Source organism: Passer domesticus, chromosome 1 (assembly GCF_036417665.1).
Source record: "Passer domesticus isolate bPasDom1 chromosome 1, bPasDom1.hap1, whole genome shotgun sequence".
NCBI lineage: Eukaryota > Metazoa > Chordata > Aves > Passeriformes > Passeridae > Passer > Passer domesticus.
Window position 1 is genome coordinate 102263640 of NC_087474.1, and position 288358 is coordinate 102551997.

The following is a 288358-nucleotide window of genomic DNA, read 5'->3' on the forward strand; positions in this document are numbered from 1 at the left end:
TGGAAATGTCTGAGTTTCACCATCTTTTTGCTCATTATTATTGCCTCCTCAGCTGACACATGAATCAAGTCTGTCAAATCACTGCCTTGAAAATTTCAGGAAAAAACCAGCTGGGCTGTCCTAACTCCTAGCTGTAATTGGACAATTAACCCAAATATCTAAATGAACTAAAACTTATAAAAGTGTGAAAACTCATGACCCATCGTCCATCTTGGTGTAGCCTTGGCCAGGCTCTTGTACTGCCCTAGGTGTATCCTTTGAATGCCTTTTTAATAAATACCTACTTCATTCTTGTAACTGTCTAGCCTCTGTTCTAGGTAGCCTCTCAAGGCATCATTGATGTTCATGGCATTGACATGATGAGAATGAGGGGCATACCCAAATTGTTTCATTAAATCAGCTGTGTGGCCAATAATCTTTGCTGAAGGCTCATTAAAATACCTGTGGACAGAGGAAGAGGAGTGAGTGCTACAGTGATTTCTGCAACAGTTGCTCTTTTCACACCTGGGAAACTCCTAGGCAAAGGCTGCACACTGCTTGTTTAGAAAATGCAGGTGAGACTGAGCACCCCTCTTCTTTTCTGTGATTCCTTTCTCTTCATTATGCTTTCTGTTGGGGTTGTGTAATATAAGGGAACTTTAAGGATCCAGAGGCCATCCAGAAAAAAAAAAAAAAATTAATCTGGTCATAATTACTTTTTGGCAAAATATTCTCCAAAGCATTACCCTGCTTGTTTACACATCTTTAACTTCCAGTGTTAAATTCTTCTATAATAAATTCTTCTATAATAAATTCTTCTACCTTAAATTCTTCTATTATAGCTTTAACTTCAGATGCATTGTACCAATTAACGTTCCAATTTTTTTAAGTTCAGAATAATTATTTTCATACAATATTTTTAATGACTATGGCAATGTAGCATCCTTCATAGATAGTACTAAAATGTTAATTATAAACATAGCATCTATTTTGCTGTACAAATTCTCTTGTAGAATCAAATTAATGACCTTTTTCTCATGTAATCCTATTTACAGAGCCGCCTTACAAGATTTGACAGGGGAAATTAGAAACTGTCTGAGAGCCAGCTCAATTGTGTTCTTGGTTTTTATCACCTTAAATTCTTACCTGGAGGAAACAAAATCAAATGAAATCAAAATTAGCTGAAACAGAAATCAAAAGTGACTGGTTTTATAGGCCCATTTTCCCACATTACTTCAGATGTTGTCTGTTATGTTCATACCACAAATAATCAGGAGGAAAACACTTGGAGGGTCACATAGGTCAATAAACATCTGGCTTATGAAGTGTTGCCCCACTGCCTGTATTATGTTGATAAAATTACTTTAGTCAGGAGTAAGAAATATAAAGTACAAAATATAAGTGGTAAATTTTCCCATCTTGACATATGGAAGATTTGCATGTGTAATTTACATCGGCATAAATCTCAGTTTATCAAAATGAAATTCTATCCAAAATTCCAAGAGGAAAAGAAACATGGGGTGTGTGTTTTGGGGGTCTCTCTCCATCTGAGTGTGGGTAAAGGGTCCTCTGTCCATCAGGATGAGACCATTCCAGAGTGCTTTTTACTTCTCCAAGCAAGTTGTTTGAAGACACTGTTTCTTTCTGCTATGGAAAAAATTTTATTTTGCTCTAAATGCAGATCAGCAGCGAAACCCCCCAGCTATACAGATTCTTAAAGTCACACTCTTCCCCAAATTCTTCTGTTTATCTCTCAAGCTTGTGCAAATATTTGAAATTCCTGGAGAAATCCATCCTCACCTGCACCCACTAGCAGATTCACTAAAAGAATATTTAATGAGAAGGCACTGTGTTGTCTCTGTTATCGGGAACAGCAAGCTTAGCTTGCTTTAATTCATGTGGCAGATAACTGCCTTTGTGATAAATCAGTTTTCTTATTTTTATTGCTGTTCTTTGCATGGCTTTTATGTTCTCTTGTGATGTTAGTAAATGTTTTGCTTGAATAAATATTGGACTGCTTGCTGGATTTTTGAAAACTTTCTGTGTTCTAAAACAAAATTGCTTTGGGCAAATTTTGTTTTCTTTTTTTCCAAGGAAAATTCCTGTTGACTTCAAATAAGGGCTTCTGGGGTCAGCTGTCCAAGAAAAATGAATGTATGATCACAGGAAGAGATTTGTGACACTTTCCTTGGCTAGGGGCATTCATCATATGTTTGGATGGAGTGCTGCCTAGAATGGATCCAGGAAAATAGGTATTAGTTTATGAACTCCAGTTATTGTGCAACCAAAGTGCAATAACATTACCTGATGTGTTTAAGTGACAATAATATTTTGTCCAGAGGAGAGAAAGCAAAAATTGCTAGATGTGATATAAAGAAAAATAATAGCCCTGCATTAACTGAAGTAATTTTTTTGCAGTGACAAAATTAAGAACAAGGCATCTGCCATAGACACCTAATTCTAATGCTTATTCCAAGAATCTTTTTTGTTTTTTTTTTTTTTACTTGTGGGAGATTGGATCATTTTTCAAACAACTTTGCCTGTCAACCTGAAATGAAAATTACCAGAGACTTGGTACTCACACCATAGGTAATGGAATATCCCCAGCAAGGCATCGTATCTGTGATCATCGTATGCATCCTCCCAAACAGGAATAACAAAACCCCAGCACTGATATTTTAGTCTCTGTTTTGGGAAATTAGATGGTAGATGATTACCAGGAGATGCAATAATATCCTCAAGAAGTCATCATCTGGTGTTTGTTAGGTAGGTCAGCTTCCAGTGTAGCCAGTTGCTGTCTGATCTAGCCCCTTCTCATCCTACATTCCAAGTAAGTCACCTCATCTGTTGTGATCTGGCCACTTTCTCAGTTTTCACACAGTCAGACATGCTCATAAAACTGTCCTAAACACCTTTTCCACATCCTTCAACTATTCCAGCCAGGTGTGGTGATATATCAGAATTTCGTCGCTGTTGGCTGCAGTGGATTTGCTCTGTACTTCCTACATTTTTTTAACCTTTCCCTGGAACACTGCAGGTGTGTGCTATGTGCCAGCAGCCAGCAGGGACTCTTATCTGTGGAGAAGAAAGGCCAAAAGAACCTTGTGCTCTCCAGTGCTCTGAACTGTCAGACCTGCAGGAAGTTGGATGGGTGCAGCCTCTGCTCCATGGAAGGAGTTTGTGAGATTCGTGTTTTTAAGCTGCCCTTCACGACACAATCAGGGCTGTGTGTTCTGGTTGAAGCAGTAGAATTGCTCTCTCCAAATTGTTCTCAGTGCCATTATTTGCACTCTACAAGTGACTGGTCTTGGTGATGGCTTCCATGTGGGTCATTCAGTAGACATCTCTTGCCTTCTTGAGCATCCCTGCTCTTTTGTTAACGTTTGCCACAACAAAACCTCAGCTTTGTGGGTTTTTTCTTTCACTTGTGTTAAAAGCTGTGGCAGCCTCAAAAAGAAGGAAGCCTTGTGTTCCAGTAGAGAAACTCACAATGTTTGAAGGCCTCCTTACTCTCCTTTGTGGTCATTGCAGTCATGTTTGCAGGTCATGGCAGGTTTGGCAAAGCCCGCGAGTCCTGAGGGTGATTCTGCTCACTGTCCACAGCACGAATGTCAACGACCCCAGCATCACTGGCCTGCTGATAAACCAGCTCTTCTGGAACCAGTCTCGTTTCTGACTGTAAGCCTCATTTCTGACCTCTGTGTTCCTGCCTTAATGCTTCCAAATAAGTATTTTGGGAAGAATGGATGGCATGAACAGAATTACTGTAGGACATCTGTAGACACAGTCATCCTGACTCCTGTTATGACATCTGATCTGCTTTAGAGTAATTGTTTATGATTGCTATGGAGATCGGCGTGCCTGGTGTTTATTTCTAAGCTCGCACGACATGCCCATTTTTTGCTACATAAATTTAAAATTAAAATATTGGAATATATATCACTATTCCAAGTTACACTCTTAAGTCTGCCTTCAGGCACTTAAATAAATGGCCAGGTTTTTTAATAATTAAGTACTTGCAGCTGCCATCAAAGTCAATAGAAGAGTTGCAGCAAGGAATGGGCAGCAAACTTCAAGACAGAAAATACAAAGAAAAGACAATTTTAACCAGCATTGTACCAACCTGAGGCATGTGCAGAAAGAAGATAGAGAAAATGTACCCTTAACATGGACTCTGCTAAATAAGGGGCTCGCTGTTGGTCTGTCCACTAGTTGGCAGGCATAGCAACGCAGTCAGCTGTCCTGTGAATGCATCCCTGGCTGCTCCCGACTCTCTGCCGAGGCGTCCTAGCAACTGTGTGCCAGCACTGCACTGTGCAAATGCACAGGCATTAGCGGGACCAATCGAACCTGCAGGGGAGTTTTCCAGTGGCTGGTGCATAAAGCATTTCACTGGAGCAGAGGGAAACACCTGGCGAACAGGGATACCAAGGTTAAGCGTGTTTCCAGGATCACGTTCATCTTTTTGTTTCTTAAAAAAATCCTAACAACTAGAAATCACAGTTCTGAATGCATAGCTTGGAGATTTTTCCCTTCCCTTCAAGATCCTGTTCCTGAGGATTATGCAACTGTGCAAGTGCCTGCAGCAGATGCTCAGAATACTCTCACTCTGATGGATTACATGGGTCACTTCAAATTTAGGGACAACAGGACCTTACAGATCAGATTTACAGTATGTTTAACATTCCTGTTTCAATAGTGGCCAGCGCAAAATGTCAGCAAGGATTGAACTATCTGTTATGTAGTAGTGTACACTATTTTTTCCCCATCAATACTATGTTTCAGAAAAATGCCATTATGTATCAGCAATTTTAGTTCGCTTACAAGAGGAGGTGATTTTTTACAGGTTTTCATTTTGCTTTCTGCCTTTGCATCCCACATATAACAACCCTGTAACATTTATTTTGGAGCAAACTTGTTGTTCATTCAGGAAACCAAGGAATGAGTCACCCAGCTCCCATTTCACATGAACATTTCACTCCATGTATATACAGATTCACAATTTCATTTTCTGCCTTCTGTGCATTATCTGATGTATTAACATGCTTTCCTAGGCTCCTTCTACTCTTTCACTTTTCTGTAGCTGCTGGAGAGACTTTTGTCGAAGCTTTTTTTTTTGTACTGAGGCAAAATCCTGTCAACAGAGTGCAAAAGCATGTTTAATGGCCCCTAGCTGGCTGCAGATGCCCACATTTCTGAATAGTACTCAACATCAGAAAACTGAACGTACTATTAATTAAAGCTTTCTTTTCAAATGATGCCAAAATAGAATATTTTCTAAAAAGACCTCACTTTTCCTCCAACATGAAGTAAGATGAAAGACATTTACTCTGTGATTTCATTTGCATTCTCTGAAGTGACTCTCTGAAATGTGCTTTGGCAATAAAGAAAGCACTTGTTGCTGAAAAGCAAAAACAAAGTATTACTTGTCACTCTTTATACAGTGTATCTGCAAATGTGAGTTTTGCATGTGAAAAATTACTGATGGTGTAAAATCAGATGTGTAAGGCCACACACTTACTGCTTAGAAGATCCTAAAAGGATTTTTTTTTCCCAGCCACGTTACATTTTCCACCATATACCTATTCTAAGGTTATTATACAATAATATGCTAAAAATTGTATTTGGCATGTGAAACATGTATAGATAGTACTGAGGAGAGATAAAGCAACTGATTTTTTGCAATTATAAAACCCCCTTGTTTTCCAATGTAGCAATAAGTTTTACAGTATTTCAATTTTTATCCCTGCATCCCTGTAATGCTGCAAAAATACCCTCTCTCAATTTTTATTTCCTTTTATGTGTATAAAAATATGTATCTCAATGTAAAAAGGAAAAGAGAATTTAAATAAAATGTTAATGACTGGTGAAATGCATAGGCATTGCTCATTGTCAGAGCAAGAAAGTATATGCTCAGGGTTACAGGAATGACATCCAAACTGTGTGGAAGTTGTGCTTGTCCCAGTTCACCAAATTGGAAAACAAGCTGGTAATTGCCTTCCCCCACAACTTCCAGGCCACATACTGTGCTTTCATTTCCACAAAGACAAAGCTGAAAGGACAAAAATGCAACAGATTGCCCAGAGAGGTTGTAGAATCTCCTTCACTGGAGATATTCAAGAACTGCTTGGACACAATCCTGTGCCATGTGCTCTGGGATGACCCTGCCTCAGCAGGGAGGTTGGGTCAGATGAGCCACTGTGGTCTCTCCCATCCTGACCCATTCTGTGACTCGGTGATTTTGTGAATAGGAATTGTGATCTCAACCTACACAGAGTTAGGATGCGACTGCAGCATAAGTTTGGCCCCACTAGCTGGGAGAGAACACAATATACACGCAGCACTTTGGACTTCAGAAGGCATTCAGGGCAAGAAGAAACATCTTGCTGTGTTCCACTTGGAAAACCCCTTCCAGCTCCGTGCAGTTCAGGGAAAGGACAAACAACTCTCCAAAAACCCAGCAGTGTGCTGGCATTCTGGCAAAGCTTTCTCCAGCCTAAATCTCTATCTGCCTGCTCTTGCCTGCCTGCATGAGGAGAATACATAATGTGTCAGCAGGATCTGCCTCTCCTCTTTTACTGTGTGCTGAAGAGTATGTGGATACCCGGTACCCTCTGTCCTCATTAAGTTACTATGCATTAGCAGCATATTAGGGGTATACTTCCTGCCCAGCATTCTCTATGTCTTATTTTAAATTATTAAGTCCTGTTGTTCTCACTCAAGGACTTTTATAATGTAGGCAATTACTTCTGCTAAATTTTAGAACTCCTTAAAAAAACAAGTTTTATTGTGCGAAGTCAAATTTATGAAGCTGGATTTATGAGGACTTGTGCAACTGCATCTTCAGGGACCAAACAGACTCAAAGCTTTTTTCCACACTAAGGTTATTCATAACAGGGCTTTTCCATTTCTACTGCAGACTGTTTAATCTTTAAAAAGTTCATAACCATCCTTTGCCTTACCAGAGAAATGTTTCCACAGAGACAATAGTGCAAGACTGGAACAGGTTGTCCAGAGAAGCTGTGAAGTATCAGTTCACAGAGATGTTTGTGCTTTGCACTGGAAAAGTTTCTGAGCAAGCCAAGAGCCCATTTTGAGAAGGGCTTTGTCCAGGTGTTGTCCAGGGGTCATTTCGAACCTATATTACTCCATGTTTCTACATGAGCAATGGAGTCTAGTTTATATGTCCCCCTCTATTTTTGTGGCACTACTGTACTGCACCTATATGCCACTGAATCAGGTTGAATTTAGCAAAAGGGACTCAAAGGTTATAAGATGACAACATACCTCATGACCACACAGTTCTTATTGCCTTGCAAAGGTAGGCTGCGCATGAAAAAAAGTAATTTTGTCTGAATAGCAGGTTCAAAAATTACTGATGTACAAAATTGTACTTACATATACGTTTTTAAAAATGTATTACTTAATATTGGGCTTTGAATGGAATTAATTTTCTATATAGATTTTTAATTACTATATTAATGAATTTAACATCTATATTAATGTTAACCTGTATTTTTTCTTAGAGTGACAGAATATCAAATTCTCAGGCAAATTCTGACCTCTGCAACACTGAATTACATTGCTGAATTAATAGCAAACTAAACAAGAGTTTATTCCAGTGATTCAGATGAGTTATTCTGGCTATTTCAGTACAGACTTATAAAGAAATTCTATCTAAAGAAATACAGCTATATGCAGTGAAGGCTACTTGTGCCTAAGAAGACAGGAAATGAACCACAGCATGTTTTTTTAATGTAGTAAAATAATTTTTTGTGTTATTTTACAAAAACTACAACTACATTTTGTTACTTCTTATTTTTTTATAATTTGTTTCATGAGATACAGGATGTACAATATTAGAGAAGGCTCTGGGGAACACAAAGGCCAATTCATTTGAGGAACGTCGCTGATGTCATGACACACAGGAGTGAAGGCCGAGGAAACTTGGGACACAGAATGTGTTGTGCCTGCACAGAACAAAAAGATTGCAGGAACATTTCAAGTGTTACTTGTTTAAAACCTCCACAAAATTGCATGACAGTTTAAGTTTTCTAAATCAGTGATAATTGTGATAGTCCAGAAAATGAGAACACATATCTTTAACGTAACTTGGGAAATTAATTTAGTTGCAAAACAATGTTTCTTTTGGAAAGATCTCAATTCTTTCTACAATAGAAACAAATCAGTCTCTGCTAGCATGGTAAATGCTGCATTGGTGTCATCTGGTGGATATCTGACACAGTATCCATGCTAAATAAAGCCAGAACCAGTCAAAAATCCTATTTTGGGACGCATTACACCATTTTCTTTACTATTTTCTCCATCCTTGGAAAGGAAACACTAGAAATAAAGTGTTTCTAAATCAAGCCCTTAAGATCCCTTTCCATGCTATTCTAAAGATCCTAGATTTGTCGAGACTTGCTGAAATGTCTCTATCTCCAGAAGGATAAAGCAAAAGCAATTATTGCTTTATAACTTCATGCATAATTTAGAGAAAAGTGAAGATTTTTGAAAAAGGTGTTTTCACCAGTTTTCTTCAACTGGTCTAAGTTGGTCTGCATCCCTTAATTTCTGAATTCATACCTGGTAAAATTGCAGATGGGTCTAGTGCTATCAAATAATCCCACAGGACACTGCAAGATGACTGTCTAATTTAGCACTACAGTGCAATCTGAAGGTTCCTTGCCTAAGTATCCAATGTAATATTATAATCCAGAGTTATGACTAAAAAAACTGGCTTCTGGGCCTGAAGCACGGCTCTAGCTTGCCTGTGCTTACTGCTTACCCTCTGAATAGAAGTGGATTTCCTTCCCTTGCAGAAACCCACCTTTGGGGAGAGCTGGCGCACTTGGTGCTGTTGATTGCCCCACCTTGAGCTGTTAACAGCACCCAATAAGATTCTTGTCCCCCTGCCAGCAATTGCAAGGTGGATGGTAAGGATGCAGAGAAAACATCATTTGGTGGGTTATGCGCCCTTAGTGTCGCTTTTGCTCCACTTGTGGCACGGAGCTTCTGCACTGATGGCCAGGATCCAAGTCCTTCTCGGACTTCTAGCATGTACAAAGTGCACTGCAAACAGAAATATTTGTACTCTACACCAGTGTCTTCAAGTGTTGCGCAAGGTAACCGAGGTTACCGTAAAAAGGAGACCAGTGGTGCTCATTTTTTTGCAGTTTCTATGCCTGTACTAGATGACAGCTCTCCCTGTATTTTGGCAGTCCATGTGATTTTCATGCTCAGATGCCAGGCTTATATACATAATATATAATAGTCAGTTTGCATTAAAACAAGCAATATTTGTCCAGCATTTATAGTGGTAGGTAGGTATTGGGCTTTAAATCTGCCTCTGCTCTGTGTTTGGGAAAATCAGGTCACTGCAATGCAGGAGGATGTATTTCTAAATAAGAAAAATGCATCTAAATTGTTGGAGTGCCTTCTGATTACCAAAAACTATGGAGAAAGAATGGGAAAGAAATTATTCTGTCACAGTTGACTAAGTTGATTGGGGAAAATGGTAAATTTTTAAAAGAAGAGATTCATTGGCATGAGGCTGAATGATGTCCCCTTTAAAAGGGATCCAAAATTCCTAGGAAATTTGCACCTTGGTCACTATGCAACATATCCCTGTAGTGTCCTTCAGCTCCAGTTGCAGCTAGTTAAAGGAACACTGATTTTGAAAAATGAAATCCCAGAGTGGATGTATGAAAGGAAGGGGAGAGTGAGCAAGTCTCATACCCAAAGCATAAATATTCTTTTTTCCAAAGGCAAAATGGTAGTGTTGCAGAGAAATTCCCTTGGATAATTGTAGAGGTTCCACCCATAAGGATGAGGAATTCAACTCTGTCTTCTGTCTCTAGCCAGGGAGGGAGTTTTGTAGCTCTGTGAAAATCCCTGTTGTTGTAGCTAAGCTGACTGCCTGCAGCTGCCTTGGGTGGTTAGCAAAGGAAAAAGTAGGTTAACTCTACTTTGTACTGTACAGAGTAGGCTATACTGAATCTTACCTTTTGTAAAGAATAAATAATAAAATGCCCATTTCTTATCGGCATGTTTAAAATCTATAGAAAAAAATAAAAGTTCCTGCTTTGGTGTTTGTATAATGCCTTGTTGGTGACTAAGGCACTCTATGATGACACAATTAATTGTTCTTTCTTCTTTACTTAGGGAATCACTCATAGATATTAGGACTCATCAAAATCTATGATGGGTAATAAAGAAAATGTGTTGTATGCCAGATTTAGAGTAAATTCAGTAGCTATAAATAAACATGCTCTTAGAAAACATGTAACTGTATAAGGAAATTCTTCTCCGGTTATTTCCCTCTGTACTGGAAAACCTTATCCTTGATCTACTGCTCAACCCTGGATCAAAAATACCCTACAAAGCAAACCTAAAAACAGTGTCACAGAAGAAAAAAACCCCAACTATTAGTTAAAGAAATTGAGAATGTAAGTCCAAAGTAGGTCAGCTTTAACCAACTGACACAACTTCTAAGGTCAGGAAAAGCTTCAGTCATAGTTTGTGTTCCTTTGCTAGGGAAATTATTACACAGTAATGTCTTGGGGCTGTGTGCTTGCTGGTGCTGCCAAGACAAGTAATTTCTGTGTGTGCTGTGAGGAGCATTCCTTCTCTATCATATGACTACGAGATGGACATAATGCTTCACAGTAACAGCACTGACTCACCCTGTGGTTTACGCCAACACTTAATGTCATTCATGCTTAATAAAACTGCAGGGTTCTGCTTTTCCACCCACTTTTTGTTATTTTTCTTGAAACCTACCACAGCACAAGAAAAGTTATGGCAGCTTGATATAAAATGCTTATTTTATATTCTCCATTCAAATATATTTGACAGTATTCCTGAGAAAATGTTCTCTTAACAGCCACACAGATGGCCAGCATGCAGCTGAATGACTGCAGCATTCTTTTTAGAGAAATAGGTATATCTGCTAATCTGATTGTCCAGTCTTTCTGTTTGATTTACAAAGTTCATTTGGAAATCACAAATTCATGCGAGCCAAAATCCCCCCAAAACCCCTTCAGCTCAGATCAGCAAACTGACCCACTTCTGGTCTCCTCAGCTCAAACCCACCTTTACACCAGCTGCCATGCTCCCTTTGAATGACTGATGTGAAGAGAGTCTGTTAAATATTGCAGGTAAAAACCTTATTAAAAAAATATTGAATCAAACATGTTTCCCTGCAACGCTGTAAGCCCAAACACAACAGCAGCAGTGTGGTAGCTAATAAGAAATTCCATGCTGATGCACCTCAGTCCCCAGCTCCAAGATGTACTGGAGGAAGGCAAATGCCAGCTCTTAATGCCACCTCTTAAAGCCACATTATGCCTTGCCCTACACTCATGTCCAGAAGGATTTCACTCCATTTGAGCAGTGAGCAGCTGTAATTCCAGCTCTCTCCACTCTAAGAAGAAGCAATGAGGAAATCAAATGGGCCTGAGGATTGCTTGGCTCACACAGCACCAAGGATGGGTGTGCTGTGGTGGCTTTCTTCATGCTGTGCTGCCAACACACCTGAACAGCCACAGGAAATCCAGTGGCAAAATCCTGAAAATTGTAGTACAGCATGCAATTTTCATGGACTGTGAGACTATAATATCTAGTGAAATTAGAGGTGTTCTGCATTTGGTTTTTATTGTACTAAAAGAGAGTGGAGTAAAAAAAAAAAATCATATTTTGCTCCTGTGTTCAGTTCCTGAAGTCTTTTGCCCCAGTAGGGATATTGGAAATACACAAGATTTGGTGCATTCTGCTTTCTCCCAAATGGAACAAAATTATCATTCAGAAATATCTGTAGCAGTTCCAGGAATAAATTGTCTCCCTTATTGATTTAGCAATACCAAGGTAGTAGAAAATTCTCAGCTCTATATAGAGGCAATTGTCCCAGTTTTCATTGTAGCAACAGAACTGAAATACCCAGTTCCAGTAAAATGTTATTTTATTAAAACCACTGTAATTGCACTTTAACTCTTTGTGCATTTTAGTTCTTCTCCTCTTTCCAGCCTGAAAAAAGTCACATCTTTCAGTAATATTGTTTTTCCAGTAAAATTAGTAAACTGGCTTCTGTGTGTAGTATCAGCTTAATTAACAGCTACCACACTCAAATGCATGACCTCCTTGTTCAGGGAGCCTTTTAGGGAGAGTGTAGAGTGTGAATATAGATGTGATAATGAGTGGGTGAGTCACACATTTGTGCCTGTTTTTACCTCAACAATAGTATTTTTCCCTCCCTTTTTTTCCCAATTAAAAAAAAAACCAAACAAAAAACCTGAAAAACACTAAACAACTAAGGATTTTTCATCGCTGGCTTTTAAGATATGCAAAGGATTCTGCCAGTATACATGATCATTACAGAATATTCCCACAAGAAACAGGACTATGTTGCTTTAAAGTCTTCTATATTTAATATATTTGTTTTGGGCTCTCTTGTGAAAACTGTCAGAAGAAAAAGAAGAGACAGCATGTGTGTAATATATAGTTTGATCATTCAAACATGGTAAAAATGATATCTGTTCTCTGTAGATAGAAGCACATTTTCAGCTAAAACAAACCTGTCTTCTGCTTTTTGTTTGATGCAGAGAGGAGTGCTGTTCTGATTAGGGCAGAGTACCTGATATCAGGGAAGTTACTCTTCATGGCTCTGACAGGCACTTCTCTGCCTGAATAGGTCACTAAACATTTATGTGCTTAATTTTATTATTTGTAAAACAATTCTTATTTATTTCAGAAGGATATACTGAGACTAAATAAACTAGGATTTGAAAAAGCATATTTAGATCTCCAGTAAAAATACTGGAAATACTGGACACATTCTCTGTTTGGAAAAATAAGTTGAAAAATAAAATGAAAGTAGGAAAAGTTTTTAAAGGGAGGTTTTAAATTTTTGTAGGATTCTTTTACTTATTCCTGGCTCATTTTTATCAGTGAAGCCTGGTAATAAAAACCAAAGCTAAGTGTTGCAGTAGGAAGGAATGACACAGGCTGTTTCCTCCTCTCTAGCACCCTTACAGTATTTGGTGTTGCTGACATGTACCTCAGGGTTTCGGAACAGGAATTTTTCAGAACTCCAAATATTGCACCAGGGCCATACTTGGCACTTGCTGTTCAGCTGTTCCCATGCAAAAGGACCCTCTTCCAATCTCATTTGAAGCCTCACAGCCAGCAGCAAGGTGTGCAGCCCAAGATTGGTTTAGGTGCCATCATTGCTCCTGGCTAACAAGGACAGAGGGGGAGCAGAAGGAGAAGGCCAGAGCTGTTCCACAAGGACTTGGATGTCTCGGGCAGAGGGTGCTGCTGCCTCTCTGAGACACTGACTGTCTTGAAGAGATCTCAGGCCCAGGGTTTGAGCTCAGATGGCCTACAGTGTAGTTGTTTGTCTTTCCCTGGTGAGATGGTGTCTGAGCTAAATCATTTAGTGCTTTGCCTTAGGCCTCATGTCCTGTTGCCACAAGTGTACTTAAAGCATCCCCTTCTCCTTTCCAGCTATCACATAAGGCAGCAGTCATACACGTCTGCTGTATATACACACCCTGATTTTCAGGTTTCTCATTTCAAGGCTTTTTTTTTCTCAGAGTTCTTCAACTTGAACGGTGCTCCATGTGAGTCATCCATGTTGCATTCAGCTCGTTACCCTCAGGGCCAAATAAGAGATGGCACCTGGCATACAGAAGAAAGTAAACTATGTACAAAGAAGTCACCATGCTGGAAAGAAGCACTTGAAACCAAATGGTTGAATGTTCCTGTGGGCTGATGTTCTAGATAGATTCACAGAAGAGAAAAAATAAAACCTTGTCCTACCTCAGCCTTATTGAGACAGGACTCGGATTACTCAGGTGCATAACTGTTTGTTCAAAAGCACCACATGCCATTAAAATACTACTAAATTTTAGAAGCCTTGTTTTTTGCTCATAGAAACAAGTATTCTCTCCCTAGTATCTTAAAGTAGAAAAACTGCATCACCACAAGCAGTTTTATATTAACTTTAGGTATTGTTATTTCTATTTAATATTAGAAGTCTATATAAGTATTTTGAGGACAAGCTACATCAAGGTTGCTGACTGGCAATCTGAACAGTTCCCACTATGGCTGGTGGGAAATTTCCAAGTGTTCCAACCCAGCTTTTGTAACTATAGTTGACATCACCTATGGGATTGACTGCTAGATGAACTCACCAAGAGTTGAAGCTCTCCTCACCTAGCCAGTGATGGCAACTGCTGCCTGAAGAGCCCCTTTCATTCTTTGCTTGAATGTTAATCCCAGTTTATGTTCTTATCTTGCCATCCATCCACAGCAGGGCCTCACACAGACGCCCTATCAAAGAAAGAGGAGAAAAAATAGGCAGAACTGGAAACCAGGCAAAGCTTTCTTCTGTCATGTCAGAACAATCGATGTTATCACAGATTTGTAGAATCATGGAATCATAAAATTCCAAGGCAAATAGAATGCCTTGGATTGGAAGGGACCTTAAAGATCATCTAGTTCCAACCCTCCTGCCATGGGCAGGAGCACCTTTGACTAGACCAGATTCCTCAGGGCCTCATCCAACCTGGCCTTGACCACTTCCAGGGAACATCTACAACCTATCTGGGCAACCTGTTGCTGTGTCTTACTGCCCTCAAAGTATAGAATTTCTCCCTAATATCTAGTCTGAATCTACTCTCTTTCAGTTTAATGTCATTACTCCTTGTCTCATCACTCCATGGCCTTGTAAAAAATTCCTTGACCTTCTTGAAGACCCCCTTTAGGTACTGGAAAGTCCTGTATGGTCTCCCCCAGAGCCTTCTCTTCTCCAGGCTGAACAACCACAGCTGAGTCTGTCTTCATATGAGATGTGCTCCAACCCTTTGATTATCTCCATGACCTTCTCTGGACTCACTAAAACAGGACAATGTGCTCAGTTTTGGGGCCCCTGGAGCTGGATGCAGCATTCCAGGTAGGATCTCACCAAAGCAGAGCCCAGGGGCAGAATCCCCTCCCTTTCTCTGCTAGCCACTCTGCTTTTGATGCAGCTTGCAATAGGTTTGGCTTTCTGGGCTGTGAGTGCACACTGCCAGGTTGTGCTGAGCTTCTTATCAGCCAACACCCCAAAGTTCTACTCCTCAGGGCTGCTTTCAACCCATTTTCCATTCTCTCTTTCCATTTTAGTATACATCTAGCCTGTTCTTATTAGCCACTGTAGGATTAGCAGAATATAAAGTTGCAGCATGAGCAACCAATAACTTGCAAATAATCCAAGCCACTTGTTGCTACTGAATATTTCTTACATATTTATATGCTGTCTAAAATATTAGATATCATTGCTTACATTCTTTAATATGTCTGCATACCTAAAATTATTTAGATTGTATAGTGTTGTTCCACTTCAAAGTGGGAAGGAGCAGTCCATAATTCCTTCTGGGATCCACTCATCAATTATTAGGTTATGGTAACATATGCTGCATAACAGAGGCCAAAGTATCTCATCCAGCAATTTACTCTGTCTGAGTTGGCATGGATGTTCAAGGAAGACCAAGTTCAGACTTTATCCCTCCCTATACAAGTGATTTTATCAATTAATTAACCACAGCAGTCATAATTTGTGCTGTGATTCTAGTGAGCATTTGCCTAATGTGTGTTTACATGCTCTGGAACACACGCCCTTTGCTTTGCTGTTTACTTGGGCTTTTTTCCTAAATAATAAACTACCTTCAGTCAAAAATCCTTTACAGCAGAGGAGCTCTAAAACAGATTGCAACTCACCTCACAACCTTCTTAATGGTATTTGTAGTAAAAGCATGAGGAATCGCAGTTTGGTTTCTCAGAGCAACCTAAGGGAAAGCAGACACAGCTGGGGTGTGCAGGGCTGCCCTTAGCTGGAACAACGGGGATGTACTGCCAGAAAAAACCCTAGAGATGCCACTCACCACACTCCCAGGGCTCCCTCTGGCCCAGAAACATGAATTTTGCACCAAAAACAAAGACAGAAGAGTCTGAGGCCTGCATACGTCTCATCCAAGTATGGGCTCCATACCTTGTCAAGAGGTGTACTTGGGTGCAGAAACTCAGAAATATTACAGCTGCTTAGGCATCCTCTTGGTTACTCAATCACATTTTTTTGGAGAAGAGATATTGCTCTACTTTGTGCTGATTTGACTCAACTAGTGCTCAGGAGCGCCCAAGCAGCCATACCACATCTTCCAAAAGTTGCACAGCAGGAGAGTTATTTTTTCCCTTGGGCCAAATATGAACAAAAGTGTGGAAACTGCATCCTTTCATACATTCTTAATAGTGTAAATACATTCTCACCTGCTATGTATGTGTTCCGTTTTCATGTAAATAGAATAGCTGTGATGGCGTGGTACAGCCCAAAGTTTATTTGAGAGCAAGTTTATGAAAGAAATGCCTCTTTTTCCTCTGGGTAAGGAGGAGATCTCTAGCAGCCAAGAATTTCCAGAGATAAAGCATCTTATCTCATTTACCTAGAACCTAATGCATCTCTATTTTTAAAGCCCAGAACACAAAGCACACTGTATTCTGTGGAAATTTCATAGCTCAGCTAAGGTATGTGTTCCCTACATTTTGTGCAGTTCAAATGTATTTTTGAAAGGAAAAATGCCTTATAAAAAACTCCCCTTTCTATAATTTTAGGTGATTTGTGTGGAATTCTTTAACCTGATTCCCCTTTAGGTAATTTTAACAATGGAAAAGTGTATGCCTGTACTATTTACAGAAGTTTGATCTGTGATGAGAGAATAAAAAGTGCACTATAATTAGAAAGACATTGAGACATACTCTTTATTAGATGAAGAGTCCTGACAGCAAGATAGAGTTATCCCTAGATCTTTTTTATTCACTGGGACATAATATGTAAGTGTGAAAGTCAGATAAACATATCAGAAAACTATTAGCCAAATCTTGGTAACAGTTGTACCATTGCAATTTCATGGCTCAAAGACTACTTTTGAATCAAGTGAAACATTCCTCAGCTCACAAGACCTTTTTGTTCATTATAAGATAATTTAATAATGAAGAAAAATTATATTTTTCTGAGGTTTTGTTTGTTTATTACTTTTCTTGTCCTGAAAAGGCCCATTAAATAAATAAAAAAAGAACTGTGGGAACTTAAAAATATTATACAAAAATAATTTAGTACTTTTTTGCATGTTCAGAGTTGCATGTGACTACTGATGAGTCATCCATGTTATTGTGGTAAATTTAATTTAATCGTTCTAAAGCTATCCCAGATAAAAAACCATCTGCTTCTCTTCACTGCTCTGACATTTTGTCTTGAATATATCCATTCATGGTAGACATTTACAGTTTAATATTCCTGTAATAGTCATTGGGAATTCAAAGGAATGCCCTTGGATGCCCAAAAGGCAGGATTTAGTGAAAACTATTTGATGGATCAGAATTAGCCATTCACTTTTAGACCTTTGACTTCAGTGGGCTGAATTTGAAGCAAAGACTGATCTTTCCTAACTCCTTTCTATTTATGGCTATATCAAAGGCAGATTTTTTTTTAAAGCCACATAGAAACAAAAGCAGAGGACTTTGCATAAGCTTTGAACAAAGATGCATATGTAGAGGGGAAAAGTGAGCTTAAGTATGGTGAAAGAGCAGCAACCATTAGAAAGGTGAACGTCAACAAAGGTATCTTTTCCCTGACCAGAGAGGTGACATCTCTCAGGGGTGAAAGTATGTGTCTAGGGGATAAGAAGACTTAAGGATAAGAGCTAGCTTAGCATTAGCAGCAAAAAAAGTTGTCAAAAAATCGTTGTCATTTACAGGAATCTGCATTTGCTCCAAAAAATTAAAATGTAAAGGTAAATCTTAAAAAAATTGACTGGTAGAAGAGGCTTTGTAGAATCAGAAGATAACCATCACAGCATTGCATGAACCATTCAGGACATTGAGTTACTGGCCTTTTTACTGAATTAAGACAAAAAAGGAACCTTCCTGTGGTCCTGATTTTGTTATCATCTAACTCATAGAATAACTTGAAGAATAATTCAGTAACTTGAATGATGCAATTTAGTATATAAAGAACTTATCTTTTCATAATTTTAAAAGTTAATATGTGGTAATTGATGGTTGTTCACCTTACACCTTGCTGTACATGATAATGAGAAGCCACAATTCCCTACTACAGATTTTTGGATGTCAAAACCATAGGATAAGAAGTCACAATCGGTAATAAAAATTAGATTGCACTGGGCTACCATCAGTACAGTTCTGAGGAGCAATCACATCTGCCACTGCCTTTTACTTTAATGACATCCTAATCTCCTCTTGAAACACACTAAAAGGATATTAGGAAAGGAGGTTTAAATAAAAAGTCTTACCTGACCAAAAATATCAGTAAAACATTTTTGAGGTTCAGGGCTCAAATTGAGGGGGAGACTATTGCCTTTGCTTCAAAAGAAAGTAGCTAGAGTCTAATCTTGCTTCCACTGAAGTAATAGACTTCATCATACAAACAGGGAGAGAGAAATTTACTTTATTTAATAGCTGTGGTTTCAGTTCTTTATGCTTCTGTTTCCTTAGAGACTTACATGCTTGTAGATAGGCATACATTTTCTGATAAACACATCTCATTGTACTTCCTTTGCTTTCACAGGTTGAGATTTAAAAATGTTCATGCATTCCTTCATTTTTTGTTTTCCTTCAAGTGCTAATGAATAAAGCAGGGCTGCTGCAATATCATATACAGGATAAAAACAATAAAACAATTATGTAATAATCATAGCCAATACATTTATTTAGGCAGGGTAACTGGTTCCTCACCACTTCCCCTGCCTAAATAAATGTATTTTCTATAATTTTAACAGATCAACACAATGATATTGGAAAATAAACTGTACATTCAACTGCTACCAAATATTGATGTTGTTGTCACAAGTATTATTATACCATGCTCTTTTTCTTAGTTTTTATATCTGTGGCAATTCTTATACAATGAGCATTGCCAAACAAACATGATGTCTCTAATGTTTTTAATGTGGTGTGGTAAGATAACAATGTTGATATCCTTGGTCTGGTGGATTGTGTCAAGAACCTGCAGGATTTATCTTTCCAGCATGTCTGTATAAACCAATTACTGAATCATCTCAAAATCTCAAATGAATTTAACCTCCCAGAGCCTCTGTGAAATAGAAAACTCTTATAATTATCACTTTATGTATTTGGAAGTAAGCATCACAAGCAAGATCAAAAGCAAGAGAAAGCAAAATACCAAGATTATGAAAGTTACTATAATGTAGCTGCACTCAGAAGCACATAAATTAGGTTTAGATGCTTAAGTCTTCCTCAAGTCACAGACCCAAATAACTACAGCATCCCTCTGACTCAAAGCAGAGGGTGGGCCACCAGCAAACCCAGGAGTGATTCATAGTTGTCAAACTATCCTTTTGCTGTGGATCTGATGAAGATGAATCTCATTTCTTTTTACCTTGTTGAAATTAGTTCTGTCTGGTAATTGCCAAAGAGCACCTACATGCAGGATAGTGGGAATTGGCACCTACTCAGAGGGTGGAATTGTTCTGAAGGAGGCCTTTTCTTTAGGTCTTTCTTTCCTTAATAACCCTGAGAAGGTCACACTGTGGAAGTTCATTCTGATATCCTGTTCATTGAGTAGCAAGCTCAGATTTAGGCAATTGTTTAAAAGGGTGCAGAATAGGGAAATAAATCAACATTGGTGTCAGTTTGTTTTATTTCAATAATGGTCACCATGGAAACAAAGTCACTGACCTATTTCTTTTCATACATACAAGTAAACACCAGGGTTTCCAATTTTCATACACACCATCTTTCATGCCAACAATTTACCTTACAGAATTCCCATAACGTACTATCTTATTGAAACTCACAGCTTTTCCCTAAAGGGCTCTTTTATTTTTTACCCATTTCCTTCACCAGGAAGACAATGAAAACTTAGTATTGTCAGGATAATTCCAGACCTCTTCTAGTTTCACTACAGCTACACTTGCACATAGGTGCAGTGACTGTAAACCAGCAATCTAATAGCTGTATGATTAGATGTGCCTCAGCAGTCACGTCTGACTCATCAGATTAATTTCAGATTACTTCATTCTGCATCTTTTGAAAATACTGGTCAGTGTTACTACACAAGAACATCCTTCTAATCAAAAGTTACCTGACATTGTATGAGCATCATCTGCTTCCAGTGGAGGAGGCTTTTCCTCTTACCTCCCCATTATAGCACTCTTTAAACAAATTATTACTGTTGACCTGGCTTGTGCCATACTGTTCAGAACCTGTGGATTCATTCTTAGCTTGTTGTATTTGCATAATTCACACTGATTTATTTGCACTTGGATAAGCTGTAGATGTCAAGAGCCCACAATATTAACCAGCTGACACCCAAAGTGAGTGTGTTCATGTAAGAGCAATGTGTGCCTACTTGCATAAGGAAGAAGATAATGGAGTTTGCAAGGAATGCTGCAAAACCATCAGGCTGAAGTGCCACTTCTTTTACTATTGAGCACACAATAACACCCTCTCCCTAAACTTCTTAAGCATTTACTACGTATGTTGTGTGCGTGCAATGCGCTGTGGCCTCAAGGATAATCACCCACATGTGTGGGAAGAGAGAGACAAATCATATGGAAATGCTGAAAACTAAAACAATATGATACTTGCTACATTATGGCCTCTGAAACTATGCCCCGTGCTTGTCTCATCTCAGTAACAGTTAAATAATCTAGCACATTAGCTGCACATTCTAGGCTAAATGCACTGCTAGAGTAACTCCAGAGATGTAATGAATATACTTTCTTCTCCTTTAAGCAATTTAAATCCATGTAACACCATTGAATTTGATGGCATTACTCCAAGACTAAATAGATATAACTATGAACAGAATTATCTGACTGAACCAAGCTGTTCAGAAAGAAATCAAAGACGTGCCAAAGAGCCAGTGCCTTTCATTTTATATTTCTGTGACAAGCCTGACTGCTGTATCTTTCACAGGCGTTTTAGGTTTAAGTTAAAGGCACATGAAAATAGTTGTTTTAAGTCAAGTTCATCTACATCACTGTTCATAGCAGGCAGTACGTGCATTTTAGCTGACATGGGAATTGAGTGTTGTCTAGGTCACTTTATAGGGATATTTGTTGAATTTTTTTTTGGCTGCTATTATTTATGCAATCTACTGGGCAAATGTGGTTACAATTTCCTCAGTCCCACTGTCCAAATTTACTTAAACTGCTTCATAAACAGAATTTAAACATGCCTTAGCTAGCGCTTGTGATAGATGAAACTTTTCCTCTACTACATTTCCAAAACTTCTGTTCCAGCTGAGGGCACCAACCTTGCAAATAGATAAAACATGTTTTGTTTCAGTGCTCTGTATCTGTCTCAATGGTCTGCAATCTTTCAAACTTTCCTTCCCCCCTCCTCCTCTTGGGTCCTGCCATTTCCCACTGATGAGAGGGACACAGAAGTTTCCTTATTGGGTAACTTTGGGTGAGTCTAAGCACTGCTGTCCACTGAAGGGGGCTTTCTGTAATGATGTTCAACAGTTTTTACAACAGCAGCCTGAGGAGCCTCAGCTCAGCAATCAACAGCCTGGGGGATTAAACAAGAAGGGGAAAAACAATAATAAAAAAACCCCAACAACAACTGCTTGAGCCTTAATACATTCAGATGATTTTTGTTATCTCAAATATAAATATAAAATCAGGGGATTTTCCCCTCATTTTCCTTTTAATATTGGCAGCAGCTCAGAACACTCATTGATTTTTTTTTCTCCAAATTGAAAATATTTTTTAAAGGTTATCTGATATTTTTGTCTTTCAGTTTGTCAAGGATGCAGTATGTTTTGGGGACGTAAGGGATGGTGTATCTTCAGTGCCAAGCAGAGCTTAGCTCTAGTGTGTTAGTCCCTACATAGACTGAAAATCCATTGAGAATACAAAAAACAGTGCCCTTTTACTTCATACCATCAGTTCTTTATGTACTTAGAGTTTTTTTGTTTATTGTTTATTCTATACTTTGTTTATTTCAATAACAAAAATTAATTTATACTACATCAGGATTCCATCATCCACCAATACTCCCAGATTAATGGAATCAGTGGTGCTGGGTGCATATTGAGTTTTCCAAAGGAAAAGCACCCTAAAAAGTTCATCATTTTCCAGGAAACTGCATGGGGAAGCCAGAGTATTCTACAGCCTGCCTCAGAGCAGAGTGAAATTTTAATTGTAGGAGTTAGTAAGTTTCAGAAATAGTTTTTATTTCTTTGTCAGATGGAGTTTGTAAATGGTTGTTAAAGAAAACTAAATTAAAACAGAATAAAATAGCCTTTCTCTAATCATTATACTAAATTTGACACAGTAACCACCCACATAAACAGAGAATCTTAAAGATTTAAAAATCCTAAATATGGGCATTGTTGAGAGAAGTAATTTCAGAGAAAGTGAAAGAAAAGTCTAGGTTAGAGAGAGAGTATGCATAGCAATAATATCTCTTTAGAAATATACTCTCCTTCTGGTTTTGGCCACACTCCAAAAGTCTACTTCTGAGACATCCCAAACAATGGAGACCTTATAATGAGAACCTGTGGAACAGTGTCCTGCATCGTGCTGATGATTTATGAAAGAATGGTTTGTCTCAGCTCTAATCATTCCAAGTACATAAAATTAATGGTCTCAAAAGACAAGCAAATTCTTCCTGCACACAGCAAGCACATTGCAGAAATCCACTTAGATGGTACTAACTTTCCACTAATTTTCTCTGCACTTTCCTAAGGAAGCAAGCAGTCAGCAGGGTACTCCCTGGTATAAGCCCAGACCTTGGAAGTGTTGATTCCTACAGGCAGATTCCTCATACCATACTTAAGCTGCTTAAAAGGAAATGGTCAGATTTTCAAAACTATGAGAAATGTGCAGTTACCGTGAGCATTGAGGAGATTTGCAGCTTCTAGGCAAGCCAGGTACCTCCTCCTTGGGTGTCTACGGCATAGCTCTGGCCTCTCAAACTCAAAAATCTTTGTGTCAATGTGGACCTAAAGGATTTTGTAGTGCTTGAATTTTTTGAATTGATTAGGGATTTTTATATTAAACTTATCAAGATGATGCATTTTATGCAAAGACTTCTCAGGTTCTTTCTCCCTAAAAATTTAAGCCATGCTGGTGTGAGTACCCACTTGTGTGCCAAAGGGATTTAACTCAGCCAAGGGTGAAGTGGCAGGAGCTTGTGTCGGTGGTTTGGGGGTGGCAGAGGGGATTGAGTCGTTGCAACATGACTACCAAGGACACAAATCACTGACAGATCACTGTCACTAGATGATTTAGTGATGTTCCACCTCCACTTCCCTGGGTGGAGACTTTCATAAGTCCTGTGACATAACTGTATTTTATTTGTTTGGAGATCTGGAATGAGTTTTATTAATGAATCAGCTGAACATAAATGAAAAAAAAAACATGGTCAGATAAAACCTGTGTGTAGGAGGACTGTGACCCACCCTAAGGAAAAGCCTGTTTCTTCTACTAGGGGCTCTCCAGCCCCTTGTCTGCAGTGAACCTCCCCGTGCCTTCTCCCACCTTTACACTCACCCCATGCACAGAGGGCACGGCCCAAAAGGCAGCTAGAGACAATCTGCAGATCTTGGGAAAGGGAAGATGAAAACAAACCATGAAGCAAAACTTTTATTAAACTAGGACTTTGGTGGCAAGAACTGGAGAATCCTGACTTCAAGGAGTTAAGAGATGCCCTCTGCTGTAGCTCAGGCACTAGTCAGTGTGGTTGCCTGACATTGTCATCCCTTGTTCCTGAGTCATTGTTTACTTACTTTTTGATGCCATTCTATAAAGTTTCTGCTATTATGATATTTTTTGAGGAAAAAAAAGTCCCCTTTCAGTCCTTGTTCAAAGATTCTCAGGTCTGTGGAAAAAATAGAAAGTAATTAAAAATAGGGTTATTAATTGATTAAAAAGTGATAAATTAAGATGATTAAATCCACTGCTTACCACATAAAAGCAAATTCCATGTACATAGATTATGTAATTCCTAATTATTTAAAGTAGATATTAATCTACCTTTATGAAATGAAAGCTATTTTTGTGATATTTTGCAGGTAAGTTTAATAGACATAACCCAGAAAAACATTTTATATATGAAACCATGAATACACACATTGTTTCAAGGACTGGTCCATATGATATAACTAACTTTTTTAAAGACCAGGGTTTATTCACCTGTATATTTATCAATTTGATATGCAAAATTGCATTTATTTGCATCCATGGATTTTATTCCCTGCTACATCTCCTTGACAGGGGAAAGCTGAATGGTATGTCAGTAGCAAATAAAAAACATAAGGGTGATGAGGAGACGAGTCTGTTGTTTGACATATGCAAGTTGCAGTTTAGGACTTAAGAGAAACATGTCTTCTCTTGTATGCTAAGGAATCGTATGGTGTTTTAAGAAGGGAATCTCTGGTTTTCTTCTGTCTCTTGCACGTGTCCTGTGGGACAAGAAAGACACATCAGAGCAGTGTCATGGGCTGCATTTCAGACTCATACCATTGATTTAAAACATCGCATCGGTGTATGCTGAGCTCCACCACTGCTTTGTAACTGATTAGGATCATGTATTGATGAATCTTATCTTGTCACACTACTTGGCATACATCCAAATCTTCCGGTGCGCAAAGTAAACAATAGAATTTTCAATGTAATTTGAGGTTTTCTGGAGTAAATTGTGGAAAGTTCAACAAATTCAGACGTGGAGCTAGTTCCTAGCTACACAGAACTTATTTGGTGGCTTTATAATGCCCTCTGAGAAGAGGCAAATACAATTTACAGGGAGTTTCCATACTAGGAGCCTGCAGTTTCTACTGTTCCCAGGAGATGGCATACATCTTTTGGAAAAAAATGTCTGCTCACTTCCTAAAGAAGCAATGAGGTGTAGGAGGAAATAGTTCAATGCACCATTCAGTCCTGCGATTTCCACTTGAAAAATTGAAAGTCAGTTGGCAAACCCTTTGGGATTTAGGAGAGATGGAGTGGGGATTGCCATCCACAGAGGAGAGTTTGTATGAATAGCTCAGCAGGAGGAGGGCGAAGAATCCCCACCCAGCAACAGCATTTTCTTTGTGGCATAATATATGTAAGACCATAATACAATGCCCTCCTACTTTCATCTTTCTATATTGCCACTCATCAGCATTACAAAGAATGTAGCTATTAAAAGAACTGCCTCTTGGCACCCAAAAGCCATAGCACTGTATTTTCTACAACAAAAAACTTGAGCCTCTATTATTTGTTTTGCTACATTTGCAGCAGTCTCCCCATTAAGCTTGCTTCTCACAGCTCCCTGATCTCATTCCCCGTTGGACCTAGATCAGACACACAAGAGGTCAGGCTGACTTTCAAACTTTCTTGCGGGCTGGCAAACACAGAAAAGTGTAACTGTAAGAAGGATTAAAAAGTTCTCAGATGGGCCTACCAATGTAAAAAATCCGTCCCTTCCCCAGATTTGCCACCCTCCTAAACCCTTGGGGTAAACATCAGAGGCAGATTTATCAACAGAGCATTTATTAACCCCTGGTTATTCGAGACAGCTTTTGCAAGTACTGGGGCCTGTCCTGAAGCTCCTACAAAAACATTCTTTGGCACTTTGGTGAGATTTTTAAAAGTCCTGCAACTCCTGGAATGGAAAAGAGTTTCCATCAATTTCTTGTGGTAATCCCAAATCTTGAAGTGCAGTCTGAGACAGTGAAGAAGAAGCCATCAGACCTTGCTCCTTCTGCTGACACACCCACGTGTAGGTCTTCATGGTAAATGGAAACCAGTACATTGTGATTGGTGACACACTGCCTGCATGTTCAAATTTACACACATAAAACTAAAAAATACCCTCGCTGAAAGGGAAGCAACGTGACCAGCATCAAGGGCTACAAGAACCAAAATCTAATCTATCAGCAGTCACCACCTGCTGACCGCCCAGGCTCAGGTAGCTGCAGCGGAGAAAGCTGTGCATGGGCTCAGTCACTGAAGGCAGCTGCAGCCAGAAGGAAATGTAGAAATAGTTGAGAGTTTGGTTGCCCAGGTACTGCAGCAACCAGCATCTTCACCACACATCACAGCTGAGGGATTAACTTGTCTGCAATCTGGGTCAGGTCTAAACTGATCACAGGGGAATGTGTGAGGTTTTGGAGGAAATTCCTGAGCACTGAACTGCTGATTCATCAGGTCCAGACCATTATATTGTAGACAACATACACACTAATTTCTGAGAGTGAAGGGAGGGGGTGCAAATTAAAGAGGGCTGTAATTCTGATCAGTCTCTACCAGGGGTTGCATATGCTCTTCCTTATGCCATTGGTCCCCATTTCTCCCAGGAGCAGAGGAGCTGCAGCCATTCCCACAGTCACTCTACAAGTGCCCCTAAAGATGGTGTTTGTTACTGCTGTCACTTATGGTGACCAACTTTTAGCTAAGGCTTTGCTGTTCAGAACAAGCTTGCCCACCTCCCACAGGACTTCCTGCAGCTGTGAGCAGTGTCTGTGGAGCCTGAACCTAAATGCAGTGAGTCTCCAGCAGGCACCCAACCTACCTTAACTCCCCTAGGCAGCGAGTCCCAAACCCAGAGTCCCCATGGCTGGGACAGGGCACTGTTGGGTCACTCATCCTGTGGCTGGGATACTGGCCCTTCCTGAGCCTTACCATCTGTCCTGGTTTAGGGACACCATCTCACACCAGCTGGGCACTCTGATAGTGGGTGGTGTGCTCAGGTGCCTGGCCACCAGTTGTCAGAGATAATGTGGTCCCTCAAAGGCACACTGGGAGATCTTAACTTGACAGTAGACTCCTCTTAGCCTGCCTTTTTCCACTGTATTTGACACAGCAGAGGTGGAGCTAGTTTCATACTTTTGGGGGTCACAGCAGATTGGGATAAGCCTATGCCAGCTGTACTTAAGTAAAAGAAAGTGAAACAGCTGGCAGCAGGTGAGTGGTGTATTTTTAAAGTTCCTGGGGGATGCTTGAAATGCACTTATCTCAATGCTTGTGGATAGTTTTAGAAGAGCTCCCTGGATTTGCTGCAGTCAGCTGTTTACTTATTCTAACAAATAAATATAAGAAACTGCTCCTGAAGAAATTAAAGGTTAAATTTGGATGTCTTCCACAGGAAATAGAAGTGTAAGGGTGAGTATGTGTTTTGAAATACGGATGTTACAATTCCCATCCTAGCTTGCAAAACAAACCCCAAACCCATACTATGTCACTTTAATGATTTATAAGCATGTCTTAAAAAAAAAAAAATCACTTATTCAGTCTCTTGTGACGCCTCTCTGGTACACACATGAGGCTCAGCAGCCTGCTTGTTTCTCATGCTGCAGAGATTATTGCTTTTACTGATGGCCAGACTGTGGCTGCCCAGGAGCAGGTGTGCAAGTGAGGGGGAGGTGAGGAAGCTCAAAGCCTTCATCTGCTTGGACAGGTATTCAACAAGCAGCAATCCCCATCTTGCCTCTTGCAGACATTTTAGGAAGAGCAGGCAAGCCACAGTAGTTGTGGTTCAAGTGGGGTAAACGCACTTCCCTCTGACAGTGCCCACTAGGGCTGGTTTGGAGACGGCTCTGCTGCATCTTGAAATGTGTTGGTGAACTGATCCAAGCACTGGGGTGGTGTTCAGCAAAGAAAATCAGCTGGCTCCTACCACTTTCTGACCCTCCCTCTTTAGTTATAGCAAGAGAAATTCTGTAATTCTGTATTTCTGTTAATCTCAAAGGGCAAGAGTATCTATATAGCCTGCTCCACTGCTGAGTCCCTCTGACACCTGGGTCTTGAGTTCAGTAGGGCTGGACACCCAGGACTGTACAGGCGCTTCCAAGGTGCTTCAGAAAACCAAGAAAGTGCAGCTATAGAAATTTTGCTAGTGAGGGCATGAGCACATTCAAACACAGACATGCACATGCAAGAGCAGAAGTGAAAGAAAAAGTTAAACCGAGATCAAGATCATGCAGATATGGAGTTATTAAAGCAACGACTAATCATTTAAAATTTACTCTGAACCACTCAGAAATGGAACAAATCAAAGGAAAGTGTTTCTCAGTTTTGTTTGACTAATGCAAAATCTAAACCATACTTAATATATCACTGGGTTTCAAAAACTTATCTGACGGCAGGGTGTCTGCTTCTTCTGTGAGATTTACTGCTCTTCAGAGCTGAAATATGCCAAGGGGGACCTTTAGCTGGTTATGATAAATGGCTTCTCTCCACTGACTGCACTGAAACTATGCTATATTAGTCTGATTTTTTCATATCTGACCTAAAGAGTTAAAAAACCTTTGAGGACACGGGCACTAAAACCTGTTTGTAAATGCAGATACTGCAACAGTTTTTCTAAGGACTAAGAAATATTAGAGGGTCAAAGTATGAAGTTTGCAAAATGTTGAGACTATTTCCAAAGACAGAAAGAACTTCCCACCTCCTCCTGCCTTGACTGAAATTCTTCTCGTTGAAATGCAGGTATATTTTTCATGATTATCCAGATTCCTTTTTTTCAAGGAAAAAGTTGCTCAGCTTATAAGACTAAGTGCTGGTCTTTCCCTTTAACATTCTGTGTGGAATCATGTTACGGAGAATTAGAAACTTTCAGCATCTTTGGAAAAGGCCTCAGCCCTCTTAGCATTGCAATGACAATGATTAACATCATTATTTCAGTGATTGCCACTTTACCCAACTGACAGATACCCTAAAGATTTTCTTCCATCATATAAGCACAGCTGAACACCAAAAATGCTTTCTGCTGTAGGAACAGCTATCTGAAGATCATTTTCATTTCTCCTTTTCACGTACAACTGTTTATTCCATTCTCAGAGTAGTGTTTTTTAAAAAAATATTGGTAAAAGCAGAAATGAAAGCAATAAAAAAAAAAAGGTATTGCAATTTGGTTAAAATTGAGACTTTTAAGGTTAACTCTAGTTATGGAAAGCAGCAAGAGATAGTCTCAGGGGCAGAAGAGTAAGGAAGAAGACACACTACACTTGTCGCCAGGAGCGTTATAGGCTTCTGCTCAGAGGAAACATCTGCCAAAACTTGAGCTGACCAGGGTAGAGTTGGCTTGATACAAAACCAATTCTATTCAATTGTTAAGGACCAAGCAGGAAAAAATTACAAACTGATCTGTAACAAAAAAGTTACAAGTGAAGTTGCTGCACCATAAACCTTCTTTGAGAATTGTTTTATATTTCTTCTGCAGTCTAAATGTTTTGATTACCAAGGCAGTGTTTTCCCATGAGGCATATCTCAAAGAGATGTGGTGCCAGGACCAAGTGGGATGAGATTATAAAATATAAGAAGCTGGAACATGAGAAGTTTGAAACTCAGCTGTGAAAATGTTTATTGGATAAATGTTTACTCTGCTGCATGCTCATATTTATTTTTCTTTCAAACCTTTGAGTTTCCTTACTGCTGCACTGAGACAATTAATTTTCTTTGGAAAACATGGCATGGTTAATTAAACAGGTGAGAGAAAGTAGTTTCTCAACTGTCTGGAGATTCAAAGATTCAATTGCAATTTACAAAGAATATATTACAGTTGTCAACATCATGTGAATCCTGGATTGTGTGAAAATGATAAACACATGAAGGCTGTAGGAAATACTCCTTAGAAACCTGAAACCCTTTAGAAACTCATCAATGCCACTCGCTGTTGTTCCAGGTGATCACAGCACAGTGTGCTTTTCATGAACAGCTTATAAATACCTAAGGATTTTGCTCCTTTTTTCTTCCTGTAGACTGGCTACTCTGAAACCTCACTATGCTGATGGCTGGGGAACGACTTAAAAATCCCCTGGCTGTTTCTTTTTATGCCTAAGCTGTTTTTAGCTTTTGTATCCTGTCTTCATCTCTGATTTTTATCCTCATGGCAAATTTACAAAGATATATTTGTGTTCTCTTAAGTCTTCCCCTGCTAGCCAGAGCAGTGCAAACTTGGGGGGCATATCTCTGTATGGAGGTGTGTGTGCTGACTTTGGTCCTGTGAGCCAGCCCTGCCTGGCCCACACGTCATGGCCAGGGCATCTTCTCTCTGGAGCTCAGCCCAGCTCTGGTCTCACAGTTCCTGCTCACCAGCAGGCAGCATCAGGGCCTTGAAGATGTGCTAAAGAAGGAAGCTAAAAAAGACTGGCCTAGCTGAACAGAGAGCTTTGGCTGAAATTCAGGGGAAAAAAACCCCAGAGTTCATGACTTTTGGAAGAAGGGGCAGGCAGCAGGGAGAAATTTAGAAAGGCCAAAGCTCAATGATAACCTAATCTGGCTACTACTCTAAAAAATAAGGAATATTTCTATAATTACATTGTCAAGAAATGGAGGGGTAAGGAGAATCTCTGCCTTTTATTGGATGCAGGGGTAAACATAGCGACAAAGGATGAGGTAAAGACTGATGAACTCAATGCCTTCTTTGCCTCAGTCTTCCACAGTAAGACCAGCTGTCATCAAAGTATCCAGCTTCCTGAGCTCTTTGGAAAAGAGAGCAGTGGAGGGGAGTGAAGCCCCCATAATCCAAAGGGAAATAGTCAGTGATCTGATACACCACTGAGACATGCACATCCCTATGGGGGCAGCTGCGATCCAGCCAAGGACACTGAAGGATTTGGCAGAAGTGCTCACTGAGACACTTTCCATCACTTACCAGCACTCCTGGCTAAATGGGGAGGTACCAGCTGACTAAGGGTTAGCAAATGCAGTGCCCACCTACAAGAAGAGGGAATTTGGGGAACTACAGGCCTGTCAGCCTGACCTTGGTGCCAGGGAAGGTCGTGGATCAGCTCATCTTAGGTCATATGACACATGCAGGACTACCAGGGATCAGGCCCAGCACAGCTTTATGAAAGATCCTGCTGGACCAATCTGATCTCCCTCTATGACAAATTGATCCACTCATTGAAGGAAGGAGAAGATGTGGGATTTTTCTACCTGAACTTTAATGAGGCCTTTGGCCCTGTCACCCACAGCATCCTCCTGGAGAAACCAGCTGCTTTTGTCTTGGACAGGTACACTCTTTGCTGGATAGGAAGCTTTCTGGATGGCTGGGCCAGAGAATGGTGGTGAATGGAATTACATCCAAATGGTAATCAGACAGATGTGGTGCTCCCCTGTGCTCAGTATTGGGACCAGTCCTGTTTAATCTCTGTCAATGATTTGGACAAGGGGATTGAATGTATTCTCAGGAAGTTTACAGAGGACACCAATGGATGGAGTGATGGTGTGCTGGAGGGCAGGAAGGCTCTGCAGAGAGATCTGGACAGGCTGGATCAGTGGGTTGGGGCCATTTTGTGAGGTTCAACAAGGCCATGTGTCAGGTCCTGCTCCTGGATCATGAAAAACCCCAGGCAGTGCTGGAGGCTGGGGGCAGAGTGGCTGGAGAGCTGCTGGTGGAAAAGGAGCTGGGAGTGCTGACTGACAGTGGCTGAACAAGAGCCAGTGAGTGCCCAGGTGGCCAAGGAGGCCAATGGCTTTTGTGGGGAATAGTGTGGCCAGCTCAGGGCCAGAGGAGGGATCATCCCCCTGTACTTGGCACTACTGAGGCTGCGTCTCAAATCCTGTGTTCACTTTTGGGTCCCTCAGGGCAACAAAGACATTGAGGTGTTGGAGCGAGTCCAGAGAAGGGCAACAGAGCTGGTGAAGGGTCTGGAGAATAAGTCCTATGAAAGATGGCTGAGGGAGATGGGGTTGCTTAGCCTGGGAAAAGCAGGCTTGGGGGAAACCTTATCCCTCCTTACAAATGCCTGAAAGGAAGTTGTGCCCAGGTGGGGGTCAGCCTCTCCTCCTAGGTAACAAGCAATAGGATGAGAGGAAATGGCCTCAAGTTGCACAAAGGAAGGCTCAGACTGGATATTAGGAAAAATTTCTTCACTGAAAGGGTTGTCAAACATTGGCACAAAGCTGCACAGGAATGATTCTAAGATTCTAAACCCAAGCGTCAACCGCTTGCAAAAATAACACTTTGACAATGAACTTGAGCCTGTATTTTCTAGAAGACAAATCTAGAAAATGGTAGAGAAATTGCCTGATGGGGCCATATCAATGAGTTTAAGCTCTCTGAGGTAGACTGTTACTTCCTCTGTTTTTGCCTTAAATGTAGAATCATGTGGCCTTCATCAGTGGATTTTGGTGCTACTGTGATCTAAGAGTCAAGTATTAATAGCTTTGAACAGCAGGGAGTTTTCAACCACACTGCACTATCTGTTGTAGGAAAGGCCAGTGCAGTAAGCTTTGTTTATGTCAGGAGGGGCTTTACATGATGGGAAAGGCACTGATCTGGGTGGGGAATGGGATGAGGATACTCTGGCAGTGAACTGTACTTAGTGGTAAGATGTACTCCTCTTTACCTCTCATTAGTGACTCCAGACTTTCTTTCATCGTTTTCCACACAGAAGGATTGAGCAGCTATGTAAATTCTTTAAATTTTACTACTGTTTAATGCCTGTTTTATTTTACTGTTTTTAATGTGTTATCAGTAAACAAGCACTACTTTTTGGCCAACTGTTATGTTTTGTCTAGGGTTACTTAAGTCTCAGTTATTTGTGGAATGTTCCTATATTCCTTTGGGCAGTCAGTGCATGACTCACAATTATCTAATATCTTTTTGGGAAAAAATATCTCAGATCACTTTTATGCATCTTTTACATAGCTGTTAAATATTATAGGACATACATACTCACTTCAACACCACCACATCTGCAATTGTGGTTGAAAGTAAGAGATTCTCTCTATAGCAACCAGTGCATGTTCAGTTTTTGGTTTTTTTTTAAATACCAGACCCAGATTTTGTTCTCAGATCCTCAGTAGTTTTGGAGTTTTTTCTGATTTTCTTTTTTCTTGAGAGTGAATAAAGTCCTGATACTTTTCCACTACACGTGTCTCAATCTTATTTTGGCAGCTTTCTGAAACAAATGGTTTGCTGACTTTTCTCTAAATCAAAAATGTATTAATGGATCTCCAGAAGGGGATGTGCTTTGAATGAATCTGGACAGAATTAGTGACGATGAAATGTTTACTGCAGTACATTCCTTCTGCAAAGCCTTTAGAACTAATTCCAAATGCATACATGACTGCTGACTTTTAATTGGATAATTCTTGCCTGTTGACATTCTTCCAGCTTCATCCTGTAAGGCGATGTGTGTCAAGATTCCAGAGTCACTTGCATATCTGTGGATCCCTATTTTTTATCCGTATGTGTAAACAACTATTTGCCCATGCAAAATGGGTCCTTAGATGTGCAAATACTTGATCTTCTTGCATAAATATTTTTTTGTAAGCAGATCTGTTTACAAGAATGACTACATAAACTACAGATATGTTTGAAATTAAATGAAATACAATTAAGTGCAGGTCTATTTACATGAATGACTACATACACAAAAAAAAAGAGGGCCTTTAACTCTGAGTTTGGGGACTTCTGTCTCGTACCACTGTCTTTCTTTTTGTCTGTGAAACTAACTCACTAATAGACTAGTTTTATCAGTGAGCCCAGCAAATACACTGATAAAACATCCATGCACATGTTTAACTTCACTGAAGCTTAAGCAAGGTTAAGCACATCAGTCAGTGCTTTTCTGAATTGGACCAGCATTTAGATCCAGAGCTCCATGTTTTTCCATGCTTCCTGGTTCCTACACAGAAGAGAACCAAATTTCAGTGGAAATAGTTTATAAAGGATGCAGAATTAGGTGTTGTCACAAGAATCCCCTTTGTTGATATATTTCATAGCCAGATTCCTTATGTAGTCAAAGTTCATCTGAGAAAGGGCTGAGAAATTCAAACACATGCCATGCACTGTATCTAGCATTTCCATAGTTATTGAGGAAATGGTGATCCTATTGATCTGCACATTAGCTTGCAGTTCTCCAAAAATGAAGTCTGTGACATTTACTTCTCCAGAAAAATTTGTTCATCGGCCTTTGCATGTTATTTGACAGCACAAATACTAATGTTTAATTTAACTGACCAGCTCATTAAGTGGGAATCCCATTATTCACAAATAATCAATGTTCAGCTGGTGGTCCAGGGTCTGAAGAACATTGCAATTGTCCTCATTTCAAACTGGAATAGATAGTTATTGTAGAGCAGTATTGCAGACGATTAGTTATGGAGCGTTCTTTTGGTCAAAGCCTCGCCCTGAGCAGGGGGCTGAGAAAGCATGTTTCCCTGGTGGTAAGGTGTCACAAGGGAACTTGCACTCCTTGAAAAGTGATCTTTCCCATAGGTTAGTAGTGCACAAGACAATTGCTCTCTTCTAGAAGTCTTTGGGAAATAGGGGAAGTGTGCAGCGTGAGGGAAGGAGGGTCCCTGAGTCCCTGTGACTGCTTCAGTATGGTATAAAAACAGGGCAAACCTCTGCCTTCTGTTACCCACACTGTGGTTCTCTTCCAAACTTTTTGTTTTCGTGCCTCTGCTTCCCATCCCCCACTCCTCTTAGTATTATCATTACAAGATGAATGTGGAAATTCAAGATCTTGGCCCTGGAACCTGCAGTTTGTTGGCTGTACTGGACCAGGAATGGCTGAAGATATTTCACAAAGAACCAAGAACACCTGACGGGTTTTATAATTTGTGATGATGATTTTAATGGCACTTAAAATTAGAAGTAAGTATCATGACACTATTCCATAAGAAAAACACAATACTTCTGGTTAGAAATATTCTGGTTTTCCACGTACATGACAAGTTTGTACCTATTTTTATACCAAATTTTCTCCTTTGCCTCACTCTCCGTGTTTTTGCTGATTCATGTGCGATTACCACTAACTTAATACTAAGTAGATTAATTTATCTGTACTTCAGATATATAATTTTAATCTCATTTATAAATATGTATAATATGCTCAGCCTTTTAAAAATATAACTTCTATAACTTTAATTAGATTTGGGCTCTTTTGCAAATATTTTGTTACTATTTTCTTTAGGTTTAGTTCTGACTTGGCAAAACATCTGTGCGTTTAGCCCAGTTTTTAAAAAACGTGCACATTTTTCTGTGCTAAATGGTTTAATTCCCTGTACGCTCCCAAAATTCCATTTAGTGAAAACCATCCACAAAGACAAAGTCTGTTATTTAGCAGCAGTGTTCAAGATAGCAAGGATCAGCTTCCATGTGGACAGAGCCTTCGGATCAAACAGGAGGAACGGGCTGAGAGATTGTATGACTGTGAACAGATGAAATCATGGGACGGGCTTTATTGCTGGTGAAATCTGTTTCCACTTGCTGCCACCCACTAATTTGACAATAGATTGCATCATGTGGTTGCAGCAACTGAGATGACTAGCAACCATTTTAAAATGCTTTCCTTAAAGGGGAAAACACCCTACTATAGCAGCAGAACAGAGGGGCAGTGTTGTGAGCACATTTCAAATATTAGATAAATACAGTTATGTTTGCTGCAGTGTATTAAATTTAACATTACCCAAGTATTTGGCGAGGAGCTACGTATTAGCCAAAATATGTTTGTTTAGAGATTTTTCTTAGTGGACAAAAACAGCTAGGAGGTTTGTTAACAGTAATTTAGCTGATGCTAGAATTGCAATTACCACCTAAGTGCTGTATGGGAAACACACAACATTTTTCAAAGCAGAAAAATAAATAATAATGAACCCTTAGCTTAAAAATGCAATTCTCTCTGTGTTCTTTTCTTGTAAAGAAAAATCTACATTTCAAAGGAATATTTTCTTACATATGGAAATGCTTATTTTCTAGCTACTGAAGATCTGCCAGGAAATATTAGAGAATATCATGTTCAGAGTTTTAGAAGGCAAATTGCTTCTGCATACGCTGTATCTAGCAGACAGCTTTATGGTGCCCTTTACCTGTCTGTCATAACATCATCAGTTTTTCCAAAGTACCTGAAGCCTTTGAAAGTGAAGGAGTGTAGCAGTATACCTTCACATGACACATGTATTTAGCAATGCTAATCTGATTAGCAAGTAAATACAAACTACAGTTGTACGTGCTTTAAACCCAATTATTAAATGTTCCTTGATGGAGGACAAAAACTACTTTGAAAGTAAAAACTGACTTCAGAGTAAGAAGATGAATTTTAAAGAGCACTAATCAAAGTACACTTATCATGGTTGTGCACCTTTAGAAATGAGTTTCAGATGGACTTTTTTGTCTTAATTTATATCTTAGGGAAGCAAGGAGAGCCACCTTAGCTGTGGAAGATTTGGCTTTTTAGATATAAACACTGACTTTAAAACATCTCAGCAGCGTTTTCAGATTGTCACAGTGAGCAGAAACATCCATGTTGTCAGCCAGATGGGAAATTTCATATGCGTTTCTTAAACCAGTTAATTTTCTTCGTCAGTGCAGAGAAGCCAAGAGCTAATGCTGAGGTCTGGGACATACTTTCAATTGCTTTTTGTGTCAAATTCCATGCACCCAGAAAGCCTTACTCTTTTATTTCTTTGTTTGTTTTTATTTTAAGGAGAAACCAGTGCATTTCTGGATGTTTATTGTCAATCTGCCTTAAACCATTCTAGTATTCTGACAGAAAAAAAAATTCTTTGAAACTGTCAGAAGAATTTGAAAAACTGATTCAGAAATAAAAACAAAGCGCTCTCTCTCCTTAGATTCCATATTGAGAAAAATTTTAACTGCTTGAGTAAGAGCTGCAGAAATGCCCTGTGGCACTTGTGGAAGTTTTCATCATCACTGCATTTACCACTTATTTGGTGTACCCCTTGTTTTAACAAATCTCAAAAGAAAAATGTTCTTGTACCTCTCTCTGCTTGGTGCTTGGATTCTTTCCTTACCAGTACATTTTTTTACTTGCTTTTTCTTCACTCCACATTACAGAGTCAAGATCGGTTTTATTTATTGGGTCAGCATAATGCAAATAAATCTCTGCTGTTGGTTACTGCTTAATGCCTGCAAGAGAGCAAGCCCAGCCCCCCTGCCCCTGCATCTGCTAACCAGGGAGGGGCAGCCACCCTGGGGAGATCTCCTGAAGGCAGCCATGGCCCAGGGCAGCTTTTCAGAGAAGGAGAAAAATTAATTCAAACCCAAAGCTTTTTGAGGAGATGGTTCTTGCAGGCAGGGGTGAGGAGTCAAGGGAAGCACCAAGTGGGATTTGAAAATGAAGCACGTCGAAACTGTGTTCCTTGGGAGTGCAACCATTGTAATGCACGTGGTGTTCACGCTTAAATTTTAAAAGCAGATTTTAGCAAAGTTCAGAACAACATTTCCTGATATTTGATAGTTGTGAAAGCACATTTTTGAAAAGCAACAATACAGAAAAACCATCGCAGGTTGAGAAATTATGAGAAAACCTTAAAACCATCTAGGTAACAACCAAAAATCCTGTCTGGAACACCAAACAAAAACAAAAGCCCCCTCCCTAACTGCTGTTTCTACATGATGTCATGAGTGGTTTTTGAGCAAACTAAATGCAATTGTAAGGGCAAAGAAAACAAGGGATTTCCTACTCCACATGAAATTTCTTGTGTTCAAAAAGAGGAATTGTGGCCATCTTACAGAAATGCCACAACAGCAGATGCATTTAAGAAATGATTGGCAGCTTGGTGATACCTTTACCTGCAGTGCACCACATTGTGTGCTTCCACAATGCTACCACTTTTGAGGGTAAATGATTAGTAGGTGTGTAATTCAAAGCAATACCAGCATTAACCTCGCCCAGCTAGGCATCCAGACAATGGAGGAAAATAAGGTGTAGGCTTGAGTCTGGTGAAAGACCCGTGGAAAACCAGAGAACAAAATTACATACTAACCCCCTTTTAATGAATATAGTGTTCAAATGACTGTTACAGAAATAAAAGTTTTTCATATTCTATTATGAGATCCCTATGCACCACAAGCTGTTGAACAGCACAGCTGACCAAGAGATGAGTATGGCTCAGTTTTACTATGGGTGGGCTAACCTCAAAAGATGCAACAGATATTTTCAGTTCACAGAGGGAGAAAATTACCTATATGCTTATGCAACCTCTATTCAAAGCTCCTGCAAGCCAACAGAACTTCCACTCATGCTTATAAAGCTAGGCATGTATAGAAGGACCTTTAGGATCAGAACCTAAAGTTTGCCCCAGTTCCTAAGCTGGAAATAATACTGATTCTATTTCAAGTAAGTTACAAGGGATGTAAGTGATTTTGAGTTTAAAAAAGTAAGCATGAAAGAAAGGCAGTTATGTCTTCAAATCTTCACAAGAATTCTTGCAAGAGAAATTTGGAGATTCTTTTGCAGTGTAAAAATATATTGCCTTTATTCACCATCACTTGTTTTTTCATGATGAATACAGTAATGTGAACCTCATGCCTATTTTTTTGCTAAGATTTTTATCCTTTACAGGCCCTTACACTCAACAGTCCTATGAGATCCAGCACTATTGCTACAGTAGTTCAAGGATGTGTCTAGAGCCTAAAAGTGTTGGCTTGGATCTCTACTGGAATTTGCATATAGCCTTGCTAATTGTGTCTCTTCTCAAAAGTTTATTCAGTTTTTAACTTTGTAGTTGGTTTGCTTGGCTTTTGCCTTGTTGGTGTGCATGTGATCCTTCTGACATGTCAGGCAGGTGCTGCAGCCTTCCCCTCCCACTGTCTCTGCTCCCATGGGGAGCTCTGGCAAATATTCCTTGTTACCATAAGGAAACCTTGTTCTTCTCAAGAAAAGCAGGGCCTTGGGGTGAGGACCACAAATCCTTTCATTCAGATTCCTACTTCAACCAGGTCTGAAACCCTACACACATAAACTGTACCCTTATTCAGGAAAGGATTGGTTGAACCTTTTCAGTTTTGGAGACAGAGGTTCTCTTGCTCATGTGGCACTGACAAAAAGAGGGTGGTCCAGGCAGGAGTTGGAAGCTCCAGTGCCCAGCTGCATGGGAGTGAGGGGCCCTTCTGAGGTGCTGAGAAGAGCCCCATGCAGTCTATGGTGCAAGTATAGTACCATCATCTAAGGGTGGGATTTTGAGCTGTGGAAAGCAGCATTCCCAGCACTGGGTGCTGGACCCAGCCCAGCTTCCCTGTCTAAAAGCAGCCCAACAAGGTTCAGGTGCCAGTGCAGAGGCAGTGAGGTGAGGGAGGGGGAAGGTTGCAACTCTTCTCAGTGGTTGTCAATCTGTTTGGTCTGAGGAAAAAGTACAGAAAAAGTTGACATCACTGAGATACACAAGACCTTCAAGACAGCTTTATTTCAGGGAACTGAAAGGACTGAAAGTCACTGACTGACTAAGTGAACTGTCCTGAGGTAAGAATTTAGGAGGTACTTTGATTTTTTTTTCTTTCTCATTTCACCTTTTGAGCAGCTAGACAAAAATGGCACTGATGAATCATTAGGGTATTTCTCTCATTAATCTGGGAAGCTGCATGACTTATTGAAAAGTCAAAAAAAGACATTTTATCTTTTTCAGTGCCTACAGATGTTTAGATGCTGTTGCAATGCTAACTGTTGCTCTTAAGGTCTCGGCCTCGGTATAAAAGACTCTCACTTCTGACTCATAAGGACCTGGTCTGTAATGAAAAATTATTCTCTCTGCTGATGAGAGGCAGTAGAAGCAAGTATGGTGGCCAGACAAAAAAAAAATAATGGAAATTACATGATTAGGTTAGATGTTAAGTGGGCTCTACAGGTTTAAGTTTATCACTTTGTTGTTTAACAAAATGGTTGTGAGTGTTTATAAAGGACACAAATTCCATTGGGTGGAAGGATTTAGGAAATAAAAGCACAAATGCACTTGCCCAAACCTCCCATCCTGTGTGGATGGTGGCAGTGAGAAGAACTGGACAGCAGGAGATGCTTTCCTCATGTGTACAATGTGACCAATAATAACTGTTAAGTACTCTTATTCATCTTACTGAGAAGCTGCATTTTCATAGAACTGTTCTTTATTTTCTTCTTGTTGTTCATTTTATCTCTTATTATTTCTCAGTTTTAAGGGGGAAAAAACCCACCTTGTCTACGTACCAAAATGAAACTTTGTTTTTCAACAAAAAAAAAAATTAAATGGCAAAATTCTGATTGTTCTGATCTGCAGCAGAGATCATTGCAATTTCTCCTGGTACTCCTTATCATGCACTGGTGATGTACAAAAAGGACAGTTTTACAGTTTATGCCATCATTCTTAGCAGAAAGCATAAGATGCTGAAGCCTGGACGATACTAGGAAGAAGAAAATGTCCACAAAGTGTAATGACTGTACATCATCCTTTGCAAACTTCTGTTCATAGTATTTTGAAGTTCATCTTGCTTCAGAGAAGCTGGATAACATCTTAGTTCATTTATTGATGGTATAATTCACTTTATTTCAATTTCTTCACTTAAAATCTCATGAATTTCAACCCCTGAGTACCATGTGGGCTTGAAAAGCATAATCAAATACATTTGCAGTGGTAGTTGGTCTTCTTCCTTCCACGTTTGCTTTGACATTTTTCAGTGTGTTCTTAAGGGTCTAGATAGTGGTTTGTGTGTTTTTTAAATTTTTCTTCTTTGAGTAAATACTCAAATTTCTGTGCATGGATGATTCCTCTGAGCTGACAAAGATGGAAACCACACTGGGGCTTTCATAGCCAAACTGATTGTGACTATCCCAAGTCTTCAAGCTGGAAAGTACAGCCAGTGAAATGCTGAAAAAGCAAGAGTGTAATTGTAGTGTTTTTAACAAAAAACTGCTTGTAGAGTGGCAGGTAATGTCTGCACAGGAGTGTCCACACAAGCATGCTAGCAGTGGCCTTGTATTGTTGGAAGAACTGGTCTAACCTGACTAACAGAAGTTCAGGATTTTATCTGGCTTCAAAATTAAGTGTGGATGCATAAGTAGGATGATCTATAAAATTCTGTAGTATAAACAAAAAAAAAAAAATCTCAATCCTGTGTCTGCAAGATCGTGCTCCTATAAAATAACCACGTTTACCTGTAATTGAGATTATCACACTGAAAGGTATGATTTGTTCAGAGAGCACTATAATGGGCCTGGATAGGTACCATCATAAACAGAGACTTACTTTTTAAAACTTTCTTTTTTTTTTTTTTTCTGACTGAGAAGTAATGGCTGCTCAGTTTACTGTTTCCAGCAGCTCCAAACAGCTGGCATTGCTTTAATTATAGTGAGCAGGACTTCCTTTCTGTTATGAAGAAAAAGAGCTGTCATATTTTTCTATAAAGAAAGAGAAGATGGGTAAGATATAATTATTGTTATTTGCAAGATTGTGAGAAAGGGCAAGAGACCAACCTTGAGACGGTACAGACCTCACTCTTACCATTTATAAGGTTGCCTGCACAGAGCCTTGCTCAAATCAATGGGCCTGAAAAAGGAGCAAAATCACTGCAAGTCTGGTTGCATTTTGGGCTCTGTTGATTAAGAGAGCTGTAATGTACATTTGATTAAATGGTACATTACAGCCTCAAAGCTCAGGAAAACCACTAAGTCATCATCCTATCTGTCATTCCTGGGCTGCTTTGAACCCAAGCGTGCCCTGCTTACATGAATTAGAGTTGATAGAAAGGACTGACCCGATTTATGAGGGACATGCAACCCACAATACAGAGACTACAGAGTGCTGCAACCACTCCCTCCTCTGTCTCAACATGCCCATTTTCCTACTGATTCTGGGCTGTGGGCTGTGGAAACAGGAGCTTCTGCACCAGTTGAAAAGCTGGTTGAAAATGTGAGCTTCTGTGAAAAAAGATGCTCATATGAACCATGTCATGGTTTTTCCTCTCTCTGGGAGAATCATTCCAGCTCGGATCTTCCTCTATAGAGAACTCCTGCACCCATTTCAGGCAGCACACATAAACCTTGCCTGGTCAAATTATTTTGCCTAGGAAATGTCAGGCTTAACTATAAATAATGACAATAGCATGCCATGATAGCTATTAACCTGCCAAAAGTAGGATTTCTTAATGTTAAATTAAAATTTTAAAAAATAACCAGGAATCAAGATGCAGTTTCATTATGTTTGCTTGAACTTTCCTTAATGTTTCAATTCATCAGTGAGTTCTTTCGATGAATGACAAATTAATCACTATGCTACAAAAATAATACCATGAGAATCCCACAGCAAGCAGAAATCTTTCCTCGCAGAATATTTTTCCTCTGATGCATTGCAGCATTTTTTCCCACCACATACCTGTTACACACCAGCAAAGTGTTTCACTCCTAAAGAAGGTTGTACCATTATTTACAAATTAGATGTGTATTAATTGAAAGCAGCATCTGGCACTGGAAATAACTAAAGCACTGACAATTTCTAAGAGGTTCTATCTCAACACCTATTTTTCTGTTACTAATGTAAAAGTCTTGTTGTTACCATAGAAACTGGCATATCTCTACCTACACTTCTCAAAGAAACACACCAATATACTAATGTTTGTGTGTGTGTATGTTTGTGTGTCCCACCAAGTGCTTGAAGGTCATCCTGAATGCTTTTAATAAGTGGGGAAAGAAATGAAACAACATTAAGTGACAGTTTATTGACATCAAGCCTGAAAATCAAACTGATATTCAAAGCTCATCAAACAAAGTTGTTCTGCAGTTTAGACAGAGATCCCTATCCTGCCAGCTACTTGTGTTTCCTAAATCCCCTGCACCCATAAAGTTGCTTTGGGTTGAGATAAATTTATCCTTGAAATTAACATTTCAAAAGATAGTAGTAAAGAAGGGAAGGTTTGGGGTTTTTTTCCAGAAATGCTCTTCTGAAAGAAATTTGCATTTGCTATTAACAGGTCAGATCAATAATTCACATCACTGTTTTTAATTTTATGCACAAACATCAGAGTAGTAAATTTTTCTTTATTTCCTTTTTGATACACTTTCATTAGAGAAAAGTTAATCCATCACAACCACTCTGTGCTCTGGAAGAAAATTATTTTAGCTGGCAAAAGTGAGACAGTTAAATCAGGTCCCTATCTAATTTTTATTAATTCTACAGTTCTGCTTGTCACTTGGATACCATCTTGACAGAAGGGAGAATGCTCAGGTTGTTGCTATGTAGAGTGCAAAGGAAAACATTTACAGCAGAACCATCAAGTAAATAAACACAGTTGCATCTTTAAATATATGTTTGTTTATTTTCTGCCTCTAATTTTTTAAAACACATATAGCCTCTGTCTTTACTGGCTCTCCATGTGCTATTTGTATGATCCCCAGATTCTGTTCTATAAAGCACTGGGTTGCTTATGCCAATTTCAACATTTTTTGATGAGAGAAAAGGAAGGGAATTTTTATTTTGAGGACTTACTTCTTCATATATTGAACCAATGAAGCACCATTATGGCTAGAGTTTGATAGTCTGGACTCAGTAAACTTTAAGGATTTTAACAAGCTCTAACATCCAAGGGTAACTAAAAATTGTATTACAGCATAAAACCTCAGCAACAAATCTGTCTGAGCACTACAAATGGATTTTTATTTATGAATGTACTTAACCATATGAAATTCATAAATTTCTCTTCCTCATTAGCTTACAGAGGGATTGCATGTTACGGTTTGCTAAGAAATGCAATATTGGCCACATATAAACTAGGCTGATGGAGAAGGAAAAATCAGTCGGAAAAGTTTTTCAGTTGGAGTTTTGTGGAGACTGCTGGGATAGAGATCTGAAAGCAACCCTTTTCATCTGTACTTGCAATGAAAGAGGGAAAATATTGTAGTAAAAAGGCTGCCTGCAGGACCTTGGTGTGTCTGTACATAAAGCCCTCAGGAATATGCAAGTAGTTAAATGTCATAGAATTTTGCGGCTACAAAAATGGATTTATATGAAGTTATCAAGGAAATTCAGTGGAGTTCTGTATCCCCAGAGCTCAACTGAATTTGAATTTGCTATTTTCTTTGTTTTTCTTGCAAAGACTTGTACTTCTTCAGAATCATGGAAAGGAGGGAAGGATGTAAATGGGTGAGAATAGGGGTGCTACTAATCTCCAAGAGAGAGATTTAAAAGATTTTTTTGCTTAGGTAAAAGCTGAGAACAACCTGACAGACCAACGAAACAAAGAAAAATTCTTGGATTTGCTGTGGTAAATGTTGGAGCACCTCACAGTGAGTACTTTCCTAAGATATTCCTAGGGTTCACAGCTGTTTATGAACTCCAGCTAGGGATTGGAAATGTTTTCTATATTCTGAACCTAACTGAAATCTCAAATGCTGTCTCCTTCTTGTATTTAGGATGCAGTCTGCAACCTGCAGCATCACTCTGCTGAATGAGTAGCAGTCAAAATTTAAAGGTCTCCAAGGTTTATGTACCTGAACTCCAGAAGGTGACCATGGCAGCTTTCAGTGTGCTGGAGGACTTAGGGAAAAGGAAACGGGTTTTAGATCAGAAAGTTCTTGAATTTGCAACACTCCCTGTAAAGGGAGTGCAACATTCCCTGTAAAGAATGTTCTGAACCATCAAGCTGTAGATAAAAACTGAACTAGTTTCCATGTCACTATAAAGCAAGGACTCTGACTTGGATGTTTTTAGATTTCTTTTAGAATGCTCAATCAAATAAAATTAGTATGAATCTAAGTGTTTTGATGTTGATGAGTTTGTAGCATTTTCAGAAAAACCATTAATTAGATTTTTTCCCCAAGTTCTCATGTGACTATAGGTTTTACAATGTAGCAATTTGGCTGAAATTTCGGACTCAAAAACTTTCCCAAACACAAACGTACATCCAGTGAAAACACTCAGGTTACACCTTATTTCATGCTTCAACCATGCAAAACCATTAAGTCTGCTATAGTGTTTCAGCACAAACCCATAAATCACCTTGAGAGGAGTTGAAAGGCCACAGAATTAGTGACCCTACTCTAAGTTTTGAATTCACAGCAAAATTGCAAACCAATTAGCTTTCATCTTATACTTTTTGTGCAGGTCTCTTAGACATTACCCACGTTCTTTAACTGTATCCCTGCATCTTCCAATATTTAAGAGAAATAGCTTTGAGAAAACAAATGCCGCAAATAGAAAATAGGCATACACTGTCTGAAAAGGGCTGTTTGTGACTGTCAGAAGGTGATTAACCTAAAATTAAATTAGTAATCCCAGGCTTGTACTATAACATATGACACCTCAGTATGAGAAACGAATGAATAATTAAAAAAAAAAAAGTATTTTCTCTTTCAGAGAATGTCTTGAATGATTGAATACAGGAGAAGTAGAAACACTCTGGAAACACCCCAGTCTGTTCCACCAGCAATGTCAGAAGGCAGCCAGGTCAGAGAATAGTTCACTTGGATATAGAAGAACTGACTTGTATTTTGAGCAGCTGAAGATCAATTTCAGTGAGTTTGTCTCTGGGGATTGCATTTTTAGCATGTTAGAATACGTTGCTCTGAGTGTACGTGCAATTCAAATATGAGTCACGTTTGTTTCAATACATGTATGCCATCTTCATGTAATGTGAGCAGCAGCAAACAGGAAAAAAATGCACTTTTGCATATGTATGTGTTTGAACATTGTTTAGACATCCTCAGAAATGGAGTATAAAAGTCTCCAAAATATTCTGTTCTACCCCACAAGGAACAGATTAGAGTTGTTAACTGAATCTGTTCACAGTGAAAACACACACTGTGGATGCCCAGTTGTAAAGACAGAAAGCCTGATTCATTCCTGTTAAACAGAGCTGTGGAAGAAATCCATGTTGCCGTCCATGTGTGGATAACAACCATTCCCTTATCCTAGCCATCTTGTACTTTGACTGATGGAGATAATGTATTTTAGGCATGTTGTAATGCCAGATTGTTGTGGCATAATCAAGTCCCTAAAATTATATGCAAATTTTTGAAGCTGAAGGCAAAAGACCCTGTTTTTACAAGGTTGAACCAGGTAGAGAAAGATTCTCCCAGTCAAGCAGTATTTGCCTTAACTAGAAAAAATTACTGTTTGCTTAATTTTTTTTTTGCATTTAACCAAAGGCAAATTGTTGTTAACAGATGCTGGTTGGCTGCAGGATGGCGGCTTGAGAGCCTGTTAGTAAATATTCTTGACAACAAACTTTTTAACATAGTCAAGAGAAACCTTTACTGCAGCCAAAATATCTGCAGAATTCACTCAACATGCTCAGATGTAAGTCATCTTCTGTTTCTTTACAAGCAAAGAAACCACACAGTAAAAAAAGCTAAGCAAAAAAACCTGCAAAAAAATCCTTCACACTGTGCATTTCACTAAATAATGTCGTTTTCTCCATGAGATTCAACAGTGGAAAACTGTTGCATAATATTTTTATATTTATAAAATACATAATAATTTATATGTATTTCATACATTGTATTTAGTTGCAAAAGATGAATCAAACATATCAGTAAATCTTGCTATAGGGTAGTTAACAAAAATAAATGAATCTGGTATTATTTGCATGGAATATACCTGCCTTTTTTGGTTGTTTTGATGCACCAATTGCTTACCTGGAGAGAGAAATTATTTGCCATCAGGAACAAAGTAACAGTGTCTGAATCATGCTCTACAGCTAGCATGAAACACTATGACCTTGATTTTGGGCAGGGGCTTTATCTTGGGAATAATCCCACAGAAACTGAGGAAAACCTGAGAAAAGATAGGCAAGTCTGTATAGTGTCAATGTAAATTAAATTAAGTATTGCAGACTTATGAGAAACTCTGGGTTTCATAGCTATTAACATAAGCATTATCAACACTATGTCTGTGTGTCCAGGTATGCATTTAAAAGACTTTCTGGTAGCAGAATATTATATGTCTCCAGTGTGTGTCCACTGATATCTTAGCTGGAGATTTAAAAAAAAATGTCCCAGAATCTCTTTGGGATTTGCATTCCTAAATTCTAAAGTACAGACTGATTTTAGACTACTGACTTGAAAATCATCATTATCTTTTAACTGAAGATAGAAATTAAAATTTCCAGCTTACCTTATTGCTCCTAAATGTGTGTCAGGAAAGGTATCTGCACCTTTTCCATATTTAGTTGAGTAATCTAAAGTTTGCAATCAAGGGCTTAAAAAATTTTCCATATTGCTAATGCTTTTAGGACACGAAAACAGTGTCTGCAGCATTGTACAGAAGGCTATCTGATCAGTGGAGTGTTGAAAATATGTGCATAACACTAAATTTCTCAGGAAGTCTATCCAAGGTAAAGGGAACAAATAACGCAGTGTGATGAGTCACTAACAAATGTTTTAGCAGAGGTGAAACTGCATTATGCCAGCATTTTGTTAGTAGGAGCGGTGCATCTTCATTTTGTGCTTATTCTGCACTGCTAGTGGAAAAATATTTCCACTACAGGGGCAGTGAGCATATGTAATGCAAACATTTTGACAGTGAATGTAAACAGCTTTCCTGCATTTTAAACCATTAAATCAAGGACACAAATTTCCGTGGTTTTGCAGATTGCAATCTTCGCTGACTATAGAGAAGATGGTGTTGCATCTGTTTTGTGTTTATAATTGCATGCTATGCTGGGCCACTGTGGCTGAATTTTAATAAACATGGGGGTTATTAATTGTTATTGATCCTGGGGTCTCACTTGTAACAATGGTGCAAGATCCAATAATACATTACAGAAAAAAAACATTTTAAAAGGAATAATCAGTGATGGGGATGACTCAAGTATTGCTCTTGCTTGCTCATCTGCTAGAAAAGTACGACAGCCTGCCCCCATTTGATGTCTGACTTCTTGCTTTCCAGTTTCAGTCAGTTGACTTAAACTCTATGTTTTTGGTTTGGTGCATGAACAGGAGCCTCAGGGGAGTACTCTCCATCAGGCTGCTCTATCTTGGTTTCTTTCACTACTTCTGTCATTGGAGAGCATGTAGAATCTGTCCAAAAATGCTTTCCCCAGTTTTCTTCTCCATCTCTCCACCCTGTCCCAAAATAGTTTTGCAGGGAAAATGAAAGTCTTACTGAGCCGACACAGAAAGCACGTGCCAGGATGGGCTCTGTATGCCAGGGAACAGTGCCCCAGGGCAAGAAGTAGCCACAGACTTGTGGGTCAGGAGGATTTTTGTGGAGGAGGAAAAGCTAAAAAATTGAGTTACTAACAACAGGGCAAATGATTTGTGAAAGAGGTAATTTGACTCTCTCAGCTTAAAGGAAAAGTTTTCTTTTCTAATAAATTATTTCTCCCCTTGGTTAGTAAATCATTTCCCCTTCCTAATACACTTAATTTGCTATTCCCTTTAATTATTGCTTGTCCAGGTGGATCTTAAAGGCTCCAACTTAAAAGGAGTCTAACCTAATCTTGGCAAAAAGCCACCCCCTGCCACATCATTAACTGAAAGACAATCATACTCTGTCTTGCCTTAAAATAATACAGACAGGGTTCAAAATGCTGCAGTAAGTGTTTTTCTCAAGGCAATATCTTGCATTAATAGGAAAGACTATGGTGGGGGTTGTGTCAGACCCATCAGACCCTTCTTAAATTAAATGACAGTATATTAATATCAGAGTTTGTGTCCCTTGGATAATGTAGTTTCACAGAGATGCAGGGGATGGTATTTCTTAGAGGAAAATTGCCTTTGCACTGTCATTACCTGGCTTTAACACTAACCTGTTACAATATGGTATTGTAACTGACTTCCCATGGGAAGAAAAAAAATTGGAAACATAGTTTTTATGGAAAGAAAGAAGGGTTTTTTTTTCCATCCTGAGCCTAAAAGTATTGAGCTGTGATTATCTTAAAGCCCTGTTTCTATCTCAGTATATGGCTAGCAAACTTGTACATTGGGTTTTATTTCTAAATCAGCTGTGCAGCACTGTAGAACATATACTGAACACTTTGACTCACAGCTGTCTTGTCCTGGAGTTTTACAGTTATTTCCAGTAGCATATGATATGTTCTTTGGATCTTTGTATCTTGTGGGAAGGAAATGAGAGAGAATGGGTGAAGAGAAAAAGAACAACCAGAGAGAAGCAACTCTTGCCTCTTTTTCAGATACGGTTTACAAATGGAGACATCCCTAAATCCCAGGTTGCCTGATCCCTCTCTGCATGCTTGCCACAAAAAGCCAACCAGCTCTGTCTGCTGTGAAATATCTAATGTGCTTTTATAACATGCTTCTCCTCAAAGCATTTAATCTTCATGGGAAGACAGCCATTGTATTTCCTTTGTCTCCAGAAAATGTGTTTGGGAGCTCAAGTTTGAAGGAGCTTGGCATGCTGATTTCCAGAGACACATCGAGGGAGCAGCAGTGGAGCAGTGGGAGCTCCCAGCCCGGGAGACTGCTTGGCACTCTAAGGCATAGACTGCAGAATGATTCTGCATTTTAAAAGACCAGTTATCAACTGTCTGAAGAAGAACATGAAGGATAAGGTGTCTTGCAAGACGCAGTTGGAGTCATTCCAGTTATGCCAGTGCCTTGGGAGCATGCTTAGGGCACTAAAGAAAAACTTTTCAGACAGAGAAAGCAGCTGGTCAGTGCTGTGGAACACCATTGACCGACCACTGAAGAAGGGAGCAAGCATCCCAGTGCTGGGGTCTCTGTGCCATGCCAGCCTTGTGGTGGCAGAGGAAGGGTACTGCTTGGTGACATTGGTAAGGGCCAAATTCCTATTTATGCCTTATCAGATTAGGATCAGTCTTACAAACTGCAGTCTGCACTCTAGCTGCTGTGCTATGTCCAGGGAATCCTTAAATTTTTTGATTCTTACAGCACTGGAAGAATATTACTAATTACTCACAGTGTGAAAGAATAGCTGTTTGAGCGCATGCTAGAGTTAGAAAAAAGAAATATGGGAAATCTTCCTTTTTAAATGTTTATTAGGATCCTCTACTTCTCTACAATTTTAGAAGACCAGCATTTTGGTCAATTGTTATGGCAAGGATATAATTTTGTCTCCCTGTCCTTACTAATTCAGACTTTTGAAATAGCCAGCTAACCAGCCTTATATAGAAGTTTCTTTATTCACCAAATTTAGTGACAATTAGCTTGCCTTCTACCCTTATTTTTTATTCCAACTTTCAAATCTTTCATGTGAATAAGATTTAAATTTGACTTAATGAAAAATTAGTCTCCTGTGTTAACCAAAAATGTCAAAGAAATTAATAAGAAGTGCAATTAGGCAAAGTTTTTATGACAAGACAAGTGAAAATCAATTCCTAAACATGGCAAGGTTCAGTGGCAGTAGCACCTCTATAGATATTTATATATTTATATATATAAATGTACACCTGTCACCATATCCACTTAATGGACTAAGCTGAGATCATAGTACTCTTTCCAGATGGCTTTTGTGTTACAGGTATTCATAACTACAGAAGTTGCATTGGAAGAACAACTGCAGCCAGTGTGAGCTGCATGTATTGATGACCATCCTGGTGCCACACCACACCCATAGCCCAGAGTACGGTACAGACCACTGAATCATGGAATGGTTTGGGTTGGAAGGGGACCTTGAAGATCATCTAGTTCAATCACTCACAGAATCATGGAATTTGGGCAAAACACTGTATTTCTGCAATTGCATTTCCAGGAAACATGAGGGAAGACAAAAAGATAACAGCGAATAATTTGTCATTCTTTAAATAACAAATGTCCTCTACAGGTTACTTATATAGGATTTAGCTGGGCTCATTGGTGTATGGCTGGCTCAATGCATGCTTTTGCCTGTCACTGTTCACTGACTCCAAAACTAATTAGATCTCCTCACTGGGACAGTGTTCACTGATCAGGGAGTCATTATAAGGTGCCATAAATGTGGCAGATTGCTACCTGTCCCTGGAATCTGCTTGACACTTCTGAAACATAGAAGACCCCTGTTATAAAATAGGAGTATTACACAAAATTTAACAGATTTATCCTTAAAATATCATAAAATACATTACATGAATCTGTGAAATTAAATCTTCCATTTTCATGTGGGAAGCTGGGTTGTATTACAATGGGATTGTTCCACTTGTGGGTCTTGCGGCAGGAGTTTGCCCAGTCCAGCAACACACTATGACCTCTTAAAGCATCACTGTACTCTTCTTTTTGCCTCCACTCTCTCTCTTCAGATCTGCCATTAATGCCACAGACTCCTCCTGTCAAATTCCTGTCAGGACCCTTCCAGCATCTCCACTGGCTCTGCAAGAAAATCGTCCATAAGACCACGGAACAAAAGGAGAAGGAGAAAGCGAATGGCGGGTCCGGGCCGGCTGTGTGGGCTGTTTGCCTTCTTCACTGCCCCCTCACCAGCTGACTGTGCTTGTATCTGCCAGGGCTGATGGAGCAGGACAGCCAGCACCTGCTGTCTCAGGCTTGTCTCTCTTGGAAGCAGAGCTTAGAGGACAAGGTCCTGCCCTCAGGGCATTTAGTCAGGGTCCCTCAGTCAGGTTGAGGAGCTCAGCATCAAATGACACAACATTAATCCCTGAGAGAACCAAACTGTCTGTGTTCTCTTCTTCACGTGGGCTGGGAAAAGAGATCAGAACCTTGCAGACCAATGGCTCTTTGGTGCTCCCCAAACTATGTGGAAGCCCCCAGAACATTATTGGGCTTGGTCTCCTGCTCCATCCTGCTGATCTGAAACTAAATACCAGGTGAGGACCACACTGCATGCACCTCAGCATAAAGCCAAAAACAGCCCCTACCATCATCACCCAAAGCAGAGTAAGAGCATTTGGCTTGAAGCAACCCCTCAGAGGCCACCAAAGAAATACTTGCCCCTCTTTTTCCTCCCTCTCTCAACTTTGGGGGCCTTGAAGGGGTGCTGGGGAGCTGTGAGTGACCCCCAGCAAGCCAGTGGCTGGGTTTTCAGGGAGAGAGGCCAGGGAATCAGGTGGCTGGGGTGGGAGCCTCCCGAGACACCTCTTGCAGCCTCCTGGGTGCCTGTCTGCTCACCCCTGTCCTCCTGCCTGGCTCAGGGAAATGAAAAACCCACAGCAGGACAGCCTGGGTAAAGTAACATGGGCAAGCTGACCACCAAAATGGTTTTGCTTAATCCAAAGCACAGCTGGGAGCTGCCTTGCTTGCAGGAGAGCTGCCACAGCTGCCATTCTAAGGCAAAAAATCCCAAATTTCATCGGTTTTGAGTGCTGCCAAAACACAGCTCTCTGCTGCTAGTTCTGTCCTTATTCCATACCTTTAAAATACATGTGCACAGGAAAAAGTGAAAAAGTGAAATAATAAGCCAGCCTCAGGCTTTTCTGCTCTTAGGCTCTTTAGGGTTTTCAAAGTTCACAGTTTCCTTGAGGAGAAAAATAGTTAATGTGTCAAAAATGCCAGGCCTTCTTGCTTGGAGCAGGACTTACCGAGTTCACTTGCTAGCTGCGTCAGGGTTTGTCTGCCAATTAAACCTCTCCTAATGAGAAATAAACCATTCACTAATGAGTAAACATCTGTTTACAATATGGTGTCCTCCTTCCTCCTAAAAAGGAGCATCACAGGAATAGCTGTTTTTAATGCTGATGGTTTTTAGCTGCAATAAAAAGTCCTCCCTTTTGCAGTATTTAGAAAGAATTGATGTTTGCATAACAAATTAAAGAAACTCAGACTGGGAATGCACACATCTGCAGGATGTCCTCGAGGCACTAACCTTACCCAAGAACACAAAGTCCTTGTTATGATATGCAAACTAATGAATCAGCTGAAGGAAGCATTTATATTTTGACAGTGTTTTAACTTTCTCTGCCTCAAATTAGCTGTGACTGTGGCTGCGACTCTGTGAGATTCTCTGAACTTTCCAGCTAAAATTAGTCTTTCTACTTCTAGTAGTTATCACAGTGGAAATAATTTGCTGGGAAAGCAATAATTGATCTGAAGCTACCCCTTGCGCATTTTGATATTTGGAGAAAACATGTTGCAGATCATAACTGTGTTTTTGCTCTTTTGCCTGGGATGTGGTAAACTTATACTGGTCTCAGCTTGTTTAAACATAAAATTAAACTATGGTCAAGTAGCAGCACTGACTGTGTGTGGATAGGCACTCATACAATGTGGATTTTTTATATTATTCCATGAACAGTTGAAGTAGCTTTCATATCTGAAACATTCCACAGGCTGTGGCTTATTACCTTTTATTAAAACAATGCCTTGTTGGTCGACATTGTTCTGTCAGAGAGAATTTTTAAGAGCCCAGAAAGTCAATTTATTGGCATTTTTGACTAACATTTATTAATGTCTGCATACGACATTTTGTGCAGTGCTTCCTTAGAGCATCTTTAATTTTCCAAACATCAAGGTCCTTCTTTCTTCTGCCTGGATCTGTGCTCCATAATTAGTTTGAAAAGCATTTGATTGGTAATACATAGCTCTTCTGATTTGTTGGATTTTTAGTTTGGTTTGGTTGGCTTTTTTATTTTTGCATAACTGGGGCTTTGATATTGATTTGCCAAACTCAAAGGTTTACTCCTGATCAGGTTAGAGAAAAAGGGTATTATGGGCACTTCTTCGGCTTGTATCACATGGGAGCTCAGATGTGAGCTTGTGCTGCAGTTGTCCTGGCTGTCTCCAACACGCAGAAATATTTGAGTTGTAGTATGCTTTGTGAAAACATGTCTGCAGCACACTCCCAGGTGCAATTTTATTCCAGCTGCCTGAGACAGAAGTTCTTTGCTGTACAGCCTGTTTTGGTATCTCTGCTCTCTGGCGCAATGACTCGGGAGCCAAAAGCTGTGCTGCAGTGCCACAGCCCTCTGGAGTCAGAGGGGGCTTGTTTGCATTGCAGTGTGAACAGGGGGGGCTGTACCCCCGCTGTGGGAAGGGGAACATGCCCTGGGCCATTTACGTGTGTAAATGTGTAATGTGCTCATGCAAAACTCTCATCTAGCCATGCTGGAGATATTATTTAAAAGAACAGTCTGTATTCTTATTCAAAGTACACAAACACTGCTGACAAGGTCAGTGTCTAGAAGGATTAGCTGGCATGTAAAGGCCAATCATGTAAATACAGCTCCTCAGGAGTCACATTAACTTGCCTTGTAGCAGATAGATTTGTTTAGTACCTTCTTCATCTCTTTATTTTGCAAGTAAGCCTTTTTATTTGCTTGTGTGTCTCTCACTTCTTATCTTTCTTTCCCCATCTCTCTCCTTCTGTAGAATGCTGGCAGGTGATATTTCTAAGTGACATTTCTTCCACCTTGTTTGTATGTGTTTCTCTTACTCGTTGCTTGAGCATATGGTGAAAAAAGGTGGTCCTTTTCAAGTTTGTATATCCAGTAACTGAAGTGTTGTACATTTATAAAACACTGCCCTGAGTTTAAGTGATGAGCACCTTTACACACCCACATGTACAGATATTGTTCTGCCTCTGAAAAGGTACCTTACCTATAAAATTACTTGCATCTTAGAAAGCCATGGAATTATTGCTGAGGATTCCAATGTTTCAGAACAGGATATGACTGTAATATGAAGCTACTTGCTGGTCAATTCTTTGCTTAAATAATTCAGGTCGTAAGCCCACAGCTCCAATCACTGCAGCGGAATCAAACACTTAAAAAATAAAAATAAATAATAAATAAAAGTCACTTCTCATCCATGATAAAGTTCTTTTTTCTCTGTTTCCCAATGTATTTTTTTCTAAACTTGAAGACTTCAGAAACATGACACCCAGACATCTCTGGTTTTTCCAGAGATAAGAGCCCTCTTATATATTTTTTTCTCCGTACACTTTACACTACTTTTATACCTTTGAAAGTCTCTGTTATTGTAAGTGCCAACACCATCTTCACTCATTCATTTTTCACTTCATCTAAGTTTCCTCTCCACTTAGGAGACTCTTCACCTGCTGCTGCTGGGACACATCCCCATTCCCAGATCTCCTGTGCCATTGCTGCAAGCACTGCTCTTGCTCCCTGGGGCTGGCCCCAGCCCTGGCTCTGATCCACTCCTCCAGTACTGCACTAACCACTGTTGCTTTGTTTTGTAGAGTCACAGTCTTTGCAAGCCTGGAGTGTCTTTCCTCCCCACTTGGTTGGTTCTGCTTTTCCCTTTATTTGTTCCTGGGTAGCAGCCACAGCATGCTGGGTTTGTGACACAGAAAAAGTTCCAGCCTCAGAGAACCTGCCACACCACATTATTCCTATTCCAATTGTTATTTTATCACACCAGATAATTTTTTATTCACCTCTCATTTTCCAACCTCTGTTTCACTGCAAAACACACTTTGTGGCTTCTGTGGCTGTATTTGAAATAGAATATATCTAAAATAAATCAAATAAGCATCAGATTAATAAAACATATATATAATAAAAAACTGTATAAAATTTCCATTCTTTCCCATCCTATTGTGTTATGCTACCCATAGCCAGTATTTGCAGTTTAGTTGTCTTACATTGGATCTTGAAATGTATATTTAAGCATCTAAATAAATGGCATACCAAAGAAAAAGCTCAATGCCTACAGTTTTGTGGATATCTAGAAGGTCCTCAGATCCAACCTTAGTAGTGGTCCTTTTTTGTTTTGTTTTTTAACAAGATTTGTTGCCAGACTAGGCATTTCCAACTCCATCTGTCCAAAATCCATGAATCAACAAAATGCAGAGATTGGCTTAAGAATTTTGAGATTAAAACCAACTTGAACAAGAGCTAGTTCTGTTTTCCATAATATGTTTTGTTTGCTGATGCTGAACTCTTTAAAGTTCCATTTTCAGGTCTTGTTTTTCTTCTCAACCAGGATGGATAGCAAATGCCTTTACTGCCAAATGGGAGCTGCACAGTGCCATGTGAATTCAAGAACTGTGGCTTTTATTATTTTATCGTGCTTGTTTGTAATACTTAAGGCTCCTCCCAGAGTTGGTAACAAAGGATTTAACTTTGAAAATTTAGCATCTGCATCTGATTACATCTTTTGTAGGATTTCTTATGGGCCTGAACTTTGAAATAGCTCCATATTACTTAGAACTATGAATCTGCAGAAATAAGGCTCTAGGTCTGATGCTGCTTACACAACGCAGGTCTTGTGTTTCACAAAAGCAGTGCCACAGAAATCCGAGCTTTGAGCAGACACTCTTAGCCCATAAATTAGGTTATTGGCTATAGGGTTTCATCTTTAGCTTACTAGGTGAGAGTTATTTGGTGTCACTTTCATTAGTGCAGAATTTGGATTTATTCTGTTTCCTGGTGGTATTATAATTTTTTTGCTTTATTCTCTGGTATGTGTGACCCTCTGTAGATGTGGTACACAGCTGCAGCTGTTAAATCTGTACAAATCAACATGGACCAAAAGTTTGTCTTCCTCAGCACTTGATACACTTCAGTGTGTAGTGTCATCTTCAGAGAAAGAAACTGCTGAAATTATAAGCTGCTTTACATTTACTTTGCTTTAAGACATTACCTCACTCCTTGTCATGTAAATTCAGATGCTTCCTGAATAGTAGGAGTAGTTTAGATGCTTGTATTTCAGAAAGGATATTCCCTTTAAAGATAAAACCCAGCGCAATCTCTTAGGAAATCTCAGGGTTCTGCTTCCCTCCCCTTCAGCTATTCTAGTTCCCTTACCTCACAACTCTTCCTTCTGCCACAGTTCCCAGGAATATATTGCAAAGGTTGCAAAATGCAGGAATTCAACCTGTACCATTAAAATCAATATGAATTGTCATCAGTGACTTTTATGAAGACTTATGTTTTACTAGTAATGCAAGCTTAGCCACTCCTGTTTCCCCTTCCCCATCATTTGCTGCATCTGAGAGGAAAAAAATCCAGTGGAAGCAGGTAAAATCTGTATAATTATTTCTATTTTACTTGCTATCATTTACTTGTACTTAATTTATCATTTTTTTCTTTGTTTATTTTGTTTTGTTTATTTATACATATAATATATATTTTCCTTATTTATACATTTGAAACCTGGATTAGCTGGTTGATCTCTGTGACCATGCAGCCTGGCAAACTGAAAGAGCAGCGAAGAGACAGTAATCAGAACCTGGGAGGAGGGCCTCTTTAGTACTGCTGCTGGAAGAATAATGATGCAGTTGTGACTTAGCCTGGTTCCATGGTTTACATTTTATTTCACTGGGAAGGAGACTAAAGATGTTGCCAGTCCCACTTTTCCCATAAGCTCCTGCTCTTGAATTGCTGTTTATCTCTTTCTGATATGTGCCAATAAAACTGTGAGCCTGTGCTATGTAATGGTCAAAGAAATGAGAGAACATGAGGGTTTTAGAGGCAAATTTTTAGCTAGGAGTTTACAGTGCAGCCTCCCAGAGAGTTGTATCAGCACAATTCAGGGTGACAGTGAACTGTGGCGTGGGGGATGCGCGAGTGCACAGGAGATGATCTTGGAAGGCAGTTTACAGCCAAAGAAAATGTGCCCACACCCACATCCTGTCCCCTGGCCCAGGTGAATTTGGACCAGTCACCATGTACCTTTAATGCATGAAATCCACTGGTATTAAAAAGCATCTGCTTCTGTAAAACAGGTAATTAAACTAGTCCTATTTAACTGGTTATGTAAAATAGCTCACCCATCATTTAAACTTCTGGTTGCACATTAAAGGCACTCCTTTGCAGGAGACGCATAAAATAGTGTGGCACTACTCAGTATTGCTATTTTTTCACAAGCGACAGGGAATTTGAGATGCAGAATTCCCATTTATTTTCAATGGAATGTTGACCCCCAAGTAATGTAGGCTCTTTCGAAAATTTTTAGTCTTTATTATTTTCTTTGGGAAAGTTAAAAAGCCCACATGCCACCAGCAGTTGTTTAAAAAGAATGCTTACTGTGTTGGGTGCTTAGTCATAAGGATTTAGCATTAGAAGCCTTCCTGTGTCTCTGTGTGTGTGTGTGGCTTTACCACACATAAATTATCCAGCTTTCCTTTTTCCTCCTACGTGTGGAAAAACATACGGATATTCAAAAGACGAGCAAATCATCCGAAACACAAACCCATGCCTTTTATTCCCACTTCAGATTTAATCTGGAAGATAGTTTCAGAAACAGCCCCAGTAAAAGAACTGCTTTATGCAAAGCAAAAGAAAAGTACAGTTAAAAACTACTGAGTTGTAAAAGCAGTGGAGCTACAACTCTTTAACATTCAAGCAACTATCTCTAGAAGGGAAGCAGATTATGCGGTATCATATTGCAAAAAGGCTGTTCGACCCTGTTGCACTTACTCAGAGCTACATATTTACTTTTGTCACTGTATAGCAGCGATTGCATTATATCCTTCCTGCCAGGACACTAGGAGAAACAGAAGGTTAAGTGTAAATGGGGGAGGGGAAAAGAAGGAGGGAGAAGCAGCAGGAAAAAGTCTAAAAAGGGAGAAAAGAGCAGCTGAAGAGAAAAGAAAAAAGTTCCTCATCAAGGCAGGAAAAGATCCTAAAGAAACAGAGAGAAACAGATCAAGCCCTGCACATATGGGATTACTAATGCAATTGTATTTCATCCCTGATAGGACTGAAACCGAGATAGTTTGGTCATAAGAAAATAGATCCATTTCATTAAGCGTACATAAAAGTGGGAGGCACAGAGTCTGGCACCAGCATAGCCTAAAGGAATTTCCATGATTTGTGCCATGAATGCTGAATGGGAGACTTGTAAAAAGCACCTTTCTCTTAAGGATAGCTTGCTGGAATTTGTAAATATAGCCAAAAAAACAACAGACCAACACTGAAGTAAAATAGTACAAAGTGATGAAAATACCAAGGGCCCTTTCATCAGATGTAAAAACCTGCAAACAAACACCTTTTCTTGAGAGGAGCTCAAGCAAGCCAGAGGTCAGTTGGACTTATGGGGTTAGGGGGGTGGTCTCAAGATGATGGTGAGCAGTAGAAATGGCAGAAGGTTATGAGGTCTGGTGTCATATTTCAAGGTTTCCAGAAATCAGGCTTTCTTGGGTGGGGGCTGTTGGGGGAACAGGTCTGACAGAAAGCATTCAAACTGGGTTCCTTACAATCACTGCCACTTTTGCCAAGGCAGGTCATGGCATCTTTCTAGTAATTTCAGCAGACATCAGATCAGGCACTGCCAACAGGTTTGACAACCAGACCTCTTGTGTTTCATTCATTTTATGGAGGACCCACCATCTTAATATGTCCAGGCCATCACTGTCCTCTTGAGGTGCTTTTACAGTGCTGTGCCTCAGCTTCTCCTGGTGTTCCAGAAAAAGGGTCGGAATGATCAGTCGGAGAAGGGGTAGCCTTGCAGCCAGCATGGTCCCATGTGTGGCAGGGCTCCAGCCAAAGGCACCTGGCCCTGTTTCCATCCTCCTGTGAGGCTCAGCTGCTGTCGAGCACTCAGCCATGGCCCAGCACAGAGCCCTGCAGGACAGGGGTCACTCCATCTCCTCACACAGTCCCATGGGACAGTCTTCTTGCCTCTCCTATTGTGTGAGCCCATGCCAGGGATCTGGACAATGTAAAAACTATTTTCCCTTTGCTGCAAAAAGAGCTAGAAGGAATATTCAACTCATTAACAGAATGTCTTGGCTTCAGTAGAAGTGGCATTTTTCTCAAAAATGTGTTAGCTAACTCATTTTAAATACTATATTATATATTCTGGTGCAGACTTAGCAAGTAATGTTTTAATATGCCTTATGAAGTGTACATGAGTCCTAGGAGTGAGCCAACTAAACCATATTAAAGTACAATTTATCCTGCCGATAATAGGAATCTAAAACCTGTTAGCTAACACACCTGAGAAAAGAGAAAGAAAACAAAACTTCTTTTATTCCATCCACCAGCAACTCTAGCACTGAAGTACGTTTGTGGATCTCAAGATGGTTTCAACATGAGAAACAGTGACAGGCAGCCAAATGGGTATAAGAAGTTACAACTGTCTCTAAAAATACTGGTTTATAACAGCACAGAAGCCTTTTGAGTCTGGCTCTTCCAAATTAGCTGTATGAAAGAATTGGGAATCTCCACTAAGTTGATGGGACATATTTAAAAAAAAACCCTGGGCTCTTGCTAGACTTTGATGGGAAGCATGAGTCCATAATAATCCAGAGGATACTGAACTGATGAAGAGGAGAGAGACAGAGTGGTACTGCTTTGGCAGTGAAAATAAATATAACTCCACTAACCCCGCCAATTTTATTCCAGGACAATGAAGAATAGCATTTTGGAGCTGTAGTGCTATAATCATTGGATAACCAGATGTTCCACTGTCTCTGCAAGATAAATATTAACTAGAGAAAGAAACTCAGAGAATCATCAAGGTTGGAAAAGGCCTCTAAGATCATTGAGTCTGACTATTAACCCAGCACTGACAAGTTCACCACTAAACCATGTCCATAAGTGCCCCTTCTGCACATCTTTTAAACACCTCCATGGATGGTAACTCAACCTCTTGGCAGGCTGGTTCCAATGCCTGACCACTCTTTTCACGGAAGAATATTTCCTAATATCAAACTTAAACCTCCCCTGGCACAACTTGAGGCTATTTTCTCTTGTCCTGTCTCTTGTTACGTGGCAGAAGAAGCCAACCCCCACCTGGCTGCATCCTCTTTTCATGTAGTTTTAAGGAGCAAGAGGGTGTCCTAAGCCTTCTCTTCTCCAGGCTAAAGAGCCCCAGACCCACCCTCTGCTTCTCGTGAGACTTGTGCTCCAGGTCTTGACCAGCTTAATTGTCCTTCTCTGGACACACTCCAGGGGCCAAAACTGGATTCAAGGTATAGCCTCACCAGTGCTAAGTACAGGGGACTCTCCCAACTCTCCCTGACTCTGCTGTGCTCTCATTTGCTGCAGGGCTAACACGCTTGTTGAGCGTTGCAGAGCTGTGGGTATCTCTATCAGAAGTGCTGTAATCCCTGGGCAGATAGGTTTACTGGCTCCAATCCTATGAAACTGTGTTCTTCCACATCAAAGTACTCTTTTTCATCACACTGGGACAACACCCACTCTTGACCCATGTAAGTCTTCTCTATATATATTTATATACCACACGAAGCACACAAGTAACTAAAAGATCTTACAGCATAACCTAGGCTTAGCATAGAAAAGGATCACAATAAACAATGGTAGGAAAGAGGAAGAATGAAGGGAAGAATGAAAAACCATGATGAACATTCTATACACATCAATCTTTACTTCCTTTTATTATAAGTGCTTTATTTATTTAATTTAATTTGCTTAATTTATCAATGGAAAGCACTTTTGGCTCATTCCATTGCCCACTATTTGATTCAGTTTCACCACCTGCATAGTCAATAACTGCACCCATGGATTTTCCCATGCAAAAGGATAACATTAGGTTTATGAATTTACCATTTCCATAGTGACTTGGCAAATGCAGAGTTCCATTAACTCTCCCTGCTCCCCCCTACACCCTGGAGAGCAGGAGCTACGAGGATGATTTATCCTGCAGAAGTAAAAACACGGGTTACTCTCACTGGTGTCCTGGTGATTGTACACAATGTCATCACAGCAGAAACTTCCTGGGTTGCCATGTAATGGCATCACCCCAGCAGTCAGCAATGTCCTCTTAGGCCAGCTGCAACTTCCCTGTGCCCCTCATACATTCACCTCCATGCAGCTCTCCTGCCACAAGGTCCTGACCTTGGTTATGCCAAAGGAACCCAGAGGAGGGCCAGGGCTGGGCTGATGTCCGATGTGGTGCATGCCTAGCAAGCACAGCGAGTGAGGACAGCTCCATGCCTGAGCTGGCTCTGGGAGGAGGGAAAGGCTTGGGGCTGCTGTGGTGGATGGTACTGCAGCCACAGACAGTGATTCTGTACAGGCTCTGTCAGCCTCATCTCCTGACGAGGTTGACAGAGCCTGTACAGAATCACTGTTCAGGCTCTGCACATTCCAGGCTGCTACATGCAGTAGGTCCTTCCAGGGGTAGGCAGACACCTGTGGATTGCCTTGATTTTGTTTGCTTTATCTAATTACCCCCAGCAGCTCATTCAATACAGGGAATAAATGTAGTCTTATACTAATGGAGTCTTTTCTGGGCAGTAGAAATTATCTTTCTTAGCCAGGATTTAATGAAATTCTGAAATTAATCCTTTTGTATAATTAATTTTTAAAAGTAACCCTTATTGTATTGTGTTAGCAAAACTAGGGCTGTTTGACAATATTTAATAAAGATATTAAAAGAATGAAAAAATATCTTTCTTCTGTTCAAAAATATTTTCAAATAATGTGACCAGACTGAATGTGTGGGAGGTGCCACCTGGCAATCTATGAAAGAAGGAAGTCAGACTTGGTTGTCTTCCATTGCAGAGACTTTTGCCAAGGTATACAGTTCTAAGTGTTTTATGAAACATTGTTTTGTCAGCTTGCTTTGGTAAGCAAAATCTCTTTGTTGATTTAGCATCTGGTACAGTAAAAAAGTGTTATCCAATAGCACATCAGGCAATGCTGACTTTGGTATCTGGTGTTCCTATCTAACACTGCAGAGAATATACATCCTTAAAATCAGCATCTGTCACAAGATAATTTGTTCTCATGGCACTTCTGTTATTATCAGACATGAAAGTGGCCAAGATAATTACTGATAGTCACAAACTTACCTGTCACCAAGGTATCCTTAATGGAGCTGAGGTGGACTGAATCAGCCATACCTTAAGCCACCTTCTCTTTTCTTTTGCATTCTTAGGTAATTTTTTAGTGCCTGCATAATTTAAAGCCTTCTCTTCCTTTGAATCAAGAGGAAACAGCTTGAAATTCTTCAGGCTCAAAATGTCTTCTGCCCTCTGGTTGAACAGCCTTTAGACACCATAGAATCCACTATGTCACACTACAACCTACCAAAGGAACCCGAGCAGTGTGTTTCACTACACTGTCTCATCAGAGATGCACTAGGACAAACAGTTATGTGGAAGTGTTTTGTAAATATCTCATGACTGTTTCAAACAGTCATCAGCCTGCTCCAGCTCGGCCTGAGTCAATCAAAATGCTGCAAAATCCCACTCTTGCCAAAGGAGAACCTATCCACTGACCTCATCTCTGCAAGGTGGGTGGGAGGTGACTTTCCTGCAGCCCGTGGCTGATGCCCTCATTCCTAGGACAGGGAGCAAATGGGAAGACCTGTGTGACCAGAACAGAATCCCAGCTGCCCATTTCTCTCTGAGAGCCAGAGTGTGGGTCTGGGTTGAAAGTGTGAGTGCAGTAACATATGTGGTTCACAAAAGGCTTCCTGACACTATCTCATTCAGTCTTATCCTCAGGATGTGGAAAATATATAGCTTAGGACTTAAGGCTGGTACTAAGGGGCAGGATCTTCTTTGGCCTCACTGAACATGAGTCCCCTGAATGAGACTCCAAATCTGCCTAGGAGGTAACAAGGGAATCAGCTGAAGTTCATGAAGTGTTCAGACTGAATCATTCTTGTATGACCTGGGGCCACCATCAGCAATCTCTCATCCTTAGTTCTGAACCAGCTGGATGAATATAGGTAGAATGTTGTCAATATGTGAAAAATGTTTTCAAATAAACTTGGTTTTGGAGGCTCTGGGCACTGGCAAAAGACTCCAAATCATTAACTTAGTCTGTCAGAGTCTGTACTAGGGCTTCCAAAGCTCAGTGCTGGTTAAAATTTCCTTCTTCAGCTCTGCAGCTTCCTTCCATTCAGTGGCTGCTGTTTTTGCTGTCATACTGCCTCTGTGAACACGGCACCTCAGAAGAATTAAAGACAATTAGAAAATTTGTCATCACATTTGCATATAAGTATAAATGTTATCTAGAAAGCTGCATTAGTGGTGAGGGGTCCGGAGAGCAGCTGTTATGAGGAGGGGCTGAGGGAGAAAATGAGGTTCAGGGAAGAGTTTATTGCTCTCTACAACCATCTGAAAGGAGAAAATGGCCTCAAGTTGCACCAGGAGAGGTTTAGATTGGATATTAGGAAAAACTTCACTGAAAGGGTTGTCAAGCACCAGAACACACTGCTCAGGGAAGTGGTGGAGCCTGGAGGTGTTTAAAAGATGTGTAGAAGTAGCGCTTGGAGACATGGCTTAGTGGTGGACTTGGCAGTGCTGGGTTAATGGTCAGACTTGATTATCTTAGAGGTCTTTTCCAACCTAAATAATTTTATTATTTGAGCTGAAACAAAAACAATCAGGCATAACAAAAGCTCTTTTATTTATTTTTTTTTAAATTCACAAAGATTGTTTGAAAGATTTATGGCTAGACCAGCAATTAGCACAGTTAACAGAAGTAAGTGAGCAAGGGAGAGTGATTTTTCTTCCATAATGCAGAATCATTCGACTTCTGTAGATGCCTCTTTTGCAAGTGGCATTGTCTGTTTCTTACAATATCCTCCTTTAAAGTGAAAGCATCATCCTCCAGGCAGCTTTTACAAAGATGCTTGGTTTGGATGTATATTATAATACGAAAATGGCATAATTACTTTGCTTCTAGCCAAGTCTATGGACAAAGTGACCCAAAGTCTTGTAATTTCAGGAGTAAAAATAGGTTTACATTATTTCTACTGTCCTTGGTTTGACAAAATGCCATATGCCTCCAGTCACTGTGAAACTTATTAGAATAAGGATAAAAATTGAACCTAGAACACGGTTTATTAAGTCAGTCTCTAACTAGGAAGTTTCTTTTCCAATAAATCCATTGAGATTTTTGTCTTTCTTTAATTCAGCAGCATAGTCGAGATCGCTAGAAGTGGTAAACCAAGTTGAATATCTTTAACAAAAATTTTGAAAATCCTGCATAACTCTGTATTTTTATCTTCTGTTCTATTTTCCAGACACAGCAGGAAGGCGCCAAGTAAAATCCTGGCCTTGAGTTGATTGCCATGTTGACCTATAACTTAGCCTGAGGTTGTAATACTGGTTTACAACCTGCTTGATCCAATTCATCCCCCTTTACTGTTAAAGACAAAGGATGGCTTACTGGCTAAGGGACAGAATGAGAGTATCTCAGTTTATTTCTCTGCTTTGCCATGGTCCAAAGTCACATGGTTGAAAAGTCTTTGAGGGATTTCACTCCTGTTTTGCAACTCCTAACCTCCATTCATTTCCAAAACACAGGTCAGACATCTCAGAGGATTTCAACATTGAGATTTTAGCTGCAGTTCATTCCCTCTGAGAGGGAGGATTACAACTCCTCCCTCTCTCACAATAAGGAATTCATGAATCTGTGGAACAACAGTGAATTGCAGTGATGGGCTCAGTGACCATCCTTCAGGCACAAAATTAGGCAGAAAAGAAGACTAGTAAATAAGGTTGTTTCTCTGTACAAAAAGCTGTGGAAACTTAGTTGGAATCTCAAAAACCTGTTTGCTACAGATGTGGAAATAATCCATAGAAGTACTCTAGTAGTGAGTATTGCTTTGGTGTCTATGTAAAAAATTTCCCTCATCTGCAACAGCATGTACATACCTTAAAGGTCCTTTCCAACCAAAGTGATTCCATGAGTTTGGCTTTTTCATGTGGCTGTCCTAGAGGTAACTACATTACTGTAATGCCAAGTGGGCAGCACGGGAGGAGCCCTCTGAGCCTGGCAGCCAACCATTGCACAAACACACAGCAACAGAGCACAGGGGGTAGATGTCTCTGTTTAAATCTGCAGATAATTGCCTCATCCACTTACCTGGAGTCGACCAGCTGTAAACATTTTGGATTCCTTGGAGTAAAAGGCAGAGCAGGAATTCCCGCCTTAGCCCAGCTCCTGTGGGCAGTGCTCTCAGAATAGCACAATGCAGCCCCCACCATGTGGCTGCTGCCAGCCAGCATCAGGCATCACACAGAGTTCATCAGTCAGTTTAGAGACACATCTTCTAACCTGAAGGGTAGTTTAAAAAAACTGCTCCCCAGTGTTCTTGGCTTCAGATGGAGATACTTTAGCAGTAAAGTATACTCCAGTAGTAAAGACTGTCCATTTTCAAAAGAGCTTTACAGAACATAGCAGGAAGGATCTGCAGGTATATATATAATTTAGCTTTTTAATGATGCATGCCTTTAAAATGGACAGGGACAGGGACTGCCTCCAATATGAAATTATTGCAATTACTATTTATACTTTTAACAATATTGGAAAGTAAGATCATAATACTGTGCTGTTTGATATCATGATAAACCAGAAAAAAATCATAATAATTCTCAAAATTCTCTAATAATAATTCTCATAATAAAAAAAATCTGAAAAATTCTCATAATATTTCCAGATGACTAATTTCATATTGCTGTCTGCTACACATTCTTCCATCTGTATATATATATATTTGATCTCACAGTAAAATATAATAACCACATATGTCTTTTCTGTACATCTCCAATACAGAAAGTAGTCCTGAGTCCTGTGGGTTGCATTGAACACCTATTTCAAAAATAAAAACAATTCATACTTTCTTTGTTGACACATTGCACAAGTCAGATGTCAAGACTGGAATTATTCCCTGCCAATATATTTTCACTTTATAAAATTAATGAAGATACAGAAGGAAAATAAATAGTGCAATAACTGCATGATATAATTTAGTATAAACAGTAAAATGAGCTTCTTATTTGCAGCTTCCCATGGGACATAAGTACTGACAGGGAATTTCCTCTAGTTTCTAAAGTAGAAAATGAAAAAGGAGGGATGGAGAGGCACCAGTTACTAATTTGCAGAGCAGCCAGTAAGATAAAAACAGACAGGGACCTGGCTCAGAAGATTGGTAATAGGATATGTTACCTTTTCCTTCTAAGTTACTGACTTTTATCAAAGTCAGGTTGTTAGCCACTGAAAATTGTGGTATTGCCATTCAAGGTATGTTCAGTGGTCTTTATCAAAAGGGCTGTTTGTTGCAGTCCAGTTTCTTGTGGTTCCAGGACCAGCTGAAGTGGCACCCCAGGGTTATTCAGGCTGACACACTAACCTTTGGGTACAGAGAAGGAAATTCCCACCCAAACTAAATCTCAATCTCCCAGCAAGATGATGAGACGGAGTACAGCTGCCACCACACTGCTGATTGCTGCACCTGTTTTCTGACAGACAGGAGTTGTTTTCAGCTACAGACTTTCAGTACCTTTTACTGACAGATCTTCTAATGTAGCATTCTCTGATGATGATGGTGGTGATGATGAAATGATGATGCATAATTTATTCCCTTCCTAATGTGAGTCCTGGGCACCGCACTGTCCCTTCTCTACCCTTCCCTCTGTTTTCTTGCCAGTCTTTCACTTTTTCTCTATATTGTTCTGGTCTACTGACACACTTTATCTAAAGCAATCAATAGAGAGTATGAATTAACATCTTTGCTTCTGCCATTAAAATTCTCTCAGTTTTTTCTTGTGCATGGTTCTTTTCTTTTGTCTCACTTCATCTGCCATCTTTTCCCCTATTGAGCCTAAAGCTTTTGGGCTTCATCAGGAGGACTGTGGGCAGAGGTGGTGGTTCAGAAGGTGCTCTGGTGCCTGCAGACCAGCTGGGAACAGGCAGGCACTCTACTGAGCCCCTCTGGGGGCCAGTCTGTGCCTTGGGGACACTGCTCTCTAAAGTGGCAAGCCTAAAAAATGCAGAGAAATGCTTCTATCTGCATGAAAAACACCACAGGAATGAAGAGCTCAATCTGATCATTGAAATAGTTTATTTTATATATTAGTTGCCTTGTATCTGTTAAAATTCTTTATGTGAGTGATGTCTTTTTTTAAAATTTTTGTTCCTTCTCCCACGGCCTCACACCAGGTTGGGGTCTCATGCCTGGTTAGTAGTGAGTACCCCAATCTCATCTCAAAGCCCAGCATGCTGAGTAAGTCAAAGAAGATGCCCAGAATACCTGAGAAATAAATTGCAATTGTTATCCAGTTCAGCAAAGATGATTTTTCATTGCCTAAGTGACTTGATCTTTTGAAGAGATACATCATAAAAGGAGAGCAAAGGTAAAACTTTTCAGTCTCTTCTTAGTGATTAATCTATACCAGCCAAGATGTAGACTAGCTGGAAAAGCAGCAAAAACTAGATTCTCCCCTCCATCTTTTCATTTTTAAAATAACTTTACATTTAAAATTGAAGAAAAAATAGTTTAATGTCCCATGGTCTCTCTTTTCCATCTCTCACTCCTCACCAATGTTTTTAAACATGCTATAAAGTTAATCCAAGAATTCAGTAGTGATTTAAATCCTTACAATAGCCACTAATAATTACCATTCTGCTACTATTCAGGAATTCCATCTATTTATCTCAATGACAGAATAGGCAGAAACACATAAAGTAAACAGAGTCAAGTCTGATTAGAGAAGCAGGCACTGAGTTTCATTTCCCTAGGACATTACATTTGTAAAATTAGTATCTGAGAAAGATTTGAAATGTCTTCAAACTGGAAAACTAATAAGAGATTTTTTTTCATATATTTTTTGTAGAGTTAATACTTCTGGAAATGAATTATTCAACATTTCTTTAATGCTTTAAAAGATAAAGAATATCCTTTCGGCTTTGCAGATATGGGACAGCAGAATATCTACTCCTATAGAAATAAAAAATGTACCTACTTTCTTACTGTTTCCACAATCTGTGTGACACCTGCATATCAGATAAAAATTCCTTCAGATATGTGTTTTGATATGCAAAGATTGCTAATTGTCCTTGTAAGATACATTGTATCATTATGCAGGATATAATAGAAAATACAAGACTTTCTACAGCATTTTAAAACTAACTGGGAAATGTAATAATGAACTTAAATGCAATTTTACAAAAGATTATGTTTTTTCCAGACATCAATTAAAACACTAGGGAGAGCACTTAATTTTTCATTGCTTCCTTTAGCTTTTTTAAAGTAATTTTCTGCAGAAGACCTGTTTCCTGAGAGCTTAATTTTTTAAAATTTTCATGTGTTTTATTATTGATGCTAAAGTTTGGCTAAAAATAGCTGATTAATTTCTAATTATCTTTGCTTCAGACAGCATGATGGTACAGATTTAGTACTCATACCCTCTGGATTAAGTATGAAGCCTTGAATCTCAAAGAATGTGTACAGCTGGTAACAGGGACTCAAGAAGACAATACACTGTAAAGGATAATGCAAGAAACAGAAAAAGAACTGCATAATGACTGCAGTTTTACTTAGCAAACAGTTGTGTTGGCTTTTACTTTGAATACCTGTTGTGGGTGTGTTGGAAGCTTTGGATGTTTGTATAAAATTCAAAGCAAAACTAAGTTTATATTTGGTGAAGTTGGGTTATGGCCTCAGTTTTGCTCTGAGAAACAAATTATCACACGTTATGCATTATGTCAATGTAAATATGTATTGGCTTAGATGAACTTGAGGGAACCTTTTTAGGTATCTAGTCTGAATTTCAAGGTTATAATGAAGCAGCAAACCATGGTACTCTGAAGCATCATGACATCTCTGACCAAGGGATCTGCTTATTATTGACTCTGAATATGCCCATATAATATATCCAAGTTATAAACCTTCCAGTACACATGCAGCAGAGATGGAGACAGAGATAAATGCAGTGCTTTCAACTTCTCAGAGGCATGGACTTTACTTGGATGTATATTGAGCTTTCCAGGTGAAAGTCACTGCAGACATAAGGAGCAAAAGTCATTGAACGGAAGGCAAGGCACACAAGCCTGGGGTGCTCCCAGCTCTGCCTCTGATTCACCTTCTGGCCCCAGATTAGTAGCTTTGCATCCTCTGATGTTTTTCTTAACTGTTTAGTGAGCATTTCTGATATTTGACTACATATTAGAGGTGCCTAAAGGTCACTGTACAGAAGTAGTAAGTTTTTTTGCTGCCAAGTCTTTATTGCCAAGTCTTCTCGTGAACACTTAACAGTGTTCAGTGAACTCCTGGTAGAACAGGGCTAGTGAGCAAGGCAGGAATAGGACACCTGGAATACTGAATAGATAAGATGAATTAATGGGAAATTTAGATGAAAACTGAGCTAAAAAAGGAAAACCATAAAAGAGGAACAGAAAGGAGCTGAGAAAAAAGGGGTCAGAGATGGGAACAGGAAATGAAAACCACACCTCACATCTTGCAAAGTGTAATCCTTTCAGGATGGCATTATCCATACACTGTTATCATGGATTCATTGTTGGAAATAAGGTACATCCTTGTGGTAGGCACCTACCCAAAGAAAACCACAAGTGCCTCATCATCCTGCTGATGATTTGCCATTACCTTCAGCAGATGAGATGTAGGTGACACACTTCAGGTCAGACACTGATGGTGCTGAAATCTCACTTACAACAGCAATGGGAAACCAATATGAAAGAATTCACATTGGCATGGTCCATTTCTGTGGATCACTAATGGTTTGAATTGTGACTTTTTAAAAAATGGAACAACAAATTTGGGTTTCACAGTAAATTTTTGTATAGTTTTTAACTTGTGTACTGGTTAATGTTAATTAGGTTTAGATCCTTGCCTACAGGATACTTTCCTTGCAGGTAAAAGCAACAGTAATTGATGAGAATACAAAAAAGAATTTCATATATCGACCACATAATTTTCTCCAGCATGAAACAATGATATCATGCTTTGCTACAGCCTAAATCAGATTATTTTTTTCTATTTCACCAAATTATATGGTTTATAGAGCTATCATCAAGATGGAGAAGTATATGTAAACTGGCTATCAGGCAGAGAATAAACCATATTTTGTCTTCCAGTAAACACTTAAGCCTCAAACCATCCGATCATCACCAACAGAGAAAAACGTGAAGTTCTTGACAAGTTAGTAAAAGCATCTGGCAAAGGATGGAGATTTTTAATTTTTAATTTAAAGACCAACTATCATTCTTACTAAAAATATCTTGAAACAATCAGGTGATCTTCAACACTCCAGATGGGTTAAAATTTTCCACAGAAAGCTTTTACCAGTCTGCAGTAATCTGTCATGACTCCGCTCAATATGAATAGTGTGGATGAAAAATGTGTGGTTTATTGGTTCACATACAAAATGTGTAAATAAGGAAGCAGAGAAGAATGTGTGGGCATGTGTTTTTAGCAAACTTTCCTTGTTCATACACAAAGATTATGGTCTTGAATATGGCATGCAGCCCTAGTGAGTAAAATGTCTAGGGTTCATTTCCTGGGAACTCAGCAACTTACTCATTTCCTACCTTTGCCTATGTAGGGTCCAGAGCTGCCTCTTAATCTGTTTGAGGACCACAGTAGGAGGAAATTAATTTTTGGTATTTCCAGCAATCTCAAATGAGGAAGAATGTCATTACTCCTTGCACACAAGTCAAGATCTGCTTTCATGTAAATAACAGTGGCTAAACCAGGGTCTCGGTCATTTTTTTGTCTCTAAGTCTCCCTTTCCTTTTCATAGGAATATCATAGAATATCTCCAGTTGGCAAGGATATATTCTAGACCCTTCTTCTTCTATCCTGAATTTAAAACTGTATGTCCATACACCTAAGAAACACTTTTTATTCAATCCTATCCATCTAAGATTCATTTCCATTGTTTCATACAATCTTGAAGACAATGCTTGTCTCTGCATTAATTTAATTGACAAATCATTAGAATGACATATGTTAATTTGAAAGCAAGGAATATGAACTAAGTGTATTTTTAACTTAGCTTACACGTCTAGAATGTGCCACACTAAGAAAAGCTTTTTTAGATCTCACAGAGAACTTTTAAGCCTTAGATGGCAAAACCTGTGTTTTGGCCCTGAAAGAAAAACCTTTTGTTACTTTAACTCAGGACAGGGAGGTCGATGTAGGCTAATTCTATTTGGACATCCAAAATCTGGTTTAGGAGGGGAGCATTCAGCATGCTGGGCACAGCTGTGTTAGCAAGGCCTGTAAGACAACTGAAGGAGCACTGTGGTGTCTCACAGCATTGGAAAAAAGCTGGTCCATCACACCCTGCAGCAGCCCATGGCACCAAGTAGATGCTGCAGGGCTGTATCAGTAGCAGAGGCTGAGCTTTAGTGTGTTGAGGATGAGGATAATGAGCCTTGTGCAAAATCAGATTTTTGCTGGGTAAAAGGGATGATTTCTGCCTTAATGAGAGCGCACCTTCATGGTTATCAAGGGAGTTTATAAAGCAAGCTAACAAATCCTGGTGTCTTTCCCTTGTAAATCGGGTTCTTAGGAGGGAGAATTCACTTTATCTGCCTAAATACTTCATTCAACACCATGTGTTCTTAGGGATACTTGTTCCCTGCCCACTCCTTGCTAGTCTCTTACTCTGCACACTGGATTTAAGGGCAGGGTGCTTATGCCTCTTAGGAGAGTAGGAGTTGAGCACTGAGACACCTGCCAGAGCCCATCCTTCTGTCTCCTGACTCGCACAGGCACTCTGTGGGCATCACAAATGTCCTTCCCTGCCACACGTGGGCATTGCCAGGGAAGACAGGTGGAATATTTTGAGTGACCTTTACCTTAAAAGCATTGCACTTCACATCATTTCAGCACTGGGCAGGCTTTTCCTCCACATGAGCTTTTGAAGGTCTAGACTCCTCTTAATGATAAAGGACAAGTGCAGTAATCAAAGCAAGGAGAAGGAAAAGAGTTAAGAGAGAGGTATCATTAAGACTTACTAGGATTTGAGATTTAAACTCTCTTTTTAATTTAAAACAACGAAGAGTGTGACAGAGAGTGAAAATAGGCTTGTACCTAAGCTGCTTGAAGGATGTACTCGAAAAACAACCAAAAAATAGTCTTCCATTTCCTAGCTATGCCTTTCTAAGTGGCCTTTACTAAGACCCATTGGCAGTCCCCAGGTCAAATCCCTGGCACTGACACATAGACTTTCATGGTGTACATCATGATGGACACCAGAAAAGGCGGTGGAGAGAGACAGGAAAATCTATGGCCACTGCCGTCATTGTAGAAGAAATCTCCATATAAATTATGGCTACAACCTTGGGAAAGTTTTGCTTTTGTTGTCCCAAAGGGTTAGTTATTTTGCTAAATAAATAGGAACTAAGCACATGTATTTTTTTAATATCCTAAGAATTCAGTACATATGTTGCAATGACATGAAAGTGAGACTATCAGCAATTTTTCTTTTATGCTAGAATTCCACCTGCACCCAGAACAACAGAAGTCCGTATCCTCTAACATCTGCTCAGGACAGGGTGATGATGTTATGATCAGTCCCTCTCTGCTAACTCACACTGGAATACATTTCATTCACAGTTTGAAGAGGTGTCTACATAATGGATTGTGTAATTTCTGCTATTTCTTGGGTTTGTGGGAGCTAGTATGCCTTTGGAAACCAGCTTTGTTACATAATATACCAATCATAGGAAGATTTGAAAATGAACACTTTTTTATCAGGACTGCATTAATATTAAATAGTTATATATTGTATAATGAATATAAATATCTTAATAATATTTTTCCTACCTGAGAAAGTAAATAGATGTATTTTCATTTACAATTTTCTGTGAGTTTTTAGGGAAATTATCCAGTGTGAGAGACTTGAATTTTGTATTTCTTACATAAAAAACCCCAACACAACAAACAAACAAGCTGCATTAGGTCAGTGAGGATTCTTCCTGTTGCTCCATCCATTCTCTCCATTGTCAGTGATATAACAGAAGGAGTTTGTAGGAATATGCTTTGTGAGACTTTTTTCTAGGAGTTATGGTCATGGAACAAGTTGAAAAGCATGAAATTATGCTGCATAAATTATCATTAACAATGTGGTTTATTTTTCTTTGGCAGTTGAAATTTTAATGTAATGTTCTGCTGAAATTCGGAGATTCAGTCAAGTTTTAACAAGCTACTGCTAGGAGATTGCATTATTTTTTATGCATTTGTTATTAAAATTCTTGATAAATGTTGCAAAGATTCTACCTGTGAGCTGTTTTTCACTTTCTAGCTGATATTAAATACTTGCCACAAGAGCTGCATTTTTTGATGGTGATTTGTCACATGGTATTATTTCTGCTCCTAGAGTGAATGAATGCAACCTTCATCAGGATCCTTGTCTGAAGCCTTACAAGAAATACATTTTAAAATGGAAGTCATCAGTATGTATGTGCATAAAATTTTCCATAAAGATATACTAGTACTATTTTCTTGCATTAATGTTTATGACAAGAGAATGCCACGGCTTTCAGCATGGGTGAAATGGATACATATTTTAATACTGAGCAAAATTTAATAGAAAAAGTTTGTGTCGTTCACCCAACTACATTTTGTTTTAGTCAGCATTTGTGCAGACAAAGCTACTCAGGAGCCTAAGAAAAGCCCAAGGAACAGACAAGGTTCCTGTGACTCCACTGGCCTTTGGGCCAGCCACCCAGGCTGGGAAGATGGGAATTCTGTAGGCTCTGGGATGCTCTCCTCAGAGCTTATAGCTTTAGGTCTGAAGGGGAAAAAATGGAATTTTTCTAACTTTTATCTGGAACTCTTTCTAACATCTTAAGCTAACAGGTTCCCAACTTGCTTCCAATCCTGGTTTATCGCTGTCCTTTAGGGGTTCGCAGGGCATTTCTTGCATGTATTGCTGCTTTCTTTAAAACAGCAGGAAGTCAGTCAGTATGTTTCACTGGGCAGCCTCCAGGGCTGCCAACCCGACCCCAGGCCCTCCAGCCAGCTGCTGTAATGGGAGGTGCTGGCACATCAGTGGCTTTGTGCACCCATCTGCCTCAAATGAGTGCAGAAAGGTGGGTCAGTAATTCTATGAGCATGGGCCTGATCCACCCTCTCTGCTGGTTCCTCTGGGCTTTACACTTCTTCCAGCCTGTCTGGTGATTCTGTACAGTCAGTCTTAGACCACTGAGCTCAAACCTCAGCGGGGTCTTGCAGGTGTGGATGAAGGGTTTGATAATAAAACTTGTAGAAAGAGACTACCATGAAAAGAAATCTCCCCAGTGGTTCTTCCCATATCACATGAACGGCCATGCAAACCTTAACCATCCTGGGTGCCCAGAAGGAATGTGATCCATGCTGTCTGTGACCCCAGTCACCCTTTCACACTACAGTTGCCATGAAAAATCAGCTTTTACCAAGATGGCTGTTCCCTGGATGGACTCCTGGGAGTGCAGACCACTGTCACAGAGGTAGCTGCCTGTGAGTCATTTCTCCTGCCTGTCATTCCAGGTGGACCCAAGGGGTTTCTGTGTTATCCTGGGAGGGTGGGTGGCTGGCCAGAGGAGCTTGACTTCCTGAGAGAGGAAGGTGGAAAAGCCTGCAGCATCCTTCCACATGAGGATCTGCTACTAATATCTGACTCATTCCTGTAAATTTTTTTAATATGTGAAAACAATTAATGCTTCATCTATAGGTTTTGTATATGTGGCAGCCAGAAAAAGGTTGTGTGCCAGGTTTGAGTTTGATTTGAGGGAGGAGTGGGATCTGAAAGCTGTAGATGCTGTTTTAAAGCTTTCCTCCAGTACTGATGTTAATGAATGATGTAAGCCATTGCTTTGGACTGATGATTAATCCTAATGAATATGTTGCATACGTATGTTTCACGGCTGTCATTAAGCTTCCATTTTAACTGCTCTTCCCCTTTACCCACTCCCATCCATGCCTGCAATCTGCAAACTCTTATTCCCTGTAGGTATTTTGATAGAGAAACAGACAGGTAACGATCCCGATGTCAGACTGTAAGCCATGCAACTGTCAGTTCATATTGTGTCTGACAGCCATTGACAGCTTGCTTCTTCAATTTTACTAAGATTAATATTCTTCACATGTTTTATTTATATTTACTGATCTTGCTGCAGTGAATTTTTAAAGAGACGTTTTCATGTTAAAACCCCCTGTTAAAAATCAAATCTGCATTTTCTTCAAAATTTGGGTTTAAATTTCATAATGCTGCTTGTAGAATATTTGCACATTGCTAATGGCATGATCTCCTGAACAATGCTTTATCTATACAGTGGTCAATAAGGCTTATTCCTATAAACCCCCAGGATCATCATCTGGGAACCTTCTCATCCCTGGAAGCACATCCACACGTGGTTAACTTGACACAAGGCAGTAGTTTCACAGAAGACAACTGCTCAGATGCATAAAATTATTCACATGCACAAGCATTTGAAAGATCCAATTTCTGTAAGAGTAACATTGTCACCAGAGTAATGCTATTGAGCTCCGAAGTATTCACACCAGCAAATGCCTGCAAGATTAGACTTTGGGCTCTGTGGTAAAACTCTTGTACTGTTCTGCCCATCTGAGGCAGCTCAGCATCTCTCTGGGTGCTGAATTGAAATAGAAACACATTGGGATGCTGAAATTGTACATACGATGGGGGAAATTACACTTAAACCAAAATAATTTTAAACAAGACAGAAATACTTGAAAATTTGGGAAAAAAATTCTAAGTTTATGAAAATTTTTAGACAAATATCAATAGGGTATTTAGCTAATTTATATGAAAATAATGTTTGAAAAATGTGACATTTATATCTGTGTATATAAATATATAATTTTACATTGTGTAAATACAAAGACAAAAGCTTAAACTTGATTCCTATGGTATATCTACTTTAAAAGGCAAATCTCTCACTCCTTACTCAAAGATTTTGATCATGTGTCCTATCTGAGTGCAGGTTGACTTATTTGACTCAATTTAAGGAAATTCAGATCCCCATCTTCCCACATTTATTAATCGGAAAATTTCCACTTCAGGACTCCTTTTAACCTCTCTGATCTTTCAAATTGCATGTCTCTTAACTTCATGAATTAGCCAATTCTGACCTCATCTAGCCATGAGATTACAGTGGTGGTTTATCTCTTTTTTTCCCTTCCTTTCTCTCCAAATCTGTATCATCATGTTTTTCCTATTGCCATGGCAATACAGCTAAGTATACACAAAAATGCAACAAGCCAAGTGCATGTAAAAAAGTTTGCACAAAGACAGAATTGCTAACTAAACAAGGGGCATTGCTGATACGTGGCTCCTGCAGGGATATTAGTGGTGGGGGAGAATCCCTTTTTATCACCTCTCATTACCAAGGAAAGTGAAAACACTGATGGAGAGATATCAGGATTTCCAGAAGAGTTACAGGAAGGGATATCAGCATCAAATATCAGCATCAAATAGGACCAGCAACATGGAAGTGTGATGTTTCCTTCAGATCACAGAGGTCCAGCAGCCTCTAATGAAAATATGGGTGATTTAGCACTTCTTCACTGAAAATAACCCTGCCCTGGACCTTGGAGAGGGGGCGTAACTTTAACTTAGAAACAGTGGCACAAACAATCAAGGGCACAGAAAAATCAATGAATCAGTGAAAAGCCCCTCCATTTAGCCTAATAACTCTCTCCATATGCTTACATATGAAATTAATAATTTGTCCTTCACTGACAAATCAAGACCACTTTTTAGCCCAAATAATAGTAATAAGGTAGTTAAAACAGAGATGCCTTTGATTTTTCCTAATGTAAGAGGAAAAATTAGATGAACAAGCTGTAGTTTCTTACTTTTTTGATTTGATTTCATTTACATTTTGTTAATTAATTATTTTTTACAGAGAAGAGGTTTGTCTTATTTTCAGCAAAAGGAATGCTGATTGTTCTCCTAGGGATATTATAAGAATGTCAAGGAAAGCCATAAATATTTTATAAAGACTGATAATAGAGTTTTCTATGCTAAGGAAAAGTCAATGATTTTTGAAAAGGGATACATAATGATTTTCTGACTAACTGCAAAAATGAGATGGCAGTAATTTTAGTATTAGCTAATAAATATTGACATTTGTATTTCAATGAGTGTAATCAGGCTTTGGTTGGATATGAAAAGTCATGATTTTTTCATCGCTATTATTATAAAAGCTTGACTACTTCCACCAAAGATATTAAACAATCTTTGCAGAAAGCCTCAGTTACTTCTCAGAATAAATCCAGTAAGACTATGCAAGAAATAACATGTGCTCTCTGCATCATATTGAGAACTCATCTATTTTGCTCTCTCACTTAAAAACAATACTGTGCAACAGGCATCCTGACACAAAAGCAGTCTGCATGCAAGATGATCTGGTTAAAATGACAGCTTTGGGCATATAGGTAACCTGATGCCCCCAGCATACTTTACCTTGTTTTATCTCATATCTATTCAAATTTTCCAGTTAGGGGAAGAAAAAGACCTAGAAAACACCCAGGGGTCACTCAGAGTCTGAAATGTCAGCTCTTATTCATGGTGGTAGCCTATTATTGCAGAGACAGTCCAAAAAAATCATTCTGTGATGACTTCTCAGATTTTCGAAAGCTTTTGGTCCCAAAGTTACCACCCTTCCACCAAAGCCAAAATCACAAACTGGTTTCAGAACTGCTACGTTTCTGGTGAAGGATCCCCCCGGGAAACCTGGTACTTGATGAATTAAAAGTGACATCATTCTTGTTGGCTTTAGGGCTGATAATTACTGTCTGTTGAGAACACACAGCAGTGAATGGTGGCAGAGGGGAGCGAGCTGAAACCGTGCTTCGGTTACAAGTTCATTAGCGACACGTCTGAAACAAACAGACCAGACTGTAAAACTGACTTGTCTTCACAATGCAGATAATTTCCAACAGAAGATTCTGGAGCAGTGATACTGTTTCCTCACAAAACAGCCCCAGTTTCCAAGCAATGTATTTTTCAGGGCAGCACATCTGCCTCCTTGGTTGCCCATTCTTCAAAAGTCTCTCATATGGTACCCAGTAAGTTGGACTGGGAAGAGAATTGGCTGAAAAGTAACCTGTTTTGGAATCTTTAGCTGGATTAATTTCTTGGTCTGGGTGAAATTTTTAAAAATAACCACGGGAGTGGGAAAAGTGAAGCTGGCTGGTATAAGGAATGCTGCTCACTGATGGGGAGCCACGACCCTGTCTCTGTGACAGGAGTGCCATCCTCACCTTGCACTTGGTGACGTATTTCCAGACCTTGCCCTTTTGCTGGCCCTGGTGCTCCCCTGACCTCCCTGTGACTCAATTTAAAGTCTGAAATCAACTGAAAAGTAACACAGAAAAAAAAAAAAAAAGAAAAAAAAAGAAAAAGACTATTTGTTTAAATTGGCTCAATAAGGGGTCAGATAAGCAGCAGTGCTACTGCACTTCTGTGCATCAGCAACATGTGGCATAGCCCAGGGAAAAGGGAGGACCCTCACTAGCTTGACCAATTCAAACTGTCTTGAAACAGCTCCCTGGATATCTTGCCAGGGGCTGTGTAATTGAAAGAGGAGCATTTGTGCATCGCAATGTTTAGTCCTGGCTAATTTTAAAACATCATGTAAAAAGGCTTCCTTCCTTTAAAAGCACGGGACTCGTGACCCTTCCTTTTATAAATACACACTCACACACAGATACACAAAGTACAAATTAATCTGGAAATTGTGTTGATTTATAAGAGGAGGGAACAGAGGGAAGAGGAAATCTAAACAACCTCATTTAGTCTTGGGAATATCAAGAATGCCAAGGCTGGTTTTCCCCTGCTTGTGGACGAGGAGGTTGGAAGCTTTTGACGTAGGGACTGGGATTATATTATGAGCTTTTTCACAGTTTAGATGAACTGAGGGTGATAGTGGAATTTTAAGGAATGTTTTTTCCTCCTATATGATTTTGCATGCTGAAGTTTAACAGTTGTTGCAAGCAAAAAGAAAACATATTTTTCCCACTACATCTTTTGATTCCGCCAGATGAACTGAGTTTCTCTGGCATTATTTCTTTTTAAGAAAATTCAGAAAATGAGGCAGTTACATTTAACCCTGATATAGCTCTGCTGATCCAAACTTATATTAAAACAAAGGTCAGATTTGGCCAAACCTTTTAATTGCTCATGACCCCATTATTTTCTGTCCCCCTTTCCTCCCTCCTTAACTGGTTGTCCCATTGTTTCACTAGGGACTGGAGTTAGATTTACTGGCTGACAAATACAAGGATTGCTCTTTTGCCCCTTTGCCCCATTCCCTGATTTGAAAAATAACAGGAGAAGGGATGGGTGTAGGGAGAAGCCTCAGAGAGGTTTGTTTGTTTATTTTTTCCCAGCATCCCAGTAGGCTGCTAGTGTTATATTGTGAGTTTTTAAGAAAAAATGGGAATACAAGCCAATCGATTCCCTGCAGCTCCACAGGACTGCACTTTCCTGGGACAATGTAAACATCCAATCGCCATGTTAACTCTCCCATCTGATTTTATTAGATTTGTTTTTCCTGGTTTTTTTCCCTGTTCACCATTATTTTTATACATATTTGTCCTTGCATTATATTTTTGCTGTCAGCTAGAGCAACAAGCAGGTTGTTATTGGCCTGTGAGCCCCACGCCGGGGAGCAGGAGCGGGCAGCACGCGGTGTCCCCTCCCGTGTCACCGAGTCCCCTGCGCCACAGTGGGATTGATTCCCTCCCCAAAGACATAAAGTTCCCACTGGGTCCTCCTCCCCCGTCAGACTCTGGTGTGTGTGCAGGCGTTTGCTTGGGTTTGTGGCTGTGAGCAGAGGCCGTGGGGGCCGTGCTGGGTCAGCGTGTCCTGCACCTCCCCTGTCCAGCAGAACCCAGCTGGGGGATGCTGCCGGCCCCCGGAGGTGCTGCTCACCCACTGAGGGGGGTACGGATGCTTTTGGTTGTGGAAAATTATTTTACCCACAGATTTCCCACCTCAGAGGTCCCCTCTGGGGGTTTGTATCATCATAAGATAGGACTGACTGTGATTGAATCTGACCCCCTATTTATGTACAAACAGCAGTAAAGCTGCAGACAAACATAAATAACACACGCTTGCACCTCCTCTGCTGTGCTGTGATTCCAGAAATGCTGAAACTGGTGTCTGAGCACTTCGAACCCTGCTTTTAGAGAATTTGAAATGCATCCATTAAATTGCAGCTTTTGCTGAACCTGTCAAGAAGCGTTTCTGCCCCAAATGGAAACTGTCCAAAAAATTATGCATGGCCATTTTAAAGTTATGCAAGGTTAGAAAATACAAACAAAACAAGCCAAAACAAAAGAGGGGCAATTGAATGGCTGCAGGACAAAATTCTGAGCTAGGAGAGTGCATCCCCTTCAATTATGCCCACTTAGGCACATGAAATCAGGGGAGTGGTGAGTTGCATGAGGATCAGGCGGGGGTCATCCCCTTAACCACAGAAATTTGGATTCCAGTTTTCTAAGTGTTTTGAGTCCTGATGTCATTTTAGGCTAATAGCTGGGGTTAAAATAAAATGCTTCATTGAACTACATGGGTGTGTGAAATGGTTATTTCTTTATCTGCTGCTCTGGGGAAAAACAGGAGGACAGGCTGGGATTCAATGCTCATATTTGTCCATGCTGCTGCCTGTGCCTGCGCAGGTGTCCCAATATCAAGGGCCCATCCCTTTTGTTCTCCAAACACGAGCCACAACAACTGTGTTGAGAACGAAGAGAAATATTAAGTGTCCTCTGATTCATAGGTGGGTTTTTTTTGAGTTTCGTGCACTGATGAATTCTGGGGTGCCTGGGAGACAGTTGTGCTTCCTAGCTTTGCTGGATCTGTTTTCTGGGATACTTCAAATGAATAAATCTCCAGAGCCATCAGCAGCTCCTCATTCCTTGGAGCCCTCTTTTCCCCACTGCCCCCCAAACTGGCCCTCTGACATGCATTGCAGCTCCTGGCTTTTAATGGATTTCCCCTTCATTAGCTGAATTCTAAGCTCAGCTAATCTCTGCTTGCTGGATTAGTAAAAACTTTCTGATCTCTGATTTTAAGTGCCCAACGAGCAAGTCCAAAGAGAAATATAAAGGTTTCCTGGCTATGACTGTGAAATCAAATCAACCATGAGTGACAAATCGGTTTTATCGGGGAAACTTGTTAAATGCAATGACTAATTTTTAATTTAATTTTTTTTTCATTTAAGTTCATTCATTTAAGAATTCTGAAATGGCTTTTCAGAAAGTCTAAAAAAACATCCCATCTCTCTATATAAAAATGTGTCTCCAGAGAAAATTCTCTCAAAATACAGAAAACAGCCATATAATTTAGAACCTGTGGGTTTAACTTCGACAAGGCATGACAACCATTTTGCAAGCTTGAAGGCGTTTTGGAGCCATTGTAAACCAAAAACACAAAGATATTAAAAATTAAGGTTCCAAGCCCAAGTACAAACTCACTCCCTGTGCACCTATTGCAGCACACACAACATCTTGTGTTGGGGAAACATCACTCCCTTTCTGTCTAGGGAAGACTGGAACACATAGCTGCAGCAAGGCATGAAAGAGCTGGAGTTTGGCCGTAGCCTCTTACAGAAAGGAGATTCCTGGTTAAGAATTAGAATGCTCTGGTTTGTCCTGGTGTAACTGATGAACAACTTTTCACGAAGGCTTCCAGCAACCTACTCTTCCCTGTCCCCTGCCATTGCTTCATCTTGGTCCTGGCCATTACTGATTTGTCCTGCCTTACAGTGAAATGGGTGAGAGAGCTGAATTCCTGGGAAAACAATAATTTATTCTTGCATTTTCTTTTTATTTGTCTATTTTATCTTTCCTGGGTGTTTTTGTTTCCAGAGAACCAGGTCCACCATCCAGCCTCCTACACAGCTGGGAAAATAATGCAGGATGGACACAGGAGGCAGAAGTTGCTGGCAAGGGTCAGAAATTGCATAAGGTAGCTAAAGCATCCTCCAGCTCATTGAGTTCCAGGTAACCCCTTTAGTACATCCGGTGACTACAGCCTGACATGGTTGTTATATATTTACCTGAATGTCTGCAGCCACTTCTTTTCTGCTGAATTGTCCCTAACTTACACCAAAGCAATGTGAATGCAGCCTGTCTGCAGAGCACTGCTGCCTGACTGCTGGTTTGGCTTGCTTTGCACAGCTGTAAATACAAGGCAGAAGGCAGTGAAAAGTTACAAGCAGTGTAGTTAAGGACATTATAAACAATGTCTGTGAGCTTCATTTAAATTTAGCTTATGTTTCTCAAGAGTCATTAATGATAGATTACTTTGCATTCTTAGAAATGAGGGGTGGGGGTGTGGGGGGGATACTATTCATGTAAATTGACACTGTTATCAAAACAACAAAAGAAATCCCTGGAGGCCATTTAGATGCTGTTGAAACCAGATTTCCAAAGTAAGGTTATTGGTATTCTTCCCTGTTAGTGTGTTAAAGCATGTATGCAAAGGTAAAAGCAATAGTAACAGAAGACACAAAAGTTGCACGCAAGTAATGTGCTGCACATTGTTCTTGCTCTTCTCCCTCTTCCTTTGCTTCTCAAGGTACTCATATATGTGTGCTGCTCTGATGTGACTCCTTTCAAAGGAATAATTGCAGACAACAGACTTCACTCTGCTTTATTGGCAGCTTAAGGCATTCAAGCACTGCAAGGATTAAGTCCTATATCTTGAGGGACACCTTTCTGTTTCATGCGCTTGGGAAAGCTACTGGTTATCCAGGATGCACGAGCAGGTGTGTGACTGCCCTTAAATATGAAAGATTTTTTGGAATGACTCAGTGTTTATTTTATCTTTTCATGTTCTGACTTTCACTTAAACTGCCCTGAAAACCTTTCTCCCTCCAGATACGCTCCGGTGCAAGGTTCTTTAGGCATCACCTTAACCCAACATCTCCTCCCCATGCTCTGCTCCTTGTACACAGTGCTGCCTATCACTGCAGAACATAATGGTCAAATGGTTCTTATTCTTATTATGTTTAAAATGCATTTTCCAATTACAAGAGTATATAACATTTTCTAAACAAATAGTCTAATTTTGTATAGCTAGGCAGCTTTTTAATAGGATGCCCCAATTGACAATTAACATACAATTCCTAAGGCCGAGAATCACAAACATGTCATTAATCTTCTAATGAAAATATCTGATCTCCTCCATGCTTTACTATAGAAATTCCTGTCTTTTTTCTTTTTTACTTTTTACTAAGAGCAGGTTGCTGATTGTTTTGGACTATTGGAATCAATTAAATCAAAGTCCATAGGGCTTTCTCTAGCTGTACTTAATAGAGAAAGGCAGAGTTCTTCCTGCTGGTTAAATTGGTTGCTGCAATGTAAAGCTATTTTTATTTTTGTGTGAAAGTGAGGTTTTGAAACCTTAAAAAAAAAATGATGGACTTGGCAGAAGAAAAAATACTTGTTTATAAATCAGCACAAATGCAGTGTCCTGTATTTACTTTGCAGTGTGTATCTAAATTTCTATTTTGATTCAGCGACTTACCCTGATAGATTAATCTATGTTTAGTGAGAGAAAAAATTCATGCTACCTGTTTCAACAGTGAATTTGCATTAAATAGGATGGGTAAGAGGAAAGCTGAATACCCCATTTGCACATTAAAAGCTGATCATTAATCCTATATTTTAACTCCACAACTGTCAGGAGCTATTATTTCCCAAAGAGCCTGACAGTTCAAGGGATAAACTGGAGTGGGTCCCATTATAAAGGTCTATGAATAGACGTCAGAATAGTTTGCGCATCAAACCCCAAAGGCTATTAGATGTGATACTTTAAGAATCAATTTGTAGCTAAATGAAAAAGAAGGGATGTGGATACTTGGACAGATTTTAATAAAGCAGAAAATTTAACATATAGAGAGGCGTTTTAAATAAAATTAGACAGATGTAAAGATTTTTTAAAAATATATGTTATTAAGCATAAAATAACCCTCAACACTGATTTCAGCCTGGTGCTTGAAAAACTGTGCCACAGCAACGAGATCAAACAAGGAGAGGTGCTGAAATGCTGCTTTCAAAATTATGTTTTCAAGTGACTCTAGAGTAGATCAATAAGAGCTGATAGCTTACGAGCTTCTGAGACAAATCAACAAACGTAAGGCAAGAAAAGAGGACCAAAGAACTGTCTTCGTACAAAAAAATTAGTTTCCAACAGGACATCCTGCTGAGTTTTATCTGAGTTCATTAGGCTTGAAGACTGAGATCTCCTAATTCCACATGAAAAGTTCCAGACATTTGCAAAACCAAATCAAATGTGATGCTGTACTTAAGCTTGTTAAGAAGTTGAAGTTAACACTAAAACCTGCTTAAATAGGCTCTCAGGAAATAACGCTGCACAAGCTCTACCGTACTCACCCTTTCAGAAAACCAAAAGAAATCATGTAAGCTCTGTGCAGTTCATGTGAAGCTTTTAAGCACCACACTAGACTGGCCCTCCAAAAAACAAATGTTGGGAGAAGAACACGATCCCACAGTATGCTACTTCAGTTTTCTCCCAAGGGGTCTCAGATGAAGTCAGGGAATCAGGCCCAACGCATACAATTACAAGGGCAGGAATACAGAAAAACTGACAGCCTCACTGTACTGGGAACAACTTTTGTTCTCTGTCATTTATTTCTACAATTTCTTGCTCTTAGGTAGTTTATATCCTGAAGTCCTTGAAACAGGATGTGCCTTAAAAATTATACGTCTTCTGTGCTCTGAAAGTTAATTGTTGTTTATTATTCAAAGTAGGCTACTGAAATTAGATCTCATAAAAATGAAATGGTTCATTTCCATAGCTGAAAATGGAGCTGCTTGCATACTGAAGCTGGAAGAGGTGAAGACAAAGAGAAGTTTATTGTAGACAGTTCCCCCTGCTTGTTCTATTAAAAGCCTGCTGAGACACGGATGGAAACTCCAGAAAGCCCTTTACTCTGTACTTCAGTTATATCACAGATTTTAATATCTCAGAGAGGATAGCTGAAAGCTCCACGCTGTGGGTTGTCCACAATATCTAGTAAATCATCGTCTCCAATAACTTCAGATAAGCTATTCCTGCTCTTTTGATATTGTTAAATGCAATTAACTATTAACCCCTTGTCCACTATTATTTTATTATTTCAAACAGGAGGCAACCTACTTATAGACATGTGGATGTGTGAATGTATCAACTAAAGGAATTAGGCTATTTACTGTGTTCTTAAATCATGTACACAAACTAATGTAGAAAGTTCCAATAGTGAGGATTCCAATACTTGGTCTGTTTACTTAGCCCTTTATATGTGTGCTTTATGGTATCATCTGTAACTGCACATAATAAAGCTACATAATAACTTTATTCAAATGCTTTTCTCAAAAAGAAATAATCTAACTCCTCATGAGCTTTTCTGTGGTGACCAGTTCTGCAGTATGTGAATGCTTCATGAACATAAATTAATTTATCTCTCTCTTGGCAGTTGCTGTTGGAACTCATCCCAACATTACTGCTCTGAGTTTGCAGTATAGTGAAATTTTGGCTTTGCCCATGTAATCTACCCTAGAATAATATATTCGAGCATGCAATAGTGGGACACTGTAGTCTATAACTGAGGACGTGGCATATGTGGTTCAGTCGGCACTACCAGCTGTGAGAAACCTGAGCATCCTCAGTTACAGCAGAATCTTAGAATTCAGCGACTCCAATTGAAGAGGTAGTGATGGAGCATGTGCAAACTGTGATTTTTCACAGACTTATAACACAGCCAAATGTGTAACAAGAATAGCAAAAGGCAAAGCCCTAGCACAGGGAGACTTTGGATTTTTCAGACTCTGGCTTCGGATTGTGAAGGTGCTAGAACAATTCCCAGAGAAAATCCAGACTGTTTACTGATGAGCAAAACAACCTGCTTTCTGTTTCAGAAACAGCTAAAGAGCTTTGGCTGAAATTGTCATTAGCATTTGAGCCTAAATTAGATGCTGCACAAAATGACGGCAGAAATGGCTAAACTGATACAATTTAGCTGTCTGTGAAGACAGGCTTATAAAGGTAGAGCGTCAGGCAATTTTTCCTTTTCACAGTGCACCTACACAAACGTGTAATAATCTCATTACACATAATGCTGTGCATTTGATATGAATGTGTGTGCGTATTTGCACGCAGTTGGAAATGTGCTTGTGCAAATATACACAGAGAGATCAAATGTTTTGTCATGTTCAAGATTAGCACCTATAGATAGTCACCGTGTGTAATTCGGGATCAGTTATGCAAGCACACAAGCCTACTGCTCGTGAGCCACTCAGCAACAACGCTACCTCCGACTGCAGTCGGAACAGGACAGTCAGGAACATAATCTTATTAAAGGAGAATAGATGCAGAAATCATGTCCTACTTTTGTTAAATGCAGCACTGCTAGGTTACATGGCTTGCCCACAGTTTGAAATGCTCGTTGTGTGTCTGGCTTGCAAAAATTATTTGATTCATTTACAAGATTCTAAATTTTACCATTAACAGAATCTTCTCCCTTAGAGATATCCCTCTATAAATCCAGGTATATATTAAAAAAGAAGGCTTGTGTTTACCATCTGAAAGAAGTTCCTATTGTTTTTTATTGCAGAGAGACAAGTGTAATCACCACAAGAGGAAACAATCCAGTTTAGCAGCAGCCTGGACAGGAAAGCTGACTGCCAGGTGCATGAAGTGTAAGGATATCTGTGCTGGCTATGTACGCACCAAGGGCTTGATTTGCATTAAAACACTGCTGAGTTGGAGGGAAAAGAATGGAAGAAAGGACAGGTAGGCACCTACCCCACCACCGTCTCTCTGCCTGCTGAAAGGTTTGGGTTTCACGGCAGAAACACAAATACAGAGTGCAGATAAATAATTAAAGCCTGGCATAATGGGCCAAAGTAATTTCTTGTTATTGGAAGAGTATTTTTTGAATGTGTGTGTGTGTGTAACAGATGAAACTCATTTTGAAAAATTTAAATTGTTAAAGCATTCTAGCATTTCTTCCAGTATTGGCAGAACTTGCATTACCTTGGGGAAAAAAAAAAATTACCCAACACCACTGAGCACATGGGCTTATCTGCAACCTAATACTGTTATTGTAAGGCTTTGTATAGCTCACTTCCTGCCTTTGGGCTTACACAACAGGATATTTAAATTACAAAGACTGAAGAAATGAGGCAAAATGCTCTTGATATTAAAAATTTTCTAGTTGTTCTAATTCCCCATTAAGTGAGTCGCAGAATTTGTCAGTAAACACAAGGTCGTTTCTGGAAAAAAAACTACAGGGAAACTAAAGGCAGCAAGACAGGTCCAGGGTTTATCAGCTGTCCCTCTACACTGTGAAAAGAGTGTAACTTACGAGTACAATGGCAGCTACCACATTTTGCTGCTGTTAACTGTCTGTCACTGTTTCCATTGTTAGCTTGGTCTTCAGGGTTTAATATCTCACCTGTATCAAATTGCACCAGGTCAAAACTTGGTTCGCAGGTGTGTCTAGATAGTACTCTTTTTTTAATAAACAAAACCAATTAAATTTTATCAACCAGAGCTGGGATGAGGACTATTTTTTTTTTTTTTAATTATTTTTTTTTTTTTCTGTTCACTTCCCAAATCTGAATGCAAACAAACATTGAACTTTTCACTCCCTGGAATAATTTTGTTAATATTCAGTTTGTGTTGACAGAGATATTTTTATCTTAGAGGTCTTTATCTGAGTGGTTCTTCCTTCTTATGGTTTCCTGATCTACCATCTTGGAGCACTGCAAGAAAATCTGCACTGGATGCGCAGCAGACACATAGGTTTTTTTCTCTGGTGCACATTTGGGACAGAGTTTCTGTTCTATTCACAGTATATTTATTCTCTTTCAGCTGGGTGACTGACTCTGGTTACGCAGCCAGCTCAAAGAAGGTGCAAACTGCTTTCTGCAGAGATTGCTGAATGGATATAACCCTTGCTATGTGAGGTACAAATGCCAAAACACAATTCCAGGCACAGGTACCAAGCATGACTGTGCCACGGTTTGCTCTGCCAGGGTCAGCAAAGGTCTCAGGGTATTTCATTACAGCAGTAGTGAGCACAGCTCTCTGAAAGTACTGACCCATTTTGCAGCTACAAGAAAATGAGGCTCAGAGAGAAGAAAAACTGGCTTATGCAGCGAGTGGAGAGTCCTCCTCAAACCCAGTATGAGCGGCTGCAATGGGGACCAGACCCAGCGAGGTGCTTTGGGAGCAGGGCAGAGATGTGTTATTTCTGCATCCCCTGCTGCGGCAGCTTCAGTGATACCCAGGGAGAGGGGACCACGGCACATGTCACCCTGCTGACAGGGAGGTGCAGATGCAGCCACAGGCAGCCAGTAATTGCCTGGGATTGAGAGCAGCCACTCAGCTCTGCTCAGTGGAGCAGTCCTTCCCCGCTCCTCACTTACCTGCCCTGCATGGGGAAGAGAGGATGAGCCCTACAAACCCTTGGTAAGGACTAAGTGTCCACTCGTGAGCGGTTTGAGTAAAATTCAACTTGGATTAATAGCCAGAGTTCTAAACCCGTTTTGCATTAGTGATGAAAAAAAGGCATTAGTACATGGATGAATGTTACTTATTCATGGGTTTATGGGCCCTAAGGTCAGGGAGTGAAGGACTCTGCAATAGCTTTGATGATTACATTCTTCCATTCATACCTCTGATTAAGTTTAAGTGTAAAACTCATGGAATTTCCCATTAACTGTACATCTGAGGAAGCTGCTGAATGCACTTATGCAAGTCCAGATAAGAAATTTAAGTTATACAAACTAGTCACACATCCCCTTGCTTTTGATAAAGCAGAAGAGGGACAGAAGGATTGTGTGCTAAATAAATGACATTAGATGAAGTAATGCCTTTTTTGGACATTTTCCACTTTGCATTTGGAAGTCAGGAGCATCTGGAAAACCACATTTTTCTGAAATATGGTGGGAAATTATTAAATAAGAATGTTCCTGTCAGTCTCTTGCGTGCAAATCTTGCAGGGTCTGGAAATTACCAGTGAACTTTGGAGAGAATTTTACCCTTAATATGGACTAAACACATTTGGTAGTCAAGGAGAAAACACTTGGCTACCAACCAAGCAAATACTTCCTTTTAAAAATGTTCTTGTGAGCAAATGAAAAATGAGGTCATTCATGCAAATATCCCATTCACCAGCACTTTTTTAATAACCAGATTATGGATACTATGCCTGCTTTACAGCAGAATGGTATGAACTTAGTAGAAAACTCTTGAACATAAACTTAATGTAGTTATATATTCCTTGCAGAAGCACTTGTGAATGAAGTAAGGCGTGTGCAGAGGTGGTGTTAATGCTCTGGCAAGTAGCTTTCTCCAAAAAAGCAAAGTTGGGAACACAGAAGGCTTCAGGAGCAGCTGTAGAGCCAGGCAGTGGGTAGCCAAAACTCCTGGCTTTGGCTCAGCTCCCACAGCAGAGCTCCTGGCTGTGACCTCCACAGCCACCCCTCTTTGGCTCCTGCAGCTTAGGGCAGCAGCTCATGTTCAGCTGTGCACACCAGCTTCCAGCGGCTGGCCTCCCACAGACTTGGCACTGGAGCCACCACAGCATTCACTGGGGTTACAAGGCAGGAGGCGAGCACTTCCAGAGGGCTCCTGCCCTCTCTTCACAGCCCACTGACCCCTTCTGCCCACTTATGCCTCATGGTGTCTCTCCTGTGGACTACAGACATAGATGCTTCTACCTTCAGGGAGTTAAGCACCAAATGGTGAACCCAACTCTCTCCAATTCTGTAACACAAGTAAACAAACAAACCAACACACACTTTAGCCTTAGTAACACCAAATGGAGTTGACAGCACACACTCACATGGATCCTTCTTCTCTGGAGAAAACATTGGCTTGGACAATACTAACAGCATCATTCTGCGAGCATTTTTGGCAGAGTTGTTGCCACAGTTATTTTGCAATCTATTATTTTTATTACCCCATCTTCCATCAAAATAAAGAGGGTCCTGGACTCCTTAGATGATAGAGGGATTTGGCATGAAATGTTCTTATATCTTAGGGAAAAATATGTGGAGTATTACACGGCAGCATACTTCATAGCAATGAAAGTATGACTGGCGGTATATCTTGCATTGCAAGAACATTGTCATACTAGTGATGTGAAATGCAGCTCTATTGCATTTGACTTGATAAAGCATAACCCTTTTATAAAGCCCCTAGGAGCAAACGGGATGTTTGTAGCACTGATATTAATGGGATCCTTTGCAATAAAAACAGTTCTTTGGAATCTTTTGAACAGCAGAAGGAATCTAAGAGTTGCTGGCGTATGTGATAACTGCTTATTGAGTGAGTACATCTCTGCTTTTGTCAGAGAAGCAAATGAAAATGTAAATAGAAGGGGGGAAAAAAAACCCAGATAAGATGTTGCTCCACAAGAACATTCAAAACAAAGAAGTATCTTCCAAATAGCCTTTTTCTCTTCAGGAAGCTAGATAAGTGTTTTAGAATAAAAGTGGTGCTTATTCCTGAATGAGGCACCCACATAGGGAGCTGCTTTAGTTTGGTTATTCTGCAAACAATTCTGATAGCAAAAGCTCTGCCAGCCGGCTTCCTTGGAGAGGAGGGGGGAGGAGGTCTTCACTACATTAGGAGCCTTTTGTTGGTCTGATATGGCTATATTCCCCATCACACTGGTGTTCAGCAGGGTTTCCAGGATAAAACAGAAATCCAAATAGAAATCCAAATACCCCTTTCTGTCTACTTGAAAGTTTGTTCTGATTTGAACAGAATTTGTGTACTTACCAGACAATTGAATAGTGTAGTTGAACACTCAGCCTTTTCTGTGCTCGTTTTAAAACACAGAGGGGGGAAAGCAAGGGGGATTATACTGTAGGAAACAGAGAAGCAAAAGTGCACTGCATATGACTAAAATATCTTCAAATCCTTGCTACAGAAGTTTCTCAAAACCTTGCCGTCTCTAAGTAAGGTCTTTGTCGACATGAGTGCCTTGCTTGTTACTGAATGCTCCGGGTTTATTAGCTTTGGAGTTTAACGAGGGAAAAAAGGCAAATGCCTCACAAAATCTGTAGTGGACCAACTTCCCTAACTCACTTCTGTCTTTCAAACCCTATGAAAACAACAAATGAGACGCTGCCTGCAACTTGTTGTTATAAGTCAGGATAATTTTATGCTGATAATTTTATGCTAATGATCCTGAGTGTTTGTTTCAGCCTTTTTGTCTCTCTAGCACAAATTCTGTTGGTTGATTTGTGGATCCAAATGTGAAAAAAGGAATCATGAATTTTGTGTGATTTATGGGGAAATTAGAAAAGTAGCCAATTTGGCATAAAATTGTGCAGAGAAGAAAAATGGTCTATCAGCAATGAAAGAAACAGTGGAAAGCTTTTGGAAGAGTTCCTGTTCTTAAAATAATTTTCCCCAAAATTCTGCATACTTATTATGACTTATACTGTTGCAAACTACTGCAGCTTCAGATGTAATCATTGTACTTTTACTAATTTTTAATTTATGCCAGTTCAGAAATACAGGCTGGCGCACGCAGTTTCAGGAGTAGCAGACACACAGCAACATCTTAGCTACCCACCCCAATCTAGTATTTCCTGATTTTACTTTAGGATGTGGGCAGTAGTATGCTAAAACTAGGCTAATGACATACATTTCTGATCTGAATGAGATCCAGAAGGTAGAAAAAAAGGTTTGGGAGCTTCTGAATGCTGAGGTTTTGTCTGGCTCACTGAAAGGTTCGAAAGCTCTGGCAAACTTTTACTCCAGCCTGTGAATGGACCTGTGTGGATAGACTTTGGTGTAAGTTGCAGCATCTCTGCAGTGAGGCAATAAACTCTGGGATTTAGACTCTAAAGCATCTCTATTTCTCATCTGCAAGTTCCTGTGTGCTTTCAGCCAAGTAAATATCTGATGCTGGTTAACTTTTACTGTTCCTTCTGCTGCTCGTCATTGCAGATCCACATCCGAGTGCTTATGGCATATTATGTTACAGCCAACCAGCTAACTTCCTCTCAAACATGTTACTTCTACTCTGTTGCTTGTGATATTGATGGCTGTTTTGACCTTTGCAGTTCTCTAATTACTGAAGCCTTAAAATAGTACACATCAGGTAAAATATTCTCTTTCTGAAGTTCCTTTTTCCTTGCATGCCTGAGCTGAAAGACCATATGCACTGAAATTATTCAACCACTTTAGACCACTGCATAGAATGTCAAGGGAAATTTTGGTAGCGAGGACAAGTGACTGTTTTGTTCTACTTTTACTTTTGAGGTATTTTTCACTCAGCAGAAGATAGTACAATGATGTATTTACCATGCCGTTCCATAAACCAATTAAACTCTTCTTGCTAAACTCCAGAAATGAACATTTGTGAAACTATTTTTTTTCTGTGGTCCTTTATTTAAAATTTGTGCAACAGCCCCAGATAACACATTGTTTTGAGCCGGCAACCAATTTCCCCAGTTTTACCAAGCGGCACATTTGCTGCAACATCACAGGTCATTTTTAGCTATTGTATGTCTTTGTCTGGTCCAGTCAGAAAAACGCACAAGCACTCCAGTACCATCAGTTATGCTTGGAGGAACATAAGAAGGGTGAGGGGGAGGGGAGAGGAGGCAACACAAACTCAGAAATACCCCATTTTTCTGCTTTGGGAGAGCACAGCCCACTAACAGCCAGGTCCAGCCTGGCAGAAAATCAGTGTACTGCAGTATTACTATCAGTAGACAGAATGGAAAAACCCAAGCCACAGAAATATGCCCTCCCAATGATCTCTGTCTCAAAGGAAAAAAAAAAATCTTAAAAGTCGCATCCTTATTGAATTTGTCTTCCTTGAAATTAATTCTACTTTGTGGCCTAGTTCTTTTTTATTTCTGAACCTATTATGGGCCACATCTGTGGAAGTCTGATCAACTATTCTGAAACCAGCTGCTGCTAGATTCTTTCAGTTAAGCTGAAATTAAGAACAGGTTTGTGGGCTCCCTACCTGCTGTGAAGCCGTGATATAGTTTATAAAATTACATATGGGTGAGAAAATCTGACTGCCAGGGCTGAAAAAGTTGGTACACTTAGCATGAACCTAAAATAGCCGTGTATTCTGAAGCTGTAGTTATTTGCAATATTAAGTTTTTCTGCTCTCTTCCTTAGTGTCATTGTAAAAGCAATATTGGAAAAATCAGTTTAAAAAAATGTGGGTTTGAGAGGATCAAAGCACAAAAAATCAAAATCAGGCTATATCCTAGTAACTGTGTTGGCAGTAGGGGTAAATATGAAAGACATTAGAGTTAAAAATGTTGATTCTTCAAGAAAGGTCTCCAGATTATTTCTGCCATGAGGAAAAGCTCATTACATGCCATACATGAGATGATGGAAACAAACACCAGTCATCTTTTATCATTGATGCAATTACATTGATAGCAAGGGGACAACTTGTATGAGTAGAAAGTAAAGAGGTTATGACCACATCCTGACACCTGATTCAATTTGTCAACAGATATGACCAAGTTGCTTATTGCTGTTACACATTAATAGACATGTCAGATCATGAAATATGTGCACCTCTCCAAATGGAAAAATATTTTCAAACCCTTTCACTAGATTTATGTCTGACTAAATTAACAGGGTGCAAGAGCTTGACCTCAATCCAGGCAAACCCGGGGTACGCTGGTGTGCAAAACTTTGGTGGGTGGGGGTCTGTTTTCATAGTACAAACTCTGGAAGCAGCCTGACACAGCACAGCTACTGAGGCATGATGAGAGAGGAAAGAAAGATTGTTGTGGTGCTCATCGGAAGTCAATGTATTTAATACAAGCATATAAGCTTGTTATTAATAGAAACCATTTTGTTTCGGGGTGGAATTTGTGCCACCCACAGAAACTCTGGAAGCACACCAGTGTTAGAATGGTCCATTTTCACTGGAGTCAGAAATGTGAGTTTCTTTTTTAAAAGTGTTAGTGGAAATGCTTCTGTGTGGTGATCTGCAGACGTAGATGGGTATTAGAGCTGCCCGTGCCTTCCAGATAGCAACTTCTACATGTGTGTTTTGTACCTCCAGATACACCAAGAAAAAGTCTGGTTTAGAATGTAAAGAGTAATACAAGATGATTTGTCATCAGTTTGTGCGCTCTTTTTTTCTGACCAAGCATAGTTTGAGAGCACAATCTCTGTCTTACATTTAAACAGAATTTCAGACAGATTTGTAATAACTGAAAATATTAATTGGCACGAAACCTGAGTAACTCTGAGCAAGCACACAGAAAAAGAGACTGACTTCCCTAGATTACATTTCACAGACTGTATTTGTGTATGTGACATGTACACACACACATATGCACACACATATATATGAAACGTTATCCAAACTTGGCTTGTTTGCCTGTCTTGAAGTATTTATCTATGCTTTCAGCCTTGCTTTTACAGAGATGGCCTTTTTCCTCAGTACTCTACCACAGTGTTTCTCGGGAACCTTTTCTTATCTAAACTTCCACCAATCACTCCTAAGGCTAAGTTATGCAGACAAGTCATCGCACAGAATTTCATCAAACTGCCATTTTCCCTAACTTGAGAAAGCCTGGTCCCAAACGCTGAACAAATAATTTATTAGACCATAGCAAAGTAAATAAATGCTTTCCTGCTCCAAATATTTCATTAGCCAGAATTATTATACATGCAAGTCTATAAATAGTAAAACACGTATTGAGCCATTAATACTGCTGACATTCTCATACAAAATACTGTAATTTAAAGAATTTGAAACTGGAGGACATCTCCCTGGAAGATTTCTGGCAAAGATAAAATGAGTAAACTGTCTGCAAACAAATTCGTCACCCATGGAAATGGTACACTACTAACGAATTGAAAATTAAGAACATCATCTCTACCTGAAATTTCTAATGACATTGATGATATTATGCAAATATATCCTGCATATATTTTGAGTCTATAAATCCTTACACTGTTTCAGTTTTGCTTTTAAAACCCAGAAGTGCTGGGCTCAGCAGAAGAAATGTGAGAAAATCCCCTATTTAAAATTACATGGACAGAGGAACTCTGCTGGTGACTTTCCGTGAAATTAATATACCGCTTGATTGTTTTTAAGGTCTCTGCATCTTCTGAATTTTTAATTGCCTTTCCATTAAAGTGGAATACCCCTCGCGTACTAAGCTAGAGATGGGTTCTCCAGTCCTTTCACTCCTGTAGCTCTCCTACTTTCTTACGGGAACAAGGAGTGTAGGACTGGGCCCTATGGAAGCAAATATGGAAAGTATTAAGCATTTTAAGCATTACTCTGTCAAGTAATAGAGCAAGCACTGTGTTCTGTATTCTCATGTTTTACTGTCTAAGGAAAAGAATCTGTACAGACTCCGAGAGAAAAGGAGTAGATCATAAAAATCACATTTTTAGGTAGAGGAGTTGAGAAGTCTCATGCACCTTTCATTGCTCTGACTTGTCAATTTTCACCATATGGAAATTGTTAGCTTAATACTGTAGTTCTAAATACTGCCCAGGAATGCTGATTTATAATGGATTTCTTACTCTTTGTGTAAAGAAATGCTAAAGTACTATATAAACTGTGATTAGAGAATCTACACACTTGTGTTATAGGCGTGTGCCTGGGGTGGATTCTTCAGGCTCGGAGACGTGACATCTGCCCTGGTCCACTCACAGGTAAATCTGGCACCAGTGAACTCGGAATCCCCACAAAATGCTGCACGTCTGGAGTAACTGGGAACCCAATTTGGCCAGCAATTGAAAAAGTGTGCAGGAAAGATGCTGATGCATAAAGGACAAAATCCAGACATTTCAGATGCGTTATTTACTATTGAGGCACTTAAAGACACCACATTAATGTAATGAAGCTGCTTTTGAAGAAAAGGCAACGTGCATTTTTTAAAGTGCGTCCTCTCTATATTTTGACCAGCTGCTAGGCACATCTAGTTTTTTTTGGTTTTTTTTTTCTGTAAATATAATTAAATTTGATTGTCCCAAATACATCCCACTCAGGCATTCGTGCTGAAAGCAGCAACAATTGTCAATGACCTTTAACACGCCTGCTATACAAATTAGTGCAGATCATTAATCACACATAGCTTACATTTTATGATTCGTGTATCCTTCATTACCAACTTTCCCCTCTCGCTCGCTGCCCCCTACCCCCACCCCTTCCCTTTATTCCGAGGGCTCTTGTAATAAGCACTGGAAAGGGCAGGATTTAAAGCCTCCCCCCGCTCCAATTTTGTTTTCTTCTCGCTGCCGGAGCAGTTCGCGTCCCAAGTGCAAGACGGAGGGAGGGCGGCGCGGGGCCGGTGCGCCCGGGAAGGGCCGGCCCGGGGGCGGGGGGCGACTCCGGGAAGGGGAGCGCGGAGCCGGGGTGCCCGGGGGCCGTGGGGCTCTGCCGGCCTGGGGCGTCAAGATAACACCGTCCCTCCGTCAGAAGCGCTCCGTGTCAATTGTACGTCATCGCACATTATGAGACAAAGAAAGAAAGGAAAAAAAAAAAAGGCTCCATCCACACCCTTGATGTCTAGTAGCGAGCGTTAAATTAGGCTTCCCAGCCATAGACTAAACACACTCCCCTCGCCTGTGGCACACACAGATTTGGCGTGATTAAACCGGGCTTCGCAAACAGGCAGGAAAACAAGAATTGAACTTTTCAGCCATGGGAAGGGGGGGGACCAGGGGGGTTTTTTGGTTGCTGATTTTTTTTTTTTCTTTCTAAAGCCATATGGCAGATTGATTTGTTCGGAGGTCTTTCAACTTCCCCAGCGTGGCTGTTGAACAGTATTCCTCTTTGATCTTGATTGAGGACTTTAATGTTGTTGTTTCTGCGCATTTCAATAGATCCATAAATATTTTACCAGTGGAATTCGCCCAAGAAAAAAAAAAAAAGAATAAAAAGAAAAAAAAAAATAAAGTTTCTCATAGAAATGCATCTGGGGCAACTCCATCCCGCACCTTTCGCAGCGGAGGAGGTACGTGGGAACCGGGGCGGCGGTGGGCACAAGCGCCACTCCGCGCCCGCACAACGCGGCGCCCGCCTTCCTGCCCCCGGCGCTCCCGCGGGCGGCGGCACCCGCGCCCCAACTTTGCCCCGCGCAGACAATGGTCCCCGGCGTGTGCGTGCGGGCTCGGCACCGGCCGCAGCAGCGCGGCCGGCGGGGGACGCGCGACGGCGGCGGCGGCGGCGGCGGCGGGGCGGGCGGGGCGCGGGCGCGGCGGGGGCGGTGCGCGGGCGCGGGGCGCGGCGGGGGCCGGCGGGGCCGCCCCCGCCCGCGCCAGTGGAGCCGCTCGGCGGATCATGTGCAGCGCGGCGCCGCTCGCATGCGGCGCGTGGTTTCACCTTCAGAGCGGCTCGGCGCGCCCTTCCCCGAACGCTGCCGCCGCCGGCCGCGCAGGAGGTGAGGGGCGGCGGGGCGGGGGAATGGCCCGGGGGGCGGGGGGTCCGCGGGCTGTGCCCCTGGGGGGGAAAAAAACCCCTCAACTTCGCGCCTCCCCCGGGGTACGGGGACTGTCCCCCCCGGTCATCGGAGCAGCTCCAAAATGGTAACTTTGCGCTGTTCCGCGAGGAGGTCGGGTTTGCTGCAGTGGTGGTGCCGGGGGGTGGGGGAGCCCTGCGGGCTCCGGCAGCCTTTTGGCTTTGTACGCTCCGTCAGGGGCGTTGAGGGGAGGCGGACTGCGATATTAATCCATTAAGAGACAAAGAACAAATTGCCGCACTTTAAAGTAAAAAGCTTCGGCTGAAGGAGGTGGGTGATGGGTCGTCGAGCCCCGAGTAGCCACTTCAATTATTAACAGCGGGTTGTTCCCCCCCTTTCTCCCCCCACCCCCGCGAATATTGATCCAGCGTGTGCGTGGAATGCCCGGCGTGGGGCTGTGCCCGTGCGTGTCCCCCCCTTGTTTGCGAGTCGCTCTCGGTTCCGTGGCGAGCCGGTCGCTGCGTGATCCCCGTTAGAGAAGTACACAGTTTATCAAAGGAAGTTGGGGGTGGGCGGGCAGAGAAAACAATTATTCACATATAGACAGCGAGGAGGACTCGGAGGACAATGTCTCCGTAGCGATTATTTCCAGAAGAGGAAAAATAGCCTGTTTGATGCGGGTGGGGTGGGGGGAGGGAGACGGGGAGTTTAATGTACATGTTAAAAAAAAAAGGGGGGGGGGGGTCGAGAGGAGGGAAGGAAGGGGAGAGAGATAGGGAGGGAGAGAAAAGAAGAATAGAAATAATGCAGTTCCAGACATTTTGTGCTATAAAAGCTTTCCTCCTCCTCGTCCCTCCCTCCCTCCCCCCATTACTATCTTCGGTGATCATTAGCATAGCGCCGAGTCGCGATCCTAATGCGAATTAAGCACTTGGGCAAGTTGAGGAAAGTTTGGATGGGTAAACTTTGCTATGAGGGAAGAAGGTGGGGTGCTAAAACTGGCAGTACGTGTGGGGAGGCGTGCGGAGCATGACAGCCGGCCGTTGTTTTTCCCCTCAAACCAGCTAACCTCTGCAATTAGCTGCTGGAGACGAACCCTGCGTTTTAAGCCGAAAAGTGTCGGTTTGGAGTCAGCACCATTTATTAGGAGCGTTAATAAGCTCCCATCAGCAGACAGGGATCTTCTGGGGAATGCGCATTGTGTGTGCCCACAGCTTATCCATTACCCCTATAGATACGGAGGCGCTCGGGCACTGGACGTGCAAATATCATTTTGCTCGGACTATTTTCGAAACATTAATTCTGTTCTTTATTTAATCCAGATGCAGGGTTCCCCTCCCCCCCCCCCCCCCCATTTGCTGCCTTATTGTTGGGTGTACATTTTCTGAAAAGGCGACTGGTGTAACCTGTGGAATTTGAAATGCAAATAAAAGCCTGTGGGAGTTGAGGCAGAACAAATCAGCATTTATAAAGTGAAAAAGATTTAATGTCTTTGAAACCACTGCGAGATTTTTTTTTAATAAGAACTGAATCGTGACGTCAAGTCGTTTGGGCAAGATTTTTAATTTTTTTTTTTTTAATGTCTGAAACGCGAGTATGCGAAGTGCTTACAGGAAAAACAGATTACAAGATTAACATCTGTTAACATGATCGTTTATCTCCAGCCAAAAATAGGTCAGTCCTTTCTTAAGGAAACACGATTGCTGGGCGCATGATTAAATAATGAAATTAGGCTGATGAGTTCATAAATTAGACGCTGTGTCGACGTGCGTTAGGATCCGACCTGTGACAAAAATATGTAATTCGCTGTCCGCCGGAGAGCGGTGCGGGGTCAAAGTCCCTTTTTGGGGAGAGGCGCAACTCTCTCGCCGCCGCCTCCTCCTCTTCCTCCTCCCCTCGCTCCCATCGCCGGGAGCTCCCCGCTGCTTCCCCGCTCGCACCCAGCGTCTCCCCGGGCTGGGGAGCCCAACTCTCCCAGCCAGCGGAGAAGTTTCCTCGGCGGGGAGGGACGCGGGGGTGCCGCGGTTGGGGGGGTTGGGGAATGGGGCCGGGCGGACGCCGAGCCGAGCCCCCGCCCGCCGGCGGCCCCGCCTCGCCGGGGCGGCCCTATGCCGCGGGCCCGCCCCCCGCCACCGCCCGGCCCGGCCCGGCCCCGCTCGGCCCCGGGGTATCGGGGCGCGGCGAGGTGGGACGGGGAGCTGCTGTGCCGCGGCCTTTCCCCTGCCCTGCCCTGCCCTGCCCTGCCCTGCCCTGCCCTAAGCGCACCCCCGGCCCGGCCTCGTTCCTGCTGTCCCCTCGCCGTTCCCCCCGCAGCGCTGCGACCATCCGGCTTTTTTTTTGGAAGTGGGTGCAAAAGTGCCTTTATGAAACAGCTCGGGCCTGGCGGGGCCATCGATATTTTGATTTTTTTTTTTTTTTGGTGGGGTTTATTTTAATATTTGTATTATTCTGAGGCGGTTTCTGGAGAGTGTCTCCCCAAAACTGGTGGCTGGGCGCCGTGCTCAGGCCGGCTCCTGGGCGGCCGGGGAGAGGTCCCAGGAGCCCGCCCGGCTAAGGGCCGCTGCGCTTTGGCCCCGTGCCACGGACTTTATTTCATGCTTGCTGTGCTAAATGAGTTAACAGCCAAAGGGTTTTTCATTAACTCGACTTGGCAACCGTGTATTTCGTAGGCTTCCCCCCCCACCAACTTCCCCCCCACCCAAAAAAAAAAAAAGTGTAATTCTAAGCAAAAGCTGAGTGGCATAACATGGGTTGATTTTGATTTGGGAGGGGAAGTCCTTTTCAAAATCTTCTGTCACATTTCCCTTGTGCCCCCATCCCTGGGCATGGTGTGTGGGTGGGATGATAGCTGAGAGTTTTACTTTGTGAGATGTCCTGATTTTTGACCATTGCTTTCCAATGGTGTTTTGAGGCCCTGTGTGTCCTGGACCAAGCAGGAGGATGCTGACCCTGTGGCAGGGCAGGGCAGTGACCCCCTCAGCCCTGTGAGGGATGTGTGGATGGGGCTGGGGGAAGTGTGTAGGTGTATATGCTGGGGAGCTGCATGCCAGCAGCATGCCAGGCAGGTGCATGCAGGGGTGGGTGCATGCAGGGCCGGGAGGGGTGTTGTGGCACGTGTGTGTACAGATGCAGGGCAGGGATGGGGTATGTTGCACTGCTGCATGGGAGCCAGATGTGTGTGCCTGTAGGTCCTGCTGGAGATGTGCATGCATGGCAGAATGAGGCTCACATGGCTGCGGGGTGGGGGAACGCTGCATTGGTGCAGGTGCGTGTGTGTGCTCGTGTCCCCGTGTTTGTGGCTGGGTCCCGTGGGCAGGTGTGGGAGGTAGTGCAGGCTGGGCTTCTCTAGTGAGGCCCCCATGTGCTTACCCCCCAGGCTGGCTGCTGCCAGTGGGACGAGAGGAACAGCATTGTGAGAGGTGTTGGCTGTTTTAGGGGGGAGCAGAGCCAGGGAGGTGTGTTGGTGGTGAGAGCAGAAGTTTCATCTCGGCCGGGAGTATTTTGGTAGTTTTGCTCCAGTTGTTCTGTCCGTGGCAGCTGGCTGGGATGAGTTGTCTGTCAGTGAATGTTGTTGCTTTGTTTCTCTGCCAAAGTGTCCTTCAGTTCTGTCACAGCAGATCCACCATCATCAGCCTGGTCATCTGCTACTCTGTGCACCCCAGCTTTGTCCCACCAGGGTGGACGTGGTGGTTTTTGGAGCTTTCCTCTGTTGAAACTGGAAGCTGAAGTTGCATAGGAGCGCCTGTGGTGTAATTATTATCAAGGTGCAGATATTCCAGGAGACATCCTCAGTTTCACAAGAGGAGCTGCCATAGCCATCTTGAGTGAACTCTGTATAATAAAGTCATTTGCGTGGGGCTCTGTGTTACTGGCACAAGCACACCTTTAATAGCTCCTGGTGTAAAGTGGTTTTTAGCTATCTCTAGAAATTCTTGCCTGGGGTTTGTTTTCAAGTCTTTAGTTCCTATAAAGCTGAGTGGTGTTGAAGTGACACCTAGTTAGTGATAAGTACTGTGGAGTCTGTGTGAACAATAGGGCATTATAGCTGTCCCTCTAAACTATTAGATTAATATGCAAAGATAATGCTTTACAGAAAGGAGAGAAAAAATAAAGCATCAGTGAGAACAACATTGTCCTAAGGAATGATCTAAAACATGTTTAAAGAGAGGAGTGATCTTTGTTAGCACAGCACGTAGCACGACCTTCTAAACTCCTGTACCGGACAAACTATGTTTTAGTCCCTCCGTGAATGTGAATGACTATTTTTCTGTGCATCACAGAAGAGTTTTTACATCACTAGGGTGAAATCTACCTACTGTTACTTTCAAGTGTCCTCAGTAACTCCTTCTGCCTAGAATGGAGCAACATTTTGTAGATTAAAGTTTTCCTGTGGCAATGATTAATGTATTTACCTTAAAAAATAGGTTAATTGTATGATTTTATAACTGGTCATAGTATCATGCTGTCACCAAGATTTAATAATAGCAATTATCAGTACAGAAGTGTTCATTGAAGGGGTTGGAAACGATTGTGCCGTTGTTCTGAATCTCTGCCTGTTGAATTGATCATCATTTTAGTAAAGGAGGATGTTTATGTCTTAACATCTTACAGATCACCTTCAGAAGCTGGGCTGTTGGCTTCAGTTGACTGAAAAATGTGTAACTTTTAAAATGCACCCTGCTGTGGGTGCTTACACCAGAGGGGGCAGCCTGGAATAGTATCCTCATAGAAATGATGGTGTACTCACCAACTTGAGAGAACTTTGGGCAGTCTGTTTATTTGGATTTTTTTGCTAAGGTCTTTGTGTGCAGGTGACTTCAACAGTTGCCTTTAGTTACCTATAACTATTGTCTTATGTATGTATTTATTTATTTATTTATAATTACCGATAAGTATTATCTGTCTATAGTTACCTATATTTATAGTTATCTATAGTTACTTAGATGTAGTTCTCTGTGATTGAGATCTGATGAGTTTTATTCTGAGGCCCATCTAATGAAAAGTACCTATATTTAGTAAGATCCAAACCCTGTCAACTTTGAAAGGTCTAACTTCTCTGAAGATTTCAGTTCGTGCCAAGAACTTCCAGGACTTCTCTGGGATTACATGCAGTATGCAGAATGATCCAGTGCATAAGCTTTCGTTGAGACCAGTGATGAAGTCTGTATATGTGTGCTTAAACTGGAAATCTGGGTTTGACTATGCTGTTTCATAAAGTCATCAAAATAGAAAGCTGAAATGCAGCGTGATTGCATTTTGCAGGAAGCAACGTGTCCAAGCTTGCAAATTTCACAAGAAAAGTGGCTGTTTAAGTTTTTGAGACACAAGTATGAATTCGTAGATACATATCTTTTAAGTCTGAATGGGCATTGGATTTCTGCACAGAAAGGAGAAATGGACTTACTACTGTTTTTCACAACCATGTGATGTTCTTTAGTTGAATAAGAGCATGTACAATCATCCTAAAAATTGACTTGTTGCTTGTGAATCCACTGCTGACCCATAATAAGCACCTTTTCCATTCCCATTGACTACTGGGAGTTGCATGAGGATGATTCTGGGTGGAATTACAGTTTCTATATGGGTATCTGAAATCCTTAATTATATTGGCAGTTAATCGACTAAAACTTATTTTGGTCATTTTTTTTTCCTCTAGCCATAAGCTTAGTCCAGATACCTAATCACAGCGTGGCCAAAAAAAAAAAAAACCCCAAAAAACCCACACCAACAAAAAATCCCATTTATTTGATTAGATATCTGCAATATAAATATTTGAAACTTGGAGCAATGTTGCTTTTTCAAAGCAGACATCTTACATGCTGCAAATATTTATACACTTCAGTGCTAGGATAAAGCTGTTCTGACTCAGACACTGAAGACAAAATTCTGTTTTTCAGTTACCCACTGTAACTGCACAGAAACTGTACATTACTTGCGAGTTGGAATGACTTAACAGATAGCAATATTTCTTGGTTGTCACTTCTGTGTTAAAAGTAAGTGAAACTTCCTTCCTTTTCCAGCAGGAACGATTCTAGTAAATATTATGTTAGGGAGCCCACGTTAAAACTTGCGAGTGGATTATGGTCCAGGTAGTTAATGCTGCCACTTAGGCTTTCATTAGGATGATGACTTCATTACAAATGTTTACTTTCATTACCTCACTGTTAGTCAGCAAATGTTTAGTCTCTTGATCTGCTGAACCTGCTTTGCCATTTGAAGCCAGTGAGCTCTCTTTTTTTTTTGGTGTGATAATTACTCAATACTGGTTGTTAATTTTTGATGTTGTTTACATCTTGGTTATCTGCAGAGGCCCATTGGCGTTGTGGCACACTTAGTGTTAGCAGTTTCTCCTTGCATTCCTGAAGCTGCATTATGGCAGCAGTGCTTGTGCAAGGGAATGTGGGGCATTAAGCGTGTGTTCCGAGATTAAATTCATGTGCGGACGGACAGAACTTGCATCTCAAGTTGCAACCAAACTGTTCATTGCCTAATGAGTTCTAGCAGGTCTCATAGCAGTAGCACGCATCTGCTGTAAGATAAGTTGTTTATTTGCCACTCCCAAGTTGTGAGCTAACACTGCTCATGGTGTCCCTGGTAGGGACACTGGGACAGGGGCTGCTGAAGACCGGTCTATAAACTGTTTCAAGTCATGGAAGAACAGAGGCTTTTTTCTGTGGATTCAAGATTTTACCTTCTGAGGACTACTTAAAATTAATTTCTACGAACCTTTCATTTCAGTGATTGCTTATGGAAAAGAATTAAATTTTTATCAGCAGGATATTGTGTTGCTTAACTCTTGTTCAACAAAATCCACATTTCATTATGGGCTGCTGCAGAAGCTGTAGGCCTGGCATTACTGTTCCACTGTTGTGGTAAACCCAAGGTAACTTTAGTAGGGTGGCTCTGAATTTACGGTACTGGATGTGGGGATGAATTTAGCACACAGCACTTAGCACCTAATTAAAGCTTATAGTATTACATCCCTAATTAGGGCACTCTTAGAATCTCTAAGAAATTACTTTTTCCTTTGTCTATTCTTCTCCCTTTTCTTTCTTGCCATTTCACTGTGTGGTGTTGGGAGCTTGCTTCTCCATGTTGGGGCTGTCATATTTATGTCCCAAAGGAAATGCTTTCCAGCAGTGTACTTCAAATTGCAAAGTAGAAGAATTTTGTGGCTCCCTAAATATTTAAGGCCAGTTTCTAAAATGATCTAGCTTTTAATCTTCTTTTCAAAGTAAAATAAAAACTACAAAGAATATATAATTACAGTTTGTAGCTATTTTTAGACTCCTGACATGTTTCATTTATAAATGAATAATGATAAAAACAAATAGCACAGCAGCTAAACAGACAATTTTCAAACCAACAGCATCCACTTCAGCTACCCTGTGTGTGTTTCATATGTGTTTCCTTTGGTTCTTTCTATTTTTTTTTTTTTGGCTGGGATTGTACTGAAGCTGTATGTCTGTATGTCTCAGTACATGCTGGGGGGTGCAGACAAAACGAGAGCTCTGTCTGTCGGGCAGGTCCTGTTGTGAGTGTTTGCTGAGCACCGGATCGTGTGTCAGTGAGTTTCAATGTACGGCACACACACTCACACACACACACAGAGACACACAGGCATGCATGCTTTGCTTTTCCGGCAGGTATAATAGAGGAAGAATGGTGAGTTGGCTCGTCACTATTTTTACACTGCATAGAAATGCTTGTGTTGGCTTATTATGGGGATAAAGCTGACTGAATAGTAATATTTCCTTGTCTTTTTTAAAAAGATGGTGAGCAGGGAAGTGGTGTTAGTTTTTAGTAAAGAAAGAGGGGAGAGAAGCTGGTGGAAATTGAGGTGTTCTAGTCACAATTATAGCCTAATTTTAAAATGGTCACGTTTACTTATTTAAAAATAGGTTTGGGAATGAAATTAGCCATGTTCTTTGTTTTTAAAAGGGTAACGTGTGCGCACTCACCATATGATAGCATTTAACCCATATTGTATTAGCTGACAACAAGTCACATTTATTCTCTGATTTATTTCAGTGTTTCAGAATGTTCTTTTTCTGAAATCTAGTACAATAAAAGATGCATTTAGGATTGTGCAATGTAATTGTCTGTAGCTGTTTTGCCTCATTGCTAAAATGATACCAGGTTCATGAGTAAGCAGTATTTCTCCCTTCTGAAATAATTTCCTTAAGAAATAGTCATTCTCTGAATGTTGAAATGGTTTGCGGGAAGAGTTATGAACAATAGCTGGTGACACGGTGTGTTGTACAGGATTGCGGGGCGAGGTGTTACAGTCTCTGCTGGCTGAAACTAGAGCTCCTCTTTTGATGGCTGAGTACGTGCTTGCAAAGTCTTTCTCTCCCTCCCCCTCGTTGACCAGTCTTTACACAGGGGTTGCTTAGTTGTCTATTTTAATGGATGCATTCTGGCTTCCTTTGTGGTAGACTGTGAGGCACCTGCATTGGTGAGCTGGTAGCAGCATTGGCAGCCACAAGTATGATAAAACTATGAATCAGGCAACTTAAGGACTGGCTTAAACTGTGCAGTTAGGGAAATACGATATCTTCTTTTCCCTTTGGATTTGGATTTCCCTGGGAGTTGTATTTTTAGGCTTTCTTTCCGCTGTGCTGTCCTGCCTATGCACGTCTTTGGGGTTTCAGGAGCTGAGGCTCTACTGCAAAGTCCCGAAGTGTGCAGTAAATAGGAGTTAGCCCCATACGGTGCATTGCGTGAGAACTTTCAAAAGTCGGTGGCACTCCTCACTGAGGTACCAGTTGCTCACCATCTGTCTCTTAAAGTAATTTCTTTTAACCTTGGGACTCAAAAATATTTCAACAAGGTTATTCATGTGTTTGTGTGAAGAGTCTGTAAGTGTACTGAAAAACTGCTAAGCTTCTAATTTCAACGTGGTGTTTGAATACTAATGTATACCAATTAGGAATGGCTGGCAGTGTAATTCATAGAAGTTGAAAGGAGCATTAAACAGCACCCTTCCAACACTAAATACAGCTTTTCCTCCTGTGTGTAACTGCTAACGTGAAACCAAGGGTCTGTCTTCCAGATTGTTGTGCTAGCACGTTGATACATCTTTGGATAAAAAAACCAGGCTCGTGTATTATCACATCAGTCCCTTTGCAACATCCTGTGTATAACTGTACCTTTAGCTGATTAACACAATGCTTTCTTGGTACTGTTTTTGATGGCTCTGTGTATCCTTATTTTAAGATCTTTTTAAAGGAGTGTTTTCATCACTAAAGGGAAAAGCTGTATGAAATCTATAAATACTTACTTTAATTAGATTTGCTCTGTTTGTCTCTTTTTCTCTTTCCCTCCAGATAAATTTTACCTCAGTAATGAATGCTGTGATCTTCAATGCATAATTTATATTGACATTAATAATGATAGTTGGAGAATATTTTAATGCCAGTTTGAGAAAACATGACAATTTATGTTGATGTTCCCATTAAATTAGAACAGATTTTAGTAGAGAGCTGTGACTATCAGTGGTATGATGAAATAAGCCACTTCTTTTCGTTGTGGCAAGCATATTGGAGAGTTCATCTTATCGTGAGCGGTACATACCAGGTGTCAAGTGACATGCCAGACACACAGCTTTGCTTCTGAATGACTCTTTCCAATTAGAAAGTAATGGCTTTAACGGGATCAACCAAGTAATCGGAGTCTGTCAGTTCTCCCGTGCCAGGAGGTGTATATTTGCAAATGTTATTTATTTATTTATTTATTTAGTTAGTTATTTATTTATCTGCTTTTTAATGAGTTGCAAAATTGTTGGTAACCTTGAGTAAATTTTGGGGCGTGGTGGAAATACTATGTGGAAATTGTGGGATTAATGGTTTAGCAGTTGGGATTAAAAATAGTCTGAGCAAATTACCCTGTTGATACTGAAGCCAGGATCTGTTAATGGGGTTACAAGCAGATTGGTTTATCGGTCATTTATTTTCTAGGTTGATTAGGGATTATAGGTTGCCATCACAAAAGTAAGCAGTGCAAAAGGAGAGGATTGCTAATATTTTGCTTCAAAGTTTTGTGCACTTAGAAGGAGGGTGTCTGGAGCTCGAAAGTGGTTTCTAGGTTGCGGGCATCCTTTCCCCTCAGATTTTTATATTCTGAAGTAAATGTCTAAGGAGCCTGGGTATTGTAAAGGGGTAGTTTGGCTCGTTAAAAGTCTGCAAAATGTTACAAAACAGTAACCTGTGAAATTCATGCTGGCCACTATGAAAATTTTAAACGCCTGCTGCTGAATTGTCTGCTGTTGTGTTCCCTGTTTCAGTGCAGAACCCAGGGCTTTTCTTACTCACAACAATGTTTGTGACGTGCAGTCTGTGCAGTGGTGGCTTTTGTGTGTCCGGTTCTAACTTGCAGACAAACTGCATGTACTTCTGCATAAGAAAATCCTTTAACTGCCACTTGTTTATTGCAGATCACACATATGTCTCTAAGCTGGGCATAGAGTTGCAAACCAGGGCATCCCCTCTGAGGGATAAAAAGATGGCACCCATGATGGAACCCTTTAGATATTACTCTTATCTTCTGCTATCTAGTTCAGGAGATGCTGTGACTTTAACACTCCTTGTTACCTTGTCCTGATGTACAGCTTGAGATAATATAGTGACATTTATTTGGCTTTTCAATACTTGCTAAATCAAATGCAGTGAAATAACAAGTGAACATTTCTGCAACTTTTTAGCTAGATGTGGAGCACTGCACAAGATTGGTGGAGAGACCCGTAATTGTTTTTGTGTCCTTGGCTCTGACAGAAGATAAGAGAGAGAACAAGAAGTTCAAGAAGAGAAATGCTGACTTGGTTTGTTAGAGGAGTGGAAGATACAAGTTTAAAAGGATCCTCTGGGACTGCCTGATCTGGCAGGCCAGCAAAAGGAAGGGAAATGGGGACCTTGAGATGTAAGAGATTAAGCTAATTCCTTACCCTTCTAAAAACTAGGTTTTCTTCTGTCCTTGCAGAAAGCTTGTCCAAGTTTCCTGCAGGTTCTTGATCCGAGGATCAAGACTTGTATCACCAGACTGGAGAGGAAGACAGATAGTTACCTGCTTAATGTGGCACTCCTGTGAATTTTGTGCTCCTGGAGGTTGGGACAGAGAGCATAATAGACCTGATGAAGGATGAGCAACCCAGACCAGTGACAAGGTCAAGGAATTTGTCTGAATTTTGGCTTAAGTATTTTCTCCTGCAGTTCAGTTTGTGAACTGGTGCAGGTTACTCTGAAGTGTGTGGGGAGCCTAAAGCTGTCCTGCTGGCTCAGTGGAATTGGGAATGCTGCCCTCTGAGCTGGTACTTCCTCTGAACAGGAAAAAAACCCTCACTTGGTACAGTCTGTCATCTGTGATCCCCACGGAAGAAGAACACTTTCTTAAACTAAACTCTTCAACATGTAAGAAAAAGGACAAGATGATGAGAGTTGAGAGTCTGTCAGCTAAGAAGATGCTAGACATGAGACAGATTTTTGTTTTCTTAAGCACACAGTTTATTCTGCTTTATTCATTGTATTTTACACTTTGAAGAAGATAACAGTATTTGAAGGGCTAAAGTCTCAGTTTCTCATTCTAATATGCAAGTTTTGAATTTGAATCTTATTTTAAAAAGAAAATATCTATGCAGGTGTAGCAGTATGTGAATGTAGGAAGATAATTTTGCAGAAGAATAATAAAAAAACTCTTCACATAGTCCTCCCTGTTTTCCTCCCATGCTGTTAGGGTCTAATTGGTTTTGTTATCATAACTCAATTCTTGTGGAAACTTACAGCAGCTCTTTGAAGTTTATTGAAGACCAGGTAACCAGAATTACTCCTTGTGTAATTCCACCCACAAGTGAGGTAATTACAACTTATGTTGGGCATTAGCAGAGCTGTGCCAATATGAGCTGGTGCACTTGTAAAGGTCTCTCAGCCGTTTCATGTCTGGCATCAGTGTCGGTCTCTTTGCTCAGAAGTGATGAAGAGCTGGTGCAAGCAGCAGGCACAGCAAAAGCTGGAGAAGAGGAAAATAGGGTATGTTGAGCTGAACATAGCCTTAAAGGAAAAAAAATCAAGATCATACAGAAAAAAGGAGGAGGAAATGAGTGTTTGGAGGAGCTGTGAGTGTCCAGGAAGATTGTTGAAGGTGGAGAACTACTTTCCCCTGTACCTAGGAATGCTGAGTTTCTGTAGGTGGGTGTCTGTCTTACATCAGAAATCACCATGGCAGGAATCTCTGGCTATCTGCCTTAAGGTAGTAAAAGAATCATTGATCTTTGGTGATGCTTTTCTTCATGAGTGGTGAGGCTGAGGTGGGTGGCTGGAGCTCCCCTGGTCAGCATGTCCCTGTACAGTGTTGCTGGATGTTGCTGTCTGGGATGCGTTAATGGGGTCTGACTGAGATTTGTTTTATTTCCTGTGGCACTGGTCTGCTGGGTGGTCTCTGCCATCCTGCAGCAGCACCAGAATGAGATGGAGTGCGTGCAGAGCTGTGCAGGAGCAGGATATGGACAATGCCTGGTGTTCTGTCTGGTGCCTAGCTTGTGCAGTCCTGCTTCACCACAAGGAGCCCTAGGAGAAATTAGAGTAGGGGTGGTTGTAGAGAGATGTTAAACAGAAGAAGAGGAGGTTGGCTGAGCACGTGTTTGCATGTGTGTGAGGTAACTGAATTTTTCTTCTGTGTAGTTTCTTGGAGGGACTTCAAGAAATCACTGATTATTGCAGACTCCTTTCCTGTGTCTTGTCCCCCAGGCATACTTTGCTCTGCAGTCCCTTTTTCCTGGCTGTTGTGCCCTTCTGAACTTCAGCTGGTGTCAGCACTCAAAACGTGAAGGTGGCAGAGACTTGGGATGAGTGGGTGGATGTGGCATGCTGAGCATGAGAGTTTTTGGAGGAGGAATATGAAGTGGAGCAGGTTTGTGTTCAGAATGAAAACAGGAGTGATCCAGGTGTTGCAAGGGGCCCGTGAGAAGGATTGAGCTATGCTGAGGAACCAGGCTGTTGGCACACAAGGGTTGGGAGGGTGTCAATGCAAACAGCCACCTAAGACTGAGTAATTTTTAGCACTGGTAGCAAACTACCTTAAAAAAGAAATTGCTGTTAATGAATAGAATTTGTTAGGACTAGCTGGGTTTGTGAGAGATGCATGTCAGCAAAAAGAGCCATGAAAAGAAAAAACATTTGGGAAGTCTGTTGTTCATCCTCTGTCTTTTCTGTGAATACTGTCATGAATCTGTCCTGAAAGCGCATTTTCTAGATGTGACTTTTACTGCTACAGCCTTAACTCTGATGACTTTTGCAAAGAATGTGCTGGGTATAATGTTTCTGCTCTCTTAAAAAGAAGTAGTAGATTTATGTTTTTAGCATTATAGAGGAGATAAAATGAGGACTTGAAACAGTTCCCTTTTCCAGGCTTCTGTAGCTCTGATCAGTTCCTTATGGTAACAATCATCCTCTACATCAAACCACAACATGATGGTCAGGTAAAGGTGCGTGGGAACACAGCAGGCATCTGTTTTTATCTGACACAGAGTCAGCGGTTTAGGCTTACAGAAGATTATGATTTATCAAGAGAGTATAATTATAAGCTGTTGTCATATGGTGGCACCCAGTAGAAATGATGATCTGTTGCTGCTGTTCTGGGATGTGTACAAACACACAGTAAGAATAAGTTCCAGGACTTGATTGTATCTCTTCTGTGTACATGTGGTTATATGGATCCATTAAGGGGTCATTAAAAGTTCTCCAGAGCATATCTGCTGTCAAATTAAATGCTAATAAATGTCTGTTAATTATCACAGTCCTCTTCACAATAATAAGTTATTAGAATTGAATTTACTGTGCATTTTACTACAGTGGGGGGAAGCCAACTTTGGTGCTTGATCCTCATCTGGCATTTGAATGTGTGTGCGTAATGCAAGGCAAAAATTTCGCCACAGTCTTCCTGGTACTGAAGGCTGCCTGTGTGGAGATGGGGTCGGAGTGTTCTCTGCTCTCCTCCAGACTCAGCTGGTTTCTGTGCAGAAACTGGTCGTGCCGCAGGCTTGCAGGAAAACTGCACCTTGGGGCTCTAGTTCTGTGTCACACCATAGGTGCCTAGAAATGTGGTCAATGCCAGTGTCCCTGCGTCATTCCAGAAATTAATCCGTCAGCTACCTGAAAAATATTAGGATGGTTCATTAGCCCTCTTTCTTTGTGTCCATTACAGAGGGGTAGTAGGGAAAAGTCACATAAGAGATCAGTGACCAAGGAGGAAAAGGTTTAGCATGCCGTATAGGTTATATAAAGGTTTAGCATGGGTATACTCATGTGAGTACAGCTCTCTTCCCTGAGGAAAAGTATCATGTATGGAATTCTCTTTCATTGCAAAGATACTTTCCTTTTGCAAGCAGCAGCAACTTTCTAGTTTTGGTAATTCAGCCTATTGGTAAGCTGTGTAGCATAGTAAATATGCACAGATAGGAAGCTTACTTTTATGTATTTCCTGAGCAGTGCAACTAGAAGTGAAGTGGTGCTACATCCCCTGCACATGTACATGGCATTGTAATTTCTTCTAGACAGTGGTCAGAAAATGATACATATTCCATCACTTTAGGACATTCCATCTAGTTGACCCCAGAGGCAAAACCTTGCTCAGTTACTGTGCATTTTGGTAGTGTTTGTCCAGTTATTTTGATCATGTTAGTTTAAATTTACGTCAGCCTATGTTAGACTAGAGCTTGGTATTAGGTGTGCTGAATATGTGCTGTGGTGTAGAAAGAACAGGATGACAAGGAACTGGGCTGGCAGAAGGAGATGTGCTTATGGCATCTGTTTTGTGCCTATTGAATACTTTATTTCAGCCCTGTATTCCCTGAGTCATGTTAATCCTGGTATCGGTAGGTACCGCCTACGCCCAGTTTATTTCTACCTTGAGGTCATGGCATAGGGTCATTATCTCACTTTCTGACTGTAAGCCATACTGCCTCATAGGCTGATGATGAATTCACGGCTTTTAGGGAGTCATGTCTGCTCCTGTGCATGTGCACACGCACCCCCCCCACTACAAAATAACAACTTCAAAGTCCTCACTGGGTAATCTTCACTGACATCAGTGAGCACTTCTTACTCATCTGAGGAGCCTCGCTGACTTGAGAGGCACTTTCTTGTGAGTAGGAGTTTGCCAGTGTTAGCAATGGTGGCCCAGCCTGGCTCCAGAGGGTGATGGTATGACTCAGTTACCCTAAGTTTGGCGTTGCCTAGGCATATACACACATGCAAAGAAAAACCCAAAAAAAGAAAAAAAAAGGAAAAAGGTGTTGGTGTTACCTGGCCAGGATTTGAAAAAAGAAAAAGGAATTGTTGGTTTTGTGTGTGTTGTTGATGTTTAAAGTCAAGCAAACAGAATTACTTTCAGCACTGTAGGTACAAGTACCTCCTTGGCTGCTCATAATGATGTGGAAAATTTTGTGTTTATGGCAGTGCAACGTGATGTGCTTCTGTCCTCCTGCCTCCTTCGTGACACTGTGGACTGGATTGTCCTCAACTCTTTGCCATCTCCACCCACTGATGCGGAGAGTTCAGGGGTGTAGGCCGGGCTGATTTGGTTCTCTGTTTATATAGGACATAGACCTGCATGCTCTGAATGTATTTGTTTAAATAACAGGTCAGCTGTTAACAGAAAATGGTACATGCCTTGCTGGTTAATGGGAAAATGAAGGCAATATTGTCACGATGATGGCTTTAGAGATTGTTTCCTGTAGTTCCTCAAGTATGACAGAAGACACATAGCTAAGTATTGTTAAAAAAGGTGCTCGCTAGAATAATAGTAAGTGTATGATGAACTTAATGCCAGAGATAACAATGCAGTTCAATAGAGTGACTTCAGAATGCTGTTGTCATTCAGTATTTCTGCTTCTTTTGTCTTGGTAAACAGCAGATTTTTTTTTCCTTCTCCTACTTCCAGTTTTGCAGAAGTAGGTTATCTGTAGTTTGCTATAGTTTCGAGGTTATATATTAGCAAGCATCATATTATTAATCCTTGCAAGTCAATGTTGATTTTTTGTAGTATCAACGTAGTATATGCCTATACATGTGGAAACAAAAGTCAGAGATTTATTTTAAAACTTTAAAGGTGGATATGTGGTATTGGCAAGAAGCAGAGTGTACCCTAAGGCATCCTTACATTGCCAGTTGGGATTTAAGCTTTTATACTAGTAAATTTTATTGTCTAGGTTAAAAGCCAAATTCATTCAATTAAATTAATCTCTGGTTCTTTTCCAGTGTGGCAGAGTTTAACCAGGGATGAGTGTAGCTTTTTGGGTAAACATTAAAACATGCTGATGATTTGATATTTTTTAAACTAATATTAGAGTGAGCTCAAATGAAAAGAGGTTTTGAAGTTTTTGCATGGGGCTGCCATGCTGCCATGAATAAAATTAATTTTTATTTATTATTTAATCAACATGCTTCCCATGAGTACAAAGCTTGTAATTTAACACTCCTCCTTGGTCTGGCAAGCTGATCCCTGTAGGTGGATGCTGGTGGCCATTTGGAAGTGTGTTGAATTGACTGCAAAGATTGGATCATGTGGGTCATTCTGTACATTGTGGGGTTTGGTTTCAGAGACAGTGATTCACGATTGCCTAATTTTGGAGCTCAAATAATTGCTGTGCTGTCAGTGCTTCTTTTTGAAGTGTTCCTAACGAGGGTGTAAAGGCCGGTAGTTTATGTTAAATGGCAGGAGAAACAGTTTGTCTGCTGCATTTCCACTGTGTGTATCAGTGTAATGCATGTAATCCATCCACAGGTTTATGCATTCAGTCCTCCTGGAAGTGTCATAGATCCACAGTGCCCCTGAGCACTAGATTTAGCATTTGATGCTCACATGTAGTTTTCAGATCTATAAAGTGTCTTCATCCTTACAGCTCCCCACTGGCTGTGTTTTTCAAGACGTTGAGGAGCTTAGTACTCTTCCCAAGTCAGCTGTGATTTATGCTCAGTCAGAGAGGACCGAGGCAGCCCATTGAAGTTACCCTAAGGGAAGCTGTCATCATCAGGATGATTAAAAAGCCTCGTTGGGCAGATGATGCAATATCAGTGTGCAGGATAGCCCTGCTGCAGGTCGAGGGCTCTGGCCCCAGCTGATGCTTCTGCCCAGGTACCTGAAGGACGGCAGAGCCGCAGGTGCAAACTCAGAAACAGAAGGAGCAGGCAGGAATGGCTGTTCCTGTAGATTTTTCTCTAAGCAGTGAGGAGAATGTGAAAGAAGGTTTAGGAAGGCTAAAATACCAACTTGCATAAATGGGAAACAGCTTAATAATGCAGTGCTGACATAGCATAGGTGAGATCTTGTTGCCTGGTTGCTCCACATGCCCTGTTGTGACAGCTGGGGCAGTTGAGCAGGGTAACACATATCCGCTCCCCTCTGCAAGTTTTCATGTTGCCACTCCTATATGGATGTCTTCTGGCCAAAAACTTCTCTCAGGCATCACTCTAGGAAGCATGTTTTGACACTGCCTGCTTGCATATGTGCTTAGAGGGAGTCACTGCAGGTGTCAGTGCAAAGACAACTCTTCTCTTGTGTGTGGTTGAAAGGTTGCAAGGCAAAGAAGTTAGCGAGAATAACTCAATCTTCCTTGAAAAAAACCGAACCCTAACCCTTCCTCATTAAAATTGCATGAATTTAACAAAAATGTATGTCATGACATTCAATATATCTGAGAGGACATGGTTAGTTTTGATATGAAAGATTGGGTTTAGAACAATCCCAATCAAGAACAATTGGCAATTATAAAAGGTTTTAGATAAACCAGAATGGTTTTAATTTTGTAATTATTTTAAGCACATCAGTATATGCACCTGGGGACAGAGATGACCCTTCATTGTTACTGTTTGTGGAGAGGTGACTTTAACAAGAGATACTGGCCTGAGGGGGTTCCTTAGCCTGCTGTAACCCTTACCCCTTTCTTCAGAGGAAAGGTTTGCTATGGAGTGGCTGATTCAGTATTGGGAGGTGTGGTTCTTTAGGTTTCTTTCTGAATTTCATCCATGTGCTTTTTTTTTGTGTGTATGTTTGTTTTGGTGGTTTTGACACTGACATAGGTGAAAACCAGGTTTGCTGAGAAACATCAGTAACGCACTAGATGTCCTGTGTAACTTTGCTAGGGTGAGGAGGAAGGGATTTGGTTGGGATGTAGCAATTGGCAAGTATGCTGAAGTGTGGTAAGACCAACTGGATGCAGTCACCGGGGTGCAGTCAGATTTGATTGTCCTGTGCTTAGTTACTCTTCCTGTAGTTACTGACAGGTGAGGCATCCTGCAGTGTAGCAGGCATCTGCATGTTTGAGCTAGGTCATACCTGATCTTACAGATCTAATAATCTGTGATTGCACAGCATAACAAAAAGAGTTTGCATTCTACTTCAGATTAATGAGATCTGTCTCTTAAAGCAGAGGGTTTAAGATGCAATTACTCTGTATTTATACAACAATCACTTGTGGTGTAAGTGAGGTAGCTTACATAAACTTGTCTTTAGGATTGTTTTTGGTACTGTGAATGAAAAGTTGGTTCATTTTTCTTTTAAATAAAAGTTGAAGGTAATATCAAGCTATTTTTTCCCCTGTACATAGGATGATACCACTACAGTGCTGCAAATTGCAACAAAGGTGTTGTTGCTTTATGTAGATTCAACAATGTGGAAGTTCTGCCTTGTGCTGTGTGGGTCTCTTCTTTCAAGGTCAATGGGCTGGACTTCTTGAGCAGCTGAATCCCATAAGAAAGCTCTTGTCTCTTGTGTCATGGTGTCTATCTTTGTGATAGTGGCTGTGCAGTGGAGGGCAGAGCCCTGGTGGAGGGGTAGGGGTGGAAGAGGTGGAGACAGGAGGGCAGGGATATGGCCTGGAGGTGTTGGCTCACCTCCATGGAATCGTTGAGACATTTTTGTTTGAGTAGAGGAGTGCTTTGAAGTCTTCTGGTGGAAAGCCTGCCTCCTCGCCCCTGTCTCCTCTTTCAGGTGGGTAGGTTTTCTACCTACACTTTACCAGAAGTGTAGGTTTAGCTGCCTGTGCTTTACAAGAACAAAATGTTTCCTGTGGCAAACAGAAATTGCATGCAGAAACCCAGGTTTGATTTCTCAATTCTGAGTCCCTCTGTTCTTACAAAATAATGGTTTTGCTGCATTTTTTTGTTTGACTTGTTTAAGTTTTAAAGGAAAAGATTCAAATTGTGCTTTTCAATACCATTTAAAATATTTAAGTCATTGTCTTGGCCAGCAGAAAAGACCTGTGGGAGCTGGGAGGCAAAAAGGCAGGGAAAACAAAAGTACCTGTTCAACTAGGAGCGCTAGTGCAGATTAAGGAACGTGTAGCATTTTTCTGCCAAAACTTAAACAGCAGTTTCAGTTCAACTGTTGACTGACACAATCATTGCCCCTGTTGCAGCATCTGAGTAACTGTGAGGAAATACCTGAGTATCTCCTGGTTGCTGGTGGTGTCTGCATGACCTCATGCACTGATGTGTGTTTTCTCCCACTGGTGCCTGAACACGCATTGCTGCCAAGGCTTTCTTCCATCCACAGTGGACAGGAGCGGGCACTTGGCTTTGTCCCTGTGCTGCTGCCTATTCTTGATTGAATTGGTTATTGCCTCCTCTTGGTGCATGGAAGCTTGAATGCTGGCATCTTACTCTTCAGTTAGGAGTGAAGGCAGCCCTGTTGACCTTGGGCTTGAGAAAGTCACTATCCTAGGGTTTAGGGTTTTATGGGGTTTCCTTCTGCTTCTGTTTGTTTTTCAGTAATTGAAAAATGCCACTGTTTGAATTTTGAGAGTGAAATTCTAATTTCTAAATAAAACTTTAGTTATTTGTATAAATAATGAGGGAATCAGTTAACAGCTTTGTGTTTCTTACTGTTCTGGTTATGCCTACTAGGAAACTTTAAGGAAATATACGAAGCTGTCAAGCCTGCAAAAACAAGAGAGTATCTTTCTTGAAGAGAAGAGACTTGGATAGCTCATAAAATCGCAGCCTTTGGGTGCTGCGGAGAAGTAAATTGAAGTCATTATGACATTATGGCAGAGAGCGTCTGATCTGCCAAACTGTCAGCGTTTGATGGACGTGGTATCTACTGACACGATGTTGCATGAGTGCCAGCCAGTTTCTCTTTCTGTCAGCGCAGTGTTGATACTGCCAAGTGCCTGTTATTCCCTCGAACTGCTGCACGTGCAGAAGAAGCTGCTGATCAATACTGTAAAGGGGCAGTTCATGTTTGGTGATCATCAGATGCGTATTGATCCGTCTTTCGGTTATGGGTGTGTAATGTTAGGAAATCAGTGATTGAGATGGTTGAAGTATTGGTAACAGATAATTTCTCTAAATTACAACATAAACATTTGCAACACCTAATAACTTGCCAAATAAATGTAGTTTCCTGACAGCTTTCCAGCATCAGTTTCATTTGGGAGCTGAGTCACTAATGCCCTAAAGTTTAGGAGAAGAAAAACCAATGAAAGTGTCAGGAAGTGACTTTTTTTGTTTGTTTGTTTGTTGTGCTTTTGTTTGTTTGTTTAACATAGCAGGAACTGAGCATCCCAAAGAAATGATCTCACCAACCCTGCTGTGACTCTCTGTGCCTCCAAAATGAGTCTGGAAGCAGGTTCTGAAAGTGGAGATGCAGCAGAAACAAAGGTGAAAGAGCAAATGCTGACATTATGCAAGATAGCAGATGAGAAATGATTCAATAATGGTTACAAGCATTCATACAGGGGAAGGAAAACCCACCCAGATTCCCACTTAACGATATTGATTCCACACTTGAAAAATGAACTGCAGTTTATTGCATCCAAGTTATAGAGAATGTTCTCCACGGATCCAAGGAGAGGTACGACAGGAGGGTTTTTTGCTGTGTGCTTAGACAACAAAGTAATATGGGAAGGATTAAAGGACTTCTCAGGTGAAGTCATCCTCTGTTTAATGCTTATGGAGAAAGCAGTGGCATCTTGTAGTCTTGGCTGAATATATTTTGGAGGATTAAGGATATTTCTGCCATTATATGAGTGACTGTTGAAAATAAGATCAAAGCTCCAGTCTTTTATTGGCGTTCTCTCATAGCAAGGGCGTGTGCTTTGTATTTTACTGTGTCACAATTTCTAGGGGTTTGTTTTTGTTTGATTTTTTTTTCCTTGTTTTTGTGTGTGTGATAGTTTCTCATCTCTAGTACAATGTACAAATTAGTTATTCAGGTAAAAACTGTAAAATCTGGATGACCTAATTATAGATTTCTTAATTTGCACTCCTGTGTCCTGTTATTAAGTATTCCCTAACTCAGAAGAGCTCAGTACTTGGAAATCCCATTGCAGTCAACGGGAAATGCTATAATAAGCACTTTGAAAAGCAGGCTTTCCTTGTTAAGCACTTAAACATGATGGTTTGTAGAGATACCCGAGACATGAAAATTCTTTACCTAAATTAGTAACCTAGTTAGTATCTCCAGAGCCAATGAAGTGTTTGAAAAATGTTTGCACATCATTTGTGAAATTTCAGGTTTAATTTTAAATAATTCTGAATCTTGCAGGTGTTTTTGCTTGGAGCAGATGAGTAGAATTTGATTATGTATTTTAAGTAAAGTCTTTTTGGGAAGAAATTTTCAAGTTTCACAGTGAAATCTCTGATTTTGTTTTTTATTAAATATACTGTGTCACGATTCTGCTCATATTCAAAAGGTATGAGTGGTTTTGAAAATAATACTAGCCTCACTGGACTTAAATGATTATTTATGTGTTTGAAGTTACTCAGTTACATAAGTGTTTGCAGAACTGGGGGTTCTGTAAAGTTTCAGTTAATGGCTTAAATTTCTTCCATTCTTAATAACTTTATTTTTAAGATACCTGAAATACCTGTATTTATAGCACAGCTCACTCTCTGCATTTGGTTTCAGAAAGGAAAATAATTTTAGGTCAACTTCTGTTCATGTAGAAGGAAAAAATTGATGTGGAACTAGAACAGATTTTGGCTTTATGTATGTTTCGTCAGTGATACAATGGATTCATTCATAAACCTTCAGTAAGATGTATTTTGATATTTTTCCTTTCATTGTAAAACATAGGTGCAAGTTTTCCTGGAGAATTAACAACACAAAAGCCTTAATTTAGAGTTATAATTACAAAATGATGACTTTACCATTTGGAGCAGTTCAATGGTTTTATGTGGAATGAGAGGACGGGTGAGGCTTTCTCAAATGCAGGCCTTTTTAGGACACTGTGAATAATGTGCAACAGATAATTTTGTTCTAGTAATATACAATGAAGCATGGAGATTATAAGACTACATATTTTAGGAAATTGTATTCCTGAATGAGCAGTTCTAAATACATCCTGAAATAGTTCCATGCTGTATGGACATGCTGTGAAGCTTAGGACATCCTAGATTTCCTCAGACAATATAAAATACTTCTTGTTATTAAATTTTAAGCAGGATTCGCTGTGTCCTTTTATGTAGTTGTTCTGGAAGTTTAATGGTTTCAGACACCTTTTAGTTTGCAGACAAATTGGGGCATTTTCAAAGTAGCAGTTAAAGCCTGCTGAACTCCTATGCACTAAAGGGTAGACCAAAAAATAACTTCCCTCAAAAACACACACTATAACCTCCCTCCCTCTGTTTTTCCCCACTTCCTTCTCTGTGCTAGAGACTTTTTTTCCTTTCTAGCTGTGCATTCTTGAGTACTTACCACTGAGTTATCTGATTAACTCTTGCATAAAGAAGCCAGTGAGGAGACTTAAAAAAGCATAGCTGAAGTTTTCAACTTCTAACACCATTTCTAAGACTCTTCAGCTGCTTTGAAAATTTCAGTTTGTGCCTTTTCCACTCTCTGCCTGTATTGTGCATCTGTGCACGTGCAAAATGTACTGTATGGTAAAACTGGCTAAATATCTGTTTCAAATTAAATGTAGTCATTGAGGAAAGATTGCTTTAGGTTCAGGTTATTTCACCAATATTCTACATTGAACTTCTGTTCAAACCCAGTATTTCCTGATCACAGTCTGTGGAGTTGGGGTGAGGCTTGATTGAAAAGAAACTTCTTCAAGTGTTTGGGTGCCAGAATGAAGTGACCTCTCAAAGATATTTGACCTGTGGAACTCACTGTACCAAGATATTATCAGAGTAAAACATTACAGCTCAGGCTAACTAATGGAGAGGTTATGACATATGACTTCTGGCATAAGAGGGCTACTCAAAGCATGAGGTCAAGAAGACACATTTTCAAAGAAGGATGCTCTTGCCTACTTCTAAATCATTTGTGCCCTCTGAAGTTGGGGTGCTGGCCTCATCTCTCACTGCTTTTCTTAAGATGAAGGACGGCTCTGGTTTTAGAAAACGTATTTTTTTCATCTGAATCACTGCTGTAGTGTCTCAGATTTTAAGAAAATGTCCTCATGATTATGCATGCTCTGTTATTTTGATGCCAGATATGAACAGTGTCTGTCAGAAAGGGGAATTTATTACCATAAAAATGATTAAAAAAAACAAACCAACCAACATTGCGGCAGTTAAGCTCGAAGTCAGCCATAGTAGAGCCACAGAGTGCTTGCAATGTCTCTGAAATTACACTAAATTGTATGACAAGGAACGGTAACAGGGCAGCACTTGCACTTGATGGTCCTCAGAAGTTTTGTACAAGAGGTTCCAATTCATGGTGGAAACCAACACTGTAGTTTTAGGAAAGCTACACACTACTGTGGTCTGCAATTTACGTATCATGTGCTTCACTGAAGATTAGCTTTATTAAATCAGCCACTGTTTCCAGATCTGCTTCAGCAAGACCAAATCTGAGGCTTTAAATTTTTTTTTAATTCCCTTATTGATGAAACAAGCAGAAGCAGACAGGCTTGCTGTATGTTGCTTCTCCTTTCATGGAAAAGATGAAATCAGAACTATTAAGCCAGTTTCCTGCTTAAATTGCTGGATTTTTTTTTTTTTTGTTGTTGTTGTTGCCCAGAACTGGAATTCAAATGAAGCAAGAACCAGCTATTTCTCTCTGACCTTGACACATGTTTCCTTTTCTTGGCCAGCTGGAAAAATGTTAGAGCAAACTGCATGGTAAGACATAAAGAGAGTAATTAAAACCGTACATGTAGTTTTTCAGCTGTTGGTTGTGTTTCTTTAGATAATTGATTCAAATAATTATAGATAAAAGTAACTGTAACACTAGCAGAAAATCTACCTGTGAATGCTGGAATTGAAGAGTGAAAAACTGATTTTTTTGCACATTTTATGACTGATTGTTGCTGATTGTGGCAACTGTCCCTGGAAAGGTTTTATTGTGCTGAATGAATGTGACCAACTTTTGACTTCAGCCTTTGTTCTGTAAGGTACTTTAAATGAGGAGCAACTTTGGTGCTCAGCAGCTGCATTTCTTCCTTTAGTGCTTTCATCAGTGCAGAACAAGACCAATAATGTGGAGATAACTTAATTATAAAATACATAGATGTTGTTTCACATACTTGCTCAACAGGCCAGAGACTTGGGAATATGAACCAGTGAAGCAATAAGCATTCTTCTAATAATGATGCATTTACAAATGAAATAGCTTTTAAATTTGATATTTCTGTGCTGTGCTAAGATACGTTGTGTTTTTATGCCTTGGAGTTTAGTATGTTCCTGTCAGAGGGTTATCAGAGTAGTTTAAATATTTTGGGTTGCAGATCCCTGATAAGGAAATGCAGCATGAGGTGTCGTTTCAGTTGCGCTTTTGGTTTATTTGATGTATACGGAAACATACTTCTCAGTTTTGTGCAAAATACCACTCTAATAATATCAGTACAAAATGTGGCTCTTTTCCCCAAGCCCCACGCTGTGCAGTTAAACCTAAGCTGGGCTAGGAATTGCTCTTTTTTGCAACACAAGCGCGAGCTCCATATTGGCATAGCTCACCCCCGTAATTAGCTGCTGCCGCACAGGCGTGGTGGCCCAGGGTACAAACTCTCGCAAGCACATCTCTGGATCTGCATGTGTTGTTTTCGTTTACAATGTTAATGTAGATGACAAACATTATTAATATAGGGTAATTAAAGTGTGCATCTATAGCTTTCTGACATCTCTGCAGTTTGTTTTATTTCAAGCTGCAGGAAGCATTATGAACTCTGAAAAAGCTGTAAAGAGAGATTAATGGAAGTTACTCAAAAGAATTTGAGATTTAAATGTGAAAGCCTGTAAAATTACTGCTCTTTCTCTTATTTAGATACTAACATATATTTCATGATTTCTAAACTACTTTGGTCAAGAGCTTATATAGATTCTGGGTTAGGAGAAATACTTTAAAATAAATGTTGGGATGAAGGTTGATAATAGGTGAGTCCAAATCTTTTTATTGTTTTAAAGTTGTTATTCAGTAAAGTTAGACCTTGCTATACTGGTACACATCTGGTCTTTACTTCCTTTTGGCTGGCTTTCCCTACCAGTTTGTCTTTATTAATAGCTACCAACTGACTCTTAGAAAATAATTAAAATTTTATTTGATGGTATTTGTAATATGATGGCTGTATTGTTGCTGGAAAGTGAAATCTAATGCTTGTTAGCTGCAGAAATTCTACAGATGAGTTTCACTATTTCAAACAGAGAAACTAGTGGTTTTGCAGTGAGAGCTGTGAAGTTTGGTGTATTTGCAAATACACTGATAACATCCTCCCTTCATAGTTGCATGCCCTTTACTCAAAAAATCTGTGTACTGAATGCCCTTTAAATCTTGCTGACATTTTAAAAATATCATTGTTTAAGATTTAAAAAATCCCTGTCATTAGTTACCAAAGTTTATTAACTTGATTTTTGTTCCTTCCCTTTGGCTGCAAGATAATTGCTGTGAGTTGGTCACTCAGGTTCATTTGTTGGAGGCACAAGGAGGATGTCTCCGAAGCCTCTTGTAGGCAGCTGTGGCAGTGTCTGGTTTGCAGTAAGGGAGGTGTCTGTGTTCCTGACAGCCTGTGCAGATGGAAGTAGTGACACACAAACAGAATAGGTAGCAGAGTGGGAAATGTGCATGTTTTCAGAGCTTTGTTGTTTGTTTTTTTTTGTTCCAGGGAATCAGCACTATTTGGCTTCCCGGTTTGAAAGTTGTGTTGTCAGCTCTTTTGGACACTGTTGACCTCCCGCATATGTTCATAAAAAGGCAGGGAAGGGAGTCCTCTTTACCTTGCCAAGGAGTATTCCTGCTGCTGTGCCAGAGGTGGTGGCTGTGCTCTGGGTGGCTGCAGTGCCAGCTGTTTTGCAGCTTGCTGTGAAAGATAAGCCTAGCCCTGAAATTCTGTGGCCACATTAAAGTGACTCCCCACCTTGGACTGGAGGTGGCTAGGCTGTAAGATCACAGTGTGGGCAGGCTTTCACCCTTTTTTGTACAGCAGCAGATGCCTTTGGATTTGTTACTAATAGTCATGGGAACGTAAGAGGGTCTGAACTGGGGCAGGCTGAAGATTCATGTGCTCCTTCCCTTACCTTTCCTCTGACAGTGCTTGGAGCATCAGAAGCCTCTTGGGGTACTTTCCCAGTTTGACCAGTTTGCGGTTCAGTGACTAAGCTAGAGGTCATATATGAGTATTTTTGGTTTCTTAGTCTGGATGGGCTTTTCTTTTTGGAGTTTGTCCATTTGCAAGTATTAAGCCTTATGTGAATTGATTAGATAGTGGTGAGGTGTGCTAAGCAAACTGGGAACTTAAATTTTTGGTATCTTGGTTTCCAGCTGATGTGCACCTCATAGGCTCAGGCAAGGTTTAAAAAGAATTCCAGTGCAAAAGGAAGTAATTCTAAATGTATAACGAAGGTAAATGTCAGCCTTGGACTTCAAAACAAAAACTGAAGGGCTGGTGTCTCCTTTTTTGGATGGATATAAGTGTGCAGTGAGTGTCATTGCAGTACATCAGGAGGGACACTTATCTGATTCAGGTTAGAATTTGACCCTCAGTTCGTAACCAAAGTCTTGAGTGGGTGTAAGCTCTTGTTTGGTGGCAGTCTTTCTGCAAGCCCCAAGAGGAGAGAAACTTTTTGATGAAATGAGCTGTATCCAGCTGTCATAATGGGGTTCCCAAAGAGCAGTTGCCTCGTGCAAGAGGTACCATGTTGACCAGACGGGGCCAATAGATGGCCAAACACCACTTCAGAGGCTGGACCAGCTTCTCTTGGTCCAGTCATCTAGGTAGCAGCATGAGACCACCCTTTGCACCTCTGGTTTATTACCTGAAGCACATGAAGGAACATTGTTTTCACAAGTTCCAAGTTGATAATACGCTAGAGAATAAGTGATGGAACAGAGGCTATTCTGGACTTCATTTTCCAGCATTATCGCTATGTCTCAGAGGGTTGGTCTGTTGACTTCTCCTTTACGGGATACCTAAGAATTTGGCTCTTACTGGTTTCAGTGTTAGCAGATGCTGTAACTGCCTTTAGCTGTACCCAAGACAGACACAGTTTTTCAAATGACCAACCCAGTGAGACACAGTGGGGTTTGTCAACTCCTTCAGAGCTGTCTTGTCTTACAGTGGTGTTGTCACCATGTATTCTACTTATATTCAGGGTAATACTGAAAACATTCTGGCAGAAGATCTTTCTTTGCCTTAATTTTTTGCTTACCTCTAAATCCCATCGAGTAAGTGGAGGCTATGTATGCTCTGTGCATTTGACCATCCATCCACTGAATGCAAATAGGATTGTTCTGGCCCCCTGTATTAGATGTTTGTAGGTAAGCTGTTGTAACCTTCTGAGGAGTATTTTATGATTGAAGCAGCAGAGCAAAAGAATACCACATCTGTTTGCTTCAGTTATGGTTTTCCCACTTAGAGTTTTGTCAGTGGAGAAGGCAGCCCAAAGCCCCTTTTTCTGCAGTGGTTCCGAAAGAGAAGATGTAAGCCTATGGGAACAGAAAGTTCCTTGACTTCATGGTTATTGGAAGAAGCTTGAGATATGACTGAGTGTACTATAAAAGCTTAAAAGACAAACAAGAGAATCCACAGCCAAGCTTTGGTCAAAAACCTCACCAAAGATGATAGATGTACCATGATATTTGAGCACTTGACCCATGAGGTTTAGTGCTCTGAGTTGGCAGTACTATAATATCCGTTTTTATTGTGCTTTCTTTGCAAGTTTTATCCATGCCTAGTTTTGGATATTGTATTTAATTAACACCTTGATTTTAAATGTTAGTTGAATGAATCATGCTTGAATTAATCAAGTTCAAGGGATACTTGAAAGCCTGTGAAAAAAGAAGTGTAACAGAAGGAAGGACAATACTTTTAGTTGTAAACCTATATTTTTAGAGTTGTGATCTTGAAAAGAGTTATCCTGTTTGAATACAAACCTGATACAAGGGTTTAAGGAAAAAGTTTCCTTATTTTTACAAAATACTTGCTTATAGATAAGGTGGTGTACTTTTGACCCCATACAGAGTAGTAATAACGTGTGTGTTTTTCTTTCAAGATTGTGGTTTTTTACTGTTGGTCAAATTGAGGCTGTTTGTTTCTTACATATATGGCAAGTTTTTACTTGTGAGAATCATGTCTTCAGATTATAAACAGTAGCTTTGGTAAATGTACCCATTACTAAAGGAAGTGAATACAGGTGTGCTTATCTAAAACTGTTAAAAAAATAAAATCCCAGATCCTCTAAAGTATTAGCAAATATTGTAGCTGACTCTTGTAAACCTGCCAAAATTAGATTACACCTGCCTAAAAATGTGGTTTTAGTCAGGCATTTTCTGCAACTTATGCTTGCTGTTTCTACTGAAATATAAACCTCCCTGGTGTAGATTGCTTCTTTTTATTTCTGTGCTTTGTTTAGTGCTGCAAGTAGAGTAGCCATGGAGTACTAAAGGTAATATATAGTTATAAATGGTTTGTTTTGGTAGTAAGAAATGTCAGGTAAGTGTATTGTAGCAGTTATTTATATATAGAGCAAATATAATACTGTGCTGTTACATCATGATTATTTAACACTGTCTACAGTGTAGAAATGTATTAAATAGGAAGTAAATGAGTAATAAATGGGTGAGATGCAGAGCAGTGAAAGCGATGGTAAAGATGGATAACCTAAAATAGGAGAATGGTCTTTATGTATGTGGCCAAGACAAATGGCGTTTATGTGTTAGGAATAGCATCACAAAACATCCCATAATGAACCAGCCATGCTGTAATCCATGCTTATTTGTTGTGTAACAGGTTTAAGGATTTAGCAGTGTGGCTCAGATTCTGCTCTTGGAGTTAGAGTCACAGTGATGTTGTGCTTCTCTGGTGGAAAATCTACTTGCTTCAGCATTGCCCTGAGGGGTGGAGGAGTATATTTCTATTTGCAGAATGGGAAAATGTGTGATATAAAGCAGCATGCTCATGCTGGAGGAAAGTGAGTTTGAAAAGCTTTCAAATCATACTTAAAGTCCCAGGTGTAGAAAGAGACTAACTCCTGTAAGAAGAATATGTCACTGAAGTGAGCATCACCCCTAAGGATCTAACCCTTTAATTTGCTGTTCTGCATAGCCTACTTTTTCTCCAGTTGCTTATGAAGAAATTGAGAGAGAAGTGCAGCACTTGAATTCTATTTGTCATTATGCTTTGTGTTTGTTATTAAATGTAAATACATTGGCTGGAAGTGTATGTTTCAAATAGGCAGACAGGCTAGAGGTCAGTGATGTGATGTATGCCTTGTTAGCTTCTTTACTAGCTTACCTTTACCGTTTATTTGATGGTCCTTTTGGTTAACTTAGGAGATGAACTCTGGGTAGGCAGAAGAAGGGTTAGTTTACTTTTGGAGCTCATGGGAAAGAAGCTATTTCTCAACTTCTCTCTGTACCTCTGATGAAAAGAGGGACTTTGACTCTTTGAAAAGGTGAATCTTGACTTTATAATGATAATTTGCTCTTAGAAATTATTTGAAGTTGGAACATTTGGCACTGTTTAAAAGTACATAAAAGAGCACATACAAAAGATCTCAAATTCCTGCCTTGAGGAATATACATACCAATTAGAACATAGCAATATGTAGTACACGTATTATGCATTAGGGGGAAAAAGCCATACAAAACAGAGTGATGGATTTAATTTTAGAAAATGATTTTGAGTCATTTGTGGAAAATATAATTTAAGAATGAATGAAAATATAATGAAAAACCAGTTCTAAATGCAGTGTCAGAACACAAGGTCATAAGTGGGAAACAGATATAAAAGCTGTATTAGGGAGGGTGAGTCACTGCCCACACAAAAGAGAGTAGGGTGGAACTTTGTAGGTCCTTGAAGAAGAAGAATGGTGCTTGAACCTCACATGCAAGGCATTTGGGTGTTGGCATCCTTTGGTTTTTGGGACAGCAGCAGTTACTGAACAGAGTGGGACAAGTTACAGGCTTGCAGGCTGGAGATACCCCTGTTGTAACTGAGGATATAAAAGCCTGAAGAGTGGGCATCTTCTGGGGAAGAGGACAGAAGGGGCAAGGAGGAGCCATGTGAGAGTGTGCTGGAATGTCCTGGCAAACAAGCCAGTGAGCAGAGACTGAGGCTGTACTAATGAGGGAGAGCCCAAATGGAAGAATTAGTCATGAAGGGCTCAAACAGGTTTGGGAGACACAAGGAAGTGAAAGTGCTCCTGGAAAAAGCAGAAGTGTTGGGGACAGCTGAGAAAGGGCTGGAGGGCAGGCAGACAGATGGAGAAGAGTGGGGAAAAGACTTGGCTTTTAAAGTACATCTGCGGGATGGCGGTGGCCGGGAAGGGAGTGTGAGCCTGGCAGCTGACCTCAGGTGGTCCAGGGGGAATGTGACAGGCAGGCAGGGTGTGTGATAGCTGGGGGTAGCAGGCATGGTGGTGACAGTGGTGGGGTGGAGCCAGGTCAGAGGGCAGCAGTGCCACAGAAGTGGTGTGGGATGGGCAGGGACCTGGGCTGTGGTGGAAAGAGCAGTGACACACGTGGCAATGTTGGCATATTGAGGTCTCTGTTGTGAAGAGTGGTGAGAGGAGACGATGCTGGTCTGTGCATGTGGTATGCATACACTCATTTTCTGAAAGCAGTAATAAAGTCTAACTAATATTTTGTGATGCAAAAAGATTGGTGTTCTTGGTGTATGTAATTCATGTTTTTCTTACCAGTTGATAGATTTGTCTTGCAAGTTATAGTTGTAGCATATGGAAAAATAAATAAACCAGCAACAGCCTGTGCCATCAGACCTTTCTTCCTTGCAGGCTTGCTTGCTTGCTATCCTGTGAGTGATAATTTCAGAGGTTTTCATTTGTTTTGAAGTAGTTGCTCAGCATTTGCATGTTGAGGCTGTCACCAGAGTATCTAAGTAAGGGTGGGGTTTGTTCCTTTCCTTTTTTAATGCCCTTAACTCTACCTTCCTGTACTAAAGGTGAGCAGTGAGCTCAGGAATGGTTTTGGAGATGTCCACCCAGGCCTTTCTTTTTCACAGATGATCTAACACAGAATCATTTTCTGCATTTGGGTAAATTTCTGTCTATCTTCGGAGTTCTGGGAAAGTGCCTTGTACGCTGCAGGTGAAGGACTGGCCCAAAGGTTCCAAGTCTTTGATTAAATTGCAAGGAGAGGAGAAGTACATGTACGGAGTAGTTCTGAACAGAGTTATCGGGGTTCATCTTGTGATTCCACAATGTCCTGACCTGCCAAATCCTGAAGCGTGCTTTTCATTGTGCTCTTATAAGAGCAGAGTTGTCAGGGCTGGTAAAATATGTTTTGAAATTGTATTTATAAGGAGTGGATGGGATGTTTGTCTCTTTTAGGTGATACACTGCAGCGATGTTCCACAGAGATAGTTCAGCACTTCATACCAAAATAAGCCAGATCAACAGACAGCTGAAAGATGTGATTTCATGTTTAGTTTCTTTTCTCCTGACTGGAAGGTTTGAAATCCAGAAAAAGTTATCTTGTGCTTTGTATTAATTTGAGATACCAGACTATTATTTTCTTCCCTTTGTGTTTAAAAAGTAAATCAATGAAAAGAGGAGAAAAGTAGTTACTTCACTGTGCAAATTAACTCATGTTTTATGGCTATGACACTTCTATTGTACTGGCTATGCATGTTTGCTTTTCTGTGCTGGCAGGAACAGGCCAGTATAAGATTCAGTGTATTTCGAAGTTGAATTTACTGCATGTGTGATAAATGGATAAATGGAAATGGCTTTTAATGATGATAACTGCAGAAAACTCTAAAATGAACTGTTGGAGTAATGAAGCAATAGCTGACATCTCATCTTTAAAACTACTGGCAAATTGAGGAACTTTTGATCCTTCTTTTAAACTGCTAGCGGTCATCCGTCTTATGTGTAAGATAAACTCATAATCACAAATTGCACTTGTAGATGGACTGATCTTCAGGGGTACTGTGTACTTCAGTGTAAAGAAAGTGAAATGAAGGTGTTTCTAAGGCACTGGCTGTCCACAAGCTGTCCTCTGCCGGTTTGGGACTGGTGGTGTCATGGAGCCAAAGGTGTGTGTGATTTAAGCAGCACAGTAGGTCCGGAGTCTCAGCTGCTGTAGGGCAACCTTCAGCTTGGGTGGTGAGGGTCTCGGAAGTGCAGTGTCTTTGTCCAGGTCTGGGCATAGTGTGCATGCTAGACATTCAGAAATGTTGCAGAGAATGGAAAAACTATGATTGAAAGTCTTAATGAATTACCTGCTTAAGTTCTTAAGAAGTTTAAAAGAGCTTCCTAAAATAGCGCTTGTCCATGCTGTTTGTGCTTTACAAGAGCTTACAGTGAAATACTTTATATATACACACACATACCCATACATATCTTTACACACACAAAGAAAAAAAAAAAGTAGCCCAATATCTGCAAATGAGGTTTTGCCAGCTGTGTGTTTTGTGAATTTTGTGTTGTTTCTCTGTGCTATCTCAGAAGGTAATGTTTAACAGACTGCTTTTATGGTTTATTGCATATGATTATTCATTATTGTATTTCAGGGTACAGTTCCTCTCCCTTTCCCCTCTGCCCTTTCTGCCCCACTCCTTCTCACCTCCCCGCAAATTTTTTTTTTTTCAATGCACTCTTTTTGCTTTTTTTCACTGCTTGATAATTCCTTTATAATACTGTGGAGGGGGAAGAAGTAAGCAAACAAATTGGTGGTGTTACTTCAGAAATATTTTTTGTTACAGTAAGACATTAGTAGTTAATCAAAGCACAGTGCTGCAATTCTCAGTCTGTTAAGAGGTTAACGCTTGGCAACGCTTCTATTTATAAGGTAATGATTTTACTGTTGCAGTTTGAGCAGTAGGATATATTAGGTATAAGTGAAATTAATTTATTACCTTGAATTTCTTAATTCTTCACACAGCTTATCTTGCAGCAATGGCCCATTGAAATAATATTTGCCTTCCACTGATCTGGTGAACACATGTCTGTAGCTAGTAAACTTGTTTGGTATTAAGGATACAGCTTTTTGCATTTGAGGTCTGCTCTGGACAGGTTAGAGCGCTGCATGAATCTACTAAAGCGCTGAAGTTTGTTCCTTACTGGTGCAGTTGTTAGTTGTGACAGTGGAATTTGGGTGGGCACTTAGGGCAAGGTTGCATCGTGTATCTTTTGCTGGGTAGGAAATCAACAATTCAAAATATTTACCTTCAGTTATGGTGGTGTTTTTCTTGCATTCAGATCTTGATGTACACAGCACAAAGGCATTCCAGTTTTAGTTAGCGGTGCAGCTTCTGAATTGATACAAATTGATTTCATGGCATTGTGTGCACTTACAGCAACTGAGGATGTGGTTTGTGTGTAGCTTGCATTGATGGGGCAAATGAAAGAAGCGGCAAGAAGGGGTGGGAGTGTGTCTGTGTGTGCCATGTACTGCACTCCTGCGTTTTCTGCCAGCTGATGATCCAGTCTCTGTTCTTCTATACAGATAATGTAAAAATTGCAAAAAACCTAATGATGTCCTTGTCATGACACTGCAAATAAAAATAGGTACTTTTAAATTTTTTTGGTGTTGTAAGATAGAAGCTGAGCCTGGAACAGAGCATATTAACAGAAAAATACCCCACCCATACAGTTTGAGATCAGCCCCCACACTGAAGATTAAAATGGCCATGTTACAACTCTGTGTAAATTGGTCTACAGTGGAAACCCTAACAAGATCATTAAATATAAAAGCACTGTTGGATGCTGGGAAAATACTGTGCTGCCCATGTATATATGCATCTCCATAGACATGCATGAATAGACAGCATCAATGCCATCGATTTGAATAAGGAGGTAATACACAGGATTGAGGTGACTTTGCTTGTAACTGACTTACTTTTTTATTTGAAACTGTCAGAACTGTAAATGTTTCTTGAACTTTTAAATGTTAGGTTTTGGGAATAATAAGTCACTAAAGTAACTCCCTTGGTGGGTGTGGCCAAATAGCATTACTGTTATGCTGAAGTAAAATTGAGGGTTTTTTTGTTGTTGTCATTGGGGTTTTAAGGTGTGGGGGTTTTTTTGTTTTGTGGTTTTTTTTTTTTTTGAACCTAAGTTTATGCTTATTTCCAGAATTAATGATACTGTTACAGCATGTCAAAATAAGAGCTTTTGACTTGCCAATATATATCAGTAATGACCCTAGGAAAAGAAAAATCACATCTGCACTGGTGCAGTTCTTGGCTTTTCTAGGGCTGATCAATAATCACATTGTGCATTCATTCCCACTAGCCCCCCACCCTGCAGGGTCAACTTTAACTACTAAGTCTTTACATTTCAAAAAAAGGACATAGGCTGCCTTTTGCATTACTAGTATCAGTCTCAGTGTTTCTTTTGGGTCTAATTTACCCATCAAAAAAAAAAATCAGTAACTTTTTGGTTTTTTTAAAATTTATTTATCTGTAATTTTTCAGGAGAGCTTTTATCTTCTGCCTTCTGGTGCTGTATTGAGAGGTCTGGGTAGAAACTGGACTCAGGATGCTAAAGGTTTGCTGTGGTTGTGCTATTTAAATGGATCCTCTCGATTGTATTGTAGCATCTGACAATGACAATGGGAGAACAACAGTTTCAGGGCCTCGTGTCTGGATGGTAGCGCAGCTGCTGCAATAAAGTCTTGTTATGGTTGACCAGTCACATTTGGACAGTTATTTCTAATTAGAAGTTCTTATTTACGTTGCATTAGAAAATAGTTTGAAGCAAGCTGGTAGATGTTTGCGTGAAGTTAGTTCATTTTCTCCTTCTTGCCTTGAAAGATTAATGTTGCTTTATGTTTTGTCCTGCAGCCAGAATAAGTAGCCTTGAAAAAAGTCTTGCTGTTAAAATAAGCTTTTTTAAATTAATTTTTTTTAATGTAATGGTCTCCAGCAACTGCTGTAAGATAAAGGATTATTGTAGATAGTTCTGTCAGTGTTAGACATCACCAATAGTTTTAAGTCTTGTGATGGCATTTTGTGATTTCTGCATTGTTGGGCTTTTTTCCATGAAAGTACTAGTGTTAGTGGTTCCCTTTATTCATTTCTTCATATTAGGGGGAAATGTAGTTTGTTCATAATGGATTATTGATTGGTCTGCGAACAGCAGAAGCCCCAAGGCCTTGTCATCAATGGTACTTACTCTCCCAATAGTGAATGCATCGCTTCATGCAGCCATTCGCAACCTCCGTCTGTAGAATATAAGCCCGTAATTGTTACTCTTGTGCAGCACGGTTTTTAGGGAGAGGAACTCTTCATTGTCATTATGGGATTTTCCCCCTCAATTTGTTCAAAGAATGGTCCCTTTGTTTTGGTAGCAAGATAAAGCTTGTCCTGGATGTTAATGATACATTTCAATTCATTGCTTAGAATACTACAGTGTAACTAGTAAAGTACATTTCTTTGTCTCTCAGAAGACAAACACGCACAGTACACTAAAACACAAAGTATGTACTGGGTGGGTGACAGCTCTGTGTTTCTCAACATACCCTGTAGCAGTGTGAAAACAAACTTCCCCCCCACCCCCAGCTTGGCTCCTGAACTGATTCCTGCGGACCCACACAAAAATCTGGGTTACAGAGGTTTTGCTGACTTCATTTTGAAAGCGATCACCTCGTTGCAAACTTGTACCTCCAGCTTTTTCAGCATTAGTGTTTTTACCTTTATTTCATGGATTCCTTCCTCTGCTAAGGGTGCGGCACCAGTTGGGAAAGGCCTGTCTCTGCTTTCCTGGCTGCTGCTCGGAAGCCTGCTGCAAAATGTCATTAGCTCATGGAGGGAGAAAGACACAAAAACACATGATGTATTTGGAGAAGCTCAAAATAATATCTCAGGGTTCAGACAGCAAACTTTGCAAATGGGAAGAGCTTCACCAGCTGCAGGGAAGGGTGGTTGAAAATAATTAAACAAAAAACGTTTTGCAAAAAACGTTTTAAAGGATTTTAAAAGCCTGAGTGGAAATAGATTAATAGAAATTTCTTGTTTGTTTTTCCAGAAGCTTTTCATTTTTCAGTTCAGTGTCAATTTTGGCAGGCTTTAACAGACTTCAGGAGGTCTGTTGTCCAGATTGCTACTTCTGATAACTGAATACATTTGGAAACTTTGCCAGTCTTCTGCAACTAGCTTGGGATTTTTGGGTAGGTTTTTACTGGGTTAGTTTGGGTTCCTCTCAAAAAATCCACTTAGAACTATGCTGCCTTTACCTTTGTAGGCTGCAAAATGCCAGAATTTCCTGCAAATTCAGCTACAGGCTTACTGTTTAAAGATAAGCTCATTCTTCTGCGCTCTGGTGTAGTCTGTAGTCCATAGTCTGGTGATATGGGTATGAGAGGCATTTGGGTAGGACTGGTGTGTAGATAGGGATGGCAGGATTGAGCCTTTAATCAGAGTGATGGACTGATGAGCCCCTTGGGATGTGGCTGTTCAGAGGAAGCCATGTCCCCTCACAAAGTGAGGAGGAGGAGGGCGTGCAGGTAGAGCAAGGCTGGTGTGTGTGGAGGACAGAGTCTCTAGCCTAGGGAGAAGACAAGGATGGGGAGAAAGGTCTCTGTGGCTCAGTGAGCTCCAGGGCTGGTGGGGCAGCTGTACCACTTTCTGTCTTTTGTCCCCTCTCTTCCTGCACTTTGCTCTCGTCTGGCATCTTTGCACTAAGTGGCAGAGTCTGTTTGGCTCTGAGGTGACCTGAGCCTTCTCAAATCAGCAGAGAGCCTCTCTCCATGCTGCTGTTCTTCAAAAACACAACTTCCTCAAATTCAACTAGATACTTACATGCTATGTGCTATAATTTCATCATCTAGAAGGAATTTTTCAGTAAGATTATTTTTCAACATGATCATGCCTCCCATAGGTTTATTTTTTTTGGGTTTTTTTTGGTTTTTTTTTTGGGGGGGGGGGGTTTGGGTGTTTTTTTTTTTTTGTTTAAAGTCTTTGTTGCTCTTGGCAGAGGAACATGGTGGACTGATTGCAGTGTATGTTCAGACCTCTTGGAGATTAGAAGAGTGATTATTTCTCCAGTACATTTATCTTTCAGATGCGACTTAAAATACACCCAGACTGAAAAAAGTTTGCTTTAAAATATACAGCATGGTGTTTGAATAGTTATGTGTAGCTTCCCAAATTGTATCTTCTTCTTTATTGCTGAAGAGTTTTCCCTTCTTGCCACTATAGCTCATGCAATATGATTTTTAAAATAATATTTAATTGAGGAGAAAATGAAAAGGAATACATAGTTTGCTTGTTCTATGTTGAAACAGGAATAATTTTCTATGTTTTTCTCTGTCTACACTGCACAGCATATTTGTATGTAAGAAGGGAATTTGCAATTACTTTTCCAGTGTGGTATCTTTTGAATTCTTTTTGTCTTAATTTATTCTCCCCCCCAGTTTTTCCTGTGTTGTTTATTTGCAATTTCTCTTTTTATTAATTGTTTTCCAAGAGGCACAAAAGGTTCTTAGGAGGCTGTGTCTTCCCTTTGAGGACCTGTGGGCAGTCCTCAATACCTGGTCCTCTTCCAGAGTATGAGGGTGGGATGAAGAGAAGAGTAATATATATTTCAGAGTGCTCCTATGTTACACAAAGTGCTCCTTCCCTGTACTTCTGGGCATGCTTCACTGCAAGGCTAAATGAGGGTCTTGCAGAAGTGGTGAGCAGGGTACCTTCTCACGTTTTTCCAGAAGACAGTGCAGCAGGGTACCTGCTGAGCTGTCAGCAGGGACAGGCTACCACAGCCTCACTGGGAAAGCCATGGATGGTGATGGAAAAGATGCTGGGGCTGTGTGGTGAGAGAAGTCACTTTGGTCAAATGTGCTTTCTCTGAAAGGAAACTGCTCAGTCCAAGTTAGTTTTAAAAACCAAAGAAGTTTTGATACCTAAATGTTTGAAATAGAGTAGATTCTGACAAGTACTTGCTTTAAGTGTGTAGGAAAGCTTGTTTTCCCTTTGGGGGCACCAGGGAATAAAACAAAGTTTGTTTTTATTTGTTCCCAAGTGGGTCAAATCAAAGAATCTAGTGAGGCAATGGTGTGGGGAGAAACCTTATAACTAAAATATTTGGCTGTGCAAAGGCATTTATTTCTCAGCACACCACTCCTCCTGGTTTTGGATCTTTGTTCATTTTTCTCTTCCATCTTTCTTTATATACCAAACTCATGTGTAAACAGTGATGATAAGTGTATTTTAGAGTGGCTGAAAATGCCTCATGGATACCGGCCAGCTGCTTCTTACATGAACCTAGTTCAACAAAATTAACTGAATCTAATTCCTATGCCCCTTAGTGCATCACAGCTCCCCCAAGTAGCTGGATGGCATTTGGCATAGACTGCAGTGCCATTGAGACATATACAATATTTTTAAAGACCATGTATTAATTTATGGTTTGCATTCACTTGTGTTTTCTTATGGCTTGCCTCTCTGAGGCATGTGGGGGTTTCTGGGCTGTGACAGTCTGGGAGGAATCTGCAGGCTGGGTGTGACTCTGCTATGGATTCTGTGTGATGAGCCAGTGCTATGGAACTGTGGGGTGAGTTTGAGCCAAAGCAGTGAAGGGATGCTGGTTGTCACCTGAAACACTTTCAGTAGCCTGAGGGTAGCTGGAGGTGTGCTGATAGAGAATTATTTCAGAATACTTTAAAATTTGAAATTATTTCAAAATACAACCTTTTTTAGCATCACAGTCAGCTGAAAGAAACAAAGATAACTATGGCAAAATTTTACTTCTCACAAAAGAGTAACTCATGTTGTTTGATTTACTCATTATCTTACATCCATTATGCCATCTTTAATGTTTAGTACTTAATCCCAAGGTAAGAATTACTAAGACAGAATGTTATTTTCTATTGTTAGGATTCTTTACAGGTGTTTTTTCCTGTATTTTCTATGTTCAGTCTTCTAAATGGAAGCTTTTTTCCAAAGTTGTAATTTTATTTGCTACTTTGCGATGAACCAGCTTTGCTGTTCTGCAGAGAGACCCCTCTGGAAGAATTACTTCTAAGTAGCCACTGAAATGATATGAGGAGGGAGAAGTGAGTTGTTTGTATATTTTACCAAAGCCAAAAATTGACCTTCACGTACTGAAGCTCAGATTGGGTGAACACCCTTCATCCCCCTAGAAGTTTGTCTGTGGAATATCAGACTGAAATTTTGTGAGTCGTACGTGTGCATGAATTCGAATAATTAAAATCTAGGAATGCTTTATTCCAACTTCTAAGTCACAGATTGCAGTGCATTGAGCAAGATTAACTAATAAAGATGAAAAAAATTCTCAGATTATTTTTGTGAAGATGGTAACACTTCCATGAAGTATTTTAGATGTATAAAATTATCCAGTAGTTTTTAAGTCTGACATTTTTCCCCCTCAGGCCTAATTTAATACAGGGCTACAGGGATCTCCTGTGAGTGGCTAATACCCTTCTTATAAGTAATGCTTTCTTCATAGCCTCATTTTCATAACTAAGTTTCATTAACGAAAATGCTATAAATAATTAAAGTGAAATATGTCAAAACTAAGCCCAGGGAATCTGTGGCCAAGTAAACAAAGGGACTCTGAAGCTTTGGATCTACATGTGCTTGGACTGCTGTGTCCAGCATTCTTGTCTAAGCTTGGCTCTTAAAGCTCTTTTGAACTTTCAGACAGGAAACACTGCACAAAGTTGAGTTAAAATTTTAAAATAATTTAAAAATAATTTAAAAATAATAAAAAAAAGTTGTTAGTCTAAAAATCATCCTGCCAATAAAAGCAATATCCTTACTGGTATAAGCTGTAGAAAGTTAAGAATGCAGAAAACAATGTATAAAATACATGGAAAAAAATTTCTTCCCAAAGCTTTATATTTTTTTTTTGGAAAGGTGTGGAACATTTCAGAAGAAGCTGTTGCTTGCATTGAGCATAGAATAGTTCAACCTGGTGTTTCTTTTTATGATTTAATGATTTCTAGGTAAAATCTTTGATTATAAGACAGTATGGGTTGTTACTTGGCAATTTTAGGTTGTGAGTCAGATAAATAAGATGTTACTCTAAGTTGTTTCTTCCACTGATGGGCAATATAAACTTGCACTTTCTGTGTGGTGTGTTTTTATCTTCTGGTGCAGCTGCAATTTGTGTGGCTGACATCCTTTATTCACCCAGGAAGTTTCTTCTGAGGCTGTCTTTGTTTGATTTTAAATTAATAATTTCGAAGATTAGTTCAGATTCTGTAGTTTGTAAACTTCCTGCTTATATGGACTTCGGAATTTTAGATACCTATTTTTTTTAATAATTAAAAACTGCTTCATTCAAGAAATGAAATTGCTTTTGTAACTCATCCCTTAAATGTTATTGTCAGTTCTCTGAGGGAAAGGTAGTTTGAGTTTGATGCTGTTTGAGAACTCCCTAACATGCTAAATGGATACTAGATATGCAGAAAATCCAGCCCAGAAATTAATGTCTTGTAGCAAATAAGAGGGCTAGATTAAATTAAATGTAATGAAATTCTTCTGTAGCTTGTAACTGAGATGAGCATTGCGACAGTCTTGCTTTTTGTTTAGCTCCTCCTGGTGATGTGGTTAGACTGCTTATTTACTGTTGAAGAGGTGAATAGTGAGAAATCTTAAAATTTTCAGCTGTAGATCTGTAGCTCTTTGTTGAGTCATAGATGTCAAGTGATGGATGTGGGAATACATGGTCTCATTAGTGCGCTGCATATTTTTAGCTACATTTTAAGAAGCTGATGTTTTCTTAATGTGGCAATAGATCAGTTCTCTTCATTAGAGAATGCTGTGTCCTTTGATCTTAGTCATGTGGTGTTTGTAGTCCTTAATGAGGATATGAGGAGGGGAAGATTTTGTTTTACAGTGTAGTAATTGGAAAAGAAACAGCCTATGTGCATTATGACTGTTGTTTTTTGCTGTATACAAGGTGCTGGTGTGTTTCATCTTGCACTAAGATACTGGCCCTTGCATTTATTCATGAAGAGATAAAAAAATGTTTAAACTTTTATTAGTCTGCTCTGTTAATCAGAGTTTTTTCTTGTTTTGTTTGTTTGTTTCTGGTTGAAATTCTGTTTCATTGAGGTGGGTGGTGGTGTCATTTCCTGTGTGTCATGTTGACATAAATCACTCACATTTGAGGTAATTTGATAGCTACATTATCACTTTGCTTTGTTAGTTTGAGACTAAAATTTATACTTGGAGGGTCTTTTTAGTTCACTGTCCAGCAGGAAATAACTTCTAGTTTTCTTGAGTGCGTTGTCAGGCTCTGCATTCTTGTTTGCTCTGTAATCAAAGTACTGCGCGTCCTCAGCCTTTGCGCCTTTCTGTGCCTGCCACTTCAAGCACAGCCGAGCTGTCTGAGACACAAAGTAAGGCAGTTGCCAGCAGCAATATGATACTTACTAAAGTCTCTAGGAAAGCCTTTTATCTTTGGCAAGTAAGTATTTTACATGAAATTACACATGATGGTAAAGCCACAGATTTAAAGTGTAATAACCCCCACAAGAAATGTTTTCCTCATTTAAGGTGTATTTTTAGCCACTTCTGCCTGGTTTTAAAACAAAAAATATTTTTAAAGTTTACACTTTGTTCAAGACACTGATGTCAGTGTATGGAAATGAGTATTTGCTCTTTTATGGATTTTACTTATTTAGTAATTATGCTTGTCATTGAAGTGTAGAATACCAACAAAAGAGGAACTACTGCCTTTTGGTGCAATAGATTGTCATATGGTGTGCTTCTGAGTGCAGAGTGACTGATGGAAGCTGTGGAATTCAAAACATGAACAGGTTTGAATATATTTAAGAATCTGTACATTTGTATGATTTTGTTCTTGTTTCAGGTGATCTATGCCTTCTGCTTACAAAGCACACAGGAATAAATTGGTGCTGTGGGCTCTGCGGAGTGGCTGAAAGAAACGTTACCCTGAGAATGAAGCAATAGAACACCTCCCTGCAGAACCGTATGATTGAGAACACGGTCCAGCCCTCCTCTGCTGCCCGACATGCTTTTGTCCTCCTGCCCCGCTTACCTCCTGTTGCAGTAACACAGATGGATCGTAGCAGAGAGGCAGAAATGGAGTTACGGAGATCCTCCAGCCCTGGCAAGCTAAGCAAGAACGACGTGGATGCCGACAAGACCATGTGCCACAGCTGTTGCATCTGCGGTAAAAGTTTCCCTTTTCAGAGCTCCCTGTCACAGCACATGAGGAAGCACACAGGTGAGAAGCCCTACAAATGCCCTTACTGTGATCACAGAGCTTCCCAAAAGGGCAACCTGAAGATTCACATCCGCAGTCACAGGACAGGCACTTTAAGTCAGGGGCACGAGGCAGAGATGGGAGAGGCACAGCTGGGGGAGATGGGCGTTTCAGAGGGCCTTGGCGGGTGCACCAGCCCCACTAAAAGCACGTCTGCCTGCAACAAGATCTTGAACGGTGCCACTCCGGTTGATAGCAGCAAGATCTTGTTGAGAAGCAGCAAGAAGGAGGTCACAGAGACGGCACCAGCTGAGGAGGATGACAAGCTGACCTCTTACCAGTGCACCTTCTGCAAAAACAAATTCGAAAGGAAGAAGGACCTGGAGCAGCACCTGCACCAGGTCCACAAACCGTTCAAGTGCAGGTTGTGCAGCTACATGACCCTGAGGGAGGAGACGCTGTTAAACCACATAGAGAAAGACCATATAACAGCTCAGGTCCCCAATGGGGAGACCTACACCGAGAACTGCAAGAGTGAGCTGAATGTGGGCGAGTTCCCTTGCGAAGTCTGTGGTCAGACCTTTAGTCAAACCTGGTTCCTGAAAGCTCACATGAAAAAGCACAGGGGGTCATTTGATCATGGGTGCCATATTTGTGGCAGGAGATTCAAGGAGCCCTGGTTTCTCAAAAACCACATGAAGTCGCATGGCCCCAGGTCTGGCAGCAAAAACAAACCAAAAAATGATTTGGAGCTGATTGCCACTATCAATGACGTGATACAAGAGGAGACAATTGTGACCGGCCTATCTCTGTATGAAGTTTGCACCAAGTGTGGAAATCTGTTTACAAATATGGAAAGCCTGAAAGTGCATAATGCTGTTCACTACCGTGTGCAGCCGGGCAGCACCGGGGATAAAGCTGAGGGCTTGACTGATGGGAGCCTGAGCTCCTCGGTAACCAAGCAGTTTTTCTTGCAGTGTCTCAATCTACGGCCATCTGTAGGGCTGGATAGAGTTACGAGAGGACAGTCTGGGAAAAGAGTAGCTGAGCTGGATCCGGTCAGTAGCTACCAAGCTTGGCAGCTGGCCACCAAAGGAAAAGTAGTGGAGCCCTCAGAGTATGTGAAGTATGTGGGATGGGATGAGGCCCTGGCAGATGCAGACGTGACTTACGACAAGGATAAGAGGGAGTATATCCTTGTCAACCAGGAGAAGCGCAAGCGAGACCAGGACTCACCCAGCAACCCCAAGAAGAAGAGCTGCACCAGTGGGCGCCTGGAGAAAACCGGCAGTGTCCCGGCGGGGGAGAGCTGCCCGCTTGGCCCCGGGGATCTGGACTATCGCCCTGCCTCGCGGCAGAGCCGGCGGGCCACCCAGAACAAGTCCACAGAGTGCTTCGAGTGCGGGAAGATCTTCCGCACCTACCACCAAATGGTGCTGCACTCGCGGGTGCACCGCAAGGAGCGCAGGAGCTGCAGCGAGGGCGGGACAGCCGCCCAGCCGGACCGCTACGGCTCCAGCAGTGAGGAAGGGGACTCGGGGTCCGTCAGCGGGCCCAGCACTCCTGGCTCTGCATCCGCCCCGGAGGACTCGGCCACCTCTGGCTTGGGAGAGGAGGGGGCTGAGGAAAGCTCGGAGGAGGGAGCAGCCAATCCCTTGCTAGGTAAGATCTGTCCCAGCTTTGCCCTGGTAATTGTTGCTGGTCCCCGTGTCTCCTGGTCTGGGACATAGGGATGACCAGAGGGAGAAACACGTGAAAGCATGTGAGTGAGAGGTGTTAGAGACCCCGTGTCTACTGCTTGTCTCAGTGTGGCAGCTCCTTTCTGGGGCAGGTAATAAAAGCGAGATGACATTTTTGTAATGTGCCGGTGAACTTGTATTTTGGTGAAGGGCACCTGAGAAGTATTTTAGTTGCCTATAGCAACACTGTAGGATATTCAGGGTAGCCCCCTGGATGTCTTGGGGGCTGTTTCTCCACAATTCATGGGTGTGCTGTGCAGTGTTCTGCCTGCAGTGTACAAGTGTAGCCTGTGTAGCGTAGCCCCAAAGCACATAAACTTGTTAAAACACCAGCGTGAGAGGAGTCTCTCTCCTCTTCTCCGCTTCACTTCCCAAATTGTGTTTATAACTCCAAAGGCTATAATTAATCTCTCTGGATTAAAACAGTCCTTTGAGCCCAATGCTACTAAATGGAACAAATTATTCTCCAAATAGCAGCAAAGTAAATATTTAAAAGAACACCATTAAGCACTTTCATATCTTTTTTTTTAATCCTTTATTTTTGTTGTTCACCATGCTTTGTTTATAATACCCTTTTAGAACTGTGAGATTAACCATTCTTTCCTTACTAGCCCTTCTGCTGTTTTGTTTGTTTTCTGTTTGGTGAACAAAAACGGTTTCCTCTCATTTTCATTCCTTTTGTCACAAAGAACATAGTTATCTATAGAGTTAAACTCATTTTCAAGACCATCGTGGATGAAGTAATCTGCACCATTGTGGAAGAGAGTGGGTTTATTCAATTACTTTGCTCTCTCAGATATTATATAATGTTGCCTTTTCTCCTGGCTTCACACTACACAGCAACAAAGCAACATTTTCCAGAAATGTGAATTACTGTGTTTTTCATAAACTTTTGAAGCAGTGGTGGATATATTCAGATTAATCCATGAACACCTTTTTTTTTTTTTGCTTTTTCACCTTTCCGTAAAAAAACAACTCCAGAAAGTCTAGTGACGAGCTAGATTCCTACAGATTCTTAAAATATTTGCTGTGTGATTACTTGCATGTTTAAAAGACTCAGAATTTGGCTTTCCCACGTGCTCTTGGATTCTTGAACAATTAAATTTCTTTTTGGGTACATGCCTACTTTGTGTGCAAGTTCCAGTAGCTGCCACCTGAGATACTTTGGTACAGCTGACACAAGGTGTGGTGATAAAACTGCAGATTTGTCTAGAGTTAAATGGGGCTGCCATGTTTCACCAGTGTAACGTACAGTGCTGCAGTCAGAACTGCTGTGATGGCAAACCATCTCTCTGGACATGGGCTAAAAACACTGCAACACTTCTTCGTATGATGTCCAAATAGGAAAACTGTTATATGCTCTCCATATTTTATTTCTAACAGGAAGAGTTGTCTCATATCTTTGTCTGTTCTGGTTCTTGCCTCAACTCCGGCTTTGAGCTCTTGCTGCAGGACCGAAAGGGGAGAGTTAGTCACACAGCACTTTGCTCTTTAATAGGAATTAAAGTTGCTGGCTTAACTGATGCCAGCAACTGGAAACTCACTTCTTTGGGTACCAAATTGATGCTTGTTTGCTTTAACTGTAAAGAAGCAGCAAACTGATGGGCCTGAATAAAGGCATGTTTTGGAAAAGGGATATATTTGCATTGATGGGCTGGGAGGGTGGCTGCTGCATTTTATATTTGCTAACATCACAGCTGAAGAGCTAATGAAGTATTTAATTGGCTAATGAGAAATGTTTCAGTGCAAGAGAAATGTTGCCTATTACTAGAGGTTATTTAACTCAAATCATGTCTCAACAAAGGGAACATTTTTTACAAATTATAGAGTTTTTTAATTTGAAAGAAAGTTTAAGGTTTTTTTACTTATTTGTTTTGTTATGTATAAAAGGTGTTCTCATAGGTAAATGTTCAGGACTAAAGTTTCCCAATTGTATCTTTTTGGTATGGAGGTTTATTGGCACTGCCCTGGTATTGTGTTCTAAGGAACTGGAGTCCTTCTGTCCAGCAAGCTGTAATATTAATTTTATTCTTTTCCAGATTCTGCTGTAATTCAAGAGGGGTTTTTTTTCCCTCCCCTATGAACAATAACTTAAGGTATTGTTGGAAATTCCAAATATGGAATATAGGCCATATTTGCCCTCATGTATGTGCCTGCAAAAATGAGGTGTTCTGGTGTGGCCTTGAAGCACATTTTGTCCTAGAACTGCTGTAGTTTGCTATCCTTTGCTGCAGCTTTTTTTAGTTACTTTTCCAGGTGAAGATTTTCCATCAAGAATAGAGCACCAGCCCCATGGATAGACTTCATCCCCAGTGGAGGCAGACAAGCAGGGCTCTCAGTTCCTGTTCCTGAAATTATTTCTACATCATTATTTTCACTCAGGCCGTAATCAGGAAAATCTTGTGCTACTCAAAAGGTTATACAATATCTGCTGGGTGGGTTGTTTATTTTTTTTTTTTACTTTCCTATATTTATTCTCTGTTTTTCCCTTCCATGCATTGCTATGTTATCCTGTGTCAGAGAAGGGCCTTGAGACTGCCAAGTATTGAAGGCTCTGTCCTTGACTCAGCTGAAAGTATTCCTTTGTGAATTTAATTCTTAATAATCTGAGGAGTGCTGTTGACGCATGGGGTCTTGCAGCAGGGAAGCTGGCAGGACACCTCTGTGGTCACTTAGGGCCAGCAGGTGTAGGGGCTGGAAGAGGGATTATTGACAGGGCTCACTGGGAGACGAGCAAGAATTGGGGTTGAGAGGCTCTATGGCAGGCACTCCTTTAAACAGGAATTTGCCCCTACTGCCTTTGTCAGTAACATCTCAGGCACTGGGGTGTAGTGCTGCAAACCCAGTTTATCAGCTGCTGGGCTGACTGCAAAGTGTGCTTCGTCTGGTTGGAGGGAGGGTAAATATGAGTTTTGTAGAGCTACACATAGTGTACTGTGTGATACCTGTCATGCAGAGATCACTCATGAAGTATTTGTGCTTTGTGTGACAGCTGTGTGAGAAGAGGTGGCTCAGAGCACTTTTGCTTCCCTGAGACCAGACTTTGAATGTTTTTGAGGTATTCCTGCCCCAGATGATTCTTCATTTTTATTTATCATTCAAGCCTCTTGCAAAACTGTACCTGAATGTTCACCGAGTTGCATCCAAAGCTGTGTGAACCATGTGTAGATTGTTGCTTACCTCTTCCTCAAATTGAGGTTTTTGGCTGGGTTTTTAAAATTACTTTTGTTTTTCCCTGAGAAGAACCCCAGAGATAGGACTGAGAGAATAGTGAGGGATTATATATGTGTTGATAAAAGTGAAAGGAAAACACTGTTTTTATAATCTTTTGTCTTCTCACCTAATGTAGTTTTAGAGATATGAAAGTAATTTGCTGGTTCGTATTTTTAAGGCATGAGCCCCTTCATTGCCATGGTGATTTTAGCAGCGAAGGTGTTTGGGTTTGTTACATTAGGCTATATGTCAGTCCTGAAATGAAGAAAGAACAATTTTTGAGGCTGTGACTGCTGTTGGCAGGTGGAAAGATGAGGAAGTGAAAAGAATTTAAATACCTCTTGGTTCTTGGCAAGCATGGAGTAAAAGCACAGACCTGAGATAGCCCAGCCAGTGAGGAAGTGCCATCCAGGTGGTACTTCCTCTTGCATGCATGTGTCAGTCTGGGCTGGAAGTAAATGTTAAAGTTAATCTAGGAAGGGAAAACAAAGAAAATAAAGGAAAAAAGAAAGGAAAAGGACTGTTACATAGGAATAATGGAGAGGAATGCTGCTTCTAACATGGCCGTGTCAAGGAAGGACATCAAGGAGAGGAGAGGAGAGGATGTATCGCCTTGGAATGCTGCTTCCAGTGAAAGCCAACTTGTGTATTCTATTTCCTTTATCTCCTGCCACTGCTGTCCCTTCTCTTTGCCTTTTTTTTCCCTTCTCTTGGACTCCTCTGATTTTTTGAAATGCTTTAAGGAGAGACTGATTCACCTGTATTGCAGACACGTTTGTACTGCACTAGGCTGACTGCGAGTGAGGGTTGTTGTGCTGGGCCCTGTACCAATACTGCTTTCAGCACAAGAAGCTGGTGACCTGGCTGAGGTGGACACAAGACTGCAGAATATAAAAAAACCCTCAAAACAGTGAATACAAAACAGTGGTGTGTGGCTGTGCTTGGTTTACCTCAGGAATCACTGGCGGTATGGTGGGACCTGCTTAGAACATGAGCACCATGAAGGAGTGGGATGAGATGGGAGTAAGGTGCAGGGTGGAGAGAAAGGAGAATGGGGGAAGGCAGAGGGACCTTGGTGAAGGGAGCTGGGCCCCATGATGAGGTTTCAGGGAGGATGGGGGGCTGAAGAGGGGTGTGCTGTGGCATTGGAGTTCAGACCCTCCAAAGCAGTGCCAGCACTTGTGGCTTGCACTGAAGCTGTAAAGGCTCATGATGTGCTGTGCTCAGGTGGGTCACTCCAAGAAGATTTCCATGTGAAATCCAGAAGGTCTGGACCTCTTTATGTTTGTTACATTTCAAAAACTCTTAGAAGAGCATGGCCAGAGACTGATTCAGTATCCTTTTTTTAGTAAACTGAAGAAGAGACAGCTGCCTGTGAATTGCTTACAGGTTATACAGTCTTGGGGATGTAACACATACCATTTTTCCCAGGCCTGTTACATGGAAATCCTATATATGAACTGGAATGCTTGAATAGAAACATAACATTAGCAAGCTCTGAGGAAAAAGAGTAGGGGAGATTCATGAAGCATACATTTGGACTTTGTTTTGCTTAGATATGAATTATAATAAGTCCAGGAACTGGAACTTTATTGAAAAGTGCATATTTTTGGAAGTCTTTTGATGTAAAATAATTCAAAAGTAAAAGTGGTTTAGAATTGCTTTAATATTTTAGTAAAGCAGCAAGATTGTAATTTTTGGGAGGAAAGCAACAATAGGAATGAAACAGCTAAGCAAATGAAATTAGGAAAATAAAAATATATAGTAATTCCAGAGAACAGAGTTAGTTCTAGTAAATGTTTTCTGTTGCTAGCATGAGTGTATGGAACAGCTGCCAGTATCCAGTACCAGGACTTCATTGTTCTTACATGAAAAAGTGTTTCTCTGTTGGCAGAGGGAGGTCTCTCCACTATGTAAAAGTCAAACATTTTTATTACATGTCTTGATTAATTATACTTCAGATGCTTCTCATGCCAGACTGTCACTTAGTGTAAATCCCACAGTATCGTGCTGCTAAGGGCAGTGCTCTTGGGGCATTTTACACCAAATGATATCTTGTTCTATATGTACAGTCTTAAGTATGTTTAAGTTATTTAGCTTATTTAGTTTGCTGAAGGAGCATATAACAAACTGGTGAATGTTTCAGTGCTGGACAATTGGTAACTATTGCCCCAGGCTTCCAAGAAATAAGGCTGTTTCAAGAAGGAACAGTGTCTCAGAACTGTGAAGATAAGAGTGTTATCTGTTCACACGTTCACCAGTTAATTTGGGCATTGCTGTGGGGGGGTTGTTGGAATATAAACCCTTTCAGCTTTATAACTCAAACTCATTGTTTGGATTCTTAACTCCAGTGAGATCAATGAAACTCTGGGACTTGGAATTACAGGCAAATTGATGCTTCAAATCATAGGGGAAGTTGAGCAGAGGCAAAGACCCTGTGCTAGCAGTATAGAGATCCATTAGATGTTGGTTGGGGCTTAGCAGAGTTTAGCTGTTCCTTAAAGCAGATTTGGACTAGATCCGTTACCTACTTTGTTACCTAATTTGAACACATCTAATAGCATTTAGAAATTTCTCTTTCCTATCTGCCTTGCTGCAATGCAAGTCCAGTGTAATGGACTGTAATGACAGTCCAGTGATGATGCATGTTAGCAAAGCTGTATGCAGTGTGGTACTTTCTCATGATCTGAGGTTTCTCTGCAAAACACTGCAGGTTGAACCATCATTTTTGACCAGTACAGGCCTGTGTGTATCTATCTCCACAGCAGCCACTTGTTACTTTTTCCTCTCCTTTGGACTCTTTCCTCCCTCTTTGGACTCTCCTCAGGACTGCAGATGGTATCTTCTACGTGAGTATGCACATTCCTGTGGTGTTGCCCTCAGCAGTATTTTTTGATTCTATTTGTCTTTAACTGTGGGTTGATCTTAATGGGAATACCTGCTGAGGAAACAGAACAAAATATAAATTATGCTGACTGTCCCAAGAAAATGGATAGCAAGAAGAATTCTGGCAGCCAGGATCGATGCAGTGTGTACTGAGAGGAGAGGGAGAGAAAAGCAGTGGGACTTTAACCACTAAAAAGTGGTTAAAACCTCCCTTGCCAGGTGGCACCTCACACACATGAAGTTGCTTGCCCCTTCTGTATTTTAGGCTGATGGTGGGAGGGAGCTATGCTTCAGCAAATCCGTGCAGGAAGTGTTTGATTGGAGCAGGGCAGCAATGCTTTGGCATAAAGCAGTCTGTACCCTTTAATGCTATCCATTAACCTGACATCATACTGACTAAGGAACATGCAACAATTGCCCTGTAGGAATCTTAGGTAAATTCCACTGTGTTCCTGATTACCACACTTTGCTCTGCATTACCAACGCCTGTTTTACTCAGTCCCATGTAATGTGGGTGGCCAGCAAGAGTGTTAAACAGCAATTCAAGTTCCTCTTGAAACGAGGCATGGTGATGAGGAGCAGATAACACACAGTCAGCTCAAGTCAGAGCTAAGGATTGCTGGCTGAGCTTGGGATACTTCAGTAGATTAATGGCTTGTCGTGACAGATTGCCTTTATTGCTGCTCAGAGAGAATTTCTTAAGCACCATTTTGAAGTTATTAGACAAACTGTAGTACTACTTTTATTCCTTGTAAACATTTAAGTGAGGGTGTTAAGTGCAGAAGAACTTAGTGCATGTCAAAGATATTTCTGCTGTATTTAGCTTTAAATGTTAGTGTTCCTTTTTTGCAGGTTACCATATACAATTACAAGTGACACAATGAGATAGAAGTATTATTTAGGCAGTTTATTGTAGCTGTGCTTTTGTGATATAAGCAAAAACACAGCTCAGCTTGGAAGAAAAATGGTACAAGATGCTAAGAGAGAGATAGGTTTACCCAGCCTTTATTTTATCTCTCAGGATGTAAGGAAGTGTGGTTTCTTAAAGGTAGGTCATAGTAGGATAAGCTTTGCCCTGAAGCTTATAGAAAATGCCCAAGATTATTTCTTCATGCTACTACTTTCACAGTTTTTGGAAATGTTGTCCCAAGAGCTCCTTCAGAGGATTGTTTATGTCTTCGTTTATTCCTTCCTGAGCTGTCAGTCATCATTCCACACTTAACATACACTGGCATTAAAAAAAAAGATATGTTTCCAAGGGTGTGGAAAGGTATTGGCCATCTTGGTTTCAGTTTATGCATTCAAAAATACCCCTTTATGATTAAGTCAGTTGCACAGGGATTCCAGTGCTGATACTGGGCTTTTAGCTCTTCCTCAGTAAATACAATAAATGTCTGCCTATAGGAATGTGCACTTGGAAATCGTGCTGCATGGAACCTCAGTTTTAACAAATCCCTCACTTCTTGACACCTGCTCTAACCTTGCTGCCTTGTAAACGTCAGTTTAGCATCTCTGGTAATTTTTTGTACTGGATGTTTCTATTACATCAGACTGTAGCGTGTGAAATACTGCTTTGTGACATTTACAGTCAAAAGATCACATTGTGTAGTGCTTTTATTTTCAAGCAGTTTCTGATCCGTGAGTGAGGACTGCCTCCCCCAGCTAGTAAAACAAGATTCAGACGAAGAAAATTGTGATGGTAGTGTTTTAATCTGATTCCCAAATACTTTGGTAGCTCCATGACTGTGCTTAGTGGGATTCTGCTGATCTGTAAATGACAGCTAACGAGGGGCTTGTATAAATGTCTTTAATGTTAAATCTTTTTGCGGTTCTTAACATTATGGTTCATAGTTTGCCCTTGATCAGAAGTCAAATTTTCTTTTTTACTGCATTAGGTTTGGCAGTAGATACACTCAGTGGATGGGATGGGCTGAATTCTGGGATGTGAAATGTGGGGGAGTTCCAGCGCTGCACAGTATATAAAAGCAATGTGTGGTTGGGCCTAGCCTTAGTGGATAATTTGTTTTCTGCAGGTGTGTTTTACAAATACAAGTTTTACTAGGTTTCACTTGACTTCACTTTATTACTTTTTAACCCAGTAGTCTCATTCAGGCACTGGATCACTTTGCTGTGAAAGAACCTGACTGTGGTACCAGTTGTACCAGTAAAAGTCAAGAGCAACTTTGCTGCAGTTAAGGGAACCCTTTGTGACGGGAGCATCAATAGCTTTTCCTATTCTCAGTTTTCTTTTGATTGCCTACAAGATTTATCGTCAGCAAGCCTGTATTTTTTAGGGACATGAAAAGCATATAGTGAATTTTATTGAAACTGTGGAGGAAGACTTTGAATTTTGCATTATGATTTTCACTGCCTTAGGCTTTGAAGGAGACTTTTGGATCCTTGTACTTGGTGTACAGTGTGATTGCTACTGTCCCATATTTTGTAACTGACAGATTGACATTATTTTCAATCCCCTGAATGGATTTGTAAATGTGTAGGGAACTTACATTCATGGTGAATTTGTTTTTCTTGTTTATAGACAGCATGGGTTTGGACTGGAAAATTGCAGAATACTTTGGCCCTGATACAGCAATAGCTATAACTGCTGGCTTGATTTTAAGCATATGAGCAGTAAGATTGGGATCATTGTTAACTGCTTTGTTGAACCACTTGGCACCTAATGGCCTGAGATTACAGAAGAATAGGGAAATCTTTCTTTTCTCTAATCAATGCCAGTGTAAATTGCATATCCTGAAATGCACAGTAGCATGTAAACTTTACAGGGGGTAAGACTAGGGGAGGAGCAAGTCTCAGAATTGTCTTTTGTGGATATGCTTTTGATGGCTTCGGTTAGGCTTTAGCAGTGGTGAGGGCAAAATTCCAACCTTTCATCCTTTTAAAGTGCAGAATCTCTATTGAGAAAGTGTCCATGTGAAAGGCAAAAGTACTCGCTCAGTTGATGATTATTGTAACTTTGATACGGGTTCTTACTCAACATGGATTTAGAGCATAAGATACTCATCCTTGTACAGGACCTGTGGGGAAAGTTTTGCCCTCCTGCTTTCAGAACTTTGTTTTCCAGGTTGGTAATCTCAAACCTGAGTTATTACTTCATTATCTCTGTTACTTCAAATAACAGAAAAATAAATAGCCATTAAAGCGATTGTTTCTGTCATATCGCAGGTATAAAGCTAAAAAGTTTAGTTTTATTTGGTAGCCAGAATTTAGGATTTACACCAACTCAGATTTTTTTAAATTTTTTATATATTTAATTTTTTTTTATTACAGGATGCAAAATCACAGATTTTATTTATTTATTTAAAGACTAAATTTAGGGTTAGTTTGTAATATAAGGCACTCCCAAACCTTGTGTTTCTTTGAGATAACAAATTCATCAGGCAGTTGAAGGCATCAGCTACACCTAACAGCACTTCAGAGGTGTGTGTTATCTTAGGATAGCATATGTCTTGTGATGTCTTACTGCTTAAATAGCATTTGAGGCAAGCTGTTGTCAGCAAAACCTAAATATTTGGGGGGGAGAAAAAAGCATAACTACAAGGGAAATATATGGGCTCTTTGGGAAATGTGAACCTCAGGTCTAAAGGGCTTTTTTTTTTTTTTTTTTTTTTTTTTTTTCCCCTCTCATCTCTTTCCTCCTGTGAAACATTTTCTGGGTGTTTTGACAGTAGAGGTCTTTCACCAGTGTCATGATGGTGAAGGACTAAATGCAACGACTCAGAATAATAATGGGATATAAAAGACTTCGTCTCTTCCTATGGCTGCTGTGCCCCAAGGTAGTAGAGCAGATGCTGTGTTTCCCTGCTGGCTTTTGCATGTTTTGGTAGGTGTAGCACTACTGAACCAAGGGTATAATCAGTTTTCTGTGATTTAGCCTTTATTCAGTAGGTAGTAAAGCCTTTTTTTGCTAGATAATGAAGCAAACAGATCTGTCTCTTCCCTTAAAAGAGAATTCAGGAAGTACAGCTTACAATGCACATGGAACATATTAATCCTAAACCCCTTATAATACTTTGCAGAAGTTTCTTGTCCTTGCACGTCTGTATCCACATGCACAGAAATTTCCCAGAAATGTCTTAACCTTAAGTACTGTTGAAGCCTGGAGGAGCCTTAAAAATACTCAAACACAGAATGACAAGTAAAGTTGTAACAGGAAAAAATTAATCGTTCCTTAGATTGTTCTGGGACAACAAAATGGGTGCACATAAGTGAGGATCTCTTACTTGCTACTGTAATGCTAAATATATTTGACCAGGAAGCCTCAGTGCTGTTAGTTTTGTGGAAGTAGAGAGTGTTATGCTTTTTTTAGTTTAATATACACAGTCATGACACATAAATTGCAATTAAAACATAATAATATAATTTTGCAAGTTATTAGGATTATTTAATCTTATGTGTTATCAGCACGCAAATGTCCAATACTAAACCTCATAATGGAAATGAAATGCTATTAATTCCTAATGAAGTTTTTATGTGCCAAGTAAGATTTTCTGCTATACTGACATTTCTTGGTCAATTATATTAGAACAAGATTGTGGTTTTTTTTTTTTTTTAAAAAGTATCTTAGCATATATTCAGTAAGTTGAAATACTGACTTCACTCAACCAAGGCATCATGGAAAGTACTCTTCATAAAGTATTTACTCAAATTCCAGTTTTGCAACTTTCTTTGAGGCCTTTAGAAGCCAAAAGGAAAGAAACCTGATACCTAGGGAAGAAAGGAAGGTTGGAAAGGGCCAAAACCATAATGTAATTAAAAAGTCCATCAAGCAGAAAAAGGTTTGTTGAGAAAGACAAAAATTCAGAAAGTGTATGAGTTTATGTAACAAGTATAGATAAATAAATCTACATGGTAAAGGGAATGATGTGTTACTATTGGAGGTGCATCCAGATGATGTAAACAGCTTCTTCTGGAAGCTCATTGACAGTTCCAAGCAGATCTCTGTTGCTGACAGCCCTCCAGAGATCCCTGTTGTAGTGGGGAGTGAGAGCCATGCTAAAGCACAAGCCAGAAATGTGGTAACTGCCCTGTTGGTGAATTTGCTTTCTGACATGCACATGTTTAATCTGATGCATGATATCAAGGTTATCTCACGGCATATACACTGTAGGATTACCAATCCATATTTCCTTTGTTGAGGGTCCCAACTGGGAGTGAGCTAAAGTGCCATTTTATGATGTATCCCGGTGTTGCTGTGGGCAAGCCAGGCACTCAGGCTGGTGCTGCCGAGAGCTGGGTGATGGATGGGGCCTGGCTGGGGATATTTTCCTTTGTATTTTCCTCCGATGTGTTTGTGAGTTGAAGGAAGTGATAGAAGAGTTTGTCTTGAAGGGTCTGGATTTCAGGCTCTTGTCAGCTGCAAACCATAGGTGGTTTGTGTAGGAGTGGGGAGCCTTAGGAGCAGCCTTGGAAAAGAGCTGAATCAATGGCTCAAGGAAGTAAGCTGGAGGTAAAAGCATGCTGTGTTTGCATCAGTGGTGTCACAGTGTTGGCTTACTTATGGGAGGAGGTCCATAAGGATAGCCAGGGCCTGGAGCAGCACATGTCAGGGAGGTTGGCATGCTGTGGGAACTCATCCTATGTGGGCACAGCTGGCATTTGGGAACAGAGTATTGTTGAAAGGAAGGAAATGACTGACCACAGAGAAAAAGTGGAGCACCAAAGACGAAGGTGCTGTAACTCGGTGTCATCCTGCTTATGTTAGGAGGTGGGAGTGAATTGGGGAAGGAGGACACACAGTGCTCCTGCTACAGCCCTGCATGAGCATTCCCAGCATCTGAAGCTGTGCACAGCTGCAGAGCAGGTGAAAGAAAAGAAGGTAAAAGTTTCTTTCAGGTCCTGATAACAGTGGAAATAGAAAAGGGAAGGAGAAGTGATAGGGAAACATACTAATGAGGGATTCCATTTTGATATGTATCTTAGTGTTTCACCTGGCAGATCACAAGGATAATGATGTTCCTTTGTACCTTTTCATCTGAGTGCATGAGTGGCAGGAGATAATTGTTATATTTGGAGAAATACTTAGAAAGAAAACATTTGTACCTTTATATCTGTTTCACTTTCCTGCTGTGTGGGGAAAAGGATTAAAAGTATTTTTATCAAAAGTGTTATTGAATGAAAGATTCAAAATGATGAAGTGCTGGACTATGAAAACATGATTACTTAAAACTGGTGTGACTGGACCTCTTAGCTTAAATGTAGCATGTTATTTCAAAGGCACTAAAGCCAGAGGGATAACTTGCCCCAGATGTTTAGATTCAGTGGAGCAGTCGCACATGGTGTTTTGAACAAAGTTGCCTATACCCTAATAATGGTATTTTGTGAATAATACTGTAATTTCAGACACCTTTCTTTGTCTGTATTTTATACACAAATAAATTGGCACCCATGGCAAGCACAGTGTTTGTCAAACTAGCTTCAAAATCTTAATGTATTGCTTTCTTGTTACAGTGACTTCAAATACTTGCTTTGTTTCTTTAATGAAATTAACAGCTTGTTGAGAGCTAAGGTTGCATGTTGGATCCATAATCAGTTTTATTTATACAGAATATTTTATTTTCTGTCTTTCTTTCATTTTGGGGGCATTTATATATTAACAGAACTTGCATTAACTCCTGCTGTTTATTCTTTACCCTTAAGCTACAGCCCTTTGTTGTAGCATCACAGTGTTGACCCTGGAACCAATTACTATGCATAACATCCAGAGGATGATGAGGCTTATTTGCAGCTATTGTTTTCCAGTAGTCCTGGTGTACGTAATTCTTGTACTGCAGTAGGATAACTCTGTTTAAGAACTTTGTTACACTACCTGGCCAAAACCAATAGTAAAAGCAATAAAAAATAGGCTCCTTTGCCAGTCTCATGTTTTACAGTCCCAAGAGCACAGCTGGGAAAGCTGCAGCGTTCTTCCTGCATTTGGAGAGTTGGGATGTTCTCCATTAGTTTTGATGTCTGTCGCTTCCCTGGAAGTGAGTGCATGTGTAAATGTGATACAGATGTTGTATGAAAGCTTAATTGTGCCTCTCTTTACTTTAACCTTTGGCGCTGTTCTGCTTTGACGCCCACCCTCCCACCCCAAAAGGCTTTTCCTGAGAAGAGAAGGGAAACCGTTTTCCCATTCCTCTCTTACTCGAGAGTTAATTATATTTTGCACTGTGACTACACCTCAGCAAAAGCTGAATGGAGAAACAAGACTCCTTACAAAAAGGCGGAAGTTTTTAGGCGAGCTTAGATTTTCCATTCCTTCTTAGGACTTAGAAGTCCTTACTGATTTTAGCCAAAGGAAGAAATCCCACCCTGAGGTTAGATTTCATCCATGTGCTTGGTTTCTGAGAGAGCTTAAATCTTCACATTTGGTTGCAGGTCGTTGACAGCCAACTCGGTTAAGTTGTCACAGGTGCAACTGCAAGCAGCCAGCAGGAACTGAAGAAGCACGGGTAATCCCACTTAGGAAATCCCCCAGTAGCTTGGTGCTCCCTTGAAGCAGAACACCAGAAATACAGTTAGTGGCAGTTAGGGGAAAAAAAAGGAAGAAAAGAAATCCTTGCTCATGAATCAAAATTAAAGCAATATACACTTCTCTAATTTCTGGGGTTGCCATATTTTCACTGCTCTTATTACAGTCTTCTTCTCTCTGGCCTCCTAAAAACCAAGAAGAAATTGCTTGATCATTTTCTTTAACTAATACTGTACTCTGGTTCTGGGATGCCAGATATGCAGTCAGACTGGATGAACCAGTTTAATTTTATTCTGCTGTATTTATTTGTGCTGTATTTATTTTTGTATATGCCTTTTTTCCCGTTGAGTTTTCATGCTTTCACAATCACCAGTGTAATCTCTTCCCTCTTTATTTGCACCCCCCCAACAGAGCAAATGAAACAAGCCATTTTTTCAAGAAGTCTGAGACCCAACTTCTTTATATTATCAGATAAGCAATGACAAGAATAGTCTCATAATTTTGATTAATAACTGTAGCATAGATTTTTTTTTTCTAGTTACCTGAATCATGATTTAATGCGATTGTCAAAATCAAATCTGGTTCTAAACTAACATGGCTTGTAACGTATGTTTGGGGAAGAAAATTAATTGAGCAGATCTGAGACAGTTTTGGTGTTTGTTGTTTTTAGGGTTTTTTTCCCAGAAGAGGAGCTTCCTGTCTCTTTCTAGAAAAATGGTCAGCTTTTCTGGGGAGGAAGAAGTATGTGAAATACATTATTTTGTATATTATTTAAAACAAAAAAACCACAGCAACCTCATCTTGTTAATTAACTTCTGTTGGTCAAAAATACTTTTTTTAAATTTTATTTTTTGCTGTATCTTTTAAGGACACAACTTCCATTTTCACAGAATTATATATATGGGGTTTTTTTCTATTAGAAAGAGGCAGAGTCACAATGTCACAGAATCATTTCCAAGTGGAAAGCTTGGCAAAGTCCCCAAGGGAAAAGTAAGGGAACTTTAAACAGAGATCAAAACAGAGAATTAAGGAGTAGATAATGGTATATATGAGAACTGTGAAAGTGTTAATGACCAAAATCTTCCAGAAGGATTTCCCACTGCGTATTAGCATTTTCAAGCATACAGCTGTGTCTAATTACCTAAAACTGATGTACAGTGCAATTAATGCTGATCTGAAGCACCAGGTAACAGGGCAGCTGACCATCTATGGGAACAAATAACCAATGTCTGTGCAATCTGGGCATATAAATGCACGAGGAGCATATTCAGATATTCACAGACCTTTGCAGGCCCAGCTTCTGAGCCAGTGCCATTCCCTGCCCTCACACTGGACACAGATACTTGGAAGTCAAGTGAAAAAAGAGCAGAGAGAAAGCCAGTCAGTCAGGAGCACAGTGTCTAAAGTTCAGGGAAAACATTTCTAGATGCTGTTTCAAGCCATAAATAAAAATAATCCAGCAAATAGTTACTGCAAAAATAGAAGCAATCTGACTTTTTAAAATTTCTGAACAGCTGATATCATGACCCTGTATTCTTTGTTATTTATGGAAATCTGCTACTTGCCAGACTGTGAAAATGGCTGCCTGCTTGTATATATATTATTTTTGAATTGCTTATAAGCCAGCAGCCACATTTTCACTAAGAGCTTAATAAAATATAAAAGATGGAAAAGACAGCATCTCTTTATTAATACCTAGATATGAAACTATTTCAATACTTTAAACATACAAATCATTTGTGTGAAACAAAAAGGCTGGAAAAGCTTTCCCAAATAAATGACTGTCATCAAAGCTTCTTTCCATATAAGGCTCATATTTCATCTCCAGGCCTAGCTAAAAAGAACAGAAATACATGATCATCACATAATTAATAAATTATTCCCTTCTGATGGTGTAGTAATTTTACTAGGCTTTCTTTAAAGTGCAGTTAGTTATTTTCCTACATTATGAACTTTGTTTGAGCTTAATATCTTGTATTTTGCTCAGCTGTTGTAAGGCAAAACTAATCTTAATAACTGATTTGCTAAATGCTGCTGTTTGTGTTTGCCTGTCTATGTCAAGTATAGCATGGGCATTTTAACTAGCTGAGAAATTACATGGAGGCAACACAGTTAAGTGAGTGACAAATTACTTGTTTGCTGTCAAATCTGTTTCCCTCTGTCTTGTTTTCAGCTCACTCTGCCACCATACCAACCGCTCAGCCAATTCAGCTGTAAATTTCTTAGTGGAAACTATGCAGTCTCTTCAACTGCCCTGTCTCCAAACCAATGTTTCAAAGCAAATTCCAGACTTGGAAGTATGTATTCATAAGCCTTGGGAGTGGAATAGCTGAGAGTCTGACCCATCAAAAGCAACCACTGACTGTATATGTGAAAGGTGTCTACAGCCTGACCACTACACACAAGCTGTTAAACTTGGTGTGAGAAAAATATTTTCAAGTGAAGATGGGAGTGGGATTGGGTATTGCTGTTTACAGGAAGCATGAGAGAAGAGGCTCTCCTGGTGTGTTCAGGCATGGATCTTAATTAGTTTCTGGTCGAAATTTGGCTCCCTCTGAGTTGGTGGAAAATATTGTAAGTTTGGAAGGTTGTAAAAAGTCCTGTATGAAACCAGTATTACTGATCTTGGAGTCTGCAAGTCCGAAGTATGCAGCCTCCAAGAGTCACTCAATATAAACAAAAATTATCTCTGGGTAAGAAAAGGTGGAAGTTTGCCTTCTTCAGGCTGGTTTCCTAACAGGCTGAGTTGGGCAGAGGATGGCTTTTGGCAAGGAAAGTTTTAGTTTGTCAAAAATACTGTAGCATCTTTTTGCTTCTGTCAGACAGAAGCCTAAGAACTGTGCTGTCTACAGAATATGTACTACTACTTTGCCAAAGCCCAAACAGGTTTTTTGACAATCCTTATGCTTCCAGTATACCCTGACCTGCCTTATATGCAAAGAGAGTGCCTTAAGGCTGGTGTCTAGACAGAGCCTTGTATTTCAGCAAAGGGAATTAAGAGTAGGCTCTGATATCTGTAAATATGCAGAGAAAACTGTACTTTGGCTACTTCCCTCTCAATTTGTTGGAAATAATGTTAAATTTTTTGTTGATTCCTAGGATGTGCAAAGCTAGGGAAGGCATTTCACGTGTTGCTTGTCAGGATGTAACTGAATCATGGCTGTTTCAAATGGCACTGCTGAACTGCTGTTGTAAAGATTAAAAAGTGGGGCTGCTGTTTGTAGACAATGCTAGTCCATGTCTCAGGCATCATTATTGTAAAGGATTATTCTGCCCTTACAAACCATACAAAGGCAGCTCAGTGAGCTTGACCTTAAAGCTAAAATGAAATTATGATCTGTTCTGCACCCTGCAGGATGGACTGAGAGAGTCAGGATGGTGATTCTTCAGTTCAGTCATGGTGAATTATAAGTAAACAAACAAGGCACTAGTTAGTAGGACTGTTTGTAGTTAGTAGATGCTTATTTGGTGTATTAACCTTGCTCCAGATTTCCAAGGTGTGCTGCCATTTGCTGCCATTAGAATTATTATGGTCACGGAGTAAGTTACTCGGTAATGTCTGTGTCAGGGTTAATACAGTGTAGGTCATGTTGCAAGTCTTAGTTCCTCAAACACCCAGTTTATTCAGAAATATAGCTGTTCCTGGTTTATTATTTACTAATTTTAAAAGTAACATCAAAACTTTGGTCTGCTATGCAAAGGTTTTTTATTCCTTGTTTTTAGTTCAAGGTCATTTTGTCAGGATGAGACAGAGTGGATGCTCAGTGCAAAATATCTAAGGGAGTGTGAGGCAAATGCACTTCCCAGCCTTCAACTCAAACACTCTTAAAGCTTCTCAACCTTTTAAGAGATTTAAAACTGAAACTTCAAGTTCAGATTTGCCTTATGGATTTTATTTTTGGCAATAAATTGTACAAAATAGGTATATAGATATATATATGAAATGCTGTTTTGTTGATTCACAAAAAGTAGTGTCTTAGGTCTCAGAAAAATTCTGCTTTTGTTTTCAGATCATCTGCATTCCCTTATAACTGCTTTCATCATTGAAAATAGTTCCCTGTAAGTGCCCCTCTATCCTTCATCTGCAGTGCTCTACTGTTGGTGAACAGCAGGTTTAGAGTTTTGACTAATAGGCAGGGACTCAGATGGATGACCTCTATCAATTATTCATGATAGATCTGAGTAGCCAGTGTATAACACTGACAACATTCATACCTTTCTACTGTAATATGAACTGTAAACGATACAGTGATTGATAGGCTACAGATGACCCTTGGTCATTTTTATTAATTCCTGTTGCTGAGTTCTCTAACCTGTTTTTCATTGCTTAAGCTATGGAGCTACTGTGTTTTTAAAAACTCCAGCTGTCGAGAGCTAGAAGAGGCTCTGAATATACTGGTTTTATGTTAATGTTCTTTGGACTAGTTATCTTTCTTTTGAGGTTACTAGTTGTATCATTGAGGATTTCAGTGGGATCACAGCAGGCTTCTTGTACATATTTAAAATAGTATTAGATGAATGAAATAAAACATGGTTGGGGGATTCTGTGCTGTACCTGATGGTGAGCAGAAGTGAGTAGAGCTATGGGAAGGGGAGTTCTCAGCAAAAGCAGAGAAAAAAGTGTTGCTTGCCCTTTGCTCGTGGACTGCTTCTGTTTGCCTTGTAGGTTAATGCAAAAAGAAGGTCAAAACAATATAAGGGTTTGAGGTATTTTGCTTCTTAACTGCTGCATAAGGGAGTTTCATTGTATAATCCTACATTACACATACTCTGCTGTGAAGAGCCTCGGATGCAAATTTAGTGTTGAGAATAAGCTGAAGTTTTAAGAGCATTTAAATCAGTTTACTCAAGGTCTTACTGGAGAAGTGTTTTCTGAAGTCCAGAATGAGGAAAGGCTCCTGAATTTGTAATTTCTTTTGCTTATGGAGTACATTTCATATGAGCACAGTAATTTGTGTTTTTGCAAATTTGTTTGAGAAGTGCTGTAGGTAGAGATCTGTAAAAACAGATCTGCGTTTAAACTCGCTGTTTACCAGGAGTTCAGAGAAAGGGCCTGATTATAAGGTAAGAACACAGTTGAGTGAGACTTGGGAGAAATCAACACTGGCTCCTATGCTGGAAGACAGAAGGGGATGGAGGGGAGTCCTAGTTTGTGACAACATCCAAAAGTAACCCAGAAATGGAAGATAAGCAAGAAATACCTGTTTCACAGGAGAGGTAGATGCACTCTGCGTTTCAGGTTCTGCCAGCAGTTGTCTGTGTTAGATGTGTTAGGCTTAGAGCAGCGTTACCCCGAGCCCTGTAGGGCTGATGAAAGGGGACCCCAGATGCAGATGCAACAATGCAGCCAAGTGACACTTGCAGCTGGCTTTTGTGTAGAGGAAGGGCTATAACATCACAAATAGCAGTCTTGCCATGGATGGTGTCTCTATCCATGGTGGATGTTTGGTTTTGGCTGCTGGCACGGATGTAACCTTGTTACTCTTGGTGTGAGGATCCATGCACTGACACCACCTAAGATCTGTGAGCGAGGGCTTGGTAGTGAGGGATGATGGTGAGGGTGGTGACTTGCTCTGTAGTGGCTGCTACACCACGATTCCCTTACAGGTGAGGGTGCTCTTATACTTGGGGTTTGAGCAAGGGGGGGGAACAAGAGGTGCTGAGAAACCCTGCCACTTGTGCTCACAAGTTTGCTTCAGTCAGAGGCATTAAACCAGGAACTCTCTTCACTTCAGCTTCATTCCAGGGAAAGAGCTGTGGCAGGCTGTTGCTTTATGCATTGCAGGCACTCAGGAGACTGTACGTGGTGTGTTAGGTTACCAAGCAGACCTGCTGGCACACCTGAATCATCATCCATCTGTCTGGCCAACCCCAGCAGCCCTAGAGTCTCAGGCACCTTTCCCTAGGGAGCACCAGTCCCTTGTATTTGCTGTGGGTCTTCAGTGTAGCTGAAAGCAGGACTGTTCTCCACTCACCAGTCCACCTTAACAGAGCTTTACTAGCCAACATATTTTGTTGATCAGTGTGATTCCAACTCCGCAGCAATATGTAGACTAACCAGATGGAGGCTTGTACCTCTTGTGATTGTAAAATTAACCAGAATCATTGATAGTTACGAGAGTGATGACGGAGACCCAGGCGCTGTCAGAACAATGTGCTTTGAGGCATGCTTAAATCTGTTAGGACAATATTTCATGTTGCTGCGTGCTCAGTACACAATTCTACAGCACAGCAAGGCGCGTACGCCTCACTCAGCTCGGAGGGTGGATAAAGGATCAAGATTATTCACTGCTGAATTTGACTCAGCAAAGAAGGTGCAGGTTCCACTCCATTCAGAGGCATAGCCAAGAAATTTTAGTCAAAGGTCTGTGTGACTGGATTTTTGGGTTTTGCTTATTTTTTTAATGGTCATAACTAGGATTTTCTGTGTGAATAAAGCAAAGGTTATTAATTGGAACCTAGTATGAGAACTTCCAGGGAATCAGTGAGAAATTTGTAAGAAACAGCTGGAAATAACAGTGGAGAAGGCAGTGCTGTCTCTATTCTCTTCCTGCCACACAGCCCACAGGCGTACTGTAGTTCCCTGTTCATTTACATCAGTGACTAAAGGACCTATTTAAATGAATGAAGTTAATGAATTAATAAATGCAGAATGGGGGTGAAACCTGCATTACAAAAGGTACTTTGTTCTTAGATGCTGAGAGTAAGAGTAGGGTTTGATATTTCGCAACATAGCTCTGACTGCTGTTTGCTGTATTTCCTACTACACCCCTGGTAACATGAGATTGCACCATAGATTCCTCCTATTGAATGGTTATTCAGATGTGTTATGCTACTCGCAGCTTTTTGCTTGCATGTGAATTATTAGGTGTTTGAATTAGGTGTTTGAATTGAAAACGTTGATTAGCAGAGTTTTTTTGCTTTGCTAGTGGTACAGCAGACACTTTAGCCATTTGGTTGTCAGATACAGTCGTTCTGTGCTTGAGCTTCTCAAAATAATGCCTGCTAGTGCCTCTGTAATTAAACATCTGTCAGGGTTTTAGAAATGCCCTATGGGTTTTCTTTTTTTGGGGGGAGGGGGAGACAAACCCCTGCTTTTAGGGGGAAGAATGCTGTATGGAACAGCAAAATATATTTTGTTTCAGCACAAGGCCAAACTTAGGAGATTAGCAGCTTTCTTCTCCATTTTGGCTGATGTAAATAAGCAGTAAATTTATTGAGACATCCGGCATGAAACTGGTGTGAGAACAGAACTTTGGGCCTCGTGTGGCAGCTTGAGCAGATGGGTGCTTCTTACTATTTCTTAAAAACTGAAATGACAAGGAGATTAGGGTTTAAAAATCACAGCTTCTGTCGCATGCATTAATTAAAGGGTTTTAGTATAATAATTCTATCTTATTGTTCTAGAGCATACGCTCAGCTACTTTCAATTTTTAAAAGTACTCGGCCTTTCTCTGGGAGCCACGGCTGTTTGTTCAGTTAAATTCCTTCTGATTAAAGCTCCCTGAATAGTCATTGCCTTCATATACCAAGACCAGCCCTGTTTTCTCTATGCTACGCTGATAATGGGGTCACTGGGAGATTTCTGAATTGCAAGTTCTAACTGAAGTTTTATAGTGCTTCAGGGATGCTTCACTGCTCATCACAGTCTGATGAGCCTCAGAGTACTGTTGGAGCACTTGGGGCACTGGCTCATACATTTCTGTTCCTGACTTGTTTGGCTCACAGGGGAAGCACTGAAGAAATTCTGGTGATTTCCTGTCAGGTCCAAAATACCATCATACTTTTCAACACGGAAAGATGTTTGAACTCAGAGACTGCAAAGATCCAGCAGTATTAGCATTTTTCTTTTTTCCTTTCTTCGATATGTGTGCAGTAGCCTCTTCTGTACTACTTCTTCCCTGCAAAATACAAACCTGCAGATTTTTCAAATCTGAAAGTGGCGTGTATCAAAAGTACTGATGTCTCAGCAATGTAGGTGGTTCTCCTCTGGAGTCCCAAACTGATGAGTCGTGACAAGGTTGCTTAAAGAAAAAGGCCCTTAAAGTAACTGCCATGCAAGTTTTATTTTAAAATGTCAGCCCTAAGAATACTGTGGATCTGTTACTGGTTTTGCTTCTTCCAGTAAAGCTTGACATTCCCTGGAAGAGCAGATGTTCGTGGAATGAACTCCTTCTGGGGAATTAACTAATTAAGAAGGTCGAGCTTCTGTGTTCTTCCAAACCGTGTATCCCGAGGCTGCAGTGTAGTGTCAGGGCTCCTTCTTGGCAGTGCTTGATAGAACACGTAGGTTGAGAATGGGTGAAGACCTGTAACCGTCTGCCAGGCTGCTAATCTGGTGTTGGAGTTCCGCAAAGGGAAAGGAAGAGAGCTGCCAGTCCAACAGCTTTCCTGTTTTCCCTTTAAACTGGTCATCACATGTGGTGGAGGTGGCATCCATTTCCAGCAGTTTGCTGGAGAGCCTGTCCTGATACCAGTCCAGTGAGTGAGTAGGCAGAGTTGATTTACGCTATCTCTGGCCAGTATCACTCACAGACACAGGCTTTGCATCTGGGATATGCAGATACTGTCAGCAGCTCTGAGATTAACTTAGTGATGAGTAGTAAAATGATGATTTTTCTCTTTCTGGCTTTCTGTCTGGTGGGTTTTTTTTTTGGTTTTTTTGGGTTTTTTTTGTTTGTTTTTGTTGTTTTGTTGTGGTTTTTTTGTTTTGTTTTGTTTTGATTTTGTTTTTGTTTTGTAGTTTTAATTTTTTTGGCCAAGTTGGCAAATGCCCCTCCCAGCAGTTGGGAGCAGAACCTCGAAGGAGCAGTTTGTTGTTCTTTGCCTCATTAAGTGCTACAGCTGCCTGTAACGAGCTATTAAGCTGTTAGAGCAAGCTGATCTATCTTTAGACTGTACTGACCCATTATCACCCGGAGTCTTCATGTCTTAGAGGACAGGCCACATCAAGAGAGGGATTTTTTAGATCCTCTTAGATGGAGGAAGGAGCTTGGTTAGAAGAGGTAGGACGGCACCCACCTGCAACAAGACAGCCATGGTAAAAAAGGGACTGTTTGCTGTTTCCAGCTTTGGGGGAATGGAAAACCTCCTCAGAGGGAGTTTCAAAGAAAAGGTGAGACTTGTTCAGTGGTGACTCTCCATTCTCAGGCTGCAGCCATCTTCTTGCACAGAGTCTGTGGAATGGAAGACCAAATTGGCAAGGATTTGAGTTTGATAAGACTGGCAGAAACCCCTCACTACCCCTCCTTGTGCCTTTCAACTTGGATTATAGAACCCGTCAGCCCAGAATTTGGAGGCAACTTTAACTGAGCTCATTCATTAAATTTATCATATTTTATTTTAAAGTGAAGGTTAGAAAAAATTAATGAAAGCTACTTAAAATTAGTCTGAGATCTAAATATGTATATTTTGAAAGTATTGTTTGTAGCAGTGTGATACTGTAATACTAAAACCACTGCTCTCCACAGAAAATAATTAATTTCTTGTGATTCAGTAATGTTAGACAAAGTATTGCTTTGTTTTTCTGTTTTTTTTTTTTTCAGCCTAGTAACAAGATGACTCAGATAGTAACCTGGATAATTAGGTTACATAGAAACAATTTCTATTAAAAATATAGGTTTATGTTCTTAACATTACAGCTTAAATTTACTTAGTAGATCAATTTTAAACCAAAATAGGATATGCATAAAAAATTCAGCTCCATTTTAAAGGTACTTCTCCTTATAAATTATAATTGCTGGAGTATGACAGTACAATAACATTTTCTAGGTAAACCAAATGAAGAGATTTTTAGAAGAGCTGCTGTGGCACTTACACTCTTCATTTGTTTGAAAATGAGGATTGTACTTTACCACAATATTAAAAGTACTCCACAGTCTTAAAAGTTTCATGTTTTGTCTGTTGAGAGGATTTCCAGGGTAAAACTGTACGTCACTTTGAAGTTCGGCTACTAAGCAGCAAGAAAACATTTAGCATAATGCAAGTGCCAGTAGGTACTCAGCTGTAAGAAATCTACAGTAGTTTAATTGAAGTCTGAATTTTATGTTTAGGTTAAGGGAGCATGAATTTCTTGAGCAAGAGTTTCTGCCTAAAGGAAGTTTTTCAACTTTGCCTGAGTACAAATACAGTGCACTGTAAGTATAAAGAAAACTGAGAAGAACTAAAGAGTGGGGTTCAGAAATGTTGGGACAAGGAAAAAGACAAGGACAATATAAAGGGCTGGTTTTTTTTATTTTTAATGTACCTTTTTCATAATGACTGTGACTTTTCTTGCCTTAAATAGTTACTCTGAGCTTCACTGCAACTGGTTAACTAGATTCAAAAGAAGGAATAAACAAAAGAAGGAATAACCAAAAGAAGGAATAAGAGTTTACAACTGTGATGTAAATGCTCAATTGTAGTAAATTATGAAGACTAGATGTGGTGACGAGTTAGGATCAGCAAGGCTGTTTTCAGTGTATTACATCTTCAAAACTGGAAGTGTACCAGCTTATTAAGTTCTCTGTCCTGGCCAGGGCAGGTGATGAAGGAACCACAACTGAAATTAATACAGAGACTTCTGTGTGCAGAGCTGAGTCAAGCAGAGGACAAATCTTCTCAGTTAGTTGGAGCTAAGAGACACTCGCAATAGTGCTCCTCCTCCAGAGGATATAGAACTTTAATCTCAGAGGGATTGAACAACTTTCTCATGGTTGTTTATGGGACTAAAGTATGTAGTAAACCCAAAAGCTGTAGCTTGGAATGTCTTTCGTTGTCTTTAACTACAAAACCATCCACCCTCTCAGTTTTTTTTCTTGTGAAGCAGAGAATGGAGCAAGATAAAAGGACAGAGAAATAGTATAAATGACTAGCAAGAAGGATGTGTTCAGAATATACTGGTAGGGTGTGGCGAGAAGCGGTCCAGAAGACATCTTTGTAGTTGTGATAAAGGTAAAAGGCGTTATACCAAAGCAATGAGCTTTTCCAGAGGCTAAAAAATACAGAAAGACAGTCGTAAAGATTCAGACAGGAAGGGCAAAGGAGAAAACTCTTGGGGTAAAGTCCTTTAGTGGAGGAGATTAAAAGTTGACTCAGCTTCATAGTTGGCAGAAAGTGCTTGCTGCTGAACTCTGCATGCTGCTGAAAAGGGTCGCTTTCACACCTGTGACCCTAAATACAGACCTGGCTTATCTAGATTCTAGCCAAAAATTCCATTCTCACAGAAAGCCTTCTTGCACAGCCCAAAGAAGATGAAAGGAGATACCTCATAGTGCAAAATTTCTTAATTATAAACAGAAGAAAACTTTAAAGGCTCTTTAAGAAGCAAAAACAAAAGACAAGGAGAAGAAGGAATTGTCAGCAATGAGCTTGGGAAAGCCAGAATTTCATCAACAAATGCACAAAATAATGACAGAGCCTTGGAAAGTCCCTGGTAAACTCAGTGCTCATTTATACTCTTATATTTTTCAGGGAACTTTGATTCTGAAATAATGAAGGAATTATGTGAATTAACTCTAAATCTTTAAACCAAGTCAATTTTATTTGAGAATTTACTTGGGAAGTGCTGCTTTTTATAAAACTTTGCAAAACATCCTTAAACTGCATGTTCTGACTTGGCTGCTGTTGTTTTCCATTCCCAGATACTCAAATAGAAAAGTGAGGCATCAGGTGAGGCATCAGGAAAGAGTCAGTGGTTTGCTCTAATTGTTTCATAATCTGGAAGTGAAAACAAATGCCAGAGAACCAAGTGCACTTGGGTGCCCAGTGGCAGAGAGTTTGCACATTCTGCAGAGCGTGATGAAATGTTCTTGTCTTCTGGAAGCCATGCCTTGTGAATGGAAGCATATAAAGTATACTCCATAAAATAGGAGTACCCAAAATCTTTCATTACTTCAAAAAACCTAGGCCTTAATTTCAAAACTCCTTCCTCTAAATAACTGTTTGGGGATTTTTTTGAGAAGAGAGTTGGCTCCATTTATCCTTCTCCTGGTCTTTATCTTAAGTTGACTTCAGAACACAATATTGTACTTCTTCCTTGCTACGTTTGGTAAAATTTGAAGTCTTTGTTCATGCGTACTCTCCAAAATTTTGAATTTAATAATGTGTTGTTGCAACATCTTAATTTGCCCTCCTGCAACCACAAACCAGCAGTCTGGAGTGGTTTAAAACTGACCTGGTTGCAAATGTCGGCTGCCATCTCCACAGATACCTGTTTTCTTGTGCAAGTTATTGCTTATTATTTACTTTCCTATTAGCTCTAAGTGAAGCTTCTCCCACTAGCAGAGAACTTTTTTAATTGTCAGGAATGTTCTCTCAATTAGCACTTGGCAGGCAGAGGTTTTTGCATTTGTGAGGTCTTTGTATTCTCTTCTCCCCTGTTTCTGTATTTTCCCCAGTGGCTTTGCAAGGAAAGTTCAAGCCATCCTTTCCTGTGGAAAAGAACATGTGGGTTAACTGATTACCATGCATCGAGGAGGACACTCTGTAAAGAGGGATAGAGGTTGGCATTGCCTCGTCCTACTGCTGACCACCCAAACTTTGGCCTGGTTTGATCGGGATTTTTTTACATAGTAAGGGCAGTGAACAAAAGTCAGAACATCTCTGCTAGAGGTTTTGTCTCCTTTAAAATGGATGCCTTTCCACCATCTGCAAACATGATGCTTCCTTGTAAATTAATGTATATTAACCTGTTAGGAACTACTTAAATAATGAGAATTTTGGTTAAAAAAAAGAGAAAAACTAACTAATACAATTCATTATATAGAAAACCTTTGGTCTTTCTGTAATTAGCCCCCAAGTTACTGGACTCACCACAGCTATATTTTCTTGATAGTGGCAGACACTTTGACTTGGGGTGATTTGGGTGTCGTCATCAACCACATCAGCACACCTCAGTCCTGCAGGGAGCGTTTGCCACTTGATGGAGCCTCACTTTGCCCCACAGCTCTGACAGGAGCCCTGCACTTGTGTCCCCAATGCACAGAGGTGGAATGACATGTAGGAATTTGGTTATGGACGGCAGGGGATTTTTGGTGGGGATTTTTTTTTTCTTTTCCTCTTTTGCTGTTCTTGTTTGTATGTTTTATTTGTGTGGGGGTTGTTGGGCCGTGGGGAGGGTTTGGAGCCGTGTCCCAGCTGGGGACCCCGGGGGCGGCGGCGCTGCCTTTGGGAAGCGGCGCTGGCATCATCCATTGGGCGGCGGCGCCACCTGGCGGCCACGGCCGGTCGCAGCACCCCCCTTCGCTTCCTCCCCCTCCTCCTCCTCCTCCTTTTCCTCCTTCTCTTGCCCTGCCTGCTCTCCCGCTCAGCAACCCGCAGCTGCCCGGTGCCTGCTTGCTGCCGAGCCAGGGACTGACATCGGCGTGCAGGAAAAGTGGCAGCGCCCTTGGTGACAGTGGAAATACCGGAGCTGCCTTGTAAGGCGATGTCCTGTACGAGTGGGTGTCCCTGGGCTCTTGGGGAGCTGCGGTGGGGGCTTTGGTGGCAGGAGAAAGCTGAACGGGCTGCACATGGCAGTAAGTCCCTGGGTTGGGATTTCAGCTGAGCACATTACCTGTGCACAGGTGAAGGTGCCAGTGTGAGCTCCACAGTGCCCAGAGAGCGTGGCTGGGCTCTAGGGATGGCTGCTGCCTTTGCTAGGGAACCTCCCTCACAATGGCCTGAAGTCCCTTCAGAGGCTGTGTGTTCCATTTGATGAAGGAACTAAAGCTGAAATTGGCTCGATGTGACCGATGTCTGTGCATAAGGACTAGTTATCACCTGGAGGATCTTGTGTGTGGTCAGGTGTGCGGGTGGATTAAGTTTCGGATTAAATGCCTCTTAGTGAATGGATTTAAAATTACTGTGACTTTGAGAAGGATTTTCAAAACATTTTTACTTTTCTTGGCTTAATCTGCATCTTTGTCAGAGCAGTTGTGGTACTAACTGCTTCTTTATGTGGTGGAGACACACACACACACACACACACACACACACACACACACACACACTCTCAGTCAATATCTGGGCAAACATCTGTTTTTCAGTATGATTTCTTACTACTTAAGAATCTGAACTAACCAGATTAATTTCTTAAGCCCATTTTTCTGTAGAAAAGTTTCATTTCTGTTTAGAAGCAGTCTTAGGGGGCCAACTGTGGTTGGGATGGGTGGTGTCCTGCCATTTGTAACAGAAGGCTATGAGTAAATGATAAGGAAGTCATATTGGAGATCCGAGGAACTCTTTCTTTATTAGTAACTTAATCTTTCTTTTTCTTTTTTTCCCCATGGAGTGTTCTGCACATAAAAACAGACCCTGCAATTGATACAGGTCTGGGGCAGTGGGGTGAGGGTGGTTTGATTACCTTAGTTCTCCTCATCCCTCCCCAGTGCATCCACTCCCCAGCAGAGTTGTTCTCACGTATTGTGTGCTGCTGGGAAAGCAGATGGCCTTCCTGAGCTTCCAAAAAATCAGGTTCCTCTAAGTCCTTAACACCGGGGAATAATTAACACTTAAACTCCTCAAGAGGAGAGGTGCCAGTACTGCTTCCTACAAAAATTCGTCAAGCCCTTGCCCAAGAGCTGGTGCATCTTATTCCTTGTTCCCAGTGAGATGCTCTTCCATCCTGCCAGTGCTGCATGTCTGAGCAGACAGGCTTTGCACTGAAACGTCAGGCATCTTTCTGTTTAAGGACACCTCATAAATAACTGATCATCGACATTTTAAAGTCTTCCCCTGTTAATCCCATGGCAGGCCCAGGGATCTTTCCTGGGGTTTGCTCTCAATGTGGAGGTGAGAGATGCCAGCGAGGTTAACAGAGCCTCTCACCCAGAGTGGTGCTGCACAGTGCTGCAGGTACATGTGCAGAAATTCTTTTTTATCAAACCAAGTTTTTAAGTTACCCTTAAATACACTTATCTGCTCGCTTGTAAGGAATGCAATAAAATGAGGGCTGGGGGAGGGAAATAAATCTGAAGTACTTTCCTGCCCTTCTGGATGTGTGTATTTGGTTGTTCGGTTTTCTGGTTTTAATCCTTTTGAAAAGGAGAAATTCCAATTTAAGCCAGCCTGTGGCAGTGTTTTTCAGCATTTCTTTTGCTTCTGCTGCTTTTAATGCTTAAGCCTTGGTGCAAATTGGAAAGTGGAGAAGCTTCCTATGTGCTTCATGCAGTAGTTAGTTTCATAATTAATAATGTTTTAGCATTTTCACACAGCTGTTATTAAAATGAGGCGGTGATATAAATAATCATGGCTCACAGGTGCAGAATTACTGTTTCCTAGTCTCTGAAGCTTATTTTAAGTGATGTGTTTCTATTGCCACTTTTCAAATGGATTTGCTTTGTCTTCTCCATCATCCTTTAGCATAACAAAGTTTCTATTATTTGAAAGATTCTTTAAAACAAGTTTACAGCTGGTTCTTCTTTTTTTCAAGACATCTTTGAGACCCTTGTCTCCTGACCTTTTTGAGTTACATGATGCACCCTGGGATGATTCTCATCTGACTTCATTCTCAAACAGAGGACTTCCTCTGTCTCTTCCACCAGAGTGTAATAGACGTTGTTATTTATTTGTTTTGTCTTTTAAATGACATCCTGAAAGTTATTTTTTCCCTTTACTCATTTTTTTCAGAATAGTAAGAATTTAAAAGAAAGAATGTAAGCGAACCCAGAGCCCTGGTGTTCTCGTGAGCTCTCAAATTTACCCCTCAGTATAAAAGGAATGGAGTCAGGAAAAATGCTAAAGCTCCAAATCCCTTTCAGAGCGCATTTTGCCTGCAGACAGCTGCCCTTTCTGCTCTGTGCTGGTGGTGCTGGGTTCCAGCCTGCTTTGTCTGTCAGCCCTTCAAGGGGATTATGGAAGTTGCCAGTAAATGGCTGATGTCTTCAGTGCTCTGCATAAAGCTGTCACGAGTAGTTCCAGGCCAGGTCTGAAAGACCATTTACTGTTCAGGAAGTGCCTTCCATTGTCCTTGCTGTCCCAAGGGAGGGTGGTGGAAGGAAGGGGAAGGGGAAAGGGAAGGTACTTTTGTAGCAATTAACCATCCTGCAAATACCCCTGTCCTGTGCAGTCAAAAGGGGCAAACACTGCCAATGCCAAGCCAGAGGCGGCTGCAGGTGAGCTGGGTCTGGCCCCTCCAGCCTCTTCTCTTGAGGCCTTTGGCTCTGGGCTGCAGCTTGTGTCACTGGGCAGTGCCTTTCATGCAATTCAGCTGCAGTGGCTGCTGAGTGGCTTTGGCTGAGTAGCCAAAGGCTGCCCTTGTGCCTACAGTCACATCCTTCTTGGGAGCCTTGGTTCCCTTTGGTCCATCCAGAGCAGAGCTTTTCAAATCAACTTCTGATCTTTCAGTAGCATAGGTCCTTCTTCTACCTTGAGGAAACTCTGCAGGGCTTGGTCCTTCATCTCCCCTGCCATGTGCTTGCAGCACCACATAATGGTGCTAATTATGATCCAGCAAGATAACACCTCACCAAGGGCATCCAGTTTCCATCCATTTTCCAGTGGTGGTCAAAGGATCATAGTTCTGTCCATCCTGTGTCTTGGGTTTGATAGTATGTACTTCTTTCCCTATTACAACCCTATTTCATTCCATTCTCTTTTCAAAGTCCTCTTTCCTCTGAAAGCCAGAAAAGCAGTAAGTCCTAAAAAAGCTTATTTTCTGTCCAAGCACTGTATAACTACCAGATCTTTAAACCTGTGAAATACTTAAAATTAGAAGTTCCCCTTTCTGTCATGTGCCTCCTGTATTTTTTGTGATGAACATGCACAGTAGAGATTCTCAACTGCTTTAAGTCTGTTAGCAGAGTCACCAGCTATGGTAGCGTGGCCTTCAGCAGGAGAAACAAGGTAAATTAGGTCATGCAGAGCTCCTTATTTCTGTGACTGCTGCCTCTGTTACCACGCTGGGCTTGCCGGCTGTAGCTGAGGTATTTCTGCAGAATGCTGGCTGACAGCACAGCTGTACCCTCTGTTTTTAGATTGAGTAGCTGTAGTAAAGGGCTTTATGATGTATGGCAGTACGCTACCCATGCTTAACAAATGATGGGAGAAATGAAATATTGGATGAGGAATGTTAAGCTGCATGGGACGGCTGCCAGTCCACAGTCCTGGCCTGGAAAGCTTTCCTCCTCAATGCACTTGAAGGAAGATGAACAGGTGGTGGTCAAGAAGATGCTGTGGAGCAGACATTGTGGCAAATCTGACTGTTGGAATGAAAGGAAAAATATCCAGGAAGATTTACAACTGTTTGGATCTATGTTTGGAGGGATTGTACAGGCAAGCTGCCACTTGCTTAAAAAAATCTGAGTCATGATTTTCCATCTCCTCTGCAAGTATTTTTGACGCATCAAAGCCAATTGCGCTTCTCTTCCTATGCCTTAAATTAAAAGAAAAGAAGCAATACCCACAAAACCCACAACAGCCCTTGCCCAAATCCAACTCTCTCAAATTTAATTATATATCCTGCTGTGTTAATGGTCTTAGACCCTTTCTTTTTCCCCCATCTACCTGAACCAAACTTCACAGGCAGGGCCACACACAGAGAAATGTGCAGCAGCTACAGAGCATACTGGAGGTATTCTGCCTAGGTTTTGCAACAGTTCCTCTGTATTGCTGTTAACTCTGAAATTACGACAAAGCTGAGTTAAGAGTCAAATTGGTATCATCTGGTCTAATCGCTTCCTAATTTTGCAGAGCATTCCAGGGGTTTTATATCCCATAATTTTCTTTAAGTATATTATGAGCAGCAACGTTTAAGGCAATGCCAAATTGTACAGTTCCGTTTTGGCGAGCAGTGCCTTCAAATGTGTTTGTATTGGTTTTGTATATGTATTCCTCTGGCCCTTTATTTTACCCACAATTTTTAGGTAAGTACTTACCATTCCTTCACCTTTTTCCAGGATCCAGACTGTAGCTGAAACAGCTCTCTGTGAGATAGGAAGACATCAGGATGCTCTTGAAGCTCCAAGGGCAAAGAGGGGCTGTGGGCCATGAGCGACAAGTCTGATCCCAAGTCCCAGAAGGAGCTGTGCTGGGGATGAGAGCAGGATGTGGCATCAGGATGGGGATCAGATGCATTAGTTGCAGCTTTACTTTCTAGAAATGGTCACATCAGTGTCACCTGCCCTCAGCTCTAGATAAAACACAAAACTTCACTCTCAAATAGTGAAAGCCCCAGTGAAGTCTTCACTACCCTTGGGTTAATGTAATATGGATGGAGGGTGAGAAAGGCGCTTAGAAAGGCTGTGATAACAGGAGCTACAGCTTCACCTGCAGATAAGTACATAGTGTTTTGTGGGGCTTTTTGCCTGCTGCTGGGCAGAGAATATGCCCACAGACCTCACAGTCCTTTCACCCGTGAGAAATACATGGGTGAAAGGACTAGTAGGTCACAACTAGCTCTGCCACTGCATGGAATTCCTGTTTACCATGTATAGAATGATTTAACAAAAAAATGTCACTGAAGAGGTACAGAGAAATGTGATGAAGAGTGAAATGCTGCCAGCAGCAGCCATTTTGCCCACATTTGCACTTCCACTTCATTAAGTGCCCTGCTGTGGATGCTTTCCTTCCGTAAGCTTGGGTTGCGTTTGGAAGGGCTGATACCTGGGAGACAGATCCCAAAGCATCTGCCCTAGAAGAGGGGTTTGTGTTTGGGGTTCACTACAAAGCTTTTTGTACCTGATGTGTAGTGGTGCGAAGCTGAGGGTGATGAAAAGGTACTGTGCAAGAGGATATTGGAATAATTTGCACATAGAGCTGCTGCTTCAACCAGTTGATGTTCGGGAGCCTTGTAGCATCGGTCCCCTAGATAACAACAAAGCCAAATAGTTTAAAAGAAAACATTGTAGCTGGAGAAAAAAAAGTTCACTGTGAACTTTCAAGGCTTGTTTTTCCAGTACCTAACAATGTGCGCTTCAGTCTGAGAGATTTTGGACCTGATACCCTTTCCAGCCTAGTTTCTTAGTTACTTTGTTGATGCCTATTCTCTTGATTATGCTTGAAATTCCAATAACCTTGCTGGCATTTGCATCTGTAGCTGTGCGGATGTTTTATACCTCCCTTTTCTTTTCGGGAAAAAAAGTGATCTTGAAGCGTGACATAACTCTGAAGCATTTCTGCTGTGTGGAGGAATTTGTAATTTTACTGAGCTAGGGAATACCTAGCTTGTAGAGAGGGGTCTTTTGTTTGCTGTACTGTTACTGTTCTCAGACTCAGATTTCACTCATCTTAAAAGGTTAAGTTTCAAATGTAATCGACTAAAATTTTTGTACTTTTTTTCCACTCACTTTGGTGACATTTCAGATTCTTTCTGAAATGCAAAACCAGTGCAGTATCTCTGATGTTAATAACACTAATAATTTAAAATAATTCAGAAATCTCAACATGTGCAGTTCAGAACTTTATTAAGTTTGATGTTCACCTGTTCATGTTTTTTGCTGTCTGGATTATAAGAGCTCTGTGGGTTTTGTTTTCATAAGCAGCAGGTGTCCTACTGGACAGTGCTAGAGAGATTAGTCAAATAGAGACTGGGAAGCGTTGTAAGTGGTGGGCTTGGCTGGCCTGTCCTGCTTTTGTCCCCTGCAGTGTCCGCCAGTTATTCAGGGGAAAGGAAATGAACAGTGCAATGGGGCCCTTCAGCTGTTTGCACTCTCTGGTTTGGGAAGGATGATGCATTTGATAGCAAGGGTAAAAAGTAACTCGCAGCTGAAGTGAGAAATTGCAGAGGGTAAAGTTAGTGAAATTAAGGAGAAGGGACTTAGAAATAAATCAGTACGTTGATGTTCCAGGAATAAAGGGAAGCCTAAAAAAACCAGAAAACAAAACAAAACAAAACAAAACAAAAAAACCCCCAAAACCAAAAAACCCAAACAAAAACAAACAAAAAACACACACAAAACCAAAACAAACTAAAAAAAAAAAAAAAAAAAAGGAGGAAAATTAGCTGAAAAATAGCATGGCCATAAAAACATGGAAGACACCAACCGTTAATCATATAACCATTGTGGCAACAGCAGTAGTACTGTTTGGGAAGTAAATGGTGAAAAAAATCTTAAATTTTGTTGCTCTAGGGTGCTTGTTGTGCTTTATGAATATTAACTTCAATTTGGAGCTCCCACTAACATCATGCTGCTGGTGGTCACTTCCTCCTCTCCCTCATACTGGAAGCACAAAAAGCAAAAACTCGCAGATTGAGATGGGCAATTTACTGGAAACAGAAATGAGATAAAAAAACCCAAAAGAAACAGAAACAATATTAGTAATAAGAGGTATAAGAGCTACAAACAAATACAGCACTTGTCTGGTTTCTAGGTTTCTCCTCTCTCCTAAGCAGTGAGTGTCCCTTTCCCCTCCACCCAGCAATGACCTGAGGTGGTATCAAATAACATTAGGGTCCCGGCCACGCCCCCTCACAATTTTTGCAAAAAAATTAACCCTGTCCTGGCCAAAACCAGGACAGTGCCTAAAAAAAGTTAAATTTCTTTTTGTCAGATAATTGTTTTCCCACTCTGGGCCCATTGCCCTGCCCCCCCAAGAGAACCAGAACAAAGCAGCAGTTCTTATCTCTCTACTTGTGACATCATCGGGTTTCATAGTCATTGTCCTTCCCCAATAAATGCTTGATAGAAAGTAAAGAGTTCCCATCAGGATGCTTTGCTTGAAATTACTGGCTTTGAGTTTAAAAAGTCAGTGGGAAATAATTTTAGGGGCTATTAAAATTTAAATGGGGAGACAGTGCAAACTGTACCAAAGGGCTGCTACTTCTGGTTGGTAAGCCGCTGGCCTGGGTTTGTGTGCTAAGGGTGTATAGGGTTGCTAGAAATGTACAGCTGATTTTGTGGAACTATAAAACTAACTCCCCAACAAATAGCCACAACAAAAACAATAGGAAAAAATACTCTAAAATAATAAGGGAAAAGCAGTGTGATATAAACCAGAAGCATCTTGCTCGTGACCAGATGAAGGCAGGACTTTCTCAGGGCACCTGGGACTTGCTTTCCATGTGCTCCCGGGCTGTGGCGTGGGACAGCATTACTCTCTTTCCCCCCTTGTGTAGCTGAAGGGAAACCTCAGTGGGACAGGGTGTGCTGTCTGACTGACAAACCATCTGTGTCAGCCAGCATCAAGAGCTATGCTGGGTTTGTGCCCTGCTAAAAACCTCAAACCTCAGCCAAAACCACTCACCGTCAATTCTAAAATTCGTTGGAGAGAAAGCAGGGATATTAGCTGGTTGTGTGCTTTCTGCCCTCAGTATCACCTACCCCACCCAGCCTAGTCCTTGATCTTTCTCTGGATTGTTGAGGAGCTCATGTAGGAGCCCCTCAAAACATCTAACAACATGTAAAGCAAGAGGGGCTTTGCAGCTGAGCAGCTGTATCTCCTATCAAAACAGCACGACTTTATCTTCCCAGTGTCTCATTGTGGCCCTGTGCTGTAAGGAAACCTAAGAGGGTTTGTAGGAGTTGTCTCTCACCTCATGCCCACGCTGCCACCACGTGGGATCCTCTGAGTGGCAAAACTGGGAAAGTGGTGGGCAGCATGGGGAAAACTTGACCCACGGACAGCTAGAACAAGGGGCATGGCTCAGCTAAGACAAATCCTCCTCTGAAAAACAGACACTAGGTCTCTTTGAACAGATGAACTAGGCTCAGGGGATAAACCTGCTACTCAGGAGTGTCATGGGCTCACTGTTGAATGCTCCAAGAGTCCTTTCTTAAGCTAAGTGTGTCTGGAATTGATCTGAAAGGCAGGCTAGTATTTTGGCATATGGCTGTGAAGCATTAACAGTGTGTGGATACTGGCTAATGCAGCATTTTGCTTTGCTGTGCTGAGAGAGCAAAGGGGAGGAGTAACTCATGCTTTCTGCCTCCCTGTGAAAAAGATGGATTTTTATGTGTTGATAGTCCATGTTTTTGTGCATGCAGGTTTTACAGTCCAAGTGGTGTTTTGCCTCTTCCCTTGACATTTATTCCTCAAGCTGAAAATACTTTTTATTATTTCTGTTAATCATGATTTTTTCTGTGTGCAAGTGTATCTGATTGTTGTTGATAGACTCCAGTGCTCAGGATGACATAATTCTTCTGGAGCTTGAACTCCTGGGGATGCTGTAGATGTTGGCCTGTCACCCTTCTGTCTTCCCTCAGCTATGTGGGGAAACATACTGTCTTTATTTTCTGGGGTGTGTATGTGTGTGTTACTTTTCTGTGGCAGTTCTCTGAACTTCTTCTGACTTACCTGTATTTGCAGAACTGCACAGGTATTCTAGGGGCATGGACTGTTTTTGTTGAACCTTCCTTTAAGATAATAAAAGACCTGAATTTTCTGTGGCAAAACTGCTTTTTGCCTTTCTCTCCCCTGCTGGGTCCCATTGTATTATGCTTACTGCGGGTTTTTGCATAGTGCCCATTATTATGGTGTGTATATATTTATATAGAATTTTTTTAATATATGTTTTTCATATATTTTCTGTATTCAAAACCCAGTGTGACCAGCATGGCCATTGTGTCTTCTTCAGAGGGACAGTTTCATTTTTGTTTTTATAATGTGTGCTTTTATCTCTGAAAGCTAAGCTGAAGAACTTCATCTAGTACACTCATATTTAACTTGCTGTCTATTGTAACATCAGTTATTTTCAGCATTGCTTCTTTCCAGATTTTGCCTTCCCACTGCATGGATTTTTTTGGATCATTTCCCTTCACTTGTCTTAGCCTGCTTTTCTTCCCAAGAATGAATCTCATTTGATTATTTTCAGACTGCATTTCTATTCTCTCTGAGTCCCTGTGCATTATTTCCTTGTCCCCATTATTTTTGCAGCTCCTCCAAATGTGATATTTCCTGGAGATTTAAGTTAGCATGCTGTCTAGAATCTCTTCTGGAACATTAAAGAAAATACCAAGTGAAATAGGACCTAATACAGGTCTTTGCAATATTGCACCTTCTTCCCTTGTTATCCGTTGCTTTTATCATGATTTATTTGCAGTCGGTTTTCAAATCAAGCCACAGTATTCATCTCAAAGTGCAAATCACTATCAAATGTTTACTGAAAATCAAACACACCACATCTGCTCCTTTTCCTTAGACTCCTGGTGCTGTAACACTAGCCAGAAAAGGGGCCAATTTCTAGCCAGTTCTGCTCTTCTGAATAGAAATCACGATTTCATTGTCCTCAGCCTTGTAGCCTGTTTTACTTTATAGGAAGCCTCATGAATTAAAACAGCTGTGCAGCCCATTCTGAAATTCTGTTTTGTGGAGAAACAGTGCTGGGAAGAAAACAAGTGGAGTTTATGCATGTGAGGGGGAGAAAGAGAGAAGAGGGATATATATGTGTGTGGGCAGAAGGGGAGTTCCTTTTATCTGTGTGTGAGAGCAACTGGGTGAGGGCTTTAGGTGTATTTCTGAGGAACTGCTCAAATCCCTGAATGTTCTTGTGTTTCTAGACGGTGGTTTTCATACAGTTAAGTGTTTTGCCCTCTCCTGCTCTGCTTTCCCTGTGGCCTGTGATGCTGTTGATACTTGAAGCTGCAGCGAAACTGGTGGTGGCATCAGCAGCCACCTCCTAGGTAGACACCTGGGAAAATTCCTCTGCTTTAGCTGTTGTCCAGGTATCTGTGATACAGAAAAACTGTAACACTTCTCCTGTAGTAAAAGGACCTTTCTCACTCTAAAGTACAATAGATACAACAGCTGTTTGGGGTAAGAAACAAAGGAATTGAGACAAATATTAGGAGATGATGGAGAGTGCAGGATAAAAGTGAGAGCATGCTTAGCCAAGAACTCTTTCAATGGGGAGTGTGAGTTATCGTCCCTGGAGATCAAGCAGAAGGCATCTCATTCATGGCTTTTTGCTTTGACCTGGCCATAATAAAATTTCAAAAGTTTCTGGTGACAGTAATGCTTGCACTGGTCTGGTTAGAACAATATTTTACACCAATGATTTAAAAGGATTATTAGTACCCCTATTCAGCTGGGGCAAGTAGCTGGGAACAGGCAGAAATAAATATAATTTTTCTAAAAAGACCTTACCTATATTTTTGAGTATGCTTACCATCTTCTCATGCTCTTGCCTGCATCCCCTCTTCCACCTGGCTTTTGTTACCTGCTCACTGCCCAGCCTGGACCACCTGCCATGATGGCAAGGATGGCACAAGGCAGTCTGGGTGTTGAGATCCATAGTGTTGAATCCCTGGTGGAGGGCAGGATAGGACTAGGCAAGAGCATAGGCTGTGCTTTGTATTGAGAAGGAATTCTGAGCTGGCCTGCAGGTGAAAATTTTTTCTGTACAAATCTTGGGAAGTAGGGTATGGATGTGAGTTTTTTTATTTGTTTGGGTTTTTGTTTATTTCTTCATTTTGTTTGTATTTTTTAAGTACAGCTCAAAAAAAGCAGTTAGCACGAGTACTGCTATTGAGCCTCCTGATTTGAGCTTTAAAATTATTCCTGGTATGTTCATTACTGTTCTTGTGAGGCATCGGAGGAATTGAATCTAGCAAGACACTATGAAAAGGTGTTAGAAGCTTATGGTTGTGTTTTGTAATAGCCTTACAAATTTTCATGTAATCCACTGACAGCATTGGGGCAACTGCAGGCCGATATACCTCAGAAATGTCTTCATCATTTTCCTGCTGTGTTACATTTTCCACCTGAAAAAATCCCTTTTTCATAGATGGATGCACTAGGAAATAGGGCAAAAAGGCCTACATCCACCTCAAAATTTGCAGTCCCAGGCTTTGTGGGGGGCGCATGGGACTGTGGGCTGTCTCTCTGCTTTCTCTTCCTCCTCCCCTCCCCTGGTACAGACCTGAAATGAACAGTCCAGAGTAAAGACCAAGCCCAAATCTGAGATGTGCCACTTCCCACAGTCTGACCTTGCCCTCCTTGCTGAAACAGCGTGGTACATAGATTTTGCCAAGCATGAAAGTATGCAGGAATGCCTGTGATACTCAGAGCAACCTGGGAGTTGCAGATACCATAGTGCTGATGCCCCCCTTCATCACAGCTGCAGAGGTGGACCAAGAGCCTCCCAGCTTTGTAATCCCTGGAATGGGGCTGGCAGTGGTCTCCCACCTCCCAGTACAGCCCAGTACAGCCAGAAGGTCGGTTCTCTCTCCACTGAGTACTGCTGCAACCAAAGGATTTGTTTTTACTTTGCTTTATTATTCACTACAGTGATCAAAGCAGCCACTCCTTGTGATCCTAAAGAGAAGCCTTAAAATTTTATTTAAGAGCACAAGTATTTTGGGCTTTGACAGATACGCTTTGAAAACAACACAGATGTGCAGTGTCAGATTTCACTGCTGCGTGCAGTGTCTTTGTTTCAAACTGTAAATTTGGCTAGTAGTGCTGGGCATGTGCTTTCCCAAAACCTTGTTGCCTGCAACATGGGAAAAACAAGTTTCTGGGTCGTGGGGATTTTTTCCCCCTTGGAGAGTTTGAAAGGAAAATGATCTTAGCAGAGTGAGCATTCAGCCCTGCGAGGCTGCAAACCTATGGGTTATTTTTAACCTAATTACCTCGAATTAAACAAAAGCTTAGGAATGTTTTTGCTTGAATTGAAGGTGAGGCTAAGTATGTGCAGAGCAGCTCCAGCCAACAGCGTGGTGGCTCTTCCATGGCAGAATAATGCCCGTGGCAGTGCCCTGCGCTAACGAACGGCGCTCGCTTCTCTGGAGAGCTGGCTTTTCTGAGCTGATGTGAGAGGATATGCAGCTCTAGAGCAGTTCACTCCTTTCCCCTTCTCACCCCTCCTATGGATGCGGTGATCACTTCGCACTGGTGACATTTTAGATGGAGCACGGTCTCCTTACACTTGCCTGGCAGTGGCTCATTAACTGCGTGTTAATTGAAACTGAAAGTTTGTCAGATGATTCAATTCAGTTACATGCTAAATGGATTCAATGCAGTAAGCATTACTGCTGTGATGAAAATCTCTCTGGAATTGATCTGTGAACTGATTTAAAGGGATTCATTGGCTTCATCAGTGGCTCTGAGAGGTCAGCAGAGGGAGAACAGGCAGATGTAGCCACGCTCCCAGCAAAACAATTCCTACTCTTCTCTTTCACCCTAAACTGTTTTAATTACTGGCCAGTATGCTCCCTTTCCAGGACATATGTTAGGTGGATAAATTTATTCTGGAGAGCTGAGAAGTGAAAAAGAAAATGAGGAAAATTAAAAGTGTGTTTTGAATTCTGTAATCTAAATGGCTGAAATGTTGGATTCTTATCTTCCTGTGGATTGAGCAGTCACAAAGTTTTCCTAAAGTTTGATTCAAACATAAATGTATGTTATAAAGAAAAAAAATCAAACTAAAGAAACCAGAGGAAAAATATCTGCTTCAAACTAAAGGAAAGAAAATTCAAAATTTACACCCTCTATAACTCATCTTTTATACTTAGCCACTGCAAAAGTCCCCCTTAAGTGGACAATTTATTCTGTATGCTGTACCTGCTTATACGGTTGGTTTCCGTGTGGAGCCAATTTTTATTGCTGAGTTATAAACCCTTTGAAAATAGGGGCTTGTAATGGAAGCACTGACAGACCTTTAACTAGGTCAGTTTTATCTGGCTCCATTATCTTTGCTTTTGTTAAAGCATTAAATGGTTGCAGATTTGTTTATTTTTCTTGCAGTCCCAGAATTTTAACATGGGTATGTTATTGAATTGTTTTTTCTTCAAAATGTCATGAACACACAGTACTAGAGAGTTTATCCAGACTACGCAGTCATATTTAAAAGTAAATTGAACTGTTGTGTCTTATTTCAAGATTTTCTTGCTCATACAGTACATTTGGTCTGTAGCACATCATTACCATAGTAATACCAAAGTTTGTCCTCTTCTAATCTTGAATTCTTTGTCTTTTGGGTTTCTTTCTGTGTAAAATGACAATGTTGTTTTTTTTGTTTTGTTTCTCCCATTCAGATGGAAAGCCATACCACTGCAACTTCCCCGAAGAGGAGACCCCAATGATAACATCTCAGTTGGATGAACTCTCAAAGCTGGGAGGCTGCAACACCAGAGGGAATGAGTCCAGGGAATCTAAACCAGAGATTCCTGCTCTGGTGCCAGCACTGCAGAGTGTCATAAAGGAACCCTTTTCAAAATACCAAGGTTCTGCAGACATAAAGATGCCAGTATTTCATCAAAGCCAAGGGCTTCCTTGCTCCAGTCACATTTCTAGCTTTGCTTCGGGTATGGGCCAGACATCTTTAGACATGGTCATGGACTTGAAAACGTCACTTGAAGTGCAGGCTAGTCGTGCTAGAGAAAATTTGCTAGACTTGCACAGGGAGCATCCTCTGATAGAAAAAGGTGCTGAAGCTCTAGAGGTAGCTCCACTCGATTTGAGTGAAAAATCAACAAGGGATAATTCATGCAATAAATATCTAAATACATCCTTGCAGGCTACTTTAATTGTCTACCCGTGTCCTTTCTGCAGTCACAAGACTTACTACCCTGAAGTTCTGTGGATGCACAAAAGAATTTTGCACAAAATCAGCTGTAACTCGATGGTACCCCCGTGGGTTCAACAAAACGGATTCAAGAGTATTAAAACCAACCTGGTTTTTCTGGCGAGGAGTGGGCGCACTGGCCCCCCTCCTGTTCTCGGTGGTAAGGAATGCCAGCCTTTGCCCATTGCCAGATTTACACGTACTCAAGTGCCAAGTGCGTTGCCAGGTTCCAAACCCAGCTCCCTTTCTGCCGGGATGGCTGCAAAGTCCGGGAGTACGCATCCGTCAAAGGACAGTCACGCGCTCGGCCACTGTGGTTCACGTGTGTCAGGTCTGGATGGGTACAGACAGCCCAAACTAAACCATTCCCAGGAGCAGTACAGCGTAGCAGCACAACAAAAAAGCAAATACGAAGCAAATTCCAAACTTCCACAAATGGGAACCTACGGCAGAAGCATCACACCTACTCAAACAGTCATATCCAGGCCTAGCACGCAGCCCAGCAACAGTAAGCAAGTGGAAAAGTATGTGGCTCCCCAAGGAAGTACTGGTTTTGCCTCTCCAGGTAAGCACTGTGCAGCCGACTCCATGAAGGCCAAATACACCCCCCCGCTGCAGTACCATCCTCTGTGTAAGAGTGAGCAGTACCCTAAACATGAAGAGCCGTCGGTGCCTCAGAGGGAGCCTCACGTGAAGGCTGGAAATGAGATGAGGACATTGGCAAACTGCACAGCGGTAGCACGAGCCAGTCCAGTGCTGCAGCCTCAGCCTGGTGCCGTGGGAGTTCCTCCGGCTTTACACTCCAGCAAACAGGATCTGGGATCAGATGGGCATGAGAAACATTTGGACATTTTAAATATCTTTAAAACATACATTCCAAAGGACCTTGCTTCACTGTACCAAACCTGTGGTGCCAACAGCCCTGTCCTAGATCACACAGGTAAGATTTTAACAAGCCCTTCCATTGATGAGAACATGCAAACATTGATTGTTTGTTCCATCTTTGTTTAGATCCATGACATGCTGTTTCCCAGTTTTTTCCTTCTCTGCCTTTAACACTTAGGATTACAAGTTCACTGTTTTTATCATTGCTGGATAGGCTTGAATAGGTTTGTTTACTGCTCTGTTAACATTGCAGCATCCCCCCTCATGCACTGTGTGACATTTCTGTCGCAGGTTAAATGTATCTGGTTCCACCTGGAGTACTGCTGTTCTTTTGTCCTCTTGCTTAAAGCAGGCTAGATTTACACAGATGTGCTGTCACAGGAAGATCCCCCTGATATGCTGGTGCTGGCAGACATCATCATCTTTTTGCTTCAGGCAAAATAAACATCCTCTGGGGCTTATCTGTGATGTTATTTTGGAGGTTTTGTTCAATTTTGTCTGCAAACAAGTCTTCCAACAACACAGAGGGATAATCGCTTGTCAGTGTCCTTTGTCTTTCTTGACAAAAGTCTTAAGATCTTCCTTGTCCATATCAAAGGCTACTGGGTATTTTCCAAATGAGTCTTTTGATCTGTTTTTATGCTTATAATTAAAAAGAGGTAGAGCTGAACATGTGCCTGCTAATTCACATAAGCAGAAAAATCAGTTGTGCAAATAGCCAGTTTAAAAGTTTGCGGACTAAAAAAGTTCAACGGCCATATAAATAAAAATACACCTACATATTTGCATTTGAAACCATACTTTTCTGATGATCTGCCAGAATTGGTTTGTCACAGTGGAAACTGAAAATCACCCTGATTGTTTACCCATGAGATGTGCGTGTGTCTGTAGGAGAGGAGAATCAGAGCCGTAGTCTCTCCTCTTACCACTTGTAAACTCTGCTATTTTTTATACCCTTCTTTCTTGGTAGAAGTCGTGCAAATCAACTCCACATGAAAAGAGCACACATTCCGAGCCGGTGTTCCGGTGTCCTCACTTGACATAATACACTCTGTTTTGTCAAAAGCCCGTGTGAAATGGAGCTTTTGCAAGTGGTACAAAATCCAGGACCCTTGGAAGCTGGTAGTCTTAAGTCTTGGGACTGTGGTCTAGTGCCCAGAAGGTGTGTGCAAGTTGAGGCAAGGAAGGAGCCCAGAGTGTTAAGTCAGGTCTTGGTGGAAGGGCCTTTTGGAGGAGTTTTGGAAGAGACAGGAGGGTGGAATCTGTCTTGACACAGTCCATGAGTGAGTTGCACCCTTCAGCCACCTCCATTGTCAGTTCTGCTGAGTCCCTTCAAAGGTGGTGCTGCGGAGGGGCCTGTTATTTATTGAGATCATTTCTCAGGAGCTTAGGGCCCACATGATGATTGCAACCAACATCAGGCTCCTGGGTTTTGTTAGGGAAGCAGAGGAAGATATGCTTAGTGTCTGAAACTACAGCTTCAGTGTTCCTTAGGGATTTTTGTCCAGTTGGCTTTGCTTTTGCCATCCCAGTGGATTGTTTGTCTGAAGTTTCTCCCTGCCCAATTCCTGCTCTCAGTACCAGTTAATTGTACCACCCCCAACTTGGGGTACCTTTGCGTGGGTGCCCTCCTTGATGTTATTTAATAGTACATTGTGTCAGCCTGCTCAGAGAAATCTTACTGATCCAGTGAGCTCCCAGCCACGTTAGGAGGGATAAGAGAAAAACAGTAAAAGCTAGAAAATAGAGGATGACTAAGTGAAGTCAGGGACCAGAAAATTCATGATGACTTTTGGAACAGAGTAAAATAGGGGCAGGGTTTCTTAAGAGGTCTCTGTTTACCTGCCTTTTAAAAGAGGGATTTTATTGCCAAAATGTTTTTGCTGGGCAGTGATTTCTAGAGACGCTTTAACTGGAAGTTATTTAGTGCCCATCTCTGCTTTGAAACCTCTTCTTTCATTCCAAGTGTTTTACAGCAATCAAGTTTTCAGAATTTGAAACCTCCTTTTTTTTTAATGTAGCTTGTCTTCGTTTTATATACAACTTCCAGGTTGCTGATGTTTCTCCAAACCAATTGGCATGACGGCTGTTTTTCATAGCACTCAAATAAAAAGCTGCTTCAGGCAAAAGGAGCAAGATCCTACCAACTGCAGACAGAGGAGGGTAATTGAACTTCATCTGAAATAACATATGGCTCTAGATAGGCTGAGTCCTCTGAGTCAGTATGCATCATCCTATTTAGCTTTAATACTGTAATGTGAATATGGCAATTATGACATAAAGGACATCCAAAAATCTGGATTTTATGTATACTGTTTGTCATGGTTTTTTTTCCCTCAGTTGAATATTCCCAATAGACTTTCCTTGGGGGTTTTGGTATATGATGTCATCTTGGATCATACTAGATTATTTTAGTGTGTGGTAATACAGTGTTCAACTTCCTTTTGAGTGGCTGCATTTGTTTTTGGGATCCTTTCTTTGATGTTTGTGTTTGTTCCAGTGTGTCCTTGGAAGAGAGTTGTTGTGTGTATTGCTATGATACAGCTGCAAACATGAAGCTTGCTGTGCTAGGTTAGGTTTATTTCACACTTCCTAATCTTCTGAAATGCCTGTGGAGAGAATCTTACTGTTACATTTATTAGAGGTTATTTATTTTATTCATGCCATTTATATATTAGGAAAGGGTGGGTTATGGCAGCAGATGCACTCTTTCTTCAGGGCTCCTTTGAGACCAGCTTTGAGCATGGATTTCACAGGAGCTCCCATTCACACAGTGGTGTTCCTTTACCTGAATTATGGAACACCTGTTGTCATCCACCCCTTTTTGCTCACCTAGAGGATAACCTGAGTGATGACTCACAGGGGTATTGCCTTGTGGCAGCCACGCCCATGGCTTAAAGCTCTGAGCTCAAAAGCCTTCTGGTGCTCCCTGGGAAATGCAACAATGGCAAATAGACCTGGAAGCAATCCATTTATTCCACCTGCTTATTGAATAACTCCCATAAAGTGAGTGCTAGGGAGGGGTTAGGTGGAAGTCTTAACCCACTCATCCTTGGTGTTTATACATTGGTTTACAAACAGCATGCTTAACCTTCCCTCATGGGTAGGAGAGGCGCTTCCTTGAAGGCTGCTGGATCAGATTGCTGAGATAAGTGTATTCCCCTTCAGCAGAAGGAAATGTGGGTTACAGAGGGATTAAATATCTTTCCAGAGGTGTCAGAACCAGGACCTGAGGAACCCAGCTCTCCTGGGCCTAACAAAGCTGCTCTGCCAGTCCCTGCCTGTCCAGCAGTCAGCATGGCACTCCTGCAAAGGCCACAGCTGGTTCTTCCACACACTTCCCTCAGCTTTGCTTTCCAGCTTGCAGCTACAGTTCTGGGCAGTGAGGGGAGAAATGCTCGTAACAGCTCAGAAATCCTGCTTTAATCCTGCCTTCCTTACAATGCAAACCCACCCCGTTACAGTTCAGTAAGGTTCTCATTGATGTTTAGAACACTTAACGTGATTTTAAAATTTTTTTTTTGGTAGGTTTTTTTTTTTCCCCTGAGTTTTTGTTTGTTTGTTTGTTTGGGGTTTTTTTTGTGTGTGTACCTAATCTGGATTTTGTGTGTGTACCTGATCTAGATTTTCCCCCAAATCATGATCTTGTATTTGACGGTCAGAAACTTAATTTCGTGAGTGAGTATTCAGGTACATTATGCAGACTTTACTGCCATCTGCAGGAGGTGCTATTATAAAAGGAGATAACAATCTGTGAGTGGGGTGTTTGTTTGGAGTTTTTTTTGCAGCAAGACATTTCTTTGCAGTATATGGTCTGGTGAAAACCATCCCAGGATGCTTGGTGTCATAGCAGCAGAGTAAATGGCAGCTAGCTGTCTTCCTCTCCATTCATTTTCAGAATCAGCATCCATATTTTGGATTAATCTTGTGGCATCCTGCAGTTGATTTTTCAGTTGTGTGGAGGTTTTTTGTTGCCACTTTTTTGGTCACAGTTTTTTCATTCTTAAATGCTGTAAGTGGGGGCAGTATGAAAGAAAAGCTGAAACTTCACTTCTGTTGACATCCCTCTCAGAATTTCTTTAAAAGCCAAAGTATTCCAGTGCCAAATGGAAACATCATCTCTTTTCTTCCAAAGAGGGTGTTTTACCAAAATAGAAAAGATGATGTTCAAACATTTTTTTAAATAATAAAAAAGCCCAATAAAAGTCAAATGTGTCTTTTTTGATCAGCAGCAAAAAGACAAAGACCAGCCCTTTAAGTCAGATGCTGTAAACTGACCTTTGGAGAAAAAGGAGAGGTTTGAGCGGTTTTCCACAAATGCTAATGGCCTAGAAAACATGTTTACCCAGGGCTGGGGGAAGGCTGCTGTGCTGCTACCAGCTCAAAATGTCCGGAATGACACTTTCATTCACAGATGTCTTTCGTCTGTGCCTCAGAGGTCCGGGGTCAGAGCAGCACCGGCAGGCAGGTAGGCAGGGGCGAAAGGTTTGATCAGTCTGCGATGGCTCCGCTCGCTCTGCATTTGTCTCTGAGGTATTGCCGCCTGGGGGGGACAGTCGGGCTCTGGTCCTACTCACTTCCTATTATCCATGTGACTTGTCTCCGCCACGCTGGAGTCACTTTGATTTGCCTGATGTACTGCTTGACAAAGCTGGGTGATGGCTGAGAAGTGGATCCAGCTGCTCTGAAAAGCGCACACCTGACATGCCAGTCCTGGTGCGGGCACATCATGGGGAGCATTTTTTAATTCAATGTAATTTATGCATTCTTGCAGTCCTGTGTGTGCCTGGCCTGTCAGCCAGTGCCTAGATGAAGGCTGACAGTTGTCATCCAGGGCCTGAAGGTAGCCTCACATAATGACACATTAGACATACTAATGATGTTTTCTTCTGGCATAATGTTTTCTTCTCAACTTTCCTCTCTCCTCTCCCCCCCCACTCCCCCCCCCCCCCCCCCCCCCTTCCTCTCTCCTGACTACAGGGATGCTCAGGACACAAACACGCCAAGGAGACTGTGTCTGCAGAGAATGTGGAAAATGCTTTACCCAACCCAGCCACCTCAGGACCCATCAGAGGTCCCACACAGGTATCTTTTCACGCTCGCTATTGCTTTCTCCCTTTCCCACTTGACTGCTTTCAGATGCAGCTAACAAAATGCCAAGAATTACATTTCATGTACCATGTTAACCTAAGTAATTCTGGTACCTAAATCTAATAGACATGTTTTTTATTTTTATGACTATTGCTCTTGTTCTCCAAATATTGCTTACCTGATCCCTGCCCGAACTCCATAAAATTGCAATGCATTTAAGATAAGTCTGTTTGCAAATGTTTTATTTTAATTAGAGAGTAGGATACTCAGAAATGAATATGCTAATGAATTCTGTTGCCACCAGCACAAATTGAAATCAAAGTACCCCTTTCAGCACAACATAAGGCTTTGTTTTGCCTCATTGTTGCTGTTGACAGGAACATTTTTGTGGGAAACGAGATTTTCCCTCAGACTGGTCAGCCCTAAAATGGGAAATCCCTACCAGCCTTTTTTACCCTGACACGGTCTGTGGTTGAGGCTGGAGGATGCTGAAGCCACCAGTGGCGTGAGCCCTCCTGAGCATTGCATGAGACAGTGAGAGTAGCAGGTTCCTCCTCAAAAGTGTGAATGATGCATACATAAGCCAGTCTGATGCAAAATGACAGAAGCCAAATGGTAAGTAATGCAAGAAGAGGGTCCCTTTACGCGTACACTGATAATTAATGTTGTCAGTGATTGCTTTCTTCAGCGCTGAAGTCTGAATTAAAAAGGGCAGTGGCCCTAGGCTGCCATTAGCACACTCTCTTACAGTAAGTGTTATGGTAAATTGGTATTTTCCGGCCACAGGCTAGTAGCTGGTGTCTTTTTTTGAACGTGGTTAATCTGTAATGGTCTCAAATAATGTACACACACTAACGAAGCTTGAATGTTCATCTGTTAACAAGCCCCCTTGTTCCCACAGTGGTATTTGAGTCTAATGGACTCCGAGGTACTGAAGTTCACACCACCTCCGCAGATGCCCCAAAACAAGTATGTTTTACAATTAATTGGGTGTTTGGATTTTAATGTGGTAGCTGGGAAAAAATTGCACAGTGATACTCATCACTAAAGCACTGACTGTTTTATAACATGTATAAATAATAATAGTATTGCTTAATTTTTAGCTCTTAAATTTTTAAAGCATTTTATCAGAATCTGATATGTAGAGAGTCAGTTAATTTTAAAGCAGGTAGTTAGTGTTTAAATAAACATGTTACCGTCTTACTTGGGAACTGGGTGGGATGGGTAGCTCTGTAATGTGCACTGACGTGTAATAGTGAGATAGTACATAAAGAATTCCTGGAAATTTGCTTTTACAATTAACATGTTTTCTGCTGCAACAAGACAACTAACATTTAGTCTATATTTTTCTGAAGAGTATTTGCATGCTGATACCCAGTATCTGACTTTGAAAAGCTCTCATCCACAGTTTCCATGGACTCTTATTAGTGTGCTTTCCTGTTTCTAGTATACAGTTTCCTGTCTTAACAAACACTTCTCAGAGCTCTGAATTATACATGGCAAAGCCGTTACATAGAAAATCATTAAACTGAATTTGTTTTGTGTATCTTACATCGTTGGAGAATAGTGTCATAGCCTTGACCTTCCCATTCAATTGGCAGCTTGGCAGGTTTGTTTCAGAGCACACCTTCTCATGGGCACTTCTCTTCCATTGTGAAACTGCCTCCAGCATCACTTTTCCTGTCATCCTCATTCTTAGTGTAATTTTCACTGCAGTAGCCCTGTCCTACTGTCTCTTACTAAACTGTTGCAGAGGTTTTTAGCCATGATTAGAGAATGCATCTCCATGCTACCCCCAACATGTTGAAGTTTAGGAATTGGTTTCTACTTGCTCAATAAACATTCTCCCTGGGCACTACTGCATTGCCTAGTTCATCTGGTGCACCCTTCATGAAGACCCTTGGCACTTTCTCTGTGCCCTTGCATCTTTCTGGCCCAAAGGCTGCGTGGAGAACCCAGCCTCTGTCACAGGAGCATCTGAATTGACACCGAGCCAGAGGAGTGGCCAACAATTCTCATAAAGTTTTCAAGATGGCATTGCACTTGAGTTGTTGTGGGCAATGTTTGCTATGCTTTTGTGGGATGGTAGCTGTAAAGTTAGGTTGCAGTGTCCGCCTTATGATGCTTATCTGATAAAAGTGTGCAAGGACACATCTCTGAGTAACAGAGACACAGATTCAGTCAATGTAACAGTGAAAAAACATGGCAGCTCTGCCAACTTGCTCAGCTAGTCTTTGGTTCTCATCAGTTTAGTAACATACATTTAGTAAACCTAAGCATCTTGTAAAAACGCTCTTTCATCTTTTCATGCTCATGGTTTTCTCCCATGTTTAGTTGAGGTCACATTCTGAAGGCATCTGGGCTTTCTTCTAGAAGACAATATAAGGTCAAAGTTGGAAATACATTTCCAGAAAATTCTGGAATGGCCATATATATCCAAAAAGAAATGTGGCAGCTTGGACCACATCTGGACTCTTCTTGTAATTTGGGTTGTATTACCGCACAATAAATTGACTCATACTCTTGTTTTTGTAAACTATTTTCATGCCAGAATTTATTGACTAACTTCTTCCATGGCGAAGGTAGCTTGCTCTTTCTATCTGCCAGTCTGCCTTTGAAGCATTTGATGAAATTACAGCATCTTTCAGTACAGCAGAACATCAAGTAGGGATTAGCTTCTTCAATGGCTTCATCTCGTGCCAGCCAGTGTTTCTTCCTCAGAAGATGAGGTGTGATCACTCCTGCAGGAGATCGTTCCCTTTCTTTTGTCTTGTTTGCTCCTCAGTACCAACCTTTGTCTCAATTTGTCAGAGTCTGTGTCGGGGGATTTTTCAGTTGTCTGCTGTTTCGCTGGTTCTCGTCGCAGGCAGGCATTGTGCTGCCCCAGCAGACTCCACCTGCACAGTCCCTGGGCGTTACAGAGGGAATGCTCTCATTTCCACAGGCAGCTGTAGGGGCCTTTAGAAGCGCAGAAATGAGCTCTCAGTGAGAACGGTGCCTGCAGCATTCCATTAACATTACCATTTCCCACTTCAGACGTTGTCACTCCATGTCTTCATTTCATTTCTTAATTGGGGACAGATCTGTTCATGAGAGTTTAGGGTGTAAAGTCAGTTCAAGTTACAGAAGTGCCATGCACATGCTCTGAGCAAGAAACAATAGTTACCTATGTGGTAGTTTGAGAAGGGGAGGGAGGGGGTTTTTGATGTCAAGTGGAAATGATTCACTTTACATAATGTTTCCACCTCACAGGTAAAATAGCTTCCCCTGAGTAGTCTGCTAAAGAGTAAAAATATTAACATTAGTATTTCACGGTTCCGCCATTCCCTTCTCTAGTCAGCCAGATCATCTCTAAAGGTTTCCTTCAGGAAACAGTGTTAGGTAGGGCTTTTAAAAACCCCCAGCATGGTAGCTTACAGCAGTGCTACATTGATAGCAGTTCTATCACAGAATAATTCTAATTCTGCATGTTAAAAATAGGTTCTGCAGCCAGGCTTTTTCAAAAATGAACCAGTTAAATCTATATTTAGGTGTCTAAATAAGAACCCTGTTTTAGAGTAGTGAACCACCAACAGGAGGTGCAGGTGTTCAGCATCTGTGAGAAGGAGGTTACCTATAGGAGTGTGTAAAAAAAGATCAAACACACACAGTTTTGCTTCTGTTAGCACTGGGCTGTGTTTCATGCTTTGTTATCAGCACCAATGAAATATAAATGAAATGTAGGAAATAAGATGTTCATTCATAACATTATTTATTGTGGTTTCTCATTTCTACCTGAGTGCTTTAAACAAAAAACCCAACCAAATGACATTTTTATATAAAATTAATTTCCCACGAACTTTGGAATATTTCCTACTCTTCTTTATCTAAAGGACAAAAAATGCTCATTACGTACCCCAAGTCAATACAATCTGTGCTAAGTCACATAGATTCTCTTGAAAAGCTGCCATATTAAACATACTGAATATTCTGAATATTTTTATAAATGCTAAATATCCCAGTATATACATAATTAAACTTGCTTATCCACAATGAATATGTATCTTAATTTGGAATACTCTTAAGCAACATCCAGAGACATGGTTTAGCAGGCATGAATTCGGGGAGTACACTCCAATTGCACGTACATGGCAAGACAAAAGCTGGCTCCCCTTCAGAAGGGGCCCTGCAACCACGTGTGTGTGTGTGAGTGTGTCTCAAAGCAAGGCTCTCCTAAAGCATGGGGTCATTCCAGAGGCACTGCCTGATGCTGCAGCCAGCAGCCCAATTCCCAGTGGTACAGGAGTCAGTCTGGAGCCTGCTTTTTCACCCTGGTGACAGCAGCGGGGGCAGTTTCCAACGCGCACGCTGTGCGTTTTGACTCCATCTGCGTTTTTAAAGCCGTATAAAAACTCAGCCTGCTTTAGGAATGTAGTTTATGCTCTATCAGTGTCAGTCAATAAGCTCTAAAAATTTTAAGGGATAACAAAACAGGTTTTCAAAAAGCCTGATTTCCCATTTAGCAATGAGAGAGAGCTCTGTCTAATTGAGTGTACATGTATGTGAACCATATTTGCAGCACTGGAGGCAGAGACACTAAGTTCTCCATCTTCTGTGTGAGTGAAAGGAGGAAAATCCCCAAAACTCCAGCCTTTGTCCTCTCCAGAAGAACAGTCTTTTATTTACAAAAAATCAGTTAGAAGCTGCAGCCCAGGGAAAAAACCTGAACTGTTGGTATCCTGAATTCTTTGGCTGAAACTTTCCCCATGCCAGAAGGCTGTGATCAGCCTTTTTTGGGAAACAGCTCTGGACACCACAGTTTTTGGGCGTCATTCACTGAAAAGACAGGTGTGCAGTAGGTCCTGTACCTACTGTGTGACAAGGGTACTGTGTGACCCTTCATTAAGGGGTCCATAAACCTTTATTTTCTCCACTATAAGTATTTAAAAATATTTCTTGCAACATTCAATACTTGAAATCACATAAATATGAATAGCCCGAACTTGGGGGATAGAAAGATTGGAAAGAACCATCAAGAAAACACTATATACATGTCTGTATGTGTGTTGTAAAGGAGCCTGGGGGAAAAGCTGGGGACATCTGTTACCTGTAATGTTTTTATAGTCCAGCCACACTATGGCTCTGCTTGTCCTAAAGCAACTTTACAGAGAAAGCAAGGAGGCAAAAAAACATAACCCAGATTAAAAAGTTATTTAAACTATTGGTTTCTGAGTTTGGCTGGTTTGGGTTTTATTGCACTCAAAATTCTAGTACTGTCTGTTAGAAGTCCTATTTATGACATTTGTTCATATGAAATGTCTTGCCCCAGTTCCTTGCAGAGTTTCTTCCAAAGATCATGATTAATAGTTCAGTCCTCATTATTGCAAATGTTATTTTTAAATAGTTATTCTGAGAACAAGAATTCCATTAATCAAAATAATAGATAATGAACAAATAAATGGCAACCTAATTTGTCTCGTTCATACATATGGAGATTATAATGCAAACAATCAAGGAACCATGGAGGCTGCTGTACTGGCATCTGAGTAATATGCATGTGCTGTACGTCTGTTACTTTATGAGCATTAGAGACAGGATTTGGAGCTGTGGTTCTTGTCCCAGCACTTGTCCCTTGCTAGCAAACTGCAGTGATATCTGTGCTCCTTGCAGTTTACTTCAGTGTCATGCAATGATCTGTCTCCAGCACATTAACATGCACACAAACTGGGATTTTCCTGTTAACTGGGGAAAAGCCCTGGAAGTTGCTATGAGAGCAGCTTTTGGCATGGAAGCTGTAGGTTTCACGTAAAGATCTGCTGCTTTTCACTGAAAGAAAGCCTACTTTTTAAAAGGGAAAACCTTTTTATTTCAGGAAGAACTCAATCCAACTCTGCATCAGCTGGTTCAAAATGTGACCATACCTTGGGATGGTGTGAGTGCAGGCGGGTTTGCCCCTGGGTGGGTTTTGGCACACGTGAAGCTCAGGTTCTGTCAGTGAAACTGGGAGCACGGCTGTGCCTGAGAGGGGCCCAGCCACACAGCATCTCCAGCCCCTCTGTGCTGTTCTTGCAGGGGTGGGGAGGATGGATTGGCCTTCTCCTGGATCCCTTGTGCAGTGTGCTCCATGACACGCAGGGCACGCCTTCACCACCTCACAGGCCATCCATCCCAGAAGAGGGCTCCTAATTACATCCCTTTTTCCAGGTTCTGCCCAGGGAAAGTGGGGCAAGGGGCCTGCCTTCCCCTTCCTTCCCTCCTCCCCAGCCCCATGAAGCTCTGCCGCGCTCCCCCGTGTACGCGGAGTCGGTTCGATACGAGGCGTTCCAGTGATGAATGCCTCCTCCTGGAATTGTGGCTGTGTCTCTCAGGCATGATGCAGCCGCGCAAAAATGTAAAGCATCTTTCTTAGTTTACTGCGGGAAATTCAGCATCCAACTAAGGAAGTTTTATCACATCTCTCATTCAGTTACTGTTTCCTACATTTCAAATATACTGCAGTCTGTACAGCAGCTTTTTTTTTCTTTAATTTTGTTGCAAATCTTCCCGACTTAAAACCAAACTTTGACTGGTAAATGTCATGAATCTCGGGCCAGGTTTAATTAGGAATTTTCTAAATCTATTAACAAAAGAGATGCACTTAATACATTATGTCAACCAGAGCTGGGCTTTCTTTAGCTATTTCGAGGGCTGCCATAGGCACAGCTTGAAACTTGCTTGGATTTTACATGGGTGCTGTATTTTATGTTGCATTAATTTAAAATGGTCTGTTTCACTTCATCAAGACTTTAGCTTAAGGATAATGCATTTATGTAAGATTAATCTTGCCATGTTGTTTTAGGATCAGGATTGTAAACTGCATTGTTCCGACAGTGATGTTCTAAATGTCATTTTAAAGCTTTTCTTGGGAGCTGCAGGCTCCCACTTATTCATGATGTTATCTTTAATTTCACTTGATTTTAGAATATCCCTGCTATTTTTTTTTCAAAGTGGTAATTATTCATGAAAATTGTCTAAGAAAATAAAAGGAAGATGACAAGGGGGGAAAAAAGCTGCCTTAGCATTTGACAGACCTGCACAAGAATTCAGGTTTTCTTCATTTAGCTGCCTCTGTGACCTCAAACTTCAGCCCTTTTAAAACACCGATCTAGTTGTGAATCCCTTTTAGCTAGCACCTAATTTCCTCTTTTTGGAGGCCTCTTCTTTCCCTTCTTGTTCTCAGCCTTCTCTGAGCTGCACCGCCACATCCTGTTACTTCTTGTTCTAGTCCATCTTTATATGGGACTTTATATGGGCCTGACACGTTTTGCTCTTGGTGGAGATGCTTAAAAAACAACCCTGAAGTGTTCTCGCGTGGTGGGCCGAGATGAATGTGCATGATGCTAATAAAGGGTAACGAATGCCGGCAGAACTTGCTGGAGGGTCGCGCCTCGGAGCAGGGGCGAGAATGAGCTTTTCCTCATGTTGTCCTTCTTGCAGGGGAGAGACCACGGCAGCGCAGAGGTCACCCACATGCTGCATCTCCGGAAGGGAACCTAGATCCCGGGCGGAGGAGCCCCGGCAGCCCCCCGCGCTCCAGAGCATCCCCCTGCCAGGCGCCGCCGCACGCGGAGCTGCTGCGCGAGGCTGGGAGCAGCGCTCTGCCAGGAGGGGGGTGCCTCCGCGCTGTTAATCATCTTAAAATAAATGAAGATGCTACACGAGATATATATAAATTGACGTACTAATCAGTCCCATGGTTCCTTATTTCCTTTGTAATAAACAGTGGAGTTGGCAAGCGCTGTGGCGGCACGAGGCATCTATATTAATCAAGAGAAGTTTGAGACACTGGAAAAATTAAACTTTATGTGATTTGGACAGCATGAAGAAGTTAAGCACTGTAACAAAAACCTCCCTGATGCTCACAATGACTATTTGATACATTTGAAAAACAGCAGTGGATTCGAGGGCTGGAGAAGTATTAATTAATGAAACTGCCACTGCCTGTCAAGCTGAAAAGCAAATAAAAAAAAAACAAACAAAAACAATGAGAGGAAGAATGGGGGGTGCAGGGAAAAGGTGGCATTCGGTGCTGAGAAAGCAATGCTTGATGAAGGATTAAAGGGACTAAAAAGAAAGACCGTCATTCTGCAATGGTTTGTTTCATTACAGTTTGGGGACCACTTGCATTTCTAGTGCTCTTGCTCTTGACTGCGCACCGTTAATAGTATGTGAATATGGAAATTGAAACACTTCCCGAGAAAAGCTTCTATTCTGCTTTGGAAAAGAAAAGCTAGTTGAACACTAAGGAAAAAAAAAAAAAACAGGCTTCTGTGTTTTACTCTCAGGACCTTTTTTTGTAACAGGGCTACTTTCTTCAACCTGGTCACAAAGGAAGTCTTCACTTAATGAAAAATAAAAAGGAGAAAATAAAACATTCAGCTGTCTAACACCGCTGATCTGTCTGTTTAGAAGAGAAAAGGTGTCACTGAATGGATTCAGGCAGCCCTGGGGCCATGAGGTGCTCTCTGCTCCTGCCTTTGGTTCAGCAGACCAGCTGCTGCTCCTCCTTGGGCCCACTGATGTTCTGGAAAGACGAGGAACTTCTTTTGTGGTGGCAGGTTAATGTTCATATAAATGTGTCATGTCTTGTACTTGGTGATCACTGGTGGTGTTAGAAAAAAAAAAAGAAAAAGAAAAAAAAAGCTTTATATACCTCTTCTACAGTAACTCTTTAACTGCAAGTTTTCAAGGTGGGGTTGTGGCACATAACAGGTTGTTAAACCATGCAGTGTAAGCAATTAAAAATGTATTCCACAGATATAAATATTTTCTTTTCTTATTGCTGTGACACTATGTGTGATGGTAATATTTCTGAAAGTTTCAGATTTTGCACATATAATTTTATGCATTATCAAAAGTTACTGCTGCCTTGAAAGAAAATGTTCTGTGAAAATTTTTGCAAAAGCTTTACTAGTTTGTTTGTTTTTTTTAAATTGTAACATTTTGTAAAGGCAGGAAATGGAGTTAAAAAACAACTAGCATGCTAAATATATTTTTCAAAAAAGCAATAATTTTACATGTACAGAAATGATGCTAACCTTTAATACAGGTTGAGACCACAGTTTACTTAATACAGTAATGGAATAGTGCTGTTTTTGTAGAAATGGGCTTCTGACAAAAGATTTGTTTAAAAAAAAAAAAAAAGAAGAAAAAACCTTAAAACTTGATCTTTCTGTTCTAACAGTTCTGTTCTAATGGGCGGGGGGGTTGCTTTTAAAAAAAAAATCTAGTCAGTAATTTGGGCTGGATACTACTTGTTACTTGTTTTGAATTACTTGACAGGTTTTGGTACTTTGCAACACTTGCAACAATGCAAATTAACTTTCTTACTCATTTTTTTTAAACTAGATCTTCCTTGTGCTATTACACGAGATGTAAACCAGAATTCTCTGTAAGTCTCGGTGTAGTTAGGAATGTCTGTGCAAGTACTTAAAGGTGACTGTAACTAACTGTTCTGTGAAGTTATTTTGAGGGAGGTTGCATAGACACATTCCATTGTACACCAAAAAAAGAAAAAGGAAAAAAAAAAAGAAAAGAAAAAATTAAATATTTTGCTGTGTTGCTTAATGATTATCATTTTGGGTTTGCACTAGCTTTCTCTTTGTTTTTTATTTTTTTTTTAAATTTATTTCTTTTGTTTTGTTGCTTTTCTGAGTCATATTTTTCATGAGAGAAAGTTATGGTGACAGTTCAGGAATGCAAAAAAGCTAGTTGCTTAACCTGTTTGTTTGTGGTTTAGTTATTAAAAACTCTTCTATACCCAAAATGGCACAAAAGTGTAGTGTACATTTGTAAATTTTCTCTTTTTTTAATTACACTTTTTTGGCAAGCTGAACTAGAAAATCTGAGTTAATATTTAGAGGCAAAATCTTCTTTCTGGAATTTTCTTCCCAAATTCTTGCCAGAGAAGCTAGTGCTGTCACTGCCATTGCCAGGGTACTAATCAGCAAAGTTTACAATCATAATTTAGCTTCATGAAGAACAACAGTAGGGGAAATCAGTTTAAATAATTATATGCTGTGTATAGCACAGAAGTGAGATTTTCACTTAATTAAACAAGAAATAAGAGTGGGTGGGGGAAAACCAACCTTAAGGACCATCTGTTTTTGAAAGTGAATCCCACGATTTCTGGGTTTTTTCTTTATCATTGTATTGTATTGATTTGTTATTTTAGTTAGACCATAGTATTTAAAATGAGTTGTGTTCTTATTTATTTAGTCAAATGGGCTTTGATCAGCTCTTTTAAGCAACGTGATAAGTTTTTTTGGCATGACACACTCCTGTAAAGCCCTTTTATGACTGTTACAGGGACTTTCTACTACCTCTACCAATCTACTGTTTCTTCTTCTTAACAGGTTTTTATGGTGTTGCAAGTCTAATGTAACTTAGACAATAAAGGGTTTGATTATCTACACTGCAGATTCTCAGTGTATCTGCCATCTCTCTCTCTCTCTCTCTCTCCCCCTCTCTCTCTGGTTTGTGTGTGGTTTATTTTAGCTAAAGTGTAGGAGATCTCTTTTATTATGGCTGAAGTGAAACACCACCAGAGTGTTTTTGTATCCTGAATGTTGTACACTGACCAAAAGTCCAACTTGAAGAAACTTTCTCCACAGGGCTAATCAGCAACATTGCCACCATGCTGCATTGTTGAAATTCCTTCTGTCAGAATTGCTGAGTATAAATGGGTGCGTTCTACAAGAAGTTAAGCCACTTGGAAAGCCATGACAGTTTTTAGGTTTGTATTTTAAAGCCTCCTAAAAGTCTTTAGTGATAAACCTTAGCAGAAATTGCTGCCTCTGTCCTATCAAAGACTGAGCTTTAATGAAAACAACTGAGTATTATCTTTTAGCAAACAGCATCTGCAAAGGTGCAAAAACTGGTTTGCTGTTGACTGTTCATACAAATTTTTCACTAGGGGGATTTCCAGGAACTGATATCCTGCAGGTTTCACAGTAATGCCTGGAACTGTGTTGCTGCATTCTCATGCTTTGGGAAACTTTGTGGTGTCTTCATTTATCCTACTGGTGGCATCAGAGCGTGTGTGATGTTTAGAGCCAACAAAAACAACAAAATTCTGTTATTCTAGTTGGAGTGCATCCCTCCTGTTCATTCCTTCTCATGCCTAAAGAGTTTCTGACCAGGCCTGTGCTTGGTTTTGTTCTTCCTTGACGTATTCCCATGCTGGACTATCTCAAGTGTATCTCAGCAGCTCCAGCAGGAGTGCTGGAATTCATTGACATAGGTGGGAATTTGTCCTTGAAAAACCGATCTGTCACAAGACCTGGAACAAAGCAAGAGGTAACTTCTTCATTAGAGTCCAAATACATAAAATATGTTTGATTCCTGAGGGAGAGGTTGCATTTTATGACAAGTCAAATTTCCCAGCCTCCCTGCAAGCCACTATTTTCAAGCCAGCAGTGCTGTGCAAAGCACCAAATTGCAGAGTCTTCTCTACCTGTGCTCTCTCCTTTCTCTTCTGCTGTGTTTGAGGACCCCACACTTCAGGGCAGTCCAGTGTTCAGAGACAGAGTACAGATGGATTCACTGAGAGCTCGCAGGTAAGGAACACCAGCCTGTCCCACTCTTCAGAGGGTAACACAAATGAAATGGAGTGTGTTGATACGTAAGAAAAACTTCCACTTTAGTTTTTTATTATGAAATCATTGTTTCTGGAGCAGCAAGTGGTGTAAAGCAGTTGAAGACAATTGAAAGCATAGACATGGTCCCCTATTAGTTGCTTTCCATGGGACTCTGGGAATGCTGGGATTTTCAAGAGGGACTGTACCCATGTGATGATATCATTAGCTATCTCCAAGTATACAGGAGCTGTTGCAAAGATACTTTTGCTTGGTTTTGTTTTGTTTTGTTTTCCGTGGGTTTATTAGTACTGCATTTGGGAGGAAGAAAACTATAACCACCCCAAAACACCAGAAAGAAAAACCCTTTTGTTTGAGGCTGGTAGTCACAAAGTGAATAGTACATGGTAAAAAAAAATCCATGAATGTTTGCTATAAGCAAGTATTTCCAAACTGACCACCAGTTACTGGTCAAAGTAAGGGATGCTTTTGCTAGTGAGAGAGGAAGGGGTATGTTGTGACTAGGAAGCAGGTACAGTCCAGGGTTTGATTTGGTTCCCAGCTCTGTGGGTTGGAATGTTGATCACAGGGCCATAAGAAAGAGGAAGAAACCCATGAAAGATCAGTAAGGGGCTAAGTTTTGACCATCTGAAATTGAAGTAGATGGAAAGCAGTTTCTGAGGAAGGCTGAGGCTGAGAACAGGACCAAGGAGAGGCCAGAAGTGGAGTGAGATGTTCAGAGGGGAATCACCATTGAGTGAAAATATTGCCAAAAAGGGCAAAGTCAACAATTTGAGAGATCAAAAGAATTTGGAGATATAGCAGAAACTCTCAAACCTAACCAGACGAGTTGTGTGCCTATTGCAAAGGGCTTCTGTTGAAATGAAAGAGAGGAGGAATGTGCAGACAGCTTCTGGGAAGATGGATTGAAAACTTCTGAAAATAAGCACATAATTTAATCTCAGTGAATCATCTTATTCTGCAAAAATGTTCTTAGGCTGAATGATGTTCTGACAGAAAATAAGGGAATGCCTTTTTTGATCTCTGCTTTCTTGACTGATGAGTGAATCAGAGGTAGAAGTATAATTATGAGTAGTTGAGGGTGGACTGAAGGGTCTCTCCAGTACCTAAGGCATTCTGAGAAGCATATTGCTCTTCTAGAGAAACAAGTAGACTGATTAGCCCCAAGCAGGAAGGGGAAAATAAAAAGGCAGGCAAGAAGGCTCAGTGTTTTAAGCAGATGCTGAACCAGAGCAATCCTTTGAGGATGCTGGAGGGTACATTCAGATAGCATTCTGTAATACAGAATGTTTTAAGATGCCTTGTAGTATGTTGGATAAAAGAGCTGAAGATGCTTAAAGCTGTTAAGAAAAAAATGTCCAATACTAAAATGGCTTCAGACACTTGGCTCTTTCCTTTGTGGAATCATTTGTATCTCAAATTCAAGTTGCTCAGGTGAGATTGGTACAGATGGTACTTGATTTGTTTGTTTCCGTGTCATCAGGTGAGTTACTTGTGAGGAATTTAGAAAATGTGAATTGCCCATGTTCCCTTTCTGTAAGTGAAAAGCTGTGCATGTCATCTTTCATCATCATCAACCCAAAATATCACAGGAACATCAGAAGGTTTTTCTAAGCAGAGAAAAATTATTTATTTATCTTCTAAATATTCATTGTTATGATATGACATAAAATGAAAGGGACACTGACCCTCCAGTTCATCTTACTCCCAGAATTCAGCTTATTTTTCTGGGACAGGGCAGTGTTGTGCTTTGCCTGGGACAATTCACGAGCCAGTGGTGGTTTCTGATGTTTACAAGTTGTTACAGAGTGCTGGAGCAGTGCTCCAATAAACATGGTACTTCTGTGAGGGACTTGCCTTAGTGCAGGTGGGTCACAAACCAAACCATTTCTTGCTTTTACCATGAGTTTTCACAAGAGTCATGCTGCTGCTGCAGGGACACTGGATCTGTTCTTCCCCTTTGGAACCAGCAGTGGGAGTTCACTGAAGTCACCTCACCCACAGAAGACCATGGATGTAAAATGGTAGCCAGTTTACTGGCTACTGCTTTCCCAGTTTTTTCTTCCTCTTGCTCCTCTCCTCCTTCAGAGAACACAGATGTGGGTGGTTGCTTGCTCCAGACAGGAGGTGACATCTCCAAAGCAGTGGTGGGGACAGAGTTCTCTGTTTACAAGAAGTCCACATCAGGAGCTTGCCTAGTCCTGTCCCCTCTGCTGGGATCTCCTATCTGCTTGTCCTGACAAATCAGTTGTGTGGTCGTGCTCCTGATAATGTGCAAAAGCCTGCTACGGATATGGGAATGACTGGCTTTTCCCAAGATGATTTTTTTTTTTTAATATTGACAAGAGTAGAGAGTATCCTTGTTAGGGAGTGTTGGACTGCACTGTTAGAGGGACAGGAGGAAGCTTAGTGCACATGAAGGTGTGACATGAAGCACATTTTTTATCTGTGGAAACTAGGTGTAGTGGTAGATTCTAGGGGCTACAAAGATGTTTGGAAATTTGCTAACAAGACAGTGGAATTATTGGACATTTGCTCAGGTCCTCAGTCTCTGGTTGCTTACCACTTACCATCCCTGTGCCCTGAGAGGGCAGAGCTGCCTGCTGCCACTGGCCTGGGCTGGCACTGGGGTGGTGAAGGGGACCCGTGTGTGCTGTTTGCCCAGCAGTGCCACACGTGCGTGGCTCTTCTTGGGCTCCCTGCTTGCTTCCCAGCTCACAGCCACAAATGGGGAAGCTCTGCTCTCTGCTCTGCTCTCTCACATCTCAGTGAGAACTGCTGGAACTTCCTGAGCTAGGTTGAGTGCAAGTGCTAGAATTAAATCCAGGCAGACCCAAGCAAAATTCCAAGGGGAAGAACAGGCAGTGATCAAGTGTCACAAATTACATGAGCCTTTTTCTTGCTGCTGGTTTATGTCACAGCACCATTTCCTACACTAGCCCTAAAGTAGTAGTGCTTTCAGGGTTAGAAACATACGGAATTCCCCACAAAGTTGCATAAATTACTTTCATTTTGTCTTGTCTGACAGCATATGATATGAGAAATCCCACGGCTTTTAAGGTGAGGCAAGTAGAAGGGGAATAGTCCAAGTGGCAGCAGTGTTATTCTCTTAAACTGCTACTTTTTCAGACCATGACATTTAAAGTATTTGGTAACTTGAGTTAATTCTGCTTTGCATTGATTCTGTTGAATAAACAGTGACTTTAAAATGAGGCACAGCTGGAGGCACCATTAAACCCACCTGAATTTTGCTTCTCAAGCTGTGTTTTCTGAGTATTCTGCAGAAAATGAGTCTTTGAGAGTTTTTAGAAAAAAATAAACAAGCTCCTAAATTTAGAGAAATCAATTTGACTGTAGCCAGAATGCTTCAGGAAGCTGAATTTGCAAGAAACAGGTGAGTGGCTGAGGTGGCAGAGAGGGAAGCACCAGAGCTGTAAACCTAGCTAGGTGCTGTTATTCCTGAGGCTGGTTTGGCAAATGTGATTCCAGGGAGTCCAGGTGCCTTGTAGGGTCTCCTCTGATAATTTTTCATTCCACTTTTGGCATAATGATTTGTAAGATTACAGTTTCCTTCATTATATAAAGGGCTTCTTAGGTAGGTGTCCATCTCTGCTGGGTGCTGTATGGTAGGAGACATTTCCTGATGCTAAAGCTGCCATGGGCAGCCATGCAGAAGTGATGCTGCACCAGCCTCGGGGGCAAATTCCCCCTCTGACCACTGCACTTACCTGCTTGAATGCCTTTAAGCTGCCTGTGAGGCAAAGGAGTTGCAGCTTGGAGAAGTGATGTGCAGTGCACAGTGCTGCCTGCTGTGGGGATGGGCACTCCTGGATTCAGCCGACCTGCCTGAAACTGCCCTTCCTGCAGCCAGGAGATGGCACAAATAATGATGGCTGGGTGGTGGATGCTGCTTGTGCAGGCAGTGTAGCTGCAGACTGAGCCCAGGGCAGGTTAGCTGAGGTGAGAGCAGGGTTTCACAGCTCAGATGAATGCACAGGTAGGGAGGAAGGCTGCAGAGGAGCCTCACCTTGCACAGCTCTGTGCACAGTGCAGTGTGCTGAGCCACACACAGCAGGGACTGTGTGAAGGGTGTGTGACAATCCCTTTGCTGAGAGTAGCTGCTCGCTGCCCTACAGCCATCTGTAAAGGAAGATGTGTCCTTTTTTAGGCTTCCAAAGAATGCTCTAATGAGAGGACATTGAATTGAGTGCCTGTGGAGACACAAGAACATGACAGTCTTAATCCACCCAGGTAATGATGAGGAAAGGTTGAAACTTGGCTGTTTCTAGGAGCCTTTAATTGTTTTTAATTATTCTGTCTCTATTTGTGGGGCTGTATCACTTTTGTACTATTGGAAGGCAGTCTGTTTCTCAGAGAAGACTGAAAACCACTGGAGTTCTCTGTATCCATCACCCACATTGAAAACGGGCATAAAAAATGGGACTATCCTTCCCACCTGTGTGTATTTGGAGGAACTGCACTAACATCAGTGGGATTTTTGCATGGATGTATGGCTGAGTGTAAGGGCAAATTTGACGTCCACTCAGAGATGCATGGGAACATGATACTTGCCTGTTTACAGTTACTTTACGCGGGGAGGGGATTAGAACAGGGTTTGCAGGATGATGGCAAAATGGTTCTGCTCCACACTTGTATCTAGGGAAGCTGTGACACCAGTCCTAAAGCAAAGCTCTAGTTAAATCAAGAGATTAGTGTGAAGATGATGTCATGCATTAGCGCATAATATTTTAACTAAAGTTTCTTCTTTTGGCAAGAAACCCACTTCAAAAAAAAAAAAAACAATAAAACCCAACAAAAAATTTGCAATAAAGTAGTCTCAGAAGATGGAGGTAAACAGATGTAGTTGTCCCAGTGAATCAATTGCGAATAAACTATGAAAATGATACTTAATGTACTTTAAAAGATTTGGCTTTAGTATGGAAATGATACCAGCTGAAGTGAAAGCAATACTATCTACGTGGGAAAGTGGCATTGAAATATTCTTTCTTTCTGCTGCCTTTTGTCAATAAGAGAGGCTTGAATTATGCATTAGCAAGCTATAGAGTTATGGAAGATAATACAGCAAGGTTATGAACCCAGAACAAAAGAAGGGGAATCTAGGTTCAACTCAGTAATATATCACTTGGAACATATATAAATGATTATAATGCTTTGCACATTATAAAGAGAGTAGTCACATATTTAAATGAGAACAGAGCCATTGCTTCAAGATTTTCTTCAAATATTAATTTGGGCATTGTAATTAGTTCTTCTTGGGAAGCCTTGCAATGTTCGGTATGTTTAGAGTTTTGTGGAATATTCTAGAAAATTACTCTAGCAGATGTACTTTAGATGTAGGATTTCTCATAAATATCAATTTGTATTCACATAAACGAAATTCTGAATCTCTGGCTGTGAACAGTCATCTTTTGAAATGGGAGCGATCTTCGGACAAAGATGGTCAAAGCAATACTAATTCTGAATATTTGGAGGAGAAACCATAAGCGAAGAATTATTCAAAGCATTTTTTTTCATTATTAATATTTTTATAATGTGCTTCTCTCCCTAAATTGACAAAAAGAAAGGGAAGCAAAATCCATTGGCTGCTCTATTTGCTGTCTGCTGATAGTTCTGAAACGGCTTGTTCCCTTAAAGCCTTTTTCCCGAGTGACATCCCAGGGCTGTCACCTGCTGGGTGCTGGTGCTTCTGCTGACCTTGGTGTCCACCCCAGCCCACCAGGCTGTGTCCACCCCTGCCAGTGCAGCTGGGGGAAAAGTTAGCCTGCACCTAAGGCTGCCCTTAGCAGCCCCAGGTTTATTTAAATTGCTTTGTACCTGTACAGGAGGGGCTCTGTCTCCTGGTCAGTTTAGTCTGGAGCTGGAGCCCTCTCTAGTCCTCGAAGATGGAGCAGCACAGGGAGGGATTGCATCACAGGACAGAGCCTTTGGAACATCGAGTTTCCCAGTGACCAGTGGGATCATTCAGCTGGTCTTTCTCTGGCCCCAGGGGCATGGGATGATCCTGGGAGTTGCTGCCATGCTGGCTCTGAGGTCCTTGGCCATCCCACCAGCTTTTACTTGGGCAAGTGTTGGAGCCAGGTCCACTCAGCTCCTTCTTTGTCCGCAGATTTGCTCCACAGCAGATGTGGAGCCCAGAGGCTGCAGAAGCCTGTTGACATAGGATCTCCTCCTTTGCTCTGCTCTGGAGGCAGCCTGGCTCCTTTGGTCCTCTGTGCTGGGCTGTGGACATCACCAGTCCTTGCTGTACTGCTGCTGGCCACCTCCTGCTCCCAGAGCTTGTGTTCCCTCCTTCCACAGTGTCAGGGAAAAGATGTTTTTGTTGCTTTTGCAAATAATGAAGCTAAGATTTAATTTTTTTTTTTTTTTTTTTTTTGCTAATAGGATAGGATTTTGGGCAGTGATCAAGTAGAGAAAAGTAAACTACAACAGTTTTGGAATTTTTTTTGTTTCTGGAAGGGAATTATGGACTTTAAAAACAAGGTCTTCTGATGGCTGAAGCTGTTTACTAAATCAATGAGGCATTTGAGGTGCACTTGCAGTTCCCTGAGCTGTATCATGAAACAAGTGTAAGTTAACCAACCTTCAGACCACTGTTATTTACTTTTAATCACAGCTGAGGAGCTACTTAAGAAAACTCTTGGGAAAAGCAAACCATTTCTTGAAGAGAGGAAAAGGGAGTCCAAGGTAAGCATTTACCAGTCGCCAAGAATCTTTAGATACATTTAGTATCTCATTATTTGGTGAATAAACCACCTGGCATTGCTTAGAAAAACATCAGTATAATTTCTTTCCAAGACAGACCTAATTGTACAGCAGCATGTGGCCATTATTTTCTTCCACTCCTGATCTGAGGCTGGGAGCGCATGCCGTGTAGTTTCTTTCTCTTTTCGTTTCAAAAACAGTGTCCCTAAAAAATGAATAACTGTGGAGAAAGGGTGCTGTGTTGGGCTACTCCTGCTAACTGCCTTGCTTAAGAAAGGTGCTACGCGACCCCTTACAAAAGAAGTAAAATAACACACAGTTGCCCCAGCATTATTGTGCTCTGCAGTGAATGGTTGTGATGAGGGAAACAGAAGAGACTTTGGGTTTGTCCTTTGTGTGGTTACTCTTTGGGCTCAGAGATGAGGGCTCTGTTGTCTTGAATCAGCCATCAGAAGCCTCTCGTTTTCCTCCTCCTCAATACACAGTTCCAGTCTCCCATGCACATAATTATGGAGTTTGTGGCTTTTGGTTATGAAAGGAGGGGTAATTCCTGATGTTTGGTTGTTCTCACTACTTGTAAATTTTGAAAACCGATTCTGACAAGGGTTCAGTGGGAATGGGTAGGGATGTTGCAGGGATATATGTATAATTCTTCTTAATTTCATTTAGCCAGCCCTTAATTTGATTTAGTCAAGGGACTGCTGCATATTGCATGAGGCATGGAGGCTTTTTAAATTTGGGTTTCACTCCTGAGAACGTGGTGCACTGCCTGTGATAGAGACTGACACTCCTGGATGCACAGATCACTTTGAGTGAGCAATTTCCACTTGGAAGAAAATGAGGTCTCGGGGGAAGAGGTAAATGCAAAGTAATTATCTGTGTTGTTTAGCCAATCCTAAGTGAAAAGTGTGGCAGGGCTTTCTCAGGTACTGATGTCCTCCTGCAGGTGTGAAGGCCACACCTTCATCAGCTGTTTGCCTCTGCTTGTGCTTGTCTCCTTGTCACTGAGGTCTACTCCCACCATTGGCTTTTTAGTGAATTTCTGGTTTCAGACAGGCTCTGAGAGAATTGGGAAAGTGGGACCTGTGGAGGGTTGATGGCATTTTCCTGACTTTTGTTAGCTGCTGGGGTACTCCAAGGCTGGAGCTCAGAATGGATGTGGAGTATAAGAAATATACAGAAAAATATACAGCCTGTGGAACCTCAGGGTGTACTTTCTTTGGTGCCAATGTCCACCCAGTGCTAATTTTGCTGCTACACAGCCCAAATAATTTTATGGTTTTCGTTAGATTTTTAGAATTTTCCAACTCTTGAAAATTTAACAGAAGTAATGTTTGGTTCATAAAATATAATACAGCTTTAAAAAAAAGGCAGTCAGGATACAGGCAGTTTCTGGGTAGAAAGTAATTCACAACTTGGGTGGTTTCAGGTCAGTTTTGGGTCTCATGCAGGCTGAGAAAAAAAGCTGCTGCTGCTTTCCATAAAAATAAGAGCCTGTCCTTGCTCTTCATTTCCAGTACTTATTATTTTTACCACATTCATATATTTATATTTTGCTTTTGGAAGACACAGGGACAGAATGATACTCCTTTGCCCCTGATCTCACTGTGATTATCTAACATAAATCTCCCTTTATAATCTTATCACTGGGCAATTCGGTTATTCTAAATGTGAGCCTTCTTGCCCACTAATCAGTTCATCTTCAGGTTTTTAAAAGCCCTATTTCATAATTCTGCACATTCCAATTGCTTCTGAGTGTCCAGCCCAGCTCTGCCGTCACTTATCCCCTTCTCCTTCCTTTCTGACAAGGCAGGCTCTTTCTCCCACTCACAGTCTTTGCATTGCTTCCAAGTTGATGCACATAGTCATTTGTAATCAAGGCTGTAAATTGTATCTAAAGCTGTACTGCACTATCCATGGATATTTGAATCATAAATGAGAGTATTGTCCTGCCTGTACTCTCACTTATTCTTTCAGCCGTAATAGATCCTTTCATTTGTGCTCAATTAGCTTTTCCACTCCCGCATTCAGACCTTGAAAGTTTCCACTCTTTTCTTCAGGTCTTGAATGCTGATGGTGTGGCCATGTTTGCCTCTACCCCATAATTTGTTTAGCTCTTTTGTACCACAGATTTCCCTGAATATGGTTTGTTTGTTTTGACAAGTCCAAACACCATGACTATATTGTGCCATAAAACAAAAATGTTCCCTTTAATTATTGCTGGGCTGCTGTGGCTCTGGGGTCGGCCTCTTGGGTGTTTCAGCTTTTGTCTCCAAGTTTAACGTTAACAGAATTTTTCTAGAAGATTGATATAATTAAAAAAAAAAAAAAGTTTTGTTTGTTTGTTTATTTATTGGGTTTTGGGGGCTTTTTTTTTTTTTTTTTTTTTTTTATTCTGATAGAGCAGTGAGCCAGATCCCAGCAATCATGTGTCAGGAAGAGTCATTTTTAGAACAGCACCCCACAGCGTGCAAGCACACAGAGTGCCCTTCTTTTTGCTGCAGTGCCCTGATGCTGGGGCAGTCAATCCAGCCCCTTCCAGAGCCAGCTCTGCCCTCCTGGCTCCGGGCACAAAAGCCTTGGGGGAGTTGCCAGCTGCTCCTGCCTGGGTGCCACAGTTCCCCTGGGACTTCAGCCTGGTGCAAAATGTGGCTCCTCCTCCATATTTTTAATGACTTGTCCCGCTGCCGGCACAGCTTTTTATGTTTGCTGACATCTCCAAAGGTGGAAATTAGAAAAAACAAAGGTTTCCTTTTCCCTGTGCATTTTTGAACTCACTTTTTATTTACTTTTTTTTGTGGCATTCTTTTCTGAGAAAAAAAGAAACAAAACTCGGAGAAAATCAGCTATAGCTTCACTTCCTTTCTTTGTAGTACAAAATATGCACATACTTCTGCAGGGTGATCAGACAGGTTATATTTCTTTTCTTGTGGTCTTCTTGTTTTGTAAATATGGGCTGATTTTTATTTATTTTTTTTAAAAATTGATGTTAATTTCTGTTTTGAAAGGGGGACTTTTTTATTTTTAGGGGACTTTTCTTTCACTTTGAACACAGCTGGCATGTTTAAATAAATGTTTCTCTTCTGTGTTGAGCCCTGGGATAATGTTGCAGGCAGAGTGATTGATGTCTGTTTGAAACTCACATCTCAGAAATTATTTTGTGATCCTCTTCCAAGATGGCCTTTCTTTCCAGGACTGTCCATGGATGGAGTCAGAATCTAGTTGAATCCTGTTTTGGGTGAATGTTTTCCTTTGTGTTTTTGAAAGTGTTAGTAGGCTTTCTCTTGCTATAGATAACCATCCCTATTTTACTCTTAACATTTTTCTAATCCTGTGATATGCTAGAATTAAAAAATAAAATTGAAAATAATACATGTCTCTGATGGACTAAAATGAAGAATGTTTCATGTTGTGTGTAAATGCACACAAAGAAGAAGAGAGACAAAGACAGTGCAAGGGTTAGGGTATTCATCCGTGATGTGAATTTGAAAGCAAACCAGGAAAATACAGCAGCTAACAAGACCTTTGGTGACCTGGATTTTGTGGGGATGAATTGGGGGAAAAAAAACTGTTCCTAAATCTCACCCTAAATCTGTCCCTAAATTGCAGTCACAGAAAGAGATGGCAAATATAAGCAATAAAGTGTTATGCTTGGCACTTTACATCAGGGACACCTGAGCTTGTTGGACAGATCTTTCTAGAGCAGCCAGCTCTAATATTAACCCATTCATGAACATCAAATGTAGCTAGATTGTCTTTTAATATGTCATAATATCCAAAGTATAAACTAACTTTTCCTTCCTTCCTTCCTTCCTTCCTTCCTTCCTTCCTTCCTTCCTTCCTTCCTTCCTTCCTTCCTTCCTTCCTTCCTTCCTTCCTTCCTTCCTTCCTTCCTTCCTTCCTTCCTTCCTTCCTTCCTTCCTTCCTTCCTTCCTTCCTTCCTTCCTTCCTTCCTTCCTTCCTTCCTTCCTTCCTTCCTTCCTTCCTTCCTTCCTTCCTTCCTTCCTTCCTTCCTTCCTTCCTTCCTTCCTTCCTTCCTTCCTTCCTTCCTTCCTTCCTTCCTTCCTTCCTTCCTTCCTTCCTTCCTTCCTTCCTTCCTTCCTTCCTTCCTTCCTTCCTTCCTTCCTTCCTTCCTTCCTTCCTTCCTTCCTTCCTTCCTTCCTTCCTTCCTTCCTTCCTTCCTTCCTTCCTTCCTTCCTTCCTCCCTCCCTCCCTCCCTCCCTCCCTCCCTCCCTCCCTCCCTCCCTCCCTTCCTCCCTTCCTCCCTCCCTTCCTCCCTTCCTCCCTCCCTTCCTTCCTTCCCCACCCCCAAACCTCTTTTATTTGACAGTTTTCAATTGTTTTGATCTTTGTGCATCATGAAAGAGCCCTATATAACTAACAAAAGCATGACGCAGCTCTTCAAAACCTTTGTATCTGTCTGTATAAAACTGCAGTCACCCTTCTTTTCTGTGGACACTTTTCCCAATCTGTACAAAACCCCAATTTCAAATCCTGTCCTTTTCTTCTGAAAGAATGGTCAATGTCAGCCTCTGCTGATACAGATTTTTCCACATAAACTGACCTTGTGCAGCATTTCTAGTTAGTGAATTAAAATCAGTGGAGAGAGCCAGCCCTGTACGAGTCTCAGTGGCCTCGTTTTATTATATGCACTTTAAGGATAGACTGTAAGGAGGAACATTGCTTGGGTGGTTCAGACAGACAAAGAAGAATGGAACTGCTGGGTTAGTACCCTGATCTGGATATTTCCATGGCTGAAAGTCCTGTGCTATCCTCCTTCTTTGTACATCTGTACTCTCACATATTATACCTCATATCCAGAGCTGCTGCCATACTGCAGCCTTAACATGTAATATTTCTACCCTTTTTCTTGTTGGTGTGTTTTTTTTTTTTTTTGGGGGGGGGGGGGGGGGGGGGGGGTGTTGCATTTGGATATTATCTGAATTTCAGACTTCTGGCAAGAGAGAATTTTTCCTTTTTCCCAGTCCAGAAATTTGCCTTTCTTCATCATGACAGAGTTGTACCAGTGTTACAAATGATGACATCCTGCCACATTCTGGCAAGGTAGCTCACTTGAAACATGGATTTGGATTTCTACATTTCCTTTTTTTTTATATATATATTCCAAGTTCTCCACAGTTTAAGGATGGGCTGAGAGGGAGGTAGATGGAGGTCAGGGGAAGAGAAGTTTGGAAGGAAAATGTGATGCAAATCAACAAGCATTATAACCAGCAGCATGCCAGAGGTGCACTAGAAGGATTAGGATGTAAGGAAGTTTGAGTCTGGCTGGTGATATGGAAGAGAGAACCTCTGTTTTGGGGAGTGGTCAAACAGGGGAGGAAAAACAAAATCATCCATTCCTGGCTGCTCCTGTACTATTTGAAAGCATGTTCCCTTTGGTATGTGTCCTTTGGGCACCTACCAGCTAGGAGTTCCTGGAAGCAAAGCAGGATTTGTCAGGATATAAAAATGTCCCTGCTTTGCATTTGCAAAAGAAAGCTGCCAGAACTCTGCAAATGCTGTCTGTCCACACCTCTGTGCACAGAGCTTTGGGGGCACGTACTTCACTGCACTGCTTCCTGACCAGCGACCTCCAGGAGGTCTTGAACCAGAGATGAGACATTAAAAACAGATTTTCTTCTCCAAGGAGAAGTGAGACTTACTATTATTTTATCATAGTGTTTTGGTATTTAATATACAAGGACTTGATAAAGTACTACTGCATAACCTTCTAACAATACTCATTTTGTCCCATAAAATTATTATATCCAGTCTTAAAATGTTAAATATGTCACTATTAGGGTAGAGTATCATAAAATTCAGTTTATAATATTAAAACTCAAAACTGACACAGTGTTATCAATTATATTCCTTGGTAATATTCAACTTTTTTCATTCTTCTTTAATTTTGCATTTTAGTATAACAAATTGAGATTAAAGCCATAGCCTCCAGTTCAAGGTCTCTTGGCGGTGAATGGCAGTAAAGTTACAAGTAAAATGATAAGAAAACAAATCACAGTGAAATCTAATATTTAATAACATTTCAGACAGATTACAGAGATTTAAGGCCCTGTGCTGCAATCAGCACTGGATCAGAGCAGATATGCTAGTAATTGCAGAGGGAAATGCTCTCATCTTCTTGAAATAAATGCAGATCATCAGTAGAAGACTGTAAATATACTGAACAGCCAGTATCAAACTGAAATTTCTTTCTGGTATCATTTGAAAAAAAGATTTCTAGCGTACTCCCAGAAGGCAGAAATCTGTGTTACATTGTTTGGTTTAGCTGAGGAAATGGTATATTCCCCATTCCCTTAAATTTCTGATGACCTCTCCAGTTGGTGCCGGTACAGCACATCTTTCATCTGGACTTTTACATTTCTTGAGCAAATGCAAGGAAAACTTCCCTAAAAATGGAAAAAAGGCCACAAAAGAGGCTTTAAATGCTCTGATGTGTTCCTATATATTTTCTACTTTCTAAAAAGTGTATCTTTGTCCTGTATTCTACTTTTAGAATACCAGAATGTAACAAAATTTTTATTCAGCTCATAAGGGACTAAATCTCCTTTCGAAAATTTGTTCAACTGACAATGAGCCAACGGCCAAGTTACACAATAATGTGGAAAAAAAAAAAAAGAAAGTTACACATGAGTTAGCGGGGCTTTCTTTGCACGTAATGTACATATCAATTACTTAGTGATGCATTATATGGTATAATCTAATTCAGCATGTCAAACTTTTCAACCCAATTTATAAATTCAGCTGCATCAGCCTCTGCATCATTTACACTGGGTAATTTTTAGCTTCTCTTGAAATCAGGTCCTATGGAAAAAAAAGGGCTCGATTTATTGTGCGTGTTATACTCTGGGACCTAGTTTGCTCAGTGAGCAAAATGAATGCAGTGAGTTTCACACAGTAGAAGTAGATATTGTGTATTGTGTTTTGTATGCTGAGCCTTTTTCTTTCTTTTCTCTCTCTCTCTTTCTTTCCTTTTTTTTTTCCCCTCCAATAGAGCTATCCAGTCTTGAATATGTCAGTGTGCCTTGAATGTGCAGTCACATTCTGAGGTATGTCTTTGAACTCTTCAATGGTGCTTTGCATTTCTTTGAGACCTTTTATGAGAAGGAAATAGAGAAATGTGGACTAAAATGCTGTGCGGTTGTCTCATTATTTCTCTTCCATTAAAAAAAAAAAAGGAAAAAAAAAGGAGAAGGAGTTAGTTTTTGTTAGACAGGGACACCACCGTTATATTGGATATTCAGCATCTACTGTGCATGGCTCCACACTCATGCTTGCAGACAGCATGGGGTATGGCGTACCAATTTAGGAGGCCAAGACAATAGTTCTGTATCTGCTCTGAACAAAGAAATTATCATGCCCAGCTTGCAATTACTTTGACAAGAGGAAATTGATTTTCAATATATATCTTATTCCTGGCCATTTAAAAAAAAAAAAAAAAAAAAAAGCAAAGAAACCCTAAAGCACGACCCCCCCACCCCCCCAAAAAAAATCCAAAAAACCCAAGCCCTAGAGAAAGCTGAAGACTAATGATTAGTAATCAGAAGATAATAAAGTGTGACCAGAAAAATTAGAAGCTCCCCTGAAGCTCTAATGAAGCCAGTAGGAAACTAGAAACATTAAAAACCTGTGGAAGGATGGCAGAGTGGTGCCTGTAAATACATGGTCTTCTTCAGGTCAAGACTCTGTCACCCTTCCTCAAAGTAACTTTTTGGTACCTAAATGGTCACGAGCAGCAGGCAGAGGATTGTGGGGTCACAGGACAGCATTTGGCAAGTTTCAGCTGGAAAAGCTTGTGCCACACACTCGAAACACAGTATGTAGGGTACAGCCAGCTGCCTCCATACTGCAGGGATGTTAAGTATGAGTGTCACCAGCCAGAGAGACATAAATTAAATATATTTAAGGAGAAATTTCACAAAGGATTATTCTGGCATATAAAAAGAGAAGCCAATAAAAGTTTTGTACAGAGGAGTGCTCCTAGAGATTGTATTAATATATTTTATGAGGTTTCTTTTAATTAAATTTACAACTTAACAGGTTTAATTTCTACATGTGTCAGGCATGAAAAGGAAAGAGGACAGTTTGAGACAGTTTTTCTAGAACTGAAGCAATTTTTTTCTCATAGTTACAAATATATCCCTTGCTCAGTGACTGTGTTTATCTTTTAAGTGGTGGGGAGTATGGGTTTGCTATCTCAGTTAATTCTCCGCTCTAACACCCATGAAGTGTAATGCATTAAACAAGTTTAATTTTTAGAATCTATTTTGCACATGCCCTTTTGACAGAGACATTCCACCAGAAGATAGCTTTTAATACTGTACTTGGGGCACAGCGCCTGACAGAGATTACTGTATAACCTGAAGTAAAAGTATTAGCGTAAAATACAAGGCTGTGTACATGGGATTTCATCCAGAGCACTCAGCCAAAAGAAATACTGAACCGCTGCTAAATCATCCTAATGAGTTAAGTATTGTGTGTGGTTTTGTTATTTTAAGCAAATGCACTCGTATTTGTTTCTGGAACTATAAGGGATCAGTCAAGCAAATGTTTCCGTGAAAGGAAAAAAAAATATATGTTCATAAAACTTACACTGCTTTACTTCTTGGTGGCAGAGTATTTAAAATAATTGTTCAATGAAAGACTAAACATTTTCTTGGAAAACTCATTTAACTCAAGAATTAGCCATACGAGGTGTCTACTCCACTGTGTAAAATAATAAACTTTGTTCTTTCTTTTTCTGTTTTACCTTTAATACATAGCCACCTTTATAAAACCCATATGTTACACATAACAAGGCATTTTCATTTGAAAAAAACTCCAACACAAACCAACAACTCAAACCTACAAAGAACCAGACTTGCAGGCCTAAGGAAAACATTTGACTGGTTTCCAGTTTAAACTGGGGGTGAGAGAGTGGAGAGAGGGGCAAGGTCAGGAGGAAATGGTGCTGGGCTGCTAAAACAGGGGCTGGCAAGAGGAGCAAGCAGAACTGCCTCAGCCTTTATGCCCTCCTCCAGTTCTCCGGGGGTGTAGGGATTAAGTAACTACCACCATTCACACACCAGCCATTTCCCTCCCAGGTGTGAAACATCTTCCAGATAGATCAGCTGGGAGTTTTGGAAACAGCTGGTGGTCTCTCTTCTCCCTGGTTTTCCTCATATGATAATGGGAAAACAAAAGGAGTAATTCCTAGATATTATTCCTGGTAACTGCTGAATAGAAGCTGGAAGTTTTCCTTTGCATGCATTGCACTTGCTCCTGTGGGTAGTGGAAGAAGGAGGGATAAATGTAGGACAGTGTTTATGGGGGGTAATTCTGGTGCATAGCACACCTTGAAAACGATCCTGGCTGGCTGGGGAATTCCAGCCCGAGGGCCATTTCACAGCCTGGCGCAGGGGGCTGCACAGCACTGGCCACTTCATTATATTTTTGAGGTCCCCCAAATCTTAGCCCACTGTGAGAGTTCATTACTGCTATAATTTAATGTAGTCACAGGTGTGACCCACTCACCCAGGGAGTTCTCTCATCAGCCCCGTGTTGCTGGAGTCCCTCAAGCTGGGACCAATGCCACCCGCTACCTCAGCAGTCTGTCTGTCTTTCTGGAAAAGCCTTCAGATGGTCCTTTATGGCAATGCACAAGACTCCCAGGAACAGAAAAAGAGAACCTCCCTATTCCAAGCTACAGCTTTTTCCTTCATTTTCACCAGGCAGTCTCAAGTCCCAGCTCACTGTGGTTTCCTCACACAGTATATAAATACATTGTTCTGGCTGGATTTGCTGGCTTCGCACCTCTCCTCTCCAAAAAATCCTCAACCCAACCACTTTAGGAGACATTTCGTTGAGCAGCATAATCTAAAACATTTCAAAGGATTTTTCCCTATGATACAGAAAGACAAAACCCATAGAGAACTGTTATTTTGTTTTTCTTTATAAATCTTTAGTATTTAAAAATCAAAAAATACACCATTTTGTTTATGAAATTTGTTAAAAATAATCCTTCTCACCTCTTTGCAATAAAATGTGTTTCAGCTTATTGCTGCCTTTTTCCAGTTGTAGTCAAAAAAGACCTCTTTTAGCATAGATGTCACAAATTCAAAAGAGCAGGGGCCTATAAAACACAGAGTGTGGTTTCAGTTTTATCATTACAGGCTAAGGCACAGTGTGTCCATTACCAACAGCTGGAAAATGAGACAATGACTAAAAGTGGCATCATTGTGTTTCCTGGATGCTTTACTGGCAAAGTTCAGTGAGGTGAAGACACTTGTGATGGAGACAGCTCAACAGGGATTTTTCACTTTGTGTCACATGCTAGTTTAAAAAAAAAATCTGTTAAGAGATGTCAGAGGTGAACTGAACAGCTTGAGTCTAGTACAAAAATCAATGCACACAAATTGTTTAGGTCCCAGTTTTGCTCTACAGTGTGTGTGTGTATGCCTACAAATTATAAATATGGCTGTCTAGGAAATCATGCCTTTGCTGTTTGTCACCTACTTCATCTCTGCCACGTGTTTCAGTGAGGTCAGTAGATGTTTGCATAGCTACTGCAACCTCCTTTTTGCAGGAGGGGACAGCAGAGTCCTGGCTGGGCACAGGGTGTTGCAGGGTCCTTTAGGAGATGGTGATTTCCTCCCCCCTCCATTTCCATTTGTTCACCTTGTGTTCTGCTGAGCATCTGCTGAGTAAGGATATTTCGACACAACACCTTTTTCAGGCAGAAGCACCCATGCTGCCCACATGCTTGGCTGACAAAAAGCCCTGTGGCCACTGTGACCCTAAGCCCACCACCCCTTCTCTTGTAAGAGCAAACAAGTCAGGCCTTGGCAACTCAGATGGAAGGCAGAAAATGCTTGTGTAAACCAGGGAAATGTCACAGAGGCTGCATCTCAAGTCTGCTGCAGTTTCCACACTCAGATGACTTCTTTAGTGTTATTGTTTTAAGTGAAACCTAACCTTGATTATGGAAGGGACCTATTACATTTTTTGACTGTTGGGTGCTAAATGCACTTGCAGTGCAGTACTGGGTTATGAAATGTTAACAGCATCTGTGGTATTGCCATGATAGCCACAGACCTCAGCTACTAACAAGGCCTTACTGTGCCATCCATTTTACAAACCTGGAGCAAAAGACAGGCCTTGTCTCTGAGACCATGAAGTTTAGAAAGAAATGTGTCTGAGCACTGAACTTAAGCACAGAGGAACTCAGTAACTTGCCTGAAATCTTAATAGCCAGTCAGTGGGAGAGCCAGAGGGAAAAAACATGTTCCCTGAGCTCTGGTTGTGCTGTGCTCTCCTGATCACTTCTCTTTTAAATAAATCTGGTGTTTAAAGTGCTGTTTATGGCTATTGTTCCAAGAGAAGTTGATAAGGTCAGTGCACAAGCCCCTGAGACAGAGGAGAGTTATATTTGGAGGTGCTGCAGTGCACAGGCACTGCAAACATGGGCAGCGGTGGAGAATTTTGAAGAATGATGGAGTAATGAAATGAGTTAACCTGTAAAGTGGGAAAATTATCAGACCTTCTTGTCTGAGCAAGTGTCAGGATGTGGGGGAGTACGGAAGCAGAGGAGGGAGAAGCAAAGGGGAGAACATATGGATGTGTCTTCTCTTGCAGTCACAGTCTCCTGTGCAGGGGAAGGTCACAGTGTTATTAAACACAGCAAATGTGATGCCTCTGTAAAGGCAGACAATCAGAATAATCCACTAAAAATTGTCTGCATGTATGGAGATTTAAGCATCTGTATATACAAACACAAAACTTTCACTTGTGGTAGAGAGTTGACCAAAATTGTATTTAATTTTTTTCCTTATTTAGTTGAGAATATGTGATTCACATTCAAGGCCCAACAGAAGCTAAACCCTTTTAATTTAACTAAACCACAGTGGGTGTCTGGTACATCAAAAGTGCATGAGTAACTGATGGGACATGGCAGGGATCTGGTGACAGCTCTTCCCAGTGCTGACCTCAACAGCAGCTCCTCCTGTTCAGTAGCAGGGACAGATTGATGCTTGAATTTATTTATCATTTTCAGTTTAAACAATAGCAGTATTTCAAATATTTTCCTGACTATTGTACTTTCTTATAACCAGATTTAGAGGAAAACAAAGGATAGAGGATTTTTTTGAGTAAAAATGGTATTTATCTTATTGAAATTATTTCTAAATTAAACTCATTTTTAAAACACGATTTGTACCCATGCAATATGGAATTCAGTCTTCTTTCACTGAAGGTAGCCACAAAGTATTCCCTGACTTCTACAAAAACTGTGGTTTCCTTGCATCTCATTTTAGCAAAACATTTGTGTTCCATCTTAACCAAAGGTGGGCTAGAGTCCTGTTGTTAAACAGCCTAAAAGTTGGTGTAAAAGCTTTGATGAATGAAGATGAACTGCTTAAATAGTAGAAGAAAGCAAATTCTCTTAAAAATTGCTGGAGCTGGTTACCTTTTCTATCACTGTGGAACAGAGATTTTCAGTTTTCTTTCTTCATGTTACCAGAACAATCTCTGTTTTAGAGTGCTACTGTAACAGTTTTAACTTGGTATAAATGCGCATGCCACAGGCAGGCTGAAGTTGTTGGGCTCAGAGGTATCTGTAGCTTTGCCTTCTTACTTGTGCTGACAAGCAGCTGTAATAAGTCCATGTGCCATCTGTTCTTTTCAACTGACCATGTGAGAAAGTTTGCTTTCAAAGTGATTTTACTGCTTTGATCCCATTCCTCCACCTCTTTTACTGCCTCTTACTTTCCATTCTCTATTACTTTTCATTGTTTCCCGTTATTATAATCCTTTCTTACCCTTGATATGTCCCCCAGGGCTCTTATTCTGTGGGTGGTGAGCACTGTCCTATGCATGCAGCTCCTTTTGTCATCAGGGGCTGACTGATGATTTTTTTTCTGAAATCCCATGAAAGCTCAGAAAACCATTTCTTCTGTGTGTCCCTGTAAGAACAACCTTGACACCTACCAATGAACTTTTTTAATGTGTTGTTTACTCTAGTAGGTATTAATGTGCACTGGGGCAGTAACACATCTAGGTAAGAGTGGCAGAGACTTTTCCTGTGCATTTCAGGCTCTCTCTGTGTGGATCAGGTGTATCAGATGGCATGTCCCCCGGCAGTATCCTGCCTCTTACAACTTCTGACTACAACATTGGAGAATCAGTAGCATTTCAGGCTTCCAAAAAATGAATGGAAGACATGGCTGGCCCTTGATATTATTTTCAGTGTGTCTTGGGGTTGATCATTCTCCACCGCACATTCCCACAGGAAATGTTCTCAGCTTTGCTCATACGCAATTGTAGGCTCTGTGTCATTCTCTTTTCTGATCCTGCAGAAAGGAAAATGGCACTTTGCCTTTCATCTGGTTCTGTCTGGAAATATGAAAGGTAAAGTAAGATTGGGCACACATGATTCCACTCTGAAGAGTTTGATAACCTTGAGGAGTTAGAAAGCCTGATCAGTGAAGATACCCATGCCAGAACCTGATGTTGCAGGAAAATGACATTTTCTAGGTAAGTATTTTAGTCTTCTGTCACAGGTAGACCTTTTGATGTCTCTTATAATTGAAAATGTATTGCTTCTCTGTGGTAAGAAAGAGACAAAGAGCCAGGTCTTTTTTCTTGGGCTGTGTCTGGATCTGTGCTCTCAGTTTCAGCCTGTATGCACTGAAATACTTTCCTGAATTGAAAAAGTCAAGTTTACTATAATCACCTGAGATGCAGCTCACAGGTTCAGTCTTTCCTCATTGTTGCCAATTTCAAGGTGAGCTTGTGTCCTTCTGCTCCCCTGGAGGATGGTATTTCCAAGCCAGTGAAGAAAATCACCCAAAACTGGGGTCCCTCTGCTTCTTATCACTGAGTTTAATTTAAACCAGGAGATACATTTAAATACCTGACCTCACTCCTCCAGAGATACAGCCTTTGAATGAAGCAATGCACAGATGTGACCTCAAAAATCAAGTTTCATACTCAGAGGCCAGGCCATTCTGACATTCTTGACTTGCAGGAAAAGCAAAGAGAAGCGACAGAACTGGACAGTCATTTGGATTGCTGACATGTGATAGATATGCAAAGGTGATATCCTCTTTGCTGGCCATGGATCAGTCTGCCAAAACTCCATCCATGCAGGGAGCATCCCTTCAGACTGATATTTTCAGGGCATGAAGCAGTTCCTCTCACATCTGAGTGTATGAAACACCAAGACATACAAAAATAAGGATGGATTTGACAGAGGCCGCTGAAGTTGCTCTTTCAACAAAGAATTTTGTGACTGACTTGTTTCACCTCTCAGATGGATTGTAAATGGAAAGAAACTGGGAGCCAGAGAAGTCCACCAGCCTGTATGCAAGGTCATATATTCATTTGATGTTGTGAGGTATTAATAATACTTATAAATAATATTTATTTTTGTAAATTTATGGTGAAAATATCTCCAGCTTTACCTAGAGGAGACATATAACCACACAAACTCATAATATATATATAAAAAATACTCCTGGCAAGTATTCTGGTTGCTGTGCTCTCACTGGTGCTCACTGACATCTAAATTAACTTTCCAAGGAGGAAGACCACAGGCTAAATCAACTTCTGGCAGACTCAAAGGCTTGAATGTCCAGATGAAGCTCTGTGGTGGTATAGAGAAGCCCCCACTGCACACTTCTGGTATCACTATTAGCATTCACATCCAGGTAAGAGAGTTATAACCAACCTAAATAAAAGATAGATGGTCTCTCACTGTGTATGACTTAGAGAACTTCAGGTGAGGTCCTCTCAAATGCACAGATGACTGATTCCAGCTGTGTGCCGTGAATGTCATACCCTTAAAGGTCTTCTTTGAAATACATCAGAATGTTGAAGAGCACCCCAAATACTCAAATATCTGGGAAACTGGCTTTAGTATTGTTTGACAAATCCTCTCTGCTGAGCTAAATCAGCCAATTAGTCATGCTAATGCTTGTTAATGGCATTTCTGTTAGAGGAACAGTGTAATTTGGCTCTATTTCTAAAGTCTTGCAAGAAGAAGCCCCAACATGTATTGACTGTATATTGCAAATGAATGATGTTTCTATGCTACTGAAACTCAAAAATGTGTGATTGGTTACACCTTGCCAAGGCAGCAACTCGGTAGTACTTTCACACCTTCCAGTAAAATTTCATAGGACGGATTCCAGCAGAAACCATTATATCAAACTTCGTACAGGCATGGCTACTTCTCTGAGAAAAACAGAACAGGCCTAAAGAAGCACCAACATTTGGCTTGTGGGATCTGAACCTATTAATTGCACTGGCGTCTACCTCCTCTTTGTGCTCAATTATGAGCCCATTTTGAAAGGACAGTTTGTCTTTAATGGGTTAATGGACGCCACATTAACAGAGGAGCTACAACACGATAAACAAATATAGTTTAATGCACCCTACTTTGAATGCAGAGTTCATATGTATTCCAGACAAAAGGCCAAACAAATTTACAACACTTCATGCATTTCTATAGCTGAGCATTTTTTACTGAAGGATATGTAAATCCTGCACTAATCAGAGGTTCTGGGATTCCAAATGCCACTAAAGGTTATGACCTGAAGCCCTGCTAATAGATGACTGAGGGCGTAGACTAAGTAGTTCTGAATGACAGCAACCACAGGGTGTTTTGCATGAAAAGTAACCTCTAATAAATGACCTCTGCTTTTTTCCTTTCAAAGCTATGACAGTAATGAATATGAAAGGGGGAGCTTTGTACACACCGGGTGTTATTTACACCTAAACACTGCAAGAGTCTGGATGTATGTGAGGGTTTCAGTTCTGCTGAAAAAAGGAGGAATGGGTGTTTTTGATGCCTTAACAAACACTGCTGCACTTCTGCTGGCTTCATTAATAATCCCTTTCTTAAGCAGTGGTACAAAACAACAAGGTCATGCTATTAAAAGGAGTATTTCCTCCTTCATTGTGTGCATGTGTGTGTATATAAATGTCTGTTTGTATATATGTATGTATGTAGATATGTTTACTGGATGGATTACAGGCTTTATGTGAAATCTCCTGGATTGCTAGAAGCATTGATAGAAGCATTCAAATTTCTGCTGTTTTGTGACCTTTAGTTAGGCAGAACACTGTGTCTTTGGTGGTATGAACAAAGCAAGGATGGTTTTAATGGCAGAGTCTGTTCTCGTGGATGATATTTACACTTGGACTTCTAGCAGTAAAACAGTTCTAAGATTTTTTTCTTACATGCAAGCAGAACCAAAGCAATGAAAATTACTTTTTCCCTTTGAATGATGGTGATCAATTGCTGAAGCCTTTCTCATCTTGATGAAGATCCTAGAAGGGGAATAGAGCAATTGGACTGTGCTGTCTGTGCTCCTACCAGCTCAGGATTGTTCCCAGATGCACACATTGCTTTGCCTTAGCCATTCTCCATGTAAACCAATTGCAATGCATTGCTTTGGGGGCTGGCTTCCTCTCTCTTCCTGGTTCAGTGTGTAAGGGCAGACCAGGACAGGGAAAGGCAGGCAGGCAGGAGCAGGCCAGTTCCTCTGTGCAGCTGGGAACTGAGCCATGCAGGTCTCCTTACTGCAGCACCGACAGAGGGATTGTGTGGGGACAAAGGAAACCACAAACACTGGGGTCACATCACGGGCCCCTGAGCTGAGGCACAGGCTGTATGTTTGAGGCACGGAGTGCAGATGTGCCTGCCTGGGACCCAGCACCCCATAGCTAGCTCAGACAGTGCCAGGAAGCACTGATTAGCCCTGTACTTCCCTCTGCCAGCTTCCAGTTTGGGAGCTGGTGTGCTTAAATCCCATTGCAGTCTTTCTTGACAGTCCTGCAGGAGTCATATTGAGGGCCTGGCATCTTCTGGGTGCTCAGGTGCCAGTCTTGCTGCTGAACAGCTCAGTCCTGTACGGTGCCACCACTACATGCTGCTGTGCACAGACTGCCTCCAGACACGTCACACACGGCAGTAGGGTGGCTGTGACATTCCACTTGCCCCTGAACCCTGTTAGCTGCCTTGTATAAAGTCTGTTTATTTAGGATTCAAACATGTCAGCAAGCAGCATGTGGCCTACAGAGAGCATCTTGATAGCCAAATGCACTTTATACCCCAGGAAGCTTTTGTCTGATGCACAAGCCTTTTGCTTTTCTCAATATTATCCAAATATTTTTTCATTAGTTAATTTTTAATATAGGTGTTTTATGTGCAGAACATAGTTATGTTTGTTCAGGTATGACTGCCATTTTGTTAGGTGGCAATTTTTCCCGAGTAAGAAGACCAAAGCAGAGCTTTAAAATGCACTCCTCATAAAAAATTAAAGAGCTATTCTTTATTTACATATTTACACAACACTCAATCCATCGTGTAAAGCTTTCTCTGCCTTAAACCCAAATCTCCGGGGTGTACTCTGTGCCTGGGGAAATTGGATGGCTCAGAAAAATGATAAAGAGGTATCTGTCCATCCACGTATCTATCATTTTTTACACCATACTCATTACCATGGTCTCTGAGCTCCTATTACACGTATGGAACCTTTCCCATTTCGGTACAGAGCTGGTCAGCAGAGACAGCAAAGCCATCATTATTATCTGAAGAGTGTGAGCCTGGGGAAGGACTGGCTGCTCACTCTGCAGTGGCCGTTTGGAAGCAGCCAGTTTGTACAGAAGACAAATCCCTTTTATTAGCTGCCTGGGAAGTCCGGTTTGGCTCCTGGAAGATGCAGTTCAAATGGACTGTGTGCAGAGAATTAGCCTTAGGTATCAACATTGCTGCTCCCACGTTCACTTCATGTCACCTTGAGAGAGAGGCTACCTCTTCCCTGCCTTGCTGACAGCTGCTTACCAGGAGGCGGACTTCAACTCTGAAAAGGCATCAAAAGACCTGGCAACTTTAACTTAGATAGACTGTCCGAGAGACTCTTCAAATTAACAGAAATAGCAGCATTTCTCATTCTCTTGCATGTAACTGTTTGGCCACTTTCAGGCCATGTCATGACACATTTGTCTCATTGTTACCCTGGGGTCCACCTGTTTCTTTGCAGAATTCACTTATTGTCTTTTGACTTGTGCTTCAATTTCAAGCTCTGAAGGATGGCAGCTTTTTATTAGGTTGTATTCAGGGCCAGCCATAATGGGGGCCTGATCCTTGATAAAGACCTGTGGGCATTCAGCAGACAAATATTAGTTAACAATGATCATTACAAAGAATAAAGTAACATCACCACTCTGCAGCTTGCTTCAAGGCTGACTCTATTACAGCTGCTATTGCCACCGACTGTACTAGCACCATTAGACATCCTGTTGCCCATTTGTTTAAATTTTTTCCCCTCCTGTTCTAGGAGGAGAAGTTTCAAATCCATCTTCGTTTGCCTACCACCCCTGTCAGACATACAGCAGCAGCCAGGAGAGCCCTGTTCTCCCAGGAGGGCTGTTCCTGGGATGTAGCAGTGTGGCCAGGTCATAACACTGGACTGTGGGTTCCAGGATCTGAATGGTGGATGGATGCTCCAAACAAATACATTCTTCTCTTTCCCCCCTCCTCGTGCCATAAAGCAGCAGAATGGCAGGGACAGTGGTAGTTTTGTTCCTATTTTATTGGTAAAGGGCAAAGTGGTCTGTCCTAAATCACCAGCCCAAGAAGACACACAGAGCCTAAATGACTTGTCCCTTCATTACTGCAATGATCCTGCTCATTCAAGCATCCCTCTCATCCTAGCCTGGCTCAGGCATGCTTTAGTCTGCTCCTGGCTTTATTTTAGAAATAGAAGCAGACTTCATCAGTCAGTCATCAGGAATGGCAGATGGCCTTCAGTTCATTAAATGAGTCCAAGACTAAAAGAGAAGATTGTGGTTTTAAAATAAATTTAGGGGAAAAATTATAAACTGTAAAGAAAGAGCTGGAACACCCCTCAGGACAGACTCAGAACAAAACTTTGCAAATCATCTTTATCTAAAATTGAATGGGTTTGATTTGGGCTTTCCTGTTCTTCTCTTACAGAAACCTGGCACAACTATAGGCCCCCTGAGTAGAGCCAGGACAAAACTCAAAAAGGTATGATTAGTTTCACTTGAAATGCCTCAAGGAAATGTTTCAAGTTTGACAGATTTGTGGTGGAAGTCTGCCTTTTTTTCTGGTCAGTTGTCGGGACCCTGGGCTTCTGGCCACAAGTTTTGTATTCCTTCATACCTGGAATCCCTTGCTGCCTTGGAAAACCTTATTTTGGGATGGATGACTGACTGGTACTCCAAAAAGAGTCCATGGGACATAGTACAGTACTTTTTATTTTCCCCTCCTTTCTTATTGCTGTCTTATAGAGGCAACAAAAATTAATTTTCTAATAATGTGCAGTAGAAATGCATTTTCTTTTAAAGATTGCAGACCAGATTTTCATCTCTTCCCAACCAGCGTAACTCAATTGATACCTTTGATATATGCCAGCCTAAGGAAGAAATTGGGCAATTTAAATTTTAACTTCCTCTCTTAGGAACAATCCTTTCATTCCTGAAATCTGCAGATGAAGAATGAAACTCTAAAAAACCTGCTCAGTCTCACCACGGCTTGACTGCAGGACTCTGACAGCAGCAGTCTTGCACTGCGGTAAAGAGGCGATTAAAAGTTTTACTATCCATTTTATCATCTCGGTTTTTAAAATAAAGAGAGCTGTCATTGTTTTAGGATTATTTTACTTATGTCTATTCATTTTGTTTCATTGTCTTTACAAGTCTCACTCCCATTTCATGCTGCTTTTGGTTCTGCCCTTTTCAACTCCTCATGGATGAGTGGGGAAGGAAGAGCAGACTGGCCAAAAAATTGGTAGGGAGAGAGTGTGGAAACAGCTTCCATGAAAACCTCTTTCTTCATTTGGGAAGAATGAGAACACCACTTTTGTTTTTTCCCCTCTCTATTTTTACAGTGCCTTTGCATCTTACAGGTACACCAGAGCATTGTTGCTTACATGATCAAGCTGTGCAGCAATATCCCTCACAGACTGTTTTTAATGGCCTTGGGAATCAAGGCAAAGGTATGGTCAGCATGCTGAGACCTAGCTGGAGAAAGCAGAGGGAAGTATTTTTAGTCTGGCATTTGGAGGAAAATAAGGGAAAAAAGGCTGGCAATGAAGACAATGGGACAAAAACAGAAAACAGGATATGGAAAGACAGAAAGCAGGAGTACAAGCAGATAATATTTTTAAAGCCACTTTCATACAATAGTGGAATTGCTAAGGTTGGAAATGACCTCTAAGATCAGTGTGATAAATCTCTAACCCAGCATCACCATGTTCATTGCTAAACTATGTTCCCAAGTGACACATCCATATACTTTTGGGGTGTTTTAAGCAGCTTTGGTAGTTTTGAACATCTCAGTAAACAAGTATTTGTACCATTAGATGCTTAAATTGTTTTGAAATTCGGTATATTGTAGCTTTAAACTTTATGCCTAAAAATTATTATGCTTGAACTTAGAGGTTTTTCCTTGTACAGACAAGAAAATTTCCTGAAATACTCATTTGTGGAGAGAGGGAGGATGGTATGTTTTCCAGGTGTCATTCAAGTTCAGAAGTCTTCCAATTTAAAAACACTGAAATACTGAAAATTTGTTCTGGGAATATTCATTCCAATTTATTAAAGAATTGGGGTCCAGCTGTGCTTACTTTCCACAACAGTTTGCTTCTGGGACATTTTTCATTTGCTTTTCAAGTAGTTTCTGTATCAGAAACATTGTTTTAAATGTCACAGTTGTCAAATCAATGAACTAAAACAGTATCACATGGCTTAATTTGAACAAGTAATGCTCTTGGAATTTCAGATTTGGAACAACAGGCTTCCTGATCTGTTCACTGTCCCTCAGCAGATGAAAACAGAGAAACTGGAGTAAGGTTAGGCTATGCCCTATCCCACAGGGTTGCACAGCAGAAGAAGGAGGGGTGGATGTCTGTGAATGTGTTTCACCTGGAAGTACCCATCTACAATGAAAGTTCAAATCACAGATAAAACCCCTGTTTTGTCTATAACTGTCTGTCAATCTGTCTATCATTCATCTATCTATCTATCTATCTATCTATCTATCTATCTATCTATCTATCTTTATTTTTGTCATGAAGCTTTTACCTGAAGTCCATCTAAGTTTCCATGGATTTTGATTAAAGTTTAATGAGGTTCCTATTACTGCCCACAGAAAAAACAAAACAATTGGAAAAGCTCTCATGGGTACCAAGAGGAGTAATGTTCTTTTCTTTAGGCTGACAATCCGATAACACTACAGAAAGAGCTTTTACCCACAGTTTATTTATAAGGACTCTAAGTAGCTCAAAATGGAGACACACAGCTGAGGTAGCCATAACCCATATCTACATCTGAAATCTAGGTAACCTGAGTTGGAGCCATGGCTGAGGGTTGTAGAGCAGTCCGTCCTTCTCCAATTTTCCTTCCATCTAATCCAGTGGCTTGTTGTTCTCTGCCTTTTCTTCTTCCCCTGTTTTGCTCACAGCCCTCCTAGCCCCCAACACTTAGTGTAACTACAGCCCTAAAGAGCACTGGAGAACTCTGAAACTTTTGTTTTGCCCCAAAACTTATCAAGTCCCTCCCTAAGCTGCTTTGCTCTCCTTGCTGAGCATGGCATGAAGCCACCAAGGGCAGCTCAAACCATAAGGAAGTAATAGGATGGTGAGATTGATGGGATATTTTCAGAATGGAATTTTGCTTCAGGATTTTATTCTAAATGGATTAAATGGAAAGGAAATTATTAAATTAAAACTAAATGAAAAAAAAAGTATAAATACCTAGAAAACCAAACTATGGGATAGGATGTATTTTTTGGTATTTTACCCATCCCTCTTGTTTAACCTTCACTACATAAGGGCAATATCAGCAGAAGAATTGTTTGGTTTCATAAGAAATACCTACTTTGTAGCCTGTCAGGTTAGGGGCTTTTTCTCTGGTGAGTATCAAACAAAACTAATGGACTGTGTAAGTCTGTTTATAGAGATGAATAATTTTAAAAGAAGGATTTGAATTAAGATGATAAGGAAGAGATTACAGAACTGTTTTTTAAATTGCAAAGATTTGAATTTATTTTACTTATCTGCAGGTATCATAATCTTAAGTGTTCATGCATTCAAGCTTTAGCTTGTAGACATTACAATTAGAAATTTATGTTCAAAAAGTAACATGTCTGCCAGACATCCTGATAGATATTTGCAATTGGAAATTTAAAAAAAGGTAGTGACACAATATGAGTATTGGTTAATTATGAGATGTTGGTGAAAGAGGTTCTTTTACTAAGGAAATGTTGGGAGCACATATTTTATTAGCATACTCATAAGTATACTCATTGCAGTCACAAAGTTTCTCTGCCTCACGCTAGTCACAGCTCAAGTTCATCCACTGAAGAATCAAGTTTGTATCCCATGACGTGAAATAACTGAATAAAGCCATCCATCATATCAAACTGATATATTATCATTTTACCAAATTTTCCAACTCTTGTCACCTCCTTGCCCTACTCTAGTTAGTTATTTATCATTGTTAATCCCTTAGCAGGAACAGGGAACATTCAGGCTGGAGTAACACTACTAGAGAAAGTCTCCTGCCAGCAAAAATGGTGTGGTGTGCCAGGACTTTGTTCTCTGATGCAGCTCCACTGCACAGGGGTTGGGAGCTGCTTGAGAGTTCACCGCACTTGCAGGAAAAACAACCAAACCACTAAAAAGGGGTTTTGATACAGGATATGGTGGTAGGGCATTCTTCTTAATTCGAGGTAAAACTCTTGAAGTTCGGCCATCAGTGGATAGAAAACACCATTATTTGAGTTGTATTTAGATTCTGACACTAATCCATAAAGATAAAATCATACTAAAGTGACAATCCAACCAAAAGTGACTTTTTCCATTTCTCTCTACGTCTGCAATTTAAACATGCCTTTAATTTACAAAAAAAATTTTTGCAAAATCTTCTGTTTTAAGCAAGTTGTGCAATTAAGGTTTGAAAGGTAGTTAATGTTCAGTTAACTTTTTTTTTAATATGTATATGGCTTTGGAGAATGGATCATCTTACCAAACTGGGAACTGTTATGAATGTGTGTTTGTGCATTGTGCATTCTTAGTATGTCTCAAGGTAAAAGTCTTGAAAGGATTTTATATTTCCTAAATACGTGCCTGGTGATTAGATCACAGTAAAACTGAAAGGATCATAATATGCCTATTATAAATTACTATGTTTCAAAGAAATTATTTTTGTTAGTGGGTAAATATGCACCAGTGCCTTAGGGAATAACAGAAATTAAACCATGAAATGTATATAACCTTGAAGGTCTGAGAAAAATCCAAAACACCAACAAAGAAGGCTGAAAATTTGGTCTGACACCATCTTTATGTAGCACTGTGCTTCCTTTACATGCCAAAGTTTCTGAAATATGTGTGATTTAGTTTGGTACAGTATAAGGGCAGCCTTTAATTTGGGATTACAACAACATGTGTTAAAGGACAAAATGTCAGCCAGATTGGATTTTCAGCTTTGAACACACTTGAGGTTAAGGTCTCAAGTCAGCTTAGCTGTCAATCTGACAAAAGACTATTTTTTTTTCTGTTGGCATATTTAATTACATAAAACCAAATGCTCAGATGAGGGAGAAGAACTGGTAAAACTTTTTTCAGCTGCAGATCTAGGGCTGCCTTAACACCCTGCTAAATTCTAGGCTAAACCTAACTCACAAGGTAGTGTCTGTGATCAAGAATAATGGTTTCATTTGTATCTGGCAAATACAGTGCATACAACTTTTCCTTCCTGACATGGCACAATTGTTCATGTATTTGACACTTTTGGAATACATGGTATTTGAATTTACAAAGAAAGTTCAAATCAGTGCAGAGTAGCAGGGGTCTTAAACCATGTGTTCATTGAGCTGTCAGTCTTCAGCTAGGGTCTAAGCAGCCAGTCTTCAGCTAGGATCACTATTCTGGTTTTTACTGATGCAGATCTCAGTACCTGAGGGGCTTACTTAGCTAAGTAAGCTCCTTAATAAGAAGTAACATCTTCCTTATGTGAAGATAGCCATGGTGTACATTTGGGATTGCCAGTGGAGGTGCCACAGCTCTTTAGGAAGGGGACACAAGTCCAGACTTGGAAGGTTTCTGGAATGGTTCTTCTTCTGTAACAGTTTTTCCAGTTTGGCTTTCTAGGTTCTGATTTTACTAATCTGAAACTCTCTTCCCATGCTTAGACAGGCAGCCACCTCCTTTGATGGGCTTCTAGATGTTTCTTAGCAATGGGATTGGAAGAGCAGTGTAAGCCATTCAGTTATCTAGTTACATTTAACTCTGGGCATTATGAACTGTCTGCTTTGAGACACAGAAGGAACGAGCAAATATCAAGGAGTTCCTTCACCACACATCTATCAACAGGGGGCTGATTTCATCGTTCAGACTGCCTGAAAGCTCTCATGCACAATGACATTATTTCAAGCCCAGAACATAAATTTAGGCAGGCTAAGAGTTAGGAGAAGACTGTTCACTGAGATGGAAGGGTTGCTTCAGCCCTGTGAAGGCACTGACCTCTAGGCCCTCAATTGATTCCTCTGAGACCTTGCAGGTGAGCCAAAAAATCCACTTGAGTGTGATGCCTTAAGTTTTAACTTTCATATTTTCCAGAGTCTGTACTGCATTAGTATATAACTCTGAACTTCATAGAAAGTGTTAGCAAGTTCTCTTCACAGGGTAATTAGACAAAACAATTCTTTTCCAGCCTGACAACCAAGGACACCATTGCAGCTTCAGGCCCAAAAGGTATAAATAACAGCAAATTGATGAGAGCAATCTGGGAGGATGGGACTTCATAACCTGAAGCTGTAATTGGACAATTAACCCCAATATGTAAATGAACCAAGACTTATAAAAGTGTGAAAAGATGTGATCCATCCTCCAGCTTGGGTGGAGCCACTGCCAGGCTCTTGTACTGCCCAAGGTGTATCCTCTAAAGATCTTTTTAATAAATACCTACTTTATTCCTTTAATACTGTCCAACCTCTGTTCTAGGTGGCCTCTTGATGCATCAAATGAACCCTGCATTCAGTGGCTTTTTGCCTCACATTAGCCATTGGAATGGAGAGTAACATGGAGGAAGTGAGGTACTGATACCACGACTCATCATGATATCATGATTGATCAGTAACATCATGCTTCTGTGTGCAGTATCAAAGGCTGTTGAGTGCTGATATTACATCAGTATTTGCAGTTCTGGGGTGTTTTTGTCCAGGCCTTCACCAATCTCTCTCCAAAGAGCTGGGGCAATCATATCTCTGTGACATTTCTGTTTTGACAGAGAGGATAAAAATTAATGGACAGTATTATTGTCTTCCTCCAGCTGGCCACACTCATCCCTCTACCCAGGAGCTCATCAAAGTAGACCAGTCTGCTGGCATGGAGTCAGTGTCAGTGGGGTCAAGAAAGGGAATGAAGAAGTCCCATGGCAGGGGTGTCACCAGTTTCCCAGGTCACCAGGACAAGCTCCAGGTGTTTGTACAGCAGAACTGGAGCCCTCCTGCAAGAATTCTAACACCTCAGTTACCAGAGTGCTGCCAAACACCACACAGAACAGGCAGATATGCTCCTGATGGATCCACATGAACCAATGCAAAAATCAATGGCTCCGTGGTATTTTGAGGTGCTGACACTTGTTTCTCTTTCATATCATGGCATAAACTGAAAGAATTTGATGTTGTGCCAGTCACTAGAGCAATCACCAGTCAGGGAAGGCAGTTTAAACTAAACTATAATCATATATGTTCCTATATTAGTCTTCTTCTATTATAATATTGTATTATATAACATATATGTGTTTCTTAAGAAGACACTTTGATAGTTTCTCTACACTGATCCCAAGATGACATGGCTTTTCCATTATACACCTAGACAGAGGATGTTAAGAGAATAGTTCTGCTCTGAAAAGCCAAACCTATAAATACTCTTCATTATTCTTCTATTTTGTGACCTTGTTTCCAATTTTGTGATCACCTCAACATACATTTTGATGGAGAGAAAATACATTTAGCTGGAGTGCAAGTAATTTCCTTTCTCTTTAAAGTTAGTCTGGCAACAGAGAGGATTTGAATGGACAGTGGGTGCTTTGACCTGGTTACATCTGGAGGTGGACAGTCTTCTGGTGTCCACAGCTTGAGATGGGGTTTTGATAGCCAGGAAATGTGTATGCTCCTTCCACCAAACCAGTCAGTCCAGGGATTTTGGCAACAATACATAAACCTGTGGAGAAGGCTTGTCCATTGCAGGCAAAAATCTATGCTGAAGTCTTGGAGCATGAGCCAAGAGGTCTCACTTGTCCTAATTCAAATACTACCTGATTCTTGGTGATCTTCTGCATGTGCTCTTTTCTGTTGTGTGCTGGAGATGTTTAAAAGACCCCAGATTTGCTAAGTGTCTACACCTAAGAGAAAAAAGTTGGCTATGTGGGTGTGATAAAGTTGCCTAAACATCCATTTCTAGTATCATTTTAGATGTTAGGCTCTGGGGATGCACTACAGCAGCCTTCCAGTACCTAAGGAGAGCCTACAAGACAGCTGGAGAGGGATTTTTTACAAGGGCATGTAGTGACAGGACAAGCAGGAATGGCTTTAAACTGAAAGAGGGGATATTTCGATTAGATATTAGGAAGAAATTCTTTACTTTGAGTGTGGTGAGGCACTGGAACAGGTTGCCCAGGGAAGCTGTGAATGCTCCATCCCTGGAAGTGTTCAAGGCCAGGCTGGACGGGGCCCTGAGGAACCTGGTCTAGTGGAAGGTGTCCCTGCCCATGGCACTGGGGGTGGAACTAGATGATCTGTAAGGTACCTTCCAAACCATCCTGTGATCCTATGCACCTGACCACCTACCTGGCAATCAGCCACTTCCCTGGAAAGATATGGATCTTCTGTAACTCGTACATAATCTCTTTCAGATGATGAAGATATTTTGGAAATACCACAACATGTAAAATGGTGATAGAAATTTATGTTATGTCAGTAACCTCAGACTTTCTTATGGTGTTTAACAGGGGGAAAGGCTAATGGGAGATTTGCCATTTATATACCTGACATTTCATATCCTCAGCATCCTGAGGAGCATGAAGCATTCAGTCCCGTTTTTCTACCTGTGAGAACTGATACATTACAAAACTTTTTAATACTTTATTTAATACCTCTGGGGAGAGCAGGTGGCAGTACTGAACAGCTTCACAAGCAGGAGGTCCATTAGCAGAGGTCATGACTCCACAGCACGCCCTTTCCACCACTACCTTTCTCTGTCAGCAGGTCAAAGTTTACAGGCATTTTGGGGGCCAAGAAAAAGAAGGATTGTTTTTTTCTTCACTGTCTCTCCTCTCAGGGGCCTGCTGAAAGCTCAATTCTGACAGCAATTACAACTCCTTTGGCCTTTTTGGCACAGGGATGTGCTGTCAGACGAGGCCTGGAGTTTGGATTCTCCTGCCTGTTCCTGGAAGAACAAAAACATGAGTGAAGACATTCTATCTGAAAGACTTGGGGAAGCACCAAAACAAACAAAAATAATTGAGGACAGACTCACAAAGGCCCAAGCCGCATGCATTGTAATCCTGCTGGCCCAGCACACCATATCTCATCACCACCTACTCTGTCTAAATAAAGCCATTTCCCCGCGAGGATGTCTGACCCAGAAATGCGCGGCACAGGCTGGAGTGCGCTGGGCTCGCCTCCTTCCTCGGCCACTCTGGGTCCAAAAGAGGCTGCTGTGAGGAGCCAGGGCTGAGCAAGGAGAACCCCTCCCTCTCCCGGGGCTGCTGACACAGGGAAGAGCAGCCCTCCTGCAAATCTCCGCCCGGGCTCCCCTGCCCGCCGCCGCCTAAAATGGAGCGCAAAGGCAGACGTCTTCCCGGCGGCACCCAGAGTTAGTCCAAGGCAAGTTCTGTCACCCATTCAGCTCCCAGGAGGAAGAAGCGGCGGGGCGCTCGGAGAGCCCGGTGTGGCTGTGCCGAGGGGCACAGGCCCCGCTCCCGGCCGCCGCCTCACGACCCCGCGGGCGGGCGGGGCAGTCCCGGCGGCGGCCACACGGTGTCACCCGCGCCCTCCGAGCGCCCGCCGGCACCGGCCGGGCAGCGGCACCGCCACGGCGGGGTTTGGTTGTGTTTTGTTTATTTTATTTTATTTTATTTTATTTTATTTTATTTTATTTTATTTTATTTTATTTTATTTTATTTTATTTTATTTTATTTTATTTTATTTTATTTTATTTTATTTTATTTTATTTTATTTTATTTTATTTTATTTTATTTTATTTTATTTTATTTTATTTTATTTTATTTTATTTTATTTTATTTTTTATTTTGTTTTAAATTTTTTATTCCTTTCCTTTCCTTTCCTTTCCTTTCCTTTCCTTTCCTTTCCTTTCCTTTCCTTTCCTTTCCTTTCCTTTCCTTTCCTTTCCTTTCCTTTCCTTTCCTTTCCTTTCCTTTCCTTTCCTTTCCTTTCCTTTCCTTTCCTTTCCTTTCCTTTCCTTTCCTTTCCTTTCCTTTCCTTTCCTTTCCTTTCCTTTCCTTTCCTTTCCTTTCCTTTTCCCTTTAGTTGATTTCTTCATGTGTTTTGTTTGATTTTGCTTTTTCTTGTTGTTGTTGTTGGTATTTTTTTTCTTTGTTTTGCTTTGTTTTGTTTTGTTTGTTATGGATGGCTGTTTTTTTTTGCCTCAGCCCTAGCTTGTCTCAGTCACGGCCAGAGCTTTCAGGGCTGGAAAGGTAAACCCGCCCCAGAAAAGGTAAACCAGAGGACAAACACGGGGTCTTTGGTGCCTGTGGGACAGTCACAAGGGACAGAAGACACAGGTTCCTGCTGGTTAATAAAGTTTATTCACAACCTTAATTCTGGTTTATTAACTTTAGGTATAACAAGTTGTGCAGTAATTGTGGTTGTTAAGGGAGCACCAGGCAGTTTTTCCTAGAGGGTATCAAATTCTGTGTTATTATTATAGATGCATTAAATCTCCATTAAAAGGCTTTCTGTAAATGTTTCAAGGCTATGCCAGATAGAAAGGTACTTCATCTTGGTTTCCAAACGGGGTATTATCTATTTTAAAAACCTTGCAATAACAGTTATGTTATTTGTCTCCCATCAAAAAAAATACGGTGGTTTACGAACGCCTTGTTTTTTGGGGAGAAGAAAGACATAAATTGAACTTCCGTGACTGCCGTATCAGTCATTAGTGAATCTGGGTTCAAATGTGCACCCTCTATAGAGCCTGGCCACGGTCTTTCACAGCCTAGCAAAATAAGGAAACTACAGGATGGAAACTCAATGAGCCTAACTATTCTGCTTCCTTTTATTTTTTTTTTCTCCCTTTCGAATAAATCACACTCTTTTGAAGCTGCTGCTTTTCTTTTGCGGGCACAAACCCCTCATCTTTTAAAGTCTGTCTTTCAAGCTAATTGTTTCCACAGGCCAAGCAACTGGCAAAAGGCAGCTCCAGCCTATCTCTATATTGTCTCCCCAGGACTGTTTATAAGAGAAATACACGTTTATACAATAGACGCCACTGTTTAAAGGCCGGCTAGCGAAGGAGTATTTTTAACGAGATTAGTTAATGGGTTTGTTCAGTGCCTCGAAGGAAGTGTTCAGTGCTGGCAGGGCAGAATTGCTGTGGTGGGGCCCTAAGCCAGCGGCAGGTATTGGATGGGCTCCCAAGGATTTCAGCGGTCTTTGAATGAAGGACTCGGCGACAGATAGAAGAAGTTGAAAAGTGCAAGCGGCAGCGTGGAGAAATAAAATGGAGAGCAGCAGGACAGATGCAAGTGAAGAGCAGTGATGTGTGAGCCTCCGGAGGTGCTATTTATGTTTGCGAGGAAGGTCTGTGCTATTAAGTTTCAATTTGACAGTATGTTTTAACAAACATTTTAGAGAAATGTGTTTGCAGGAAAGATTAGAGGTACCCAGATCTCTGGCTGCAGTGAAGCATCAAGTGAAGCTCAGCGTCTTAAGGGAGACCTGAAAAATGTGAAATTAGGAAGAAAAAAAGGATTGGGCAAGATTTTATGCTATTTTCGCAAAGCCAGCAGGGTGAATGATGTTGTTCCTGTGGTATTTCAGACCTATCTGAAACTGAATCTACCTGAGTATCATATATGTTTTTCAACCTGCTTTTTGCATCCCAGGAATTCTCAATCCTTTTTTTTTTTTTTTTAAATATATAAATATATATATATATGTTTTTATATATAGTGATATCTGACTAGATGTTTTAGGATCCAGCTCCATCACTCTCCTGGCAGTAGTTTTCTCTCCTTTTGTTGAGGCCAATGTTCTGCTTGTGCTCTCAAAGCCAATATGATTACTCACCCAAGTAGGACCTAAAAATGTGAATCAGCATGGTAAAATGTGTCCCGGAGTCTGTAAATGGAAAACGTTTGCTCCAATAGGCAGGGCTCTGTGTCTGGTTTAGCTCTCAGCTCCATTAATATGTCCATTACCTAAATTAGTGAGATAGCAGGCCTGCCCTAGAGTAACAACAACTCTGCTATCCCATTACAGGAGGCCTCCATGTCTTGTTTTTTCCCCCATTCAGCAGCCTGTGCAATGTGGGATAATGCTGCTGGTGATACAGCCACTACTTATTTCCAAGGAGCAGGATTTTCTAAATGTGTCCACTAGATAGCACAATAAACTTCCTTCTTTTCCTGTTGAAAAACTTTCTCTCCCACCCAAAGAGCCATTAGCCCTTCAGTCTCAGAGTAATGGTGCTTCAGAAGGAGATCAAAGTTTCTCAGATAAGTGTTCCTTTACACAATGTTACTGACACTCCACTTTGTAAACAGGCTTCTTTTTTATGGTTAAGAAGGACATATAAACATGCCAAGTGAGATGGATAGACTGCCACTTTTTCTTTTTCTTTTTCTCTTTGTATTTGTGTGTGTGTTAACTGCTCAATGAGTATCATGCTTGGGTTGCACTGATACCGTTGAATGTGGTCTGTCTTTTGTGTAAACAGAGAGAGAAAAGAGAACTGCAGGAAGGAATCCCAAGTCTAGATTTCTTACTGGAGTCGCTGCAGCACCAGTTGCACTTTCTGCCCCCATTGATGAGAAAACAGTCATGTGTCCTTCTGAAAGATGACAGAGACATTAGCACTCAAATCCATGTGCTCAAATCCATACCTGCTTGTATGGACATGTTAGGCACAGGTTCTGCTTTAGGACCTCAGATGAGTAGTGTAAAGCCTAAAAATGAGGTTTCTGCCTCAGTTAAGGTTTCTAGACTGCCTCAAATCCCTTTTAGCTTGAAACAAAGAAGAGCATGAGTCCCCTCTAAAGGCCTTTGAGAAAAGCTTAAGTTTCCCATAATGGACCTTGTAGAGAGAATGGTCCCTGCTGTAGGGGAAGTCAGCATGTCTGCATAGTCAAGGGAGGACCAGCTAGAAATAGGTGGTAGGAAACCCAGGAAGTGGATGGGAATGTCCCAGGTGAAGCAGCATGAATGCCTCCTGTAAAAGGCATTGTGCAAAACGCCTTTTATTCAGGGACAAAACCTGAACACAAATTTGCATTTTGACGCTACTTAAATGAAATCTGCAACTGACTTGCCACCAGTCTTGCTCTTTGGGACAAGAGGAGCCTGCAAATGCAGATTCAGCTCTTTGAGTGGGAGAAAATCAGGTACTGTGGTGTCTGTTCATGTCTTGTCTTCTAGGAAACTGATATGAACTTTCTCTTGTACCTTGGTTAGCTGCTATCCTTCAGATAACAGCTAACCAAGATGTATATTCTGTCATACATTGCCAAATGCCATATATAAGGTTTTAAAAGAGGAAAATGGAGAAAAACCACAAAACCAAAGGCAAGCAAGCAAACAAACAAAAAACCCCCGAAAAAACAAAAAACCCAAAAAAACCCCAAAAAACCAAAACCAACCAACCAAACAAAAAATAAAAACAAAAAACAAAAACAAAAACAAACAAAAAAAAAAACCACAAAAAAACCCAAAACAAAACAAAAAAAACCCCACAACTGGCAGGCTTCTTTGAAGCCTCCCAGTGAGATTGTTGCCTTTCTACCCAAACTGCAAACTCCTTAGGCAAGGACCAGGGTTGTGTGGCAGACATAAGCAGTGCCATTGCAGTGTGATGCCCCAGTGCATACATGGAAGATGCAAAGCATCTGCTTGCACCTCCCCTTTCAAACTAGGGGACTGAGATTTCTGGGCCTTGTCTTCTCCTGACTTAAGAAGGAGATGACAAGGCCCATCGTGTCTTTCACATTTCAGAGCTAACTATAGGAGTATAACGCATGCCTTTTAAAACAGGTGACACAAGGGATTTTCCATGACAATCTTTCAAACTAAAGCAAAACCCCTCTGTTCGCGGGTTGAAAATACTCTTAATCACAGTGCACAGACTCCCTCTGACATGAACCTGCTCCAGCTCTCCTGATTAGACATCCCTGAGGGTTATTGGTACAGTGGTGGCATCTAGAAACTGCATCTATGGGTTTGGGCATCAGCCTTCTCTCCATTTCAGAAATACAGGCAAAACCAAACCAAAGCAAACAAAAAGATGAGAAAGAAACAGGGAATATAAATAGACCTTTTACCTTGCCATACTTTGGGGAGCCCAAGGTGAACGTGAGACAGCTGTGGGCTGGGGGCTTGGCTCAGTGGAGGCTTAGTCACTGCTCTGGTGTTGTAACAATTCCAGTGCAGAGTGCTGCAGAGAGATGTGAAGGAGAGCACTGGAGCAATTTTCAGGTGACTGTGGAGAAATCTACTCTGAAGAGCCCTGTGGGTGTTATTTCAGATGCTTGTTTATAACACAACATTCCTTACTTTTCCCTATTCTTTCAGGAAAAGATTTGCCTATTTCCTTTAAGCAGGAAGAACGGTGGTACAGCCAAAAGACTCCTACAGACCTGTTCTCTTCTTTTCTTTTTTCTACCCTTTTGTAGCCACAGGCAAGACTGCCTCAGATCTCATCTTTAAAGTGCTACAACCGATCCATTAAATGTCTTCTCATGGACATTTTTTTCAGCTCCGAGGAGTAGAGTTGCTGAGTGAGAAAGGCATGAGCCGGGCTCTTGCTGCTGGGACTTCCTCCAGACCAGCTTGCAGTCTTAAGAAAAATGAGTTGGATGGTCTCAGCTCTGTCCCCAATGAGCAGCAGCAGTAGATCACTTTGCAAAAATGAGCCACGCGTAATTTGGCACCATTGACAGAAGACTCACTGGCAGCAGCTCAGGGCCTTGCAGGCTTGAGATAATGTGCTGCTAAAATCACCTCTTGACCCCAACCCAGGAGGTTCCTCCAGGTCACAAGGGAAGAGGGGGTAGCAGGCCACTGTGAGATACCTTGATAAATGTACAAGCTCCTACACGTCAGCCTGGCATGCCTGCACCAGTGTGAGCTGCTCTGTTTATCGCAGGAAGAAGAATTTGTTTCCTGGGTTGTGTTAGAGGACTCCAGACTTCGGATTTCGGCTGCCTCCTCCTTTTTCCCCTCCAGTGCAGCGAGCCCACTGAAGTGAACTGGTGGCCCTGACGGAGTGCAGAAGCAGGCTGCATGCATCTCCTTGTGTTGGAACTGGCAGAGAAAATCGGACACTGGGACAAACAACCATAAATCAGGACTGTCCTGATTAAATCAGGCATGGCTGGCAAGTAAGTTATTAGCCGCCTGTGAAACTAATTGTGATACTGATACACTCAATTTTGCTGTGTCTTTCAAACACCGATTGTGATGGGAAACAGCTGTTAGAAAGTAGCTGCCCCCCCCCCCAAAAAAAAAAAAAAAAAAAAGAAAGAGAGAGAAAGGGAAAAAAAAAGTGAGCAGGCTTACGATTCAGAATCATAATAAAGTCTGTCTTCTCTATTCCCTTGCACAAAAGCTCTTATATTCTTCTATTCTCCTCTAGACAATTACTCCCAGCAGGCAGGGTCACTTAGGATGAGCACTATTGCATTTAAAGTTCATCTGCTGAAGGGGGGAAAAAGGCAGAGAAATAGGAGAAAGAAGAAAAAAAATTCTTCCCATTAATGTGAGAAAAAAATGGCAGGTTTAAAATGGGTTAGAAATTCAGGTTAAAGCAAAAAAAAATTGTCACATGACATTGGCAGGAAAAAAGATTTTATTCAGTGGTATTGTTTGACTGAAAACTTCCTTCACAATAACACCAATGCCAGGATAAAAAAACCAGTGTTTATTTGATGCCTGGATGGGGCAACTGTTATGAGCGCAGCTAAAAAAAGGGATGTTTTGAAATATGTCAGAAGGAGAAAGGGCATAATCCTGCTTTGGTGGAAGCTGGTGGTGAGCCCTCCACCACCTCTCATGTTGACAGGCAGGCCATGCTGCACCAGACACAGAGAGCTGGGCAGGAGCTGGCAGTGGGACCCCCTGTGTGGGCTGCAGTGAGAAAAGTGTGTGCTTTGGCCAGCTAAAACCTACTGCTGTCAGGAGTTTGCTCAGTCACTCAAGCCAGGGCCAGGTGAAGTGCTGTGGTAACTGTAATGGCTTAAGGATAGAAGTCGAGCAGGGTTTGTGGAGAGGTTGTTACTGGGCTGAGAAACATAGCTCAAAAACCAGACAGGATTTTGGGTGTACAGACCATTCTGCAGGTCTGAAGTGGAATCAGTAAAGCCTAGCTTGAAGTCTGTTGCTTGGCTTAGCCTCAAAGAAGATTTTTGAGACCCAAACTCTGCTCTTCTTCTCAGAAATACTTAGGCTAACATAAAGTGTTACCTCTCTTTGTACCCTTCTAACTGCCATGTTGACTACTCACATCTGAAAAACACCTCCCATAAGACAGAACATACCTACATATGCAATATGTGTGATTTGAAGGTTCTTCCCTCATCGGAATATTAATTCTTAGTGATTTTGTGCTTTGGCCTAAGCCCCTGCAATGGGCCACTGTTGGAGATTAGACTCTTCCAGAACTTAGTTTGAATCCCTGTAGCCTCAGATACTTTATACCTCCTATTTTAGCTTTTTACCACTTTTTCTTCTCGTCTTTTATCTATCTAGTCTGTCTTTCTATTGCTGTTCATTTTTTCCCCAAGTTATATTTTAGCTATAACAGTGGAGAGAAAATGACATGCATTAGCTAATAACAATATGACTGCACCATGAGTTTGGGAGAGATGGAAGGAAAAAACAAATCACTCATGTTTCAAGAATCAAACCCCATCCTCTCAGCTTCCACAGTAATATCTCTGGCTTCCTGTTTGCAAGCCAGAAATGTTTATTTACAATGTTTTTCTAGACATCTTTTCAATGTGTAATGCTCATGTCATTACATAATGGGTCATAAATGATATTGGTTGTCATAGAAAAACACAAAGTCATCAAATATTTTCTTGGTTTTTTGTTTGCCTTTTGTGGCAGGATTCAGAGTTGTCTGCAGTTGGGAAAAAGGTAAATCATCATCTTTCCAGTAATTCCAGCCCTGGTGTATTCAGTCTGTCAGGAGCTTATGAGCGAGTTGGTCTTGATGCTGCACATTCCAGTTGTATTTTTTCTCAGTGGCCCTACTGTTTTAGGCATATTTTCAGCTGTGTGCCCCGAGAAAGCCAGGCAAAGGCTTGCATGTCCGTGGTTTAGTGAGTAGAATTGGAACACTACAATAGAAATACGAAATACAAAAGCCCTGACCATTTTTTTTTTTTTTTTTCATATATAAGGCTATGTACGGAATCAGATCCTGGAAGTTCCTACTATAACCCATGACAATAGTTGCCGAAGGTGTTTGTGCATTTTACTGATCTGAACTGTAGGGACATTTTATGAGTGCAATTTTTTTTTGCAGTGTTGAGAAGAAGCTGCCTGGTCTGGTTTCCCTTGCCTGTAGCTATCATGGGGACTAGAGAGATATATGTAATGTGCCCAGAGGATGCAGCCCTTATTCCTGAGTTAAACCAAGACCAGGCTCCCTCATAGACTTTGAGCTCAGCTGAATCTCCATGCCCTCTTTTTGTAGGGTCTTCAATTGGCAGCATTACAAATTGTTCCTTATCTCAGAAACCTGTGAGGAAAAGGAAAGGAGTCCTTAAACCAGGATGCTGGGTTGAAATTTTGCCTGTGCTTATAAGAGTGTGTGTTGGATATAACTCCCCTGAAGCTGGTGGTAAAGCTCCTATTCTTCCCTCTGAACAAATCAATTCCTATCTCTAAAAATAAGTGAATTAGAAAAGAAATAAAGCTACCATTTATAAAATAAATGTGTTTGTTTGGTAAACATTGTAATCGGTGTATGACCTTTATTGATACCAGATCTACCTAAATTCTTCTTGAGCTTATTAAGGAAAAACCAAAAATATTTTTGCATCCTTTGGAAAAATCAGAAGACCTTTTTATTCTCTTCACTACAAAAATGACAAATAAACTACTATCAGGATAAAAGGCATTGACAAAATGCATCCATACGAAAGACACACAAACTTTCCATTTTTCAATTTTTTTTTTTATTTTATTTGGAAGGGCACTGAGAGTAATTTCTGAACTACCTGAAATAGATGGGCCTCCTGGATAAGAAATGCAACTCCATTAATGTCAGACAATCTCCGTCTTTTGTACATGCCACCTATGCAGAAAGAAGAGGGTTTCATGACTAATTCTTATCAGCACCAGAGATTATTTTCTGTGGTCCTCTGCATCAATGCACAGTAGGGTGTTGGTGAGCACCTGATAAAATTTCCAGCCACACACAAGGAAATTCTGAACTAATAAACTGTTCTTTTAGTGAATTGCAGAGACCAAAGGCTTTATCTTCCTCTCTGAGGAAATATACAGCTGTCACAAGTAATATCACTGAAAAGGTTTTCAGTTACTATGCAAGGTCAGATTACCTGCATCTTTTGTTATTTAGGTGGGTGATGAAAAGTCATTGAGATCTATCAAAAGTGAGGCCTCAATTCAGCAGGGTGGCTAAGCAGGTACCTGGCTTTGCTGGGACTCTCTGCATGCACTCAGCCAGCCTTGTGCTTTAGCAGGCTGCTGAATTTGAAACTAAATTACAAGTAAAGTTCTTGAATGCTGTCTTGGAACTTACTCGCACTTGCAACCAGAAATTGTAAATTATGTCAATATTATGCACAAGAGTGGAGTATGTGTGTGTTGGTGTGAAAGGAGAAAAACAATGTGTGTAGAAGAGTGGTAGGAGCAAACACTCTTCTGCAGCCCTACGTGCATTTTGCACGTGTACGTTGCATTTGTGTACTGTCTGAAGAAGCCTTCAGAGACGTACATTGCATGAAACCACGACCCATCCTCTATGATGAATTTTTATGGCATAGCTTCTACTGTGCTAGGGAAAAAGCCCAAATAAATCTAAAAGTACTAGCCCTGCTATGAGTTCCAAACACAGTTCTCATTTCAGGATTCTGGCATGCACTTGTAAAACATTTAAATACCTATTGGTGGATAAGAAAATCAATATACTTGTGAGGTGACTAAGTAACAAAATATATTAGAATTGATGTTACAATTAGGAAAAAAAGAAATAAATTGTTTTTCTGCTCATTAATATTTGGATAAATATTTATGAATGTATAAGACAAGCAAGCACTGCCAACACTAGATCTTTATTATGCCAGGCATGGGAATAATTCAAGCATTTAGGCAGCTGCAGGTTGAACTTAACCCCCCTGGCTGTTAAGCTGAATTTGATCTGGCCCCAGGAAGACATTGCTTTGGAGATGGCTTAGGTTGTGTGGTTTCTGTGCAGTTTCTGTTTGGAAAAACAGGAGTGAGACAGTCTGCAGGTAACAGGCTCCTGACAGTGAGCTGTGTTTGCCTTGACAGATGTGTGCTAAGCAGAGCGATGCTCAGGGTGGAGTTGTCTGCTCCCTAATGGAGGGGCCAGCCAGATAGGAAGGATTTGCAGGAGTTTTGTTTACAGGGTTGGCCAGGGAGTTATTTCCAGCCTGGAAGCAGCAGTAGGCACTCCCTTAGGATAGGTTTTCTACGGGGATCTTGTTTTGGTCCCTTCTTTTTCTCATTAAAGCCCTCAGGTCCAGGCCCCTCACTTCACATGGTGCACATGAACCCTTTTGCCCAGGGCTGTGTTCTCCTTGTGAAAAGAGTGGTCATCTTTTCACAGAGGGTATACCCTGCTTGTCTTCCTCCTTCACAGGCAATCTGGACACCCTGCTGTCCAGCAAGGTGGCTTTTGTGGACTATTAAGGAAGGATTATTTATATAGTGCTGTTCAAGCTGGGAGAGGAGAAGGGGTCATGAAGAAGAACTGGGGTGATCTGACCACCCACAGCCATTTCTCTTTTCTTCCTGGTGAGCGAGAGCCTGATGTTCACTCTTTTTTTTTTAAAGGGAAAAAGAGGGATGGCTTCATTACGTCCGGGTGATTTTTGTAGTCCTTGTCTCTAGCTCAGGATGCGAACCAGAACAATAGGTGCTTTGGAACCTGAGGAGAAAACCAGCCGGATGACGTGGCTCAAAATGTGATTTTGTAGGGGCGCGCATCAATAACGCGACTGCGACGCTGTACGGATATTACGCAGGCAGCCTTAATACGCTCGTATGGCATCCGGATTGACAAGACAGACCACGATGGCTCCAAAGGGTCAATAAAACACGCGCCATGAAGGACTCACACAATAGACAGTAATGGCTTCTTTGGAGCTGTTACGGTCTATTGGGTCAATAATAATCCACTTTTTAAAGAGTGCCAAAATATGAATTTACACAACAAGCCGTAATGGCTCCTGATCTATCAGATAAATGATATGAATTATCAGCATTAGAGCCCACACTGCAAGGCATGTTTATCTATTAGGGTGGATAGAATAAATATTATATGCTTCAAAATATACTTTCATATTCAAAGGTCTGATTTCTCAAAAACATCTGCGGGGAAAAAAGAAAAAAAAGAGAAAAGCCCGAACTCCAATCATTAAACCTGTAAAATAAATAGTGTAGACCAGGAAATTTAAACCTGAGACTGTCTCTGGAAGGTTATTGCAAGTTTTCACTCTATGATATTTTTAATTGAATATTGCAGTAGCATTTCCCATGTATATTTAATTTTTTAGTTATTTATTTTTGTGCTCATGTTTGTCTGTGAACATTTTCTAGTACTGATAAACTTTTCTATGCAATTGCATCTTTTCTCCTGTATTAAGAGCTAGTTACCTGAGTAATGGTTTGCAGGATGCAGACTGCTTGTTATACAACAGGCTTGGTCTGAATATATGCATTCAAGACCAAAAATCTGTTTAAATAACATATGTTCTGTTTGTGGCCACCTATCTGTTTCTATCAAGGAAGATAAAAGTCCTTGTCTGCACTGTTTTAGCTGCACAATCAAGACAGAAACCCTCAACTGATGTTTGCCAGCAGGTGGTGACACACAGCAACAAGCTCCAATGGCAATGGCAACAACATATCTCTGCAAAACTTGGAGAAAATCCAGGCTTCAGGAAAATGAAATATGCCTTCAGTTTGGGAAGAAATAATGATGAATGTCCATCAGCAATGCATGTGATGATTTAGTCTCCTTGCATGGCAAGAAGAAGTATGTTCAGTCCGCAGCAGGTCAAAAGTTTTCCTTGCTGTTTCTCTGCATTTCCTTCTTGTTATTATGAAACATTTGGCTTGGCTGTGAAATATACTTTTAATTAAAAGATAGGAAAATCATAGTAAGACAGCAGCAGCAGAGAGCTGCTAGAAAGCCTGCTGTCTTAGCTCTCGTAATAAACATAACGCAGAGGATTGGTGCACACACAGTCTGAAGTGTTGTAGTGAGAATATGCATACAGTGACTTGTCTGAGTCCTTTCAAAGAGAAGTGTAAATAGCGTTTCCCATGTTTTTTAAAACTCCATATGTTTTTCTTTCTGGTCTCACACCCCAGTAAACTTATTTGAAAGACCTGTAGCTTATCCTAAACATCACCACCGAGTTTGTAGTATCTTAGTGGACAAATAAGTCTTCTGTTATAGACAAGATAAAAATTTGGAATAGTGGCTGGATCTGTCACCTTTGGTTTCTATCATCCTGTACTTTCCAGGCATTTAGAATTTCTTGGATTTCATGCATACATTTTGTACACATTACTCTACCTGAAACAACACGCCCTTGAAAAGGAATTGGGGTGCTCACAGCATTTGAAGTGCAATAACTTGACAGAGGAAAGTACAAGTCTCATCCTGCTTAGCAGGGAGCTGAGAACAGGATGAAAATATAAAAATGCTGAGAAATTTTCCCCCTTTGCAGTGTCTGTTTCCTGCAAGTATCTACCGTCTACAATATTGACTGGTTTATCAGGCAGCAGGTATCTCTATCAGTCTATCTTGAATTGTCATCCAACAGGAGATTAAACGCTGCCTGCCTCCTTCTTGTGATTTTCAGTCTTCACATCGCAAAGTTTTCAATCAAATTTCAGCGGTGTACATTTAGCTTAGAGAACTCGTGGTACTTATCTTCCCAAAGCAGGTGATTTAGACCATGTTTACCTTGTACAGTTCCGAGATATCTTTCGGCAAACCTGTCCACATCTCAGGCCTTGAAATGATTCCTAAGTTAGGGATAGGTTTTTTTTATTTTATTTTATTTTCTCTGTCCCTCCACAGGCAGGCTACCAGCCAACCAACACAATAACAGCACAGGTCCTGAAGAACAGATATGTGCCAATTTTTGGAAGAGTTATATCAATATGGCAACTTTCTGTTGTTAGATGTTTTTTAAAACAAAAGCAAGGTGGTGCCTTACAGCCTTGTTCTGAGGAGCTTCCTCCTTAGTAATCTCTTCAGTGCACTTATCACAGTGTGGTTTCACCCCATGAATCTGCTTGAGCCCAGAAGGATGTCAGCTGGGTGCTCATCTTGGTTTGCATCAGATACCTGAGGAAGTTGTGGGCTGGGAGGTATCCTGTAAGATAAACTACAGCTCCATTTGTAAGGAATCCAGTGTGAGCAAGCTGACACTGAAAAAAGGGCTTCTCTGCCAATTAGCATATTTTCTGCATAGGATTTTGATAAACAGACTAACTAGAATTTGAATAAGCATAAACTTGAGATTAAAAAATGCTGGAAAGGCAATTCAAAACAATCACAAATGCCAGACTGGATTTTTGTGGTTTATTCTCCATGCAAAGGAGCTAGAATATAGTATAACTAAGAGTGATTCTGCTAAGGTGAAGGAATGAAGAATTGGAAATTCTAGTTAGAGCCCTAATTGGTCTATCACCGCCTAATACTTTGAAAAAACTGGCATACAGCTGTCAGGGCAAGGTCTGGGAGCAAGATCTGTTCACCTATTTTGGCGACTTAGAACAGTATGAAAAGACCTTGGAGGGGTAAAATGGTCCGCAGACCAGTATAGACCATGTTTCTGTCTGCAAAAGCAATTGGGAGTGCAAGTATAGTTCCAGAAGGTTGCCATTCAAGGACTTTCTGCTTGGAGTGAGAGGAATGTGTTCACGTTTTTTGGTGCGGGGCTGCTCAGCTGGGTGCTCCCTCAGGGTGGGATGAATACAAGAAATGCAATTCTGAATACACTCTTTACAAACAGGGCAGGAGTTTAATCCTGAACTCCTTCTTATTCTAGAAGATCCGAGAGGCTGTTACAGTAATTTGATGCCAGCTGGGAAGAGGCAAACACCTCCCAAGTCACTGCTTTGGCCAAAAGCCTGATGACAACAGAGGGTTCTCATCAGGCAAGAGAAATATTCCAGAGGGTGATACCCACTAGAGTTCATCTGCTTCATGCTGTCAGGGCAGCGTGAAAGAGAGTGAAGTGACAGGCGAGTTGGCCCAGCTGCTTCTTCATGAATATCTGAGATTCTTGTCTAGTGTAAGTGGAAACTGTATGAACACATCAAAGACAAAAAGACACTGAAAATTGAAAGGCAGTGCCTAGATGATTTTTAAAAGAGTATATTTGGCTCAATCTAATTCACTTCCTCCAAATACAAAATGGACTAGATTGAGATGGTGGGAGTGAAAGAAAATTGCTTTGTTGTTGAATATGGAAATTAATTTTTTTAACCTTTTGCCTGCATTTTTTTTGCTTCTTCCTTCTCTTTCCACAAGTACAAGCAAGCAAAAGTGCCTGGGGCCAGGCTGCAGGGAGAGGATTATGGTACAGTCCCACTTAGGTATCAGCTTGGCTGAACTCTGCTCAGGGCTACCTTGTTGGCAGGGGTCCATGGATGGGGTGAATAAGTCTTAAATGCTGATGTTTATAGTCCCCTCAGCTCAAAAGAGAGTGCAAGGTGTGAGCTGATACACAAGATGTAGATTACCACCACTTTTAAAACTACTGCCTTCCCTTTATCTGAAAGCTTCTCCTTACTGAACCAAAGTCCTGCTGGCAGGATTGTAATCTCATCGTTTGGGAAGTTGCCCACACGTTTTTGGTTCCAAAAGCACAAAATATACGATAGTGGCAAAATAAAACCGATTCTTTGTCACCCAGTGCTCTCACCTGACAATCTTACAGAAGCAGAGCCCAGGGCAGTAGAGATGCTTCCTCCATCAGATGGAATGGATGGCTTGTGCAAGACAGAGTTGGGGGAAGCAATGGGACACTGGGAAGGGCTTGGGAGGGGAAAAGAGGAGAGAGTAGATTGTGTGAGTTGAGAAAGGTCTGCTGTGGACTGGCACAAAAGGAAAAGGTGACAGATATTAATAGTGGAGTTATAGTTTATGATATGCATGACAGAGGCAAATTTTGACATTTTTGAGTGCTTGCTGTGCAGCCTTGGCTTATTTTAATATTAGTGTATATGTATGAATGGAATTAAGAGAAAGTAAAATTGTTATGTAGGTTGATATTCTAGCACTATCATTGGCATAGAGGAATATTGGATATGTGACCCCTTTAATGTGCTTAGACCAGAAGACAGATGTGATTTCTATTGTTGGAATGTGTCTGAGAGCAAAAGGTTTAAGAAATCTGTTATTTGGGCTACTGGGGTTTCTGTTCCTTTCCTGCTTATTCTCTGTGTTGAAGTAAACAGGATGTTTCCTATGTAAACAGAGATTTTTGTGGTTCTAAATTTAGCTCTCAATAGTAGCATTATTACTAAAGTCCTCAAGCTCAAACCGTGGAAATCCAAAGATTATTTCCATTTCAAATCCCATCAAAATGCTAACAGCAAAGTTTCCCAGCACCTGCTGCAACTGAGCACACTGGGCAGCTGAGGGACACAGGGATTGCACTGATTCCCTGGAACTACAAACCCTCAAGCAAGCACCAAAGAGAAGTGCTAAGAGAGGGAGGAAGAGAGGGAGGGAAGGAAGGGCATGAGCCCTAATGTGGAGAGCCAGCAGTAAGGACCAACAGTTTGTAGCAGCTTTCCTAAATTTTGAATGAAAGGAACATATTTAGCAGGCTATGTTTTATTCGTGTTGAATCCTGCACTTGAGTATTCTGGTGCTTCAGAAAATGCATTTGAAGGTGGCTGAGGTATTTCAGTTTGACAAATAAACTAAGCTGTGGTTACTTTCTCAGTATGTTTTGTGTCATGGTGCTAATTTCCCATTCACTTGATTGGGATGCAATGATTTCATGACAATGTCAGTGCAGGTCTATGGAAAAGACATTATGGTGTCAAAATGAAATGAAACAATGTTAATTTGTCTATGGAAACGGTGTTCCACTGCCAAATTGAAACATAACCCTCAGCTCAGCCACCTTGAGACTTGGCACTCCTGCGCTATCGAAGGACCCCGCCACACTGGGTGATTTTACAGCGGCGCACTGGGAAGCTACAAATCTGGATTAAATATTAGAGGAGGTAAGACAATTTGTTTTGTTCTGCGAAACCACAACTGTATAGCATTTCCTAGTGTTACAAGGGCCTTCCACATTTGCTGCAGTACCTAAAGCCTGGGGAGAGGATGGGAATTGAAGGGAGAAAAAGCATTTGCACAACATTTACTCAGATTTCTTTTGGCTTCCATTGGCGCTCAGCACATCTCATTCCTAGTGTTATGTTAATGGATCTTTTTTAGGTTAAAAATATTATTAGATTTTACAGTGTTCAGAGCACCTAACAAACATCTGGGACACTGGAGTTCAAATTAAGCAGTACACTAAATCCAATTTGGGTCTTAATTCCACCAGGATGCTGCATTTCTAGTAAAACAAAAATTTGAACATAAACCCCAGAATCCAAGGTGTAAGGAATACAATAGTGGAAAAGAATAATAAGCAAGTCAAAATCAAAAGACAGGGGTTGAGAGAGGGAAGAAGCAATATGTAAAGGGATAAAGAAAATATAAATAAATATTTTCTCTGTTGTTAGGGGTCTATGGAGTGATGGAATCTACTTATCAATCACAGTTTGTCTTTTGTTTTATGTTCCTGGACAGTATGACCACCTTTGAAAAAGGGTGATCTTTGATCTCCTGCCCTGGGGTGAGCACCAGCAGATGTTCTTTTGTTCTTCTCTCCATATTCAGTGTCCCTCACCTCCTAAAGCTGAAGTGTGCTCCCCAAAACTGACAGGTGTTTCTCTGTTTGATTGCAAAAAGATGGATTTAGGCTAAATGTGACCTGAAACCTTCAAAGTGGAAGGGCCTCCCAGCATGCTTGCGAGCTGGTGGGAGGGAAGGCTGTTGTAACATCTGCTCTTCTGAGAATATTAGCAAATCACACACAGATGTCAAGAAGAAATAGGCTTGGTTAGTTTGTTAGGAAGGACTCTAGCACCCTCTTTCATCCTGGGTGAACTTCTGGGGTGACTCTGTCTGCTGAGCTTCTCAGTGATTTTTTTTCCTTATTTGTGAGATGAGTGTAATGGCACTTCCCTGCCTTTTAGAGACATTATGGGAAAGAAATAAATTACAGGTTTTGTGGTGTCTGAGCAGTACTATAAGACAGTCATGTAAATACATAAGGCATCATGTGCTGGGCTGGGTGGAAAGGCTAATCACATGAGCACTATATCTTAAGGAAGCCAATCCTTTCTTTACCTGTGCCTCAGCTGGCATAAAAATCTGACACTGGCTAATGAAAGCAATAAAGCTATCTAATCTTATTGATGGCTATGGAGATTTCTTGGACATGAGGAGCTCTATGTTCTACTCTTGTATATTGATAAACTTGTCTCTGGGCTCTGCACAGAATTTCCAGATGTTCACTGAAGTCCCAGAGCTACAAGCCCTCCTGAGAGTCCAATTGCTGCTTCAATCTTACTGTGTGTGTGGTGCACATTCCTATTTTTGCATAAAGGTCCTTCTGCCTTTCATCATTACTGGTGCATGTGATCATGCCAGTAATTTCCTGGAAGATGCCAGGTCCTCTCCTAAACTTTGAGAGGCAGACTGAGCATGGGCATTAGTGTTCATACAAATATTTAATGTTCAGTTGTCTTGCACAGGCTTTCATGCACCAAACTATGACTGGTATTGCTGCCCCAGGGCAGGATGTCATGAGAATCTTCCCTCATCCCACATTCATTCATCCCCTTCTCTCTCCAAGTGGTATCCATCAAATATCCACTCTTGAGAACTCCCTGTTACTTCTCCATTAGTTGCATGCTCCTTCAGCAGCACTGTTTTTCACAGAGATTCCCAGGCTATCTGAATGCCTTAGAGGAAGATTTTGGCTCTTCAGGCACCATTTACACATTGTTTTGAAGTAGTTCATATTGCACTAGTTATAATTGTTAAGATGTGCAACACACAGCTGCAATGTACAATCCAACTTCAAATTTATTGGGAAGAACTACAACATGAAATATTGCAGACCTCCCAGCTTGTTTCAAACAGCTAAGAAAAGTCATTGAAATGTCCTGCTATACAGGTTGGGATTAAAATACATGAATCATTTGTGCTAAATGAGGAAGGCAAATTCACCATATTTTAAGAGTGCTTTATTCAAAGTGAGGCACACCCCCACCCCCACCCCTTTTTTTTTTTTCTTAAAAGACAGGAAGATTTCTTCCTTTCCAAGATTTTCTCTCTCCCTCTCCCCCTCTGCCCCCCCACCCATACATGCTTGGGCAAACATTCACACAAGCACACGCCTTCTCTTTCTCTGGGTGTAAAGCATGGTGGACATCTGGTTTCCAGGCTCAGTCTTCACCCCCAGAGACAAAGAACAACGTCATTGTTTGAATATGTTCTTTAGAGGTTGATATTTGGGGAATTTATCTGCTATCCTCCAACAAGTGAGACCATTCCAACACTTTTGTGCACTGTGTAATCCGCAGATTAATTGCACAAATTACAGGAATTATCCTAAAATTTTTGGGTAATGTTTGCCCTGTCAACACTGTAATTGAGATGACTGGGCATGTAGAAAGCCTGCATGTGGCAAGCAGCAATCCATGATGCAGATGGGGAGGCAATTTGTCCTTCAAGGACTGTAGTCTGCAAGTAGCATAGGTAATGTGAGACTTCGATCAAAACAAAAAAAGCAATGGGATAATCTTCCACAATACTATGTAATATGGAGGGTGTGTAGCTGTCCTCCAAATACCAGGTGGACTTCCAGTGCGTGTGTGTGTGGTGGGAGAAAATATTAAAGTTACAGATTTTAGTGTTTCATCAAATAAAACTCTGTTGCTTGTGAAATCAGACACAGTAGTAAGGGGAAAAAAACCACCAAACTTTTAATGGATTTGTGCCTACATCATCTGAACTCTACTCTCTGTGGTTTGGACCAAGTGGTGGTGCCTCACAGGGCGTATCCCACTGATCACATCAAACCTGCCTTGTCATTTTGAAGAGGTGTTAGGTGCAATGTCTGGATTTGTGATGGAAGACATCAGATCAATGACCCAGACTATTCCTTTACATCAACAAACAGAAGCAAAATATCTGTAACAGTGGAATAATGTCTTAGAGGTTATGTTTATAGTGCTAAGAACTAGAAACATTTAGGATTTGCAGGCAATCCTTTTCCTTTCAGTGAGATGGAAATCAGAAGAGAGGATGGTGAAGGCTGACACGCACTTGAGCTCAAAGGCTTCCAAGGGAGCTGCAGTTCTCACTTCACATAAGCACGGTGTGGCATTGTGTTAGCAATCCTTACTTGCTTTGAAGTAAGGGCAAATCCAGACTTTGAGGCTGATTTAACCATCAAATGTGCCATTGTTATTTCATTTTTTATTTTTTTCTTTCCCAGAGACCCCTAAATACTCTAGTATTTCCAGGAAGACTTAAATATGGACAAGAGGATTTTAACATGGGTTTATTTCTGGACCTCCCAAAAGTTTCATTCAGAATTTCCCAAGTCGGTATAAGTGCTCAGAGTCACTGGAATGGGCTTGTTACCAAAGGCAGAGGGGTGTTGATAGTTATTCAATGCAATTTGTATAAATTAGGTGTTTGGGGAATCAGTACAGTCTCTGACTTAGGGCGAGAATTCCCTTCTGTGAGATGCTCGAGTAGTGAAGGAACTCAGGCTTGGAGCTTTGGAAGACATAGAGCAGAGTGCAGGACAGGAAAGGAGTGAGAATGTCTAAACCAGACAAGATTTGTGTCCGATTCCAGTGCGCCTCCATGTGCTTTTAAAGTGAGGGACAAATGAGACCTTGATTTTGTTACAGTGAAAAGAAAAATTCCCATTGTGTTCAACAGGGCTGGGATTTCATCCAAGACCTCCACATTATTCTAAGGCACTCATGTAGCCAACATTTAATCTTTTAGAAAGAGTATTCTGTTTCCAGAAATTATCAATGTTTTCTAATTTTCTGACTTCATCATCCACAAAGCCCCCATCATGACTTCTTTTTATACAACACATTTTTGCTCTTTATTTTTTCTTTCAATCTTGCAATGATTGTTATGCCCCCAAAGATCAAAGATTCATAGAATAAGGTAAAAATAACTACTTGCAAATAATAGATACATGCTTTTTAATAAACTTTTAGTACTGAATAAAGTAAAATACCTGGAAAAAATCTGGAATATGAAGAAATGCCAGATATGTTCTTGATTTGACTTGGAACAGGATTTCACCCCACAATTTTATGAGGAATATTTAGCACACAGACATTCCACCTCCTTGTATCTCCACCCCCATATATTTCAAAGCAAGAACAGAAGGCAACGCAAAAGTAGCTGCCACCATCCACAAGATAATTCTTTCAAACATCTCTCAGCATTCTAAACCATAATCTAAACTTATGTCCACATAACAAATAACAGCCCTTTGAAATGAACTGAGAAACTGTAAAGCCATTAAGAAAATGTGCCATTAAGAAAAGGATTTCAGCTTTTCCTATGAAAAAGGTTCCCAATGTATGTATTTCCACATGTTCAGAGAAATGATTAAAGTGTTTATAGCTTTTGTAATTGGTCTCTCTCAATTTAAAAATATAGGCTTTTTTTTAACGTTACATTTCTCTGCCGCTCTTTGTCTAGAATAACATTAATGAAGTCCCATTTTCTAAGTTGCCGAAGGTAGGAAATAGGGAAGCGATGTGTTTAAGAGAGTACGTTCCCGAAGCGCGCCGTCTGTCTGCCCGTATTCCAGCAGGCACGGCCTCCCGTTAATGTGTCCATTAGCCACAGCGCGCTCCGGCAGGCTCTGGGGCTGCCGCGCTCCGCTGGGGCGCACATGGCAGCAGGGAAAGGGCTCGTTCTCTCTTTCAGAGCTCCCTCCGCATGCTGCTGCCCAAGACAGGGTGCTTGGAGGAAGACACGTAATGTTTTTTCCTTGTTTGGGTCCAGTCGAGGGTGGTCAGCAGCCTGAGAAAGCTGAAGTCAACCACCAAATGCCCAAAAGCAGCAAAAAGAAGGAGGGCACTGCTAAAACAGTCCCTTGCCAAAGAGTATCCAGCCTTTTCTACAAGAGCTTTTGCTCTGCTCTGGTAAATGCTATAAACATACTGGCTGCACTGATAGAAACCACAGGTATGGCCTTGCATTCAATGAGTGAGTGAATCTTGGTCCTGGAGGCCAAAGCCACTTTCATCACCTACAGATCATGGCTTTTGGAGTGCTTTGTAGCTCCTTTAGGTCAGTCCAGAAGAGAAAGAGAATGATTTTCACCCAGATTCCAAACGAATACATTTGTTTAATAGATAAGAATATATGCATAGATATAGGGGCTTTTTTTAGCAACTGTCAATCAGGCCACATGTAAATTTTTCTCATTCTATTATTTTCTTTTATGCTGTTAATATAAAGCTTTAGGTTTTGTTCCATTTGTAAAAGCATATATCAAATGTTTTGTTATTTCTTTTCATAATACCCCAGGAGATGGTGTTTTACCTTTCCTTTTGTAAATTATCTTAAGTAGAAATTGTCAATCTGGAATTGACAGGTATTTGTTACAGAAAACAAGGCATTGTTCTCATTTTGCTTCATCCACCAACACAGGTGCTGCTGTCATATGTCACAACAATGGGGAAACTTATTAGACTATAAAGAGAAACAATACTATAATATAAAGATATGAGGGTGGAAAAGTCTTAGGATGTGTTTGCTGGCTGGAGGTATGAAATCCTATCCTTCATGTAGTTGATCTGACAATGCTCTGACACTCCCACCAATCTCTTCTTTCCTGGCTTCTTCTTCCAGGAATGCCCAGGAAGAATATAAACTATTGACATTCCCTCTCCCACCACCCCCAAAGCTATCAAATAACAGAGTCATAACTCGATCAATGAGGTTGTTCCTCACCTGTTGAGTTGCTGACGGAGAAAGGACACAGATTTTGCAGGAGCCAGGATTACTCTGGTCTAATTATAGAAAGTCTGGGCCAGTTGCAGGATTATATTATGGAATGTGTTGTGACCGATGCAAATATCCACAGGCAATTCTTCTGTCAAAGGCTGGCCTAGATACAGGGAAATTCCTAAGTAACTTGCTAAAGAGTCCCTGTTTTGTGAGCCTGTCAAAGGAGGCGACAGTGGTCTTTGCTGGGCTGGCGGTGCTACTGACCCTGGGCTGTGGCACTGTTGGCTGGAGAGTTTTAGTCTAGAAAAGGCCTGAGCTGCAGAATCTGGGACAGGATTCAATTCACATCACGCGAATTTGGGGTTGAATGTGATCAAATAAGAGCATTGCCATCCTCTCACTGGCAGCAAATCAAATGAGTTCTTTGGGCTTTTTTCCTCCACAACAAAGAACAACAACAGGAACAAATGCTGGGAGAGGAGAGAAAGACGTGACATCATCTGTGGAAAAGTTTTCCCTTTTTTTCTGCCTGAAGGACTGTTTTGATTTCCAACTGCATCTCAGGTAAGAATGAAACATGATATTAGGTTGAATGCACCAGCTGAGTGTAAATGGAAATACCTGCAGTTGAAGAGAGGGAGAGACTACACTATGCTGCGTTTTTAAAATCTTTCTGATATTTGTAGAGGCCAAGCAGCTCTTGGCCTAGCTTCAAATAGCTGAAACATTGGTCAAGTAATTTTAATTGTCTCAGTCTCATTCAGATCATGGCAGTGGCTGGGGTTATATCTGTAAGCTTCCACTAATCCCACCCCTCTGTACTCTAGCCCTTCTCCTAAACCCCATCTTTCCGTTTCTGTGGTATGGGAGAGCTGGTGATTTGGAGCCAGCTACATATGCTTTATGTTTCCTGAAGATTAAAACCCATGTGTAATACTCCATAGTCTGTCAACAGCCAGCTTGGGAAAGAGACCAAGGACTAGAAAGCCAAAACCAGACTGTTAGATCAATCATGGCCAAGATGTGCTTCTCACTTATAAAGGCTAAAAGAAAAGCAGCGAGGCAAGAAGTTTGTCCTTTGCAATGTTGGAAGACTGCTGCCCCCCATCCTGTGTCTGATTCTCTGCGTGTCAGACTATACACAAATCTGCAAGAGAAGATATTGCTTGTGTGTTTAAAATACTTCTGCCATCAGACAGGGAGAAGACTGCTGTCTACAGTAAGTATCCAGGCTTGGAATAAGTAGCCAATGATTTGTGTTCCCTTTGCTTTTTTCTTTTTTTTTTCTTTCTTTATTTTTTTTTCTTTTCCTTGGTGTAGTATTAAATAGTAGTCTGAAACTATCTGCTTGTACAGAACTGAACAAAGTGGTATGTGTTCCCAAACACTAAAACCAAGTTGTCAAGACACATCCTCAGAGACAGAGGGTCTTTTTTGTTGTTGTCCAAGAATGTCTTATTTAAAATGGCATTCCTTGTAAAGATGCAAATGCTATTTCTTTTAAAATGTACCAGTACTGAGAATAAAGCAAGCAAAAGAGGAAATTAAAATGGTGACAAGGGAAGGAGGTCTGGCAAGTTGGCTTACAACCAAATGACCTCTTGATAGATCAGCGGGGAGCCAGGAATGCATGAGATTACCATGAGCTAGAAAGATTTATAGTTCTTTGTTTGGTCTCTTGGTAAGTTTTCACGTATAGTAAGCTACATGATGGGCAATGATAGGGGAGAATAGTGGGCAAAAACAATCTGGAACCCCAAATATTTATTGTGATTCCACAAAAAAAAACCCGAAAGCAAGGAACTAATTGAAGATTTAGAGCATTTGTTCATTTCAAATAATAACAAACACCCTTATAAAGGAAATACTTTGCATAGCCCCCCAAATCTAGCTCTCTCAGATGAAGCTATTTGCAGGCTGTAAATTTAGCTCCAATTGCATTAGGCTTGTACAAGTAACACAAGAAACTCTCTGTCGTGGGAATGGGTGTCTGGGTTTCTGCAAGAACTACACAGCCCTTCCTGAGCTGAGCACCTGCAGGGGGAACATCCCTCCTCTGTGGGGATGCACGGTGCACTGCACTAACTAAACACATCCTCAGATTGTGCCAGAGCTTCTCAGAAATTTGCAACTCTTGCAATTTCATCTACAGAAGTCTGAATGAGCATTTCTATTTTCTCATCATCCAGGTGATCTGGAACGTCTGAGCATTTGTAGTTTATGTTATCCAGATTAAAAACTAATGTGATGGTGCATTAGATGCCAAAGACATTAAAATGTAAAAGCAAACAGATTACAAAATCTAATTTATGAAGCACTCTGAAATTAATAGTAGTGCTATCAACTTGTTGTTATGTACTGGTTGTTACAGCCAAGTGTAATCTGAAAGTCTGACCAGTAGATTGAATCCAGGAAGATGGAGTGACCCCAGCCTTGTTAAATAGCAAAGCACACAATTTTATTTTGGGTTGCAAATCCTTTTTGCTAATAATGGGACACTAGAATTTTGAAACAACAAAAAAAAACCCTTTAAGCACAAGTAACAAAGTAAAGATTAGAACAACATTTTGGTTTTAAAATGTAATTATTTCCTTCTTTTCCCTGTGCAGTGTATATGCCATATGTGCATGTGGTATGTTCATTACATTAGTTAATTATTATTACTTGTTTATTTCTTTTTAACCAATGAACTTGTGTCCTTATCTGTTTTCTAGGAAAAAATATACAAATAATCTTCTGCCACAGCACAATATCATGTGAGAACCGCAATGATGGTGTCTGTAATGTATCATTTACTAGTGTCTTTACATGCTAACTTATTCTCTTTTTCTGTTAAACCAATGAATTATATTCTCTTAGTAATTTATTCACTTGTCAAAACTGAATGTTAAGAAACCTGGAGGTTTGCCTTAAACTTATAATAGAATTTAAAGGGCAAGTATTCAAAATTCAGCTTCAAGGTGTGGACCTTTTGCACAACCTTACAAGTGCTTTCTGAGTGTTATCATTTTGTCAGTACGATTCTGACCTGATTTGCATTCTTCACATTTCTCTCTTTAACAGGCTGGAATTTGCACATTTAAGTTGCAAGTTACTACAGGCAGCAGTTGATTTGAAGATACCTTGCAAATGCAAAATCGACACCTTTTGCTGAGTGTTCAGCTTTGAAACCAGAGGAGGACCAATGAGACAGAAAGGCTTTGCAAACAGAAATGTCATGACCTATGGCTTGGGGAAAAGTTTTCAAAAAGATGCCACTAATTTCCGATATTGTCAGTTTCTGAGAGCGCTAATTGTGGCTGGGAGATACTGAATTAAAAAAAAAATTAAAAAAAGTTAAGAAGTCCAAAAGGAGAGTATGTTTTGAAAAGACTAATTTGTGGGAACTGAACAACCCAATGAGTTGGGCAGCTTTGGGTGTTCTCTTCACAGATTCCTGGAGAATTCCGGCTAGCATGAAGGAAACCATTTATTTCTAAGGAATTTGGAAATAAAAGAAATTAAAAGTTTAGAGAATAGTGAAGGTCTTCCCACTCAGGAGAGTGCAGCCATAAATGTTCAGGAATATGAAGCTCATCTTAAAACTCCTTACATAATTCCAAGCCAGAAAGAAAACTAACTTCTGTATTTTTAGTCTGACACCATGTACAACTGCATACTGTATTTTTATCTGGCAAGAATGAGTCCGTCAAATACAAATGTAACATGTACAATGATCCTTCATTCTAGCTCTAACACAGATGGTTATCCCTATAACAAATAAATAGCAAGGCTCAGAATCGAGAAAGGATAAGAAAAATTATAACCAAGAGAAAAAAAGGCCCAGTGCAGATGATCTTGTGAGACACTACTTGATCCAACTCCCCTTAAGATCTCATATCTCAAAATCACAGTGGGATAGCAGAGCCTAGGAGCACTTACTGGAGAATACAAATATGGATAACTGCAACTCCAAACTACCTGTTAAACACAGTCATATAGTATTCTGTCAGGCAGGTTCAGGGCAGTTTGGAGCATTTTGCTCTGCAATATACTCTCCAATTTCCTCTGGAGCCCTCAAAGTCCATCTCTTCCAGTTCTTTGAAAACCTAGGTGCTCTTGAGCATATTTTTTTATATTATTTTTTAATATAATTGTTCTTTATGGTTATGTTTGTGTTAGGAACAAAAGCATGAAAAGAAGAACAGCTTCCCCACTTGTATAAACTTGGACATCTTACTATTTGTTTTCCTTCTGCACTGAAACATTTTTGTGAGTTAGTTTTATGTTGGACCGCCAATGTTGGCAAGCCTGTGCTGCTGGTGTAGCATGGAGAATACAGAGGTTAAAGTATTATTTTAAACTGTCACTGTTCCTTCATGTGCTTCTAACTCTTCTTCCCTATTTATTCCATGACTTCTTACTGCTCTCATCACCAGAATTATTAGTGTTTATCCCTACTAGTCCACGAATGTTGTGAGAAAAAAAAAAGAGATGAAGATATTAAAATCTTTTTTTGATTGTGTTGGGCAAATCAGATAAATGTAAAGGAATGCTTCATGAGAAGTCCTGTATTCTAAGCCAGGTCTGTAAGCTCACAGATTCACCACAATCCCTTCCTCGACTATCAAAGTATTTAAGGCAAATCCAGAGACCTTGTCAGCTCCTAGAGATTATCACAGTGGGCTACAAGACAGGTGCATAGTTAAAGAATTTCTTGAGCTTCTGGACAAACCACTCCTGTCCTTTGTTGCCTACTTGTGGGGTGCCCATACACAGGTACTTTTCAAAGGCTTGCCTGGAAACATGGTGACAGAGAAAGGTATTCATCCGGGAATGCTTAGAATAACTCAACTGGAGTCAGGATTATTAAATTCTCCTGCTGTCAGTGGCTTGCAATGCATTACTTGCACTTATTTGAGTAAGCTGCTCTGTTGTGGCCTCTGTTTATATTCTGGTCTTCTGAAACTTTAAGAGTTTTATTATGCAAGTTTCATAACATTTAAAAGGTAAATTAGTGATAAATATGTCCACACTTAATAACGTTGAAGTAATATCTTCACCAAGCTGCAAAGATTGCAGGGATAATTCAATCTATAGATTTACAAATAATTTATTCAGTTTTTATTTTAACTAGTTTTGCTGTATGAATGAATTAAACAGCTGGCAGCTTGCCTGTCTGTTCATTGCTCTGCTCCCTTCTCCCCCATTTCTAATGTTTTGCTCTTGCCCTAGCTGCAAATGCAGCATCCTTTTTATTTCACAAACATTCTCTCCAAACAAGTTAGACAAGGGAGATGCTGGAGTGTGAGGTGATGTTTCAGGGCAATTCAAAGGCATGTTTTCTTATATGATTTACTAAGTGTTCTCAGAAATATTGTTTCATTTCATAACATTTCCAGTTAGGGTTTTTGGGGGTTTGGTTTTTTGTTTTGTTTTGTTTTTTTGGCAATCTTCTTCCCTAGTACAGTGAAGCAGATTTCTGAATGAGGCTGATGAGATTTGTAATATACCCCAAGTTAATTTAGACAGCAGGTTAGCCCCTCAACAAAACTGTGGCCCATATACAAGTCAAATCTGCTTTTTTCCTTGGGCAATGATTTATTTCCCTCTTAAATTGGCTGGACCAGTTAGTTTTTTATTTTTATTAAGTCACACTATTCTTAAATGAAACTATTGATTTAAAGTCAGCTTAGTGAGGATTTAATTTGTTTTCAGGGGATTAGAGCAGGTAACATGGGATAATTTTACAATAAAGTGGAATAGAAGCATTCCTTCACATTACCCTCACCTTTTTTTCTTGCCAGGCTGCACAGACATTACAAATTTTCAAGTGAATTGTGGAAATACATTCATAAATCAGGCCTAATTCCTCTGCCTGCTTAAAGGCTATTCTAAAGAATATTTTCCTTTGACCTTGTCCATGTTTGTCCTTCCATGGGCTGGTACATCTGATAATTCCACACAAACACAGATTCACACAAAATTTTTTTGTGTCCACAGTAGGAATTGTAAACACGGACATTTATTGAGAAATACAAGACCAGACACGTCTTTTAATACAGAGGCTACAGAGTGTTTTAAAACACCACTCACTCTATTGCTCACAAACAGGGATAGCTATTGTTGGTATTCCTTGATAGTACATATACTGGGTATGTTGGGTTTTCTTTATACAGTACAGTGATTTTAATCTCTGGTCCATGTAACCTCAGGAAACCTCTTCCTTCTTTGTCATTCTGTCTTTCAATCATAACTAACACATGATCTAACAATTTCTGTGATTTTACCTGGTGTTGTGCAGTCTGCTTTTGCAGCTTTGCTCTCAGTGACTTGCATTGGGGCAGACTCTACAGCTCTGAGTAGCATTACCCTAAGATCAGACACTCCCCATTTCTATGCTTCTTTTTTGGTGGCCTTGATTATTTTCTTAGCAGTCCTCTGCTTCTGGCAACACATCCTTGCTAGGAAATATTTCTAAGTTGTTCTACATAGCATGTTTCCCATTGCTCATATGCATAGACAATGTTCTTCCCATCTCTTTTTTTTCTTAACTTACATGAAGCACATACATGCTCTACCAAGTTGTGAGAAGAAACAAAACAAGTCCTTAATGCAGCATTGAATATAATTTTTTTACATGGCCTCTGTCACTTGTGCTCTTACCAGGGGATGGGAAGCTGAAAGCAGCAGAAGGATAACCCTATTGGCTGTATATCTTCCATGCTTCTCTGTGGTCCCTGTCTCCCCATCTCTGTCTTGTGAGGCATGAGGACTATTTCTCTCTGCTACTACTGAGTGAAGTGGGAAAAAAAGGCTCAGATTTTGTTATTATGACTTTACTGAGTGAAAACTGCCCCACTGTTACTCAGGTCTTGGGAATAGAGATATTTTTTTCCTCTCCCTGGAAATCCCTAGAATCCTGGTAGAAATGCAGGATGTAGGTGGACAGGTAAGATGTAGGTGGACTTACCTCAGATATTTATAAGGGCAAAAGAGAACAGAAAGGAGAATTGGAAGAGCCAGCACAAATACCTAGTTACAGAAGGGCAGCCATCCTCCTTTCCCTGAGGCAAGACAGGCCCAGCAAGAACAGGAAACACCCACCCTGATGATGGCATCGTGTGGTTTCCAGTCTCTGAGGGTTTTTTTTTTCAGAGTGGGAGAACTCCTCCTTTCCTCTCTTCTCCCTTTATTTGTCTCACCAAGTCCTCCTGTGAAGAAAGGCTTCTTTTGCTGTATTCCTCTTACAATGACTGGTTTTTTAAGGTTATTTTTCAGTCTCTGTTAACACAGTTGGCTTCTGATTAGACTTTCTGTTGTAGGTGTTGCTGATAAAATTTCAGCAGGCACACAGACTCAGCTCTACATATACATTAAACCAGATGCAGCTCACTGGCTGGGTTTCACGGTTGTTGTTTTTGTTTTTTTTTTCTCCTTGCTATATAAATGTGAGATCATAAGTAGTAGAGAAAGAAGATGGAGGTATTTCTTGGAAGACAGAGGAGAAAAAAGCATGTACTCTCAATTGCACTGCTTACAAGGACTGTGGTTTATTATTATTTATTAATGGGGGGGAGAAGGAAAAAAAAAAGGTTTGCACACACCACACTCAACAATTTTATGAGATCCACATCTGGAATCCAGAGCATCTCAGGAATCAATCTATCAGACCCTAGTCGATTGTAATAATGCACCTGGGGTGAAATTCTGGCTCCATTAAAGTCAGCTGGAACTTTGCCATTGCAATGCAAAAAGTGATGGCTGATGTAGGCTACTCCACATTAGCTCTCAGGCAGAGTGAGATGGCTTATAAGTCACCAATATTTCCAGATTTGGCATAACATTTAGGGAAAAAAAACCACTGTCAATCCCATGTCTCTGTACAGAGAGAAAAATTAAGAGTTATAATGAGGTCATAGTGCCTGCACATTTGGCTGTTACTAAAATAAATAAGTGTTCATGAACTTTTTTTCATAGGTAGAGGCTTTTAGGATGAAACAGAAATATTGTTTATTGTGCCTCAAGGTCAACACATATTTTTGTGTGTGTGTATGTAAGCCATCCAAAATCCTGCTTATAAATATCTATTTTGTTGTGCTTTTTCCCATCCTTCCACTGGAAATGCATTTCCAACTGTAAATAGTATATTCCCATTACCTACCCATCAGTCAAATCAGCTCATTTCTGAAATTCAATTAAAAGGGTCTCATTGCCATAAATCGAAAACGATATTTTATTGTTACTTTGTAATTTGGAAGAATGAAAATTAAAACAGTAGCTCTGATGGAAAGAAATGGCTACTAAATCATAATGATATTTTGCAGTTTATCTGCTCATTGCTATTTTATTTCAGCTATTTCAGAATGGAAGGACGATGAAGTTACTTGCACACCCTATACCAGTTTTATTTATTTTTTTGGCTACTCCAAGCACTTGTCTAAATCTTTTTTATGATTGTTTATCTAAGTTTCTCCCAAATGTTTCATCAATTGCTATCCCTGTTCTTTTATTCCATATGTTAACTGCTTCCTGTGTATAAAAGACAGTTTGCTTAAATTCCTTTGGCTCTTGACCTCTTCTTACCCTTGGCAGAGACACTCTGTAATTTTGGGGATTTTTTTTTTTTACAGTGAGCGTCAATTGAATTGTCTTAGTGTCAGATAAAATGAACAGAAAGGCCACATATGTGTCATTTAACTTGTGAACTTGGCTACAGATACAATAGATTCCATGAAATGGGTGCAAGGTGGGGGACAACCAGAGGTTGAAATTGAAGTTCCCATGCTCTGACTACCGATGAAAATTGAAAAGGATAAGCATGTTAAGAGGCATTTATAATCAGCAACAGTGACTAGTAGTAAATAATGAAGATGCTGCTGCTCTGAGGAGTATGCGATGCCAAACCTGTGAACCCTCTTTAAGATTTAGCAGGAGTTTTACTGGCTGGGGGGGAAAAAAGATCCATTTCAGTTCTGTGTTGCTTCAGTATAGATATTGCAAGGGGCCAAGCTCGTTGTGTCTCATTCCCCTATTCCAACCCCATTCAAAAACCATAATGCTGAACATTTTACTTCATTTGGAGTGTTATGCATTCTGCCTAGAAACATCTGTGGAAAAAGAAAAAGAAAAGAACCACTGGAAACATGGAGCAGAAATGAATTTAGCAGCTGGCAAAGTGAAAAATCACACATACCAAGGAGATTTTGTGTAAGGAGAAGAGATGAGAGCAGGGCAAATTTATTAAAACAAAAAGAAAAGTCAAAAAAATGAAACCACGTATCTGCCATATACAATATATAGAAGAAAGCCCTCAGCCTATTCAGTAGAAGATGTTAACCAGAATACTAGAAGTAATTAAGATTTCGTTTGAGTTGAATACAAATATTTGCAAGAATGCACATATGTATGACATCTCTAGGCAATAAAAACCTAGTTTTAAATTTACCCTGGAAGAAAGATTTATGCAGCCATTTCTCATAGGTAAAACTGGTGCAGAACCACGTAAAAGCCACCATAAAGTTTGGTTATGTTTAGATACCACCCCTCTTGAAAGCATGATCTTTGGCAGTCGGGCAGAGAGTGAGACACCGCTCTGTTTGGCTCCATATATCAGGACAATTCCTGCTGACTTGAATGGAAGCTGTGCCTAAATTAGGGCTATTGCCCAGCCCCTAATGAGGAGAGTGCTCACTTGCAGCGACCACTTGGGTCTCTTGCAGTGCTTGGCAGTGCAGCTGAATCTGTGCCTCCTTTCCTTTCCCCACCCCTCAAGAGTCCCCACAGCAGGTGAGGCTTTTCCCTTCCTTTCCTCTGAAGATTAAGCACAACAAAGGATGTTTTCTGTAAAGCTGGGTACACAGTGCAGTTTTGCCTTCTCTCTAGTTGATGTTCTAATGTGTAACTGTAGGGTTTAATTTTACTTTACATTAATCAAAGAACAATAAAGGCCATAAAAACCCCACTAAGAAGCATTTCAAGTTAAGATCCAGAGCTAAATGCCATGGGATTTTGCCTATTGTCTTGTTTAGTCCCTCTGTAAAAAGAGCTAGATAGCGGGAGAAAGAAAGAAAAATTGAGCCCATGTTTTTTGCATAGAGATGGAGAAAACACATAATAAATTAGGGGGAGAGAGGAGTGAAATAAAGGCCAGAGGTAAACGACGTTTAATTGTGTGAGCTGCTCTTCCTCTTGTGGCTCCTGCCAGCTGCTGCTGCTATTGCTACCTTCCTGTTTTAAGATGAAAGCAATGATGGTAGACACGTGCAGACACACAAAAGAACCTATTTGGACTGGTGTGTCAGCTCATCTTTATCAAATGTTGCACAGGTATATTTTGTTGCCATGCTTCATTACCCCAGAATGGCGTGCCTGAAATGTTTGTCTCTTCTATAAACCCAATAGCTTTCCCAGGGAGTCACATTTGACAGAGCAATAGACAGGTATTCGCTTGCTGGCATCCGTTTGTAAAGCCCGGGCAATTATGTATGTATTATCCATATATATATATACACACACATATATACACATGGGGAACACACACACACATAAAGATATGTATATAAACATGCATACATATGTATACATATGTCGATAAACACAAAGAACATGAGAGGGTGATGTACTGCTATATTGTTTGTATATAGAGGGAGACGAGACATCTATATATGCAGTATTAAAGGGATGGTCAATACAAATATGTGCATGCTTGTACTGAAATCAACACATCCACTTGGACAAAATTAATAAGAGAAAACAGGAGTTTTAATACAAATTTCTTGTTCAAATACAGACAGAACTTTAGTGAAGAATACAATATTGGAAAAATAGGTGGATGGTCTCTTATGAATATTTTATTTCTGAGGTTTTCCACTGAGAGGAAAAAACCCCAACGAAATATGAGACACGTCACTTTAGCTTGGAACTAGAGTTAACAGTAACTCTGTTCAAGAGAAGCAGGAAATGAGACTAAAAGGCAGAATAAAATGAAGCGGGGTTTTTTGTTGTTGTTGATGGTATATGGGGGGGGTTTGTTTCTTTATTTTTGGTTTTGTTTTTTTTCCCTGGAGAAAAGATGTTATTTGTAGGAAAAAGCTCTGAGGGGTGAAGTCAGTCAGTATGTGCCTAGGAGCCCTTTTGCACAAACAGCCAGCCACAGAGGGTTTACAGGCACATCTGCAGAGTGAGAGAAAGATTCAATAACAGCGTGGCTACCTTCATTAGTTTTAAACTAATTCACATGCTAGTGCTTGGTGTATTGCTTAAATGTGTCTGATTGTTCACCTGTAACATGATAATATTTTCTCCCTCATAGGAGGGTGAAGCTGAGGGCTTATGAGCTTCCCCATGACAGCTCCTGCTCCAGCTGTGCTGAAGATGTGCACACACCAAAATGCACGTGTGCCTATAGCCGAGGAGGGAGGACTAACTACACTGCCAAATACTCTTTTAGAGGGAAAGAAAGCTGCAAGGCTGGGAATTGCAAGGTGGGTGCTGCTTGCCCTGCCATCCAGAGCAGAGGGCTAATGGCATGGGGGCGGATGGAGCCCGGGTGTAACCACACAGAATTTTCAGGATAGTTCCATCCCAGGGTGGTAACAGCATTGAAATGACTTGATGGATACTATTTTCATTATTATTACTTTAATGCACCATTGTGGACGTGGTCCTGTACCATAAAAGAGTAACGCAAGCAAAACACAGGCCTCATATATGCAATTACATCCACTGCAGCTCAAAAAGAAGACAATTAGCGGAGTGCATTCCCCAGAAAGCCATCCACGGAGGTCAGAGTTCGGGAGTAACATTTCCTTTCTCATCTCTCCCCCCAGAAAACTAGATATTACCAGCATCAAATCATCCACAGAGCACTCTAACTAAAAGGAGAACATTATGGGTAAGTAGCAGGCGCTGTAATTGCCTAAACAAACAGAGTTTAGACAGAAAAACTGTAATTCCAGTGTTTCTAGCCTGTGGTTGTGTTTGGAGGGTTTTTTGGTTGGTTCATTGGTTGTATGCTTTTTGTCTGTTTTGTTGCATATTTTTTGTAAGTTTTGGGTGGGTTTTTTGTGTTGTTTCTTTTGCTGTATCTAATGCTAATAAATAGCATAATGCAGAAAATGCTGCCTTGATTTATTGACAAAATTAAAATAAAACTGCACCTTTTACTAAAATTACCGTTCATGGCTGCTAATAAGAAGGTGAGAAATAAAAATTATCTGGACTCCCAAATTTGAAACTAATCTCTTATTTTGAATATTGAAAGCATTTATGGTGCTATCTTTTCCTCTATTTTAGCATGTGCTTGTAATGCCCAGCTGGAGCTGGAAGTGGCTTAGACAGCCTGCAAGACATTGTCCTTCCTGCAGGAGTGGGAAGGGGACCAGAAATACCAGCACTTCTATATCTCTGCTAAATTTCCAGTCCATTGGAGCAGACATAGCTGTGATGGGGGTTTGGCTGAGTGTTTTTGGGGCACTTAGAGCCAGTGATTACCCCCTCCTCTCCAGCTGCCCTATTGCAGAGCGCCTCCAGAAACACTTGGGGGAAGCTCTACCTGTTAATAATGACGGCTAAGAAGCTGCTGCCTTTTACTTCTTGGTCTGTTCACCACCAGCTGGCTTGTTGAGAAAGGTGGCTTGTCAACACCTGGAGACCCCACATAGCTGGGGATAGATCTCCTTTTTATGAGCACATCCTGGTAAAGAACATTGTGGCTTTCATGTAATGTTGGCAGCAAATGCATTGCTTGCTGTGCTTGGAAGTTCCCTCCATCATTTTGTTTCTTGTGTCCATTTTCATTGCAAGATTTTCAGGATTCAGAGTCAACCCCAGCCAGCTTACTCTCAACACCAAGGTTTCTCATTTTGGCTGGTGCTAAGGGATTGCTGTACTTTATATGATTAGTAATAGCTTAATAAGCCTGAGAAACTTGAACCTCCCCTTGACCACTGTGGTGCTCATTGTCATTTCAGGAACTGCATCACATGAGTTCTAGGTTTGAAAGAGGTGCTACAGCATCCACTGCAGATAATATGACTCCTGTCCTGTGTAAATTTCTCCATACAAACTGCACAAAATCAACAGCAGGGTGAGTATGGCAATAAAAGGGAGAAGATCATGGGCTGAGGGACCAGGGGGAGCTGCTGAAAAGCAGCAGCAGATTATGTGGAGCTGAAAGCTGGGCAGACCTTCGGGTAAAATAATAGCACCCACTGTGTTTGTATCAAATGCCATGGGGATTTTCTCTAATGAAAAGCCACATAGGTCCCTGTTTTTTTTTTTTTTTTTTCCCACACTGGAATCAAAGGCAGGGGAGCAAGAAATGCATCTGTAGGTGCCTTGCAGCTTTTTGGTCCAGTGTATTACACTGAATACGCTGTTGCAACTGTATATTACCTTCCCTTTAATGATATATCTTGTGGTCAGATTTTTGGGGAGCATGATGGCAATTGTGGTGAGTCCTTTCCTCGGCACAGATAATGGCATAACCAGGTCTGCTTGTTGTTAGTCATCAGCCCTGTGTCTGACCTCTGTGCATGTGTGCATCTAATGACAAAAATGTGTGTTGATAAGCAGCACTTTGTGAGAGAGTTATTTGCTTAATATACTATTCTGGCTTAACATCTGCATGTGGATTGGAAACTGTCAGAGTGAAAGAGAGTAATTTTAAAAGGTATCTGACAATATAAAGATGGTGTGAGGTAACCTGCTGGGACAGTCGTGGTGAAATCAGATTGGCAAAAATAAGGGCTGACCTGTTACTTGGAAGAAAGGGGCCAATTTATAAATGTGATATGTTCCATGTTAAATAACTCAATTTACTTTTCTTTTAATCTGAACAGTTGAAGGTCTTAGAAAATTAGTTAGAAGTCATTTGGTCTCTCTGGTTTGTGCTACTTTAGTATTTTTTATTCCTTTTTTTTCCTTTTTTCCTTTTTTTCCTTTTTTCCTTTTTTTTTTTTTTTTTTTTTTTTTCTTTTTTGAAAGCAGTGTTGGTTGAGTATCTCCAAGAAAATGAAGTACCGGCAAGGGGGCAGAAAATCGTGCCTGTTATTTCATGTAGCCAGAGAAAGAAGCAACACCTTGGAGGTGAATGATAGATATTATTATAAAAGAGTTGTAGCTCAGGGCAGGTGAGCAGTGTGTTAATGAGGAGCCACCTCCTGCTTTCTGACAGATGACTGTCATTGTTCAAACGCTGCCATCAGATTGATTAATAACTGGGTCATCCTGCCCTGCAGTTGGAGTAGACTGTCTTCATTCTTTTGCTGATTTCTCTAATATGCTGACCTGGAGGTGACCCAATAGAGGTGGAGCTGAGATTAGCATTTCATTTCTTGTAGAACAACAAGAAAAAATTCACAAGGAGGCCGTGGGTGCAGGGGGAACACTAACCAAAAACTCAAAGAATGTTCTTATCCCCAGAGCAACCCCCAAACTTATTCATCATTTATGAATAAGCAGTTTTAGTATTTGATACATTTATATTTTTAATAAAGATTTAAATTAGTCAGGTTCTTTTCTGCAGTGTCAGCTAAACCTAATGAAAAGATGTATAAGGTCTCTTCAGAACATGCAAAAAAAGTAAAGACCTGTGTACTGAGGGGCAAGGGAGTGAGCTGATATAACATCAAAATTCCTGCTTTGCCTTAATGTCTCTTAATGTTCACTAAATTCACTATTAAAAGACCAAATAGTAAACAGCATGCTTTGACAAGTGAAATACAGGCGTATTATCCCAGATGACTGTTATTATGTGGAAAGAATGGCAATTCTCCTTCAAGATTTGTGTAATTTTCTCTCTTTTCTTGATTTAAACTCTTCTGAAAGCAATGGCATGGTGAGTTTACCTTTCTCCTTGTCATATGTTGGCAAGGTGTGATGGCTCTCATCTGCTTCGGGAGCATGGAGCACAATATAATAGTCAACTTGAGCCAGAGGGATACTTGCAACTAATTAGGATTCAATTTTCAGACTTTTTGGAACATTGCTTTGGCTAAAAGTTACATGAAAATATCCTTCAAATAGCTTGTGAAATTGGCTCATTTCTGGCACTCTTTTAAAATTACCAACCCGTCTATTACATGGACCAGCTCCGCAATTTGAGACTTTTCTATTTAAATGCAACATTTGTTACATTTTTCAAGAATACCTGCTATTCCTTCCATCTTCCTGGAGAGTCCCCTCCCTCCTCCTTTCTCATTACTTGTCAAAGCAACCAAGCTTTTCTATCCTGGGACTCCAAGCAGAGCAGAATGCTCCTATGGAATGTGGCTAACCAGGTGAACAGACCTAGAAGTGTTCCCATTTGATCACGTGTGCTCTTCCATGTAGAGTACCTCCAGCTCAGTTAAAGCATTAGGGAATTAGTTTTTGTTTTGTTTCTACAGAGGACAACATTCCCTTTTTAAGTGAGGCTTATGTTTTCAGGTATAAGCAGTGAGGAACCAAAGCCAATAATTATCAGCATCAAAAACAACTTCAAATCTCCACGCTGAATCATGATTTGTGTTTTAAACACATTTAGCCTTACAGCATGCAAGATTGTTTTATGCTCACAAAATACATAACTAGAGGCTAGAACAAAACAAAACCCAGTAGAAAAAGAAAAAAAGAGGTTTGTCAAAAACAAAATGTACCCAGATGTTCATTTTTAGTACTTAATGTATGTAGCACCATAGTTCCAGCCACTTCTGTACTGTGGAGCCATTTTTGAACAGTTATCACTGCCTGCAGGATGTTCCTTAAAACAAGAAGGAAAACCTTAATGTAGGTCATTTCTCTACAAAAAATAAGGGGTTTTGAGCTTGGAAGATTCCAGATAGAAATACTAAATCAGTTCCCCTTTACCTAAAGCTGCATGTGTGTAAAAGTATTCACCGCATCCTGGGCAATGTGTACAGCCTGGTTCTTCATTCAGTGCTGTGAGACCACCCTATGTATGCCATGCAGTTTTGGTAATCTGGCATGGCTTTTGAAGTAGCTTCAACTTGGAAACATTGGATATGCTCATTAACAATCAAATGGATGTAAAATTTGAGGCAGGCATTGCTGTCCCCTTGCGCAAAACAGTGGGTCCCAAGTAACTTTCAGTTTGTGTAAAACAACAACCAGGGCAGTTATTTTGATATTTTAAGAATAATGCTTAGCACAGGGCTTCTATGAAGACTGGGAATAAGCACATTGTTTGGAGGCACATTTGAAAGGGTGCCTTGGAGTTCTGTGAGGGGAGGTGAGCTTCTGGGCCTCTTGAAGTAACTGCTGGGGAGATTCTCCATTTCAGTTTAGCACACTATTAAATCTACTCAGATACATTAGGGTTCTGTTTAAGTAACATTAAAAGTTGACTTTAGAGCCATAAAAGCCAGGAAACTCAGCGTTAATGCTGAAAATCCTGGCTTGCAGCTCTGCTTTTGATCCAAGGCCTTATACCAAAGTAATAACAATAATGCAAAAAAATTTGCATTAAGGCTGCAGTGGCACACTAGATTTCAGATTCCACTATGGCCTTTTTTCTTTACTGCACCCTTCTCTTCAGACACTTTTTAAACTCTTTTTGGTTACAGCCAACTTTTCTCAGACACTGCACCAAATACCTGTGGTAACCAATACCTTTCTGTAGGTGGAAGTGGTGATATCAAAGTAATCACTGTGAAATGCCAAATATCTTTTCAGCAGTGCCCACTTAAAGACCTTTAAGATTTCTATCTTGGGATGTGTGTTGACAAACTGGTGTACCATGGTATCTGAAGTGACAAACTGGTGTGCTGTTGTATCTGTAAAATGCTTTTTTCATGTTATTTAGTTTTGCTCCTTCTACTTAAACCATAATTCAGAAAGGAAAGAGATAATTTAAAAGTTCCATAAAGTAGCAGAGGAAAAAAAAAGCAGTTTTCAGGGAGATAGCTGAGTTGTGGGTTGCTGGTAAATAGGAGCCTTGTTTGATTTTGGTACTGGGAGAGGAAAATCAACACTGGGTGAAGAGCAGAAGTGGCAAGATGTAGGCTGTGGAGGATTCAGGATAACCTTGGGTCCTCTTTACACCCAGGGCAGAATCCCTATTGACTTCATATGTGTAAAAATTTCATCTTTAGCTTGAGAAGTTCCCAAACAAGATGGTCAGTGTGGATTTTATGTACAGGCAGTCTTGCAGTCCCACTCAGCTTGTTTCACCTTCTCTTACTGAAAAGATTTTTATCCAATGAAATATGGGGAAAGAACTTAACAGATGATTTTATTCTCAGGTCTTCCAAGATGGTTTGTTTAACCTGACACTTTCTATATAGGCATTGCAAGCACAAGCTAAAATGGTGCAAATGGGGACAGTGTGTGGAACCTGACCTCAACACTGGAGTCTCTTAGCTAGTAGTAACTAGCTAAGTATTTGTTGCTGTTTTCATGAGGAAATTGATTTGGCATATTTAACGTTGTTTCTTTATTTTATAGGTAATGGAGTATTCCCATAGCTCTGCTAAAAAATAGTGTGTGTGTATATATAAATATATCTATATATGTATATATATATATGTGTGTATATATATATATATATATATATATATATATACATACTCTTGCAGATTTACAACTCTGCTGTTTCACTAGGGATACACTTAATGTGACATAATTCTCTGGATATGACAATTAAATTCACATGACCCACAGACTACCTCACAACCCAAAGTTGCCCTTTACATATTATGAGAGAATAGTGATTACCCTCTAACCACTTATTTAATCTGTTTTGCCAATGAAACTTTGTCTTTTCATGCCCTAAAAAGATGGAAGGGGAAAAAAAATCAGGTGTTTGTAACAAAACCCAGTAATGTCACAGTGCCCACTATCTGTACCTCTGCCAAATATGCTCAAAGGGATGTCATGTTTCTTCTCCATCACAAACTTATTGAAACAAGAGAACTTTTTGTTGAGAAGGATCTTATATGCATATAGGGCTTAAGTAATTTCACAAATGGATCATTTGGTGTGGAGAATAACACTGCATTGGAATAGCATTGAATTAGTATGTTTGCTATGTGTATGGATATCTCATCCCAAATAAATGTGAGTCTCTGTCCCGATGTTGATGAAAGTGATCTTTTTGTTTTTTAACCAGTTGATAGGGTGTGGATGTGCAAAAGTAATAGGGAGAATCTAAGCTCTGAATTTGCCATCACTTTGTGGTTTTGCAGAGTTCAAGTTCTTGAGAAATTCAAAGTCCTGCTTGGTCACTGTATTGTTACAAACTTTTAATATTATTGCTATAAGCTGGAAGTGCAAGAGCATGGTCTTTTCTGCATTATGCTTTAAATGCCCAGAGCCTCTAAAATGAGAGATTGAGGCTTGGCTGAGTCAACTCAACATTTCATTTTGCTGAAGCAGATAAATACACTTTCATTAAATTTACTATGGGAAAATCTTTCAAAGCTAGGTCCCATGGCACTTTCGGTGGTAGCAGATTTCTGCACAAGAGTTTTTGGCCAAGGTCACTGTGTACTAGCTGTCCCCTTGACTGCCATTCTTCATCTCAGAGGTGACTGAATTTCAGTGATGGGTGAAGTAATTTTTCTGCTTTAACTTAGGATATCTTTGGACACAAAGTCTAAAATAAATGTGAGATATAATTAAACACACACTGCAGAATTCTGTATATGGGGGAAGGGATAGATAACCTGTCTGTATCAATCTAACTTATAATGGAAGTATGTTAAGCCATGTTTTCTTTCTTTCTTTGTGTTTTTTCAAACAAACCCTGTTGTTTTTCTAAGGGACAAGTAAACTATCCCTGCCTTGGAAGATCTTAAAATTAGTAGGGAGATCTCCTGAGCTGGCATGCAAATAAAACTGTTTCGTTGTCCTTCCTATTTCAGGGCCAACTATGAAAGACTCCAGTTTGCCAAAACACGTAATTCATGACTAAATGAAGGTCTAATGAGGTCACGGAGGTAGAGCACTAAATCCCTCACCAACCTGTTAAGATTGTTTTCATCTTCTACCAGGCAGTTAGATCAGCACGGCAGCTTTTACAAACAGCAGTGGGAAAGAAGATTCAGCATTAAAAGTGAAGGCAAAAATGAAAGTTACCATTAGGTGAAACTACTGTGTTCTGCACAGGCTTGTTTGTGACTGAACCAAGGGTGTGAAATCTGAATATGGTTTTTGACCCTTCTCATAACTGCAGGGGAGAAATGGTCTAGTAAATAAACATAAAACCCAGGAGAGTTTTTTTTTCCTATTACAAACTACCTGTATTACACTGGATAAATTCTCTATGGAAGCATGCACCAACTCCCTGCTTGGAAAAAAGGAATGAAATAGCATTTCCCTTGTCTGTAGAGCTGAGGAAAACCACATTAAATACACTGCACCTTTAGGCTCTGATGAGGAGGGACAAATGAAAGCCTATATTTAGAATCTAAATGCTAATGTGACTAAGATTAACCTCGACTGAGGTTTTAAATTGGGATCAGCTACAGCTGCAACACCTGGATCACAGTTTCACTGGAGTTCTGGGCTTAGGGGAAGCAGACTGCTTTGGCTTGGGCCCCCTACTCTAGCATGGAGGGTTTTTCACAAAAAAAAACCAGAGTCTTTCAGGCTGGACCCTCTGTCACTCTGATTTCATGCTGTGGCAGATGTTGTGACGATGCAAAGTTGGACAACATAAGCAAATCTCAAAAGAAGAAAGTTCTCTAAACAAGACATGCTTAGGCTTACATACTTACATTCATGGTAAATCAGGAACTCACAGCAGTCACTATCTCAAGGCAGTGCTATGACCATGTATTTTACATTTACACCATTATTATTAACAGCAAATATAAATGAGGAAAAAGATAGGTGCACTAGGAATACAACCCTTCTATCAACTCACTTAGGAAACTTAGTTTTCCTTTTCTTGAACCCGAATGCAACTTGAAACATTATTTTGAAAACTTTTGAATTTAACCCCAACTTACCCTTTCTATGTCCTATTGTTGGTTCAATGGTAACAATTCAGAAGCAACCAGTGATCCCTTGGGTGGGGCCTGTTCAGCACAAAGTCCATTTTCATACCTCAGTCTGCAGAGCAGGTTGAGACTGCAAGTCCCCTAATTATCCTTGTCACACAACTTCCCAGCACCCCTGTTAAGTATTTTTACCTGTGTCTACCCACACTCAGCAAATGTTTGTGGGGACTCATTCAAAATGGGAATAAACAGTGCCCATGCTGTGCTTTTACTGCTGATGGGAGTGTCCTATTTCTCTTTTCCCAGGAAGAAGGAAAGACACTTCCTTAGTAAAACACCGTAGGCTTTTTTGTGCCTGAAATTTGTCCTGCCTTATTAACTTTCCATATTTAATGCCCACTAATAGAATCCTGTTAGTACCCCATCCTAGTAGTTTCCCACTTCCATGCTGCAGCATAGACACTACTGTGCTGCCAACTCTACTTCTTGAGATAGTAAATGGAGTGGAGGTAGGCAAGGCACATGAGATGACATTCTCCATGGCAGAGCTCTGCCTGCCCACCCTTGCCCTCTGACAAACTGATTGGGCATTGCCAGCCTCTCAACAGACTGGGTTTGAGCTGGAGCATGAACCCCCAGAACAAAGCCTTGGTTTTGGCAGCCTGGAGGATGAGGCTGACACCACATGAATGAGTGGAGCAGAGGCACTCATGTGAAGCCATGCATGCTGTCATCAGGCTGGGGTTATCTAGGGGAAGGGTGCAGTAAGGGCCCATGCCTCAAACAGCTTGCAATTCAGACCCACTCTTTCGATGTCCATAAAATCCTCCCAGTCTTTTAAAAGTGCTCAGATGGATCTCCTCTCCACGACATGGGAGTTCCTCAGTGCAAGACCCCTGTAATATCAGGAAGTACTCTATTTATCCCGCTCAGTGGTGGGGAAGCCAAGACAGGAAGACACCAGGGCCAGGAGTCATGCTGGGGGGCTGTGAGAGAGCAGCAGTCCTACTGCTCACCCAGCCATCTCCACCCAGCTCTGGCTGGGCCCCAGCAGCTCCCAGAGGCTGATCTCAGCCTGGCTCTGTCCCACTGTTCATGACCAGTGCACCCTGTCCATGGCCACCGTGTCTGAGCCCATGGCAGCAGCTGGCAGCAGCCACTGGTCACGGGATCTGGATCTCGTGCTCTACCCAAACACGGCACAGATTCATTTGCAAGAATCCAGCAGGAATATTTCAGCATTGGCTCCAGTTACGGGTAAGCTTTCAGAAAAGAGATTTTTCCCACCTGCAAGTTATAAAACCATACTAAATGGAGACTGTAATCTCTCGACATTAAACAAATGAGGAAGCTGCATTCTGAAACTCATAAGTCACCACCAGCCTTTACCAAATAATAACAATTGCATTGCTGATGGCCCTGTCTCTCGCTGTTAGAATGCTGAATGACAGGGAGTAGTGTGTGCTAGTGAGAATATCTCATTTGTTCCAAGTACTGCAAGCATTCCTGCAAATCCACAGAGGCTCTTCATAATCTTTTGCAGGTGGTCAGATTTTAAATATTAGAAAAAAGTGAACTAACATATTAAAACAGGAAGATAAGCATTTCCTTTGTTTGTTTTCTATTCATTTGCTAAAGCAATGCATCTTATTTGTGTCACCTATTAGCTGGTTTCGTAATATCCTGATAGACTGATTAATTTTTTTTTTTTAATTCTCATTTGCAGCTCCAAAAAATCCTAGCTCTCACAGACAATAGATTGGAAAATCAAGATAACTACTTCCCCAACAAAGCCTGATATCTTCTTCAAATAATGACAGTAAGATTTAATCCAAATAAGTAGCAAGATTTTAAAATGTGGGATGGACTTTATACAAATAAATACTATTTTTCCCAGCAGGTATGCACAAAGGGATGGGCTGCCTATTGGTAATTACTAGAAAATTGCAATCCAATTGATACGGCTTATGGACTTCTACCTGATTCACATACAAAGGAATCACACAGGCATTACATGTCCAGGGGGCCATGCTGAAATCTTGTTTAAAGTGCTGTGACTTGGGTACAAAGAAATCTGTTAATCTCTACCTCACCTCTTCAACAAACTGCTTAAAAAATCTACCTAGGACAGATGATCCAGTACAAGGACAGAATATATACATGGCAGTGGTCAATTATTCCCTTTGAAAATGCTTAAAGTACAATCCTTAAAAATATCCACCTCATCTTCATGCAATAGACCCACTAGAAAGAATTATCAGTATTTCTGGTTAATTTGCATTTCTTTTAATTCAGCTGTTAGCCGTGATGTCAAACATCCTATGTGTTTATCTGTGAGCATGGTTTTCTCCATGACCAATGGGAAGGAGAGATTTGGTGTGGATTTTGCATGGGATAGTCACAGGTGCGTGTCTTTACATTACCCCCTTGCTGTACTCTTTAACTTGATCAGGCATACCTGATACATTCATCTCTCTAGTCTTTAATCTGACACATGATACACCCAAAAGCTCATTAGCCAAAGTTTATTCCAGAAGTTGGTAAGGAATAAAATTTCTGAGATAGCCAAGCTACAAAGAGCAAACTGAAAGAAGATGGTGCATTAATAAGAATAACAATAACACCAACACCACCCACCACCAGAATTAGTTCTCTATTGATACAGAAAATGGAAAATGTCTTCTCCTTTAACTAATGATTTTGTAGAAACCCTTGCCATATTTTTCTTGCAATTTAGCTATGAAAGGAAGGATAGAGATATTCATTCCTTCCTGTACTGATTTTTCCAGAGATTTGAGTGACATTCCAGAGCCCTGAGAATGGTTAGCTTCTCTGAGATTTACCTGGGTGTTTGCATGCTGAGGCCAATGCAGTATATTGAATTGTTGGTTTTAAGCAGAGGCTGGCAATGTACGTCTGAGAAGCCCTTTTCTGAAACCCTCTGGGCACTTGGGGCCTGTTAAGATCTTTCTTGTTTCTTTCTATTCTCATGTATCATCATTTGGGGTTATACAGGATGCTCTGGGAAGGCAAACCTCGGGCTGAAGGTCAGGCCCTCCCTGGTGAAGCAAAATTGTTGCTGCTGCTGAGGTGTTTGCAGGAAATCAATATGGCTGCTAAAGTGCCTTTGCTTAGGAAGGCTGCCTAAGTAGCCTTTCCCTCATCTCTAATGGCAAGTAACCTTCAGTTTATTAATCTACAGAGCCATCAATATGTCTCTCTATGTCCCTGTGATTGATCTATGTACCTGATAGTGTGTGCTATTAAAATCCATGTTTTCCAGCTTTCCTGGTCACCTGGAATGAGTAAAGTCAATTTAGGAATCCTTACTGGAGCTGGAAAAGGAAAGAAGGGGAGTATGCTTCCTTTTTATCTACCATTACTAATTTGTCTTTATGACTGGATTATTCAGATTAGGCCTTCCCCTCTTCCTACCTCTCCACCTAAATGCCAGTTCTATTGTGCTTTTGTTGGCAAATATAGATAATAAAGCTTCACCTTAAAAGCTGGACCTTTGAGGAAGTGGTTTATTTCTTGGTCATCCCCTAGGCATGCCATTTAATCATTCTGTGTCTTTCTTCTCACTATCAAATGGAGGTACTACTTTACTCCTGGCTTTAGTTTACCCTGCCTGCCAGGGAGCCATTTGGAGTATGACTTACTTTTCATTGTCTCTGGCAAAACAGGAGTTGATTTTCAGGTAGAGCCGTGAAGGAAAATTAGTCTTAAAAAGTCTCAAATGGAAAGAATGAAAAGCAATCATTCCAGCTTTGTCCCTTGGTCTGCGACAGGCACAAGCTGCATTTGCAAAGCAGGAATTGAAACCCCCCTATTTGGAAAAACAGCTACCCACATTATGATCTGAAACACAGGTTGGAAAAGTCATCAAGTCCACTAGTGCCTCTGGAGTAGGCACATGCATATGAGGGCACAGAGTGGGGGAGGGAAGAGCGAGATAGATTATTTAGGATGTTGAACGTATTAAACATGTACCTTTTAATATATGCTGTAGCATTTCAACAGATGTGGAGAAAATTTTGAGGTCAGGAAAGAAAAGCCACCTCCAGCTCTAACTAGTGTTTTAGAATTGATTAGGCAGCACACATTGTCTAGAGGGATAAGGTGAAGGATAGTGCAGCTCAGCCAATCCTCTGGCTTTCTAACACAGTCCCTCACCTACAAGGAGACTTCCACATTCTGCGGAATAAAGGAGACAATGCTGTTTCAGCCATTTTGTTTTGTCTCTAATCTGGTCTCTTATGAGTGCTATTGAGGGCAGTTTTAAAAAATGGGCTTTTAAAATGCTTCTTTTCGTATCTCATAATTAAACTTCAGCAAATGAGTTGAGGAATAACAGGGGAGTTCTGGTCTGTTTTATAAGGCAATACACTAGTTCCTAAGTGGGTGAACTAGCAGACCTTTCTCTCTTGCATGGGAATTGAGTAATTGCTGGGAAAACCAGACTTGTGCTCCTCTTGTTAGTGTACTATAAACTCTTTAAAATAAAATAGCTGAACCCTCTCTAAATAATGAATTTAATGGAAATGCTGGTTCCTAAAATTGTGACCTTCAGGCAACTGAAATCTGTGTCCAGATCCAGCCTCCACAGCTGGTCATCCTGGCTGTGGCTGCCCAAACCTCTGGATCCAAATGCTCAGGAGGTTAGAAAGGTTAGAGATTTTTTGCTACTCAGACTTACTTCTAATTAGAAATGAAATACCATAAATAGTTTTTAGGGAAGGAAATGGAAGCCTAAAAGCAAAATGAAATTAAAGGTCAATCTTCAACTTAGCAGGCTGATGCGGAACGTGGATTTAATAACAAGAAAATCCATTCTGAGAAGGAAAGAAAAAAAGTCAAAATTACTAGACAGGTAAAAGACAGAATGGTTTAATATGTAACCTCATCCTCTGAAATATAAGGCAGGTGGAAAGCGTGAGCAAGTTCAATAACAAAAAATATAAATAGACCTAATAGTTGAAAGGCACTGGAAGAGAAACTGGCTACACTTGGAGGCATCTAGAGTGAGGTAAAACAGCAATGGAAAATTAAATATAATATAGAATCAAATTTTGACAATATAGTGGTTTTTAAAAGAACAAAGAAACAAACCTGCTCTCCAGAATTTAATTTGAATCCTTGCTTCCTTATAGCATTTAAGCAAACCAGTACAATTTCCCATGCACAGTTCAAACTCATCAGAAGAAGATTTATTAGGTATTTAAAATATTTCTAGATTCTTTCGACATCCTGATAATATTGTTTTCCATACCCATAGAGTTTTTAGTCCAGAGGGCTTTTAGGTACAAAACCCCTAAGCAAGCTTTAAGTAAGTGTGAAGCCAAAAGAACTTAATTATTTACCTTTATTTTCCTTTAAGGACAATTCAATCTCCCTTTCACAGTTGGTGAAGCAGCATTAATAAATTCTGAATTCTCCGCATTTGAGACAAACTGTCATTGCTGCCCTGCATTTTGGGGGATAGGAATTTCCCAGCTCTCATGCTAAGCCACATGCTGCAGCCTCATGAACATTTTTTGCTGTGGCCTGTTAAACTTCCCTCCCTGTTCCTAGGCAGGGCAGAGAGCCAGCGAGAAGTGATGAGTGCTTTTCATGGTAAGGAACAATACATGAAGACTTTCCAAATTAATTTAACATTCACAAGGAATGCTGTTGGCTGCATCAATTTCAGATATGCTGGCAAGCAGGAAATTATTTTCCATGTAGATGATGTTTCTATTCCTTCCCCACCCCCTCAGGACCCCTATGGTGAGAAGGAGGAAGAGAGGTTTTGTCTTTTAATGAAATCTAATTGTAGAGCACGGCTGGGGAGGGGAAGGGTCAGGGGAAGGCCAGCCACATAAGCCTCTGCAGCAAGACATCTCTTGGAAAGAGCTGATAGTGGCTCCATTGGGCACCCTTGGTCCCTGCTCTCCCCTCAGAGACATGATGACCTTGTGGAAGGAGGTGGGAGCTGAGCTGGTGGAAAAATGCTCCCTGCTGCAGTCTCTGGAGAGGGGCCTTGGATCTCATCCTCTGTTCAGGCTGAACTCCCTAAAATCTTACTGGTACAGATGGTTTCATTTCCTTTGTCTCCCCCAAGAGTCCCTCAGGTTTGTTAACTAAACATACATGGAAGAATAGAATGGTTTGGGCTGCAAGAACCTTAAAGACCATCCTGTTCCAACACCCCTGCCATAGACAGGGATACCTGCCACTGGACCAGGTTCCTCAGAGTCCCATCCAACTTAGCCTTGAACACTGGAAGGGATGGGGCATCCACAACTTCTCTGAGCAACCTGTTCCAGTGCCTCACTACCCCCACAGTAAAGTATCTAACCTAAATCTAAGCTTTTTACAATTTAAAGCCCTTCCTGCTTGTCATATCATTGTGTCCTAAAGTACTGCTAAGATTTGACTGAATTTGTGAGATTTCTGAGCAAAGTGAACTTCTGCATGCACTGGAAAGCCACCATGGACATGGCTAACATTTGTACAAGTCTGGATCTCTTCTGGTGGCCAGGGTTTTGTGTGTGGGATGTAATGGTTTAAGTTAAAAGCAAAATGGAAAGCAAGGTTTGCAAGGTGAAAATAGCAGATGATTAATGAAGACACATGTACAGAAGGTCCAAAGTGTGGAAACTGTGAAGATCGAGTATGAAGTGTCCCAAGATTTCTAGGGGCTATTTTATTACGTATTTTATCTCCAAACTGTGTGGAAGAAATCTCATAATAGCACATTAGGGCTGACATAAAAAAACTCTGCAAACTGGATTAAGAGTATTTAAGAAATTTTGAGGAAATCTGATGTGGAAGTAATTAGGAAAAGAAATAATAATCAGAAAATAATTTAATGCTTATGAGGATGTAGGTATATATATGTATATACCTGGTGCTCTTTGTCATGTAGAACATACAGATCTCAAGACACCTATGCTCTTTCTAGTCATCCAGTCCATGAAAATATCAACAAATACTACATAATCAGTGAGAAAAGATTCAATTTCTAAATCTTAGTCCTTAATCTTATTTCTCTCTTTCTTCTCACCATTCCTGTAATTCTTGTGCTTGTAATAGTGCAATTGCAGTTCAACCTTAAATACATTCTGCACTGTCTCAAAAACTTGCATTTGTTTCTTGGAGTCCTGTAGACCATGAAAGTTTCTTAAATTGGCAGTGGGGAGAAGATCACAAGGGGAGAAGACATAACAACTTCAAGTTTATTTCAAATGTGCAATCTGCTGCAGGCATTTCCACACCTGGTTCAGTCAGACTTCACTGAAACCATGGGGCAGGACTTGTGCTCATGCTATGGGCACTTGAAATTATTAAGGTTGGTGGAAAAAACCTACTGGAAAGTGACATGCTTCACATCAGGCAGTTCAGCCCCTCTGAATGACTGCAGGTGAGGGCTCAGGCCTGCAATTGAGTTACTGCAGTTTAACGGGTTACCATGCATCAGCTAAGCTGCAGAAACAGTCGCGTGTGTCCTCCCCGCCTTTGACAAATGTAAGGTGATTTGACTTAGCTTAATCTATTTTCATTGCAGGCTAAATTGAATTACCTCATATTTATGATGGGCTATAAGGGCACTCAGAGAGAGTTATCTGGGTTCAACTGATCTCTGGTAACTTGCTTAGCCATGGTAGCTGGACTGTGGGTATAAACCCTAAACGGCCTTGTGCTCACGGGAGAGAACTGACGTGAACTTCAGCAGACACAGATTTATGACTCACAATGAAGTAGTTTGGGATGTGGTAAGCCATTGACAGAATGGATGGAATGGACTTTAAAAGAAATAGAGTAGCTGGCAGGCCACTTTCTTAATGGGTTTCTGATTCTGGAATATAGTTCCTTTCCCCTTTCGGGGTCTGTACGGGTTTGAGCTACAGCAGCACAGAACCTTGCTTGCCTTGCCTTTCTTCCTCAGTTTTTTTTTCAGGCAAACATGTGGGATGGAGCTGGGATGATAGCTTTAACTCCCTGTGGGTTTTCCGTGAGGGTGCTTTGGTAGAGTAAATTAGTTTTAAATTTGGTTGTTCTACCATAACCTAAGTATTCTTAACTGAATTGTAAATTTAAATGTTAAGTGTTGCACTGAATGTTTAAATAATTCTAAAAGCACTTGGAGCATGGGATAAGTGCTGTAAAAATCTAAATAAACGAGTAAATTGTTTAACAGCATATGTGGTAATGCAAAATACTACATGTGTGCAAAGAGTAAGAGCTGTGCTCGAAATGGTTGCAAGAGCTTAAAATTCCTTGCTACATGCAAAACCTTTTCCCATTAACAGGGCTCTTTTTTTCATGTTTAGCCTACTGTATAACTGGGAGAAGAAGATGAAGTTGGCAGTTTAGACTGTCAAACAGAGGTTTCAGCTCAGCAGTGAGGTTCAAAGAGATTAATTTGAACTCGACTGTTTACGTTACTGATCTCGTACCAGCTGGGTTTGTGGCATTAAGATGTCAATAGTACAACAGAATTTAACGAACAGTTTCATCATTGACATCATCTTTTGAAGGTACAGATGATTGCCTCCTTATGTACTAGGACATATTTCTTTAGGACAGGAGTCTTTGTATGCTTTCATCTGGGAGGGCAAAGAAGGAGAGGGAGGTAGGGAGAGAGCCTTGAAATGAAGCTAATTAGAAAATATCCTAGTACATAAATGGTTTGTTTAAGCAAGTTCCAGCAAAAAGATTCCCATTTCCATATGGCATAAAAAGCTTTATTTCTTCCTTTAGTTCAAATTCCCCTTCTTTCTTTCAACTGGCACCAAAACAGAGCTGCTAAGGTAATAATAAACTGTCCTATGAACATGCCACGATGAAGTGGCATTATTATTTTTAGTAGTTCAACCTTGAATGGAGGAGAGAAGCCTCTTGGAAGGATAGGAAGAGTTGATAATGGAGTTTCTTTCACACACCCTCTGCTCCCTCCAGCTCCATACAATAATTATTGATCAAAGGTAGCTGCAGTGTCTTTCATTGAGGCTCTTTTGGTAACTGTCTAGGTTGTACCGTACAACCATAGGTTGTACAAGGTTCAAACTTGGTTAACATGTCATTGACATTGCAATGCTGATCTCTGGTCTTAGGGGAAGAAAGGGCAGAAATGCTAAAAACCAAAATAAAATAAAGTAAAATGTATATGGCCTAAGGACTTTAGAAGTTTTTTCCTTGGGGGAGATGGTTTCATTAATGAAGTTTATAGGATTGGTCCCGTGTTGAACAGTCTTTTCTACTGTCCCTTGGTACTGTGGGTCATGGTGGGAGACACAGATGAAGGAGTGGGGGATAATAACGTTTTGTGGAAAATAAGTAAAGAATCACTAAATGTGAAATGGTTCTGTTTTACAAAATAATGATACAGCTAAATTTGACTTAAGTGTTCCCTAAAAGCCTTTCCTCCTGTGCTATAGTGGCTGCTGCACCCCCTTGAAATCCTGCGCCTTTGAAGGAAATCACAATGTAATCCTTTGGTTTGGCACGTATTGTCCCTTAATGACAGGCATTACATTTGCACAGTACCATAAATCAAAGCTAGGGGCTGTTTTAAATAGGCTGCAGATGCATGTGGACGTTTGCTAAGTGGCACTTCACTGGAGAGGGGAGGGGGAACCATCCCACCACTGCAGCTCATGGTAGAACAGGGCCAGCAGAGAGGCTTCCCATGTCCACAATATTTTCACTTCACCTGGGATTTAGCTCTACATGAAGACCTGTTTAGCAGAAGGAAACGTTTTTTTGACTATGACCTCTGAAGGGTTTAATTGGGATTTAACTGTTCCTATTTTTTCACTCCATGTGGGAGTCTGGAGCTCTGTTTACAAGGTGTGTCATATCCTCTCAACCCCAGAGCCCTTCTCCCCCTCCTTTCTTTTTATGTTCTGGACAAACAGGGAGAAAGATACTTTTAAAGCAAATGCACATAGAAAAACCCCACAATTACTGTCCCTGATTTTGCTGTGAAAACTTTACAACAGCAGTACTGAAAAATCTTCCTCTACCCCTCCTACTTCTTCTAAGAGAACGAAAAAATCCATCAAATTAACACATCAATGAGTTGATTGTAATCTCCAGGGTTCAGTGTAGCACTTTCTAGCCTCTCAGACAGGAGGCCAGCATGATTTATCAATGCAAACCTAATAGCATCAATATGAATCTAACTAAAAATCAATATTTCATTACCAAATTGTTAGTGAGAATGAAGAAAAATTGCCAGAGTCAGAGCATTCTCTAGGGTAGGAGCATCTGGAGTTCAATGTGACAAGATGAGTGATGCATGACTTGGGGCCTGGGGAAGGACACTGGGAGGACAGGCCACTACGTAAGGCCGAAGATTCACGAAGAAAGCACTTTTTTTTTTTCCTAAAGCTTTCTCTAAGAAGAAAGAAAATGTCTGAGAAAATAAAAATGGAAGGCACGCTGCTATTTACCTAAACTGGTGCAAAGTAGCTCAAACAACTGAATCTGAACAGATTAGTCTCTGCTATGGACACCTACACAGAACTGGTTTTCACAAGAGACAAATGGGGAAAATAAATTCAGTGGTCCAGATCCTGATTTCACCTACAAAGGACAGAAATTTATAATAGCTTTCACAGTGGAAATACTTTGTTTTCATATCCCATGTATTTGAAATTGGATTTGGTAGACTTTGGATTTTTTGAAATTTCAGATTAATGGTGGATTTCTATAGATTGCAACTGAAATGTGGACTGACACCTTCTATCAAGAAGGGAGCAGTACTTAAAATAGTGTGTTTGCTTGAAATGCATCCTGGTAATTAATGTCCTCCTTATTTAAAGAAACAGAGCAAGAAGTGCATGGAAGAATGCCAAAAATATATTCAAAGCATAACTTTACAGTACGTTAAGTCATAGGTCTATTCTGGCAGCATGGTAAGAGCTCACATATTTAGAACTGTGGAAAAATTAGAACAAAAGCACTGAACTATAACTGTGATTTGAGATTCTCAGAGAGCCTTCTTATTACTCAGGTTCAACATATATTGGAGGATGATGGCTGGAGTTTTCGTGTCCCAGTACCTTTTATTCACTTGTGGTATCAGAAAGTTATTTGAATGTATAACAGCTGTTGTGCTGTTTAACACCTGCAACTCTCTGGGTTTGGAAAGACCTTGTCATGGGACTTACAGAGCCCTCAATATTTGGGGTTCCACAGTCTTCTGAGGAGAAAGGTAGCACTCTTTCTGTGACCCTTAAATCTACAGCTTCTGGAATCAGAGTATGGGTGACCCTCTCAGTTTTCAGATTTTGAAGAAAAACATTTCAGCTCTTGCATTGAGAAAGAATGATCAAAAAGTAAATTCCAAAGGCTTGAAAACCAGGGAAAAAACCCCTAATCAAAACCATAATCTCTCTCTAAAACTACTGTCAAAAGAAAACAAAGTACTAGGGTTTTTTTTTGTTTGTTTGTTTCTTTTTTTTAAGGAGACCTGCAAGGAATAGTTCTGAGGTTTCTCTAGTTCTTTTGTGTCCTTATTTGGCTAAGTCTGCTCCATATGGCTCCAGTCAACTTTTTTTTTTTTTTTTTTTTTTTTTTTTTTTTTTTTTTTTTTTAAGAGGGAGAGAAAGAGAATTTCCAGGTTAGTTGAACTTATTGCTTAGAATAAAATTTCTCCTAGCCCCTGTG

General features: G+C 40.8%; 1 protein-coding gene and 7 long non-coding RNA genes across 14 annotated transcripts; 6 read left to right on the top strand and 2 right to left on the bottom strand.

Annotated features, from left to right (window-relative positions):
- Positions 1-1003: 1003 nt before the first annotated feature.
- Positions 1004-46959, bottom strand: LOC135289046 (uncharacterized). The gene is made up of 5 exons (XR_010351855.1): positions 46821-46959; positions 23792-23883; positions 14172-14310; positions 13529-13656; positions 1004-4390 (listed from the first exon to the last, which is right to left on the bottom strand). It is a non-coding gene; the product is annotated as an uncharacterized LOC135289046 (long non-coding RNA).
- LOC135289050 (uncharacterized) lies at positions 39041-44429 on the top strand. The gene is made up of 3 exons (XR_010351856.1): positions 39041-39208; positions 43910-43993; positions 44120-44429. It is a non-coding gene; the product is annotated as an uncharacterized LOC135289050 (long non-coding RNA).
- Positions 46960-97471: 50512 nt separating the features above from the next.
- ZNF516 (zinc finger protein 516) lies at positions 97472-199289 on the top strand. Of its 6 annotated transcripts, XM_064431873.1 has the most exons (7): positions 97472-97627; positions 139813-141831; positions 182352-183821; positions 188747-188851; positions 189759-189826; positions 194709-194766; positions 196313-199289. In XM_064431873.1, exons 2-7 carry the CDS (start codon positions 139935-139937, stop codon positions 196558-196560), a joined length of 3846 nt encoding a protein of 1281 aa, XP_064287943.1. In that variant the 5' UTR covers positions 97472-97627; positions 139813-139934; the 3' UTR covers positions 196561-199289. The 6 variants fall into 6 exon arrangements, with proteins under 6 accessions (XP_064287943.1, XP_064287936.1, XP_064287938.1 ...); XM_064431866.1 differs by lacking the exon at positions 194709-194766 and having other exon boundaries at positions 196313-196518; XM_064431868.1 differs by lacking the exons at positions 97472-97627; positions 194709-194766 and adding an exon at positions 97673-97772 and having other exon boundaries at positions 196313-196518.
- Positions 148527-155428, top strand: LOC135307413 (uncharacterized). Its single transcript, XR_010368136.1, has 3 exons — positions 148527-148609; positions 149029-149055; positions 155388-155428. It is a non-coding gene; the product is annotated as an uncharacterized LOC135307413 (long non-coding RNA).
- LOC135307422 (uncharacterized) lies at positions 164271-167084 on the top strand. The gene is made up of 3 exons (XR_010368146.1): positions 164271-164596; positions 165534-165617; positions 165767-167084. It is a non-coding gene; the product is annotated as an uncharacterized LOC135307422 (long non-coding RNA).
- A 23380-nt stretch (positions 199290-222669) lies between the features above and the next one.
- LOC135307433 (uncharacterized) lies at positions 222670-235119 on the bottom strand. 2 transcript variants are annotated; one of them, XR_010368157.1, is made up of 4 exons: positions 234762-235119; positions 234379-234671; positions 227151-227241; positions 222670-225351 (listed from the first exon to the last, which is right to left on the bottom strand). It is a non-coding gene; the product is annotated as an uncharacterized LOC135307433 (long non-coding RNA). The 2 variants fall into 2 exon arrangements; XR_010368162.1 differs by lacking the exons at positions 222670-225351; positions 227151-227241 and adding an exon at positions 229430-232497 and having other exon boundaries at positions 234762-235118.
- Positions 235120-257016: 21897 nt separating this feature from the next.
- Positions 257017-265995, top strand: LOC135307448 (uncharacterized). The gene is made up of 3 exons (XR_010368173.1): positions 257017-257339; positions 257720-257994; positions 259839-265995. It is a non-coding gene; the product is annotated as an uncharacterized LOC135307448 (long non-coding RNA).
- Positions 265996-267522: 1527 nt separating this feature from the next.
- LOC135289053 (uncharacterized) lies at positions 267523-269815 on the top strand. Its single transcript, XR_010351857.1, has 3 exons — positions 267523-268240; positions 268586-268650; positions 269729-269815. It is a non-coding gene; the product is annotated as an uncharacterized LOC135289053 (long non-coding RNA).
- Positions 269816-288358: the final 18543 nt, after the last annotated feature.

What these genes read in the sequence shown, in the direction of transcription:
- ZNF516 (XM_064431873.1), top strand. Translation starts at nt 139,935, where the DNA reads ATGATTGAGAACACGGTCCAGCCCTCCTCTGCTGCCCGACATGCTTTT. An exon ending in CCCTGTCCTAGATCACACAG is followed by an intron (nt 183,822 to 188,746) that starts GTAAGATTTTAA and finishes TCCTGACTACAG; the next exon opens with GGATGCTCAGGACACAAACA. An exon ending in CCATCAGAGGTCCCACACAG is followed by an intron (nt 188,852 to 189,758) that starts GTATCTTTTCAC and finishes TTGTTCCCACAG; the next exon opens with TGGTATTTGAGTCTAATGGA.